Source organism: Polistes dominula, unplaced genomic scaffold (genome assembly GCF_049000335.1).
Source record: "Polistes dominula isolate Pdom_NZ unplaced genomic scaffold, Pdom_raw_medaka contig_32, whole genome shotgun sequence".
NCBI classification, from domain to species: Eukaryota; Metazoa; Arthropoda; class Insecta; order Hymenoptera; family Vespidae; genus Polistes; species Polistes dominula.
This window is the reverse complement of record NW_028300880.1, coordinates 3145529-3411327: the sequence shown is the minus strand read 5'-3', so window position 1 is coordinate 3411327 and position 265799 is coordinate 3145529. Positions and strand designations below refer to the sequence as shown.

General features: G+C 32.3%; 28 protein-coding genes and 3 long non-coding RNA genes across 71 annotated transcripts; 16 read left to right on the top strand and 15 right to left on the bottom strand.

Moving 5' to 3' along the window:
- Positions 1 to 23943: 23943 nt before the first annotated feature.
- On the bottom strand, positions 23944 to 27021 carry LOC149033569 (uncharacterized). The gene is made up of 2 exons (XR_016177995.1): positions 26841 to 27021; positions 23944 to 26491 (listed from the first exon to the last, which is right to left on the bottom strand). It is a non-coding gene; the product is annotated as an uncharacterized LOC149033569 (long non-coding RNA).
- A 2019-nt stretch (positions 27022 to 29040) lies between these two features.
- On the top strand, positions 29041 to 36993 carry LOC107070500 (nose resistant to fluoxetine protein 6). Its single transcript, XM_015328764.2, has 13 exons — positions 29041 to 29310; positions 30060 to 30304; positions 30376 to 30569; positions 30658 to 30788; positions 31033 to 31260; positions 31376 to 31589; positions 32195 to 32360; positions 32440 to 32519; positions 32612 to 32707; positions 32942 to 33071; positions 33176 to 33350; positions 33436 to 33578; positions 33669 to 36993. Exons 1-13 carry the CDS (start codon positions 29094 to 29096, stop codon positions 33783 to 33785), a joined length of 2136 nt encoding a protein of 711 aa, XP_015184250.2. The 5' UTR covers positions 29041 to 29093; the 3' UTR covers positions 33786 to 36993.
- LOC107070499 (cilia- and flagella-associated protein 69) lies at positions 35321 to 37212 on the bottom strand (the record flags this gene model as incomplete). Its single annotated transcript, XM_089176632.1, has 2 exons — positions 35321 to 36747; positions 36819 to 37212. Coding segments are annotated over 2 exons (501 nt in total), but the record flags the coding sequence as incomplete, so codon positions are not given.
- On the bottom strand, positions 37195 to 40655 carry LOC107070473 (uncharacterized). 5 transcript variants are annotated; one of them, XM_089176591.1, is made up of 4 exons: positions 40515 to 40655; positions 39992 to 40430; positions 39624 to 39864; positions 37195 to 37321 (listed from the first exon to the last, which is right to left on the bottom strand). In XM_089176591.1, coding segments are annotated over exons 1-4 (744 nt in total). In that variant the 5' UTR covers positions 40578 to 40655; the 3' UTR covers positions 37195 to 37320. The 5 variants fall into 5 exon arrangements, with proteins under 5 accessions (XP_089032717.1, XP_089032705.1, XP_089032707.1 ...); XM_089176579.1 differs by having other exon boundaries at positions 37227 to 37391; XM_089176581.1 differs by lacking the exon at positions 37195 to 37321 and adding an exon at positions 38678 to 39531.
- A 1419-nt stretch (positions 40656 to 42074) lies between these two features.
- Positions 42075 to 60962, top strand: stan (protocadherin-like wing polarity protein stan). The gene is given in 13 exon segments (XM_015328707.2): positions 42075 to 42212; positions 49541 to 50113; positions 50188 to 51741; positions 51804 to 52644; positions 52723 to 55691; positions 55775 to 56300; positions 56302 to 57308; positions 57385 to 57957; positions 58043 to 58469; positions 58559 to 58796; positions 58870 to 59187; positions 59279 to 59858; positions 60241 to 60962. Coding segments are annotated over 12 exon segments (9510 nt in total). The 5' UTR covers positions 42075 to 42212; positions 49541 to 49667; the 3' UTR covers positions 60272 to 60962.
- Positions 60963 to 61271: 309 nt separating this feature from the next.
- spg (dedicator of cytokinesis spg) lies at positions 61272 to 99821 on the bottom strand. 2 transcript variants are annotated; one of them, XM_015328710.2, is made up of 18 exons: positions 99584 to 99821; positions 90833 to 90916; positions 89996 to 90189; positions 89573 to 89721; positions 68575 to 68659; positions 68005 to 68457; positions 67604 to 67903; positions 67329 to 67533; positions 67066 to 67248; positions 65219 to 66944; positions 65099 to 65116; positions 64858 to 65020; positions 64104 to 64541; positions 63882 to 64023; positions 63118 to 63793; positions 62590 to 62951; positions 62175 to 62518; positions 61272 to 62105 (listed from the first exon to the last, which is right to left on the bottom strand). In XM_015328710.2, the coding sequence occupies exons 1-18, from the start codon at positions 99618 to 99620 to the stop codon at positions 61935 to 61937; spliced, it is 5730 nt and encodes a 1909-aa protein (XP_015184196.1). In that variant the 5' UTR covers positions 99621 to 99821; the 3' UTR covers positions 61272 to 61934. The 2 variants fall into 2 exon arrangements, with proteins under 2 accessions (XP_015184196.1, XP_015184197.1); XM_015328711.2 differs by lacking the exon at positions 65099 to 65116.
- Inx3 (innexin 3) lies at positions 70413 to 89479 on the top strand. 5 transcript variants are annotated; one of them, XM_015328712.2, is made up of 7 exons: positions 70414 to 70643; positions 70747 to 72288; positions 72505 to 72716; positions 84913 to 85101; positions 85495 to 85922; positions 86010 to 86405; positions 86569 to 89479. In XM_015328712.2, the coding sequence occupies exons 4-7, from the start codon at positions 84939 to 84941 to the stop codon at positions 86773 to 86775; spliced, it is 1194 nt and encodes a 397-aa protein (XP_015184198.1). In that variant the 5' UTR covers positions 70414 to 70643; positions 70747 to 72288; positions 72505 to 72716; positions 84913 to 84938; the 3' UTR covers positions 86776 to 89479. The 5 variants fall into 5 exon arrangements, with proteins under 5 accessions (XP_015184201.1, XP_015184200.1, XP_015184202.1 ...); XM_015328715.2 differs by having other exon boundaries at positions 70413 to 72288; positions 72675 to 72716; XM_015328714.2 differs by having other exon boundaries at positions 70413 to 72288; positions 72672 to 72716.
- Positions 99822 to 101150: 1329 nt separating the features above from the next.
- LOC107070468 (dihydrolipoyl dehydrogenase, mitochondrial) lies at positions 101151 to 103786 on the bottom strand. Its single transcript, XM_015328706.2, has 6 exons — positions 103627 to 103786; positions 103052 to 103337; positions 102278 to 102989; positions 102115 to 102206; positions 101713 to 102038; positions 101151 to 101627 (listed from the first exon to the last, which is right to left on the bottom strand). The coding sequence occupies exons 1-6, from the start codon at positions 103666 to 103668 to the stop codon at positions 101562 to 101564; spliced, it is 1524 nt and encodes a 507-aa protein (XP_015184192.1). The 5' UTR covers positions 103669 to 103786; the 3' UTR covers positions 101151 to 101561.
- A 339-nt stretch (positions 103787 to 104125) lies between these two features.
- On the top strand, positions 104126 to 127977 carry LOC107070465 (uncharacterized). 4 transcript variants are annotated; one of them, XM_089176577.1, is made up of 6 exons: positions 104126 to 104569; positions 105024 to 105514; positions 119702 to 119759; positions 125289 to 125448; positions 125537 to 125708; positions 125821 to 127977. In XM_089176577.1, exons 2-6 carry the CDS (start codon positions 105086 to 105088, stop codon positions 125908 to 125910), a joined length of 909 nt encoding a protein of 302 aa, XP_089032703.1. In that variant the 5' UTR covers positions 104126 to 104569; positions 105024 to 105085; the 3' UTR covers positions 125911 to 127977. The 4 variants fall into 4 exon arrangements, with proteins under 4 accessions (XP_089032703.1, XP_089032702.1, XP_015184188.2 ...); XM_089176576.1 differs by having other exon boundaries at positions 105019 to 105514; XM_015328702.2 differs by lacking the exon at positions 104126 to 104569 and adding an exon at positions 104621 to 104867.
- Positions 127846 to 130349, bottom strand: und (methionyl aminopeptidase und). The gene is made up of 6 exons (XM_015328700.2): positions 130185 to 130349; positions 129777 to 129866; positions 129346 to 129683; positions 128866 to 129270; positions 128519 to 128786; positions 127846 to 128428 (listed from the first exon to the last, which is right to left on the bottom strand). Exons 1-6 carry the CDS (start codon positions 130327 to 130329, stop codon positions 128223 to 128225), a joined length of 1452 nt encoding a protein of 483 aa, XP_015184186.1. The 5' UTR covers positions 130330 to 130349; the 3' UTR covers positions 127846 to 128222.
- A 617-nt stretch (positions 130350 to 130966) lies between these two features.
- On the bottom strand, positions 130967 to 134531 carry gammaCOP (coat protein (coatomer) gamma). Its single transcript, XM_015328699.2, has 6 exons — positions 134334 to 134531; positions 133051 to 134158; positions 132395 to 132974; positions 132010 to 132329; positions 131742 to 131940; positions 130967 to 131668 (listed from the first exon to the last, which is right to left on the bottom strand). The coding sequence occupies exons 1-6, from the start codon at positions 134371 to 134373 to the stop codon at positions 131282 to 131284; spliced, it is 2634 nt and encodes an 877-aa protein (XP_015184185.2). The 5' UTR covers positions 134374 to 134531; the 3' UTR covers positions 130967 to 131281.
- Positions 134532 to 135185: 654 nt separating this feature from the next.
- On the bottom strand, positions 135186 to 141972 carry LOC149033568 (uncharacterized). 3 transcript variants are annotated; one of them, XR_016177991.1, is made up of 5 exons: positions 140493 to 141972; positions 140123 to 140389; positions 137670 to 138870; positions 137440 to 137545; positions 135186 to 136596 (listed from the first exon to the last, which is right to left on the bottom strand). It is a non-coding gene; the product is annotated as an uncharacterized LOC149033568 (long non-coding RNA). The 3 variants fall into 3 exon arrangements; XR_016177990.1 differs by having other exon boundaries at positions 137670 to 138885; positions 140123 to 141972; XR_016177989.1 differs by having other exon boundaries at positions 140123 to 141972.
- On the top strand, positions 139252 to 144534 carry LOC107070466 (uncharacterized). Of its 2 annotated transcripts, none has more exons than XM_015328705.2 (5): positions 139252 to 139771; positions 142008 to 142167; positions 142244 to 142374; positions 143746 to 143853; positions 143933 to 144534. In XM_015328705.2, exons 1-5 carry the CDS (start codon positions 139714 to 139716, stop codon positions 144010 to 144012), a joined length of 537 nt encoding a protein of 178 aa, XP_015184191.1. In that variant the 5' UTR covers positions 139252 to 139713; the 3' UTR covers positions 144013 to 144534. The 2 variants fall into 2 exon arrangements, with proteins under 2 accessions (XP_015184191.1, XP_015184189.1); XM_015328703.2 differs by having other exon boundaries at positions 139264 to 139771; positions 143743 to 143853.
- Positions 144535 to 144549: 15 nt separating this feature from the next.
- On the bottom strand, positions 144550 to 147275 carry TfIIB (transcription factor IIB). The gene is given in 6 exon segments (XM_015328698.2): positions 144550 to 145715; positions 145811 to 146281; positions 146356 to 146499; positions 146501 to 146543; positions 146621 to 146731; positions 147139 to 147275. Coding segments are annotated over 6 exon segments (948 nt in total). The 5' UTR covers positions 147156 to 147275; the 3' UTR covers positions 144550 to 145553.
- Positions 147276 to 149421: 2146 nt separating this feature from the next.
- NAT1 (N-acetyltransferase 1) lies at positions 149422 to 163577 on the bottom strand. 6 transcript variants are annotated; one of them, XM_089176473.1, is made up of 8 exons: positions 163500 to 163577; positions 154122 to 154233; positions 153743 to 153959; positions 152675 to 153617; positions 152468 to 152602; positions 151508 to 152394; positions 151124 to 151429; positions 149422 to 150888 (listed from the first exon to the last, which is right to left on the bottom strand). In XM_089176473.1, the coding sequence occupies exons 4-8, from the start codon at positions 153576 to 153578 to the stop codon at positions 150814 to 150816; spliced, it is 2307 nt and encodes a 768-aa protein (XP_089032599.1). In that variant the 5' UTR covers positions 153579 to 153617; positions 153743 to 153959; positions 154122 to 154233; positions 163500 to 163577; the 3' UTR covers positions 149422 to 150813. The 6 variants fall into 6 exon arrangements, with proteins under 6 accessions (XP_089032599.1, XP_089032601.1, XP_089032594.1 ...); XM_089176475.1 differs by lacking the exon at positions 163500 to 163577 and adding an exon at positions 163330 to 163489; XM_089176468.1 differs by lacking the exon at positions 163500 to 163577 and adding an exon at positions 161702 to 161846.
- A 516-nt stretch (positions 163578 to 164093) lies between these two features.
- Syx13 (syntaxin 13) lies at positions 164094 to 167488 on the top strand. Its single transcript, XM_015328694.2, has 6 exons — positions 164094 to 164353; positions 165018 to 165221; positions 165305 to 165470; positions 165583 to 165713; positions 166158 to 166291; positions 166398 to 167488. Exons 2-6 carry the CDS (start codon positions 165019 to 165021, stop codon positions 166571 to 166573), a joined length of 810 nt encoding a protein of 269 aa, XP_015184180.1. The 5' UTR covers positions 164094 to 164353; position 165018; the 3' UTR covers positions 166574 to 167488.
- On the bottom strand, positions 166764 to 191235 carry LOC107070484 (DNA polymerase delta). Of its 3 annotated transcripts, XM_015328734.2 has the most exons (15): positions 190801 to 191235; positions 190280 to 190563; positions 182358 to 182601; positions 174312 to 174513; positions 173624 to 173869; positions 172909 to 173388; positions 172320 to 172650; positions 172010 to 172245; positions 171726 to 171928; positions 170926 to 171654; positions 170551 to 170819; positions 170262 to 170467; positions 169903 to 170196; positions 169649 to 169831; positions 166764 to 169577 (listed from the first exon to the last, which is right to left on the bottom strand). In XM_015328734.2, the coding sequence occupies exons 3-15, from the start codon at positions 182561 to 182563 to the stop codon at positions 169371 to 169373; spliced, it is 3792 nt and encodes a 1263-aa protein (XP_015184220.1). In that variant the 5' UTR covers positions 182564 to 182601; positions 190280 to 190563; positions 190801 to 191235; the 3' UTR covers positions 166764 to 169370. The 3 variants fall into 3 exon arrangements, with proteins under 3 accessions (XP_015184220.1, XP_089032553.1, XP_089032561.1); XM_089176427.1 differs by having other exon boundaries at positions 190280 to 191235; XM_089176435.1 differs by lacking the exons at positions 182358 to 182601; positions 190280 to 190563; positions 190801 to 191235 and adding an exon at positions 176687 to 177944.
- A 174-nt stretch (positions 191236 to 191409) lies between these two features.
- On the top strand, positions 191410 to 193784 carry Arl1 (ADP ribosylation factor-like 1). Of its 2 annotated transcripts, none has more exons than XM_089176613.1 (5): positions 191410 to 191640; positions 191714 to 191813; positions 192083 to 192199; positions 192317 to 192428; positions 192650 to 193784. In XM_089176613.1, the coding sequence occupies exons 2-5, from the start codon at positions 191758 to 191760 to the stop codon at positions 192857 to 192859; spliced, it is 495 nt and encodes a 164-aa protein (XP_089032739.1). In that variant the 5' UTR covers positions 191410 to 191640; positions 191714 to 191757; the 3' UTR covers positions 192860 to 193784. The 2 variants fall into 2 exon arrangements, with proteins under 2 accessions (XP_089032739.1, XP_015184228.1); XM_015328742.2 differs by having other exon boundaries at positions 191414 to 191569.
- On the bottom strand, positions 193177 to 198578 carry PolD1 (DNA polymerase delta 1, catalytic subunit). 3 transcript variants are annotated; one of them, XM_015328737.2, is made up of 13 exons: positions 198390 to 198578; positions 198200 to 198305; positions 198042 to 198086; positions 197489 to 197600; positions 197241 to 197413; positions 196913 to 197172; positions 196605 to 196831; positions 196368 to 196534; positions 196037 to 196282; positions 195667 to 195969; positions 194715 to 195592; positions 193983 to 194636; positions 193177 to 193905 (listed from the first exon to the last, which is right to left on the bottom strand). In XM_015328737.2, the coding sequence occupies exons 1-13, from the start codon at positions 198431 to 198433 to the stop codon at positions 193809 to 193811; spliced, it is 3312 nt and encodes a 1103-aa protein (XP_015184223.2). In that variant the 5' UTR covers positions 198434 to 198578; the 3' UTR covers positions 193177 to 193808. The 3 variants fall into 3 exon arrangements, with proteins under 3 accessions (XP_015184223.2, XP_015184226.2, XP_015184225.2); XM_015328740.2 differs by lacking the exon at positions 198390 to 198578 and having other exon boundaries at positions 198029 to 198086; positions 198200 to 198282; XM_015328739.2 differs by lacking the exon at positions 198390 to 198578 and having other exon boundaries at positions 198017 to 198086; positions 198200 to 198270.
- A 148-nt stretch (positions 198579 to 198726) lies between these two features.
- On the top strand, positions 198727 to 202655 carry LOC107070483 (tyrosine-protein phosphatase non-receptor type 11). 2 transcript variants are annotated; one of them, XM_015328732.2, is made up of 12 exons: positions 198727 to 198887; positions 199328 to 199450; positions 199542 to 199736; positions 199874 to 200036; positions 200113 to 200225; positions 200311 to 200582; positions 200665 to 200744; positions 200824 to 201003; positions 201083 to 201259; positions 201339 to 201558; positions 201641 to 201792; positions 201870 to 202655. In XM_015328732.2, the coding sequence occupies exons 1-12, from the start codon at positions 198874 to 198876 to the stop codon at positions 201921 to 201923; spliced, it is 1743 nt and encodes a 580-aa protein (XP_015184218.1). In that variant the 5' UTR covers positions 198727 to 198873; the 3' UTR covers positions 201924 to 202655. The 2 variants fall into 2 exon arrangements, with proteins under 2 accessions (XP_015184218.1, XP_015184219.1); XM_015328733.2 differs by having other exon boundaries at positions 198766 to 198983.
- A 1878-nt stretch (positions 202656 to 204533) lies between these two features.
- Positions 204534 to 206218, top strand: LOC107070482 (60S ribosome subunit biogenesis protein NIP7 homolog). Its single transcript, XM_015328730.2, has 3 exons — positions 204534 to 205290; positions 205367 to 205592; positions 205669 to 206218. Exons 1-3 carry the CDS (start codon positions 205235 to 205237, stop codon positions 205927 to 205929), a joined length of 543 nt encoding a protein of 180 aa, XP_015184216.1. The 5' UTR covers positions 204534 to 205234; the 3' UTR covers positions 205930 to 206218.
- On the top strand, positions 206162 to 207518 carry LOC107070481 (uncharacterized). Its single transcript, XM_015328729.2, has 2 exons — positions 206162 to 207195; positions 207387 to 207518. Exon 1 carries the CDS (start codon positions 206162 to 206164, stop codon positions 207188 to 207190), a length of 1029 nt encoding a protein of 342 aa, XP_015184215.2. The 3' UTR covers positions 207191 to 207195; positions 207387 to 207518.
- Positions 207519 to 207547: 29 nt separating this feature from the next.
- Positions 207548 to 209246, top strand: LOC107070480 (DNA primase small subunit-like). Of its 2 annotated transcripts, XM_015328728.2 has the most exons (6): positions 207548 to 207683; positions 207764 to 207914; positions 207981 to 208150; positions 208224 to 208419; positions 208506 to 208713; positions 208807 to 209246. In XM_015328728.2, exons 1-6 carry the CDS (start codon positions 207602 to 207604, stop codon positions 209158 to 209160), a joined length of 1161 nt encoding a protein of 386 aa, XP_015184214.1. In that variant the 5' UTR covers positions 207548 to 207601; the 3' UTR covers positions 209161 to 209246. The 2 variants fall into 2 exon arrangements, with proteins under 2 accessions (XP_015184214.1, XP_089032657.1); XM_089176531.1 differs by having other exon boundaries at positions 207599 to 207914.
- Positions 209247 to 209811: 565 nt separating this feature from the next.
- Positions 209812 to 217461, top strand: LOC107070476 (zinc finger MYND domain-containing protein 11). Of its 3 annotated transcripts, none has more exons than XM_015328722.2 (9): positions 209812 to 209889; positions 210559 to 210623; positions 212647 to 213055; positions 213148 to 213478; positions 213563 to 213876; positions 214233 to 214730; positions 214811 to 214993; positions 215087 to 215220; positions 217317 to 217461. In XM_015328722.2, exons 3-8 carry the CDS (start codon positions 212660 to 212662, stop codon positions 215207 to 215209), a joined length of 1845 nt encoding a protein of 614 aa, XP_015184208.1. In that variant the 5' UTR covers positions 209812 to 209889; positions 210559 to 210623; positions 212647 to 212659; the 3' UTR covers positions 215210 to 215220; positions 217317 to 217461. The 3 variants fall into 3 exon arrangements, with proteins under 3 accessions (XP_015184208.1, XP_015184209.1, XP_015184207.1); XM_015328723.2 differs by lacking the exon at positions 217317 to 217461 and having other exon boundaries at positions 214233 to 214407; positions 214480 to 214730; positions 215087 to 216279; XM_015328721.2 differs by lacking the exon at positions 217317 to 217461 and having other exon boundaries at positions 215087 to 216279.
- LOC107070478 (protein LZIC) lies at positions 215959 to 217284 on the bottom strand. Of its 2 annotated transcripts, none has more exons than XM_015328726.2 (3): positions 216894 to 217284; positions 216696 to 216831; positions 215959 to 216617 (listed from the first exon to the last, which is right to left on the bottom strand). In XM_015328726.2, exons 1-3 carry the CDS (start codon positions 216992 to 216994, stop codon positions 216273 to 216275), a joined length of 582 nt encoding a protein of 193 aa, XP_015184212.1. In that variant the 5' UTR covers positions 216995 to 217284; the 3' UTR covers positions 215959 to 216272. The 2 variants fall into 2 exon arrangements, with proteins under 2 accessions (XP_015184212.1, XP_015184213.1); XM_015328727.2 differs by having other exon boundaries at positions 216898 to 217038.
- Positions 217353 to 222972, top strand: LOC107070477 (pancreatic triacylglycerol lipase). Of its 7 annotated transcripts, XR_016177916.1 has the most exons (6): positions 217516 to 217754; positions 217858 to 218297; positions 218378 to 218729; positions 218809 to 219036; positions 219542 to 219620; positions 222881 to 222912. XR_016177916.1 is itself a non-coding variant. In XM_089176549.1 (5 exons), exons 1-4 carry the CDS (start codon positions 217709 to 217711, stop codon positions 219030 to 219032), a joined length of 1062 nt encoding a protein of 353 aa, XP_089032675.1. In that variant the 5' UTR covers positions 217516 to 217708; the 3' UTR covers positions 219033 to 219036; positions 222881 to 222972. The 7 variants fall into 7 exon arrangements, 6 of the variants coding, with proteins under 6 accessions (XP_089032678.1, XP_089032680.1, XP_089032675.1 ...); XM_089176549.1 differs by lacking the exon at positions 219542 to 219620 and having other exon boundaries at positions 222881 to 222972; XM_089176545.1 differs by lacking the exon at positions 222881 to 222912 and having other exon boundaries at positions 219542 to 219839.
- LOC149033566 (transient-receptor-potential-like protein) lies at positions 219063 to 221044 on the bottom strand. Its single transcript, XM_089176599.1, is given in 6 exon segments — positions 219063 to 219365; positions 219439 to 219525; positions 219527 to 219593; positions 219663 to 219811; positions 219888 to 220015; positions 220904 to 221044. Coding segments are annotated over 6 exon segments (654 nt in total). The 5' UTR covers positions 220914 to 221044; the 3' UTR covers positions 219063 to 219152.
- nompC (no mechanoreceptor potential C) lies at positions 219439 to 235639 on the bottom strand. Of its 4 annotated transcripts, XM_089176420.1 has the most exons (14): positions 234292 to 235639; positions 234117 to 234218; positions 233102 to 233203; positions 232901 to 233017; positions 232161 to 232361; positions 231311 to 231694; positions 230900 to 231220; positions 229446 to 230673; positions 228274 to 228449; positions 227766 to 228194; positions 226376 to 227405; positions 225476 to 225595; positions 221765 to 222032; positions 219439 to 221629 (listed from the first exon to the last, which is right to left on the bottom strand). In XM_089176420.1, exons 1-14 carry the CDS (start codon positions 234616 to 234618, stop codon positions 221173 to 221175), a joined length of 5262 nt encoding a protein of 1753 aa, XP_089032546.1. In that variant the 5' UTR covers positions 234619 to 235639; the 3' UTR covers positions 219439 to 221172. The 4 variants fall into 4 exon arrangements, with proteins under 4 accessions (XP_089032546.1, XP_015184206.2, XP_089032540.1 ...); XM_015328720.2 differs by lacking the exon at positions 225476 to 225595 and having other exon boundaries at positions 221173 to 221629; XM_015328719.2 differs by lacking the exons at positions 219439 to 221629; positions 225476 to 225595 and adding an exon at positions 223408 to 223675 and having other exon boundaries at positions 222031 to 223221.
- On the top strand, positions 226699 to 232804 carry LOC149033565 (uncharacterized). Of its 2 annotated transcripts, none has more exons than XR_016178000.1 (3): positions 226699 to 226831; positions 232178 to 232348; positions 232424 to 232804. It is a non-coding gene; the product is annotated as an uncharacterized LOC149033565 (long non-coding RNA). The 2 variants fall into 2 exon arrangements; XR_016178001.1 differs by lacking the exon at positions 226699 to 226831 and adding an exon at positions 231723 to 231898.
- A 242-nt stretch (positions 235640 to 235881) lies between the features above and the next one.
- On the top strand, positions 235882 to 239570 carry Acsf2 (Acyl-CoA synthetase family member 2). Its single transcript, XM_015328759.2, has 8 exons — positions 235882 to 236522; positions 236595 to 237135; positions 237430 to 237613; positions 237682 to 237891; positions 237966 to 238097; positions 238665 to 238778; positions 238864 to 239100; positions 239176 to 239570. Exons 1-8 carry the CDS (start codon positions 236423 to 236425, stop codon positions 239467 to 239469), a joined length of 1812 nt encoding a protein of 603 aa, XP_015184245.2. The 5' UTR covers positions 235882 to 236422; the 3' UTR covers positions 239470 to 239570.
- A 150-nt stretch (positions 239571 to 239720) lies between these two features.
- On the top strand, positions 239721 to 241380 carry LOC107070495 (splicing factor U2af 38 kDa subunit). Its single transcript, XM_015328756.2, has 5 exons — positions 239721 to 239860; positions 239954 to 240041; positions 240131 to 240197; positions 240295 to 240583; positions 240675 to 241380. The coding sequence occupies exons 1-5, from the start codon at positions 239817 to 239819 to the stop codon at positions 240907 to 240909; spliced, it is 723 nt and encodes a 240-aa protein (XP_015184242.1). The 5' UTR covers positions 239721 to 239816; the 3' UTR covers positions 240910 to 241380.
- Positions 241381 to 265799: the final 24419 nt, after the last annotated feature.

The window sequence follows — 265799 nt, the reverse complement described above, 5'->3', positions numbered from 1 at the left end:
GTTTTCCATCCTTTACTCAACTGCGACTAGGTAAGATGAAATTGAATAGATTTGCATAACAAGCTGACGATAATATCTTGGAAATAATTGTAAAATAATAAAAAATTTTTTCTTATTGCTTTAACGCGTGAGTACAATAGTTACATTCCCGCGACAATAAACTAGGTTTTAAAAACCTGATCCTAGTCACACTAACGTACTCTAGTGGCAAAAATCTGTCCCGTCATTTTCGTACATTTCTAAAACATTGCGTTCGTTCTCCTGTTATTTAGGCTCCATGGTGCTTATATACACATTCACCTCACCAATGATCCCAATCACTTCCGTCAATCTTTCTCGAAATCTCCAGACTATTCCCAATTGATTAAACAAAGAACTTCTTTCCGATTTCCGGTTCGAGAATATTCGAGAGATTTCTGGGTGCTTACAAAACGATAACATCAGCTGATATCGCTATGCAAGCTCGCTTTTCTTTCCTGCTACACACACTCGTACTCATATCGCTGCGTGCACTCACACTCATATCCATATCGCTACATATACTTACAAATCTTTCAACGTTCATCAATTGTTTCACGCATACCATACACTCGCACTCTTCATCTTTCTCCCACCCTTACATATATTATATTATATTATATTATTATTATCTTAATATATATATATATAAATTACGTGTCAAAAGTTGTTTGTCCGCAATAGACTCCTATACTACTAAACCGATTTCAATAAAATTTTGCACACTGTATGCAGTTTCATCCAACTTGAAAGATAGAATTTTTTATATCTCAATTTATTATAATCGCAATATTATTTTATTGCGAATTATTTGCATATTATCAAAGATTTATGATTATCTCTGTTAGTTCGATAAGATTCTAACAGATGGCGGTAGAAGGTAATTCGTTGACTAGATTGAGTAAGTATCCAATAGATGGCGCTATGTTAAAAGTACAAACGTTTTGTTTATAACCTACAATTTATTAGTATAACCACGTGTATTTGGTGCTAGCATAATCGGCCACGTGTTGCTGAGGCTAAATAAGTTAAATTGACATTGTCGTAAACGTAATACAGTGAAATTAAATTTTTCTTGGTTTTGCAATTTTTAGTGCCTTATTGTGCTTTTAGTGCTTTCTTAAAACTCTTCTATTAAAATAAATACATGTAGAGTCATGTGGGGCAAGTGTGCGCAGCGGGTAAGTGTGCGCAGGTTTATTTTTTATAAAACCGTTGACAGTAGAGTAAGGGAACTGACTGTCTTTAGTAGTCACTACGACGTTGAACAAAAGACAAGAGTCTTGTCTGACAAGGTAACGTAGTTTTAGTAATATTTGTAAGTAAAATTTTTGGTTATAATTCTTACGATTTTTCTCAATTTTTAATTAAAATACCTTTATATTCATGTTGCGGAAATTAGCATTGATTGTATCCAACCCAGTGAACACAATTACGTCAAAATGACGTCAAAATGATTTTGCGCGATGTCATGATTTACGTAAGATATAAGTCAGATATGAGTCACATGTGACTCATTATTTCACACTTATTGACGCAAGACTTTTATGTAATAAATATGACGTTTAGCTGACCTGACGAAACAAAAGAACAAAAAAGCAATGATGTCATACTACATATGTCTAGTTGTTGCCGAATTTCTTACTAGTATATGACGTATAATTTTTTTCTCAACTCCGGGATTTGAAACTCGGGAACATACGATTACTGGACGGTCATTAAATACTGGATGGTGATTTGCCTCACTGAGCCATGCGAACTTGTGCTAATTTCCATTATATTACTAATCCATATATAATTAACAATATTATTAATTTTAATTAATAAATATTATTAAGTATAATTAATAAATAATAATAAATAATAAAATATAACATAAATTAATAATATAAATTATAATTAACACGTTCCGTGCTACGTGTACCACCGGTGGTACAATAACTTTTTTTAGACACCTAAACACCCTTTAACACCCTGTTTGCTAGACACTTTAAAAAAATTCTCACCAAATATGAGCTCCTAATTTTAATAGGAAAATCCTCTACATCGCAGTTTTTTATTTTTTTCTCAGTCCAATAGAATAAAATTCATACCTCATCATTAATTGATTGTACAGAAAAATGTTCTGGAAGAATTTTGTAGGAAATTTATTGCTCTACAAAAAAAAATCGTATATTTTTTCCGTAAACCTCACCATTTGAATGATATTGAAGATTTAAATTTAGTGATTTTTAGACAAATTTCATTTTTGCTTATGAATTTTATAGCTCGACAATAAATGACTATTATAAGATGCGCAATACAAATTTTTGTAGGAAATTAACTGCTCTATAAAAATGGTGTCTTATGTTTTGGCGATTAAATTAAGCGTTCAATAGATATTCAGAGACAAAAATCAGTACACATGAAAGTTTGATGATATATATATATATGGGGCATTCCACGTTAAATCAATCACTTCTGACCCCGACCCCTTTCGATTTGGCTGAAAGTTTTTTATCCTATGCTACCCTATGAAAAACAATTTTCATAATTTCAAATTTTTTTAGCAAACTAAAAAAAATTTTTAATTTTTGAAAAAAAGGCTCTTTTCTTTGCAATGGCTATAATTTCTTTAAAATTCAACCTATTGAAACGTTTTTTTAAAATATTTGTTTTTAAATGTACTTTTCAGAAAAAAATACAAAAAAATTTCAAAATTATAAAATCCATGAAATTTTCCTTTTTTGTTGAGAAAAACCGTTATTTTCTCGAAGTTCGCCGTTTTTCATTTTTTTTTATTTTCTAGAAAAAAAAACTTTGTCTAAATCTGCGATTATTCCCGCCAGTCCCAGAGTAAGCTGAGTTAGTTTCCTATTTTTTTTTATTTAATTGAAAAAAAATTTTTAATTATTTTTTTTTTTTAAATTAAATTAATGCAATTAAACAATTTTACAATATTATATACTTAATTTATAGTCTCAAAATACAAAGTTTAAAAAAAAAAATTCAACCTTTCGTTTTTTGCTGTAAGAATATGAAGGAATTATTACGTCATTTTTATGTCAGAACATATGACTTAATATTGAGGTCATAAATAAAGTCACTTTTCACTTCAAAAATTTGAAGATGACTTTATGACATACGTATGAAATCATTTTAAGGTCTTGTGTTCACTGGGTTCCGTCATGTGTACGCAAAAATTTGAAGATGACTTTATGACGTACGTATGACATCATATGAAGGTCTTGTGTTCACTGGGTAAGTATGCTCAATTATGTATTTAGTCTTATTAATTACATATTGAAATTTAGTAAAATGGCGCAACAATGCTTAATTTTAACCTAATTCTGTATATGCAATTTGGGTTAAGTGTGCGCATAAGGCTGTGGGGTAAGAGTACGCATATTTTAATGCGTAATTTTACCCCGATAGTGACAATTCTTTGTGCATTGACAATTCTTTTTATTTGTTTCAGTTTATTCTTATCAAGTTATATATTATCTAATTATAAACGAAATTATAAGCGAAAGGCTCCACACAGATCCGTTGTTTTAAGTGATCAATTTGATGCTGCTAAGAGATTGATTGCTGAAGGTTTGAGTAATTGAAAAGCAACTGAACAAATAAATAATAAAATAATAATAATATATAATAATTTTCTCGATATAAATTGAAATAGATAGTATTTGTGAAAGTATATATTTAATATGTACTAGTAAGAAATTCGGCAACAACTAGACATATGTATGACATTATTGCTTTTTTGTTTTTTTGTTTCGTCAGATCAGCTGAACGTCATATTTATTACGTAAAAGTCTTACGTCAATAAGTGTGAAATAAAGATTTACATGTGACTTATATCTGACTTATATCTTACGTAAATTCTGACATAGCTCAATATCATTTTGATGTCATTTTAACGTAATTGTGTTCACTGGGTGCCAACTCGATTCCAGCGAAGCTAATCAAATAGGGAGAAAGTAGATAAATTTAGGAAATTTATGAATTAATTAAATTTAAATGGAATGAGGAATTGCATTGGCAAGAGTCAAGGATAATTTCAATTTTCAAAAAGGGCGACAAAATGAATGTAATAATTCCATTAAGTCCTTGTATTGCAGGCTTGTTAGTGGTCTTATTTTTTTTTTTTTATAGTAGTGAGAACTTGATATTATTAACATTATTTAAGTAATAATGAGTCTTTGATGGCGATATGATTGAATTTTTTGCCTCTTTCAAAATAAACATCTCAATTGTTAGTATTTAATACGTTCCCTTTTTGGTGAATAACTGCACCTAATCTCTTCAGCATTGACAATACTGTTGCGTCTCAAAAAACAAGAATTTAAAAAAATCCTTGGAAAGTCTGTTTTATCCACGCTGCATTCATCGAGTTTAGTCAGGACCAGGCAAGTTCGCTTTTTCCGAATTTTAAATAAAGGCGAAGAATGTGAAATTACGAAAGAATTATAAGAAAATCGACTAATCTAGGAAGTAAAAATGAAGGATGATTCGAGGAATTTAGTTGATTCGTGAGAATTGTCGATCGGAGCTTTGACTCTCAACAAAATTAAATAAGATTATTTACTTACAGAAATCAGATCAGGTAAGACCTTGTAAGCAGACGGTCTCTTGCTCACAATATTTTCGTGGTACTCTCAATCAGGATGATCGTCAGTGATTAAAACGTGGGCTGACTGATGGTAGAAGATAATTTCGTATATCGTAAGTTAATTGAGAATTGTTAAACTTAAAGGAATCTTAATGTCGGTGTTAATTACAAAAAATAATAATGATAATAACGATTAAAAGATGTAGGTATGATCTTAGTTGCTTATATGGACCAATGGAATCCCTGGTAGGGATGACACTTAGGTTCCATTTCTCGTCAGTCTATGATTTCGATTAGCATATTGTAACAACGGTTAATGTAAACTCGGATTTCTTTTCTCGCTGTGGTTCTCGCAGGAATTTCTAAGTATCGCAAAGTCTTTGAGTGTTTGTTGCGAGTGTTTTATTTTTGTTGCTATATTTATAATCATCACGGTTCTTTCCCCTTAACCGCCTTTTTTGTTCCTACGTGGAAGAGAACTCCAGTTCAACAATGTCATATTATACTTGCGTTGTGTTTTTGATTAAGATTGTGAGCTACCGTAGAGGTCGAAAAATGAAAAGGGTGATCGTTTTGCCGCCACGTCGATGTTTCGTAAAAGAATATTGAGAAAAAAGATTATGCAATTAAAATATAAAAATAAATATTCGAAATGAAATTATTTTGGCTGAACCTCATGTCACGTCACGTCAAATCTTCGTTATATATAAAAAATCAGTATCACATTGTAAGTATTCTATGGTCTTCGAAACTATTCAACCGATTTTAATAAAAGTTTTTTTTATTTTTTGTGATTTTATTCAACTTAGAATATAGGATAGTTTTTTCGATATAATTCTTATATTTATTGCTGATTTAGGGAATTATTATTTAGAGATTACCTAAGTCACTAGGTTTTATAAGTTTTCAATAGATACACATACTATTATTATTATTATTATTATTATTATTATTATTATTATTATTATTATTATTATTATTATTATTATTATTATTATTATTATTATTATTATTATTATTATTATTATTATTATTATTATTATTATTATTATTATTATTATTATTATTATTATTATTATTATTATTATTATTATTATTATTATTATTATTATTATTATTATTATTATTATTATTATTATTATTATTATTATTATTATTATTATTATTATTATTATTATTATTATTATTATTATTATTATTATTATTATTATTATTATTATTATTATTATTATTATTATTATTATTATTATTATTATTATTATTATTATTATTATTATTATTATTATTATTATTATTATTATTATTATTATTATTATTATTATTATTATTATTATTATTATTATTATTATTATTATTATTATTATTATTATTATTATTATTATTATTATTATTATTATTATTATTATTATTATTATTATTATTATTATTATTATTATTATTATTATTATTATTATTATTATTATTATTATTATTATTATTATTATTATTATTATTATTATTATTATTATTATTATTATTATTATTATTATTATTATTATTATTTTTTTTTTTTTTTTTTTTTTTTTTTTTTATCGTGGTAAAAAGTAAAGGCAAATCTTTTATAGACCATAGGCGTCGGCCCTGCCCCCACAGTCAAGGATCGCCCCTCGACGTCAGAGGCAGAGTCAACCCCCGTGTGCTGAACTCTCGTCTCGTCCTTTCGTCCAAAACGCATATCAGCTAAACCCCCCCTCCCCTGATCTTTCCTTGTTCAGGCGAGGGGAAAATCCACTTCTGTCCGCGTGGTCGTCCGCGTCTCCCCCCAACCAGGGATTACTTTAGTATTACTTCTGGTTGGGGGTCTTGTCCGTGTGTCGTTTTGTTATTCGTCTGTTGTGTTCTGTGTGTCGTTCAGTCTGTTGTCTTGCGTCAGGTCCGTCATGTCAGGCAGCCGTCCGCATTTTTCCGTCTTAGAATGGTCTCCGTATATGTGGCGACTAATTGCCACCAGTCCTTTCCGTGGAGCATCACCTCCACGATGTTGTCAGGGGTGATGTCTCCCACGGTCGCTTCGAGTCTCCGTCTTAGGTCAGTCCAGCGGTCGCATGCGAAGAAGGTATGTTTCGCGTCGTCTCGTTCGTGTCCACAGTATGTGCAGTTTGGTGTCTGTACTTTGTTCATTCTGTGGAGGTATTGTCGGAAGTACCCGTGTCCTGTCAGGAGTTGTGTTACGTAAAAGTTTACGTCCCCGAAGTCTCGTTTTGTCCACTGTCTTAGGTCCTTGATGAGTCGTCTTGTCCAGTTGCCTGTTCTTTCTTCCGTCCAGCGTTGTTGCCACGCGCGCATAGTGTTGTCCCTTTCTGTCGATGTTGCGTCCTGTAGTCTCGTGTCTGCGCTTCTTCCGTAGATCCTCTTGCGCTCAAAAGCAAGAAGATCTATGGGAATCACGCCTGCCACGACCAGAACAGCCTGCGCAGAGACTGTCCGGTAGGAGCAGGCGATCCTCAGCGCGCTTTGTCTCTGTATCGTCATCATTGCGTGGCAGTACTTCTTTGTCTTCAGGGAATCTGCCCAGACTTCTGCCCCGTACAGGAGGATCGAGTGGGCTGTCGACATCAGTAGTCTCCGTTTCCTTGGTCTCGGTCCGTTCGTGTTTGCCATCAGGCGGCTTAAGGATTTTACTCTTTCGGCCGCCTTCTGGGCTGTCCTTTGTATGTGAGGCCAGAAGGTCATCTTCGTGTCTAGGGTTACCCCCAGATACTTGACTTCCCCCCTGGTCTCGATTGTTTCTGTCCCAACCGTCATGGGTAGTCTCGTCTGTATGCGTCTCCTTGTGAGGATCAGCAGTTCTGTCTTTTCCGTTGCGAGTTGCAGTCCGTGGTCTGTCATCCACCGTCCGACTCGTCTCATTGTCTGGTTCAGTTTTAACTGCGCCAGCTCTGGGGTCCGCTCCACGATCACCGCCGCTACGTCATCGGCGTATGCGACGAGAGATACGTCAAGCGGGAGTTCCAGTCTGAGCAGGCTGTCATAGGTCGCGTTCCAAAAATCCGGTCCGAGGATAGATCCTTGGGCAACCCCGGCGGTGATCTGTCTCGTCGTGTGTCCTTCTGTCGTCTCGTACGTCAGTCGTCTGTTTCGTAGGTAATCCTTCACCACCCGGAGCAAGTACGGTGGAACCCCGAAAGCGTTTTTAAGCGCTTGCAAGATGTCCACCCACCTGGCCGAGTTGAAGGCGTTCCTAACGTCTAATGTCGCCAGCAACACGATAGGTCGCGTTGCGTGGCAGTATCTGTCTGTTTCCCGGAAGGTGTCAACGACCCTTTGAATCGCGCCAACGGTCGACCGACCCTTCCGGAAGCCGAACTGGCGATCTGAGAGGCCTCCCCCAGCTTCAATCGTCCCTGTAAGTCTCTGTCTAAGTAGCTGTTCGTAAAGTTTTCCCGTCGTGTCCAGTAGGCTCAGCGGCCGGTAGGCCGATGGCGTGCTGGGGTCCCCCTTACCCTTAGGGATGAGGACCAGCCTCGCCACCTTCCACCGGTCGCTGAAAGTCCCTGTCTGTAGGCAGGTGTTGTACAGGTCAAGGAAAATGTCCGGCCTCTGTTTGACCATCAGCCGTACAACCTCCCCCGGCACACCATCTGGTCCCGGCGCCTTGCCAACCTTCACCGCCTTAGCTGCTCTGAAGAGCTCCTCAGCTGTGAAGGCGACAACCGCCGCTGTCCCGTCTTCGTCTGTCATTTCTGTTCGCAGCGGGTGTGTTGGAAAGAGTCCGTCAACGATGCGTCGCATGGATTCCGCATCCTTAAGTACAGGTGGTTCCCGAGCCCCCAGTTTGCCGGTCACTATCTTGTAACCGGCACCCCACGGGTCGCGGTCCACCTCCTCGCAGAGCGTCCTCCAGCACTTCGTTTTACTGTCTCGGATAGCGTTAGTCAGTCTTTTACGTTCTTTTCTGTAATTGGCCTGGAGTGCTTCTCTCTCAGGCCTGCCTTTGGCTCTTGTAACCCTTCTGCGTGCTGCGAGGCAACCCCTCCGCAGTTCGGCGATTTCGTCCGTCCACCAGTATTGTGGCTGTCTGTTTCGTCTGAGGTGTTTTCTCGGCATCGTACTTTCGCACAGCCTTTCTGTCAGTTTAGCTGTCTCGTCTGTAAGTCTTTCCGCCCTGATCCGGCCGGTTAGATCCGGGGGAACGCTGGCAATCGGGGCCGGCGTTGTCGCCAGTTCCTCCGAAAGCCTTTGTGTGTCGAGTCTGTTCGTGTTCCACCGCTGAGGTTGTCGTTGTCTTTTCTGTACCGTTGCTGTCTTTCTTGTTAACTCAAAGGCGATGTACTGGTGGTCGCTGGCCGTATAGTCTTCGATCACCCGCCATCGCCTTACTTGTGTCAGCAGTCTGTCTGAGGTCATTGTTACGTCTGGGATAGAGTTACCATATCCCGGTCGTCTGTATGTCGGCGTGTTTCCTGTATTTGCTACTTCTAGGTCTAGCCTTGAGGCCATCTCCAGAAGCAGCCGTCCTCGTTTGTTCGTCGCTGTCATGCCCCACTCGATCGCTCTCGAGTTGAAGTCCCCAGCGACTACCAGGTCCCCAGGCAGTTCCCTAATTCCGTCCTCGAGGGCCGCTACCTTTCTCCCGAACTCCGCCGAGTCGCAGTTTGGGGTAAGGTAGACACTGACGTAAGTGACAGTGCCCACTTTGACCCAGACATAGTCTTCCCCTGCGCCACAGCCGGTTATCCGGGAACGGGCAGCACCCCTCACCCAGATAGCTACCGTCTCGTCGTCGTTTGTGTACCAAGTCCGTGTTGTCCGTTTTCTGTATGGCTCGCACAGTATGAGTATGTCCACGTCTAGTTCGTCTGCTATCTGGGGTAGTAGCATGTCAGCTGTCCTGCTGCGGTTCAGGTTTCCCTGGATTACGCTGTCCGTCGTCCAGCCCGCTTCCTGCACTCCTCCAGCGCGACCCGGAACGCCGCGCACCTCCCGGAGCCCGAGAGATGCGCCGCGTCCATTCGTCCTGCCTCGGCGCACAGAGAGCAGTTCAGTCTGTTTTTACAGTCCGTCGCGTAATGTCCGGTCTCACCGCATTTCCTGCAGTTCTTCGTTCTGTCTGGTCCTTTGCAGCTCGTCTTTGTGTGTCCAAAGCCCAGGCATTTGTAGCACTTTGTCACCGTGAGTCGTTTCCGTACGCGGCAATGGACCCATCCTATCCCGATCCGACCGCGTCCGAGCAGAATCTTGGCTTCCTGCGATTCAAGATCGCAGACCGCCATGTACTGCTCAGCCCGGTTCGGGCCAAAGATATGGGTCCCAAAGTCTCCGTCCCGTCCTGTCTCCCGTCGTAGTGCCTGTATAACGTCTTCTCTCGTCACCACACAGTCCAGGTCCATAATCTCCACTTGTGTCTTGGAGGTCATGGCTTTTACGCTGCCGTCGTCGCCGACAGCGTTCTGGAGCGCGCGACGAAAGTCTTCTCGTCCGTCCGTTGTTGTCTGTATTTTTATGAGGCACAGTCCGTCTCTCGTCTTTCTGACAGTCTTGACCGTCACGTTGTTTTTGGTCGGGTCTACTGTCTCTCGCATTTTCCGTACCATGTCTGCGTATGTCTTATCTTTTCCTGGCTTAACCAGTACGGCCAGTCCCGGTTGCTTAATGGTCGGTCTGTGCCTTTCAGGCCGGGCGTGAGCGTTCGTCTCGTCTGTCTTTTTCCGTTCTTTCTTCTTCGCCTTTTTTGTCACCACCGTCTGCCAGGCGGCGGCCGGTTCCACTCGCGGGGTCCTTTTCTGTGCGGACTCCGGAGTGGTCCCGGTCGTCTCCCTTTTCCGTTTTGTTCGTGGCGTCACCCGTTTGTTCGTCTCTGTCTCTGTATCCGTGGTTGTGTCGCCGTCGTTGGTCCGTTGCCTCGGAACCGCCGTGGCACACATATCAAGCGCGACATCAGCGGCTTCGAGGATGGTCTTTATACCTGTCTTGACGGTTATATTCATGTTTTTTTGGATGGTCGCTGCCTCTGCCATCTTTGTTGCTGTCGTCTGTATTATTGTCAGCAGTTCCGTCAGGTCTCGTTTCTGTAGCGCTGTGATGTCCAGTCTTTGTTGTTTTGCTTGTACCGTTTTTGTATTTGCCTGTCTGTCGTCGTTGTCGGTGAAAGAGTTGTAGCTCGATGCACTTCCTGCGCTCGATACACTCACCGTTCTATTACGTGTTTGCAGGTCTAGGAAGTTGTGCCCCGCTGTTTTGTCTTTTTTCTCGTATTTATTTGGTATAATTTCAGTTGATTGCTTGCACTTACTGCGGCCCTCAGAATCCTTGCCGCTGCCATGGGCCACCGGATCTTTCTTCCGGTCGGAACCCAGGGTGGATTGTCCCTCTGTAGGGTATACCACCTGAGGTATATCAAAGTTTTGCTTGTGCATTTCATCATTTTACTTTGTTCCGTACTGCGTCGGGTACCTCGGGGTCGCGGTTCCCGTGCCGTGCCGGAACCTTGCACGGCCCCTGAGGGAGTGTTTGTGTGTGCCCGTGTTAGCCTGCTGGTTCATTCATTCTGGGAGAGCCTGTTTATAAGGGTCCCAACCATTCGCTTTCCAGAAGGTCCCGTTTATAGGGACTCTGGCCATTCGCTTTTCAGGGTTACCCGTTTATAGGGTCCCTGATCATTCGCATCACCAGAGCGTCGCACGAAAACACTTCCCTTTTAGTCGCCTTTTACGACAGGCAGGAAATACCTTGGGTCTATTCTACCCCGGAGCCCATACAGGGATATTATTATTATTATTATTATTATTATTATTATTATTATTATTATTATTATTATTATTATTATTATTATTATTATTATTATTATTATTATTTTTTTTTTTTTTTTCTTTTTCCGAGGTCGTCCAGAATGCATTTACGCACGGTAGGAGGGCGCACGAACCCTTCCTCTGTGTGGGACTCACAGACCTTCTGTGACGAAGGCTGAATACTCACTAAACTGGCAAGACCTTACTCCGGGAGACTCCCGGCTCGGGAGCCGCCTTCGCATAAAAACTTCGAGCCGGGGCCACTGAGGCTTAGCTCGCGGTTAGAGCTTCCTTCTGTCTTTATTTTTCATTATGTCTGTTTTCTTTACGCTCTTGGTAGGGTGTTTCGTGGTTCCCATTAGCCTTCTAAGCAACCGTCCTCCTTTTTTTTTTCGAAGGACGGTGTGTACATAGTTTGCTACAGCTGTCCAGTTTTCCTGCTTTTGTAGCATTTTATCTACGACATTGTCGGCGTTGATTGTTCCGAGCCTTGCTTCCAGCTCTTGTCTCTTCTCCAGCCACTGGGTGCAGCCGAAGAACGAGTGTTCCGCGTCGTCCTTTTCAAAACCGCAGTAGTTGCAGTTTGGCGTTCTTGTTTTTCCCATCTTATAAAGGTATGCCCGATAGTAGCCGTGGTTGGACAGGAATTGGGTGAGGTAAAAGTCAACCTCTCCGTGTTGTCGCTCCGTCCATTCCTTGACGCTTTTGATAAGTCGTGCTGTCCATCTTCCTTTGCGGCTCTCCATCCACCTTTGTTGCCAGAGTTCCCACGTACTGTCGCGGGCCTCTCTTGCGGCTTCTGTGCGACCTTGTCGCTGTTGCGATACGTGTCGAATCCGTCTCTCCCTTGCTAAAAGGTCAATGGGTATTGCGCCTGCTATTACCATTATCGCATCTTCCGAAACCGTACGGTAGGCGCAGGCGACCCTTAGGGCTCCTACTCTTTGGACCTGGGCGATCCGCGACCTCTTTCTTTCGACCTTGAGCTCCTCACCCCATATCTCTGCCCCATACAGCATAATGGACTGGGCGGTTGACATTAACAGCCTGCGTTTCCCAGGTTTTGGACCTCTAACATTAGGCATGATCCTACTTAATGCCTTGACTCTTGTTGCAGCCCTGTCTGCTGCTTGCCTGAGGTGATCCCAGTACGTTAGTTTCCTATCTAACGTCACCCCGAGGTATTTGACTGCTTCCTTAGTCCAAATCTCCTCTTCTTGCACGTTTAGAGGGATGATGGTGTCAATTTCTTTCCTTGTCAGTAGGATCATCTCCGTTTTCTTAGTCGCGAGTTCGAGTCCATGTCTTTCCATCCATGGCCCCACCCTGCGCATCACCTGGTTCAGTCGCATTTGGATGAGCTCGGTAGTGCGTTCGATTATGACTACGGCTACATCGTCGGCGTACCCGACCAGGAACGTCCCTTCTGGCATTTCCTCGCGGAGCAGACCGTCGTATGCCACATTCCACAGATCGGGTCCCAAGATTGATCCCTGGAAGGCTCCTGCTGTTATTTTTTTACGTCTTTCCCCGTCCGACGTTGCGTACGTCAGATACCGGTCATGCAGATAATCTCTTAGTACGCGTAAGAGATAGTCCGGTATCTTGAAAGCGTGCTCGAGTTCCCGCAATATGTCCTTCCATCTGGCTGAGTTGAAGGCATTCTTTACATCCAAGGTCACCAGCAGAACGAGTGGCCTAGCTCCGTGGCATACGTTTCTGGTGCCGAGAACTGCCTCCACCACTTTCTCCACTGCTCCTATCGTCGATCTCCCCTTCCGAAATCCGTACTGTCTATCGGAGAGGTCTCCCGCATCCTGTAGTGCTTTTAAAAGGCGGTTCTTCAGCAGCTTTTCATAGAGCTTCCCTGCTGTGTCCAGCATACATAGCGGTCTGTATGATGATGGGGAGTTTGGCTCTCCTTTGCCCTTGTCAATCAGAGCTAGTCGTGCGATTTTCCATGGTGCTGGGAACACTCCCATTCGCAGGCATGCGTTATACACATTTAGAAGTAGTAGCGGGTGTCTTATCGCGACAATCTTAATGACTTCTGCTGGTATGCCGTCTGGTCCGGGAGCTTTTCCGTTCTTCATTGACTTTGCTGCTGCCTCCAATTCCCGTCCCGTGAAGAGAGGGACTGGCCCTGTGAGCATCCTGTCTGCTTGCTCCATGATTTCTGGGTGCGTCGGGAATAGCGTGTCTACAATGTGCTTCATATTTTCAACGTCCCTGTTCGTAGTGGGTGCGAGCTTCCCGAGCTTGCCCATCACGATTTGGAATGCCCGGCCCCAGGGGTCGTTGTTTACCTCCTGGCATAGGTTGTTCCAGCACTGCTTCTTGCTTGTTTTGATCGCGTTGCGCATCTTCTTTCGCGCGAGCTGATACTCTGCGTATTTCTGACTGGCCTCCTGCCTGTTCCTGGATCTTTGGTACAGACGTCTGTGTCTGAGGCATTGTCTTCTCAGTTCGGCTATTTCCTCGTTCCACCAGTAAGCCGACCGTTTGCCTTTCCATCTTTTCTTCCTCGGCATGGCAACCTCACAGGCATTTTTTAGCAGCTGCATGGATTCTTCAGCTAGTCTGCGCGCTCCTTCTCTTGTTTCTCGTGCAGGAGTTACGTTGCTATTGATAGCAGCGAGGCCGCTTTCCACTTCCCGCGTCAGTCGTTCAGTATTCAACTTCTTGATATTCCATCCTGTGTTTCGTGCTATTTCCTTTGTGGCAGTTCCTTCTATGATGTCGAAGACGATGTATTGGTGGTTGCTACCATTTTCGTCCTCGATCACCTGCCAGCCGACTATTCTTGGCCCGAGGTTCTCTGATGCCAGGGTAATGTCTGGTATCGAGTTGCCGAAACCCGGCCTCCGGAATGTCGTTGTGTTCCCTTCGTTCATTACGAGTAGGCCGAGCCTCGCTGCCATGTCCAGGACAGCCCGTCCTTTGGAGTTTGTAGCGGGCATTCCCCATTCCACTGCTCTTGCATTGAAGTCTCCGGCTATTATAAGGTTGCCTTCCATTTTGTCTCGGATGGTGTCCTCAAGGTGCCCTATTCTCGCTCTGTATTCCTCGATGCCAGTGTTTGGGGAGAAGTAGCAGCTAACGTATGTTATGTCTCCACTATTCAGCCAAACAAAGTGATTCTCTGATCCGCCTGAGTCCTGGCGGATCACTCCCGTTTTAGCCACGCAGATTGCTGCCATTTTGGCGGCATCGCTGAGCCATGTAGGAGGCTTGTGGTTCACGTACTGCTCACTCATGAGCGCTATGTCCACCCCTCTCTCGCACAGCATTTGCGGTAGGAGGGCGTCAGCGTCTTTGGCCCCGTTCATGTTTCCTTGGAGGACTCTGGGCATTATCTCTGGCTTTTTTTTCTACTGTCCAAGACCTGTCTGAAGGCCCTGCATGCTCCTGATCCGGGGACATGTTTTACGTCCCCTCCTGTTTGTAGTCCGCTGCAGAGCACACATCTTGGATCCGTGCCGCAGTCTTTGGCCCTATGGTCCTCCCTGCCGCATCTGTAGCAGAGGTGTGTTCGATCCGGGCCCTTACAGTCGTGTCTGGTGTGCCCGTAGCCCAGGCATTTATAGCACCTTTGTATGACAATTCTTCTTCTAATCCGGCATCTGATCCAGCCGACCACTACTACTCCCTTCTTTAAGAGGGACAGGGCTCCAGTCTCATTCATTTCAGCCAGAGCCATTTTCTCCTGTCGTCGGTTCGGAGGCAGCATCGTTACCTTTAGCTCGCCGAGCTCGTCCGGGTTTTCAGTCGCCTTTTGTATGGCGTGTCGGACTTCCTCTTCCTGGGCGATGGCTTCGAGGTCGAGAATCTCCAGGGTCATCCTTGGCTTCCTCGATTGGACTTTTCCTGCCGCTCCTATCGCCGTTGAGATGGCCTGCGTTAGAGGTTCCTTGTTCTTAGTGTTCTTGGACAGCTCAACTAGGATGCAACCAGATTTTGTGCTGCGGATCCTCGTAACATCTGCTCCGCATTCTTTGGGGTTAACACTGTTGCGGAATGCTCCCAGCACTTCCGCGTATGTTTTCCCTTCCGCTGGCTTGATGAGGATGGCTTCGCTTCTTTGCTTTGCCTTCCTTGGCTTCTTTTCCTTCTTCGCAGATTTTTTCTTTCCTCTTCTTTTTTCTTTTTGACGACCTCCGTCCATTTGGTGGTTTCGGTCGTCGTCGCCTCTTGCCTCGGTCTTTTGAGGCTATCTTCAGGGAGCTGCGGGGGGCTTGTGGCTCCTCTTTTGTTTGTGCCCACTTCAGGCACAGAGTTAGCCCGTAGCCGCTGAGAGACTCGCGCGGGGATCCTCGCTCCTTCATTGGCCTTTGCTCGAGTTTTGTACAGAAATTCGAGGCTGTCAATGATCTCCTCCAATTTCGGGAGTCCTTGCTTGATAGCGTTGTTAACATTTGGCTGTCTCGTCACAGCCGCCTTCATATTAGCAAGGAGGGATCTCGCTTGCGCGAGTTTCTCTCTCTCACAATTCTGTGGTGTCTCCTTCGCAGGCTGGGCATCTTCTCCTTTGTCGCTTTGCTCAGCGATCTTTCTTCCGTCTTCTTCCATTTTTTTATTTCGGTTTTGATTTTGTTTTTGTTTCTCCATAAATTTTCTTTATTACTCCAGAGTGTCAGGCCGTCTCCGAACGCGGTGTCTCAGGAAGTTGGGGGGTGATCACCCTCGCAACTACCCCATTGTTGCGAAAGCTTTTGGCTATAAGGGCGGGAATTAGTCATCCGTCCTTGCCGTTCACCTGCTTCCTTCATCAACATCCTGACACTCCCGTGGGTGCGACGCGTTGACGCCGGGAGTTTCCACGGGAACTGCGCTGTACGCATCATCCAGCACATCCCTTTCGGGTAGCGTCAACGTACTCGCTGGTCCTCGTGACCCTGCCATAACCTGGCTGCAAGCCCTTACAGGGTGACATCCGGGCCAGATGAACCCTGGTTTTTTTTTTTTTTTTTTTTTTTTTTTTGGGAAGGTTGTACTCCTTCTTCTCACGTATTTGAAATTTTTTCCTTTGTCTACCTCCAGACAAGCTCTGTGATAGTTTTCCTAACGTTTGATCTCGGCTGAATCGTTAGGTTTAAGTTCAGTGTTTGCTTGTTATTTACAGTTTCTTTTAAATAATCATTATACTGTTATTTAACTGTAAGCTTTGTTCTTCATCTGTTTACATTATGAAAATTATCTGAGAACATTATGATATGTTCTCTGTGGAGGTTACCGATGTTTACCTTTTTTGGTGTTATTCCCATGTCATTGTTTGAGTTACTTATAATCTCTTTGTGTAAGTTTAACGGTTGGTCGTTAACTGTTATTTCAAAAATTCTATCTATCAGGTGTAGTTAATGAAATTATGCATATGATATATAATATCCAATTTTCCATCTGCTTTTGGTTTCGAGTATTTAATAGAATATTTTTCGAAAGTATTGTATTGTAATGAGTTGTTCATCCGGCTAGAATCTTTGCTACGTTATCCTTTCAAACAAAGACAAAGCGTCACTCACCCTGCAATTCTTTCCTCCTCCTAAGCATTGATTTTGTGTGGGGGTGCTGCGGGGGTGATGTTCACTTTCCCACCTTTTCACATTTCACATCTTTTTACGCGCCTGTGCTCGTTTCTTTCGCAGCAGGTTACGTGAGAATTCACGTATACCTTTTGCGAAGGATACGAAGTTATCGGCTCGACGGCAAAGAAGCGTGCTTTCGCTTCGACGGCTGCGCGCGTACCATTATTATTATTATTATTATTATTATTATTATTATTATTATTATTATTATTATTATTATTATTATTATTATTATTATTATTATTATTATTATTATTATTATTATTATTATTATTATTATTATTATTATTATTATTATTATTATTATTATTATTATTATTATTATTATTATTATTATTATTATTATTATTATTATTATTATTATTATTATTATTATTATTATTATTATTATTATTATTATTATTATTATTATTATTATTATTATTATTATTATTATTATTATTATTATTATTATTATTATTATTATTATTATTATTATTATTATTATTATTATTATTATTATTATTATTATTATTATTATTTTTTTTTTTTTTTTTTTTTTTTTTTTTTTTTTTTTATCGTGGTAAAAAGTAAAGGCAAATCTTTTATAGACCATAGGCGTCGGCCCTGCCCCCACAGTCAAGGATCGCCCCTCGACGTCAGAGGCAGAGTCAACCCCCGTGTGCTGAACTCTCGTCTCGTCCTTTCGTCCAAAACGCATATCAGCTAAACCCCCCTCCCCTGATCTTTCCTTGTTCAGGCGAGGGGAAAATCCACTTCTGTCCGCGTGGTCGTCCGCGTCTCCCCCCAACCAGGGATTACTTTAGTATTACTTCTGGTTGGGGGTCTTGTCCGTGTGTCGTTTTGTTATTCGTCTGTTGTGTTCTGTGTGTCGTTCAGTCTGTTGTCTTGCGTCAGGTCCGTCATGTCAGGCAGCCGTCCGCATTTTTCCGTCTTAGAATGGTCTCCGTATATGTGGCGACTAATTGCCACCAGTCCTTTCCGTGGAGCATCACCTCCACGATGTTGTCAGGGGTGATGTCTCCCACGGTCGCTTCGAGTCTCCGTCTTAGGTCAGTCCAGCGGTCGCATGCGAAGAAGGTATGTTTCGCGTCGTCTCGTTCGTGTCCACAGTATGTGCAGTTTGGTGTCTGTACTTTGTTCATTCTGTGGAGGTATTGTCGGAAGTACCCGTGTCCTGTCAGGAGTTGTGTTACGTAAAAGTTTACGTCCCCGAAGTCTCGTTTTGTCCACTGTCTTAGGTCCTTGATGAGTCGTCTTGTCCAGTTGCCTGTTCTTTCTTCCGTCCAGCGTTGTTGCCACGCGCGCATAGTGTTGTCCCTTTCTGTCGATGTTGCGTCCTGTAGTCTCGTGTCTGCGCTTCTTCCGTAGATCCTCTTGCGCTCAAAAGCAAGAAGATCTATGGGAATCACGCCTGCCACGACCAGAACAGCCTGCGCAGAGACTGTCCGGTAGGAGCAGGCGATCCTCAGCGCGCTTTGTCTCTGTATCGTCATCATTGCGTGGCAGTACTTCTTTGTCTTCAGGGAATCTGCCCAGACTTCTGCCCCGTACAGGAGGATCGAGTGGGCTGTCGACATCAGTAGTCTCCGTTTCCTTGGTCTCGGTCCGTTCGTGTTTGCCATCAGGCGGCTTAAGGATTTTACTCTTTCGGCCGCCTTCTGGGCTGTCCTTTGTATGTGAGGCCAGAAGGTCATCTTCGTGTCTAGGGTTACCCCCAGATACTTGACTTCCCCCCTGGTCTCGATTGTTTCTGTCCCAACCGTCATGGGTAGTCTCGTCTGTATGCGTCTCCTTGTGAGGATCAGCAGTTCTGTCTTTTCCGTTGCGAGTTGCAGTCCGTGGTCTGTCATCCACCGTCCGACTCGTCTCATTGTCTGGTTCAGTTTTAACTGCGCCAGCTCTGGGGTCCGCTCCACGATCACCGCCGCTACGTCATCGGCGTATGCGACGAGAGATACGTCAAGCGGGAGTTCCAGTCTGAGCAGGCTGTCATAGGTCGCGTTCCAAAAATCCGGTCCGAGGATAGATCCTTGGGCAACCCCGGCGGTGATCTGTCTCGTCGTGTGTCCTTCTGTCGTCTCGTACGTCAGTCGTCTGTTTCGTAGGTAATCCTTCACCACCCGGAGCAAGTACGGTGGAACCCCGAAAGCGTTTTTAAGCGCTTGCAAGATGTCCACCCACCTGGCCGAGTTGAAGGCGTTCCTAACGTCTAATGTCGCCAGCAACACGATAGGTCGCGTTGCGTGGCAGTATCTGTCTGTTTCCCGGAAGGTGTCAACGACCCTTTGAATCGCGCCAACGGTCGACCGACCCTTCCGGAAGCCGAACTGGCGATCTGAGAGGCCTCCCCCAGCTTCAATCGTCCCTGTAAGTCTCTGTCTAAGTAGCTGTTCGTAAAGTTTTCCCGTCGTGTCCAGTAGGCTCAGCGGCCGGTAGGCCGATGGCGTGCTGGGGTCCCCCTTACCCTTAGGGATGAGGACCAGCCTCGCCACCTTCCACCGGTCGCTGAAAGTCCCTGTCTGTAGGCAGGTGTTGTACAGGTCAAGGAAAATGTCCGGCCTCTGTTTGACCATCAGCCGTACAACCTCCCCCGGCACACCATCTGGTCCCGGCGCCTTGCCAACCTTCACCGCCTTAGCTGCTCTGAAGAGCTCCTCAGCTGTGAAGGCGACAACCGCCGCTGTCCCGTCTTCGTCTGTCATTTCTGTTCGCAGCGGGTGTGTTGGAAAGAGTCCGTCAACGATGCGTCGCATGGATTCCGCATCCTTAAGTACAGGTGGTTCCCGAGCCCCCAGTTTGCCGGTCACTATCTTGTAACCGGCACCCCACGGGTCGCGGTCCACCTCCTCGCAGAGCGTCCTCCAGCACTTCGTTTTACTGTCTCGGATAGCGTTAGTCAGTCTTTTACGTTCTTTTCTGTAATTGGCCTGGAGTGCTTCTCTCTCAGGCCTGCCTTTGGCTCTTGTAACCCTTCTGCGTGCTGCGAGGCAACCCCTCCGCAGTTCGGCGATTTCGTCCGTCCACCAGTATTGTGGCTGTCTGTTTCGTCTGAGGTGTTTTCTCGGCATCGTACTTTCGCACAGCCTTTCTGTCAGTTTAGCTGTCTCGTCTGTAAGTCTTTCCGCCCTGATCCGGCCGGTTAGATCCGGGGGAACGCTGGCAATCGGGGCCGGCGTTGTCGCCAGTTCCTCCGAAAGCCTTTGTGTGTCGAGTCTGTTCGTGTTCCACCGCTGAGGTTGTCGTTGTCTTTTCTGTACCGTTGCTGTCTTTCTTGTTAACTCAAAGGCGATGTACTGGTGGTCGCTGGCCGTATAGTCTTCGATCACCCGCCATCGCCTTACTTGTGTCAGCAGTCTGTCTGAGGTCATTGTTACGTCTGGGATAGAGTTACCATATCCCGGTCGTCTGTATGTCGGCGTGTTTCCTGTATTTGCTACTTCTAGGTCTAGCCTTGAGGCCATCTCCAGAAGCAGCCGTCCTCGTTTGTTCGTCGCTGTCATGCCCCACTCGATCGCTCTCGAGTTGAAGTCCCCAGCGACTACCAGGTCCCCAGGCAGTTCCCTAATTCCGTCCTCGAGGGCCGCTACCTTTCTCCCGAACTCCGCCGAGTCGCAGTTTGGGGTAAGGTAGACACTGACGTAAGTGACAGTGCCCACTTTGACCCAGACATAGTCTTCCCCTGCGCCACAGCCGGTTATCCGGGAACGGGCAGCACCCCTCACCCAGATAGCTACCGTCTCGTCGTCGTTTGTGTACCAAGTCCGTGTTGTCCGTTTTCTGTATGGCTCGCACAGTATGAGTATGTCCACGTCTAGTTCGTCTGCTATCTGGGGTAGTAGCATGTCAGCTGTCCTGCTGCGGTTCAGGTTTCCCTGGATTACGCTGTCCGTCGTCCAGCCCGCTTCCTGCACTCCTCCAGCGCGACCCGGAACGCCGCGCACCTCCCGGAGCCCGAGAGATGCGCCGCGTCCATTCGTCCTGCCTCGGCGCACAGAGAGCAGTTCAGTCTGTTTTTACAGTCCGTCGCGTAATGTCCGGTCTCACCGCATTTCCTGCAGTTCTTCGTTCTGTCTGGTCCTTTGCAGCTCGTCTTTGTGTGTCCAAAGCCCAGGCATTTGTAGCACTTTGTCACCGTGAGTCGTTTCCGTACGCGGCAATGGACCCATCCTATCCCGATCCGACCGCGTCCGAGCAGAATCTTGGCTTCCTGCGATTCAAGATCGCAGACCGCCATGTACTGCTCAGCCCGGTTCGGGCCAAAGATATGGGTCCCAAAGTCTCCGTCCCGTCCTGTCTCCCGTCGTAGTGCCTGTATAACGTCTTCTCTCGTCACCACACAGTCCAGGTCCATAATCTCCACTTGTGTCTTGGAGGTCATGGCTTTTACGCTGCCGTCGTCGCCGACAGCGTTCTGGAGCGCGCGACGAAAGTCTTCTCGTCCGTCCGTTGTTGTCTGTATTTTTATGAGGCACAGTCCGTCTCTCGTCTTTCTGACAGTCTTGACCGTCACGTTGTTTTTGGTCGGGTCTACTGTCTCTCGCATTTTCCGTACCATGTCTGCGTATGTCTTATCTTTTCCTGGCTTAACCAGTACGGCCAGTCCCGGTTGCTTAATGGTCGGTCTGTGCCTTTCAGGCCGGGCGTGAGCGTTCGTCTCGTCTGTCTTTTTCCGTTCTTTCTTCTTCGCCTTCTTTGTCACCACCGTCTGCCAGGCGGCGGCCGGTTCCACTCGCGGGGTCCTTTTCTGTGCGGACTCCGGAGTGGTCCCGGTCGTCTCCCTTTTCCGTTTTGTTCGTGGCGTCACCCGTTTGTTCGTCTCTGTCTCTGTATCCGTGGTTGTGTCGCCGTCGTTGGTCCGTTGCCTCGGAACCGCCGTGGCACACATATCAAGCGCGACATCAGCGGCTTCGAGGATGGTCTTTATACCTGTCTTGACGGTTATATTCATGTTTTTTTGGATGGTCGCTGCCTCTGCCATCTTTGTTGCTGTCGTCTGTATTATTGTCAGCAGTTCCGTCAGGTCTCGTTTCTGTAGCGCTGTGATGTCCAGTCTTTGTTGTTTTGCTTGTACCGTTTTTGTATTTGCCTGTCTGTCGTCGTTGTCGGTGAAAGAGTTGTAGCTCGATGCACTTCCTGCGCTCGATACACTCACCGTTCTATTACGTGTCTGCAGGTCTAGGAAGTTGTGCCCCGCTGTTTTGTCTTTTTTCTCGTATTTATTTGGTATAATTTCAGTTGATTGCTTGCACTTACTGCGGCCCTCAGAATCCTTGCCGCTGCCATGGGCCACCGGATCTTTCTTCCGGTCGGAACCCAGGGTGGATTGTCCCTCTGTAGGGTATACCACCTGAGGTATATCAAAGTTTTGCTTGTGCATTTCATCATTTTACTTTGTTCCGTACTGCGTCGGGTACCTCGGGGTCGCGGTTCCCGTGCCGTGCCGGAACCTTGCACGGCCCCTGAGGGAGTGTTTGTGTGTGCCCGTGTTAGCCTGCTGGTTCATTCATTCTGGGAGAGCCTGTTTATAAGGGTCCCAACCATTCGCTTTCCAGAAGGTCCCGTTTATAGGGACTCTGGCCATTCGCTTTTCAGGGTTACCCGTTTATAGGGTCCCTGATCATTCGCATCACCAGAGCGTCGCACGAAAACACTTCCCTTTTAGTCGCCTTTTACGACAGGCAGGAAATACCTTGGGTCTATTCTACCCCGGAGCCCATACAGGGAATTATTATTATTATTATTATTATTATTATTATTATTATTATTATTATTATTATTATTATTATTATTATTATTATTATTATTATTATTATTATTATTATTATTATTATTATTATTATTATTATTATTATTATTATTATTATTATTATTATTATTATTATTATTATTATTATTATTATTATTATTATTATTATTATTATTATTATTATTATTATTATTATTATTATTATTATTATTATTATTATTATTATTATTATTATTATTATTATTATTATTATTATTATTATTATTATTATTATTATTATTATTATTATTATTATTATTATTATTATTATTATTATTATTATTATTATTATTATTATTATTATTATTATTATTATTATTATTATTATTATTATTATTATTATTATTATTATTATTATTATTATTATTATTATTATTATTATTATTATTATTATTATTATTATTATTATTATTATTATTATTATTATTATTATTATTATTATTATTATTATTATTATTATTATTATTATTATTATTATTATTATTATTATTATTATTATTATTATTATTATTATTATTATTATTATTATTATTATTATTATTATTATTATTATTATTATTATTATTATTATTATTATTATTATTATTATTATTATTATTATTATTATTATTATTATTATTATTATTATTATTATTATTATTATTATTATTATTATTATTATTATTATTATTATTATTATTATTATTATTATTATTATTATTATTATTATTATTATTATTATTATTATTATTATTATTATTATTATTATTATTATTATTATTATTATTATTATTATTATTATTATTATTATTATTATTATTATTATTATTAACTGGTATTAAGAACTGGAAAGTTCATTGCCGCAAATACCAAATCCTGTCATTGTTCCCATCCCTGAGCGCGATCCTTCCATTCGCGGTCTTCGTATCCTATTTCTTTCAGATCTCTTCTAATATTATCCTTCCATCTACGTCTCGGTCTACCTAGTGGTCTTTTCCCGTTTGGTATATCTGTTAGGCCCAACGTGAACTATACGTGATCCCTTGGAAAACCGGTCTAAACCTGCTAGGGCTAGTAGATAAAACCTACACTTGCGCTGCATACTAATTTAAGGAACATCCTTTTCTACTTTTTCACGCCGAACATAAAATTTGGAATTTTAAACAATCCCCCACCGTGAGAACACCAATAAGAATCCCTTAACTTATGAAAAAACGCCCTTCTTCTAGAACATTCCTTGTTCCGATTTCCCTTAAAGGGGGCTCCTTCGACATCCGAAACTCTCTTCTATCCTGGCCGTTACGCTTGTAAGTCGTTTTGTATCCGAACGTAAATCTGTTGTAAATAAAAGTTATTCTTTCCAAAACTTGGAAATTCTTGTTTTTAATACAATCACAAGAATTCAATAGGCCGAATTCCTACATTATCCGGAAATCAACGCGAATTTAACTTCACGTGAACATTTCCGCGTAACATATCGACCAATATTTTGTGCGCCGTTCGATCCTCCCCCATGCGCGCCACGTGACCAGCCCATCTTAATCGGCGTGATCTTACGACGTTGATAATGTCCGGTTTGTTGTACAATCGATCATACGAATCAACGTTATGGAGTTTTCTCCCATCCCCCAGACCCGTGGAAAAAGGTGGATTTTAACTCTGGATTTTTCTCCCTTGTTGCATGATTTTTGCACGGCGTTGCGGAATAATCAATTAGAATAGGTATTTAAATTGTATGAAATAAACGCCGTTCATAATCAAATGATGTAATAGACCAGGGGTTTTGTCAGAAAATCAAAAATTTTTTCCAACTTTGTGGCTTACTATTTTTTAACGGCACTACGTGTTTTTTCATTATTTTCGATGGATCTATAGGTGGTAAGAATGCCATAAAAAATCATTTGATAAAAAAGCACCCGGTTATTTTGTGCTTTTTAATTCTCACCTGCACTCAGTTGGACAGCTTACAAGTCACGGCATAGTGCTAAAAATTATTATTTTATGCCTTTCTATCGTCCAATACAGGTTTCCTGCGGGATCATATGACCCATCGATTTTTTAGGTCGGGCGTGTAGACTATTTGTAATTCAGAATATTATTGGTAAACTGATGATTTTTCGCAGCTTTTACTTAAGAATAGGGAGCTAGGGGAAGCTAGTTTTTAGGGCTTTCAGAGTAAATATGAAACAATCATTTAAAATTAGATACTTTTTAAATAAATATTAATATTAATGAATAATGCGTTTCTTTTACAACTATTCTAGGAGAGAAAATATCGTTAGAATTACTGCGATTCAAAACTCGATGATACGAAAAAATACTTTCAAAAAAGGATATATTATATTTACTTTGTTCACGACGAATTATATTTCCTTCAATAAACATCCTACGATTTTATTGTTTATCTATGACTATCGCATTCAGCTCTCCATTTTTATTGCTTGAATTTGTAAAAGTGTAGTTTTTATCGGCTATTCCATCCACTAATCATACCGGTGTCTTTTGTTATATATGGTAATAATTTTAAAATAAATAAATACTACAATTATCTTACTGTTGATACTGTGCACTCGTCTGATTCTGTTGAAACTTGCTTTTTTGCAGGTTTAACTTTTAATTTGCGTGATCTACACACGTAATATTTTATTTTTTGTTATGCAAACGTACTATTACTTATTACGTGCGTACATATATAAGCACGCACACCTGTTTTTTTTTTCATTTTCATAATATTTTTCCATCGGATACTAATGATTACGTTAAAAAAACGAAATAATTACTGTTTCATAATTTGTTGTTTTATTTATGATTTTATTTTTGTACATCTGAATCGGAAAATGTGGATAGATCTCTAAAGACTTATTTTAACTGAATAAATATAATAAAATAAATACTCTATAATTGTTAAAATAAATTATTATAAATAATTATAGTAAGCTCAATTGTAGCTGAATTATTACACCATTTTTTACTCGTTGAATGCCCTCTAATGTTCATTATATCAAACTAAAAATTTCATAGCGTTCTTTTTCACCACTTCCACCTAGGCACGAATAGGGTGTGACTATAAAATATTTACCATTTATAAAAATATAAATACGACTGAGAGTATGCAATGTTATGTATAATATGCGTCATCATTTTCACTTGCATATAAATTTTATTTTGCCTTTTTTTTTTAAGTTAACTTAGGTAACGCAGTAACCATAAAAAACTGTTTGTTCGACTTTGAATTTTTACTTCGGTCAATACGTAGAAAACCGAACATTAAAAATGTTTCTCTCACCTCAAGCATTTTGTTTATATTTAGGCAATCATTGATTTCAAAAACAACGCACGATCGTTTGTTCAGACGACATATTAAAACTGTCCGGGCAGCAAGTTTTCTATAATTTGTTTACCTTTTCAACAACATATGAAATAAATTAAAAATAGAAACTTTATAATGATATTTGGAATAATGATAAATCGCTTTATAAGATGAGATATTCGTATCGCAGTTTTGACAAATTCAGAGCTGTTAAGAGTTCATTCTGGTTTATACGCCGAAAAAAAGGCTATTTTCACGATTTTTTTTTTAGGCTTTGTTGGATACATATACATATGAAAGTTGTTGGGTATGATAAATACAGTCTAGAAGTACTAGAAAAAAATTTTTTTTTATTGTTTTTAACATTTTTGGACATTCAAAATGGCTGACAAACGTGAACCCTTCAAAAGTAGGTATGCTGTTGGCGGGCATCGAAATTTGAGAACGGGTGATCTAAAACAAAAAAATTAAACGGTTTTAAATTCAGTATGACAATGGCTATCGGGTATGCTAAAACTATCAATTTTTATGAAAACAAAACAAAATGACGGCCATTTTTCGAAAAATAAAAAAATCAACGATTTTTTTCACACTTTTTTGTAAAAAAAAAATAGTAAAAATTAATATTTTGACTAGGTTATAGCAGGCGAGATAGCTACTCATGTTTAGAGTATGTGGTTAAAATTTCAGAAGGATCGGTTAAGTAGTTTCGGAGATATCATGCCCGCTAACCGAAAAAACGTTGTTTCGAGAAAAACGCGTTTAGTTTCTTTTAACAAATTTTTAAAAAGTCTGACTTTACCTTATTCTGCGATGCCTGCACCATATAGTATGCCTTCTGCTTCTTCAAAATACTCATTTTCTTCCACTCTAGTCTTTTTTCGTTGTGTCCTAGCCTTTTTTGAAGATTCTCCGCTCAAACGATTGGCTGAGCGCACACGCGTGTTGTCGCGGTTACTAGCGTAATTGACTGCGATAGGGTCAAGTTTTATCACCAAAACGTGCATTATTTTCAGTATTGGATCAAAACCTTCGTTGAATATACAAGCTGTCAATTTACAAGCTATTTCAACAATTTTTTTTACCATTAAATAGGTGTTTAGGCACCATAGCCCAAACGCATTTGTTGAAGCACTCATTATTATTTTGAGTGTGGCTACCTAAACATCTTTCAAGTAATTCTGTTTTTGTCAGGTCAACATCAACCTTTTGTTTTTTGCAGCTATATTGATGCAGAGACATTTCCACTTACACAACCGCAAATGGTTTGTCTCCTCTCTCTGTAATATCTCTATGTGTTTGGGTCGCAAAATAATATACTTAGACTGCTCGGATCGTTCTAAAATTTTTGTATGATAATTTTATATATGTCTACTTTTGAAAAATGCAAAAAAAAAATTAATTTTTTCAAAATGATAAACCAGAATGAACCCTTAAGTAAATAAGAATACTAATGAATTATTTACAAAAATTTTAATATGCATTTATTTAACAAATATTTTATTACAAGACAAGCAGGACATCAAAATCTAGCGGAAGAAATAGAAACCAGAAAGCTTTAATGACTCTTTAGAATTCTTTTAAGTTTTGTATAAAAACATTGATGGAAAAGGTTGCACTAATGCAGAAAAAAGTGTAACAGTTAACAGATGTTTATTATGTAATTTTTTTGAAATTTTAAGAATTTTAGTATTTGTTTAAATATTGCTGAATTTTTTTGCTGTATTATTGCAATGTTTAAGATAAAATATTTAATAAGCTTCTTGACTAATCTATTTGGATGATTTATTCTCAATTTATTCTGATCATTTGAGGCACATGTAGCATATGTAATTAATTAGTTATAAGAGAAAAGTACTTTTTATTTTCTTGCAATATTATATTCGTTGTACCTATGAAACATTCATATAAAAAACGATTAATAAATGAGATTCAAATGAATCTTGTAGAGAATAAAATGTGAGCTTTACCCCTTCCTGTGTCTTTTAGCTCGACGAAACTCGAGTCCAAGCGGTAGGCATCGACGAGCGCTAAACAGACTAAAGTAATGTTTGCTTGTAAACTGTTCGTAAATAGTTACAATAAAAAACCAAGTATCTGATCACGAGTCAGACTCGCGATATTAGTGTTTGGGCAAAAATCTTTATCGCGAGTCAGAATCGATAAAGTACGTGAAGGTGTTTATATTTATTTTCGAGGTGATCATCAAATTAAACGAAAAATCCGTGTTTCTGGATAACAATATAAATTTCCTTTAAATTAATAACAATATATATAATTTAAGGTACATTAAAAAGTTAAGTATATACTACTAACTTCTAGGATTGTTTAATAGAAAATACATTTCTTTTAACATTCATATTAAAAGAATTTCAACCTTACGATATATTCATCGATTGAAAAAACTATGATTATGTAATATAAAAATTGAAAAAAATGTAAATTGACAATGTTCAAAGCAGGTTAAAAGAATTTCATAAGATGTATAATCCAATGACATAATAAATAAAAGTCGTAATTTAAATTGATAATTCTTATGGTTTTTGTAGAGATGGCAAAGACTCGATGAGGGATGGATTTTTACTAAGACATTCTTTGCTATGCTGTCAATCAACGATTTGTTTTTTGCTTTATTTGGTGTGATAACATTCCAGTGATTTCTTATAGATTTTTAACGCTTTCCGTGTATTATTAATCAAAAATAGTTTTTAATAATATCATTCGTATTTCTTCTTTTTATGTTTTTTTCCTTTTAAATATTTATAAAAACTTAAATCTTTGTATTAAAAATAGTTTTTTCAAATTTTTAAAAGTGTAAAGAAAAAAGGGTCCCATTAATTCGCTTTATGATTACTATAGGATTTAATAGCTCAACAACATAATATAGGTACTATTTTGTATAATTTTGTAATATTTTTGTTCATCTAGTGTAACTTCCAAAGAGTTATTTTCTAACAAAGCAAAACCAGTGAATAAATAGAATTATCTCGATTCTTATTATATAAGAGTAAATAAAATAGAGCGAAATTAACTAGAACAGCATAAAATAAAAAAAATGCCACGTTCATTATACCAATATTTAAAGAATTTCGCAGCATTTATTTTTCTTTTTAATTATTGTACGGCTAATGAAACGAAAAATTTAAAGATACGTACATTGCCAGTTTATGCAATGTTAACAAACACAGAAATTTTAAATTCAACTCAATGTCGAAACGATCTTATTCAATTTCGAGAAGCTGTTGATCGGCAATTAATATGGAGCTTAAAAGGTACGTGAAAGCAATGATATAATTTCTATTATTAGAGATTTTAAACGTTATTGTGAAAGATAATTATTCATTTCAATATAGATAAAATTTTTGGAATGACTATTATATTCAAGAAACGATTTAAATATGTATTTTTAATTATTTACTTCAAGGAAGGAGCAATATTATAAAAACCGTAAATTTCTTTTCTTTTTAAATATTTTTTCATATGAAATGGATCGACATCAAATTAATGCTGCTTCATGTAATTTGCTTTTAATATTAGCAGTATATAAAAATACAGCTTCGTTTTTTAATTTTAAATTTATGGATGGATAACTAGTTTTCAGTTTTCTGGAAAATTTAAATTTTGGGATGCAAAAATTGTGTGTATGTAATGTAGCAACAACTATGACTGTCAGAAAAAGATAAATGAACAATTTTTTATAGTTTACATATATATGATGTCGGTTTATAATTTTAATAAAAATATTATATATACAGATTTTACAATATATACAAATTTTTCTACTATATTTTAAGAAAAGGTACCTGCTCATATACGTTGTTCAAAAATGCGAACTTGTCTAAAAAATACAGAAGAAAAGTAGAAAAAGTTTTAATAATTTAGAAAGACTCTACTTACTCAAAAGTATTATTTCCCAATTATGCTTATTTACGACCATCTAAACGATATTTTCTTTCGAAGTCATGCATAAAACAGTATTTTATCAACAAAGATTACAATTTCTATTTTTTTTTTTTTCAAGTAATCGATGCGAGTGGCGAACCTACATCAGGATTCGTTTATGGAAATAATTATTGGTTAGGTAACAAAGGCCAGTGCGAAGATGCAGGAAATAGAAATCCTTTCATGTTATCGGAAGAGATATTACAAAACAATTCGAAATATCGTCATATCGAATATGAATTTCCCCCTTTTGAAGTAAAATTCTTTGTCGCTAATTTTCGACATAATAGCACCTTACAATATCACATTGCAGTACCTGACGAAGTAAGTTTCTATAAAAATTAGATGAGTGATTTTAGAAATTAAATGAAATCTTTTAATTTTTTCTTTTATAGGATTTAATCATATTAGGTATGTGCTTACCAGCATCCTGTTCGAAGGAGCAACTTTCTATTCTCCTAGAAGTCTTGTTGAAAAATAGAACTTTATTTAAAGGCGAACTATATTCAGCTGACTTTACGTTAGTTGAAGTAAGAGATCTAATCGTTGATCATCGATGGTTGTTCAGTGGAACATTCATTACAATGACGTACATAAGCAATTCTTTTATAATTTACGATAATTCATCATGAAATCTACAATATACTTATATTTTTTTGTTTTGTTTCTTTTTGTAGAGTAATAGTCGTACTCACATTCCTATTAATGATAATAGGAACAGGCTACGATGTTTTGATATACCAAAAACGTTTCAAGAAAGACGATAATTACCTTCAAGTCCAAGAAAATGATAATTCTCTACATATAGGTAAATTTATTTAATAATTTGTAACCCTTTTGTTATATTTTTGCGTTAGTATCATTCCATAAAAAATTTTTTCTATGTACCTGATCGTCGAATGAAATACAACTTTTATATTTTCCAGTACTTTATACAGGACTTTTTTATTCTAGAGTTACTTGTATAGGTGACTGGTAACAGAAGGGTTTTTATAGTTATTAGTTATTGATAAACAAATCTTTATTTAATGTCATAATGTATATTATTTTAGATTCTACACAAACGCTAGATGATAATGACAACGATCAAATGAAAACATTAAAATCCAGTAGTTTTTTTTGTAAAATATTTCAAGCTTTTTCCGTATATTCGAACTCTAAAAGAATATTTCAAATGGAATCGGATAATACTAATGTATCGATTATACATGGATTAAGATTTCTTTCAATGGTATGGATTATTGTGAACCACACAGTCTTATATTCGAGGACCTATTATGGTATGTTACTAATAATTATAAATAAATTTAATTTTTATTAATATAAAAGATTTCATTTAAATTTATTATGATTCTCTTCATTATTTTACTTACAATCTATTATGTTTATTTAAAGACAATAAACCATTTGTTATAAGAAGATCAGAGGGTTTTGCCGAACAATTGTCATTTAATGGATTCATTGCAGTTGATACATTTTTATGTTTTGGTGGTTTTCTGGTCTCTTACTTGCATTTAAAGAAAGAAATGGACAAGAGTATACGTAAACCCTATAATTATTTAAATATAATTAAATTATATTTTCTTACTCTCCTAAAAAGGTTTATAAGGTAAGAAAATTTTTGGTAATGCTTAGTTTTTAAAAATATCAGGAATAATTTATGCATAAGTTTGTTAAGTATAAAAATGATAAGAGAAATTTCGTTATATCAATAATAATAATATTTTTTTTAACCTGTATATTAGTCGTTAGTAAATATGATCCTTTGTTTTAAAGATCTGTATATAGGTTGACAATAACATAAAGCAGCAAAAAAATATTGATATAAAAAAAGAAATAAAACATACCTGCTACAGGTAATTTCAGAAAATGGAATTTTCATTTAAAATGACAAGTCGTCCTCTATCATAAACCTCAACAAATAAATTATTTTATTAAAACACTGTTTGATAATATTACCGTTTTTAAGTAAAAATTAATAGTTTAACGAAAACAAATAGAATAGAAATCTTTTCTCATTTTGGAAGTTGTCAATATTTATTTCCCGTTAATATTTTTAATATTTTTTGTAACCACCAAAATTAAAAATTAGAGAATCTGTTTACCAAATAGAATTGTTAGAAACTGAATATCAAGAATTTAGTATTACTCAAAATTAAAAATATAATAATTTCAATCTATCTTATTTATTTTTCGCTACTTCTCCTGTTTTAGATTGACACCTACTTACATGATATTTATTGGATTATTGCAAATAAATACAACGTGGTATAGTAAAACTTCCCTCTTTTCCATAACGGAACGTAACCACGAAAATTGTCAAAAATATTGGTGGAGAAATCTTCTTTATATTCAAAATTTCTTTAGTTTCCAGGATATGGTATAAACAATTTCAATAATTTTCGTATAAATTAATTAATATTAAGTATAACATTTCTGATCAATATTAATCTTTGAAGTGTATTAGTTGGAGTTGGTACTTGGCAGCCGACATGCAATTATACGTGGTTTCAATTTTCCTGTTATTCTTATCTTCAATGTAAATATCTTTAATTTCTAATTAGCATATTTCAATATAAAATAAAATTTGAAAGCATAAACAAAAACTTTAGTAAACATAATTTTTTTCAGTTTTTTCAAAGTAGCAGCCAGTTTGTTGGGTCTGTTGTTTACCTCATCGATAATTCTAACTGGCGTTTTAGCCTACATTTATGATTGGACTCCAGCGTAAATATCAATAATAATAATTATACTTATAATTAAATTGAACACTTTCATTACTAGCGTCTTACATATTATTTGTCCATGTAATAACTAGTAATACAACTGGCCGATCAAATAATAGTACTTTTCAGCAATTAATTTGTACAAACGAATTTTATTAGAATGATACTCTTGCCTGAGTACACTGTAATGAAAGTGTTATATAATCAAATATATTAATGTTTTATTGAATTATAGATTGGACAAACAAATCAGTACTCAAAGAATAATGTATTATTCACCATGGGTTAGAATAGGACCTTATTTCGTTGGTGTTATTACTGCATATATTGTTGTTAAATTAAACAAAAAATTACATTGGAATAAGGTAGACAGCTTAAACTAACCGTTTATTTCTTCAACAATTTTTTATTATTAAATATGCTTATCGATGATATTAATGTTTACACTAATGTTAATAATTGATTCTAGAAAACGATATTATTATTTTGGATACTCAGCATTTTGTGCAATTTATTGGTACTTTTTGGAATATATCCGAACAGAATGTCAGGTTTAACTGCTGCTGTTTATGCTGCTCTTAGCAGAACAGTATGGGCAATTGGCATAGCATGGATAATTATAGCATGTTCTACGAACAATGGAGGTATAAATGAATATATTATTCGATTCTTTTTATTTGGATACTATAACTTTCTAATCGTTATTGATTAAAAAATTTGATATTTTAGGTATAGTGAATCATATTCTTTCGTGGAAAGGTTGGACACCATTTAGTAAATTGACTTACGCAGCCTATCTTTTAAATCCTTTTCTTATAATTTCTTTTACCCTTTTAAGTAAAACTTCCGTGCATTTTGATCCTCCAGTAAACGTATGTATTATTCTTTCTTGTTTGATCTTGTCGATAGATTAATATAAAATTTAATTGGGAATCATTATATTTTTTTATTTTCTTTTTTAGGCAATTTCTGGTTTAGGATACGTAGTTTTAACTTACATATGTTCTTACGTTGCTTCGTTGATGTTTGAAATGCCATACACTTTCTTGTTGAGGGAGTTGATGGACAAGAGAAGATGATTCTTATAACTACTATCATTATTGTGATACATAATTTACTTTAAGGGTTCATTCTGGTTTATCATTTTGAAAAAATCAATTTTTTTTTTGCATATTTCGAAAGTAGACATATGTAGAATTATCATACAAAAAATTTTAGAACGATTTGAGCAGTTTAAGTATATTATTTTGCGACCCAAACACATAGAGATATTACAGATAGAGGAGACAAACCATCTGCGGTTGTGTAAGTGGAAATTTCTCTGCATGAATATAGCTGGAAAAAACAAAAGGTTGATGTTGACCTAACAAAAACAGAATTACTTGAAAGATGTTTAGGTAGCCACACTAAAAATAATAATGAGTGCTTCAACAAATGCGTTTGGGCTATGGTGCCTAAACACCTTTTTAATGGTACAAAATATTGTTAAAATAACTTGTAAGTTGGCAGCTTGTATATTCAACGAAGGTTTTGATCCAATACTGAAAATAATGCACGTTTTGGGGATAAAACTTGGCCCTATCGCAGTCAATTATGCTAGTAACCGCGACAACACGCGTGTACGCTCAGCCATCGTTTAAATATAAAAAAAATTAATCACTCTAATTTAAAAAATAATTTAAAACTCTCGATTACAAAAGCAATATTCGGATACTCTTAAAACTATAATAATTTGGTTTTTAAATATTAAATATATTTTATTTGTACTATTAATAAATAATATGTTTGACAATAACTTATATATTTTTTTTTCATCAAGTATATTTATCGTGATACTCAAATAAATAGGCATTTGACAATTTTTAAAAATATTTTTACTAGTAAATTTTCATAGAGACAATTTTTAATAGTTTTGCATGGAAAGATTAAAAATGAACTATAAACTCAATTTTTTAAAATTTTTCTTCGCATAAATTTATTTTTTTAAACAATATGGTTTGGTGCCTACTGATTTTTGTATTATGATTTATTAATATGAGATGTTTTTAACTTTGCAGATTATCTCTTAAACTTCTCGATATTGCTGAGTTGAAAACGTTTGAGGTTTCTAAAAATTTCTTTAAACTTTTATTTAATTCCACGTTTCTCAAAATATTTTTTTTCAGAGCTGTCAATAGCAACAAGACTTCCCGCGTAAGTATTTAAACGAGTACTCTGTAAAAAGTAGCGCGCCCTACCGGCAAAATATCTTGTCCTCTAAATTGATACCATTCTTTCAACATTACGTTCGGACTCCTGGTATCTATCCTCCGTGGTACAATGCTTCAAATTATGTGACGTGTACGATAATTATCGTACGAATGGGATCACTGGTCGTACAAAGCCACAACTCTTGGTGAGCTAGCCCTTTCTTTTTCCCCTCTTCTCTGCACTTCTCTTCTCATCAACCTTTTTCTTGCTGCTCTTACTTTTCTCCTTATCTCTTTCCCCTTCCATTTGATATCCTTTTTATCTTTAAAGAAGTCTACCTACCTGGGATAACCTCTTGTGGGTGTTGATAAAACTCCTATTCAATCGATAAAATAATGTAAATAAATAAAATTATACAAGAAAATCCTTTTTATTAATTATCTTTATGTATTTAAAGAACTTTTGTATTTATAGAAAAATAACTATTATCTCTAATTCATTTTGAATTATATAAATACAGAGGGACATTAATAATGTATGAAATATATATACTGATGGTAAGATACTAATGGTAAAGAAGAATTTCATATATCGATAAAGTAGTATTTCCTACTGATGGTAATACAGTAGTAGTAAAGAAGAATTTTTTGTCGACAAAGTAGTATTTTCTACTAATGGTAAGGAAGGAATTTTTTTGATCGACTAACAAAGAGTGCGCTTCGAATAATATTCTCTTTCATAACTCGTTCGAATTCTTAAAGGAGTGATCTCTTTCGCAGGACAAATCTTCTGAAAAAAAAAACATCGTACATAGAAGAATCAATACACACAGAAGAACTTGTAGAAGAAACAGATGTATCTAGTGAAAGATCAGAATTTCTATCAGCTGTAAGTTTCCCAGTAAAATGGAGATGCTGGTCAAAAACTACCTGCAAAAGAAGAAGACATGTAAGACTTCTATTTAAAAATAATTATTTTTTTAAAGTGAAACTTAATGGCTTTTATAAATATAGCTTTCAAGTTAAATTTACAGCGTAAGCTTTTAAGGGAGACACCCACTGTACATAACAAGTTTCACTTTTTTCGTACGTGGAAGCCACGTACAATTTTTAATTAATTTAAAATTAAAACGCGCGCGTATCGTAACATTAATATTATCTTGAAATGTTCTATGACACTGTTCGATATTCGTATTCCAAGGAAAGTTTAGGTACTCGTTCACCATTCGAATTTGTAAATCCTTCTTTTTTAGCATATAAGATCTATCAGTTGTTCTTCGAATATATTCGATCTCATCGAGAGCTTTGAATGTTGGTGCAAGCATGGAATCACGAATTTTAGCATACTCTTCCTTCTCTTCGGTTTCCTCGATATTCTTAGCACTAGTTTTAAGTTTCCTTTGACGTTCTTCAATAAAAAGACCCCAAGCATGATATCGTTGAGTCATTAGAGACATAATTTGACTATCTATTCCTAATGGTGTTACACCAAGTTGAGCTAAATACTTGCTAATCTCGACCCAAGTTTGTCAAATTTTTAATCGAAAATAAAGATTAATGCTAGACATTGTGATCTAATATAGAAATGATTATAATTACGATCTTTCGATAGAAAACATAATTTTATATTATTTTACTTAATCTTCGATAGGTAAAGCATCGTTTAAGATCTTGTAATGGTTTTTAACTATCTCGTATTTTTTTCCATACCTTTTGATAATTTGACAAATAGCATAAATCTTAGATCAAACCGAACCAATCATGTCGATCAATGCAGGACTAACATTGTACGTAAGTTTACTGTGATAAGTGTCGAACCATTGTTTGACACCCATCTGAGGTAACTCAGGATCTACATAAATGAATAATTATAAATAAAAATGTATTAGTTTATTAATGATCAATCGATCATTGAAATTATACCTTCAACTGTGCCATCTGGTCGTATTTTTACACCAATTTCTTTCTCTTCTTCTCTCCAAATCTTTGTTAACAAAGACATGAATCCCTTAGTTTTGTCAATACCACACCAAATGCATAAATAATGACCACAAAATATATTTTCACAAATATCTGATAGCAGACCAAGAAACAAACATCTCACAGGATATGAAGTAACTTCGATCACATCGATTATGGTGTAAACTGTTCCCTTATCGACAAAATTCTTCACATGTATTGGACATGGTACTATAGAGCCCCAAATAAAAGAACCAATTGCTAGAAATAGACTATCATTAATTATTTTTATCTTATTTTTATTCGTAATATTTATTTGATTAAATTTTGTTAAACCTACCGTTGGTCTATGTTGAAATCATCGTATTTTCGATAATAGGTACATTTATCTAACAATTTTCTTACGATTCTTATATTTTGGTTTCCATATAAAAGTCGAAGCTCTGATTTACTTCGAATTAGTTCGTCTACAGCGATAAGAATGATTATCATAATTCTTTGATGTTCCATTGTTAATGTACCCAGTGAACACAAGACCTTAAAATGATTTCATACGTACGTCATAAAGTCATCTTCAAATTTTTGAAGTGAAAAGTGACTTTATTTATGACCTCAATATTAAGTCATATGTTCTGACATAAAAATGACGTAATAATTCCTTCATATTCTTACAGCAAAAAACGAAAGGTTGAATTTTTTTTTTTTAAACTTTGTATTTTGAGACTATAAATTAAGTATATAATATTGTAAAATTGTTTAATTGCATTAATTTAATTTAAAAAAAAAAATTAATTAAAAATTTTTTTTAATTAAATAAAAAAAATAGGAAACTAACTCAGCTTACTCTGGGACTGGCAGAAATACTCGCAGATTTAGACAAAGTTTTTTTTCTAGAAAATAAAAAAAAATGAAAAATATCGAACTTCGAGAAAATAACGGTTTTTCTCAAAAAATACGAAAATTTCATGGATTTTATAATTTTGAAATGTTTTTGTATTTTTTTCTGAAAAGTACATTTAAAAACAAATATTTAAAAAAAACGTTCCAATAGGTTGAATTTTAAAGAAGTTCTAGCCATTTTAAAGAAAAGAGCCATTTTTTTCAAAAATTAAACATTTTTTTGGGTTTGGTAAAAAAATTTGAAATAATTCTGAAAATTGTTTTTCATAGGGTAGCATAGGATAAAAAACTTTCAGCCAAATCGAAAGGGGTCAGGGTCAAAAGTGACTGATTTAACGTGGAATGCCCCATATATATATATATATATATATCATCAAACTTTTATGTGTACTGATTTTTGTCACTGAATATCTTTTGAACACCTAATTTAATCGCCAAAACATAAGACACCATTTTTATAGAGCAGTTAATTTCCTACAAAAATTTGTATTGCGCATCTTATAATAGTCATTTATTGTCGAGTTATAAAATTAATAAACAAAAATGAAATTTGTCTAAAAATCATTAAATTTAAATCTTCAATATCATTCAAATGGTGAGGTTTACGAAAAAAATATAAGATATCTTTTTTGTAGAGCATTAAATTTCCTACAAAATTCTTTCAGAACATTTTTCTGTACAATCAATTAATGATGAGGTATGAATTTTATTCTATTGGACTGAGAAAAAAATAAAAAACTGCGATGCGGAGGATTTTCCTATTAAAATTAGGAGCTCATATTTGGTGAGAATTTTTTTAAGGTGTCTAGCAAACCCATTTTGTGAAATAATGAGTCACATGTGACTCATATCTGACTTATATCTTACGTAAATCATGACATCGCGCAAAATCATTTTGACGTCATTTTGACGTAATTGTGTTCACTGGGTATTCATGTGTAAAATACGATCGATAAGATCAAAGAAAAGTGTTAGAATATTTTTTAGACTTGCTTTTATTTTATTTGGAATATTATTGAAAATGTTAACTCACTGAATAGTGTTAGAATCATTTCTTGTTCACGAAAATATTTTAATATGACAGGGTTCTTAGAAAGAACCATGGAACATATTGCTTTGGTACAATTCATCGTCAATTTCGGTTCAAATTCATTCGAGTTAGCGCACCATTTCAAAATTGAGATCAATCTGAAATATAACTTGAAATTAATTAGTAAAAATTTCAAATTAAAATGTTGAATTACTTTTGAGTTCCATCATTGTTAACAAATTCATCCGACATTTTAGATGCCAATAGAGTCAAAGTTGATATCGCGTGTTCAAAAAGATATCAGAATTGAGATGGACTCCAAATAGATTTTGAATTCAAATCAATGAAACGAAGTATTAATGGTAAAATATCTTGCTCTAAAGAAATAAATTTATTTCAAATATTTTCTCAGGGTAATTTTTACGTTTGTAATAAATAAAATTATTTACAGGGATAGAGGCATTGATTTCAGTTAAATCGGAAATTATTAGTAAAAGTATTTTCAGAAAAACGAGATTTTCTTTGCTAGCAACAAATTTGATATCCTTTGACCAGACATGAATTGTACCAAAAAAACAACCGTTAAAAATCGATAGGACATCGTTTGCAATACCACTGCTGATGATGATATAACGTGGAAAAATTTGAAGTATGAGAAGAATAAGCAACGCCATTTCGTTTCGAAGTTTTGCATTCAATTTACAATTCTGACTTTTGTCAACTTGTTTGAATGCATAAAAAAGACCTCTAAAATCAAGATAGAGATTTTACTTGTGATTTTATCGCCTTGCTATATATATATATATATGAAAAGGATAAAGAAAGAAAGGGGATGATACCACATAGCGCATTGTGTTGGAGGACCAAGGTCCTTGAGACCAGCTGGTGCTTCTTTGGAAAGTAAAATAGATCTCGTCAGGTTCCATAAGATATTCATTATCAAAGACATTGTATCGTCTGAGTACTCGTCTCCTTCGAAAGGCTCGTCTGGTGGTAATTTACAAAACACTTGGGTCGAGTAAGAAAAGTCCATTCTAATTAGCAGGGGATTTAGTATACCTGCTTCTAACATTTTGTGACCTAAGTTCGTAAAAAGTAAGTTCGTAGTTTTTTTACGTATATTAAAAATAAATGAAGTCTTCACATATTGAAACCTTACTTTTTGTGTAGGAAAATAATGAAGATGAAACACCGAAGATTTACTTACAAGAAACACAGGATATGGAGGATAATAAGAAGACCAACTCTCTCTCTCTCTCCAAGATATTAGAATATGCTTCCGGCGAGGAAGTATTTAATATTTCGGTTACCCTAATGGACAGATTCGATCTTTCCATGGCAGCACGACAAAGTTCAGCCTTGACTACGGAAGAATCAGCCGGCACAGTCCTGATTAATAAAGAACGAAGGGCTTCGTGCACTTTAAGGAGCTCTTGTTCGCTAGGTAAGATTGTTAATAGATAGCCAAATAATGTAAAATATTGTTCCATTATGTCTAAACAAACGAGACTCTGATAGGATGTTTCCAAAAGAGGTGGATGATTAGAAAACTCAAGCATTCGATCGAGATGCGAATGATAATCTTCAGCGCTTTTTGCATTCGTTGCTAAGAAATCTAATACTTTGATTACCTTTGGTAAAACCATCTAATTAAAATAATAGGAAAAGATAATTAAAGAAGGTAATATAATTATAATTTATTAATTTTTGAATTTCATGTAAAAGGATACGTAAGCTATCGCTGAGATATTCCTGATAATCGTATAACAGTCCAGAGATTCGTGATACATCATTTTGAGTTACCGGATCAGATACCAGTTCGTGCAATTTATTTACAATGTAATCCATATCTATTTCTCGACATTTTTTTTGAGCCGGTGCTATCAGGGCAAGAACAATCGATAGTTTTCCGAAAAGATATTATTTTTCTTCCATCTTGATATTTCTTCTCCTCCATCAAATAAAATCGTTCAGTTAAATGTAGGAGTTGTAAATACTGTTAAAAATAATAAAAATAATATTAGTTAAGAGGCTAACACCTAAAAGTCAAGTCAAATCAAGTCAATGCTTTTATTTCTATTAGCATCAAAACAAAAGAAAGCAAAGTGCACTTCTCAACAGCCATTCAAATCGGCAGGAGAGAAAAAAATAGCAGGTGGCGCAACGAACGAAACAGGACCTATGTACTCTTGTTGCTCTTGAAAAGAATAGCATAGTATAGTTGTTATATACAAAATCATGCTCTCCTCGTCTCCTCAGAACGCATTTGCATTCAGTACGAAACGCTTACTCCTCGCACGAGACGGTCAGGAATTTCAAACGCGTCCCGTTCGATCTTCTTTCCTTACCTCCCTCTCTCTCTCATTTTTCATGAATTTCTCATGACTTATTTGTTATTCATTTTGTCAGTAATGATAGTGCTTTCTCGATTAACGCAATTATTGACGCGCGGTTTTTTCAAAGAAAAATTCGTAGATCTTTATGCAGATATTATTCATTGCAATATTTTGTTAATTCCAATAAAATATTATATGTTTTTTAATCATACGTTCATTAACTTACATAGTAAAGGGTTAAATATTTAAATTTAAACTACTTTTTAATGAATATTATTCGTGTAATATATCATTCATTTTTAACTTTAGAAATTTCATGATTTTTTATTGCAAAAAACATTATAATTGATAGTTGTCTTCTATCCTTGTGGTATTGACCAAGTTCTTTATTTTGAAGGATCATCGTACTACCGCTAGACGGCTCCACCTTTACTTGCTCCCTGTATAGCAATGGTTCTCTTGAACATTGCGCGTATAGTAGAGAGGTGGTTCGCCTTCGGCAACGTTGAGAGCACCTGGAGGACGCGCGTGTGCCTCGTGCAAGAGACAGTCGAGACGTTAGTACGATCGCGACGCTGTCGTTGGCACAGCCGGCTTACAAAGTGAGTCTTACCTTTTATTTTTTCAAGTTTTTTCAAAAGGACCTCGTGCATCCTCGCAAACAGGAGTTCATCGTTCTTTTCAAAAAATACTTTATTTTAACGTTAAGAAAAGAAAGTGAAATAATTAATTTGTTTCTTTTTTCCCTCCCACTTATCTAAAAAGGTGATCAAAGCAATTGAAGGAAAAATCTTAGAGTGTTTGAAGAAAAGAAGATCTTTCTCTTTCACCGTCTTTCTGGGTAAAAGAAAAAAAGAAGAAAACAATGTTAGTTTGCGAACCGGTTCTAAGTGAACTCGTACACGTGAATAAAAGGGGTAGAACGTAGCTTCTCTCTTTCTCCGTCGCACATACATACGTACACCGAGTATTCAAATTGATTGATCTTTCATGAGTCCTTGGAGTGAAAGTGTGTCTGGATTTTGAAATCGACACCGTGGACGAGCTACTCGAAATATGAAGGATCTAGCAACGAATGACCTTGACAGATCGGTGAGTGACCTTTTACTCTTTTTTAATTCATTTTCTTGAACATTATCAGAGTCCTTTTTTCTTTCTCGTCCTTGTACGATATCTATACCAGAGTTGTAAAGAAAGACATGCTTAGATCTTTACGCTCGCACGCGGCTAAGTTATGCCTATGTTTCCTTCCTTTAGATTATACTTGACTTTTCTTTTTCTTCAGAGTTCATTCCAAGTTCCCACGGGAAGACAGGACGGGAAGACTTGCGTGAAATGTAATAAAGAATGAAAAAAGGAACGTAGAGGGTTTTAAATGATAATATCGTTTTATTATAACGACTCGTTTTGATGAAGTTTACTTTCTAACTATTTTTAGTCATTTGATATTATAATTATAGTGTTGTTTTAATATTTTCTATTGGTCTACATCATGTAGAGACGTTTTCTTCTCTTATATTATTCCAATTCGACGTCCTTCTCTTGGGAGTAACGACTTCTCGAGTGGTCTCAACACCGACGCTAGTCTCAATCCTCTTCTCTCAACATTTTTTTCACTCGAGAAAAGACTGGAGAGCTTGGTAAAAACGTGAGAGACAACTCATCAACTTTTTCATCATTTTGTTGTTGTTGTTGTTGTTGTTGTTGTTGTTGTTGTTGTTGTATATCTTTTTTATTTCTTTGATTATAAATGAAAATAATTATTTATAATAAAAGATGTAAAGGATCGATCGTAGACTCATCAGAGTTCTTTTCATCATCGTCATCATCATCATTATCGTTATCCATTCATTCTTTGAAAGATACGAAGTATGGTCGAGCATGGACATAGAAATTGCGTCGGTCGATATTCGCAGGAGCAACCAACCACCCACCATTCGTTTATATAAAAGTGGGGGGTGAAATCGAGGGCGAAGAAAATAAAAGAGAACCCGAGGAAGACCGAGAAATACCGATGAGAAGTTCAACAGACTCGAGACCCTTAGATCCTTCTTTCTTTATTACTGTTTCTGTTCCCCTTTTTTGTACACTCCAATTAAACGTTGCTGGTAATCAAAGCTTTCTTAACTGAAGATCAATCATCTAGAAAAGATTTTCCTTCTTAAAAACAATAATTATTATAAATTGTTACATCAATTAAATTAATTTGTTTGTAACAATTTCAGTATAAAATACCGACGTTGGAGTTTCTTTCTTTTTTTATTAATTTTTGTTTGTTACCCCCCACTTTTCAACCGGTTAGAAAGATTGATGTATGTGGAAAAGAGAGAGAGAGAGTAGTAGGGGTGGAAGGAAGACAAGTAGGGGTTGACTCGCTACGCGTTCATTCGCAGCACCAAGCGAATCAATATTTGGAGGGTAGGCGTCCCGACGTGCACCGTCGAAGCTACAGCTTGTGAGTCACTCACCCCTGGCCAGAAAAAGGGAGAAGAATGACTTCTCTATTCTCTGGTTTCTTTTTTATTTTTTTTCTCCTCCTTCTTACCCTCCTTTCTTCTCTTCATTCTACTCGAGCTCGATGCGTTCATGAGCGTCACGCGCATACGTTCGAAAACTCGAAGGTACTCTTTCGTGGTGAAGCGTAAACCGCTTCAATTCTCGACTCAATTGTTCTCTCTTTCTCTCCCTCTCTTTCTCTTTTTCGTTTCTATTCACTTTTCCTCCCTCGTTAAAAAAAAAAAAAAAAGAGAGGAGAAGAGTAGTCTCATCGATCTACCCTAAAGGAGAGTAGTTTTTGTTTTTAGAATAAATTCATTTTCTCATTTGTATTTTCTATTTGTGTTAGTACAAATTACTCGGATGATTATTTAAAATTATAAAATGGCTTGTCGATATCGCAACTTCTTATAAAATCTGCACAAGCCTGCCATTTATGAGTTATTGCGAGATACGCGATAAGTAGGAAGGATAGTTGCTGAACATGGATGCTTGAAAGATGAAGTAATTGAATAAAATAAAATAAAAAATATGTACATAAGCTGGTCTGACAACATATTGACAGATGAAGATAAGAGTTAACGTGTAATACGATTTTTATTTATTTCTTTTTTTGTTTTGTATTCAAATATGTTAGATAACTCGATTTATAATTAACGATTGTATAGTTGTAATAATTATTTAATCGCCAATTATGCTGATATTTGTTTTTTCTTTTTTTTTTTTTTTTTGAATATAGAATTAGGGAATTTTGTTGATTTCACTTGGAGGTGCAGAGTTTAATTAAGATATTACAAATTTTCGGATTCTCTGGTTAAGACTCTTAACGATGAAACGTTAATTTACGAGCTTTAAAGGCGTCCCTCGTATGCGTACAACCATGAAATGTATGCATCTAAGTAAACCCGTTTGAGAAAGAGAAAGAGAGGAAAAAAGAAGAGAAAAAGAGAGAAGATGGAGTCTCTCTCGGTGGGAACAGGTTCCATAAAATTGAACGTTCTTCCGTGAAACCTTTATCCGCGGCAGGCATCTCGTCCATGGTACAGTTGCGACTGATACGGTGTACAGAATGCACACGAGTGCTTTTCAAGTTTCCTTTACAACAAGGAGCATCATTGAACCCTTGGCAAACGTCGTTGAATCCTCGTCAAATCACTTGCTAGAAACAATCTATCCACATCTTTTTTATTTATTCTATTTATTTATTTCAAACAATCCTCTCGTGATTTTACTTTTAGAATTTTACTTGTAGAAAATTGAGAAAATAAATTAAATTGTTATTTCATATTTTGTTCATATATGTTCATTGATTAATTGATTTTTATATTTAATAGGTAAAACTATTAGGAAGAAAAACGAGAGTCACACTAGAATTCAGGAAGCCGTTAGATTGCTAAAATGAAATCAGAGAAGAAATGAAAGGAGAGAATAGAAAAGAAAAGAAGGAGAGACAGATATTCGTTAATATCATCGGTTTAATTCGATTACTGAAGCCTTATTACTCGGATTACGATGGAATTCAAAAGGGAATACATTTCTTCGTAGATCGAGAGACTTTAATTTGTGCAGCATACGTTCTATTTGCTCGTTAAAGTCTCTCTCTTTCTCTTTCTTTAAGTATTTATATTCAATGTATTTAATACTTTTAGTTAAATATTTTCTTTTTTTCAAAAATTTATATATATATATAAGAATTTCAAACGTTCAAAGTTCAATTTGGAATATCGACGTTAATTATAAATAGTAAATAGTTTTTATACTAATTTAAGTTAAAGAGACCGTGTGATTTATTATGACCACTTAGATTTGATTCTAATCTCTTGAAAGAACTTCATAAGAAATAAAGAAAGAAGGAGGAAAACCGTTGATTCGCTAGGGTAAAACAGATTTAATGGTCTGATGAGTTTATTTACTCGTTTAGTTCACCGTTGGACGCTACGAGCAATTAACGATAAATTGATAACAGATTATAACGAAATGCCATATTTATTTTAACATTTGTTTTTTTCTTTTCTTTCAATCATTGATAGAAAATTTAATACCCTGTCTCCGGAGTATATTCTTTAGATATTTTTCTTCTATATAGTAGAATACGTCTTAGGTATAATATCCACGAGTCGTTTTTTTCTATTTTTCATCTCTTCCTGTAACTCACCGTTAAGGAAGCTACAGTCTGTACTATTGCGTTCCACCTAACGGTTTATATTGTGATCGGACAACGCGCCTTTTCTAACAACTTGAAAATTTGCCTAGAAAAATATGTTCTTTCATTCTTAACATGAAATATCATTCATGGGAAAAGATTTACGGTAATAGTAACAACAGTTCTTTTATTCACAAGATTGTCATCGACATTTTTATATTCGTTATAATTAAAATAATTAATAGATCAAAAATATATTAAACCTTTGTACTTTTAAAAATCGTCTCAAGTTGCTAGAAAATAGCTCATATTAGATATTAAATCTAAATTTGGTTAGGAATAAAAATAATAGTAGATTGTAATAGAGAGAGTGAACAAAAAACGAGGTTTCATCGTACTCGTAATCATGTAAATGTTCTTCATCTTGTTCTTATTTCTCTTGGCAAGGTGCACGCCTATATCTTTTCGACTTTGATTGTCGTGGCCTTGAGGAAGAAGAGGAGAACCGCGTCGTACACCGGTTATTGTAATAGCTACGCGTAGCCGTCCCTCGCGTGTTCGAGGCAGATGAACGAACAAAAAAGGACGAGGGTTGAAACATAAAAGAAAAAGAAAAAGGAAGAAGAAGAAGAAGAAGAAGAGAGAGAGAAGGCCGACGACGTCCAGACATTACCCAAAACTTCCCTTCCGGCGAATCTACCATGGCGTGCATACTTTTTTGTTTCTTTTTTACTTTACCAAGAAGCTTTCAACGTTTCTCCCTAATTTTTGTATCGATTCTTTGTATACCCTAAAATTTTTCTTCTAATCCACCTGGCAAAACGTTCGTATCATTTCTTGACAAAAAATCACTTTTGTATATTGAAAATACACCACTGTAAAAAAGTGATATTTCTTTAAATTATTACTAACACATAGAAACAATTGTAGATGCGTTATTGCGTGACTGGCAAGATTTCTATAGTCTTCTTGGTTGTTGAATACCATTAGAGAAAGTAAGAATTATATTAAAGTCTATTATCAATTCGTTGATCTATGACAAGTGTATTTCAAGCAAGGATTGTCAGTTTCTTTTCAAACTCATCGTATAAAAAAACGGGATTGTTCTAGTCTACAAATCACGAGGAATTATTTGTTTTACAATTTAATTTCGAAACAAATTAAGTATAATATCAAGTCTTTGGAAAAAATAAGATAGAAAGTATGAATTATTTTCCGACAATTTGTATATTACAGTTTGTTAAAGAAAAAAAAAGTAGTTCTAATTGATAAATGATGATATTTATAACAACGGTCGATTGATAACAAGTTACGGGTCAGTTAGTACCATTAAAACGTATCCACGCGTTCTAAGAATGAAGTTTACAAAGGTACGTGTTAGGTAATTAGCTTTTACGGTCGTTTGAACTAATTCAAAATCGATTGGACGTAGTCGTTCGAGTTCGAGGAAACCATAGTCAATCGGAATAAAGATAGAAAAGAAGATGACACCTACGTCTTACAGTAAAAAAGGGTCAAATTCTCGAAGGGACCTTTTAGGACTTAGACTAAGGGTCGAATTGTAAGCTTGATCATCTTCTTCCAAGTCGTTTCGAATGACAAGTATTCGTGATTCGAGACTCATTTGTATGGTTTTATCTATACAACCAAAAATTACCAAGTAGTATTATTCTCGATTATTTATTTTATTTTTTTTTAAGGAAATATTTCTGTGGTCTCGCAATAAATTCACTTTAAAGAACAACCAAAATATCATCAATGATTTTTATTCTGTAATTGTACGCTTTCTCTTTCTCTATGATAGCTATTAAAAGATAGATAATTTATTTTTTAGAGAGGCCCTTTTCGAATGAGGCTACAATCTTCGAAAATAAAAAAAACAGCAGACAGACAACGTAACAACTTTCGAAAGGTTCCTTCGAGATAATTGCTTGGACCGGATTCCACTTGGTCTTCAACCATCCTCAGCTTAATTAATAGTTTCACGGCCAGTAGCGTCAAGATATTATAGCATTCTTAGAAATTTTCCTTCGATCTTCCAAAAGAATTTGGATACTTGTTCGCACCTATGACGAAAAAAATATTTCGCGTTTAAATTATTGTAAAAAAAAACATTACTTTTTCTATGTATATATATATATATATATATATATATATATATATATATATATATATATATATATATATATATATATATATATATATATATATATATATATATATATAACTATTATAATTATACGTTATACTATAAATAGTGTAGGTAGACTTGTAATCTAAAATACGATCGATAAGAATTAGGATCAATTATGTGTGTTGTAGATGCACGTCGTGTAAAATAACGCGAGAGAATCGACAGAGATAGTGGTGTGTAGCGGCCGTGAAAAAGAGAAACGAGATGAGACGGCCCTTTACGATTTTCCCTCTCTCTCTTCCCCCCTTTCTTCATTGGACTCCTCGTCCTTTAGTATATCTTTTTCATTCGTATCTCTCGTTTTATTCGATCGAGGTAGAGTGCTCCTCGGTCATGTTAGTCTATCGTCTACCTGTTCTTAAGCTGAAAACGTAGGGATTGGTTGGTGCTGGTGGTACATCGGCCATTGGGATTGGAGAGAACCGGATCGTTTATACCCTCCGGGCGAGGTGCATCCAGAACAGACGCGGTCAACTAGCCGAGTGCGAGAATCTTCTTCTTAGGGGACGAACGAACGAACTCAACCGGACAATAAGATGAACATAAAATAAAATTTAAAAAACCGACTCGAGTGGCTGCTCCTACCGTCCTCGATTCTATTTGCTCGCTCTGTTTGATTATTTTATAGAAACTATGATCTAGTAGTAGATTATCTTCCTCTGTTTCATTTATTTTCTAATAAAAACAGATACAATCTTTATAGGTAAAGGTAATAGTTCATTTTATTTTTAGATTAGATCAATCGTTGTGTTGAATTAATTTAGTTCAAAATTGGTTATATCAATTTGTATTTTTTTCTATTGAAAATAATGTAATTTATGTTGGAAGGAGGATAGTTAAATAAAAATAGCGTTTCTCTTGGCCCTGTTAGAGGTACTTTGAAAGGTGCAGAGAACTGTAAAACGGAAGTACGTATTCCCACGTTTTTCCTCGACGGAATCACGTTCTGGGGCGGGTTAAATACTCTCTGTAAAAGAGCAAAGGGGGGAAATATGACTTGCACAGCGAGAAATTTCTCTGAATAGTTCGGATTAATGAATTTAGCTTGATTCTTTCTAGAGGATAAAAGTATGTAGCTTAGGAATTAGGTGAACGGCTTTTCTTGATCTCTCCTATTACATTGGAGACTCGTAACGTGATACCGTAATATTCTGAAATCTGAGAATATCAGAAAAGAATAAACGATATCTCGATGACAATTTTATTCTGTCCTTCGTAAATGTATTCTGTTGATAACTTTCTAAGGGGGAAAAACAAGAAAATATCATACTCGCATTAGCCTATCTCGATCTCGTGCGAATTTCAAGATGCACCGATTGTTCTGCAAAAGCTGTTGCCTCGTAAGTTCCTTATTAGGAGTATTAATTAGTAAATTGCAAGCACGTAGGAACGGTTGAAAGGATACGATATCCTTGCGTGTAAACTTTTATATTCTCACGATGTATATATATTTATACTTTGTAGATTTTTTTAAACGATCAGTTCAAATACATTTTTATCCGTAAAAATGTATAGTTTGATATATGAAATGGCAATAGTATTGTTGAAGAAAGTGAAGGAAATAATCAATATTTGTTGGAATTATAGATAGTAAAAGATGGCAGTGCATTGAACCCGGAAGAAGAAAGAAGAACGTAGGCGAGGATGGGACGACGGACACCTGGATGAAGATACAAGGTGAAGGCTAGCTTGGTAGAAGTATTAAGAGGGTGTAATGGCAAGCTGGAAATGGATTCTGCCTGTGTGTCTGGCGACACTATGGCCACTCGTGGAAGGTTACCTAGCTGTACTATCCTCGAGTACACCAGTTGGTACTATTGTTTTCGAGGCAGGAGTACCGCAGTTAGGTGGTCGTCGAAAGTACGAAGTTTCCGACGAACGTACAGCATGGTTCGCAAGGAAACTTCTCAAAGTTCATCCACATACTGGTCGTGTGACGTTGGCTAAGCAATTAAGTTGCGAAGGTCTTCAATATCCTCGAATTTTTACCTTCTACGTGGACTCCACGAGTTCGAGATTAGGCAGACCAACCATCGATTATTATAGTTTGCCATTGAGAATATTGATAACTGGTTGTGGGGAAGAAAATCGAGATCTTGCTGCTACCAGAGGATGGATGGCAGAGACCTTGGCCTCTTATGCTATGCCAACTACGGAAAGGTAATCGTTTGTTTACTCGTTTTATAATATATTAAATTCGATCTCATTTTTTAATAAAATTAATGAACCTACAGGTTTATCGAAGTTTGTTTGAGAACTTCGCAACTCGTCGCAGCTCTTCGAGATTTTCTACCACAGACTGCATTGAAAGAATGTGAGACCAGATGGGGTGGTGTCGCGGATCCTCGTTTTTTGATCGAAGGAGCAGGTGGAGATTTAGTCTCGGCCTCGGAACAGTGTCTGGTAGATCCCTTATGGAAGGTTTCTGTGTCTATGTATTTGAGGTGTGAAGCGGAGTCTCATTTAGCAGATGCGGAACATCGTTTGAAGATCGTATTCCATCATCGTCAACTGGACGATACCGATCTTGGTAGGAGAGTTAGAAGAGAGTTAAAAAATCAATCACCGTATTTCGAGCAACCTCTCTACGTCGCAGCGATCGAAGAAGAAAAGGAACCAGGTGTTTACGTGACGTCTGTTCGTGCTAGAGATCCCGAAGGTGGTACAGTACGATATTCCATGAGTCCTATCTTGGATTCTCGCTCTCAAACATTGTTGGTATTAGACCCAATTACTGGTAGAGTAACCACACGTGCTAGATTGGATAGAGAAAACGTCAATGTTCATTACTTCCGAGTATTGGCCGTGGACGATTCGTTTCCACCAAGGACAGGTACTACGACACTTCAAGTGAACGTTTTAGATGCGAACGATCATGCTCCCACCTTCGAGTGGCCAGAATACGATGCATCGATTAGAGAAGGTGTATCAGTTGGTTCGACTGTTGTTATAGTAAAAGCAACCGATCAGGATACCGGCAGAAATGCCGAAGTCGAATACTCGATCGTTTCGACAAGCGGTGGTGGTACAACTGTTCACGCTGAAGATACCTCGACCTTTAGAATCGATCCACGTTCTGGTGTAGTTACTACGAGGATGCCACTCGACAGAGAGAAAACCGAGATCTACACTGTGATACTTTGCGTTACCGACTTGGCAACTCCACCATCGATACGTAAAACCTCGAATGCCACTCTGATCGTTCGTGTTCTCGACGACAATGACAATTACCCTCAGTTCACTGAACGTACATTTTCTGTATCATTACCAGAGGATCTTGATTATACTTCGAATCCGATCGTGGCTAGGATAAGAGCAACTGATGCAGATGCGGGCAATAATGCTGCTGTAAGATACGCTATTATCGGTGGTAACACGCAAAGTCCTTTTTCCATCGATAATATGAGTGGGGATGTTATTCTCGTGAAGCCTTTGGATTACGAATCAATGAGGAGTTATAAAATCGTCATAAGAGCTCAAGACGGTGGAACACCACCGAGATCAAACACTACTCAACTCTTGGTTCACGTAAAAGACGTCAATGATAATGCACCCAGATTTTACACCAGTCATTTCCAAGATGCAGTTGCTGAAAACGTTCCAATCGGTTATACGGTACTCAAAGTCCAGGCTTACGATGCTGATGAAGGTGTTAATGCACAGATTAAATATGTCATAGCTTCTCGCGACTTCACCGGCGCATCTACGGAAAATTTTCCCATCACTGTTAATCCTGATACTGGTTGGATCTACACTACTAAACAATTAGATCGTGAATTATGTTCTAGGTAATTATTTTGATCTTGTAGCATTGTAGTAAGAACTTGGATTGATTTTTTAATTTCCACAGGTATCAATTCACGGTAATCGCTTCAGATTCAGGCGAGGAACCAAAATCCGCAAGTGCCACTGTCATTTTAACAATTTCCGATGTAAACGACAACGATCCTTCCTTTGATCCAAAAAATTACGAGGCTGTAGTGTCAGAAGATGATCCACCAGGCACTCCTGTGACATCTGTTACCGCAACAGATCCTGACGAAGATGCAAAGATACATTATGAGATAACTGCAGGCAATACAAGAGGTCGATTTTCTATAGCATTTCAGAATGGACGCGGTTTAATTACAGTGGCTCAACCTTTAGATTATAAACAGGAAAAAAGATTTGTATTGACTGTAACAGCTTCGGACAGTGGTGGAAGAACTGACACTGCTTTGGTTTACGTGAACGTTTCCGATGCAAATAATTTTTCACCAGTTTTTGAAAATGCTCCCTATTCGGTCTCGGTGTTTGAAGATGCACCAATTGGTACGACTGTTTTGGTGGTCAGTGCCACCGATTCCGACGTTGGTAAAAATGCTCAAGTTACTTATAGTCTTGGAACGGACGGAGGTGAACAAGAAGCAGCAGAGTTTACGATCAATGCACAGACCGGTGCCATTACTACAACTCGAACACTTGATCGTGAAAAAGTTCCAGGCTACGTGTTAACTGTAACAGCTAGAGATGGTGGTGTTCCACCTTTATCTGATACCACGGACATCGAGATATCAGTCACCGACGTTAACGATAATGCACCAGTGTTTAAAGCTCCTCAATACCAAGGTTCGATACCTGAAGATGTTCTGGTTGGCACGAGTGTACTCGAAGTTTCTGCTACCGACGAAGATATAGATCTCAATGGCAGGGTAAGATTATTCGTCTGTATATGTAAAATATAAATATCTGTTCTATTTAAAAATTATATTAATTTGAATTTACCTTAGGTAAGATACGCATTAGAAGATAATGGAGACGATGCCTTCGCGATAGATCCAACCACAGGAATAATAAGAACTTCCAAATCATTGGATCGAGAATCCGTAGCAAGGTACACTCTGAAAGCCGTAGCTGCAGATAGAGGTTCACCATCGTTATCTTCGGTGGTACCAGTCATTGTAAAAATCGAGGACGTCAATGATTCCCCTCCGGCATTTGAAAACGATAAAATCATACTTTATATCGCTGAAAATTCTCCAGTGGGTTCGACCGTGGGCGAGATTTACGCCCACGATCCTGACGAAGGATCCAATGCTGTTGTCACTTATTCTGTTATCGGTGGTGAGGATTCCAAAAGTTTTGCATTGAATGTTAGACCTGGTGGTGATCGTGCAGAACTGGTTACTCTTGAAGAGCTTGATTATGAATCACCAAAGAAGAAATTCGAGTTAGTTGTTCGAGCAGCTTCCTCACCATTACGATCGGATGCTTTAGTGCAAATTATGGTAACAGATGTCAACGATAATGCACCAGTACTGAAAGATTTTCAAATCATTTTCAATAACTTCAAAGATTTTTTCCCGACTTCTCCAATTGGCAAGATACCGGCTGTAGATGCCGACGTTACCGATAAACTGGTCTACAGCATTCTCGCTGGTAATAATGCCAATCTAATAGATTTGAATAAAATGACAGGCGAAATCCGTCTCTCTCCACAATTAAATACAAATGTACCACGAGTTGCTACGATGGAGGTATCAGTAACTGATGGTGTCAATGAAGCAAAGGCTACCATGACTCTATCAGTACGATTAATCACAGACGAGATGCTCTTGAATTCGATAACAGTCAGACTTGACGATATGACGGTTGAAGCTTTTCTTAGTCCGCTGTTAGGATATTTTTTAGATGGTCTTGCTGCCATTATACCTTGTCCAAGAGAAAACATCTTTTTATTTAGCATTCAAGAGGATGCAAATGTGCAAGGGAAAATATTGAACGTTAGTTTCTCAGCTCGTAAAGTTGAACCAGGTACATCCGAAGAGTTTTACAGTCCGCAGTTTCTTCAAGAACGAGTTTATTTAAATCGAGGAATTCTGGCAAGGCTTGCAACTGTCACAGTGTTACCCTTCGACGATAATCTTTGCGTAAGGGAACCTTGTCTTAATTTTGAGGAGTGTTTAACTGTATTAAAATTCGGAAATGCTTCTGGTTTTGCTAGCAGCGATACAGTTCTCTTTCGACCAATTTATCCAGTCACCACATTCGCATGCAAATGTGCTAAAGGTTTTACTGGTAGCAGAGAAGCATACTTGTGTGATACAGAAGTGAATTTATGTTATTCTAATCCCTGTCAGAACGGTGGAACTTGTTATCGAAGAGAAGGCGGATACGCATGTTCTTGCCCATCCGATTATATCGGAGAAAATTGTCAAATTTCATTGGAAAAAAATGCTTGCGAACCAGGCATCTGTAAAGGTGGTTCACAGTGCACCATTAAGAACACAGGAGGATTTACTTGTGAAGGATGTCCCGTAAGAGCTTTAGAAAATGTTACTCCCTTGTGCGAACTGAAAGCTCGTAGTTTTGGACCAGCAACATTTCTTACATTCGGCTCATTAAAACAACGTCACAGACTTCACGTGAAACTCAGATTTGCTACGGAATCATCCGATGGTCTGCTTCTTTACAATGGTCGTTACAACGAAAAACATGATTTCGTGGCCTTGGAGATAATCGAATCGCATGTACAATTTAGTTTCTCGCTTGGAGATGAGATTACCAGAGCATCGGCTGAAATCCCTGGAGGTGTATCCGACGGACAATGGCACGAAGTCGAAGTATCTTACATTAACAAAACAGTAACAATTTCTTTGGACAACTGTGATGTTGCTTTGGCATTAGAACACGGTGAAAGATTAGGTCCGAAATGGGCTTGTGCCGGAAGAAGCGAGCAAGTACTCGAAGATCGTTGCAGTCTTATCACCGAGACATGTCATCGATTTTTAGATTTAACAGGACCTTTACAATTAGGTGGCTTACCTGCCATACCTTCAAACTTTCCAGTTAGAACTAAAGACTTTGTTGGGTGTATCAGTGATCTTTACATCGATCACGTATTTGTCGATCTTAATTCGTTCGTCGCAGACAATGGTACCAACGCTGGTTGTCCAGAAAAGAATGCATTTTGCTCTTCCCTTCCTTGCAAAAACAACGGCGAGTGTCGTGAAGTCTGGGACGGTTTCATTTGCGAGTGTACCGAAAATTTCGCTGGACCAACATGCGAAGAAGAAGTTGGAAAACCATGGAAATTTCACGGCGATGGTTTGTTGAATTTCAATCCACTTCTCAGGCCAATTCAACTACCGTGGCTGACGGCACTCAGTTTAAGAACAAGAGCAAAACATGCGTTCGTTATGGCAGTACAAATTGGACAGAATAGTTCGGTTCTGTTGGAGATTCGCGATGGAAAACTGGTTGCTTCGTTGGATGGCACAGACATCATTAGAACTTGGAATAACATTGCTGATGGTGAATGGCACAGGCTCGAAGTACTTTGGCAAAGTGGCCACGTTTCTCTCGACATGGACTATCGCGATAAACCTTTGACTTCAGTTCTCCCCGCGAAATTACAAGGACTCTACGTGGGCAGAATTTTAGTTGGTGGTCCAGATCAATCGATAAACACTGAATTACCATTCTACGATGGTTGTCTACAAGATCTTAGAATCGGTACAAACCAAAGTGTATTGCAACGACCGACCGTTCAAGAGAATGTCGAAACTGGCTGCATATCCGAAGCAGTCTGCAGCATAGACTGTCCCGAAGCATCGATTTGTATGACGAAATGGCAAGCAAGTGAATGCGTTTGCGCAGCTGGTAGAGTTGGACGAAATTGCGAACTTGTTTGTGATTTGAATCCTTGTAACAATACTGGTACTTGCATCGAGGATAAAGAATTTCACCGAGGATACAAGTACGTAAATTTTTATTGCATTTTCATAGTTTTAAACTTATATATATTTTTAATTAATACTTTATTTAATTATTTAATTTTAGATGCGAATGCAATTCACCGGAATACTCTGGAGATTATTGCGAGATAAAAGCTGATCAACCTTGTCCAGCAACATGGTGGGGATCACCGGTGTGTGGACCATGTCATTGTGACGAATCTAAAGGCTATGATCCAGCTTGTAATAAAACAACTGGTGAATGTTATTGTAAAGAGAACCATTATCAACCACCGGGTCAAAAGGAATGCATTCCCTGTGGATGTTATGCGATTGGAAGTTTCGGGCCACGTTGCGATACAGAAACTGGTCAGTGTCGTTGTCGTGTTGGTGTTATCGGCCGATCTTGTACAGCTTGTCCAAATCCATATGCAGAAGTAACTTTACATGGTTGCGAGGTGATCTATGATGGTTGTCCAAGGTCTTATGCAGAAGGTTTATGGTGGCCTAGGACTAAATTTGGAATGACAGCTATCGAAGATTGTCCCAACACAGCCGAAGGAAAAACTTCGAGATCTTGCGATGATAAACTTGGAGGATGGCAACCACCTGATCTTTTTAATTGCACATCAAAAAGCTTTCGTTGAACAGAGACATCAATTAGCTGCTTTAGAGGCTCAAGATCTTATGTTAAATACGTATGTAGCTGTGAAATTAGCAAAGGACGTACATGATGCTGCCAACATGACGAAAAACATGTACGGTGCAGATTTACTCGTTGCAGAATCTCTGTTAATCGCATTGCTTCGTTACGAGGAGAGTCTCATTGGTCTTAACTTGACTCACAGTCAAGATAAAGATTACGTGGCTAATCTTGCTGGCATAGCTAGTGCAATTTTACAGAAGAAATATATCGAAAATTGGATAAGAATCGAATCTCTCAACGGCGACAGTCCAGACAAAATTATGAACGCAATGGCTAAATATTTGAACACTTTGACTTCATCTCAGCATGATACTTTTACCAGTCCCTTCGAAGTGGTTGATCGTAATATAATACTGGGATTGGATATAGTAACTTCCGAAAGTCTTTTCGGTTTCGAAGCATCAGAATACAAAGAGGATCCTTCGATGTCCACTGCAAGACCATCGGAAGCTGATCGAAAAGTTGTTTTACCCGATACTTCAACCTTTCTAAGTTCAACTGCACACTTCGGACCATCGATAAGTTTTCCAAAGTACAACAATTACATGGCAGATCCAAAAAGATTCGACACTCATTCTAAGATACAAGTACCTTTGAGTATACTGGGTATTAAACCATTGGTTCAGGGAGAATTGAACGTGAAAAATAGTTTAAACAATCAAAAAGCTGTATTGAGTTACGTGCAATATAAAGAATTAGGCTCCCTTTTACCTCAACGATTCGATGATTCGGTGGCTGTTAGATGGGGTGTTGAAGTATCAGTAGGATCACCTGTGATGACTGTATCTGTGTTAGTACCGTCCAAAAATGGTTACGAATCGTTGACTGGAATTCCATTGCAATCGCCAGTTCAAGTAAGACTGTGGCTTAGCGAAAATGACGATTTTAAGACAAGGACCAATCCACAGTGTGTTCATTGGAGTACTGCAAGAGGGTAAGTAAAATCAATAGTGTTCGATTTGTTTGAATATGACAAGTTATTTAATTTTATATTCATTTTGTACACACAGAACTGGAGAATGGAGTCGAATGGGGTGTACAACGGAAGTGGAGGACAATAGCTTGTCATATGGTTCGATTGTCAATTGTTCCTGCCTACAGTTGTCGACTTTCGCTGTGTTAACGGATGTACTCGATCTCGAATACGTGCCTGAACCGTCCCTGTTAGAGGATGTTACAAGTTACAGTGCTTTCATGCTTGCCCTACCACTTTTACTTTCAGCTCTGCTCATTTTAGCTTTGATACGTGGCACAGGAACAAATTCAAACAGTATTCACAAAAATCTCGTCCTCTGCGTGTTCCTCGGCGAAACGTTGTACCTGATAGCTTTGAAAGCAAGAAGTCCATTGGTCACCAATGAATTTCCATGTAAATTAACAGCTATTGGTTTGCATTACGCTTGGCTAAGTACTTTTGCTTGGACTTTGGTCGATTCTATTCATCTTTATCGAATGCTCACTGAAATGAGGGATGTCAATCATGGACAGATGAGATTTTATTATACAATGGGTTATGGCATGCCTGCAGTTATCGTTGGTTTGACAATCGGTGTCAGGGCGGATCAATACGGAAATTTCTACTTGTAAGAATTCATGTTTGAATTATTTTTTATATACAATTTTTAATTAATCATTCGTAGACATATTATTTATTATATTAATTTACAGTTGTTGGCTGTCGATATACGAAACAGTAATTTGGTCTTTGATAGGACCAGTTTGCGTGGCAGTGTTCGTTAACTTCTGTATTCTCGTAATGTCCATAAGAGCAGCGTTTACATTGAAAGAACACATTATGGGTTTTGGTAACTTGAGAACATTACTTTGGTTATCCGTTGCATCATTGCCCTTGCTTGGTTCCATTTGGACTTTGGCAGTGTTGAACGCTTCTGAAACGTCACCGACTTTATCGTATTTGCTCAGTGTGGCAATTGTCGTTCATGCAGCGTTCAGTTTAATTGGATATTGTTTCATCAATGGAAGAGTTAGAAGGAACCTGTACCTGAGTCTTTTGAGATGTATTGGAAAAAAGGCACCTTTATTGGAAGGCAGCATGGGCAATGGAAGCAGCAGTCAAAATGTTAATGGTCATTCGGTGAGTTTCTTATGTTAATTAATATTATAATCACATTGATATTTGAATCACTAACATGCATTGAACGAGAATCGTCTGATAATTCGCAGAGATCGGCATTAGCTTACTCGTCTACGTACAGTGGGGCCGAATCAGTTTGTAGAAGAGTTCATGTTGGTGTATCGACAAGTAGTACGACTTCTCGAAGTACAAATAAAACTGGTTCTAGCCCTTACCGTAGTGATACACATTTGAGACACACGTCAACGTCAACCAGCAATTACAATAGCGATCGAGACCCTTACATGTCGTCCAGGAGTCAACGATCGGTTGTACATCCTCGACAAGGTATATAAATTGTTTTTTACATATTTTATTTTGTTAAACGATCATTATACAATAATATCAATTAATTATATAGAGTCAAGTGAATCGAGAAATCCACGGAGAGATTCTGAATCCGATTCCGACGGTTCTCAAGCCGAAGGCGGTGGGAGAAGTTTAGATCTTGCTAGTTCACACAGTTCTGATGAAGACGATGTTACTTCGAGATCTCACAGGAACATGGGTGTTTCGGCTCAACAACCAGTAGCTCACAGCTATCTTCCAAACATTCACAGTAATCCTGCCGAACACTTGAACATACTTTGTTCGAATGCTGAATTATTCCCTAACATAAAACCGATTTACGCACCGAGATGGAGTTCCCAATTACCAGAAGCCTATCTTTCATCCAATGGTACAAAATTTATTCTAATAAATTCTAGATAATATAATAGTAAAATATAATATAGATATAATAATTGAACGTTCTAACTCATTTTTGTCAGTGATGGACGTACGAGGAAGTCAATGGTCAGGTGGTACAATGTCAGATAACGAGATGGCCTCTAATAAAACGTCCAGTCCAAATCCTTTACCATATCCTGAGATGAGTTCACCGCAGAAGAGTCAGTTAGACGAAAATTATTCTGAAGGGGAAGAAAAGATACATCACGTTGGTGAAAAGTATCTTTTCCCGTACACAGCCGAAGAGGATCATACGATATCACCGACACCATACATGTTATCGATGTCTTCGCGAATTCTTGCTTCGAGCATGAGCCATCATTCTCAGAATTCAAATCACGAGAATATGAGTGGTTCGGAGAGGTACGGTAGCTTGAAGAGAGGTCAAAGTTTGCATGGATCTCAACACGACAATATGAGTGGTTCCGAAAGGTATGGAAGTTTGAAAAGAGGCAAGATCACTCCAACCGTATTGGAGGATGCACCAGAATTTATTCTACCGATGAGTGGTAGGATATTGTCCAGCTCGTTGACGCACGATCTTCAACATAGCAACGAATTGGCAGCTCTGAGACAGCAGCAGCAACAACAGCCATACGAACAGACGATCACTGAGACTGAGTGAGTACAAATGAAATAGTAAAAATAATAATATGGTGCAATCCCGATGCAATCCTAACATGGGTAGATACAGAAGTAAAAATAATCAACAATTCCTTGGTTTGATCAATAATATGATTTTTATAGTCCTCTAATTTTTCCATTAATATTTTTCATTGAAAAAGAAGGTGCTGGGACGTGTTAATCTAATCTTCTATTTTGCTTCTATTATTCATGCTTGCCCTGGCAAATGAAACGATCAGCGAGGAGGTAAGCATGCATGCATTTCCCATAAAATTCCTACTCACGTTGGAATCCACTCAAAGATCCTACTTGAATATAAATTTATTATAGTTTATATAAAAGAATGATTTAATTTAGTAATTATTTTGTTGTGTTACAGGAAGGATACTAACGCGGAAACGTCCGTATGATCGTCGTCGCGACGTTTAGTCGTATACAAAAAGATATCGTACAAATTAAAAAAAAAAAGAATTAGAGATTAGAAATCGAAATGGCTTCGATCGATCATTTCCATCGCTCGAATAATAAATTATGACAAAATAATTGGAAGGAGGAGGAGGATAAATAAATTCGAACGATTGAAATCAAAATCGTAAGCCATCGGATGTAGATCGATAAATTTTAAGAAAGAAGAGGCCATGACTGTACTTATAAACTTAGCCATATTTTAATTAGCACGTATGTGTGAGTGCCTGTTGATATAAACTATACATATATATATATATATATATATATATATATATATGTATAGTGAATATGCTTGTTATTTCAATTCGAGTGATTTAGAACTCTAACTTTTGCGAGTACGTGGCATCCAGCGTCCGTTAATACAAATTATATTAAATTACATTTAAAAAATATGAACAAAATCAAAAAATAATTGAAAAATGTCGGACGCTCGATGAGAAACTGATCTCTAGCTCATCTTATCATTAGTGTACTTAGTATCATCTCCCCGTCGTAATTTAATTTCTTCATTGAATATTCGTGCAATGTATACATTTTACTTCCTCTTTCTCTTTCTCTCTCTCTTTTCTATTTCAATCTTTACCATTTAGATTCTATTATATATACGTTGTAGGCATTTACAATCCACTTTTCTACATGCCATGAGAGATAACGTAAGTCAAACCGCATCGCATCGCATCGTACAAAACTGCGTCGCGTTTTTCGTACTTTTGTATATATTTATATGGAAAGAAAAAAAAAAAAAAAAGAAGAAATAGTATGTGCAAAAGAAAATATAATTTATATACCCTCGTCTACGACGAACAATAATCCTTTTGCCTTCTGACTTCTTAATGGCGATTATTTAATCTCTCTCGATGAAAAAAAAAAAAAAGAAAAATGATTAGAAAATTCGCGATATATATAAAGCTCGAATATTTATATACTACTAGTCGATGATCGTTATTGATAAAAATGACTTTTTATTCCTTATTGAAAATATAAATAAATTACAAAATATAGCTAGGTTAATACTCGGAAGAACGTTGTCTTTAACATAAAGTCCAATGCACCGTTTGTTCCAGTGTTTAGTTCATTATCGATCTTGGCTCAGTTGCTATTGTTACTTTTATGTTTTATTTTATAGTTTCCTTTTTTTATTTTTGCATGGCACAGATTATCATCGAGTATAGATAATCATAGATAAATAATAGCCCAATCGATATTTACCGCACTCGAACACGGTGCATTTGCTAAGGTACGTTTTTATACGCAGGTGGGTATAATCCATTTCGTGTTGTTACGCCATAGAAGATTTCATTTAGATTACATTAGACAATAGACTCATCTTAAATACTATCTGCATATGTATATTTCCAATGTTGTGCAAATGATTTGTCAAACAAATCCTCCGATCTTTCTTTCATTCATTTTTTTTTTGTCATTTCCATCGTCATTACCAATCGTAGAATCATCGGAATCATTTTTTTGTAATTATACTTAATCTTAACAACGAACTATTCAAGATATCGGATTTGCCGGACTATGGCACTTACACATTATTATAATTATAATAATTATTATTATATTATGACTAATCGCTAAAGACTAGGAGATATTTCATTGCTACACAGTACTCTCTGTGTCCGATGCCACGGACAAGGTCTGCATTTTTGGTACGGAATAATTTTCCGTGTGTCCATGGTAACCACCTGATCGATTTGACATCCTTTCCAAAGTTGACGGCGCGGATGGGGTGTCTTGATGAGCTTTGGGAGGAATCGGTGGAGGACTTACCTATAATTTATATTTAAAATGTTAATGTGATCTCAATCGTATAACAAATTTTTGTATTTTTTATTTTACCTCCTGAGCAGAAAGAGAATTTGAATTCTGGAATGTACCACTAGGGAAACTACAAGTAGAAATATTGAGAGAATTGATCATAGACGGTGGTGAAATGTTCATTATATCGTTACACCTTGTGCGTGGTTCAGAATCCTCGTAACTGAGATTATTTAGATTAGTTAAGTGAGACTGGAAGTCTAATAAACTAGTTGTTGAGATCCCGCTGTCTCGAAGATCGACCGGTTCATTTTGTGTTTCTGAATCATCGTCTGTACTCCATTCTGTATTACGTTTGTATGCCAATCGTTTTGGTGGTGCAGGAGGTATAACAGTGTTAGTATTGTTGTCTCTTTTATCAGGAGCTGAAATATGTGAACTCGAATTTATTATTTTATTTAACAGATTTGTTTTCGTTTTGAGGAAGGGAACTTACTGCAACCTCTAGGTGGCAATGGTGGTGCTGATTCTGGACCAGGCTCGCTCCAAGAACTTCTCAGACCGCTTTGATCTACCCCGTCAGTTGGAGTTGGCAAAGAATGCCTTAATGGTAATTTCGGGCTTAATGGTTTACTTAGTGTTCTTTGATGAGTTGGTCTAGGTGGAGTTGTCCCATAACCCACAGATCTTGGTCTTACTTCTCTTTGTGGAATAGGTGGTGGTGCACCATCGACTCTAGAATAAAATCTTTCGTCTTCTGGCAAACCATCGCTCTCAGCATGAGACATTCTCGAACCTACGTTTTCCAAAGTTGCTGGCCGTTGTTTCTCACTGATAGGTAAAGGTGGCAATGGTGAACTGAAAAGTCAACAATCTAATGTAACATATAGAAAATAAAAAGGAAAAGAAAAATCGTCAATGAATAAGAATGAGGATTTATCAGTGAAATATCTTCTTTATGATATGGAACTTCGTGTATTTTATTTACAAAAAGTAGGTGAGAGGATATGTAACGTTCGATTACTTGACTATGCTATCCTGATGAATCGTTCGCTGTCTGGCAAGTGGACCGAGACCTTGCTTCAATTGAATAAATCTTTCGAACAGTCTTTTGTGTAATGGTTGAACACCGGGCGGTGCTAATTGACCATGCAAAACCATTCCCGATTCTAGGACATTTATTTGATCGAGTATTAAATTTTTCAGTCGATTCACGTGCGGTACCATATCAGGATTTTGCCTAGCAAATTCAGGAGTCAAGAATGCTTCTTGATATTTCACTATTCCACCCATAACGGTTGCATCGAGTATGCCTTGTAGCCTCATACTGAAGGGACTGATGTTTCTGTGTGGTTCAGCCGTATATTGAGCTATGTGTCTTCTCAATTCCCTTTCAACGGATTGCATCGTATCGCAGGCGAACTGAACCGGCGCCAAGATCTCCGTTTTTTTTTCAATCACTTCGAACCATCTCAAAATACCTGGCAACTTTGCTTCGGTAGTCAAAGTTGTTCTCTCGATCCACATTGATTTAAATTCATTTTCACGATCAACAGGGCCTCGATGTATTGGCCGATCAAACGTAAATCTTCTTACGTCATTCACCATATAAAATGCTACCACGCGTTCTGGAATTTCTGCACCGCTACATGCCAAACTGCCTTCTTCTGGTATCGGTTTGACATTACATATTTGTATGTCTACAAATAATATCGATTAGTTTTAAATTACATTCAATATTTAAATTATCTCTGTACAAATGTATGAAGAAAATTTGAGAAATCGTACATTGACCCTCGGATGATAGAATACATTCATCGGGTGGCGAATTATTCGTTAATATTTGTGCGCTTGGGAATTCAGTTTGCAGTCTTTGAGTGAACGTCACTATTCTCTCGTATTCCAAACCACGATAAATGAACAGCTTGTTCTGATAAGTGAATACAAATATTAGTTTTTAATTCAATTCACATTTTATTTATTTCTAATAGAATTTGTTTAGACACTTACCCTAACGAAAAGTGGAAAGCTTAAACCGTAGAATCCAACTCTGAAGTATTCTGGTTCAGGCCTTAGTTGAGTCAAGATATTATCCAAGAATTTAGCTTGTAGTTTCAACACGTGACTTAATTTCGCATAATCGTACAATCTCGTTTCGTATAAGATAGCCAATTCCTTGCAAAGAGGTATACCCTTCTCCCAACATTTACCACGATCCAAATAATGAATGATTTTGTAATAAAGAATTTCTTTTCTCTGCCATTCAGGTTGTTGAGGATGTTCATGATCAGATGGTAAAACGTTCGAACCCCATCCTAATTGATCGGCATACAATTTCATCGTGAATCCAGCTTCCGTGTAATTCTCAGCAGCTAGATGTAGATCGTGTAACTTGTAAATGTAACGTAGATACATCTCCTTACGATTGAATTCATTTTTGTAAAAGTTCTGCAAGAAGAACGATAATATACCCATTACGTATATTTTTTTTTAAAACATGACCAGAATGTTCGAAAGTCGTAGAAATACTGCTCTTTGGACGAAACGATAAACTTTTCCGTTCAAACGCGATAGATAAGTGCTAAATATTAATTTAAATCTGGCCATGTGCAAGCTTCGTTAACATACAACACGTGGCAGTTTTTACAGAGATATCTGTGCTAACGGTATCTAATACGATTAACACTTTAAATATCATCATAACAATTTCATTGCTCACAAACATTGCATATTTATACACGTCATATCGTTGAGATAAACTCACCAATAAATTCACGGTACATGACATACGTTTGTCACGATTTTCATCACCTTGAATAACGCTACGATAATCCAAAAGTCTTTCTAACAAACGAGTGATCGACGTGATGAATGCAGTACCACTGTCCTTCCAAGCTGGATCCTCCGATTGAACTCTGTCCAACAATCTGCAACAATTCATCGAGAAGATAAAATAATCATGTTAAATAAAATAAAAATGTCGTTGTGCATTGGGCACCACTTACACAGCGCTAAGATGTTCCCTAAAGCAGCATGAAAGTATAATTGCAACGCGTGATTATCAAGCAATGAATAGATTTTCATTTAAATTAAATAAAAGATAATATATAAGGTTTGAAACTTACATGGTATTGAACAATTGTCTGTATTCGTCGTCACCTTTATTCTCACTGATAAGTATATCCAATTTATCTATAAGTTCTGACTCGACAGATTTAAAGCTACCGCGTGCACGTTGTTCACACTCCATCATGTCAAAAAAGATATGTAAAGTTGCCTTTCTCAGTTCACTTTCTGGAACGAGAGTGACCTCGAGGAATGGTCCAACCATTCCAGGAATAAATTCGAGTTTACGATCACCCAAATTTGACCACATGGATAATATTTGAAAGCCCATGAGAACTCTCATGTCGCCATATTTCTCAACAATCTTCTCTCGTTTAACTTCGGAAAATTGTTCCAGTTGTAGCGACGGTTGCGTGAGATAAGCTACGGCCAAATTGAAATACGTTGACCAAAGTTGCGAATCAAAACTGCTGTGAAGAAACCGAAAGGCTAATGGTTGAGCAAGCTCTTGCAAAGATTTCAATATGACGTTGTTTGCTTGCATCCTGATGACCAACCAATCGGGTGGAAATACTTCTTGCTTAACGAGATCGCGTAAAACTAAAAAGACTCTCACGAGAAAATCTTTTAATGGTTTTCGTTCTGAACCACGCGACAGTTCCTCCCACAAACGTGAATAATGATACTCATCCAGAAGTTGAAGTAAGCCTATCAAACAGGCAACTAAGCAACCAAGTACTGGACCGTTTGCATTGATAACTATGAGTATAGTTTGTACCAATACGTCTAAAATCGATAGACATAAGGTTTCTACGTCGTGATGAATACAATTGTTAACCTTGTTTGCGTCTCTGCCTCTCTTGTGAAGAAAACTCAATATTTCTCCGAGTATATCCGTGCAAGTACGAAGTTCTTCTCGTCTGGCCAAGTGAATTCTGAGATGTCTGCAGATAGTTACCAACAAAAGATTTCTACTTTCGTCATCTTCCCGAAACAAGCTAGACGTTGTTAGATTTTTGATGGCCAATAATTTAGCTTGTATCAATTGTAACTGTGGTTCTCGTGGTACCGAGTCCAACATTGTACACGTTAATTTGGCAACATCGAGAACAGGTAATACGGCTACCAATTGTTCAAAGACAGCTGCGATCGATAATAGCAAAGCTATTTGTGATTGTAAAACCATTTCGTATGATATACTCAACATCTTGCTTAATGCGGAAAAAACACAGTATAGATCTCTTTTAAAACTATCCTCGAATTGGCCAGCCGTGGCACGTGCAAATAGCAATCGACTTTGTATGATAAATTTAAAAATATATTCGAGAGATTTGAAACATTTCATTATCGGTTCCTGTTTTTCAGCTGCTGTTACCCAATCAGCACAGTGTTGTACGCTACTTAAGAGACCTTTGTAAACTAAAGCTGCTGCAAAGTGTCCAGAAATATAAGCATCCATAACTGGTTTGAAATGTTCGAATTTGGAATCCTCGAGTAAACTGAAGATCGAGACTAGTACTTGAAAGACCAATCCTGAATGTGCCGTTGAATTGCCATCCTCGGTATGAAACATCGCAAACAGTGCATCCAATATATCTTGAAGAAACTTAACTAATTCCTCGCCATCCAATCTAAGAACTCGTCCTAATGCTTCGGAAATATGTTCAGGATGAGCTTTCCATTGAAGGAGACTCAACAAATCAACATTCTGAGTTAGTTTCGTACTGCAGAGAAGAGTATGAATGAATACAGCTTCTTTAGGTGATCTTGTGAAGGATGGGGCACCTGAAAAATGTAGATATTTTAAGTATACAGCAGATTTTTTTTAGCGCGCGTGCGTCAATTTTGAGAGCATAGAAGAAGAGGGTTTGCAGTTTCTCAAGGCACGTATAAATCTTAAATTCACCTGTAGCGCTTGGTTCTCGAGCACAGCTGGGTAAAGATAGGTAGCTAAGTGAATCTAATTTAGCTCGTTCTTCGCACTTGTAGATGTACAGCTCGTGAGTGCCATCTTGAAGCGTAGCACCGCCGGGTTCCATTAAACGTACAAAAGCGAACGCAAAAAGTTTCTTATCGTTTTTCTCTCGAGCTGCAATAACAAGTTAAAGTAGATCGAATCTAATACTTGGATAAGATATTAAGGATCTCAAAAAAAAAAAGAATACTTACTGGAACAATGACGAAATTCAAAGCGTACGTGACTCCCATAAAACTTGTCAATGGGTATGGCTAATCTCACAGTTTCTGCCCAGGATGGACTATTGTGATGATAAATGACTAAACTTTGATATTCTGAACTACCCTCGGTTCCAGCTGCACCAAACAAACATCCCTCCAATGGTTGGCCTTCGGCATCCAAGACTAAGATAGTCACCTAAAGATAAAAATTCAAAAATTTATTTGTAAACGACGAATACATAAAATAACACTGTGATCATTCTTACCTCGATATTTTTTCCAGTTGATTTTCCACCACGTTCGAATTCACCACGTTCGAGTTTCAAATACAAATCGTTTCTAACGTCACCTGGCATTATAACGTCGGAGAAACCTAGCTTCTTCGTAAGACAAATGTTCTTGAACAATAATGGATTTTCTTCTCGCACCTGAGACAATTCACCATGTAATATTCGAAGGGATACTATTATTCCATAATTTGGTTGGCCAGGAAGCGGAGTACATTTATTATTACGAATAATTTGTTCGTGCAATTGATGAAATTCTTTCTCTTCGCCTTGGTATACCTGGATTATAATAAAAACAAGTATAGAAAACTTGTGATTGCTGTTAAGGATCCACCGTAGATTCGTGAAAGGATTAACGAGCTATGGGAGTTATGGTTTACCTTAAAGGGTAATTCTAGTTCCTCCGTATGAGTGGTATCGGCTAAAGAAAGTACCGCGACCCCATGAGGTCTCCTGTAAACGGCACTTCCTGCCTTGTTTTTACCGGAGTCAGAATACAACATTCTACCGCATCGCATGACGTGTGCAACCAGGTAAAGATCACGGCTCAAATCGGCGTTACCAAGATCCGTGAAGATCGTACAATTGTTGTGTAATTTTTCAACGTAATTCGAGAAACCTTCTTTCGATATTTTGACCAAAAAACGTTCGCTCAAGTATTGTCCTCTTTTAGCATCGTAAAGGGAAAAATAAATCTCGGTGTCCTCCCCTACCGAATGACCAAAATCTCGCATGCAGAAATAGAGATGATGCGTCAATACTTTTTTGTGTTCTTTGCGTTTCAATGTACCCCTCGTTGATGCACCTTGCGAATTTTCCGCGCTTTGTAGATGCTGCGAAAAAATATTACATCTTTTATTAGTATAGTAAAAGACAAACAATTTCAGTTGAAATTGTCATCGCGTAACTTTAATTAAGAACACATGCATTCGTTCATTGCAAATAATTACCACATGGTAGAGATCAACGACAGACATAGTATCTGGGTCCACCATGTGTGCACCTTGACGTGGTACCAAGTCCAAGCCAAGTTTTCTGGAACGTACAGAAAAAACAATCCCATCTGATCAACTGAAATTAATGATAAATAAATAGAATATATATTTGCCCAGGTGTTTATTGGACTATGATAAGGTATATCATTAAAATTATAGAATAAACGCACGAGAGATTGTACGTCATAAGTTGCATCATATTTCAGGTATATATTTTTGAAAGAATCGAAAGCCATCCACTTCCTTTGACCTGGGTCGACCGCATGCCATAAAGACTGACGTGTTCGAGAACACTATGGACCATTCAGGTCCGTCTTATTAGGGTGGCCTTCTCATGTGACCTTTTTGTAATGCAAGTATGCGCTTTAAATAATTGCTATTCGAGTCACATATTTTAGTCGTCTGTTAGACTGAACGCAAACATTCCTGACGTTTTGTCAACGTCTACCATTCTAATGCGATTTGGATTACAAAGCAAAGATCATTTTGAATTGAATAGAATACATTCTTATGATCAAAATTATTGGAATTTTTGCAAACTGTTAATCTTCGATTTATAAAAATAAATTCGAAATATGAGAGACTGTGATATCGTAAAATTAATATGCATGTATGCATATATGCAAGTATACGTTTATATATATTGTATAATATCTGTATTATACTCCGTTCAATATGGGTGTTAACGTAATAATGTAGAAAGATTGGATTAAAGGTATCTACGCAGTAAGTAATACGACCCTGAGGGTCCCGAAAGATTCCCCTCCAGGGCAAGCTTGATGGAATGCAGGTGAGCAAGCAGACTTCGATGCATGGAGACAGGTTCAGGGAACGTGTACAACGTTGTTGGGACCTATGGCCCGTTCCAAAGATATTGGATATATTCAAGAAAGGAGAGGACCCCATGTGTACCTGCTGCTTGCAAAATTACTTTCAACACTTACTACCATTTTCTCTTTCGCGTTTTATCATAATATCTAGTATGAAGTACTTTTACTTTCAAATTAATGCATACTTCATTTATTTTTAAATATTATAATTAAAGTAATATTCAATTGTTTAACTCGTTAGTATTAGAGGTGTAATAGAAGGGATTCTTGAAATCAACTGAAGTTCCATGTCCGTCCGATAGCATAGGAAATTGTCTGGTGATTCAATTTCCTTTTCTATTTCCGAATCGATTTGCAATGGTGGTACGGCTTAAAACATCTTGATCTACGATATAGATAAAGCAACTACTAATACGTATACCTGTTGAAAAAAATAGTATGAATTTGAAAAGAAGAATAAAAAGGTGTATGTGTGCACGTTACACTATGTGATCCCAAAAAAAGGTATGGAAAATTATGTTACGTTTATACAATAATAATACCTAGATGCATACATTTATGTTATAGTATGTACTCGTCCAACTGCATCCATAACCGTTGCAATCACATGCTCATGTTAGAGTAAAAGGTAGTGGTAATAGATGTCAGGGCCAAATCTCAAAGCCCCCACGATCTCAATTAGACCAAATCGCGAACGATTAAGCGCGATTACTCTCGCGAACCTTTCAATTTTTTTTCTTCTTCCATTTGCAGTCTGTAAACGCCAGTACTCCCGCTGCTATTATTAACATTCTATTCTCTTGCATAAAGTATATATACCTTTTTCTCTCTCAATAATATTTCATAGAATATCTGTGGGAATGATGCGGTATATATTTATTTTTTATATCATAAAAGATCATTCGTGTATATTTTTAATCAATTATCATTATTATATAGTATATCATTAATCCATTGCAGGTTAATTTGGGCTATGTGTATTTGTTATTTCAAGTCACCCTATATAAGACATATATGCGTCATTATATTTTTCGAAGAATTGCTTTCAAGAAGAAGTTTCGAAATTCATCGAGAAGTCTACGTGAAGTATACCACAACTCGACCCGGATCATTCCTTTTAAGGAGTCAAGTTTGCGAAGGCGGGTACTAGACTATAATGCAATTGTGGGACCCTACAATTTGTTTGAATACATCGTACGAAATATAAGTATAAATAAAAAAATGATATGTCTATTAAAAGTAGTAGAAGCTTGTAAAACGTCTTAGATAAAATAAATGATAGGCCATTTCGTTTTAGGTTGAAGAAGAGGAGGAGGAGGAAAAGGAAACAACACGTCACGCGAACGAAGGAGTTCTTGCGGCCTTTCTTGCACACTTTTATGACGAGCTCGGACTTGTTACGGCCCTGGGGGGGGTTTCTCCGTTGCTATACCGTGCTACTACTACTCTACACGTTGGCGTAAAAAAGAAAGGAAAAAGTTGTGGGTGAACGGTGGATCTCTCGACGCGGTGTTACGCAGACGAGGAGAGAATATCCTGCGTAGTACAACAGCGTTACTTCGACGAAGAAACGAAAGGAAGAGAAAGGGAAAGATTGAGAGAGAGAGAGAGAGAGAGAGAGAGAACAGGGCACTGCACGCGAGGCGGAGCCGCAGGTCACGCTAATTACAAATAATAATAATTAAATCGATGGAGATAATAAATGTTGGCCGTTGAATTCGAGGTCAGTATCATAACGAGGAAGCATGATAAATATGAAGAAAGAAATAAACAAAATGAAAAACATGATAATCTAATTATATCAATGTAATATACTTCAAAAATGTAACCCCAAACGGAAACCACAAGTTTCAGGATCATTTCTTTTTGTTCTGTAACCTTGAATATTAATTCAAACGTCTAGAAGATTATCTTATAATGGCGTAATAGATTTGTTAGGACCATTAGAAAAAAATCTGACGATTCTTGGTCTCACGTTAAAAAGGCAAACGTAAGGAAAAATAATAGAAAGAGAAATAATATCGGAACGTAGCCTTTAAAGAGTCAAAGCGAGCCCTCTTACGGGGGGAACAGGTTCTCGGCATGGATACCACCGTGTATTCACCGAGCTGAAAACCTTGGCCAACGAGCAAACGAACCGTAGAAAGAGAGAAGGAGTTGCTGTGCCATCTCTTTTTCTCTTCCTATATATACTGCTAGGATGTCTGCTGCTGCCATGGCTGCGGTCTTTCCGCATGGTCATACGATACAATACAAGTCGAGAATCCTAAAGCAAACTCATATAAAGAGTTAAGCTTCTTCAATCGAAAATTCGTGGTAATGCGAGAACTTTTGTTAATTCATCGTTACATTCTATGCTTTATTTTTTTTTTTTCTACAAGAATAATCCGATAATCTTTAAATTTTATTTGCATCAATAATTGGAACTACGTTTATTATTTTTCATATGGGGGAAAAATAAAGAAATTATTTATTGGTACACGTTGTAGAAAAAAAAATTCGAGCATTAGAAAATACACCATATTTGTTTATTATAATATTATTATAGGAATAATTATATTAATAATAAAAACAAATAGACATAATAAGTAAAGAGAGGGGCTAATGTACGCACCTGGGATTGGGGATTAATGTTCGTCCCTCGAACGCGTGGGGGCGCACCGACAAGATGGCGGGTGGTGGGGCCCGAGCAAACCCTTCGGCGCGGTCAGTCGCTCTTCGGGCCCCGTTCGCGGCAGACGTGTTCTCATTCATTCATCTTGTACCACGCCAACTTCTCTAACAATTATCTAATTTTTCTTTTGTTCTTTTCATTCGAGGACCACGGGACAACATTTCGGTATTATTGTTAAAAGAAAGAAAGAGAGAAAGAGATAGAGACAGACAGACAGATATTATATAAATAAATAAAAAAAAAAGAACTCGTTAATAATTTTCGTTATAATTTAAATCTAGTTTGATAGTTCTCTTCCTCTTTCTCTCTCTTTGTGTTTCTTTATTACATTTTGCATGTTGAATATCTTGTTCTCTCTTTATCATTCATGCGTGTACTTAGAGTACATGATGAAGCTTAACGAGAGATAAACGTTCAATATCGGGAGGTGAATTTTATATAAAAAAAAAAAAAAAAGAGGTGTGAAATATTCGGTGGGTGCACACATCGGAACTAAAAGTATAACCAAAAAAAAATATATATAAATCTTCTTTTTCACGAACGAAAAGAAGAAAGAAGAGAAAAAGAGAGAAGCTGTTATATTCATTCGTCCGGTGAGTTTTACAAGAGATCAAGTTAGGTAGAAAGAAACATATAGAGAGATAGATAGACAGACAAAAAGAGAGAAAGAGAGAGAGAGAGAGAGAGAGAGAGAGAGAGAGAGAAAAGTAGCAGGAAAAGGCCAATAAGAGAACGTCCCTCGATTCTCTCCTTTCAAAAGGTCGTACGAAGAAAGAAAAGAAAAAGGAAAGGGAAAAAAGGGAGATGAACCTTTTCCTTTGAATTTTCTTTTCTTCTTGGATAAAACCAAGGTGTGACTTGCAAACTGATCAGAGATTAAGGTATTTTCTTTCGAAAATTTAGTCATTAATTGAACAAGTTTTTTTTTTTCATTGTAAAATTCATTTTATCTCTGTCTCTCTCTTTCTTTTACTTTGAATTAGCTAATCGAATTTTAGATACTATCGTTAACCTAATCGATTTTTCTAAAGTTTTTAAAGATATCTCGTTGTAATTGAACTCTAACAAACTTTCACCTACACGTTATTATATAAAGTGTTATTACATTCGTTTTAGTTTTATCCGTAATAAGAACTAAGTTTTTCACTAGTTCAAACGATAATCGTTAGTTGTAATCGTTTTATTCGGGTCCATTCAAGGACATCTAATGGTAGAAAGAGAAAGAAACTAATTTACGATAAGAACCCTAATTGTTTTTAATCTTATCGTTCCTTAATTTATTTCTTGTTGTTTTGTTAGTGAAATATGTTTATGCATTCATAGAAAAAAAGATAATAAAATAACATTAGACGTTGTATCAGATTTAACGATTCTTTCTTCTCTTAACGTTGATATTATTCATGCTAATTTCAAAATGATTCGTCATATCATTTTTATCTCAAGAATGTTACATGCATATGTGGTGTAGATGTAATTGTATATTTTTATGATATTACATGTGCTACTTGTGTGATATTACACTTGAAATTCATTTAATTATAATTGTACAAAAGATGTTTCATTTGAAATGAATTATAATAGAAATAATAGAAATTTTGTACAGATTTATATAAAGAAAAAATACTTGATTAAAGTTAGATTATAAAATGAAAGTAATCTTATCGTTGATTGAGTTCTAACGATCGTTTCTTGGATTCTACTCATGCCTTCAGGCTAATTCAATCTAATCGAGCATCGAAGAAGGACGAAGAAGAAGAAGAAGAAGGTAGCATTTTAAAGTGAAGCACTAAATTCTCAAGCTCGTTAAATCGTAATAGTCGATGTTTAAAACGTCTCTTTATACGCCCTTATCGTTAAACCATAATTTTACTAATTGACAAAAAGAAACAAATGGAAAATAAAAATGAATCATAGTATCGTTTCAATTTTCCCATCATATCACTTTCGACACTCAATGTTGTAATATTAGTAATTACAATTAAATGATTTTTTAATTGTACAATTTTCCTGGTAAAAGAGAAACCGAAATTTTCCATAAAGGTAGATAAAAATGTAGGTAAAAAGGACAAGAAAAATGTTACGACTAGATCCCTAAAGGTTACTACTACTACTGCGGAGTAAACTTGTCCTCTCCCTTTATTTTTTTTTCACATTTTATCTTTCTTTATCTCACCAGTTAGACTCTTTCCTTTTTTTCCCCCCTGATAAACCGTAAAACCTACGGAGTGTGGTATTTTCATGTATCCCATGGGAGAAAGTATCTTTTACTTTCTTTACCTTATTATTTTTTTTTTTTTTTTTTTCAATAAAAATCGATGAACTTTTTTATCTAAAGAAAAAGAAGAAATATTTATATAAGATGATAAAAGTCATAATATGAAAATGAATGAAATGATAAAATGATTGAGTTACCTTGAAAATTAAGATGAAATTACGTAATGAAAAAAAAATGAAGAATCGTCGTAAGAGAAATTGTAGTAAAACAAAGGATGATTTATGAGTTGCATTAGACACGTAGAAATAAATTGGAAATTATTATCGAGATGATCTTTGGTATTCAAATAGTAACGAATGGACGTGAGCATTAACGGTAGTTTCTTCATGCGACACAAGTTCGGAGCTTTGAAACTCGTCATTGAAGTTCTTTGACCTCGCTTGCTAGCTTGCTTGCTAGCTTGCCTGCCTGCAAGCAACCAACCAACCAACCAACCAACCAACCAACGAGAAAGAAAAAAGAGAAAGAGAATGAGAGAGAAAACTCTTAACCTCGTTCAAGAAGTCATCGTTTTACAAGGAGTCCTACCAACGAGAGAGAAATATATCCTCCTCCATTTCTCTCAGTCATAATTTCTATCTCATATAGTAACCATTAAAGTTAATAGCATAAGCGCAATTATACACAGTGTTTACATTACGTTCTAACGTTTGAAACAGATTATGTTCATTTTTATCGACAATTCTACGACGGATAACGATTACAAACGTGTTTTACAACGTCGTCTGTATATTTACTCGTGTTTACAATTAAAACGTGATACTTTCTATCATCTTCTTCCTTTTTTTTATTTTATTTTATTTTATTTTTTAATATTATTATCATTATTTCGTTGTAATAGTTTTTGATTGTACGTTTTACGAACACCCGTTACTACAAATGCTTGAGAAATTCTGATCGTTTGCATTGAAATAAAAACACCACCATCGATTCTTCGTCATAAAACTATAAGAGTTTGCTTATAGAGAATGCGAAATACAGGAGAACAAAGGGACGATGGGAAAGCTCGCTGTTGGTATCTCAAGAGTAGATTTTTATTGACGCGATATTCGATATCTCGATGCCCATAGTTGCATACCACGCGTTGAATTACTAAAAGTAGGCGTTCAATGTTCCCTTTGGGTCTCACTGTATTTCACGAATTAACAATTCTCTTTTGATAAATCAATACCTGATGCGAAATACCTAAAGGGAAATCAAATCCAACTTGAAACGTTTGTGGAACGTGAGAAAGTAAACAATCTTAATTTAACTTATGCAATTTTATTTTTTTAATTAACTTTATAAATTAATATTATTAGAAACTTTGAATATTACATTATAAATGATAATTAGTTTAGTAACAAATAAAAATAAATAATAAATAAAATAAGATAAACAATTGAGAAGATTTCATCTTGGTTGGAAGTAAAAGGAGAACCAGTTGACCTTAATAGAAGCTACGTGAGTGTTTTATAGGGAAGACTAGCATCTACAAAACTCATAGATAGACAAAATGTGTGTGTGTGTGTGTATGGATATATAATATACACGTCTTATATAATCGTGGTTATCGCCCGGAGAAGTGATTTTTTTACACCATTAAAATGATACTTGCATCGTAGGCGTGAGCAGCAAACACCCTCGCCAGGGATTCCGGAAGTAGATAGAGAATAATGTTCAACCATGTTTTCTATGTTGGTTTTCTCAATCATTTTTTAGTATACACATATATTGCACGTCAATACAAATATTGTATATAATAGAAAGTATATGTTACATTATTATATATCTCGTATAAAGACCGTCGCCATGTTCCCGACAAGATGGCCGATCGGTCGAACTTAACCTCTTACCAAATTTGCTATAGCAAATATTTCTATTAATTGCTAATTACAATAAATAATTGTTAATATTTTTGTTTGGTATCGTAGATAGAACAATTTATTAGAAAATTCAATCTCATTTTTCAAAAGTAAAACGATAAAAGGAAACAAACGTGCGTTGGACTTTTTAATATCGATATAAAAAAAAAAAAAAAAAAAAAATAGAAAATTATTCTTCTCACGGTAAAGGAAAGGAGAAGGGAATGAAGGGGGGGACATTCACGGTCACGTATTTTAAAACGTATTGTAAAACACGGTACGCTCGTCACGACTCGCTCGTACTTTTCCTTCTCTTTTCATTTTATACCCTCAGTACTTTTTTTTTTCTTCTTTCTTTACTTTATTTTTCAAGTTTGCGCTCGTTTCGTAGCAAAAAAAAAACGAGCCGAGAATCATTCGTAGGCGGACAGGAAGAAGAAGAAGAAGAAGGGTAGGAAGGAAACCAACCCAACGTGATTCGCAAAACCTAAAAGAGGATACGAATGTAAATTCCATTTTTTTTTTTTTTTTACTTTCCGGAATCTTTATTATTGTCGAGGATTGTCAGAATTTAATTATTTCATTTCATTCCGTGTTTAATTTCATCTTTTTTTCCTTTTCTTCTTCTTCTTCTCATTTTCTGTACCGTCTCACATTCCAATTTTATTTCTTCTCAACCGTTCCAGATAGATAATTGGAGAAAAGTAATCGTAGCTTGTGTTTTAATAATAACTCGAAATAATAATAATAATAAGTATATACGGATAAAATATATCTCGGTTATATAATTAATTATCAGTAGAAGAAGAAGAAGAAAACTGTGTGTGAGAAGACTTTTTAAAACGATTCATTTATATTCATCTCTTTTATCCGTGAACGTTGAACTTTGCATAACTTCGTATAACGTTCTTACCACATTAATTATATCCTCGTTCATGATTACAGTCTTGCTTCTGTATATTTTCTTTGAATCATTTCAATTTCAATTGATTTTATCGATTATTTAAATTACTATTTTTATCAAACATATCAAAGATTTTCTTCTTCTTTTTATACGTAAGTTTATAAAAATATTCGCGAAATCGGCAAATTATTCGTGTAACTTTTGATATTCTTCTTTATCCGACCTCTAAACTCGAATTATTCATGTGCAAAGATAAAAAGAAAGGAAAAAAAAGAATAAAATGGCTATAAAAGGTGACAGGATATTTCGAAAGAGACGTGTAGTCAACGATACCGAGAATAATTATAAAAAAAAAAAAACCACTACTTTGTCTTATGCAAGAATCATTCGAGTATTGTAAATTATTATTGCAAATGATTTTTACTTTTCGGTACTAAGATTTTTCATTTAATTCAAAATAAAAATACACACGCTCGTAAAATCGATTTGTTACTTGTTTTTATCTTTCTTGTCTAACAATAAAATTCTTTTCCATACTTGACAGTAAATATAAACAAAACTTCGAGTATCGCGTATTCCACACACACACACACACACATATGTACAGACAGACGGGGTATATGAAGAAAGATCACGTGGTCAAATGTTATACTGTTTACAAATCAGTCCTCTTCGTATATGTGAGAGGACAAATTTTTTGTAAGAATAATACTCGTGATACTACTATTAATATTGACAATCAGTTAAACATCCAACCACTGTAGGAATAACAACATATTTATCGTAAAATAATTATACATACATGCAGTGAATTAATTAAAAAGTGTAGAATAAATCTAACAGGTTTTTCGAATATGCTTTGAAATTGTAATTAATACAAATAGGAGCACGTGAGTAATCATACTAATCAATAACAACCTGCTCGCATGACATTAATAACGTTACTTCATTAACACGTGTTATTCACTTGGAGAACACATAACACAATTTGTGGCTCGTGTGCTAGTTTGCAAATACAACACTAACGGTACTTTGTAAATGAATAAATTAATCAATCAGATTTTATTTATTTCTACTATCCCGTTTTCGTTGTTTTGTTTGTACGTTTCATTTGACATTTGTATTGATTGAAACATTTGAAGAATAATATTAAATGTAATTAAATCATTATTTTAATATTACAGAGATATAACATAACATCGAATGTTAGTAATATGTTACAATTTCATTTTCATTATTTTTCTTCTAAAAGTTCTTGCAGTTTATTGATATTTCTAATAGGAGAAGAACTTCAGTAAAGTTTAAATGGTAATATTTGTCTTTCTCATTCTACGAAAGTATAACACTTTCAAACTACATCTCGAATAAGTGTGTACAGATATTATAAACAAATTTTTAATTGAATTTTACGATAGTTTCCAAAGATATACGAAACGAAACCATCTATTGATTAAGTTTTTTTTTTTCTAGAACTCGTTGAATTATTTTAGCAAACTTGTTTTATTTTAATTACAATAATTTTTGATTATTTTCTATTCGAAGAAAATGTATTTTTAAATAAAAATTCCGAGAATCGTAATCGTTGTAAAAGGAATTAAGATTTTACTCGGTACCAACGTTCAACATTTCACGTAGTGGTATGTTAGATGTATTTGTGTGTATGTAAAAAGTAACTGTAAATCCTCGTGCCATTTCATTAGCATCTCAACCAATGAACTCGAATCTTTTATTTTCAACGTGACGTCCATGAAACTAACGACGTATTCAAATTTTGTTTCAAGTGAAAATAACATAATTAAAAAAAAAAAATCAACGTATGTTTTAAATTATTTTTAATACTGTTTTCATGTTGAAGAAAAATGATGTAACCAGTTATCATATTTGCGATAGAATTTCTCATTAGAGTTATATTGCACGACGGTGTGAGTTGCACCTAGCGATTATGGGTAGTTTGGTGAAACCCATAGAATGTATGAGTTAACATGGTTATTCTCCCTTTTCCCTTTGTACACATTAGGAAGCTTTAATATCGTCGGTTTGTTTAAGTAAAAGCCTCTTGTATAAATCAGCACGTTTACTCGACCGCAAAACTAATTCGTTAGTCCTGCCATCATTTAACGTTAATTAATGTTATTCCTACATTTTGTAACTTGTTAATTGTAAATTCAAACGTGTACGAGTATAATTGCAATTTAATTAATTTAAGGATTTTTTATTTAGAGGTTATATCTAGATCTTTAGTTACTGTAAATTTTCAGTAGATGGTGCTCTATTACAATTCAATTTCTTTTCAAGTTTTTTTTTTCAGATTTTTCAGACATAACTAACTTTACTTTTTATATTTTTTCCTGTATTATTAGTTTATATATTGTTATAATTTATTAAATAGTTTAAAATTATATTAAATCAACATTTTATAACAAGCATATTAATGATTTTATAAAAAAATCTGAATAATATTGAATGAACATATAAAAATGAAACTTTAATTTCAAGTTGAATCGTATTATTTTGATCTTTAGAGAATAAATAATACTATCAGGAATAATTCGAGAATAAGAATCAAGAGTTAGAATCGCAAAACCAGTTTTCAGCATCCGTAATTTGATTCGATTTAATTCGTACGATCGATTCTAAGAGAAGAAAAGCATAGACATCGAAAACCACGATCTCGTCATGGTTTTGCAGGAGTTAACATTTAATCTCTTTTTCCTCTTCTTCCTCCATCTCTCTTCATCTATCGATCTTCCTATGTATCGAAACTCCGAATTTAATATCCCTAGACGAAATCGTACGTTTTATATAGAACGTTATATACTTCTAATGATTATTATTGGATAGTCTTTTATTATTGGATATTGGCTTGGAAAATTGCACTTTCTATCTTTCTCTTATTTTCTTCATAAAATTATAGAAAATAAATTATATTTTATTTTATTTTATATTATATTATATTATATTATATTTGTGGACCAGTTATATAAATGTGTGTAAATTATTTACAATATATTTATATTTCTCTTTTTTAAATAATTTAATAGTTCTTTCAAAGTTAGAAGTAAAAAGATAGAAAGTGTTTGAAGAAGACAATATGTAAAATGAGAAATATGGAAGGAGGACAAAGAGTAAAGAGTTAGAATGTGTATGTATGTGTGTGTACGAGCAGCCTCCCTCATCTCTTCGTCATTCTCATATGTATAGTTAGTGTCCTCTCTTGGTATATCTCCACTTTCCTCTCTTTCCTCGTCTCTTTCCTCTTGGACTCTCTAGAGACAAGACCAACTGGTTTAACTCGTCTGTTCGTTAACCAGCAACCTTTCGGGGAATCATATAGGAGGAGTCGCAAAACGAGAGACTAACCAATTCAAACAACTAAAACGCATTGTAGAAAACATAATATACTTCTTTTTCATTTCATTTTTCTTTTATTATAATTTTATTTTATTTTTTAATTATTTCGAATTTATTTCGAATTTATTTCGAATTTATTTGGAATTTATTTAGAATTATTATTCATATATATATAACTCTATTTAACACTAGATTAACGGATGTTTTGTTCATTATTTTTTAATAATTTAATAACATTGTTTGAATGAAGAGTTAAGTAAAGGAATGGAACTAATATTTACGTATATTTCATTACGTAACTAAAAACCAATATAAGTTTTTAAAAAATAGTATTTAAATTTTATAAATATATAATAATCAAATGTTCAATGAGTCAAATTGGCTCAATTCGTAAATCTAATGTTAATATATATGTAATATTTTTTATTATATTTATATTAATATAATTTTATATTATATTAATATTATATTTATATTATATTAATTAATATATATATATATATTAGGGTGGTTCAAAAAAATGACTTATTTTTTTTTTTCAAGTGCCACGGAAAAATGGGTTGCTAGACACTTTAAAACAATTCTCACCAAATACGAGCTCTTAATTTTAATAGGAAGATCCTCCGCATCGCAGTTTTTTATTTTTTTTTCAGTCCAATAGATTATAATTCATACCTCATTATTTATTGATTGTACAGAAAAATGTTCTACACGAATTTTGTAGGAAATTTAATGCTCTACAAAAAAGGTATCTTATATTTTTTCCATAAACCATCCATAAAATTTAAATGATATTGAAAATTTAAATTTGATGATTTTTAGACAAATTTCATTTTTGTTTATGAATTTTATAACTCGACAATAAATGTCTATTAAAAAGTGCACAATACAAATTTTTGTAGGAAATTAACTACTCTATAAAAATGGTGTCTTATGTTTTGGCGATTAAATTAAGCGTTCAAAAGATATTCATCATCAAACTTTCATGTGTACTGATTTTTGTCTCTGAATATATAATATATATATTTATATTATATTATTATATATATGTAATATTTTTTCTTTTCATTGAATATACGAAACAAATTTTTTCTGGAACGAAGATAAAAAAAAGTTTGTACGTGTCAACGTTATCGACAATTTTTTTTTCCTTTTATTTTTTTTAAAGGAAGGTTTATAAAAAAAAAGGAAACATAGAGAAGATAGATGTATTTAGAATAGTTTTTTTTTTTTTTTGAAATAACTGGAGACAATTCAATCTGCCAATCCGTACTATTTTACAGAGAACTTATCGAAATTCGATGCAACGAATAATCGAAAGAAGTTGAAACGATACTCTCGGTAGAATAATATTCTATAAAAAAAAAACAAAAAGAAATATCAAACTAACTTGATGACAAAATGTTGCATAGCCTGCTTGCTTGCTTGCTTGCTTGCTTGCTTTTTTTACTTGCATTGCACTTATAAAGTAGAAACCATGGGATCAGCTGAAATTATCCTTTGCCATAAGTTGTTAGCAGCTGCAACAGTGAATCCCCGTGGATGGTTGGAAATTTCATACGTTTGTGTGTGCTAAATTATTATATTTAAGGTTTAATATTTTAGGAGATTTTAATTTAAGGGTTGAGAATTCTAATTGGATGAGGATTCCTAATCATATTTTTATAGAATATTTTAACATTGCACATAATGTATATGTATATATTTTATTGCTGTTAAAATCAATTATGTATTTTAATTTCATATTTTAGTGTGTGCTAATTTATTATATATATATTTAAAGTTTAATATTTTAGGTTTAAATGAAAAAGAGTTGGGAATCCCAATTGGATGAGATTCCTAATCATATTTTTGTATATTTCAAGATTATATATCCTTTATACATATATATTTTATTGTTGAAATCAAGTATGTATTTTAAACGTGTCACGAGAAAACAAACCATAAAAAAAAAAAATAAATAAATTATAGTGAATGACAGCCATTGTCAGGAGGAAATGCTCGTACATCACGCGGAACAAATTGGAAGTCGTGTTGTTGTTAACATACTTGGTGTATTTTGCCTGACAGATAAACAGACAGACAGACAGACAGACAGACAGACAAACAGACAGATTTTTATTCTTTTTCCAGTTAAAAAGATTCTACTAAAAATGAAAGAAATATCAAAGAGAATTTTTCATTGAAACAAATTATTTTCATGAAACAAATCATTTTCATGAAAAAGGTGTGTTAAAGTGCTAAGATAATGGAAAACAAATATAAAAATCTAAAAATCAGGTTACTCGTGTGAAATTCTTAAGCTTCTTTAAAACTGAATGTTTTATCTTTGAAATAAAAAAAAAAAAAAAAGAAAATAAGAGAAAGAGAGAAAGAAAAAAAAAATACACATGCAATACATCTCTTTGAAAGAAGAACTTGGAGATTGACCCCATAGCAGTGGCACGCGTACCGCCTGTTTTCAATTGATTAAGTAATAAAATTCTAACGACGTATAACTCGGCCACTAGCTTCTCTCTCTCTTTCTCTCTTTCTCTATATTTTTCTCTCTTAGATTCTCTTTTGATGTTTCGAGACCGTCTGTTGTGAACCGTTAGTTCAATTTCATCTCAAAATGAAACCAACGAAAAATTCTATTCTCAACTTTATTTATTAACCTTAAATATTGTATAATAATATTTTATTATTAATTAATTATTAATATTTTAATTTAAGTATATAAATTATATATTTATAGCATAAATATTGATCGTTATAAATAATTATTCAATTTAAAATAGGATTAGGATAATTTTCTAAATTTAATTAAAAAATAATTGCATTTTGTAGAAAGCTTTCATTTTTTTTTTTGTTTTTTTTTTTTTTTTTTTTTTTAATAAGTGATTGAAATATTTTCTTCCCCCATTTTAAAAAATATCCAACCACGTTGGAAAGTGAACGAATGACATTGACTGCAGGAATTTGTTCATTCTCTCTTACATTTCTGCATTCTTTTGATTCATTGTCCCGTTGAGATTATCAACGTAAGATTCTCAGAAGTAGTATTTATATATAGTGATTATGCATGACTCAGTGTCAGGATCAATATCGCGAAACTTTCTTAAATTACTGCAATGATTCCTCTTTCCTTCCATTGTAGAATAAAAAACATGCTGTGAAATTTCACTTTCGAAAAATTTGTAACACCTTTTTACCTTTTTGATGGCAGAATAAAAAAAAATTAAAAAGGGGTTTCTTCTCGTTAAAAATCTTTTCTTCTTTATTACGTAGCAAAAAGCTTTTTTCTCACGAACGTACACGTGTACGAATACATAGACATAATCATCGTCATATGTGTGCACCCTGGTATAAGCGGCCATTTTTCTTTTCTTTTCTTTTCTTTTCTTTTCTTTTCTTTTTTATTTTTTTTTTTCTTTTATTCGAGTTCGTCCTACGTACGACAGAAATTTGTAGAATGGAACGAAGCCCATTCTCTATCGTGTTCCTCGTCTCCTTTTGTTTCGCCGATGAGAACAATTTGCGAGTTGAAGAGCCCACTCTCTCTCTCTCTCTCTCTCTCTCTCTCTCTCTCTCTCTTTCTCTTTTTTACAAACGTGTATGTATGTGTGTATGAGTGTGTGTGTGTGTGTGTGTGTATGTACTTGTCCACGCAGTCTTCTATATCGATCCCCCGTTGCATCTGCCATTTCCGGTTCACGGAAGGTTAACGTCGCTATACTTTCGATTAAATCATTTTAGACCTTGAAAACTTTGTTCAATTAATTAATTTTTATTTTTATAAATATTTCTTCGTTGTTTTTTAAAAGTCTTATGAGTGGACAATCAATGCACTAGTCTACGAAAAATTCAATCAATGAACTAGTGTAATAACAAAAATTTAATCAATGCACGAATCTACGAAAAGTTCAATCAATGCACGAATGTACAAAAAAAATTTTTATTAATTTTACGAGTCTACGAAAAATTCAATCAATGCACGAGTGTAATAACAAAAATTTAATCAATGCAATAGTCTACGAAAAGTTCAGTCAATGCACGAATGTATGAAAAAAAATTTTGCAATTTTCGAGAATCAATGAGCTATGGAAAAATTCGTCAATGCACGAGTCTACGAAAAGTTCAGTCAATGCTCATTGATCATTGACGAATTTCTTCGTAGACTCACTAAACTTTTTTAAAAATGCAAAAGTCCTCGATCATTGACGAATTTCTTCGTAGACTCATTGAAATTGTTTTAAAACTGCCCGACTCCTCGATCATTAACTAATTTCTTCGCGTAGCTCATTGATCATTGACTAATTTCTTCGTAGACTCATCGAACTTTTTGAAATATCAAATTTTAAATAATAATCGATGTGATTTTAATTTAAAAATTTGTTCAAATAATATATAAATATTTTCTTATTCTTTTTCAGACCAAGGATAAAATAAAAGAAGCAAAATGGTGGTGTTCGGATTGGTCTCGGCTGTAGCCGGGTTCTTGAAGATGAGATATCTCATCGACAAAGCTGTCATCGATAACATAATATTCCGAATTCATTATAGAATCACTGCTGCAATTTTATTCGCTAGTTGCATCATTGTCACTGCCAATAATTTGATAGGTACGTCATAATTAATCTTAATAAATTAAAATAAGATTTTATTCTTTCTAAAACTCATAGAAACAATTTAACAATAATAAAGTCAAAATACGTGTGCATGATCTTGTATTTGATTCGTTATCCTTTGCTAAGTTTAAAAATAGAAACTTAACGAGAGACAAGTTTTGAAATGTCAAACGTCTGCAACTGCTTCGTTCTCGTACTACATTCTTGATAATAACACGTGATTAGTATGAAAGAAGTCTTCTTCATTTGTCGAGTGTAATGGGGTATCATGTGTCCGAGGACGTGTGCTTATTTTTATTGAACATAATTCCATTCTATTAATGTATCTCACATTGAAGATAAATTATTATTCACAAAGAAAAAAAAATAAACTTCTGATTGTTTTAGGTGATCCAATAAATTGTATATCGGATAATGCGGTACCAAATCACGTGATAAATACATATTGCTGGATAACATACACATTTACATTGCCGACAAATAACATGAAACAAGTTGGCACTCAAGTAGCTCATCCCGGACTCGGTGGAGATTACAACGAAGAGAAAATCTATCATTCGTATTATCAATGGGTACCCTTCATGTTATTCTTCCAAGGTATTCTCTTTTACGTGCCGCACTGGATGTGGAAACAGTGGGAGGAAGGCAAGGTCAGAATGATATCCGATGGTATGAGGGGTGCCATAGTTGAAAGCAAGCAGGAACGTGAGATCAGAGTAAACAAATTGGTTGAATATATCATAGATACTTTGCATTTGCACAACAGTTATGCTACCGGTTATTTCTTCTGTGAATTACTTAACTTCATTAACGTGGTAAGCATAAATTGTTCAATTAAAAAAAGAACAACATAAAAAGGGAGGAAATCATGAAATTAAATCGTTATGATTTATTGTTTGTAGATTGGCAACATGTTCTTCATCGATACGTTCCTAGGTGGTGCATTTTTAACATACGGCACTGAAGTTATATCATTCAGTAATATGAATCAAGAACATCGTTCCGATCCTATGGTCGAAAGATTTCCAAGAGTAACCAAATGTACATTCCATAAATTTGGTGCTTCCGGAACTATACAAAAGCTTGATGCTTTATGCGTGTTAGCCTTGAATATTCTCAATGAAAAAATCTACATCTTCCTGTGGTTCTGGTTCATTGTAGTTGCTGTATTATCAGGATTAGCTGTTCTTTACAGTATGGCGATCGTTCTTTTACCTAGCACACGTGAAACCATTTTAAGGAAACGATTTAAATTCGGTACTCCATCGGACGTCAGTTTACTCGTCAGAAAAACTCAAGTTGGTTTATAATTCTTATGTTTTTTATTTACAAATAACCCTAGAAGAACTAAAAAATCTTGTTTTTCGGGGGTTACCTGTATTTATATATTGAAGTATATGATTTTTGAAAACACTAATATAATATATGATTATAAACACTAATATATATGTTTTTTTGTAGGTCGGTGACTTCCTATTGATACATCTGCTAGGTCAGAACATAAACTCGATGTTGTTTACCGACATATTGAAGGAACTCTGCCATCGGTTGCACCTTGGTTCAGGAAGTAGCGCGTCACCAACGTCAGTTCCATCAGCACCGAGCACGTTAGAGATGTCACCGATTTATCCAGAAATCGAAAAATTCTCAAAGGATACAGAGATATAAGAAAAATTTGATACTAACAACCCTTATCATCATCCCCAATCCCTCAGTTTGTATTTCCTTCCTTCCACAATCATCCTCTTTATACTATTTCCTATCCAACTTCTATTTCTAATTTTTATTATTGTGATAATTACCGTCGGTGCCTTCAACGATTGTCTTTTTTCTGTTTTATTTTTTTTCTCTCTTTGATGCATAGTTTTTTTCTTATCAATTTCTTTTTCCTTTTGATCCTTTTTTTTTTCTTTTGTCAGAGGACAAATATATTTTTTTGTATCATTGATTTTTTTTGTTTTTCAAACATTGTAATCATCATTATCATCATAATTATCATCATCATTATTATTATCGATCGAAGCACGACGAAGCCAAGACTAGATTTGTATTTAGACGAACTACGAATTAGGAATTTCTAAGCCAACGAATCCATTTTCACATTCCATTTTTGTTCTATCGAATTTAAGGGACCACAGTATTTTTTCTTTTCTTTTTTTTTGTATTCGATAGTGTTATGAATTAGAAACAATTTGAAACGTTTGATACAAACGTTTAAAGATATTTCTCTTGATCATGTTTAATTCCTTCTTTTTCTTTTTAACATTTTCTTTAGATTCTAATTATAAGAAAATGAAAAATTTAATCATTTTCTTCTTTTTTTTTAAATCATCGAATTTAATAAATTTAGAAATATGCGAATATATTTTCTTATATCGAGTAATAAAAAATAAAATAAAATAATAAAAAAAATTAAACTAAGGGTAGTATTGTACAATTGCTAATTAATGAAGGGAAAGAAGAAGAAGAAGAAAAAAATATTAATCGAAGAAAGTAGTTTAACACTCGTTATTTCTGTTCTCTCATTCATGAGAGACGTTCATTTCGATTCCGTAAGAATTTAATTAGCTCTTACCGTGAAAAAAATTTCCTCGTACGTTTGCAAAACGTATAAAATAAACTATGAACGAATTTTCTTTTTTTTTTTTTTTAGTTTGACGTAAGATTAAAAATTAGTTAGCGAGTAAAAATAATAACAAAAAAGGGAGAGCCGAATCTTTAAGATTTTTTATTTTATTTTATTTTTTTTTTTATTATTATTATTATTTTGTAAGTTAAATGAACAGTAATTAACGTTGATAGATTATAGAATCCTATTTTTGTTCATTCTTTTTTTCTCTCTATTCCTTACACACATTCCTTCACAAATTTTTATTTTTTAAATAAATATAAATATATATATATATACAACTGTGTATGTAACTAGCAAATAATCGATTAATGCGTAATTGGTGCAATGACTATTAGCAAGATAAACAAAAAATAAATAAATAAATAATGAAAACTTTGTGGGCGCGTAGCAATAAGAGTTTTACACGTTTTACGAGTTGGAAATTACTTTTTTTTTTATCTGAAATCCAATAACAAGGTGGAACGTTGAACATCATTTTGAAAGATAGAAAATAAGAGAATTGTTTTTTTCTTTATATAATAATAATAGTAATAATTAATTCTTTTTACTAATTAAATTGTTTGAACAATGCTCGAATAACTCGTAAGTAAAGTCAATAATGAAAATATTCATACCGAAGCTGCCTTATAAGAATACTACTACCAAGTTTATTATAATTATAATATACAGTTGTTTATTTAAATAATGGCTAAAAAAATAATTTTATATTTCTATTTTGAATATTTTTGCCAATTTTTGCTAATGAATTTACTTGAATTTTTTATCTCGAATATCATCAGATTTGTTTAATTTTTCTAAAAATTGACAAATTTCTTGATCATTATCAAAATACATTTACATGAATTTAAAATTATTTATGCCATTTTAAAAATAAACTTCTCATATACATGTACGTATTATAGAAATTTTTAATTCCCACGGTAGATTTATAAGAGAGAACAACGAGGTGACGATAATAATTGCGAACTATTGTTTAAAAACTATATATGTGCCTTTTTTATATAGAATATATAAAAATATGATCTTTATAAAATGCGTTAAAGTATATGATATATAATATTAAGTTAAATAATGAAATATTATACACGACTGTAATGTTCAATTAGTAAAACAGATGATAAGAATAATTCCGAATTAAGATTAGAATTCTTTAAGAATTCTATTTTATGTAATTCGTCCAAGTTTCTGTTTTTTTTTCTTTTTTTTTTATACGAACTATAATAAAAAAAATAATAAATGAATAATACCAACATATATATATTTTTTTATATGTTCGTTTTACGTGTTCTTACCATAGAGATATTAAAGATAGAGTAGGCGAACCATAAGCGGTTGTGTAAGTGGAAATGTCACTGCAGAAACTATAGCAAGAAACGAAAAGTTGATGTTGTCTCTCTCTAACTTATGCTGTACACATATATATATATATATATATATATATATATATATATATATATATATATATAACGCAAGAAAGAACAAAAGACTCGCAAGTTAGAGAGAGAGACAACATCAACCTCCCATGTTCTATCTCTTTTATTTTCGCCAATAGGTTTTATGCTGGCTCGCCTCCTCTATGTGTAGTATCCCTATGGTTCTTACACGAGATAAACTAATTATTCAATATTTTTTATGTTTCAATTAATAAACATAAACGTAATAATTGTATTCTATAAGAATGTGTAAAATGATCATAAAGATAACTTGAAATAATTTTCAAATACACGATGATATATTATACATGCTTATCATATCTTCAAAAGATAAATTTCACGAAATTGTATTAATGAGTTTTGGGAATTGGTTTGTTTTATGTTTCTCAATCCGACTTACCGATTTCCCCAGTCGACTTTGTTGATAATCCGTAGTTTGAGTTCACGAGTTTGATCAGTGGTAAGGGTGCTAGCCAAAAGTTGTCGTCGCCATTGTAGCAAATCTGTCATCACTTTCCTCAGGGTTGTAAATTTGTATGTTTCTCGTTCCTACAAATTTAATACAGTACACCCAAATAATGTGATTTTTATCAAACATATTTCTAAATTTAAAATTCAAATATATTCATTTCAATTTTTCACAATTTTTGTCGAATTTTGTATTTGAATTTTGATAGAAAAAATTGTTGACTTTTATTAAAAAAAAAAATACGATGAAAGGGGGAAAAAATCGATGCAAATGATGACGATGATGATGATGATGATGATGCATAAGTGTATATGCATGTAATATGCATGTAATATGCATTTGTAGGGTGCTTACCACGTAAAGCCTTTTCCAAATACCATCCCATTCTCTAAGGACGAGGGTAACTTCCCGTACGACCGGATCTTCCAAAGGGATAACCGACTCAAAGAGACCCTCATTGTCGATTTTGCAAGGCTTCAGGTGTATGTAGGAACTAGGAAATATTCCTTTAACCCCACGATTCTTTGTAGAAAATCCTCTGTACCAACCTGAACAAAAATGTTGATCAACATTTAACACAATCAATCAAATCTTTGACAAATATTAGGTCGAGTCATAAATAACTTTCGTTTTTTATGAGACAAAGAATGGCGTTTCTGCGACTGATAAGTGCAAGACACCTTTCATGGAGTTTTTTTTTTGCACTCTTTGCAATTGTTGAACGTATCTATTGGATTTTGCTCCAATATTACCTATAAAAGGTTCACCAAAGTCGGAAATACGTCCTGCACTCGGTTCATCTTTTAAGATCGTATCTCCAGAATGGAATTTTACAAACCAATTTCTAACTGCCCTATCAGTTATCATCAATCCTGCACCGTATACGCTGCATATTTTTTCAGCTGTCACCTTAGTGCTATTGCCTTGTTTCAATGCCTAAAGTATTACATGTCGAATATTCACTTTTTACTATCCATTTCAGTGGTTAAGAAAAACGGTTAAATGTAACATTGACTGCATAAAAAAGTTAACCGAAGACTAACTGAATCCTCATCTAAATAGTGATATCGAAAATCCGTTTATTTCGGTGACTTATAGTAGGTAAATACAAAAAATAGATTCTACATAGCCGCATCGGAAGTTACTTATTACTCGACCTAATAATTTGTAATTATTGAAATTTTTGATTACCTGCACATTCTTCCAAAATTTGTACGGTTTCTCCAATTTCTAAAGGAAGTCCATAACGCGTCTCTCCACGCCAATTGTAGACAGCTACAAAAAATAATCAATTACTATAATTAATAATTCATTTGATTCCTTATAATAATTATTTAATAAACGGTAAGCACAAACAAATGATCGATAAATTTCAATGTTTTATTTTATCGTTGACTCGTGTTCTTGAATCCTATACCATTCCACGAGTTGAATTTCCCTTAATCGAAATCAAGGGCTCTGTAAAAGGCAGCCTCGAGCAATTAAAAAAAAAAAACGGACGCACAGGAAAAGAGAGAGAGAAAGGAAACCTTGTGAACTTTAAAGTTTGCTTTTTTTTTCTTTTTTTTTTTTTAACGAGGGACTTTGATACGATCTTTGAATCTTGCAAATTTCTAAGAAAAATCGCGAGTACGATACAAAGAATCGATTTATTTACCGTTCAAAAGATTTTTCTTTATTTTTTTAAATTTGTAAAATTAAATACAGTAGAATGCTTTCTGTTTCAATTTAACATAAAAAAAGATGATCGAATAAAATTAAGATTTAATAACAATGATTTATGGATCAAAGGGTGTTTGGTAAAAAAAAAAAATGAGTACACGTCCATTCCTGGAATCGATAAGCTAGTCTTCTTGGGCACCGGATACGCGTGACGATGCACGTATGATGACGAGCCAACTTCCGGTCCTTCGCTGGAGGAACGTACGCGAGATGCATCTCGATGAGTTTATGTGTCTATCTTTCTCGCACTTATTTCTACTCCTACATTAAACAGGGAAAGAGAGAGAGAGAGAGAAAGAAAGAGAGAGAGGGAAAATAAAAAATAAAAAAAGATAGATACACTCTCTTTTATATAGTATATAGTTGTATGTAAAGTAAAGTTAATAAAGTAAATATAGTTATATGTAAAGTATAATTTCTGTATATATATATATATATATATGTATGTATATAAGTAGAAGTATAAGTAGCATAATTCGAAAGACGTCATACGTGTGTTTTTCTCTGTACGAATGTGACTAACATAAGTTTCATTTGCTCGCCCACTATCGTCGTCGTGTGTGCCAATGAACGAGTCATTGTATCTTTTACACTGTATATTTTTTTTTTTTACACATCTTTTACAATTCCATTACAATAATTTTATTTTCTTTAATTTTTATTTTTTATTTTTATTATTAATAATAATATTTTGTATTACTCGATAATAGACAAAAGATGAAGGTAAATTATTTGTAAAATATTCCTGAAACGATTTATTATTTTGTTTGATATTTTTTTCTTTCATGCATGCGAATTTAATATGCAAACGTGTTATTATTTTGTTAATTTTCAATGATGTTAACAATATATATCGACGCGCCTTGCAAAATGCATTTTTAATATTATTTTATAAATTGCAGTGTAATAATGTGTTATATTTTGTTTTGTTCATCAATTGATATTATTCATTAACCAAAAATAATGAAAGTTAACAGTTTGAAACATTTTTATAATAATAGGATTACAAAGTTTTTTCATTTCTCTCATTCTCTTTTATTTTTAATAAAAATTGTATTATAGAGAAAAAAGAAAATAATAAAATTCGAAAGAGAGATCCTAGAATTGAATCATTTGTTACAATAAAATTCGAGGTCGGAATTGTAAACTCGAACGATAATGAAAAATCGATACCGAGTTATGTGTTGATGGAATTCGTTTTGTGAACGTTTCTATCTCTCTCTTTCTTTCTCTTTTGTCTTATATATCAAAGATGATAAATAAAGAACGTGCATATAACTTTGAAAGAATACCAACAGGAATTTAAAGTGACAGATACGCATTTAAAAACTCGATGCAATTTTTCTCATATTGCACGTTTCACGTTGTCAAAGATCAAACTCGGTGTTTCAAAAAAGTCAAACAAAGAAATGTAACATAAAAGAAGATTATAATAATTAATTATATATCTGGATGATGTTTTTTTTTTCTAAAGTTAAAATTGAAGGAAGTGTATCGATTTTTTGTAGAATAACATGGAGATGGTAACAGGCATTGTCCTGAGGACAAATTTTCCCTGACACAGAGAAAGGAATAAAAAAAAGTCAGAAAGAAAGTAAGATTTGGCACAAAAGTCGAGCGAGCTTCCCCATCGGGGGTTGTCTTCCCTTTCCAAGAAAAGGGATCAATAATGTCGCTCTTCTTCGGTCAATTCGTTAGTCACCCCCTTCAACAAATACACTTTTTAAAACAACATATGTTGCTTGAAAACATTCCAACAAAATCGTACATCTCACTTTAATTTCAAGTTTTAGAAACCCCGACGCAACCCGAAATAAAACTACCCCCTCCCCCAGTATATAAAAAAATAAATAAACAATAATAATTGCAAGCTTTTTTTGTAACTCTAGTTAAGGTGTGTGTATTTTTTTTTAAGTACAAGACACCCCGTATACAGTTGAACATTTTTTATTTTGTTTTGTTAAGAATAAGACACCCTGTATACAGTTGCAGAAATATTTCAAAATAATTTTCCATCCTCCTTTCTAGGGGTAGAAGAAAGGTACCCATGAAATGCCATAGTCAGAGTATACGGAAGGTAGTCTCTCCCCCATAACATTTCCCTCGTTTTCTCTCTCCGTTCTGAGTTTTCCCGGGGAATTAAATCGATAACTCCCTTTCTCCTATATAAAACATTCGCAACGGGGGACCCATAGTCCTCCTCGTGGCAGGCGCAGAAGGTATTCTTCTCTCGTCTTTCTCTATCTCTCGTTACCCCCTATACATATATCTATATCTATATATGTATATATATATATGTATTGATGATATACAGGGTGTCCTTGAAAATAATACCAAAAAAAAAAAAAGACAAATCAAACAAACCCCTATTGCCATTGCATTAGAAAATAAATCAAATTCCATTGAATGAAATCATTCAAAAGCAAAATAATGATTTTGAAAGTAAATGTAAAAAAGTTACAGGTAAAATTGGATAATTCGTCATGTAGTTAATATATTAATGGGAAAGACACCCCGTATAAACGTATTCAAAGCATCTGTTGATGTATTTTGTGTCTCTTTCTAATCCACACGTGGATTCACACGTGTCGAGATATACTTGGTTGGTATACGAGCCACACTACTGGTGAGCTTAACTACGACGAGGAGGGGTTCCTAATGCCTTCTGGCACGTAGAGAAGGGATCCCCAGGCATGACGGAAAAGTCTCGGATGAAACGAGCGGACGTAAACAATGACATCTGAAATCATTAACGTCCATCCCGTGGATGAAGTAGAGACTTTCTGCCTTGTTGTTTCCTCTTTACTCCTCTTTTTACTTTTTTTACTTTTTTATTATACCTCTCTCTTTTCACGCACATTTATTTATTTCAAAACCATTATAATCTTTAGTCATTTTCACAGAAACACATTTTGCTACTTGATACTTTAAAACGATTAAATATCCGTAATTGTTTCTCTCGGAACAGATTTCATTTTTTATGGATTAGAAATTATGAAACGTTTACTTTAATACACTTCCTTTTCATTCTTCAGTTTATTACTATGGAAGAAATGTTTTTCTATAAATAAACAAATGTGTGCAGATCATACACAGTAGAAGTAAAACCTTCAAAGAAAACCAAGCTTCGAGACGTGAATATATCGAAATAATTAAATTGTAATACAGTGCCATCTATTGAAAGAACTTTACAGAAGCTAGATAATCTCTAAATAAAAATCTTTGAATAAGTATTATAATTAAAAATAATAAAAAAAATTGCGATAAAAATTGTGCTATGTGCTAAGTTGAACAAAATCATGTGAAATAAAATAAATTTCATTAAAATAAGTTGAGTAATTTAGGAAATTATTAGTGGACAAACATATTGTGACACTGAATTTTTATATATAGAATTTAATTAATTAATTAATTAATTAATATATAGAATTAAATTATTTATTGAATTTTATTAATTAATTAATTATTTTTGTTTCATCAGTTTCACGTTCTTCCGTTTCACGATTTTCAAATCACCCTGATTCTAAAGAAATTGTTACTTCAAAAATAGTTACAGTCGTACTAGTAATATTTCTTTTTTTGTAACTAGAAATACTAATGCTTTAATCTTATCTCGTTTGAATTTATCTCATTCACATGGTACTATCTAAATTATCATTTTATCGAAAACACGAAAGAGAGAGAAATGAAGATAAATGTTGAGATAGTTTTTTTATTAGATTCCCTATCGATTATTTTTAATTGCATTAAACACAACAAATATAATTGTTGTATAAAAAGATTTGATTACATTTTATATAACATCATTTTCTTATTATACGCGTTTGTTTTTATTTAACAAAAACATTCCTCAATCTGATTTAGATAATGGAAGTTTATAAACATAAATCAATATTTTATTCTTGATCTTTTATTTCAAGCACGTCGAATATCAATTGAGATTGATTTCCCTCGACTTGAAGAAGAAAGAAAAAAATGTTTCATAAGAGAACGATGAAGATAGAATAAAAGTTACGAGGAAGCTAAGAAAAGAAACTGCGTACCAATTCTCAACCACATACTTCAACCACATTTTTTCCTTCTTTGGCTTGAATCCATAAATTGGTTGGTATTACATTTTTAAAGATTATTATTTTACGTATTTTGAAATAATAGATTTTAATACTTGTCCAATTTCATTAAAGAAATATACGCCACTCTATTAACACATTCCCTCTGCCAAGCTGAATTATTACCCCATGTGCATGGGAAACATGTTAATCGATTTTATTTTCAACCCTCTACAAACTCAATAATTCATAATTATTTAATACTATTTTTTTATATTAACCCATTAATTGCCAAATTATTTTTTATTTCAATAATATTTATAAGACTTTAAAAAGTCTTAAATGGGAATTGTGGCTGGTTGCACGAAAAAAACTAATAAGAGACTATTACTTATTTCTTTTATTATTATCCTATACATACAAAATAGCTATTATTACGCCATTTTTCCATACAGTCCACATAAAACCGAGTGGTGTACGTAAAATTTCAAAATCCCCAAATGGAGATCGTGGAAGCTAATGGGTTAATATAATAATGTTTACAATTAAGAAATATTCAATTTTATAATATAAATTACTAGATATTTTTTGACAAATATATTCAATCAAATTTAAAGAATAAAAATGCATGTAAAACATTTGAAAATTGTTTAAAATTATACAGGGTTGAATAATTGTTTTCAAATGACGTTACTTTGTTATAGAAAAATTTCTACAACATTCTAGCTTTTTCTTTTTTTTTGAATAAATTGTTCCTCTTTACATAGTGAATTTCTATTGGAAATAAGAATTGATAGCAAACACTGGCAAGTTTTAAGAGACCTAATCTACTTGGAGTACAAGAAAAAGAAAAAAAAGGAAATGATGGAAAGGGAGGAAAAGAAAAGAAAGGGATGGTAGACCTTTCTAGGAAAAGAAATCCATTCTTCTAAAGATTTTCTTCAACGATAATCTCACGTTGAATACAGATACAAGATTTTAAAGATTATTCTCAAGCTGATGTACACGAGGTTACTGATCTCTTTAAAAACTTTTTCTTTTCTATGATATTATCTTCGTTTAAATTATTTTACCAACGTTGTATCTTTCATACTTTTACTACTACTACTACTCTCTCTCTCTCTTTCTCTCTCTCTGTCTGTCTCTTTAAAAATAAATACACGGTTTAGTTTCTCTTTATACTATTTGCACGAGTTAAATAAAACGAAACTAAAAAGGTAGTCGAGCAAATTTAAAATTAGTCAACATCTTCTTCAGCAATTGTAAACTGACACTAATTGTTTAAACTTTACACCTTTACACCTTTATAAATAACATTTAAAATCATCAGGAATTATTGCAATAATTTTGACAATACATATATGAGCATTTACCAAACGAATGATTTATTTAACATGATGTTATTAATAAATGTTGTCTTGTTTACTTGTTTCAGATATGAAAGGGTGACAAATAGGACAATTATCTCATTGAAAGTTTATGTGACAACAAAAAATAAATAGTACACAGTTAGGTTTAATGCAACAGATTGCATTACATCGCGACAATACTACTTCCTACGATAATGATGCAAAGATAATACGTTTTTGCCAACACTATTAAACTGTTCGTTAAATCTCTTACACAATTGAAAGGAAAGAATGAAAGAAAATGCGGAGGTGAAAGAAGCAAGAAATGGAAAAGTTGAAAACAATGAGCTTGAATACAATGCAACGAAAAAATATAGAAATGCACGTTGATTTTTCATTTGAAATTAATCATATCATTGGATTAAACATATCTCAATTAAATTAAATAACATTATTATTATTTTGAACAAAATGAAATGTGAGTAAGGTACTATAGTTTTAGACAAATAATTTACGCGTAAAAAGTAATCTACGTTCTGTAACACGTATCACCAATTGCTATACCACAATGGATGTAGAAAAGAAAGAAGTTACGAGGGCATGACCGGTCGGATAATGTCGTAGATTGATAGATTGAAAGATTGTGCTTTAATCGTGTTGCGGGCATATGTAGAGAGTTCTATGGGTATGATGGTCGACGTATTTTATGAAGTAGTCAATGTCTTTTGCATTAAATTCCATACCCAATAGATTTATTATTACACTCTGTATCATCCCTCAAACTACAAATTGCGTATGATTTTTTGTAATATACTCAATTTATCGTACGAAAATGAACATGGTCGTAATCCTTCTACTTTCAAACAAACAAACAAACAAACAAACAAACATACGAGTAATTGGCATTAATTAACAAGGAACATCTGTATTTTTATTTAGACGAATTTAGAAGAATATTATTATTGTTGTTGTTTAAATAATTCGATGCAATTTAAAGGGATTTAATGATCAACCTCTATTTACATGTTAAATGAAAAAATAACACACACGATTGGAAGGATCGAAAAGCAACGAAATGTTGCTTAAACGAAAAGAGAGAACGAACATTACATAGCACTCTGGTCTGGAACTCTGATCGTTAATTAAAGCATCGTCTATATATAACACATCGCGACAGTACGTGAAAACACCGTACGAAGAATTACGCGTCAGGATTTGAAGGAGAATAGTTTTTACCTCTTTCAATCTCTTGTCTTTTTTGTCTTTTTTTTTTTAAGGGGGTTGTTGAAAGATCGAACTCAATGCATTTTCGATTCCTCAATTCCTGTCTCTTTCTATCTTGCAACGCAATCATTCAAAAGTGAGATAAAAAATAAGATAAAACATTTGTTTGCATAAAAAGACTTTTTACTTGAGAATTTCTCGCAATTAATTGCAATAAAAGAGTATTACATTATTGTTATCGTGTTGTTAATTAATAATTAAAATCAAAGTGCACGATAAAAAGAAATGTCTTTTTCCTACGGGATACTTTGTGAGAGGAAATAGTCGGTGGATGAAAAAAAAAATAAAAATAAAACAAACGGACCTCTCCTTTTGGCGACTTCCGTGCATCGTCGAGAATTACGATGATTTGCATTATACAAATACACATCTACAAATAAGTATTTCAATGTATATTTCAAAGTATATATATATACTTTTGTTATATTTTTATTTACCCATTTTACCTGTAACGATAATTATTATTTCCGTACAACGTATGGTGCGGGCTTTTGATTATTTCAACCTTTCAAATAAAGAAAATGAAAAAACACGCGTGCTATTTAATTCAGTCAAAACATTAATAATAATTTACTATTTAATTTAAATGTTAACTCTCTATAGAAAAATAGAACAAAATCCTAATCATGCGTATCTATTAATATTTATTTCATATTCCGATAGTATAAAATAAAAGTCAATGAACATCTAGTGCATCTAAATGCATCTGTCAGACGGTGCGAAATCACAAAGTTAATTGCAAGTTACCATAGTCCTATCTCTTTTTATTTTATGTGTTTTTTCTTCTTTCATTTTCTCTCTCTCTCTCTCTCTCTCTCTCTCTCTCTCTCTCTCTCTCTCCTATTAGCCTTATCAAACGGGCTCCTTACGCTACTCGTGTGGACGATCAATGCATGAATGGACCCACACGTAGGAGGCGCGCGTACCCGCACTCCCTTGCAAATGCACACAGAAAAAGATTCACACATATAAATTATATATATATATAGATAGCTAAACACGTACACATGGATTAGTGGAAGAAGGCAACAGGATCATACGAAACGATCTTTCGCTCGATTCTATGTCGTCAGAGTTTTATGAACTATACTCAGTGACAAGAAAAAAAACACACACACCCAGCTATTAGGTTTTTTTAAACTATAGTAGTAATATTTTCTTTTTCAGACTAAAATAGTACGGAGAGAAACCTGTTCCGTTTTTTTTTTTTAACACACGTGTATTATCCTTTTTAGTTGATCTTACAAAACAGTAAATATGATTTCCAAGAAAGGATGTGAAATGAAAAATAAAAATAAAATTGAATGATAGAAAAAAAGGGGGGTTGAATTTTGACAGATCTTCTCGTTCAAAGTCGAAGATATGCCGGTTGATATTTAATCTTTCTATCTCTCTCTTATATTCTTTATCTATCTATTAATGTACCTATCTCTTTCTCTCTCTCTCTCTCTCTCTTTCTTACTCCTCATCTGTTTTTGTAAGAGAAGGATATATCTTACGGTTGATCCCTTTTCTGTCATATTTCAAGGTAAACTCACCGACGCCATACTTGGTTGTTTTAGTCGTTGTCCACATTGTCCTGAGATTATTTTCACGAGTTCGGCTACATACCCTGCCAAAAGCGGTCTTCCCACAAGCACACTCCTAGTAGTATCACGAAAAATTCGAAAACACAAACATTGGGTGTGTTGCCGCACGAGTGTTACACTCTCACAGCTATTCCTCTCTGGCGCCCGAAGCGACGTTGCCGTGATACGAACCGCGAGCACACTACTGACATTCCCTCCTATCGGCAACGTCGTTCGAACTCTACGTCACGTGGTACACCACCCCCGTAAATATCCACCAACGTTCACCCTTATTTTTTTTTATATCTATATAGAAAATTATTTTTAATTAATATATATTTATTTTTTTCGTGAAATTTCGTTTATTTGTCTATCATATTTAATCGAATTTATTGCTAATTAATATTTGATAATTATTATTTTTGAGGACGTGAATTTCTTTCATTTTATTACCTATTAGTTATTTAAACTTTGTAAAACATATTTTATAATATTATTGATTAAAATATTCTTATTTTTAATTAAATTGACATAACAATATGAATTTATTTGAATTTATATCGTGGCTGCAACATAAGATTTAACTCCTAATATAACTACATCCCTGATCGAAACCAATCAAAATGTACACCTCACGTCATAAATGACCAATGGTACATCTTCCCTCTTCTAATAAATAATTTAAATAATTTACAAATGTATAAACAATATTATCGTTTGTTTAAACATTGGATGTATTTAATATTAATGTGCAAAGTTTATTCAGTTCGAAATTCTTAATTCAAAACATTTTCTTATTTGATAAATTACCTAAACAAACACTCGAATGATTTTAGTTGTTACCATCTCAGTCCTTTCTTATATATTGAGTGATAACCATCCTAAACTATAATTGTCGTGCGTGGCCAATAAAATTAGTAATTAACATAATTAAAAGAGTATCTTTAGCAGTGACAACCATCATGTAGTGAAGCCTGGACAATTCAGAATTATTTTCTATAATTTATCTAAATATACAAATTAATTTCCCACGTAAATCGTTTCATATATTTGGTTTTTTATGTACATTGTTTTAAAATTAAATAATATACATTAGATTTCGTACCATTTACGTAGAATGATACTCGATATAAAAGCATGCTCTAATGAAAGGGTTAATTATACTATTCGTATTTTTTCATAATTAATATTCCATAGCTTTTATTTTAGAATGATTTAATCTCACAAAAGTATAGAAAAAAATGCCTAATAATCGGCAGAAAAGTTAGGCTAACTTTCAATGAGAAAATTGAATAAGTGTAATGTACATACGAATGTATATGTCTCTGTAGGTGCATATATATATATAGTCTCATTCAACAGGTGAACTCATTGTTATGTCATAGGTGGTAGTCTAACGTACAGTACTAAATCAACTAGGAACTGTTTGCTATTGAATTAAACCACCAACCGTAGTTGGCTCAATTTTTGAACGATCGTAATGAGATCGTATCGAGGTAATGCAGTTGAATGATAATTGAAATAAAAATTTTTAATGTTTTCTTTCTAATGTAATATATTTCTAAAATCTTTAAACGTAGTCTTATGAATTGTTTATACTTATTTGAAATGTACATGTTTGTTTTTAAAGAAAATTACAGGGATATTTAACTGTAATATTATCTCCTGCTGAGTTCTCGTATATTTTCAAAAATCATTACCGATCGGTACACATAAGTAAAACGAAGGTAAAACTATTACCACAGATTCGTTATCTTAAAAAATAAACGTTTAAAATGTTTATTTACAATTATAATCCTTATGTAAATAAGCGATAACGAGTAATACTCAATTATGGTGTGATGGTAGAGAATATTATTCGTACGTAGACTAGATCGAAGCTACGATGTGATCAAACATGTCCATTTTTCCTCGCATTTGTGAGTGCTCGTTTTAATGTTCATTTATTTCAAAAATTAATTGGTTTTCCAAATGCAGCTGCCACGTGAGCTTCTCTAAGAGCTTCTGCGCATGTCTGTGGAAAGAAAATAAATGAGTTTTTAATACGTTCATCGAATTATCATTAACACGATATTTATTTATTATTTTTTGATACTCACAGGATGCGCGTGACAAACTCTAGCCACGTCTTCAGCACTCGCTCCGTATTCCATTGCAAGAACAGCTTCATTGATAAGTTCACCACCAGCAGGGCCAATTATATGAACTCCAAGAATTTTATCCGTCTTGGTATCGGCCAAACATTTGACAAAACCTTCAGCTTCGAGATTCGTTTTCGCTCGGGAATTGGCAAGGAACGGGAATTTGCCGACCTTGTAATCGATTCCTTCTTTCTTCAAATCTTCTTCCGTTTTTCCAACCCAACCTACTTCGGGATGAGTATATATAACGCTAGGTACGCAATTATAATCTATATGCACGGCACCTGTTTAGAAAAATAAAAGGAGAATGAGTGTTAGAATTTATTCAATTTTTGTAGGGTTCAATAATTATGTATGTACCTCCAGCGATGCCTTCAGCAGTGATTATTCCTTCATCTTCAGCTTTATGTGCTAACATTGGTCCATGAATACAATCTCCAATAGCATAGATTCTTTATAAAAATTATATTATTATTATCTTTGATTAATAGGGAATAGTTAGGATATTAGAATCTATACTTACGATGGTACTACTGTTTGGAATCTGTTATTAACAGGAATTCTACCTCTTTCATCCCTCTCAATACCCATATCTTCTAAACCTAAATTTGCTGTATATGGCCTTCTACCAACACAAACTAACAATACTTCGCATCCTAAATCTTCCTTCTTAGTAGGATCCTTAGCATCCTCGACAGAAACTATTACTTCACTTCCTTGTTTTTTGGCAGTGGTTACTTTTGTTCCTAGTTTAAAACTTAATCCTTGCTTAGTTAGAATTTTTTGTAAAGTTTGACTAACTTCACCGTCTATTCCTACACCACCGATGGTGGGTGTAAATTCAACTGCAGTTACTTTTGAGCCTAGCCTTTGCCATACGGAACCTAATTCCAAGCCGATAACTCCAGCACCGATGATTATTAATCTTTTTGGAACTTCGGTCAATGATAAAGCACCGGTCGAAGAAATAATTTGTTTCTCATCTATTTCGATACCTGGAAACGGTGTTACTTCGCTACCAGTAGCTATTATAATATTTTTGGTATTAACAGTAGACCCCACAGAACCATCTGGTTTAAGTATGGTCACTTGATTTTTTCCTGTAATTTTTCCATGACCTTTCAACCATTCAATTTTATTTTTTTTAAATAGTCCTGCTATTCCACTGGTCAATGCGGATACCACATTGCGTTTTTGTTCCATCAGTTTCTCCAAATTAAGTTGAACATTTTGCACTATAATCAAGAAATATTAACAAGTTTATGTAACATGTATTTATTGTAATTGTAATATTTACCTATTACACCACGATTTGCTAAATCTCCGCTGTGTGCCATGTGATAATAATGTGAATTATTTAAAAGAGATTTAGATGGAATACATCCAACATTTAAGCAAGTACCACCCAACGTTGGATCTTTCTCAACGCAAACAGTTTTCATGCCCAGTTGGGCAGCCTTAATCGCTGCTACATATCCACCAGGGCCTGAACCTATGACAACTACGTCTGCGTCCACTGCACTGGCATACCTTCTCTGCTGGGCAGTTTTTAAACCAGGTACAACACGTTTTGCACATGTTGGCTGAAATTATACAGTAAAAAATTCATGTTATCGTTAGGTTAATCAATGACATAATCAACATAAGATATTCATGAATTAAAATGATTTCCCATGCAACTTCTACATTTATATTGTAAGATTTACAACTATTACATCATTGTTGTTAGAACATTCATAAAAATCAAGTTATATAGTCGAATTGCCCTTCAGGATATTACGAAATAGTTTTCTATAATGAACGTTTCTACGATGGCGTATTAGAACAAAGTAGAAAATTTATTCAACATACTAATTGAACATTTGAACTCACCCTGACAGATGTGGTCAATAAATTCCAAAAGTTAGCTTGCATGATACTTTTTTTGTAATATGTTTAAACTAGATTGTAGCAGGTCAAGAAAAGACCAATGAAGTCCACAGTGGTGCAAACTGAAGTCTACCGGTTATCGAGATATGTTATGCGATTACTTGATATATTCATGCGTTTGAAGGTTTCTTGTTTTGTAGTTAGATGGCACCAGTTTTCCCTTTTACTCATTTAAATAATATCGGTCAATAATACAGTTTTAACAGAATAATTAAATGAAAGTTTTTAAATTATACATCGAATAATTTTAACACAAATCGATCAATAATAATATTATAAATATAATTTCAATTTAGATGCAAATATAATTTCGTCAATAATAATTAATAAACAGTATTTAATTGGATTATTATGATAGATGAAGTTTTATTTAATTAAAAACTACAAGCAGCAACAATTAATAAACAAAATCAAATTGTCGATGAAGTAATTATCGATAGGCGTTTATCGATTTTCAATTTAACGCGCCAATTTTCCGAAATAATTCTGACCAATCGCAACGCTCCTGTTATTCGTTTTTCCCTTTCCACCTTTGAAATTTAAATTTGAGCGGGAAATGAAATTTTGGTGGCTGACATCTTGCGTGGTGCATTCAAGAACGTCTTGCGCGACGAAAAGTCTCCGAATCGATTTACACGTAGAGTTTTAACTGCACATATACACGCATACATATATGTATATATAACCAAAAAGATATATGTATAAAGAGAGAAAATTGTCAGAGTAGGAAGAGAAACGTGGTGTGCCTAGGAGGCTAAGCGACGGCCCTTAGGGTTCGCACAATTTTTTTATGTGCAAAGGGTGGCGACAAAAGGGACCGTATAACGAAGAGGAAGGGAGAAAAAAAGAGAAAAACAGAACATTCAAAGAGAGCAAGAGAAAGAGAGTAAGTACAACCACGTGATAAAAGTAGAAGAGGGAGAAACGTTAAGGGGAAAGGGCTCGGAGGGAAAAGGACAACAGATGTCCTACTGTATGACGCACGGGGATATTTAGCCTTCAAGAAGATAGTCGTTGCCTTGTTTCTGCACGTTGCGGAAGTATAGTGGTTACGAAAAAGAGGCTAATTTTTTTCTTCTTTCTATCTCTTCTTCTCTTTCCTTCTTTTCTACATTTATTTTTATCTTTTCTATCACGCGTGCTGAAACAAGGTTTATTACAAGGAACTGTACACCAAATTACGAGTATGTATACATTTTTATTTTGAATTTTTTAATTAATTTATGATCAATAATTATTGTTGTAATATTTGGATGAGTTTTCGTTCATTTTTCTTTTTTTAAATTCGAATAATTTGTAATTATTTGTAATAATAATTAATTGTTCATTTGACAGCGCAGTTTTGAAAACAAAAAGGAGGGAAAATGTCGTTGAAATATTAAAGGATCACAATCGTTCGAAGATGTGCGAAATTTCTAAGATCCAACGAAGGATATTTCGCGATCAGGATCCACCACGAATACGTGACAAAACAACGGATAAACAATGTTTAAAAACCGAAGAAGAATTTTCCAAATCAACCCCAAATTCACCAACTTCATTGCAACAAAGGGCATCGTCCTCTAGTTTGGAAAAATGTTTGAGCGAGCCAGAATATTTGGAAAAGAAATCAAAGGACTACGATGATCATACGAGGATCAAAATTGAAGATAATCGTTCGTCGTTATCATTGAAGGATCATAATTTAATCGATGATAAAAGAAATGATTCTTCTTTCGGATCAACGAATAGGATTCAGGATTTCGTTGTCGAACTTTCTACGAAAGTGCCTTCATCTTCATCCTCATCCTCCTCTTCTTCTTCTTCTTCTTCTTCGGTTTGTGATAAAAAGGTAAGAGATAAACATTCATATTTTATTTTATTTTTATAAAAAGGAATTAGAGAATTATCGTAATAATAATAATAATAATATTAATAATTTGCTAATGATATGCGAGATGCGTCATAAAATATTACATACCTAAATAACATAACCAAGAATAAAACGCTATGTCACGTGATCACTGTACATGATTCGAATTAATAATTGCATAACTATATTCGTCATCTATACGAATGATCTACTTAAGATTTTTCTTTAATATTAATTGTTTTTTATTATTAATATTATTATTACGACATTTGCTCTACTTTTTTACAATTTATTATATTATTGAATATATTTTTGATTAGCACGTAGCAATACGTACAAAACACGTATGTTAGATTTATTTGAATATTATTTAATGGACCGTATCTAAAATAATTTGTAATATTTACCAGTCATGTTTATTGTTAACGATCGAGGACGAAGAATTAATTAAATATGCATAGTTAAGCGTGACGAAATGGCGAAAGGCGAAGTTATGCTTTTAAACGAATGTAAATTTGACTTATGTCGGATGGAATTTACTTATTGCAAAGTTAGAAAATATTGTAGTACATAAAACGTAGATACTTACATACATACGTGGACAAAATTATGAAAAGTTAGAAATGCTTAAATTTTATTTTATTTTATTTTATTTTGTTAAAATATTAATCATATAAAAATATAGAATTAATTATCACGTAGGATAGAAAATGACACTTCATTCATTTCAAGTTTTCGTGTTCTAGTAAATACTTTGAAGAATTATATTCCATATATACTAACGTGTTATATATATATATATGTATATATATATATATATATATACTTTTCTGTATGTTGCACGTACGTTGCAGAGATATAGATAGTGCACTCTTGAATCGTGAAAACGATTGAATTGTAAGTTAACCTCGGGAAATGCGAACGAAATATACTTACTTTTGACCGCAAGAACCAGTTTCATCGTTAATGAAGTTTCCATTGGTGTACCTGGTTTTTAAAAAGAGTTTCACTAACATACAAAGATATTATAAAGTTGTATCCACTTTAGTATGTCATTAAGAGAATTATACCGAAGGGGAAAATAATATACCCTATAAAGATTAATTCAATCAAAATGTATGAATGTATGAAATGCATGAAGTTTATGAATAATGTCATTTAACTTTTCAATAGTATAATAATTATTATTATTATCAGATTTGATTGATTTAATTTGATCGAGCTTACAAACAATATATGGCGTCCACCTCTTGTGCGTAGTAGTTTCGAATAAAAGTTGAATGGCTTTGTACGGGTGTATATACGACAGATGTTTCGTTCTTAAAATTCCTGGAAGGGAGATGGCATCGTAGCGTGCAAGGTGATCGTACTACTACATGCAGAGGGCCCCGAGATGAATTAGGTTCGGACCTGGAAGATGCGGGCCTGCTGCAGGTTCCTTTCCACGGATGCCTTCCTTTGTGCGGAATTTGGATTAAGGGGCTTTCATATTATGTGTCAATGTTTTCCTTCCCCTTTCATTTGCACTCACTTTTTAATATTCAAAAAAGTTTATTATCGTTTGCATTTAAAAAGGATAAGTAGATTTCTTTTTTATCGACTGAGAATGAAAAATCTAAATTAATGTTATTTGATTTATTTTTCTTTTTTTTTTTTTTATTGGTTAAGGATAGTAAATCAAGTTGATGTGTTAATTGAATCAACACCATAGATTATTTCTCGATGATTTCCACGTTTTATTGTTTTATTTGATACATACGAACGCGAATAGCTTTAAGCGGAAATTCGCTTGCTAATATACTTACGTACTTACATAGGTACATATATACATATGCATGTAACAACATAAGGGCATTGACCGGTTATATTAACATTCGATCGGAATCATGCTATTTTTGGTAGAAAACAATTTCTCAGTCCCGTAACCGTATTCTCGAGAAAGAGAGACGTTTCGATGAATATTTTATCGAGTTTCTCTCATCCATTCCAAAGAACATTACCCAAGATTTATTATTGTCCTAACTCAGATTTTATTTTAAAGGTAAAAACACATATCGTTAAAATTCATACAAAGTATCAATCACAATGGAAAATACTTTGAACGATTAATTTATTTTATTTTATTTAACTCGAACAAATTTGTAACGAATTGTTTTTTCTGTTGTCTTCAAAATTTCAATGATTTTATTTTTTATTTTTTGTAATATTTTTCATTTGAATCGTACGAGTCTTATAAATTTTTGAGTTAGTTCGAAAGGAGAAAGGCGTATGAGAAAGACGATTGATTCTAAGGAAAGTTTTCGGTGTGAAAGGAGCTTAATTTAAAGGTTGGAGCAGCAGCGTGGTCTTGAGGCGCAGCTTGCCGTGGCCAGAGCTTCAGTTCGATGTTTACGCTCGTACTTTAAACATTTTTCTTGTCTGCTGCTGCTGCTGTTGCTTGTTGTCCGTGTTCACCAGGTGTTTCTTTTCCTTTTTTTTTTCTCTATTTTATTATTATTATTTCATTTATCGATCGTTAATATTAATAATAATAACGAGAAGTGTTTGATACAAAGTTCATTTAAATTCGAATTATTTTTCTAATATTTTGTGTGTTTGACAAGTGGACACTGGTTTTATTTTTGCAAATTCGATACCGAACGATCTACTTCTCTAATTTCAGTATGTATTTTATATATAAGTAGTTGAATATTTTTTTTTTTTTTGGATTAAATTTAATACAAATATTTTCATTGAAATTGAAACTTAATCGTATAAACGATAGAGTCTCTCTGTAGAATGTGAATATTACGATAAAGATAAGGCTTATATACTATAGTCAATCATAATAATGATTTAGATTATTATACAGGAATAAAAAAACTTCATTGTGTTAATAATATACTAAGAAAAATAATACAATGTTTGATTATCAAATTTTCATTTTTTTTTCTTTTAATTACAATCTACGATTAGATGAATAAATTTGCTCATATTCTCAACATAATCATTTGCAATATGTGATAACATATTCGTTGGGAACTCACGTACATATTTAAAAAAAAAAAAAGTATCTTTTTCTCGCTGTTTAAATACGCAATGATGTAAAATTGCGTAACAGAGCACTGTTTTGTATTTGCACGCTCGTTTGACGTATCTCGTCTATTTAATTTCACACAAACACAACTTATAAATTTATCTACGCGTATAATTAAAATTAGTTTGCTTAGATAACAAAATACATAAAAAGAAAGAAGAAGAAGAAAACAAAGTCTGTGGAATAATTGCATGTCAAAAATGATTAACATTGACCTATTAATACAAAAAACAATTTAACATTTAACAATCATACCAATCATTTGATGTCACCAAAATGACGAAATGCAAGTTGTTTTATGAATTATTTAAACTTTGATATAAAATATTCGTAACTTTCATTTTTATTTGCTTATGAATTGTTCTTTATTGAAATGTTTGTGTATGGGTGGGTGTTGTAGGTTAAAAAATATATTTGTGAAATGAAAAATATGTAAATAATGTAATCCTTTGAGTATTTAAATGATAACGATTATCGATTTATATTCGATTCGAACGTGGCACGTATAGTTCATTCCTTTTATAAAAATCGAACCCCATAGAAGCATACAAACACATATATATTATGGTTACATCCGTTGAATAATTATAAGATAACGCTTATCGTAGTAGCTGCACGTCTGGCAGCTTACTCTCTGCTCGTAAATTTAAAGACAAAGATTTGCTTTGAAACCGCTAATGGTTTAGTTACATTAGATATCGACTACGTAAACCATTCGATAACTTGATTAACGTTTATTTAATATTAAACAATATTACGAAAAAAAAAAACATATTTCTTTTCATTCTCATTTGTTTGTTTCAACATAAAATACATTGGAATTAAATAGCTCGTTATTTTATTAATCAACTGACCAACGTAGTACATTGAAATGATAATCAACTGACCAACGTAGTATATTAAAATGATTTTTTTCATCGGCTTGTTTATGATGGAGAAATTTGTCTTTTTTATTTCACAAAAATAAAATATGATTTCATACTGTAAAATATTTGTAATCTTTGATAAAAGTATAACATGTTATTAAAGTTTATTTAAGTTAAAGTTTAAATTAACACACGTTAAATAATTGGTCATATCGAGAGTCATGGTTCGCTACGATTTAAACGATCGGTATACTTTCAAAGTGACCAAGTTGTCGGTCTTATAAGATTAATTCAACTGCACAAACTGGTTGCATAGCGTTCAGAACTAGATTCTCCATGTTAGAATAAGATTCTTATATACAGGGTGTGAAATCATTTTTCTGCTATCGATCGATCGACAGATAAATTTCCTCAACTACTTTATGAATAATTAAATTGAACTGAACTTAACAAAATTATTATAAAACTCATCTTATTTTACATACAGATAACTCGTATAGATAATTACAATTATTTTCTTTGTGTGTGTGTGTGTGTATGATTTTTTATTTTACTTTGACGAATAAAACATTTGCTTAGATTTTTTAAATCGTGGAAAAAGATTGTTCGGGTTCACCTTGAAATGACGAATGATTTATGATTTAAATTTCGCGCGCGCGTTCACGCGTGTATCTCGAGATAAATCGACGTACGTACTACGTAGTTCAAATAAAAAAAAAATGAAGAGGGGGAAAAAAAGGAAGACGAAGAATGGAAAGCAAAAACGCGTGTTAAATTTGCAAAATGACGAACGTAATCGTGAACTCGAGCATAAATGCACGTGCGTCTTTATATACGCGGAAGTACGTACATGATGGAGAACGAGTTATATTTTTAAACTTATACATATACATAAGTATATATATATATATATATATATTCGTTTACATATGTACTTCGCAGATCTTTAACGCCGTTAGAGGAAAACATCTCGTACAAATTTTCTAACTGTAATCTTTCACATATATTTTATTTATATTTAATATAAGTATAAAAATAATGAAAATTATTTTTAGCACGAAGGTTAGGATGATAATTCAAGATTAAAATAAAAATTCCAATGACATTTTATTTTTAATAATTTAATAACCTTGGATTATATATTATAAATAAAATATTGAAAAAAATAAATATCTAATACTTATGATTAAAAATAATCTAAAAAGAAAATTATTTTCAAGCTTGCTAGTTTTACAATCCATTGGATTATCGTGTTCGTTCTAATGAAATAATTCTTGTTGAAATTTGATAAAATAAATAGAAAAAATATTCTTTAATGAAGAAATATTCTTTTACTTTCGATATTACTTTCTAAGAAGAATAATATGAAGAATAAGAAATGACAGATCGTGTAAAAGTGATGTTGTGCATTTGTGACGATCTTCACGGTATATTTAACGTCACACTATGAACATTTAAAAAGTCATTTTTACAGTGTAGATAAAAAAAAAGTATAATAAATTTCGAATTTTCTCGAACACGCGTTTGTAAGAAAAATAATGACTATGTGTATTCTTTCGTGGTGATGATTTTTCAAGGTTATCATAATTGAACGTACGCATGCTCAGGTACGCATGAACCGGGAATTGGTTTTTAATCAAAGGAATGTTTTATGGATTGTGAAAATGTATATTTAATTAAGTATACGTTTACTTAAAAATGTATTTTAAATATGTTCATAAATTATCGTATCAAAAATTTATCGAAATATTGGGTGGTTTGGAAAGTCATTTCGTTTTTCTTTTGTAAAAATCAAGACAATTTTTGCTTCGAGGTTAAACCTAAACCTTTCAAGTGGTCATACATAGTTGAATTTGATAAATTTAACATCTCATCGATCTCATGTGTTACTATTTGTCGGTTTGCATCAACTAATGCCATTATTGCGTCAGCAAAAAACGAAACGACTTTCCGAACTGCCTAATATTTTCAAATTTAAAATTGACTTCATTCGTAATCTTTTGTTTGAACCACGAAAGCCACGAGTATCAATAATTTTTTGTAATTATCCTTCATTTTTAATTCTGATAAGATTAAGTCTATTTTCATTGAAATATTTTTTCAATTGTTAACATCGTAATTACAAAAAAAAATAAAGAAAAAAAATAGAATAAGATGACATTACGAATAATAAAAAGGTGAATCACGTTTTCGTCATTGTTTCTACGAGTTCGCGTGTTAAAAGAAAATTGCATAGGACAACATAATTGCATTAGTAAAAAAAAAACAAGTAGAATCACTTATTACCGCGTGTTAAAGTATAATATAAATAATGCGAAAGAGAAAAGGAATAATTTTGTATTTTTAAGTATACAGTTTTAAACAGCAAAATTTAATTTAATGAATGAGACAAAGTGTATGCTATGTGATTTTATTTTTGTTATTACATTTCTGATAGATAAGATCATTTTCAAATATATTTTTATTTAATTATTTTCTAAAATTTGTCTATAAAAATGAAGTTAACAATTTTTATATTTGGTTTTGTATTTTGTTTTTAGAAAGCAAGCGCGTTAGTTGGTTCGTTCAATCGTTTCCCTTTTCAAAAAAAAAAAAACTAAAAAAATAAAGTAAAAATAGAGGAATTGGTTTGTGTAGGAAACCAGCATTCGGTTTCGCTTTTTCCAATTCTCAGGGATGCGAGAAAACAAAGCCTTTAACTTGGTGCCGTCGCGTTCGCTTTCTAAACGGTTGAACGAATCTTCCTCTCGTGATGAGAATCGCGAGAACGCTTGCTTTTGCTATTGCTGTTACTGTTACTGTTAATATTAGCTACTGTTGTAACCAGTTATTATAGATGCGATCGAGTAGAACGACGCATCCTGTAAATCAAGTTTGGTTTTGTCATTAAAATAGAAAGAAAAAAAAATAAAAATCATTCGATCGTTTTCTTCATCGTTAAAAGAAAAAAAAATATAAAAGAAAAAATAGAATTAATAAAAATATCAGCAGGTAATAATAAAAAATAGAACAAAATACTAATCGATTTATATTGGATGATAAATAAAAAAAAAAGAAAAAAGGTGAGAAAAAGTATGAAAGTTTTAAAATTTGAATGAAAAAGCAAGTGAAAGGATGACAATAACTGGAGATAAAAATAAAGAAAAAGGAAAAAAATGGCTGACGCGACGAGTAGAATTAGGTATTCGATGATGTCGGAAGTGCAACGTGCTCGTTATCGGCTCTCGATTGCTTTTCCGAACTTCTCAATCAGCCACAATTTCCGGCTCGGCTGTTAGAATCGATCGTCGAACCCGCCTACGATGATGTCGACGTCGTCTAGCACCTAATGTAAGAGAATCAAAGTACTAAATTTATCGTTCCGAAGATGCACCGAAGAAAACAGGGACGATGATGCACCGGTTACACACACACCTTTTTATACTTTTACTTTAAAAATTACATAAAAACGTTATTTTTTTTTTTTATTTATCGAACGTAATCGTTAAAGATAAATAAGGAATTCCGATTAAACGAGTCGCGAAGAGGATCTCGTCTTCGATGGTCAGATTACGAGAGAGAGAGTGAAAGTTACTTGGAGAACAGGTGGCTAAAACGGGAAGAGTTTTCTACTCGAAGAAGATTTCTTTCAGTCGCTTCAACGATCTCAAACAAGATCGACGTGTTTATCTTTTTCTTTTTTTAAATAAACCAAAAATTCACAATACACAATATTTATAATAACTATAAATAATAAATTAAATATAAATATAATTTTAATAAAATATAATATAACTACAATAAAAGAAAATGGCGCAGTAGCGACACCTACGTAAAAAGAGTGCAAAGGGTTAAATATTACCCAAAAATTTACAATCAAATATTAATACAAATTCTGTTAACTCAACCTAAAATATTAATTTGTAAAACAAAAAAGATAATAAATTTTGATGGTACACGTGCCAACTGCATAGTCCGCCATTTTTCTTTTTAAATTATATCGACATGTTTAAGAAAGATCAAAGATGCGAAGAAAGAAGTAGATGAAAAAGAAGAAGAAGCAAGGTAATAGCTGAGATCGTATTGCTCTTATTAAAGGGTCGCCATGGTCTGATGCAGGTGGCTGCTGCAGTTGCAGCCGTTGCAGCCCCGTTGCAAGAAGAAAAACCTCTTCAAGATAATAACAAAAGGTTCTTCCTTCCTACCTTCTTTCTTCGACAACACTGATACCGATCAAAGATTTATTCTACCATTCGAATCTTTTTGATTCAACCTAACCTCTAATTTTTTATACTGAATGATTCACTAATGATCATTCTTTTCTTTTTCTTTTAATTATAAAATATTTATTATTTTTATTCGCATGCATGTAATCAAGTGTTTGATTGTGTGCAACTTGTATTACAACTTTGTTCATCTATCATAGGAAATAATCATCGTGGTGAAAGCTTTTTTTTTTTGTTTTTAAATATCCACTCCATTTTTTGTTCATCTCATTTTAACATTGATATTCATTGCACTCGTATGATTAAAATTAAAAAAGTAAGAACTATGTATCATGATTGACGTTTACAAGTACAAAATGTTCTTCGAAGCATGTTACCTTGACTGATAGAAAGTGTATAATGATTTACTTGCAATTAAATCTTACTTTTTTTTCTTTTGTTTTACTCGATGCATCGTCAACCCTTTTTTTTCTTTTTCTTTCGAGTTATCAAGACTTCTGTTTCTATTTTTTTTATAAATCTAAACATTTTTTTTTTCCTATTTTATTCTCGAATGCAACATTTCGAATATAAACTGTAAACTCGTAATTAAACTTAGGCGAACTTCCGTTTAGGGTAAGGAAAATAAAAAAGGGTTCCTGCCCTATAACCTTATTCCCACGAACGTTAAAAAATATAGTAGAAGTGTAGAAACTCAGACAACTGTAAAGAAGTTACGAATGATAAAATATATTCTTAATTTAGAAAAAAAAAGAAAAATAATAATTATTTATAATATAATTAATAATAATAATAACAATACAGAATTATATTTCCAAACTATAGGCGTATATTAAGTAATGCAATTGTATGCAATTGTATGCATCTATGTGTGATCCATATAGTATACGCGTAATTTTCTATGTGTTCTAAATATAAACCTGTGTGTATGTGTGTGTATATGTGTGTATGATTTATATTATCGTATTCTAAGTATTAGTTATCTGTACGTACAAAATCTTAGTGGGGTGCATTATATATGTAAAAGATTATGGATGTGTCGGTATCCGTTATATACATACACTCATATACAGAGAGTGTGTGTGTGAGAGAGAGAGAGAGAGGTCACATGGGTAACTAACACTAACTTGTCTCCTCTTTTGCCTCGTGCGTCTGTCAGTTTGCATCGTGCACTCGTACGAGCGGGAAGTGCATTCATTCTGTCTCTTTCTATTTCTATCATTTTTTTTTTGTTTCACCTATCTAACTTATTTATCTGACTAATTATTCGTATCCTTTATTCGTGAGGTGATAATTCGTCTAACATTTTGATTAGCTCGTAATAATATATTTGGGATAATTATTTTGATTCATCGTCATTTGCATCAACTAGAAGGTAATTTTTTTTTTTTTTTGTAATGAGTGCATCGTGAATTTAACGATGAACGAGATAAGATTCGTTTCTAAATAAATTAATATATATATATATATATATATATATATATATATATATAATAAATAAATTCGTCTAACATTTTGATACAACTTACTACTACTACTACTACTATTACTACTACGATTTGATTACTTCATAAAAATATACTTTAAATATTTATTTTGATTCATCATCTACTAGAAGATAATTTTTTTAATTATTTTTTGTAATGAATACATCGTGAATTTAACGATGAACGAGATAAGATTCGTTTCTAAAGAAATTAATATATATATATATAATAAATTCGTCTAACATTTTGATACAACTTACTACTATTACTACTATTACTACTACGATTTGATAACTTCATAAAAATATACTTTAAATATTTATTTTGCTAATTTATTATATATATATATATATTTATTAATTTATTTAGAAACGAATCTTATCTCGTATATATATATATAATAAATTCGTCTAACATTTTGATACAACTTACTACTACTACTATTACTACTACTACTACTACTACTACTACTACTACTACTATTACTACTACGATTTGATAACTTCATAAAAATATACTTCAAATATTTATTTTGATTCATCATCAACAAGAAGATAATTTTTGAGTCATGAATTGAATGATGATTTTTTAAAATAACAATGATTATTATTCAGTCCATCTCTCATTAGGGTTTACAAATGACAAGAATGTCATTTAAAGAGAACACGCTTTATTTTTCTGTTTTATTTATTTTTTTTTTTTTTTATTTTCTTCGTCTTACTTTAGTTTGAAACACATCATCGTGAGTCACGAAGACAAGTCATTTGAACTATCATGTCAGGAATTCCATGGTCAAAGTATTTTCTTTTTATTCTACGCAATATTCTTTTTGCTGTTTCATATTCAAAAGATACTTCTCTTTAACCTTTTTTGTTTTTTATATTTTAAATTCGCGACACACGAGGGAGAAGGTCTTAAGCTATGCCCTTTAAAAAGAAAAAATGAAAAAAGTAAAGAAGCTAGAAGAGTGTATACCCTCGAGTAATGCGATCGTCTTCCGTACACTAGACGTGGGTTTTTTCTTACTTTTAGGACTTTTAAAAATCACCAAATTATTCACAAGACCGAATAATAGTCGACTGAAATTTTTGACCATGATCTAACAATTCTAAAAATTATATAAATTATATTTAAAATTGAGACCTTGCTTTTCTAAAAATCATCAAATCAAATATTCAATACTTCCACGTTTCTATTCCCAACAAATTAATTTGTATTAATAATATTTCAACATTATAATTCAACATAAATTCATAAAAAATATTAGGGTGAAAAATATTAGGTTCGTTCTATGCAATTTTTTATAACAAATTTATCTTTTAAATATTGCACAAACTTTTGACTCAACCTTATATGTGATTTAATTATTGGAAAAAAGAAGAAAATAAATTAAATTACTTATCTATAATATAAAATACAATTAACAAAATCCTTTTTTTTTTTTTTTTGATTATACGTGTTGGCATTACAATAAAAAAAAGAAAATAAATCCAAAGTAAAAAATGAAAAGGTGTCTTTGAAAAAGAAAAACGACGAGTAGAGGTACGTGCTCGAAAGTTTGATTGCTCGATCGTCTCAAAGATTTTTTTCATATCCGTGTCAAGAGGGTGCAACGAAGCATAAACTTGTCCGTATCGATCGGGTTAAACAAAAAAAAAAAAATGTAAAGAAAAAAATTAGGGAAGAAGAATAAAAAGAAAAAAAGGTGTGGTTTGGTGTTGGGGGAGGATTGAAGAGAAAGAGAACGAAATAAAGAAAGGAAAGGGAAGGGAAGGGTTAGGGTTAGGGATAAAAAATTTGCTTATTTTTCCTTACCACACCCTCGTACACGTGTAAATATTTGTATTTGTGTGGGTGTATCATTAGTTAGACGGCTATTCTCGCGTTGCATTAATAGTTTCAGTAATAGAGAAAAAAAAAAAAAAATGGTCGTTGCATTTGGTCGAGGGTATAAACGGAGTGGATTTTCGTGCATGCGCTTTGGCAATGCATTTGTGCATCGTCCATGCCCACCTTTTTTTTTTTACCTTTTTCCCGCCTTTTTTTCTTTTATCTCCTTTTGACTTTTTACATTTCGAGTTGGAAAGGAAAATCTTTTGAAAATAAAAACAAAGAACTATCTCGATAGGACTAGGACTTTTTTTTTTTTTTTTTTTTTTAATTTTTAAATTGATGAGAACTCTATGAGATTGACCTAATGTCAATTGTTCTTTTTTTTTTACGTGTTAAGATGATATTTGAAATTTTTAGAAGAACTAAACACGAAGAAGAAGAAGAAGTAGAAGAAGAATAGATTCATAGAAACGTCATCTACTTTAGAGTGCACTGCAAAAAAGAAAAAAGAAAAAAGAAAAAAATCAGAACACATATTCACGAAAAAAAAAAAAAAGTAGAAAAAAGTAGAAAAAAAAACAGAGTATTACGTCTGGTGTCATTATGCAAGTAGCAGCAGCAAGCAGCACGTTACTCTGTAGGACACCTTTTGTACGATCTTTTGTTGACGCACGAAACTGACTGAGTGAGATAAAGAAAATGAGAGATAAAGATAGAGAAAGAGAGAAAGAAAAGAATTAAAAAAAAAAAGAAAGAAAAAAAAAAAAAGGTACATCGTTCTTCATGAATGTGCACAAAGGTTTTTCTCGTGAGCGTAACGAGTTCGTAAGAGATACGCTCCTGGATACATACTCGCGCGTTAACTCGTTCATGCTTCCATGAAAATCCGTTTCATTTTTTTTTTTCCTTTCTGACGAACGATGAAATGTGATTAAGCATAGGAAAAGAAAAACAAAAAAAGAATCAAAAAGAAACAGAAAAAGAGAGAGAGAGAGAAAGAGAGAGAGAGTGCACGTGTCATTCACAAACAAAAAAAACTTTGCCAACAATTTCATTTCATTTTGAATATACAATTTATAAATGAAAGTAAAAGTATAACAAATCAATGATTTATCATTTATCATACACACACAACTCCACTAATTATTATAAAAAAAAATAAAATAAAATAAAATAATTGAATTACAATTCATTTAACTTTAGCTGCGTTTAGAATTTTATAAAAAAAAAAAGATGATTTTCCAAAGCGTGCAGAAGATGATGATGATGATGATATGATGATGATGATTATTATGATGAGCATCGAAAGGATTCTCTACGTGAACACGCTATGGGTATTCTAGGGTTTCTTCACCGTGACCAACACCAATAAGTTTTTTTTTCTTTTCTTTTCTTTTCTTTTCTTTTGCTTTAGAGATGCACGTTAACACTCGTTTCTTCGAATACACCAAGCGCGAAACTTTTGAAAAAAGGCGACATTTCGTTACACAACCCTTTCATAGGTTTACATATACATATATAATATATCACATGTGTGTATGGTATGGGTTTCGAGAGATCCCCTAACTTTTTGTCGTCCCTCTTTCGTGTTTACGTACGCGTCAAACAAACAAGTTCTAATGAATTCGGTTTAAATAAAACAGGGAGAGTTAAAAAGAAGAAAAAAAAAGAGTTCAAACTCAGGAAGGAAGTAAAAAATATTCCCTCACTCTCACTCTCTCTCTCTCTCTCTTTCTCTTTTTATTTGTTTTTGTCCTCCGGATATTCTTTCCTCACTTTCCTCCTCACCCCTATCTCGTAATTGATTTATTTTCATTTCGTTTCATTTTAAAGCACACCGTGTGTCAAGTGTTTGAAAAGAACTATGATAACATTTAGAAAAATAATGCATTTTCTTACACGTTTATGAAATTCAAATAATTTGAAATTATAATGATTGATAAATTATAGAAATTATTTAATTGATTTAAATTAAACAATCAGTCGTTCTTCCTGACACATGTCCTTTCGTGATTAGTTTCTGAAAAAAAAAATTCAAACGAGTTAGAAATCATCGTGTGACGTTTAGTTAGTTCATTAGCAAAGCTTATTCAATCTTCTACATCGTAAAAAAAAAAAAAAGAGAAAATTTGTGTCCATAGATTTCGAAAGATATTGGAATGTGAAATCAAAGAGAGAGAAGAAAAAAAAATCAATGGTTTGTTCACTTTCATAATGAAGTAAACCAAATAAAATTAATGAACAAATATTTCACAATGATGATTTATAAAAATCATTTCTAAATATTGTAATATTGTTAATAGAAAATCAATTTGTAATAAATAAAATTGAAATCAAAAGATTGCACAATCGTACGAAAGTTTCTCTACTTTGACTAAAAAGAGATACAGGAACACTACTACTGTAGTCATGTATGCACGACTATAATAAAAATAAAATGACTAAAAAATACTTCGATGTATATATATATATATATGTATCGGAATTATTTTCTTTATCTCGAATAGGTTAAACCGGTTATGCTCGTTTAGATCTTAGAAAATACGTTCAATTACAAAATGCAATCTATACAATTGCACTTATATCTAATAGTAACAATTTAAATATATTTATATATAAAATTATAAAATATTTTTTGATAACAATATCTGTATAATTATTTTACAAATAAAATTATTAATTAAATTAATTTGTTTCAGGTGATTGGTAACGGTTTAAAAAACGAATCCTCGGACAGCTGCGAAGTTTTGACGAACGGTGAGTCAGTCATTTTGAAATTTCTTTTGATGATCTTCAATTCCATCCCCACTTCATTGTGTGTCTTCATTTTAATTTCTTTTTATTCTTCTTCTTGATCTCAACGTCTTGATCGTTATTTCCATCGCATGTCATACTTTAATGAATTATAACCAACGACAAACGGGTGATCCATTTAGTTGGGTTAGACGAGTAAATCCCTATGTCATCGGCCTGGGATCAAAATGATCAATAACCCCTCATTTAATATTTTAACCTTTACTTCTTTTAATATGAATTATAAAAAGTAATTCTTTATATATATATATATATATATAATCCTATATTTTTTATTCAAAAATTATATTTTATTTTATTTTATTTTGTATTTCAAATTTGTCCTACATTACCGACCGAGTTCAAAATTCATTCATCAAATTCATTGATAATCTAATAACGTTAAATCAGCTGATTCCTGTATCAATGAAATTAAAATCCTATTATTTACACTGTCGGTAAAGTAGAACATTAATTCAAAACTATAAAAAAAAAATATTCTAAATAAACTAATTGAATTAGATTTTCGTTTTTACATGAAATTTAATAGATTTATATGACAAAATTAAGTAGAAAATTGTCCTTTAAATCGTGCCCTTAACTCGCTATCATTTAAAACATGCAGACATGACTGTTACGCATTTTCTCACGCTACTTCAGCTGCTTCTTACGGTGCAATGATCTTTCTATCTCTCTCTCTTTTTCTCTCTCTTTCTCTCCCTTTCTCTCCCTTTCGTATTACCCGTACACATCTGCCTGAAAATTACTTTTATCTCCCAGCCCTTGCCCTCTTACCACGACAATTCGTTCGGCTCATTCGTTGCCGGACCTTCCTTCATTCTATTCCTCATCTCCCCACAACTCTCTCTCTCTCTTTCTCTCTCTGTCTCTCTCTCTCTCTCTCTCTCTCTCTCTCTCTCTCTCTCTCTCATTTTATATTAATGAACATAAGCCTTTGAGTATAGTGACTATCATTCAAATTTAATCGAAGAATTTGTCTCTGTGGTTTGTGAATGACACACAAACTTTTTATCCTTTTTTTTTTCTTTTCATCAAAAGTAACATCAAACGAAACATTGATTTTTATATTTTTTTTTATACATCCTGTGAAATGACAGGAAAAAGAAAAAGAAAGGGTTAGATCAAACAAAAAGTATAATATCGTTTTCACACGAAACGAATTGTAATTAGAAAGTTTTCGATGATTTATAGTCGATAAGGTGTTTACAAAACGCAGGGGGACAGACGAGAAAGTCGCTGAACGAATTAGATTGATTGTTACCTTTTGCATCGGTGATTTCACTTTCGTTAAAAAAAAAAATTATGCAATGTATCACTCCCATTTCCTTTTTTTTTCTATGTGTAACAATTTCAAACTTAAAAGCACGATTTAGAAAATTTTAATGATTACACTTTACATACTTGCATTCTCCGATATTTTATGTATCTTAGATAGTTGATTTTGAACAACTTAGGGTATTTTACAGATAGAAAAAAGAGTGTATTTTAATTTGATACAAGTTTTATTAGAAACCGTTGACTATAAGTCTAAAAAATCCTTGACGCAACTCTTTCAAAGAAATGACAAATTTGTGCACTTTACAGCATTGCATTCTATGACATTTTATGTACCTTAGATAGTTGATTTTGAACAATTTAGGGTATTTTACAGATAAAAAAAGAGTGTATTTTAATTTGATACAAGTTTTATTAAAAACCGTTCACTATAAGTCTAAAAAATCCTTGACGCAACTCTTTCAAAGAAATGACAAAATTGTGCACTTTACAGCATTGCATTCTATGACATTTTATGTACCTTAGATAGTTGATTTTGAGCAACTTAGGGTATTTTACAGATAAAAAAAGAGTGTATTTTAATTTGATACAAGTTTTATTAGAAACCGTTGACTATAAGTCTAAATAATCCTTGACGCAACTCTTTCAAAGAAATGACAAATTTGTGCACTTTACAGCATTGCATTCTATGACATTTTATGTACCTTAGATAGTTGATTTTGAGCAACTTAGGGTATTTTACAGATAAAAAAAGAGTGTATTTTAATTTGATACAAGTTTTATTAGAAACCGTTGACTATAAGTCTAAATAATCCTTGACGCAACTCTTTCAAAGAAATGACAAATTTGTGCACTTTACAGCATTGCATTCTATGACATTTTATGTACCTTAGATAGTTGATTTTGAGCAACTTAGGGTATTTTACAAATAAAAAAAGAGTGTATTTTAATTTGATACAAGTTTTATTAGAAACCGTTGACTATAAGTCTAAATAATCCTTGACGCAACTCTTTCAAAGAAATGACAAAATTGTGCACTTTACAGCATTGCATTCTATGACATTTTATGTACCTTAGATAGTTGATTTTGAGCAACTTAGGGTATTTTACAGATAAAAAAAGAGTGTATTTTAATTTGATACAAGTTTTATTAGAAACCGTTGACTATAAGTCTAAATAATCCTTGACGCAACTCTTTCAAAGAAATGACAAATTTGTGCACTTTACAGCATTGCATTCTATGACATTTTATGTACCTTAGATAGTTGATTTTGAGCAACTTAGGGTATTTTACAGATAAAAAAAGAGTGTATTTTAATTTGATACAAGTTTTATTAAAAACCGTTCACTATAAGTCTAAAAAATCCTTGACGCAACTCTTTCAAAGAAATGACAAAATTGTGCACTTTACAGCATTGCATTCTATGACGTTTTATACAACTTTACAGTCAGATTTATAACTTAATATGATATTCCACACGTAGAAAAAAGTATGTACTTTAATTTGATACAAGTATCATTTAAATCCGTTCATTTAAAGTGTAAAAAATCTTGACGCAACTTTTGAAAATACGACGACCAAAATTTTCAAGACCCGTATCTCGTGATAATCTCAGAACTTTTCAACCTTTGTATTCTGTAACAGAATGTAGGAAAGAGGAAAAGGAAAGAAAGTATTCTTCAACGCGACTAAATATCTTCCGTCACACATGGACGACTTTTCGTTCGTGAAATGATTTTGTATATTATTTTTTCCCCGTTCGCTCGTAAAATCAAATTATCCGAATCGGATTCGCTTCCCGTTATTTCAAACGAGAAAAATGAAATAAAGAAAGTGAGAAATTTCGATTTTCTATTACAGTTTTCCATTTTTAACATTCTATAAAATTGACAAATGATCCGAACACTTTTATTTATCATATTTTATAATAAATATTCTCTAATTATTATTATTAATATTATTATTAACATTTCTATTAAAATGACATCGATTATTATTTGAAATTTAATTTTTTTTAAAGTTCTATGAGTCTACGAAGAATTTAGTCAATAATCGGAGGACTTGCACTTTTAAACAAAATTTCAATGAGTCTACAAAGAAATTAGTCAATGATCGAGGATTCTTGCATTTTTCAAAAAGTTCAGTGAGTCTACGAAGAAATTAGTCAACGATCCAATGAGCTACGAAGAAATTAGTATATGATCAATGAGCTACGCGAAGAAATTAGTTAATAATCGAGGACTCGGGCAATTTTAAAGCAAATTTCAATGAGTCTACGAAGAAATTCGTCAATGATCAATGAGCATTGACTGAACTTTTCGTAGACTCGTGCATTGACGAATTTTTCCGTAGGTCATTGATTCTCAAAAAAAATTGCAAACATTTTTTTCGTACATTCGTGCATTGACTGAACTTTTCGTAGACTATTGCATTGATTAAACTTTTGTTATTACACTCGTGCATTGAGTGAACTTTTCGTAGACTCGTAAATTAATAAAAATTTTTTCGTACATTCGTGCATTGACTGAACTTTTCGTAGACACGTGCATTGATAAAATTTTTTTTACACTTGTGCATTGATTGAATTTTTCGTAGACTCTTAAATTGAAATAAAAAACAAATGAAAAGAAAAAGCACAACAAGTAGGCAATCTGTAGAAATTGTACACACGTATATAAATCATAAATGTGTGGGAAATAGTGAATATTTTTTTGAATGCACCCTGCGGTTTCATTCTCACCGAGAGAAAAGGGTTTCTTTTTTTGTTGCACTGGGAATACTACTCGGTCAAATATACATATATATATAAGTAGGTAGTACATACCTGTGAGTATAACGAGCCGTCTCAGTTGAAACAGAAGAACAACCATCGAAACAAGAGTGTCGTACGTCTAACAAGCTACCCGTAGAATGCATACAACGTCGAAATGCATCCTCGATGGGATGCACTGTCGCACTACTTGCTTGCTTTTACCGAAAAGTGTGAGAAAGCAAAGAAAAGAAAAAGAAAAAACATCTGCTATACTAATTCCAGAAAAAGATGTTCGAGTTTTATCTTTCATAATTGTTTTTCTTATTACCAAAGTGTCTCCAAAGTTACCAAAGTTTTTAAAAAGGTCAACCCATTAGTTAACACAATAATTCAACTGCATATTAAAATACATAAATTATTTCCATTATAGGATCCTTAAAGTATTCCAATAATGTTATCTGCTTTTCTAAAGTTTTACAGATTGTTTTTTTTTATTAATTTCTATTTATAATTAACTAGGGGTGCCCCGCCACGCGTTACTGTGGTTCACAATCAGTCCGATACACAACGTCTTTAAGTTAACGAATTACCTTATACCGCCCTCTGTTAGAATCTTATCGAACTAACAGATATAATCATAACTCTTTGTTAATAAACAAATAATTCGCAAAAAAATAATATTGCGATTATAAATTGAGATATAAACTATCGTATCTTTCAAGTTGAATGAAACTGCACGCAGTGTGCAAAATTTTATTAAAATCGGTTTAGTAGTTTAGGAGTCCATTGCGGACAAACAACGTGACACGTAATTTATACATATATCATATTAAAACGTTTCCTACAACTTATATCCATTTTAAGTATACATAACACACTTATGGTTAATCAAATGTATTTTGGAAGGAAACATTTTAATTAATGAACAAGAAAACATTTGTTAAAAATGAATTCATACTTCATAAATATTAATTAATTCATACTAATGAAAAATGATGTTGTAATTTACCTTGAAATACATATTATTTTTACATACATCATTCATACATGAATAGATAGATATAGAAAAGTAAGTAGAGTTCTCTCAGTAGACTCGTTCAAACTTTAAACCGATTAGCTGACTATGCGAAGCCCTAACTAAAACTATATAGAAGAAAAAAAACGTGCACTCTTTGATACGGTTCGGTCAGGAAATGTTTCAGTACGCGATATACCGCGATGTCCGACGAGGGTTCAGTTAGGGCAAGAATTGCATCATTCGAGGGTGAATATTTAAATTATTGTCTGGCTGAAGGGATCACAAAAAAGGGGGAAGCGTAAAAAAAGAAGAATCGTCTTAAATTTGATGTCTCACTTATAACAAATATTCAACGATTACATTCACTTTACTATTATTATAATTATTGATTTAATTTATTATTTGTTGATATTGTTTTTTTTTTAGAAAAAAAAATGGCACCAGTTTTGGGTGTCCCACCACCACCACCACCTGCACCTCATATGGGACCTGATGGCCTAATTTTACCTAGGAAACCTTACAACCCTTGCCTGACGTCTAACAATCATAAAGATTTACGTAGAGAGTTACTTTTTAATCAGAAAATGTAAGTACTGTCACATTTTCTATTTTTTTTTTTTTTTAATTTAGGTATATACACAATTGGAAGTATTTTATTCGTGTGTTAATTGCAGAGGTAGAAACGTGTTAAATCAAAAAAGCGAATTACAAAAAGCTTTGGAAAAACAGAGAGAAAATGCATCGCGAAAAGAAGCTGAAAAAATTCGCGAGGAAACGTTTAAGGACGATCCAAGGACAGCATTGCAAAGGGCGATAGAACAAAGAGCTAAACACATTCAAATAATGGTGAGTTTTTTTTTTTTTTTAAATTTAAAAAGTTACTATCTTCTTAATGAAACAATTTAATCGTAACTCGTAAATTATTATCTTAACGCACTTTTTTCATTTTTTATTTCAGCAAGAAAAATCACAACCAATGATCGAACCACCAAATAATCTTTTGATAACAGCGAGAGCGAAATTAAGAACGCGTACAGATTCCCAATGAATTAGGAATTAAACATGGACATTGTTGGATCGTGTGTAATACGTGAATTTAACAACAAACTTTAACTTTAACAAACAAAACAAACGATAATAATTATTACGTTTTCGTTATAATGAATTTTAAATATCAGATGATCAATCTTTTAGAACGTAATCCTCTGTATATATAGATATACATAAAACTTACATACATATATATACATATACACACACACATACATACAAACATACATATATTCGTATATGAGAATAATTTTGTTTTTTTTAGAAAAGCAGGACCATAAACTCGCACTCCTTATAGTCATAGTTAACGAAAAAAAAAAGTAAGAACCAAACGTCTTAAAAAAAAAAAAAAAAAAAAATGGCGAATTATTTAAATCTATCTTTCTTGTTTGCATTTATAAAAAAATGAAAGAAGAAAGATGGTAATAAATTATAAACTATTTTTATGAGGAGTACGATTCGTAGTAAACGTTCATTAATAGATAGTTTAAAATGATCAAAATACGAATCGTTATATTGACTAATTCACAAAGTTAATGTTAATAACCCGTACAAGTTGTTTACTACTTAAACGTGGAAGTTTTATGATTCTGATAATGATGATGAAGATAATGATAATGATAATGATGATGATAATGATGATGATGTAGATTCGTGTTCAACGGACAAAGACGAATTTATTTCTAATGATCGTCTCTACATCATTGTGAGATATTCTTCCGTGCCTCTACAACATGGACTCGTTATTGTTAGTCAGGACATACTTTCACTCGATAATAATCATAAACCATAAAAAAATAAGTCTAAACTATCCGTGGAATTTACTTGACTTGTTTACAAAAAGAATATACTGTCGATTATTTTAGTTCTTTGGTTTCTATTTAAACCAAACTCTTTGGTTGATTAAATAATTGTGAAGATAAAATGAATATTAGAATGAATATCTTGGGACCATATACATAAAGCAAGATTGCATGATTGAAGAAGAAGGCCTTAAAAATAAACTTAGCAATGCCCGATATATTATTATTATTATTATTATAAAATATTGTGAGAAAGAGAACAAAATATCTATATATCTGTACTGTATCATATTGTTTCATTGTAGTAAAATAGTTTAATTAATAAGTAGGAGTATGTGGTGGTTACTGATGCAAACGTTTCAAGACTGAAGGAACAATGGACGAGATCAAGGCTTGCATATATATTCTAATATGTTTTCAAACTATATATATATATATATATATATATATATATAGCAGATATTAAGAAATATGAAAATATATAATAGTATATATCTATTTGACGCACTTTATATCATCTCATTGATCTGAATTATCGTTGAATTGTATATACAGTGTGTCTGAAATATTTCCGATCGAACGATGTCAGCTTATTCTATGTACAAAAATAAATATAACTATGTTTATTAAAACATTTTCTTTATTTTTTTACATAGAATATCTCTGGACATCGTTCGATCGAACACATCTCGGAAATCCTGTATAATTCTCTTGAAAATATATATTATATATTATAACGAAATAGTTTTTTGTATCACTGCCACGTATATTCTGCACTAAAATTTCTTTTATTTATCAAGACAAACTAATTATAATATAAAGTACGTGACGATTATTATTATCACAGTGGTACAATTAAAATTTCAAATATATATATATATATATATTTTATTTCACATAGGTGTAATCTAAAATATTCCTGTCATTTCCGATTAATATTTTATATATAGAAGATAAAATCAACAATAAAGTGAAATTACTCAATGTTATTAAGACAAATACGCAACAATTAAATATATTATATCTCCAATAAATCCGATTCGGTAAAGACAACAGAAAAAAATGATCTCGATCGACATAATTTATTTTTTCAGGTACGTATTCGTTTTTTAAAAAGAAAAAGGAAAAAGTATAAACGAATAGAATGTATTCTAAATAAACATTAATCGACAATATTACAGAAGAAACGTTTAAACTCTCCCATGTTAAATATAAAGGGTACTTGTTCTTTTTTTTTATCTTTTTTTTTTTTTTTTTTTTTTTTTTACAATATCATGACTCGTGGCTTCATTGTAATTATTCTGAAGGGCGAAAAAGAATGTTTAAAAAAACGAGATACACTAATATGGTAACAAAATACTTGACGTACGTTTACTTGCAATGATTTAAGCACTTTTGCAATGCTAATTTTACATGAATTAACTTTACAATGATTAAACTAACAATAAGTGCCCCATCTCTCACAAGAAAATCGTACAAGTGACAATAATTTTGTTATTGTTTTTGTTTAATAATCATCTCCTCGAGAAATGACTTCCTTGCAAGTAGGACGTAAAACAAGTGTATGTTCAAATTGTGCAGTGTAACATCCTTTGACATCGACTAGCGGTGGATAAGCTTCAACTGCACCCTTGTCGCACAGATCTTTTAACGCCATTTGATATTTGGTACAACCAACGCGGTCTAACCAACGTTTACAAAATGCCAATGTACCTAAAAACAAAACGCAATACAATAAAATTCTATTATAATTATTTATCCTAAAAACATTAATATATGTTTTATAATAGATTTGTTAATTACCAAAATGCTTGTTGATAACGTTAAGTAGAAATTTGCTGCTCTGTAATCTGAGCGGGACATATCCGGTATCAAAACTCTTCATATAATGAGAACACTCCAAATCATCATGGACAACACCTCTTCCAGTAGATCCAAATGTTTCAATAGCATAAAATTCATTTTCTTCCATTCTCGTGGCTTCACCACCTTTAACTATTGGTACAGTTTTACCAGCGTGTATTCGATAAGGTGCAATTGAATGTCCATTCAAATTTCTGATCGATTTAACCTTAGAAACGAAGCAAACATAAGTTCATATAAAATTCATATGCATACAGGGAATACAAAATCTTATCTAATTTACATACTTGATAAGTTTTCCCATCAATTTCAACTTCGTAAGATTCCATAACTTCTTGAATAGCAGCACCAACATCACAAAGCTGAACATCAATACCAGCAGCTTTGATTCCAGTGTTAGTGGCATCCCGTACCGCTTCAATAAGTCTATCATACTTAGGATTAAATGCTAATGTAAATGCACAATCGATGATACGACCATTGATGTGTGTTCCGAAATCAATTTTAGTGACATCATCGTACTCCAAAACAGTTGGATCACCAGCATTGGGAGTGTAATGAGCAGCACAATGATTTCTTGAACAACCAGTTGGAAATGCCAATCCTGCTTTCAATCCGTCTTCTCCAATTAATTTTCTAGCAGTGTCTTCCAATTCATTACAGATTTCTATCATTGTCATTCCTGATTTTACCTGCAAAGAAAATAATTCAAATATTAGAGTATACGGTGTTTAAAAGATTAAGTATACATAATTAAATATTTATACCCATTGTTTAATATGTTTTCTTGTTTGTCTGTGTGCTTCAGCAGCTTGTCTAGCTTCATTATAAATGTCGCTGTGCATTCTATCTAATGCACGTGCTTCTTCGCTCGAAAAACGATCCTTAGCAGTTCTCTCATCAATTCCAGCAGCTGGAGGATAATCCATTATTTGTCCAATCGGATAGTTTCCATCAGGGAATAATTCAGAGACTGGAATCGAAGGTTTTTCAGTTTGTTTGATTCCACCAGCCTTATTGCGTGATTTACGTTTCTTCTTCTTCTTCTTAGCATCTTCATTTTCCATTCCGGTTTCAGCTTCATTGTCATTAGCCTCTGCTGATCCTTCATTTATAGAATAAAAGAAAATTATTTTGTTAAATAGATTCTTATAGTAGAATTTTGATGGTTCATAATGTAATTGAAAAAAAGTGATACCTTCAGCCGCTTCATCACCATTTTTTGTTTGATCATCTTCCTTCACTTTGTCATCACCTTCAGGTACATCAGCACTTGCTTCACCAGCACCTACATTAAAATATATAAATGTTAATAATATGAAAAATCTACCTGTAAACGTATGAGTGAAATATGATGCACTAAAATAATATTAAAAATTTGTTAAATAAAAAATATTACAATGAATTAATACAAATAAAATAATCGGTCTTGTTTAATTATTTAAATGAAGATAGTTAATTTAGAATAGAAAAATAATGTTATTTAAAATTATAGAAAATGAGGTAATAAAAAATAAGTTACGTTGTGGAAACAGCACCTTGTTAATGAGTACGAATGGTCAAACGAAGCGAACACACCCAAAAGAAAATTATTAATCTAACATACCGGCCTTCTTCTTCTTCTTCTTTTTTTTCTTCTTTTTAGATGCCTCCGATGCTCCAGTTTCGTCCTCTTGGTCTACGATTTCATCCTTTTCCTCATTTACTAATTTTTCGGCAGATTTGCCGACTTCTTCCAGTACAGCCGCCATTTTAAATAGGAAGCTATGCAATGCGAGTCGGAGTTTCTATATCTGTCGGTAATGCAGATTGGAATTTCTATTACATATTGGATTATAAACAAAAAAAATCTGTAACAAATATAAATACTTTGTTATTACAAATAGATAGTAAAAAGAAGTATGCAAAATAAATAGTATTATATTTGTGAGACCGATGATTTTACAAAGGTAGAAATCCTGTAGGAGGCCAATTCCCAAAGGAGAAAAATTACGCCATTCATATTCAGCTCATGTGCCATTGGCTGAAAATTTTGGGGGACCGTTTGAATTTATAATAATTTTTTCGTGTAACCTATTCTATTTTAATATAAATTTTTAATTATCATTAAATATAGTTCATTTTTTTCTGTATTTGATGCAATTCATTATTTCATAATTATTTCAATATTTGAATCATTCGCGCGCAAAATCGAGTTCCGGTCCCCCAACAATGTACATGGAAGCGACACCATTCGAGTTATTGATAAATTAAAAAAACGCGCCAAATTTAAATACAATATTTTCGTTTCAACGTTGTTTGCATATTATTTAGTTCATTAGTTAAGATTTTTCAAAAGAAATTTACGTCTTCTCTTACATACACATAAAATTAATTAAAATCATCAAGTTCCATATAATTACAAATCATATCTTTATTCTATTAATAATTGCTTTCTAATTTCCTAAATGCAATGGGATTCATTAGATATTTATAACACATTCTATTAATACATACAATGTTGAAAGATTGATAACAATTAGTTCACTGTTATTAATTATTATCATATAAAATAGTGTTATACATATATAAAATGGAACAATTGTGATGGAATATTTATCGCTTGCTATTGAATTATCATTTTTTTTTCAATTAAAAAAACCACTTTGCAACAAATTAATATACATATACATATATTATTTTCTAGAAAAATTACGCTTAGATTTATCCTACCGAGGAAACAATTAATTCAGCAACATCCGGATCTGGACATAGAACCGTCAATTGCATCGTTACTTGATTATCTGAGAGTGCTAGTCTTGCACGTGCGAGTACTTCTTTACCACCTCTGAAAACACCACTTAACAATAGATTATGCGACGCGGAACCTGGATGCACCCTATCGCTACGTTCTACAGCTTCTAATCCTAAAAATCCTGTAAGACTTTGTATAGCTCCTTCTAAACTTGTTACTGTATCGCCTAAAACAAATGTTTCTTCCAATTTAGCATAACCTTTAGCAGCAGACGCATCCCAGAGTGCACCGAAATCTACTCCCCTACTTCCTACACCTCGGATTTGATCGGCTATGGTAATTTCCAAATCTTCCAGCTAAAATATTATACATCAAATTAGAAATATAATTTGTATAAGATTAGTATTCCAAAATTAATGATTATAATACCATGTATTCGTCGCAATAACCCTGATCAGTATCTGGAACACCTGTTGTAGGATCGCAATCGCGTGCCATAAAACGAAGAGTTGTTGGCATGGTTGCAACACTTGCATGAACATCTTCTGGATAAGCTAATACTGTGTATGTTGTTCCTGGTTCGTTATACGATAGACGTGGACAGGGTACTTCGCATAGAACGGTGTAACTAAAAATATGTAACATTATTAATATTTATATTTAGTAAAAAATTGTTTGAATGATAAATCAATCTTACTATTCGTTTGCTTCAATGGACACTTTAACATCTTCCAAGAATTGATCAGACAGTGTATTAATACAATCGAATTGCAAGACAAGATGTTCGGCGAACGTATGCTTGATACATTTCACGTTGTATTCTGTTTCAGATTCGGTTAATTCAAATACAGCTGAAGATTTAAGAAGAGATGATCCTCTAATAATACTCGCTATTGGTGGAATTTGAGATAATTTTTCAATGAAACTTTCTTCTCTCGTCAAACGTGGTTGTTGTGGTTTGATAGTTGTATGTATTTCTACTTGTGCTGGTTCCTCTATCGTTTGTGCTGGTGGTACCTGTATAATCATTTAATTAAATCAATTATATAATATAAAGATTTAAAAATTTTTACAAAGTTTACCTCAGAAATATCGAATGGTTCTTCCATAGGTGTTTTCATATAATTTCGTAAAGCTCTTTCTAAACTGGGTACAGAGAAAAGTGGTGGTTGTATTAATGGTAATACAGTTGGATCGTTTTGTTCTTGTAAAATAGTACAATAATATGCGGCACGATCGCGAACTTCGTCATCGGAATCTAATTGACAACGAGACAAAAGTACAAGGACGTTTGGAAGAAGTGGTGGACATGCAGCAGCAAAACGTGCCAATGCTGTTACAGCTGCAGCACGTACACTTGCACTTTCAAGAATTACGCGATTATAAATAAAACGAATATATCTGGATGGTTGTTTTGATGTTGGTCCTTCTTGTCCCAGCAGGTGCAATATACGAACTGCCAAGGAAATGTGTTCACAATCTTCTATAAATTCACACAAGTGTGCTAAGCCTGCTTCTTTGGCTTCGGCATTTCCTTCCATAACAGCTATGATAGTGTCAGCTATAGCTGCTTTATATTCAAGACCACCTTCGTCTCTTAACATTGCAGAAAGGAAATTCATTAAAACTGTATGCTTGCGTGGGAATTTTTGACACAAAGCTCTGCAATAAAAAATAATATTATTTATAAAAAAAAAACGAATCATATTATTAATTAATTTTTAAGAATGAAATTTACCTTATTGCTTGTACGACAACAACTTTAAATTCATCTGAAATTTCCGATACGAAAGTAGCGATCTGTTTCATCAAACGATCCACAGAACTTTCTGCTCCAGTTTTCAAAAGTGTTGTAATAGCTAAAGTAGCGATAGATCTATTGGAATCCGTGATCAAATTTTCTAAATCCAAATTACATGCAGTAACTGCTGCTGGATGAGTCATAGCAACTTTATTCAAAGTTCTAACAGCGGCAAATCTAAGAGCTGGTTTAGGAGATCCACAGAATAATTGTAGTACACTGATAGCAGATCCAATTTCTTTAAGACCACTTTTTCCAAAATTAACCAACGCATGGGCTGCTTCATAAACAACCATTTCTGATTTATGACGTAAACAGCATTCGATGAATCCTAGCATCGAATCTTCTCCTTCTTCCATATCTTCTAAGAGTTTACATGCCATTCTTATCAACATACAAGCTGCATATGGACTCTTAGGACTAGTTCTCATAAGTTTAGCTACTAATTTGATAACTGCAAGTTTATCCGTTTTCCTTGCTTGATATAAAACACCTAAAGCATGATACTGTACCATTACATTGGTTGAATTTAATGCTTCTTGAGCTTCGTAAGCCCATCTTCTAGCAATATCACTGGATACACTAGTCAAATGAAGTGATGAAACCAATGCAGCACTGGATACTGCTGGAGAACGATCAACAATTGCTTGTTTCATGTAACGTTCAATAGCTGCTAACATACCACCATCGGTAATAGTGCATAAAGCTCTTATTGCAGCAGCTCTATACAAATCTTCCTTTCCAGTCATATCTTTTGTAAGACTGGACGTAACAATAATCACATCTTCTGCCAGAGAACTTAATTCTTTGATGCCCAAATAAACCAAACGTCTCAACACCACATCTCGAGATTGGAATAATTTTGTCATCGCAAAAAATGCTTCCGTTGCTTCCGTAGTACCTAATTGTTCTCCCTGATTCAACAGGTACAAAATTTTGGTAAGAATATGAGCACATTTTCTTGGATTCACCGGGGTGTCGTTAAATGTGCGTGCCTCTTGGAGTACTGTTGTCTTTTCCAAGTTTTGGAAAGGATTTCCACCACCTAATAAATTAAACGAAAATGTCAAATACATTCATTATTTAATTTTAATTAATTTATAAGCAGATGTTTACAAATAAATGTCAAATTAACCTATAAAGCAAAATGCAATTATGTTATAAATTGCATGCAAGTATTTATTGTTGTAAAATAAAAATTAATAATTATTTAAAATTACCTTCTTCTTCTTCTTTTTTATCACGTTTAAAAGCATTCATTTTGAAATATTATATGTAAAATACACGAAAAATGTTGGACACGTCACCTTGATGTTCTGACACACCAACCATCGAAACCAGTGATCAGTGATCCCAGAGACTTTAGTTCGTCTGATCGACACAGGGGCGTAGAATTATCGTACGCGGCAGAAAATTATCGTACGCCCCGGGAAAATTTGAAATCCGACAAAAAACCAACAATTTCTCGAACAAAATTTTCAAAATGTGGAAAAAGTGTCCAAGTTCCAACTTTTTCAAAGTTGATGACCTTTTTTTTAGGTAGAAAACGTTCACTATTCGTTTAGTCTACTCGGCGGTTCGATAACTACACGGGAAGCCACAAAATTTGATTTTAATTTTTTTTTTGTTATCAAATTGTGTTTTCAAAACGAAGCTATCGGTACGGCAGTGGCGGAGCAATGCAACACAATCGATATGTATCGAAAAGAATTCCACTACACTTTGAAATCTATGCCAACATCATTGTTACATTATTAAGTGGAATGACTATTTTTCTAGCAATTTTTTTCCCTCAATACTCATATAACGCATTAGGATGCTGCAAGATATAAGCATAACGTTACGTATTCTTACAAGTATTACAATTAAAGCATCAGAACATAATTTATTTAAATGTTTATTAATACTGATTTATTAAACAGAAGCATAACAAATCATCCACTTTTTATTTTCTTCGGTAATAACATTGAATTAAACATTTCTTTTTTATTTAAATAGTTTTTTAGATTATACTTTAATATAACCTAATTAACAATCATTACAATTAAACTTTCAAAAAAAACATAACAAAATTAATAACAATAAATTAAATTATTTCAATAGTTTAACACATAATCATTAACAAAACAATTACTTTTGCTTTACTTAATCGTCCACGTCTGACATTTCTTAAATATACTAAATAATTATTATATAATATTATATTAGACTGTCAAGTATGAAATTCGAATACAATTATGTCGCATAATTGAATCCGATTTTCATACTTGACAACCTAATACATTTTTTACATTATACTTTGATATAACTTAATTAACAATCATTACGATTAAACTTTCAAAAAAAAACATAACAAAATTAATAACAATAAATTAAATTATTTCAATAGTTTAACACATAATCATTAACAAAACAATTACTTTTGCTTTACTTAATCGTCCATGTCTGACATTTCGAAATTCACTTCTTCGTTTTTGTTTTTATCATCATTGTTTTTCTTTTCACTACATATAAAGATTTTTTTATTAAATTGTATTCCCGTTGACTGGGTTCATAATTAACACAATTTGAATTTACTCTTTGACTAGACAGTAACAACCCATTAAGCGTTTCTACAGATAACTTATTACGAGTTTTTGATTTAATTAAATTAATTTTACTAAAAATACGCTCACAATCTGCGTTTGACAACGGTAGTGACATTATACTTAAAAAAAAAACTAGCTAGATTTTTAAAAGACCAAATTTCGTCTTTATCTTCAAATTTTTTTAATTTGTGCCAAAATGAATCTACAGGGTCGGTGACTTTAATATTTTCTGGTAAAATAAAATGTGGTAGCTGTCGCCACTCATCGTCGATTGATTGGTAACATTCTTTAGGGATAAGTCGAGGTAGTTGTCGCATTACTGGTAATAAAGAAGGTGTTATATTTCGAGTAAATTGAGCAACAGCTTCTTCAGGATTAATAATAGATACATTTTTTAATAGAACGTTATCGAAATCATACCTTTTTTTTATTGCTAAGCAGCCTTTTACGAAAAAATTTCTACAATTAGTAAGAAATTCGATTTGTACTTCTTTTAGTGATGTCGAGTACTCAGGCTTGTTAAAAAAATCAATTGAATATACACCCGTGTAAACATTCAGAATATTTATATATTTCGATTCATCGGCCGGATTAATCAAACTTAACTCCCAAAAATGACTAGCTATTCGTCCTAAAGATTCATCGTAATACCGTACGATAATACACAATGTTTGAGTCATTGAAATGTCAGTTGACTCATCTATCATTACACTAAAAGGAGTTTTTTGTAATTTACTAGCTAGTTCTTCTTTTTCAGCAAATCCAATTACGTTTTTAATAATACACGCGCTTTTAGAAGATTTTAATCGGACTTGCTTTATAATATCAGTATCAGGAAAATACTCCTGGAGTAACGGTGTTAAGTGATCCATAATCTTAAAAGGTACATTGTGTTCTGCAAAAAAAAATACACAATTTAATTTCTGCGCGTGAAACTTTACGATTCATGGAATCATTTCGAACTTCATTTGAAGCTTTATCTATAAAATTAGCAATTTTTGTTTGTTTATTTAAACCTTTTAACATTATTAAATGAAATTTACTAGTCGCATGTTTGCGAATAACTGTTAACTCCGCAGTGATTGTTGCTTTGCAGAGTGAGCATTGAGCTTTTAATTTATCAGAATGAGGCAGGAGCCACGAACAAAAATCCGGATTACTAAGCCACTCCTTACGGAACTTTTGTGGCCACCGTGTGCTTTGTTTTTTTAATTGCGTAAGAGATGTGTTATCTGTCATTGTAAATATAATCAATAAAAAATGCAAAAGAAATAAAAACTTGAATAATTAAAGAAGAAGTGTTACAAAATATGTTTCCAAATTAGTTTAAAAAATATGCTTAAAAATCAATAACTCTTCTCTTCTAGCAGCAAAACTTAAACGTTCGTTATTACCTAGGGAATAAATTTTTAGCTCAAAATAAAACATGTATAATTGAATACATAAAATGATCGGGTCATATTTTTTACTATGAACTTCTTCATTAGATAATGTTACAATAGTAATAATCTGCATAACATAATTAATTTATAGCGTTAAATGACTGAATAAATAGACTAACAATTAAATTGTTGAAAAAATTATAAGACTATATTCAATTTTGAGGATATGTTTATCCTTTAAAAAATACCTGGATTAATAATTATCAAATATTTACTTGGTCAATTTTTAACATACTTTTTTTTGTGCGATCTTACGTGATGTTACTATATGTTTACATAGATTTATATAGACTTACTGTAATTATAGTAGATTCTGTAGCGGCTATTTTATCTGTCCTATCTGTCCTATCTGTTCAATCAGTTCTAAATGTTGAAGAAGTCGCCCTGTTCTAAGTGTTAAGACTAAAATGACAGAATAAATAGAATACTAATTAAATAGTTGAAAAAAATTCAAAGACTTAATAGAATTTTGAGAATATGTTTATCCTTTACAAATTACCTGGATTAATAATTTTAAAATATTTACCTGTAAAATTAGTAAAACTTCTTTTTTGTCGTGTGATCTTCTGTGACGTCCTAATGTTGGTAATATGTTAATAAATGGAAAAGTTGTAAAAGTAAAAACTGAAAAAAAGTTAAATGTTAAAGTAAAAATTGGAGAGAGAAATGTTTCGATGCTTTCTAAGGTATTGCTGGTATGCAAATGGTGCTATGCTGCTCTGTAGCAATTTTTCCAACCGTTTTTTCAGTTTTCTTCTGTCTTCTTGTTTCTTTTCTTCATTTTCTTTTGTTTTCTTGCTTCTTAGCTTGTTTTCTTTATATCGTCATATATCCTCATCTTTTCTTCGTGTCTTCTGTTTTGTACGTTGTTCATCTCTTCAACTTTTGTTTAACCGTTAACCGTTGAAGCGACTCGTGTGCAAATTTGATGAGTAAAAAAAAAAAGGTCATCAACGGGTATAGCCGGATAAGTATGGGAAATCTGCCCCCGTGGCTTTTTTGACTCGCACTTGGGGGATCGATTTGGTGTCGAATAAAAATAATTCACCCTAAATTTTAGCTCTTTTACTCAAACGGTTCTCGAGATTTTCAAAAAAACCTGTTTTTTCGATTTTATTTTTTTTTTTTATAGTAAAATTCAAAACTAATCAATGATGATCTTTTTTCTAGTTCTTAGGAGTCTAAGACATGAAAAAAAAATATTATCATAATATTTTAACGAAAAGCCGATTTTTGGCGAACGAAAGAAAATTAAATTTTTTTTTTTTTTAGCTTTTTTGAAATATGTCACTCACCAAAATTTGTCAGAAAATGTCTTTTATACTCCTCTACACTCAAGAATTTTCTTGAATTTTTTGAAGTGGTGGAACAATATGAAAAAAATTAAAAACTCATTTTTTTTCTAAAATCTCAAGTTTTAACTAACTTATATATATATATATTTTTGAATTTGGAATAAGACTTGATTCTGATCTTGATCTTACAGAAAAAATAATTGCTGCCATGAATTCAAAAAAAAAGATCAAGAAAATACTTTAGCCTTGGAGATAGAAACTAATCGTTGGGCCAGAAGAAAAGTTCCAAAAAATTGAATTGAAATCCAATAGTTTCTTAGACGAAATTTTCCATTTTTTTTTTACGCAGGAAACGTCGCTAATGGTTTTTCTACGTAAAAAAAAAACAAAACAAAAAAAATTTTTCCCGGGGCGTACGATAATGTTTGGTAACTATAACATAAAAAACTATAATTTAAACAACATTTAAAAATCTTTCAAATATATTTAATATAACACATGAACAATATTTCATCTAATGATATTCCCATGATTTCAAAAAAGGCGCGTCTACCTGCGCATGGAGAATGCGCATGGGAATGCATATCTTTTTTATCGATAGAGTATCGATATTATTAAGTAACAATGAATTTAATTATTAGCTAACAATTAAAACTGAATAATCATAATAAATAATACATTATTTATTAGAAAAAAACTTAAATTTACGTAATAAATAATTGAAAGTAAATAATAAAAGCAATTGTAGTTGTACTAAAAAAACAATTCAAAAGTAATTTAAATTTTTAGATGCAACAATTATTTTGTAATCATTCAGAAGTGCATATGTCTATAAATAATTACTGGGGCATCGATTAAGAATATATATATACACATATATATACATATGTGTATATAAAATTCTTATCTACGTTAGTTGGAATAAATTCCATGAGAGGAGCTACATTGAGAAAATATTTGAAGCTCATAGAGTTCAAGATTGCAGCATTTCTGTTAGTGGTAACCGAAGTGAAACATAAAACGGATATCGCATGTTATCAAAGATAGCGCGCGAGTTTTGTCCCTTGTCTTGTTGCAGTCGGTGGTCGAATTCGCATCTCGTGCCTCTTTGTCTGCTGCTGCTGTAATTCACGTTCTTGGTTTTCGAGTATATGTGTAAGGACACAGTCATTCCTAGGTGAAATTTTGTTTAACTCGTTTCGAATAATCAATACGATTGCATTGTGATAAATAATCATTTAAACGAAAATTAAAGAAAAAATAATCAACAACAAAATGTCGTACGCAATAGTACTTTTGACTATTTCGTGTCTCTGCACCGGCTTGACTTATGGTAAGAAAATCACGTTCGTATTTTATTTTATTTAATTAAAAATGATTCGAGTGTTTTAACTTTTTGTTAAACCTTTCTTATATTCTTTCCTTTCATCTATTAAATTTTTCGCCGAATTTTTGTTATTGCCAATGACGCACATTATATGCAACGGACGAGTCCATCGTTCGTTTTCGTCCTCCTTGATTCACGTATTCATGCGAATTCATTGGCGATCCATTATTACTTTCCTCTTGCATGTTTACTTTAAGCAATGTATCAGCCAGTTACTATCGCACATCGATACTCGACAAATATTCTTACGACATTGATGCTATTCTTATAATACTACTACTACTACTACTACTACACCTTTATTGGTAATTCTTCGATTTCCAGTCGCTGCTTTTTCTTTCATCCGCAAATCCAGTTTTTTTTGTCCTTCTTTTGTACACGCATACTTCAAAGGATTCGTATTTAGAAACTCTGCATTACTTAGCCCATCCCAAACGTTGATAAATAAACTCACTTCGATTTATTTATTTTATTATTTCTTCTTAAATTTTGTTTGATAAATCGACAATATCTAAATTTTCATCCTTCCATTCCTCGTTTAAGGTGATGACTAATAACTTCATTCTAGTAAAATGAAAGATAAAAAAGATGAATGTACAATACATAAACATATGCGCATGAACACTTGCCATGATCAACCGGCTCTTTCTTTTTTGATTATACTTGCCTGTTTTCTATCTGGTTTATTATGATCATTGGAATTTATACAAGAACAATAGTTCTTTCAAATAATTTCTTATCGTTCATGCTTTATAACTTCCTTCGATATTTCTCTATAATTTCCTGCTGATTACTAGAAACTTCATTCTCGCTCTGATAAAATAAAAATTTATTTGTTTACAATTCTTCATTATTTTTATACTAAAATATACAATTATATTTATAATAATAACATTTATATATAATTTAATTTATATTACAAATATAATTGTCGTTATTTCTATTCAATCGTATAATTACTCGTAGTAATTAATTTTAAATCCTAATGAAATAGTTGCTGATTTGATCTAGTTGTTAATTTTTAAAAATGAAAAGAAAATGCGCGAAATTTGAATATCATCTTTTCATGCATATTAAATGTTAATGAACTAATAAATAAAATACTCAATGATAATGAATGAATAAAGTCATAAATAATTTATCGATTATGAATTGCGTACGTAAATATTAAATTGGAATATATTCTTCAATGTTTGCTTAGGTTATGAGTCAACTGAGAACAATAGACGTGACTAAACTTGTTTCGCGTGTTATCTGAAACATTTATTAAACATAAGTCTTACTCTCGTTCATAAGGCTGATTTGTTAATATGAATATACGTATAAAATTCATATTAACTATAATATTAGATTTCAAGTATATTGATAAGTAATATAAGACGTATTTGTGACGTTATCAGAGTAGAATTACGTTACCAATTAACTCGATGATAACTGGCCACTGTTATGATTTCTTTTATTTTTATTTATTTAAATAAATAAATTATTATTACACGTTTTTTTGCATAAAAAATCTTATATTCGAAAAATAAACGATGTGTCATATCAAATATTTCTCGTGAAATAAAATATATTTATTTAGTATGATAAAAGATGACTGCGCTGCAACAATATATGTATATGTAACTTGATAACGATTCATCGATCAAAATCTAACATAAGATAATATTTATATATATATATATATATAATTTATTTTATGTAATAATTAGTTCATATTAATTATTATAAATTATTCAAATTATTTCAGATATAATAAATTCATTCAAATTATATTTAACTAATCTTTTATTTAACATAGTTTACGATATTGATTAGCAAGGATTAGAACGTTATCTTCTCTAGCTTAAAAAAAAAAAAAAAAAGGATTTCATCTTTAATCAATAATTATTTTTATCTAACTTTGTTTTTTTTTTTATCTATTCGTTTATTTTATGTATTAATTATAAAGAAGAAATTTTATAAAAATATAATTTGCAAATGATTTTATTACTATTGTTTCTTTTTAATATCATTTCTGTTATCACATTTAACATATTTAATAAGCGACTTTCGTAGGAATAAAAGAGTAGATAAGAAAGAAACTTTACGAACCTAATCAGCAAAATATAATAATGTTATATATATATATATATAATATGTGAGTTTTAATTCTAAAAAAAGATCATTTTGATTTTTACAGGAATGGAATGTTCGCTTAATAGTCAAAAGAGTTACCTTGAAAAATTAGTGACCACTTGTCCAGCATTATGGAATGATGCAAGTAAATCTTATTGTTGCTATGATTTTTCAAATGAATATTATTACTGTTGTACTCAGGAAGAATTTGCTATGAAAATGGGGTACGTATATATAAATTAAAAATATATCTCAATAAATAAAATAATAATATTATAATATATTATATGATTATTTTAGGATTGGAATCATCGTACCTGTTGTTATTGCTGCCTGTATTATTATATCATTAATAGTTTGTTGCATATGTTGTTTATGCTGCAGCTGTTGCCCATGGTATCGTCGACGTCATCAAGGCACCGTTTATGGCAGTAAGTAAAATATTTGTAACAGCAATTCGTTATGGATTTATAAACAAAAAGGACAATTGTCCGTCCCTTTCCTATCAGCAGGGGATTCCCAGAATTTCCATATCAATATTCTATAAATTCATTTGTACTCAATTGTTCTTGTTCCCTGAAAGAGTAATAATTTATTAATATAATGTAATTATTGTATCATAGATTTGTTTATTGTCTAACATTACAATTTTAGATTATTTTTTTTTAATTAACTATTATCAGAGGCAGCCAGGACGAATATTTAGTAAATACGAACTAAGAAGCACAAGTAGTGTCATAAAATATAAAAAATCTATTTTAATAGATTTTATTTAATTATAATTTAATAATAATATTGTTAAAATGTTATCTCATCATCTTACACTCAATAATTAATTGAGTAATATAATTCTTTTTAGGACCATCTGTGGCATAATTTTCTGGCATCATCTGTTTGAATTAAATTAGGATTGGCTTATGTCTAACATCTTATGCAGCTAAAAATTTATATGCACTTCATATATATTCCATTTTAGAAATAAGTTACATCACTTTTTGTATGATATTTTTTTAATGACATTAACTTCATATATTTTGAAAGTATATAGTGAATGATATGTGATATTAAATGTTGTGATTTTATTACAAATAATTTAAAAAAAATAATATTTATTTTAACTACAAAATATATGAAATAGTTATCCTGACATATTGTACTTCTTCCATAATTTTTTAGAACTCTAAGTATAATAGTATCTTCTTTATATCTGTTAACACACTTATGATAATATTTTTGATAATACATGTTACAGTAAAAAGAAGAATTACTGTATTCCTATATGCGCATATGTACTATAAACAATATTCCTCTCTGAACTAACTTTTCATAGGAAAAAAGTATATATGTATTTTTATTATATATTTTATATACGAAAAAGAAACATAAAAGACAAAAAATACATAAGAAACCGATAAACCAAACTACATGCATTATAAATCATGACAAATATGTATGGAACATCTAATATATTGTATTTATTTAAAAATATTATTATTAACGATTTATATATATAATATATAATATGCTTCTTATATGAATGTAATGAATGATAAGATAACGCGAGCTATTATTTTGTATTGCATTAATAATAAAAGAAATTTTCCAATGAAATTATGTTCGTTTTTATCCTTGATATATAAAATCTTTTTTTAATATTTTCCTATTTTCTTTTATTTAAGAATACCATTTCTAATGTACATTATAATAATTAAATATTCGCCTGGTGTCTCTGAAAATGGGAAATTAATAGAAATATTGTTTTTGCGAGAACATAGGTGGTACATTAATTTTTGTTATAGAAGTACAAACACCAAGTGTCGTTCAAGTGGTACAAACTCCAGCAAATCTTCCTCAACAACTACCTAATTATGTCAATCAAGCACCGTATCCACCAGTTACTGCTGTTGGAGGTAATTTATAATAATTTTATTTCAATATATGTTTTATAGAATTATTTTTTCTATAAATAAAATAAATATTGTTTCATAGGTATGCCACAGCCACCACCAGCGTATACCATTGAACCTTATGCCAGACAAGCACCGTATAATCCTGGATACGTACAATAATACCAAAAAACATAATTGATCTACTTGCCAATATGTTTAATATTAAGTCTAAACTTATTTGTTACCTTCAATGTCAATAATTGAAATTACTATTTTAAGAAAAAAGGAATATAAGTCTTCGAATGCCATCAAGAAAAAAAAAAAAAGGTTCACATTTTGTACTACTATTATTAAATGAAATATGGATTTTATATCTGTTGAATGTTGGAACAAATCTGCCATGGAAACATATTTTCAAAAAGAATATTATCTCATAAAATATAATTAACCCTTTGAATATGCCAAATACATTTGGTCAAAGTTCTTTCTAGGAACGGAATATTTTATCGCTAGTGTGAGGTTCAATTGATTGATTATGCTAAACGCAGCTAACAAGGGTTAATTGTATTTTCAAACAATCATTTTCATTCTATTAAATATACATAAATAATGTTGAAACTATTTTCATGCTGTGTTATATTAAGATATATATATATATATAATATATATATCTCGTTTTAAATATATGGCGATTATATAATACGATTAATATACTCATTTTTCAATTTAAACCCAGTTTTTTATAATGTTTACAATTTTTTCCTTTGCAAATTAAAAATAAATTTACATTATTATGATTATTATTATTATTAATATTATTATTAGCCATGTATATATTTTTATTTATTTTGTAATAACGTATATAAATTATCCAGTCTTATCTAATAACAAAAAGGTTCATCAATTCTTACGTGTATCATTTCATCGTTTAGATAAAATATTCTATTATCTTTATTATGCTTTTTCTCAAAGTTAATAGAGTATAATTATTTTCTAATACTACTTTTTCTTTCTTAAGTTTTATAGATAAGGCAACAAACACGCTCCTTTTTTGGTGCTTACAAAGAATGTAACCAGAGAATCATTGTGCTGTATTAATGTCAATTGTCATTAATTATTTTTACCAAAGTACTTTGTAATGATAATTACTTCAGGTACAAGTTACTGGAGAATATTATCAATTTGATAAACGAATAATATTTTGAAAATATATTCGTTTAATATAGCACATTAATACTCCCGTTATACTTATTACTATTTCTTAAACCTAAGTATGAATTATATTTACATTTTTTTGCACATTGAATAACTGATCGAAATGATCGCTTTAATTAATTAATTTCTATATATCAATTTATAAGTAATTGCCAGATTACTTTTACAATTTTGTTTTATCGATAATAAACTCTAAATGAATGCAAATTTGTTTTAGTTGTCTATGTTAAATATATATAATTAATTAGCATGTGTTCAATGTGCGCACACAAACAAATTATTTAAATCTAATTTTATTGTGCTTGTTAGGAAGCTATTATTTGAATGAAATTATTTTAGAAAAAAAAAAGAAAGAAAAATATGTGATGTATAGCATTTAATTATCAAGATATTATTTTAGGAATGTATGCTATATTCGAAAAACTTATAACCATTATACTATTATATTTTCGATATATGAAAGTGTCCTTCTGATTGACCAAAAGCACGACAAAATATTTTCCATTTCACATTTGCGGCAATTGTTCGATGGGTGTTGCAAATTTGAAGTCTTCAGGAAATAGTTTGCTTGCATGGGGATACATAAGCTTGTAAGATTGTCTGATTGTGACATCTGCAACACCTGCAATATCTCCAATCTCTTTTTGTGATCTCTTGTCTTCCGAAGCCTGTATATTTACAAAAAGTAGAACAAATAAAAATATTATATTTGAATATTACGATTAACATTTTTCTAAATTGTATTAAAAAAAACTATACGTACTTGGGATGCCATATAAATGGCAGCTGCAGCTACCGAAATAGGTGATCTTCCAGGTACAATGTCAATTTCAACAGCTTTTCTTGCAATATGTGTTGCAGCTCTTTGTACCATATTTGGAAGACCAAGATTTGAACAAAATCTTGACATAAAGTCTCCCGTTGTGATGAGATCCACACTTGTCTCGAGTGCTTTTAATATTAATTTGAAACACCTACCAATTTCTTTCTTGCTAATTTTACTAACCGCACAGATTTCTTTAAAAGTACGTGGGACACCTTCTTGTCTGCATGCAATATATAAACAGGCTGATGCAATGGCATCATTAGAACGTCCTTTCAAATTTTTACCATCGTGTACTTGTTTGAAAAGATTATTAGCTCTGTCTACAATGGTTTTAGGTAAATTAATACGATCAGCCATTCCATTGATTTCTCGAAATGCGTTAATTAACGCTCTGTCAGAACTACTCATCTAAAATTATATATTTATATATTAATAAATCTTGTCGATGAAATACAAATGCATAGTAAATATGTAATACTTACAGTACGTCTGTTTTGATACTTGGAAGCACCGAAGGCATCAAAAGAAGCAGCACCAGTTCCAGGTCCAATCATGGTTGACAAATCTGACCCGTTGAGCAGAGGATTCTCTGGTCCACCTACACGTGACGGATCAACGCCAGCTTTTTTCATTACTAAATGTTCTCCATTCGGAACCTACATCGATAACTCTAATATCAAAATAAATGAATTAGTCATAGATTATTGAAATTTACTATTTATCTTTAATACTGTATTTTGTTCTCACCTATCACCTACTACCAATCCACACTCTGAACATATTTGATCACCAGCTCTGTAATCTTCGATAAGTGGTGCATCTGGATGTGCATAACAACATACCTTATTTGTGTCATACCTATAAAATTTAAAAACCTTTTACATAACGTATTTTACATGTTATTTATATCTCTTATGATAATGATGCACTTAACTATTCTAATTATGTGTCATTAAAATATAATCTATTACGACAAGGTTCAAGTTTTTTTTTTTACAATAAAAAGAACAAATGTAACAAATAAATAAATATTAAATAATATTTTAATAAATTTTGTAATAATGAATGTATAAATATTCATTGAGAATGATTCTGTTAAATGTCTTAACCTCTAAGATTTATATCAAACATTGTCAGACATAATTATTGAATACTTATTTAAATTATTTCTAGAGAATATAATTTGTAGATAAATGTTGCTTTTATAATAGCAATAAATAAATAATAATATGCAAATATATGGAATATCAAATTATTTAACTTACCTCGAAGAACTAGCCATGTTTCTCAATCACATATGCGGTAAACTATGCACTACTAATAAACATGGATTCTCTAATGTAATTCTGTTAACATATTGTCTACCAACATAACGGAAAGTTCCCTATTTTTAGAAAATTGAATTATACTGAATAAAATGATGTATTATTTACAATAAATATAATACAACACGTTCTTTTTTAATTAACATTAAAAATATTAACATATCTTTGTTATAAATTATTAAATTGCTCCTATTTCTCATAGATAATATTTTTTTCTAGTGTCTTTTCACTAATGTCAAAGTGCAAAATACAAAGTCAAAGGTCAGAAATAACTCAGTCGGTAATACAGATATCTGCAGTATCTCGATTCAAATTGTTTTTCTAGCTAATCTACTAAATAAAATTAAATTTCTTTTTTATAAAAAGCAATGTGAAATCGTTACAGTAAATTATAACACTGTTAATTAATTTGATGTATAATCTAATATAATATACAATATATAATTTAACATTAATAATAAAGATATAGAAATATATTTTAAATAATTTTCGGAAGAGCTTTTTATTGACAGAGATAAAAGAAGTTTTCATTGTTTTTTGATAGCCATTAGCCAATTAAAAATCAATTATGCAAAAAAATAATAATACTAACAAGATATTTATACATAGATTATTGTTCGTTCTATTGAAAATTCATAGACAATGTGAAAAAATCAATTAACTAATGATTCGGCATATACACAAGAATTTTTTTTTTAGTAAAACTAAAACTAAAAAAAGAAATACGAATGACATGTTTTATTTAATATAAGCTTGTATTAATTTTATTTATGATACGAGCCTTGATCTTATTTTTTTTCTTTTTTCATATACGTTTTGTATCTCTAATATAAAGAAATCAGTGATGAAACATATAAATATACCACAAATACCCATTAAATATTACACCAATTGTCTACAAATATATTTTTTAGTGCAAATAATAATAGCTTTTATAATGAAAAAAAAATGATGATAATAATAATGATAATGATGATGATTAGACGATAATAATAATAATAATAATAACAATATACGAATGGATAAATGAAAATTATATTTCATATTCGAAATGAGGGATTATTTCATGTTCAAAACTAAAGACTATAAAACAAGGGACAAAACGAATTATTTTATCAAATACAAATACGGTGATTAAATCTTCTCTTATTATTTTTTATCATATTCTTTTTCTATCTTTTTCAGAAACTCGAATGTAATTGTAATTGTTATTATTCTTTTTATTCGAGCGAGTCTTAAATGCTATTTCTCTGTGTCTTGTTTGAAGATTGATTTTTTTCTTTTATTCTTTTTAATAATATCTTTTTCTTTTCAGTCTAATAATAATGCACGTTACACAAAGTACATTATTATTATTATTTTTAAATAAACTATTGAAATATAATATTAGATGGAAATTTTGTCGGGAAAATTTCGCGGATCGTAAATAAGGCATACATTTAAATAAACGGTGACCATTTTTAAATACAACACCACTTCTTCTTCTTCTTCTTCTTCTCTCTTAAGTCCAGCGATAAAAGTATTAAATTACAGATTCTCGAATAATAATCAGAATATATATATATATATACATTAGTATTATTTTATGAGGATATTAAATTAACAAAAATCTATCCAAATCATCGTTGTGCCAATATTTTTCAATTATACCTGTATACTATATATATATATATATATACATATATATATAATATACGTACGATCTTAACATTGGTCTTTTATAAAAATGAAAATGTATACAGTAATAATAGTAACCGATTTTTTTTCTTTTCTTTTTTAGTAGCTGCTAAACTTGTTACATAAGTACTTTTATTTATTTTTTTTTTTTTACGACCAGCTGCATACCGCAGAAAAAAAATACTTAAAACGTTTATTTACTAGTCCCATTATCATTCCTTTCATTTCCCTTTTTTATTTTACTTTCACTCTTTCTCTTTCAACAATCTTTCAATTTGCAAATATTGCACTAAACGATAAACAAAATTATGCTCATTAAACAAATTTATAAAACTAGAAAAACAATTTGTATTCCAACGATTGGAAACAAGAAAAGAGAGGAGGAAGGATTACTGTAAAATGGGAAATGAAGGTAAAAGGGCGATCGGTTTTAAAGAGACAGGACCACACATGGAACCATCTGTAATAAATTACACCAAGGTATGTTTATTGTTTTCTTTTTTTTTTTTTGCGTTTTTTCTATTCTTTTTTTTTCCTCATTTTTCGTTTTTTTTTTTTTTTAAATACGATTTAATCGTGTCACTAATTTTTGCTATTTTTTTACGTTTATTACGTTTACGTGGATGTGATGTTGGCTGCTGGTTGTTAATATAATTGGTAAATGATTAGTACTTATTAGAATCACGCCGCAGCAAATAGATATTACAGCAAAAAATGGATTTTTATAGTCGGTCGTTTAAAGTATTATATATATATCTCTCTCACTTTCTTTCTCTTTCTCTGACTCAGGACATTTGTCTCGTTATCGTGAAATCTCTGCGTTTTAAGTTATTACTTGCAACCTTTTTTTTTTTTTTTTTATCGAGCTTTTATGTACTTTTTTTTTCTTTCTTTACTTTTTTTTGTTTTTTTGTTTTTTCTACTGAGTCAGTCCTGCCTGTGTGTGTATGATATTCGTATCTTTTTGATATAATAAATGGTAAATGTAATTATTTTTTTTCTTTATAGCCATAATCAATTGTATATGTATAATATTTTAATAATAATATATTATTAATATTAATAATAATAATAATGATATAATGTAATAATAATAATAATAATAATATAATAATAATAATAATAATATTAATAATATTAATAATAATAATAATAATAATAATAATAATAATAATAATAATAATAATAATATTAATAATAATAGTAATCATGGAGATGATGATAATAATAATAGGTAGCAGTAATAATTCATCTTAATAAATGTAAAGGCTGGTACACAGAGATAACAAGCGACTCGCAAGTTGTCGCATCAGAGACAAGAAAAAAAAAATAGACTTACAAAACGCAATACATGCACAAATACTTGACAAAAACTCGGACAACACAAATTCACCAGACTAATTTTTTTTTCTCCTTTCATTTTTCATACCCATTTGTTTTCTTTTTTTTGTTTTCAATTTCCTTTTCCACTTTCATTTTCATTTTTATCTTTATTTTTATCTTCATTTTCATTTTTATCTTTATTTTTATCTTCATTTTCATTTTCGTTTTCGTTTTCATTTATACGCCGATAACCAAAACGGCGTTTTAATGATGTCTGCTGGATCCCCAATATTAATATAAATCATATTAATATGCAATTATCTAAAATCTTTCTATAACTTCTTGTTTTACGGGGTCTGCCATGATTATCTCGAAGGCTGTCACATATCCAAAAAAAAAATGATGGACACGATCTAGAAAGCCTTTTTTTTATACGAGAAACTCGACAGACTAACAAGATGTCGTGATAGTACTGAGTGGAGATAACTCAATTCAGTGAAACTGAAGCCCCTTTTGTGGTTCAGTAATATATATATATATATAGATATAATATAAACCCTATTCCAAATTATAGGTGTCTGAAAAAACATTTTTCTTCTCCGGGCCTTTGCTTATTTAATTATTTTCATCATTTTCATGTTCCTCTTCTTCGGAATCTGCATTATCAAGCCAGAGCAACCAACGGTATACCTAAATAATAATTATTTATATAACACATTGTTATTTACTCTAAATTACATGCTTTAATTACAACACACATTTATACACATCTTACATATATATGGAGAGACACACACTTGGAGATATTGCTACCAGAAAATATTTCTTACAAAGGAGAAAGGTTGTTGTTGTTGTTGTTTTCGGGAGATTATTAATAAAGATTGAATTTAAGTATTATAATTAGATTTTTATCATTCTTTCTTACCTGGAACAATGCTTCGCCCTTGCCAGGATAAGCATCGGTGACATCTTCTCTCCATTTATTATAGGCATCTTCTTCGATGATTCCAAATTCGTAAAGTGCCACAAACCATCTTCTCAGCATTCCTTTAGGAAAGTTTTGCGAATAGCAAAATACTTGTAATGCATGGAGAGCTGTAACTTGCGACTCAAGGGCGTGAAGGAATGTGTCAAGAAAGCCAGCATATTTACGCAACAACGTACGTTCCTTTTGTACCAAATCTTTGTCAGGAAACTGAGTTTTGTCGACACCAGGTGCCAATGTTGTTTCCTATTTAAAACAGATAAAAATGTTCATAGCGTATCATCTTATTTAATATATTAACAAAATATTTTATTATCTACTAACCTGAGTTATGTATTTAAGAAGGACATTCATTAGTGCGTTAATGAACGCGGCATCGCAATAATGTAACGGATCTAATTTCTCCTTGATCCATTTGTAAAGTGCATTTGGAGTTGGATCAGTTTGTATTTGACGCCACATATCTCCTTGGATCCTTAGAAGTGGACACAAAAATGTTAATTCTCGATCCTCAAGAATCTCTCCTAGTCTCTCTTTCGTTTTGTCTACTTCCGGTAACTGACTGATCAAATTAACTTTACTGCTGTTGAAAATTTGCAAGAGTTTTGCTTTTCCTTGAGTACGATGTAATTGTTGAAGCGTCAGTAGAAACAGTGGATGATATTGGCCATTTTCCGTTACAGATGCAAGATCCGTTAACAATATTAGATTATCCACTATGGCCTTGGCTGTTAAAAGAGCAACGTGAGATGTTACACAAGGTACGCTCTCTTTATCTGGTATACTGGCCACCAATTCCTTCCAGCCTTCGTGTAATTGTTGTGCATTAATAATATTTTCTTTTTTCAATTCGAATACGAGCTTGGCTGCTAGATCTCGTTCGGAGTCACCGCGATCCAATGTATTCGAGTATATAGTACAAATAGCATGACGCAAAAATCTTTCTGGTATCTTCAGATCTTTAAAGGCTGTTACAGCATCTTGAATATTAGTATGATTAGCAAGATCATCCATCAAGGCATTGACCTTCTTTAAGATTTCTTCCTTGGAAGGACCTTTATCCTTCTTTTCTCGAGCTTTTTCTCTTTTATCTAAAGGTCCCTGTTTAATTATAATCGAAGGAGGCGCTTCTTTATGTAATAAAGGCGAACTGGGTTTCAGTGTGGCAGTACGCAATAGTGGTAGATCAGACGTTCGTCCTGGGAACAAATCTAAACCATTTTTATATTTAATATTACCATCGTTTATTACTATACTTTAATGATCATTTGTCAAAAAGCTTACCACTGTTCAATGGTAGATTAGGATTGATGTTGGTTTGCTTAAACATCATAGAATTGGCCGAAGGTCTAAGGGACACTTCCTCGGGATGTCCAAGTAGCATCTTGTTTTTATTAAAGCGAAGTTCCTTAGTACTATCTGTTAATTGGAAAATAATAATTAATAATAATCTTAAAATAAGAGGAAGAGATATAAAAACGAATTGCTTACTATTATTGAAATTCTGAGATGAATTATGCTGTTGTTGATTGTGTTTTCCTTGGAAGTTATTTGGGTGACGGTTCTGGTTCTGGTAAAATCCTGGTTGATTACGTTGATTATGACGACCATAACCAACTCCGGGAGTAGTAGAAAATCCATTAGGACTGAATGGAGACGGCATGCCAAAGGAAGGGGAAGTTAGAGGAATACTTCCCACCATGTCCATTTCTAATCCGCCACGACCCATCTTTCTTAAAAACTCAGCTCCGAGGCGATCCTCTCGTCTATGGAAGCCATTACCCCTCGAAGTATCTTCATTATCATTGCGGATTTGATTTATAGGCATCGGGCCCTCGGTGGTAGTGGCCTTACGTGGTGCCCAATTATCACGGCGCAGTTCAATGACATCACGCAGCATAAATTTAATGCGTAAAGGAAGATCACCGCTCTCTGCCAAGGAGTTCATACGTGTGAAATATTGATCCATAAGTCCGCGGCCTTTATCCGAGTCAAGGATACGGCCGCAGGTACGCATAATCTGGCAAAGGTATTCGATATCCTCAGCGTTGTACCCCCCGGATCCCCTTCGCCTTTTCTTGTGCAATAATTCTTGGATGCAGTTGTGTAAAATAGGTTCCGACACGATGCCGAGTTTACCAAGTTCTCCGATAAACTTGATGTGGCCAAGCATCTTACGCTTGGCGATCTGCCGGCGATGTTCATCCAATGGGCTAAGATCATCCTGATTTTCGAATGCCTCACTTGCTTTCGAACGATTTTCAAATTCGTCCTGGCACTTGTTAAGTAAGAGTAGTCTGAATGTACTTTGAGCTTTTTGACCTTCAATGATCGATTTTCGAGGTTCAAAGTTTGCAGCTTCGTCGGACAGCCGTTTGCACAGCTGTGCATACATAGAACTGTACTTGGGCTCATCAAGTGCTTTTTCAAAGATCTGAAAAATTATCTCGGTGTCATATGTGCACTTTGCTTATCTCACCCCCACACACACACACATACATTAATTGTGTAAGCAAAACTTTATCATCTAAAAATGCATTGATTAAAAAATCTACTTACCAAAAATATGACACCTCTGAGAATTACATTGGAGTTGAGCTCAAAATTGAGCAGATCGTTGCTCAGCTTTGCGAACTTTTCCGGTGTAAGTTTGTTAAGAATACCCCGCACCTTTCTAAAGATGAGATCATTTCTGCTTTCTGGGGTGAGTGCATCGCGTCTAACAGTCGAAGGAGGTATCCAGCGTTGCTCAGTGGATAGGGAGCGAATATCGTCCCTGGAAGGCATCGAATTTTTTTAGTCTCGGTGTTACAAACAACAATGCAACACGAAGGATTGTTTTTTTGTTTTGATTTTATTTTTTTTTTTTTCGGTGTAATTTTAAGCGGCTCGCGTGTATGATTGTTACTGTCAAGGCGTAACTTTTGTAGACCCTGACCTTCCTCCCGAGACACGAGAAGCACCCCCCGGTCCTGTGGGGTTGTCCGTTGTTGCGCGTAGTTTGGCCCCCTGAGTGATAAATCACAGCATACAGAACTTCCTTTAGAAAGCTAAAACAAAACGCATACATATTTCTTAATAAATCTATTTAGATATTATCTTTATATTAAAAAAATATAACAACATTTCCTGTGCTATTTAAAAAAGAAAACTGAAACAGCGAAATAGCGGAACGGCAGAATAGCGGAATGGTGAAATAGCTGAGACGGTAAAGTAAATTCCTTGAAAAAAAAAAAGAATCGATAATAATTGAATCTTATCGATGATTTTTATTAATTAAAAATTTAGAAGAACGATAATCTTAAGAAATGATCGAGAAGAATCTAACAACGTTGATAGTAAATAAAGTTCTAATGTTTTAATTATCTTTTATATCATAATAGAAAATTATCGACTGAATTATCGATACAAGAATTTGAGAACCACTGTTCCGTAGATGGCGCTAGTTTGATCATTTTTTAAATCCATGTGAAATATTAAAAAAGACAAATCATTTTTAAAAGACAATTTGACGAACTTTTACGTAACTAAAAGAAAGACAGAAGGCGTATAGAATGAGTAAGCGTTTCGGCTTACAAAAAAGACAATCAAATGGCTTCTGGTATTTGATATGTACAAGTAAGAAGACGAAGAATAGAAGGATATATACCCTAGAGAGAAGCCTCTAATATAAAGAGGAGGAGGAACCCAAAAAACACATGATGATTGGTCACGAAATTAGAGAAAGAGAGAGTGACTAGGGACTTTCGAATAAACTTGAAGCAAGCAGAAAACAACTTGAATCCCCCAACAAAATGTTCCCTACGTGGTTCGTCGTACTTCTATAAAGTAAATTGGGAAGGGAAGAGAAGCATATAATATAGGAGAAGAGAATAGATGTGTATATGGGGCGCGGCTCATGGTCAGACGGTCAATGACCTCTTCCTTCCTTCCTTTCTTCCTTCGTTCCACCTCGGTCGGTCTCGGTTCACCCCTTCGGCCGATTTCGCCGAGGCCATCCCGGCCTTCATTTGTTCGGCGAAGGTCGGCTCCCTCCGGCTCCGATCGCCATGACACCGAGATTACCCCGGGCTTGCGGATGATCGTGGGTACGAAACGCACATTTTATTGTGATAAAAGTAAATCTTCCAGTGCGCTTGTTTGATTTTTTTGCAAATCAAATTCTACACCTTTTTGTAAGCTTTCCAATGCGCAAGATTTTTGTACAAATTTATCCAATGAGGATCGTTGGATAAACCAGAATTGATGACTCAAAAATTACTATGGATCTAGTGATTTCTGTGTGCCTGTATAAAAGTTTGTAGCAATTTATTTGAATCACCCTGTATATACAACTCTTCGCATTCTCCTACTAGTAAACATATATATATATATATATATGCACATGCACGCACTATTGCAAAGTGCAAGCGCGCCAGAGTACAACGCCCTGTACGAGTCTAACCGAGGTTGTATCTTCTTTTCTCTTCTTCTTTTTCCTCGAGATAAAAACATCTTCTTAACTTCGAACACTTTCTTACGAGAAATTCCTTAACTAGACAAAGAATTTTTAGAGATACACATAACACAACGACTTCCACCACACGTCCAATTAATTTAATCTATCGTGTGGCAAGAATGACAAAGCAAAATTTCTATTACAGGTTCCAGCCACATGCACATGTAGTACATTATATATTTCCAAGAAAAAAAAGAAGCTTATTTAAATTTTGGCGCTCTAATTGATCGCCATTACGAGCTTCGATTAATCGATACACGTGGCGCTGTTACGCTAAACAAAAGGAATGAAAAATAATAATAAGAAAATAAAAAGAGCGGATGAAGAAAACCTTCGAATTCGAATAAAAAATAAGAAAAAAACTTGGAAAAAAGATATCACACGTGTGCAGATTTATCATTCAAGCGACATATGTTAATATAAAAATTCATTTTTCACTTCCGTTGGCCGAGTAATATGATAAAGTTTGACTGCATTCTGTTTAGTTTCTATGAAAAATAAATACAATGTATATAAATGTATGCAATGCAGTAGGATCCCTACAATGCAGCAATGAAGAGAGACATCTAGAATAAATTATTTGTATTATTGAATGCATTATTTTGTATGTTAACATGCATTCACGACGCACGTGGAATGATTGTTTTTTAATTATTTGAGGTGAGTAATACCTTGAGATCTTAGTACGAAATTTACTTTGAATATTAAAAATTATTTTAAATCGTACATTCTTTTTTTCTTTTAGCTGAATAAACCAATGACGTGGAAAATAAAGAGGTGAAGTTAATTTTGTCGTGAATGATATGCACGTGATAATATATACAGAACTCTATGACGTGCGACATCATTTTGCAAGCGATACCAAATAAAGATTAAAAAAAGAATGCCACGAGAAGCATAATAATAAAGTTTTCTTTGTCTCCGCAACGCAATTGAGATTTTTTGAAACCTTCAAATGAATTTATCATTTTACATACATATGAAAATAACTTTCACTTAATTGGTATTTATCATTTCTAATGAATGAATGTTATGCAAATAAATCAAACTAGATTGCTAACTAGATCATCTCAATATATGGTTAAGGAATGTGCATCATAAATTATTATACTTGCATTTGACGTTTACTTTCAGATATACAAGGTGACACTAAAAAAAATTACATATAAGTCGTATAATAACAACGTTCTGATAATTCCCAAGAAACGATTGAAAATTCCAGAATGAGATATCAACCTTAACCGGTCTGACGAGGAGAAAAGATGGTAGAGATTTGTTCAAAGACTGGGAAAAATTTAAATCGGAATAACGTTCGTGGTAGAAGAATGAAGAGACGACCACAGCTTCGAAGCGAAGTGGTCCTTGAGAAATCATGGTACATAAAAAAAAGAAAAAAAGGTGGGGATAGGCAAGGAGAGAGATAGAAAGAGAAAGAGAGAAAAAGAGAAGCTCGTGTGTCGGTGATATAGGAGACAAAGAGATAGCGATGGAGTGACGTAAAGGTAGAAGAAGAAGGAAGGAAGGTTGCTTGTCTTCTTCCCTCCATGGATATTCCTCGCGAGACTACATCTCCTCCTCTCTTTTAACTCTTTTTCTCTCTCTCCACACCATCGTTGCGGTGTGTCGTTGTGTGAAGAAGCGCGTTCTCCTCTCTTACACACGTACTAACACGCGCGTATACGTTTCCATCCAACTACGCAAGCAGGGTTGCCAACCTTTATCAAGATATAAAGCGGATGGGCGACGATACTTCACGAAAAGTTTCCCATCATTGAATTGAATAAGATTAAAAGAGCTAAAACGTATACCGAATAAAAATATCTATCCAATATATCTGGCTTCGAGAAGTAGTATCAACGAAAGATATTTATTTAAAGAAGAACCTTCATGAGAGGGATGAGGGGGTGATAAGAAAAATGCACGAAACGAAATTTCTCTTGAGTTTTTTCCCAGGACCTCTACTTTCTAAAAACACGAAATTCTATTTTTACGCGTCGAAGTCTGGCTGCTATTTCTTGGGTTAGACTCGTTAAAGACAGAACGCTTTTGGGAGTTGTTCCGGATAAGGGGGTGAAAGAGGTAGGATCGGTGGTGGAGCGGTTAAAGCGCCAGGGCAACGCCTCTTCTCTGCACAGTCGAGGGGAAGTTTGTGGGGAGGTTGCTGCTGCTGCTGCCTGTCTCAGGGGTGGACGGAAATGCCAAAGCAGAGGGGTTGCTTTGCCATTCGCTCGATGCCTAAAGCCACTCTTAATATCTTACGATGCTTACATTTTTTTATTTTCAAATTTCTATCGACTATTAAACACGAGGAAGCATTTCAATCGAAAGTTCAAACGAAGATAAAAATTTGCTAGTAAATTAAGCAATAAAAAGAAAACAGGTCAGGTTCTTCGTGACCTGCAGATTTGAGAAACAAATGTGCGTCCGCGCAGATGGTATTCCCCTGTTCCCATTCCCATCGATCGATTCTCACGATATGATAACGTTATTTTATGGAACAAGATTTGGAGAACGTGTGACTAATATAAACATAGCATCATCTGGAAAGAATAAGAGTGTTTTTTTTTTGAACACATTGCCCTCGTGTCTCGAACCGAGAGACACGTTCAGCTTCGTCCATGACATTAGGAAACGTTCCAATCGATAACCTCCTCATCGCTATCGATCCTCTCACTCTCCGCCTTTCGCGCAACCTCCTTGCACCGTTCATGGTCAAAAACGAGACTACTTTCTTGTAAGTCCAATGACAATTTAAACCTTTCATTACATTAACGTGCTATATATAGTTCTATTTATTTTTTTAATTAAACAAACATAATAAGAAAATTCTAATAATAATATATTATCAAATGTAGATTGTTTTACAATTAATAATATTTTTTCTGTTTACAATTAGATAAGCTATGAACAAAGAATCGTAGAAAATGTTTAAACTGGGACAAGCTTATGACCCTGGGTAGCCATGTCATATACCGTGCATAGGCGTAAACTAGTCTTTCTAGCGAACTGAAAGGAAATCAGTGCGTCTATTCATAGTCGGATGAGCGTTTGTTAAATCCACCGTGACAAAGAGGCCATGTATATATGGATGATGTTGTATGTATTTACCTAACGTACACGTCAAACGTCATGCTTTTTTCGTTCCTTCAACGATCAGAGAAACCGTCATATGGCTTTCCAAGAATGGATATGTATAACTAAATCGATCGAATCAGTTCTCTTCTTTTTTTAATTTCTGCTTATATACCTTGGATATAGATAAAACCATGACTATGTCATGTCAAAGGACTCGCGCGTTTTATCGACGCTAATGTACGACCTAATTTTATTTTTGCATTTCTGATTATAGTCTCATTAATTGATCATTAATAATGTTTTTTTTTTTTTTTTTTTAGTTGTTATAAAGTGCACACTACCGTAAAACTTTTTGCGAATTGCTCCTAGATGGTGCTTCGAGTCAAGGATTCGATCTGTGTCACAAAATGGCCGCTTCATTAAACCCAGCCTCTCACGAAAGATCGTTATTGAATCTTTCAAGATTACAATGATTTTAAATTATTACAATCATATTGAATGCAATCACAAAAAAAAAATATTGAATTGTAAATAAGGAAAATGAAGAATGGAACGTTTACCGAGAACGCGGATATATTAAAACTGTTGATTCAGTTCAATTACTTATTGCCAGACTAACAAAAGACTAAAGTAATATATTATTTTTACAAATGATTGCAATTTTAACATGCCAGCTGTATAACTATCGTTGTAGTCGAGTATCAAATTAAACAGCGTTAACTTAAGTCCACTGAAAGTAACACGATAGACAGTGGTATGAATCATAATGCCGCGTCTGGCTTGCATTACCAGATAACGTGAGATAACGAACTGCTACAAAGAACATTTCATGTTTTCTCTTTTTATCAACAAAAAAAGAAAAAATAAGACAAATTTCAATCGATAATCTTTTATCTTTGTTTATAACAAGAGAGAAAGAGAGAGAAAACCATTATATTTCCTACATTGAACGATAGTTATTAATAGTAAAAATATATGAGAAATAAACTTTTAACAATTGTTATCGCTTACGTTAGCGCAAGGTTCGAATTGCATTGGTTAGCAGAAACTTTCGCTATGCTATTGCATAGAAACTACCAATGATATCTCACGAAATTTAGTACTGTTTAGAAACGAACTTTAAAGGTACAAAGTCTGATTACTATTATTATCGGTTTTAACGATGTTAGTAGCCTATTATTTTCTTTGAAATGTTTGATAGTAAAGGATGAGAAATTGCGAGTGCAACAATAACGACAACTACACACACAGTGGACAGGAGGAAAGTAATCGTTCGGTCTAACGATGCATGACGTTCATCCGGTGGAAGGGTCGAGTTACTAGAGACTGGAAGAAGAATTAGAATCATAGAAGCTCGATGATCGATGATAAAAACACAGAAGAGATAGAATACAAAGAATTGAAAATAAAATAACACACGTACTCAAGAAAATTTCCCGATATCCAAAATTAGATCCACGAGAACAAGTACAGGGCCGCCGCTTTGGTGAATTTAGCCTTACGAATGTGCTTTAAAAATAGCCACCACTACCTCGCCAATCAAGTAATTACTTATGTCGACTGGGCTTGTTTCTCTTTTATATATTCGATACATTCTCGTGTTTTTCTCATTGGTTGAATTTATCGACCAATCAAAAATTCACTTTAGAAATGGCGCTACTTTTTAATTAATATCAAACTTCTTATCTTTCATGGAATTTGTTATTACTATATAATTCTTGTGTTGTTGTTGTTGTTATTGTTATTGTTGAGACAATAAGTAGGTTATAGGTATTTTTGTGCAACACACTTCACGATTTTTTATTCGTAAACATATTTTTTGTAGAAAACATTATTGAAATAATTGTGTCATGACGTGTGTTGTATAGCGAAGGTAAGTAAAATCAGTCGATAAAATCGATACTCTTTGTTGCAAAAGGTGAATTGTGAAACCGGGCTTCTCTCTCACTCTCTTTCTCTCTCTTTTGTCATGACCCGATTCTAGAAAGTACAAGCAACAAAAGCGAGGTCTCGAACTTTAAAAAAAATAAAAAAAAATCATTGCCAACCGCTTGTTTTTATCGAACAACACTACTATAATTCTTTCGATACTAGTTTTTTTATCATCTAAGTAAACAAAAAATAAGAAAAGAAATATACAAGGATTTTTAAAAATAATGAAAGAATTGAAACAACATCAAGGATAACTGCACGATGACGAATAATTTCAGTGAAGTAACGGTAATCTTGGAGGTTGGCCTTTAAAGTACCGTAACGATTCCTACGTTTTCTCGTCCTCAGAGATTCAACGTCTATTGCCAACCTTGTAAGAATGCATTTAGAAAATAAATTTAAGGATAAGGTCAACTAGTAAACTACAAACTTTAATAGAGATAATTAAAACTAATATAGAATCTAATATTTCAAGGATTATCATTATGACAGCTATGGACACATACACACAAAACTATTACAAAGTTAAAATGCAGTAATGAAATCCTCTTAATGTTACTAGAAAGAATAGTTTTCAATAAACTAATATGAATGGATCGATGCATTGTGTGTTAAGGTACCATTAATTATAATAGTAAAATAATGGAAGGAAAATTTCCCAATAAAAACTTAAGATTTACCCACCATCGTTCTATCTATCTCTCTTTCTCTTTTTCAAAGTAATACTTATGACAATACTAATTAATTTCAAATAAAAAAAAACCTCATTGAGTAAATAGGAAAATGTTGAATTATCAATTCAGTAGAAATACTGAATCATTCTTACTAATCATTAGTACACGATTATGTGAAGTAAATAACAAATAGTCACAATGTTCATTGATTATTAAAACTCACTAAACATGAAATTGTCGATGTTGAAACATACAATGAACCGATATAAAAATGTAAATATGAAAGTATATATAATAAAATAACAATAAAAATAATAAAAAGAAATGAGTAACACGCACCTATGTCAAACAGGTTCGAAGGACGAAGAAGAACTCACGAGTCTCGGTTAACGCGTTTGTCGGGAACGTTCGGGTTACCCCCTACTACTACTACCCTGCCAGTACTGCCAACCTAACTACACTAGCTACTACCATCATCCATATCTATCTTTCTCCTTCTCTCTCCCTCCTTCTTTTTACATGCGTGCACACGCGTGTGAGCACACAGCTAATGATCGATGAACGGTACGAAGTAAGATACGTGTGTAGGTACTGCTGCACGGCTGTTTACGGTCTTGCACGAAGCAACACACGCCAAGGCCGATTTGATTTTTTACAGGAAAAAAAAGACAAAGTAATAGAGAGAGAAAGAAAGAAAAAGAAAATACCACTCGAATAAATAAAAATATAAGTATATCGAGATAATCGAAATAAACGTGAGAGAAATGCGATCGAAATGTTTCTGTCACTCGAGATAATTTGCTTTCTTTTTATCCTCGTACCTAACTGAAGTATGTAACACTCGAAAGAGATCGAGATATATATGTATATGTATATATAGAAAAAGAGAAGGGTCTATAGATTACTATACATAAAGAGAGTATAGTAAGCAAACGCATTTGACGTAAGCCAAGCGTCGTCTCAACCCGATGATGACGACGACGCTTCGTTTCTCTTCGTGCTATTTCGTCTTGCCCCGCCTATCACCGAAGTCGATGAAATCTCCCCCTTCACTCTCTCACTCTCTCTCTTTTGCTCTTTTATAACGATAAAAAGTAAGCAAAGCCAGCGAGATGATGACGACGACTATGTGAGGGCGTTTCAAAGAATTTCTATTAAGTTGGTAACGGAATTTATAGAAAAAATATTTCCGAGAAAACACATGCTCGATTCCAATTACAATAATTTTTATACTGTAAACATTGCTTTTAAACAATAAAGATATGACAATGTAAAAGAATATTCTATCGATTCTTTTTTATTTCAATGAACGTATGATTATTTATTCTAAGAAAAGAGAGAGAGAGAAGGGGGAAAAGAAATTCATAGAAGTAAAACTACGTCAAGTATTGCGTGGGTGCATGAAACGCTTAAAGTTTAGCGTCCTTTTCTTCATCTTTTTCTCTCTCTTTTTCTCACACACACGCACACACAAATTCACATATTATTACTTGTTTTTTTTCTCTCTCTCTCTCTCTCACGAGTTTAACGCACTTTACCAATCGAGAAAACAAAAGATAGTGGCATCCAACGAGTAATCGAAACTATACATTCCGATAGTTTAATCGACGAAAGGCAGTCGTCGTTTTCGTATATCAATCGCGGTTTATTCGTTGATAAAATAAACGCGTGGTATATCTTAAAATTGATTCGAAGAAATAGAAACGAACGGAATAAAAATATTGGACGAAGTAAGGCAGGAAACATTGGATAAAGTGAAAAGAGAAGGAAATGGAGGAAAGCTCGATAATGGAAGCACGAATTTTTAACAAATCAAATAGAAGAAAATCGTTGGTAAACGTTTTTTTTTCTTCTACTTTACTAGGCGCCATCGTATAAGTTCGTTTGTTCCTTCTCTTTCAATATATATATACTCTTTTGGTATAAACGGGGAAGCATCGACAAGCCTCGAGAAAGTTCGTTCCTACCTTTACGACAATCTTCTAGCACGTTATGTCCCTGATGGAATTCACTCGACACGTTGAAAATTTAATAGTCACGACACCGACGCCTTTTAGTCCCTTAAACCGATCCGTTTCAGATCGGTCCTTCTTATAACTAAAGTAAAAGGAAATATATCGTTTAAGCGTCTACTTACGGCCGACGACGGTTGTTGTTTCTGAAGACTTTCGCAATCCGTCGGTCGTACTCGGGCACTTCCGTACGATATGATTAATCAATTCAACATCTACAAACTAACTAACCTTAATCACTTTTTATCTTTTTCTATTATTTCTATCGAAATTATTTCAATTTTAAACATTATTTATTTTATTATTATTCATTTATTCTATTTTTGGATAATTTAAAAATAATTTTTATTACCTTTTAATAATATTTTCAACTTTAACTTGACTTCGTTGGTGATGATTTATACTGGACGGTAGTTTAGACATATCCTGAGACAAATAAACCTTTAACGAATACCTTTTTCTTTTTCTTTTTTATGTATTTCTAATTAGTTTGAATTTATCTTAATTCTTGTTTAATTTAAATTATTTTATTACATGAATTAATTCGATTGCATGAATTTTTTATGATCGTGATGTGTATTTCGTATTTCTATTGACTTCGGAGTACTTCGGCGTGTCTCTAGTTTCTTTAATATTATTCCCGATTTGTTTGAAATAAAAAATAAAAGTTCAAACGTAGTAAAATAAATGTAATATATCGTCGAGTGAATTTAAAAACGTTTACCTATGCTCATAATCGCGTACGATTGAAGAAACGAAAAAATTGTCGTGTCGGTAGAACAGTCGTATAACTAAAATAACGTCTCTCGGATACAAAGGGACTATTGTCACATTGCCGGTGCATTAGATCGTTTAGGCAACTGTCATTTTCCAAGTTCGGTACGCGGAGATAACTCTCTCTCTCGTTTTTTTTTAAATGTAAAACAACGGGACAATTTCTATTATAGATATTAAGAATACCTGTGATAAATCTACTCAGGTATGTTAGATTTTATTTATCGATTAATCCCCGACATTTATTTCTATAATTTTGAATAAATCTTCATGTTAATGTACTTTAACTTGGAGCAGAGTATACTGGTTTGTAATGTACGATTATTTTTATGATGTTAACTAATTATTTTCTAAGGTGATATACTTAGAAAATAATTTGGATTTTACTTAAGCAAATTTTCTTTTAAAAATCTCTTCAAATATCGTACAATCATTGTTCTGATATTTTGAAGCTGCACGAGCAATCGATATATCTCTTTTCGAGATATTTATAAATATTGTTTATATTATATACATACATTAATTTATATTAATTAATTTTTAAAAGGTTACTACTTTATCATTAAAATCATTAATTTATCTAATATAATAATTGGATGTTCTAATTTTCTTACATTTTTTATTGCAATAATTAAATTCATTAATGAGTGATATATATGACAATAAAGTAATATAAAACTTGGTTACTGTATCTTGTTCTTTGTAATTACCTTAACTGATTCATGAACTATCATAGTAACAAAGAATAATTAACCTTTGTGTTTAAATAGATGGATATTGTTTTTTTTCTGTGTCTAAACATTTTTAGATTTATATTTAAATTTCTAAGTCATATATAAACTTATGGGATAATAAATTTGTTATTACAGAATGGCTCACAGTTCTCAAACTTATGGGTCTACGGACCAGCGGACTGATGTACCTGATGTAGGATTTAGTCCTACTGAACTTTATAATCTCAGTGAAAATATAACCACTAATATATATACAATTAATACAAGCTGGAGAACTCTCGAACGTTCATACAAAAACATTGGAACAAACAAAGATAACACAGCTCTCAGGGATAAAGTGTAAGTATAACATTTCTAACATTACTATATCTTACATATTTGTATATATCATAATTCATAATTAATTATATGTGTTTTTTTAGACACGAAACGCAATACGTTACAAATCAAGTCGTAACTCAAACCAGCAAAGATATAGCAAGACTTACTGTATTAATGAGGCGAGGTGATAAACAACAAAAATTGCAAATTGAAAAGTTAACAACTGATTTTAAAGATGCATTGCAACGATATTCAGCTATGCAAATGGTACACAATATTTAAATATCTTTAACATATTAAATATCATGCCTGTACTTTAACATTCCATTGTATTTAAATATCGTTATACAATTTGTAATTAATGTAATATACCTTGCAGTCGATTGCTGAGAAAATGAAGAATAATATTTTGACTACCAGTAATGTAGAAAATATTTCCGAAGGCGATGACGAAGGAGAAAGGCAAAGTTTGCTTCAAATTCAAGATGATGAACGCAGAGCAACACAAAGGTTTGAATATGATGTTTCTTTTTTTTTCTTTTTCCTTTCTTGTCCTCTTCTTCTTATTTTAAAAATTATTTTAACTTTAAAACGCTCTATTTATTCGTACTTTTAGTTCACCGAATGTGAATTGTTTATTAAACCTATCGTTGTGTAGTGTTGTATCAAAAATTGTCGGCTCTGTAGGGATTATTTTTCTCAAATTTTTATACAGTAGTTCATAGTTTGTGGATTTTATAGCAGAAATATGAAAATAGATTAAATTTAAAATTTCAGTGAAAGATTAAGTAATTCCATCATGTATTATTTATATAAAGAGCAAGCTATAAAATGCACTTGAGTGTATGGTAAGTCATTTTTAAGGTATTTTCAGTATTCAATAATTTTGTACATTTAATTTAATCTTCAGGATATATATATGTAAAATCAATATCTTTTTCTTTCTTCCTTTAGAAGTCTTGAATTTCAACAAGGATTACTGCTGGAGAGAGAAGATAGGATAAAGTGCATTGAAGGTGATATATTGGATGTAAATCAAATTATGCGAGAACTTGCGGCATTGGCATATCAACAAGGAGATACTATTAGTATGTATTTTTTTGTTTCTTTAATCCTTTCGTTGCTAGCAATCTATATAAGGTAGTAGTATCATGCAATGATACATTATTAATTTGTAAATATATTATTTTTCAGACACCGTTGATAACCATATAGAAAATATTTATGGCAATGTTGAGTTGGGAGCACAAGAATTAATTAAGGGAAGTAATTACCAAAGCAAGTTTCGCCGAAAAGTATATCTTTTCTTGTTACTTGCAATAATAGTCGCCATTGTAGTAATTATTATTCTAGTCACTAAATTAAGTTAGCGCTCCTAACTGATATAGGTGACAAGATTTTATCAAAAAGGGCTGTCTCAATCTATTCTTATTATTATTACTATTATAATATACGATTCTTAGAAATATCGCTATGTTGAAGTTGCTATTATTATTATTTTGGTATTTTATTATTATTATTATTATATTTTTGAATTCGAACTGGAAAGAGAATAGAGACTTGTTCCTTTTTTTTTCTTTTTTTTTTTTTGTATATGCTCGTAAAAGATTTAATGTAAATTTTCTTAGTTTATTTTATTAGGTTCACAATATATTTGTTAATATCAAACGTTAAAAAAAGTTTATATATATATAAAAAATTTTTATTAAAAGTTGTGCTCTCAATGTATCGTTATTTTTCAAATTATTATTTTATTAATAGTAATATAATTAGATCATTAATCAAATCAAAGTTAACTGCTGGATCAATTAACATTTAGGGAGCATTAATTGTAAACAACAAAAAATAATAAACAAAAATCATTTAATATGAAAGCTTTGGAATAAGAATTAAGGTGGATAAATTTTAAAACAAACAACATATATAATTGTATTTTAAAGTATATATATACTTTAAATTATATATATATATATATAATAATTAATCATTTATGTAATTTTTTTGATAGTACTCATTATTCGTTCGTGCTTTGCCTGATCTTTATTATTTTATCGTGTTTATATTTTTTAATAATCTCGAAATATAAAGATAAGCATTGCGTGGCATTTCCGTTGCTAATTTTGCTGTTGCTGTTGCTGTTGCCGAAGGGTATTTTGATTATGCATGAATTTTATATATAAAGTAAAAGAAAAAAAGAAAAAAAAATGTTAGCATTATTTTATGACTTCAAATTTTATAACTATTTGTATCCTTTGTTAATGGCAATAGATTAAAACAATTCTTTACATTGTTCTGAATTAATTTATATTATCTTTTCCTATATAATTTAATTATTATTATTTTATTGTTTTTAAATATTTTATTACTGCTTTTCTTTATTTTTTTTTTTTTTTTTTTTAAACTCAATATACCACATAAAAAAATAATAAAAAGATCTTCTAAATATCTGACCTAATAGAAATATTTGTGATTGTTATTTTAGATGCAACTAACAATTTATATAATGGAAATTTTAAAAATATAAATATATGAAGTATTCATTGAATGAACATTCAAACACGTTCTCATAGTCTTGTTAATACATTTTCGTAAAAAATGATATCATATTTATAAGATTAATAGAAAAAGAAATAATAGCAAATTAATTATACAAATAATGATACATTGTTTATCATTAAAAGCTAATATGTAGCTTTTTTTTATATAATTTTTTGTGCCATTATATCGGACACAATAATAATAATAAACATATATATATATATTTATATAATTGTTGTATGTGTACGTATACATATGTACATACATTTATTATATAATTGATATGCATAAAGATTACTAATCAAAAGTATTATATATTAATTTATATTCATATAAATTAATAAATCGTATTATTGATCATAATTGAAGAGAGCCATCATAGTTTAAATGCCATTTATTTGAATACTTACTTCATTCTATGCACGATTATAATAAGACTGTATAGTATGAAATATCTATACTGATGATTACTTAAAATATTTACATTAATTATTTAAAATTTGTCTATCTTAGTACCTATATATATTAATTTATCTTTATTTATATTATACTCACAACCACACATACACACATCTTTTATCTACCATTTTCTCGAGTTGTTGTTTGCATTGTTCTGTTAGAGTATTTGTTAATTGAGAATATAATTCAATTAGATTATTTTTACGTTTGCTGGTTTTGTACAGTGCTTGAGATATATATCAATACACACATACAATTATATATATATTATATATATATATAAATATATTTATATTCGGATCGCGTAACTCTCGTGATTTCTTTTCTTTTTTTTCATTTCGTGTTATACATTGAGAATACAAAAAAAATTTTGGATTTATTGACTGTTATGCATATTTGCCACATGTAAAGGCTATAACTGAATGACGAAATCAATTGAGATAGTCCCTTTTTGAAAATCCAACCCAATTTCATATATAATTATATTATAGGCATTCCACGATCCAAAAATCCAAGTAATTACATTATCATTAGGATTATAATCTACATATTGTACATAAAGATATTCATTAACATTCTAAATAAATAGCACTTTAACAGTGATAACATTTTATTGTTTATTCCCGCTCGAGATTTTCTTTTTATTCTAAAATCTTTACCAAGATTCTTACAATTTTTAAATTAAATTAAATGCCATAAAATTGTCATTGACTTCGATCAAAATTATATATTATTATTATGTAATTTGTTTACTTCATTACTTCTGTTTACAAATGAAAAATATGTGATTGAACAAGTACCGATGCAAATACAGGAACTTTTTTATTGGATTGTTAAAAAATAAACTAGAAACATGGTCAATGTCAATTTTAACTTTTTTCAATTAAAAAAACTAATTACGTTTGATCTATTCGTTTACGAATGAAGAGTATTCTTCTATTTTTTTTTTTTAAGTGATATGTACATATAATATACATTTCAAGTAATTGATATTTAAAATTAGGTGTACTGAATGTATAAAACAGCATTTGATTGATATCATAATTACAATATGTTTATAAAAGTTACTAGAACGAATCTATTTATTTTTTGATATATATATATTTTTTTTTATTTTTTAATTTCTACTATTCTCCAGTGCATTTAATGCTTGGCAAATATTCAAACGTTCTACGTTTTAATTTTATTTACTTGTTGAGATCTTCTTGCTTTTATCCTTGCTTGTAGAGTAAGTAAAAGGCCTGCTAGAACATCATGATTTGGTAATTTTTTAGCAAACAATAAACGTTTTACGGAATCATCATATGTTAATAGTGCGACCATATTTTGCAATAAAAATCCTTGACAATATTCTAAGAGTTGAGCTGCGTTATAAACCTGTAAATCATGAATTTTAATTAATGCTTCTGTTTTTAAACAATGTTAAAAATTATTAATAATACGTATACCTTCGCATGAATATACATAGAAACGATATTATCTAAATCGACCATTGCTGAGCATTGGGCTTCACAATATCTTAATAAACCATCAAGTTGAAAGAAGTTAGCAGCTGCCATTAGTTCTAAAACGTCGCTCTGATTGACTTCCAAAGTTGCACATCCTCCGTGATAAAGAAATTCCATGACCATCTAAAGTATTAACAGTTATGGATATTCATTGTAATGAATTCATTATAATTAAAATAATTGTGTTTGCTTACTTGAAAGATGTGATATCTGATATCATTGATTTGTACGATTGGTGGATTGCCTTCGCATAATTTAGAACTTAACATATTTCGAAATCTTGGTGACGATGTTACCAGAACAATTTTATGCCCATAAAAGACTCTTCCTTCGACTCTAAATTGTACGTCACTTAGTTCAGGATTATTGACAAATTTCGGATCTATTCTTGAACCACTTGAAAGTGTTGTATCTCTGATCGGTTTGATTGGCTCCCAACCAAAACATGTGCAAAATATATCAGCAAGAAGAAGCGTTGTACCTTCCTTCTATAAATATAATATAATTAGAATATTTTTAGTTTAATCGTTGATAATTAACTTTATAGATTTACCTTGCTGTAACGAAATATGTTGAATAAAAGTGGTAAACATTCCTGTACGAATTGGGTTGAATAATCATCAGGACAAACTTGTAGAAAATCTTGAAGCAATTGATCTATGACCGAATCTATTCTCATTTCATGTGCAGTTGCAAGACTGTGCATCCAACAATGCAAAGTCCATCCTACTTTCAACCCACGAAGTTCCATAGTTATGTCTACAACAATGAACAAATATGTTTATCGATAATGCCATTAAATTATTTACACTTAAACAAATAACATTTTAAGTTATTTTTACCTAAATGATTGCTTTCAGAACTGTGATACATTGCTTCTTGAAGTGCCTTCGTTTGTAACTTGTTAAACACCGGTTCTTTACCCTCTCTGTGACCATTTTTCCCATCGACAGTTTGTTGCTGAGGATTGGTACTCGCATTACCTTCCGCGAGTATTTCCTCCAAAGACAAGATTTCTTTTTCCCCACGTTTCGCTGAGAAATTTAATGGATGAGATAACAGCTGATGAAGGCAACTTCTTTGACCGTGTGCCGTTGCCACCGATACTGCGCTGTGATAAAAGCGCCATTTGTAGTTTTATCTCATAGCCAGTTGACACACATTTTTATGAGATATATCAAAAGTAATTTATAATCGATAATTTAGAAAGTTGTTACCTATAGCAACCACGTTGAGCTGAACCCGTGTAAGAAAATGAATCTTTTATCAAAGTAGACAAGAATGGTTGTGCACTGTGAGCTAAAAGCAAAGCTACCATCTCGTTGTTGCCGGATGCAGTAGCAGCTTGTAATGGTGTAACAGTACACTTATCTTCGCTGACTTTTGCACCACCTTCTACAGCTGCTCCTCTTTCCAACAACATTCTAGCAATATTACAATGACCTAACAATGCTGTATAAGTCAGGGCAGTCCAGTGTTGCGTTTCAGCATTGAATCCGGTCTGAACGTAATAGGCGTTATTCGAATTACTACAAGGAGAACCAATCGGTGACGAAGTTGAACCATTTTTATTGGTTGGTGTTGTCATCATCGACTGATTGACAGGACTTCTCACGATAGCAGTACTCGACGAGGTGGATGATACTTTCGATGGAGTGCTAGACGATTGACTAGTACTTGGAGGTGGACTCTCGATATTCAAATCTGCTCCAGCATCCAACAAAGCTGCCACAGCTTGCTCGTCTCCATTAATACAAGCCAACATCAATGCAGTAAAACCGCTATCGTTGACAGTGTTGATTTTCGTCGATGGTAACAATGGCATAGCCTGTGCTATGAGTTCTCCTCGACCACTGGTCAACATCTTGAAAGCCATGTCAGTTGTCAAAAGACGTACGTACTCGGAATCGTCGATACGTTTCGAGCAAACTGTAATTTCCTCAGAACTGAAATATTTTATGTTAAATAATATGAAGGATATTTTTTTAATTAAATACAAATATTTATATCTTCTTACCATATCGGTCTAACCGGACAATCAACGCCAGGTAAAAGTAATCTAGCAGCTTGATTAATGTCATCCTGATCGACGGCAAGAGCATGTCGATGCTCGGCGTGAGCTGCTGCTATACGTAACCACTCGATCAATGGTGGAAGAACGACATAAGCTCTTTCGTAAGCTAACTCTTGTATTCCCGAACCTCTCTCGCCATGTTCGAGCTGAAATGATAAATGATCATAGTCATAGTAATTCATTATTGTCACGATCAAATGATTTTGATAAGAAAAACATCGACGTACTTGGGAACACCTCATGTAATAGAACAAAGCATTCAAAGCTTTAGATGTTAAAGGTACTGGACATCTTCCAGACTGTGCTACCTTCGATATGAGCTCGATTAGTTCGGACATTGATCCAATACATGTTGTTAGAAAGGATGGTTCCAATGTGGATCCTATCGCTTCTTTACCACTTCGAGAAGATGATGAAGAATTCAGTGAACTCACGCTTGCCCAACGTGGCATTGCGAGAGCACCTAAAATAAAACAAATGATTAACTCGAATATGAAATAATAAAAATGTGAATACTGTCGTAACAATTTATTATACCAGAAGCAATACGTCCAGCATTAAGATGAGCATAAGGCTGTAGTAGACCCCACAAGTCACCACTGTTTGCTATTACATGTTCCAACATCGTAGCAGTTAGAGTAGTGTGTGGTTCTGTTGGCATACACTGCAACAAAATCTCTTCCAAGAGATTTTCGATACCTGCCGTTAGGTATACCGCAGCATACTCGTGCACCATTCTTCCAAGCCTAACGTCCGACATCCAACGGAGAAATCGACCAACAGGTAATTGCAGTCCCGAACGAGATGCCTTCGATTGCTTCAGCTGATCGCCAGACACAGCAAACATAGCAGCTGCTCGTAGACAAGCCTATGAAGAATGTGAGCTTTATGTTACACACGAAAGAAGAGTTATGATCAGCTTATTCTAAACTTCATCCAATATTTCATGGAAATAGTCGACACACCTATTAATATACTGGGTGAACCCAATGTAAATTGATCACACTTATATATTTAAATACGTTTATTACCTGATATTATCCTGAAAGCAATCTTGCGATCAGAAAGTGTTGCGAATTATTAAATATTGAATATTTTCATAGGTAGATAGAAAACTGATTGATACCTTCGTACAAGAATCTGCCAAGGCTGGACAAAGGACGATCTTAAATGCACTGTAGACTTCGTGTTTGCTACAAAGACCAATAGGCTTTGCCAATCGTTGAGTTTCACGACTGATTCTGACCAAAGCACGTTGTAACAAATAAGATAGTCTAGGAATGGTCTCCATTGAAACTTGTTCCATATGTTCCCTCGTACGACCATTCTGCAATACTCGTAATACATCATGATGAGTCCATGGTAATTGTTGCAACTCGACCAGTCTATTGTGAGAGTCGACCCAAACGAATTCATCAGCACTGGTAACGTTAGTGTTGATCGTTTCTAAACTACTATGTCTCATCAGTCTTCTAACTGCTGGCTCGGAACTCTCCGAACCACTCAACGACGAATAAGTCGAGGAAGACTTGTGGGAACGCATGGTTAGTTGCTGAATCGCTAATTTTATGTCCTCCAGACCAGAACCCGACCATGGTACCTGCAGCTGTAAAGAGGTCGTTGAACGTACGTAATACGAATCTCCCTAAAGGAAGAAGAGCATGCGAGTAGGGTATGTGCAAGGACCAATCGTATCGAACCACCAAAAATCATTTCAACTTTTTAGAAAATAAATTGTTCATTGAATCATTTTTCTTGTTTTCTTTTATAAATTAATGATTAAAAATGAGTGTATTAAATATTGAAAAGAAATAAAATAATTAATAAATGATATGAAAAACCTTAGCAGGGGTTGCACGATGTCTGTTACGATTCTGTCCGGATCTGCTTCTACCATTTCTTTGGGTAACCGAAGCTGACAATCTATCATCTTCCGGCACAGAGTTCAGTTGCTGAGGACTGTGCGACCTGTGATGACGATGAGGCGGAGAACTGCTGCTTGTATGACCACCGGTATCCGACATGCTTGCGTGCCCGGACGATCGATTCTCGTCGGAGGAGCTATTACCAGCGCATTCTGGTCGCCTCTACAAAAGTCGTTCGTCTTTTACAACCGACTGCCATGATTTGTGTTAGCCGTGGTTAACGTTCAACAATAACAACAACGAATAATATCCTGACAATATTTTTCTTCATTATATATAGAAGAAGAAGAAAAACAAATTAAATAACGATTATATTTTTAAGAATTTTTCTAATTTTAAACGATCGTAAAATAGTAAGGGGAGGGGGAGGTAGAAAACGTATTATTAGTCTTATGTCATGTGTATTTCTTCTAAAATGATTTATTAGACGTTTATATTATCTACACGTTGAGAAAATCTAATGGATCTCTTATATCTCTTTGAACTTTTTTATGTTTTCATCTGTTAGAACGTTAGAATTTCTTATATATATAATTTCAAGAGAGAGAGAGAGAAATTATTTTAAGATAATATAGAGTTATCTGATAAAAATAGTAATAAATACCTGAAGTACTCTGAGCTCGTGCAAGCTGAGATGATGATGCTGAGAGGGATGAGGATGTTGAGGGGTCGGAGTAGGCGCAACGCTATCCGTGTCCCTTTCCGCAACCATATGAACCATATTGTGGACACCACTTTTCTGATTTTCTGTAAAATCCTTTGTGTATGGGGGACAATATACTTCACGTCCGCTACCACCACCAGGACTATAAAAAAAAAAATTAAAATAAAATATAAATCAATATTAAAAACTTTTGTTACTAATGAACAATTTATTATTGTTAATCACGTTGAATACTAAAAAATTGTTTTAGAAAACAAATGAAACAAATTGTAAAAGATTTTGTTCTCAGATCTGATGTTTTCTTTGTGAATATTGGAATTTTCAAGACACCCTGTATTAAGGAAAGTTCAGAATACGACGGAAGAAGGAGGAATATGCGGGCTCGTGGGATAACGGCGATAAATAATTGATATTTGATACCCCATGAAGGAGGACAGCTCGTTAATTACCGTCTGGACCCAGTCGACGATTCGTTTTTGGTTTTGCCTCGCATTAAATTTCTATCTTAAACAGGAAGAAAGAACAAGAAAGAAAAAGAGTTAAGGTTCACTAGGCATTGACAGGAATTAAAGGAATGTCTGTCTCTGTGTGTTTTTACTTTGGTTCTCATTTCAAATCTTTCACAAAATAAAATTCGAAAGTTAAAATAAAAAAAAAAAATAATCAATGACAAATTTTTCATTTCTTTTGGTAAAAGATGACGTTTAAGATAAGCTCGAAAAGTATATATAATAATATAGTATATATATATATTTTTTTAAATGATCGTTTAAAATGATAAACGTGTTTTTAATGATTTCTAATTTGTTTTTTTCTTTTTCTATTACTGGTTTTCATAAAATATGCACATTTGTTTCCTAGCGAGTTTCTAATCAGATTTCTTATCTATTTAACGATCGTAAGCGTAGGTGTGTAGCACTGGTTCGAATATAAAAAAAAAAAAAAATTACTTTCTCCGCGATGAGAAAAAAGTATAGTACCGTGCGATTATGCTCGAGTAGATGAGAGTTTTTAAAAAAAGAATGAACTAAGGTAAATGAACCGAAACTAAGAAATCGTGGGTAAACTCATGACTTGTTTTTTTTTTCTTTCTTTTTGGTATAAATAATTCTTGAGAATAATAATTTCATTCACTAATAATTTCAAACAAAAAAAATTCACAAATTCTTTTGTTCAACGTTATCATTATTAATGAATGTTCAATTAAAACGGTGCACGATATTACGTAATAAGCATAATTCAAGTTGAAAATACGCATCATTAAGATTGACGTTTCATCTTCTTCCTCGGTATACTTCGTAGAACTCGAAATAAAGGATGAATTATGTTACGAACTAAAACATGTAATATAAAACAGAAGTAAAACTAATGCGATATCGTTTTCTAAGAATCTTGAAAATATCTCCTAATTGATTCGAGAAACGGTAAATTAAAAGAAATCGAAATACTTCGAATGCTGTTGATCTAACGATTACTATCAAACCTTTCTTCAACGTAAGACACATGAGTTATGTATATAGGGGGAATTCACGTAACGCTGGACATTTATAAATCTCAAAAAATAATTCAAAACTAGGTGAAAGTATTTGTTAATTTATAAAGGGTTCCATTATTATATTTTCGTGTTGATTATAATTTTGAATTAGGCTAATTCCCCCTATATCAGGGGTCGGCAACCTGCGGCTCGCGAGCCACATGCAGCTCTTTGGATGTGAAGCCGCGACTCTTTAGTTAAAAGAGTTTAGGAAAAAAAAGAAAAAAAAACAAATTTAAAAATCGTTGTGAATCGATTAACGAGGATTAGGCACCGATGAATAAATAGATTAGTTTTTTCTTTTTATTTTTTTTTTTATCAAAAAGCTTTATTTATGCGAGTACTATTTATTGTTGGCAAGAACAAATTTTGTGGCTCTTAAAAACTGAAATTTTGCAAATTGTAATTTTTGGCTCTTCCGACTCAAAAGGTTGCCGACCCCTGCCCTATATATATATATATATATGCTGAATACTTAACTATTCGTAAATGGAACGTTAAGATGATTGCAATGTTAACACGTGTCGTAATAATCTTCGTTACATTCTACTGATTTTCTATGGAAATAATTTATGCATCGTTAACTCTATCATTCAATGAAAAATACAATTATTCCATGTTTAATAATTAGGCGAAAAAACAGAGGGGTGGAGGGAGAGGTAGATAAACAAAAAAAAAAAAGAAAACTATGAAAAGAGAATTTCATGCATGTAAGAATATTTCACTGAAACAAGATTACACCGAGAAGAAACGATTTGTCTTGAACTCGATCGTGATTTACCCCCTAAGGCGCCATTGCTGAACGAAACTCCAGTCAGCCTTGAACCCAGTGGTGTCCCCGGGCAAGGACCAATAATCCTCGATCTGGCTTTCGTCCTCCTCAATCCTTAATACGTCTTCTCTGGTTGGAGTGACATTTACTACGATCTCATGACTATTATTTATCCGACTATCATCTATCATTGAATTTTCATTTATTTCGAGATTATTTCTAGAAGAAATGATCTCATCTTTGCGATCAATCTTATCTTTTTCCCTTTGACTGGTATCACCAAAATAAATCACCGTTTTGTGAGGAACATCAATGGTTCTAGTTGATTTTGATGATACACCGATGATAATTTCATTCCTGTCGAATTTTCTACAACGTGTTTTATCCTCCAACGTTGTGGTCTTTTCATACTCGCTAGTTTCATCCCATTCCCTCGTAGATTCATGGGAATTAATGAACGTCGTAACTGGACGACGTAAAATAAAATTACCAGTGTCTATCATTGACTGTTGAACTTCAATCGTAGTACTCATCTCGTAGTCTTTCAATTCACGACAAAGTAGACAAGTACAATCCTTGTTTGAACACTGTCCTCTTCTTGAATACGAGGAAGTGGACGAGTAAGACAAAGATGATGATGGTCTCATGTCATTTTTTTCCTTTTATCAAATTTAATCGCACTAACATAAAATAGAAACTCATTTAAATTAGCATCATTCTCATGGTTAAACTCGTTTGTTTCTTTTTATTTTGATATTTTTCAAATCACTTTTATCGTTCGTTATTCGAATCGAAGATTTTATCAAAACCCCCAACGTCACCCCGACGACACTGGCAAGGTCTGCAAGAAATAAAAGGAAGGTAACCGTCTTTTAACGAGCACCTTGTGCTTTTCCTATTTTCTAGAAAAAAAAAGCAAAGAGAATCAGTGAGATTCTAGCTCGTTAGAACCTCCAAACGAAAAAGGGGTGAAAGAAGGTTCTCTTCTTCTTCTTCTTCTTCTTCGATAGGATCGTTCGAGGAGTAGCAAACTCGCGTTATCCGAGTCATCGGTTCGGTTTCGATGTAAACAGATGACTGAGCAGACTCGACGTGGAGGCTTCCTGTGTGCATCAACAGGTGAAACGCGTGCACTTCCTTCGGTGAGACGACCACAGGTACACCTCTCTTTCTCTTTTTCTTTCTTTCTTTCTTTCACGTCACTGATACTCTTCTCTTTCTTCCCTTTCTTTCTTCCTTTCTTCATTCACGTGATGTACGTCACACCGTTTGATATTATTCGTGGGAATATAATGTTTTTTTTTCTTAGAAAATAATTAGTATACAAATGAAATTAATAAACATAATTTATATGATACATTAATAGTCATCAATATCGATTTTCACAAAGCGTTTTTATAATGATCATGTGTTTCTATTTTGTGGTTTATATTTTATTTTCAATCTTTTTGTTTTCTCTTCGTTCAGTTTCACGTTCCCTTCGATTTATCTCTCCTATCTTTCTCTCGATTCTCTAAGAAGACTTCTCCCCCCGAAAAAACAAAAAGAAAAGAAATGACTCCGTAGAAAGAGGTAAGGAAAAGAGTCACGTGAAACGTGACTTCGATCCTCCTTTCAGAGTTCGTGCCTTGTTTTCACGATAATCTCTATCTCTTCTTGATACTTGTATATCCCTTTTTAGAGTTAAAGTTTATATAAAACACACATATACACAATCAGAGACACAGATAGATAGACAGACAATCTGTGAAGAAGTTAAGTATACCAATCTATGACTAAGTTTACTTCTCTCTGTACGAAAATCCGAGCAACTAACTTGAGGTCGCTACTTGCAAACTGTTATATCAACTTAGTAGTATATAACTTGACTATAGAAACTGCTTTTACAAATAGGAAGGGAGAGAGAGAGATAAAAGAAAGAGAATGGTACCCAACCATGCGATTTAGGGGAGAACTTCCGGTGACCATCCTACTTCCTTGCTTCTGCTTTACTTACGAATCACAACGCCTTCCTCTCTCCTCCACCGTTTGCATGATCGCCATCCGTGACGATCTTATGTCCAACCTTTTTTATTTCCCTTTTTTTTTCTTTTTACTTTACTCTTTCCATTGTCGTCATTACGTTTTCTTTCTTAACCGAGCAAAACACCCCTCTGTCTATTCTCCTTCCTGTGGGTTTATGGTCAAGTATTGTTTGAACGTTTCTATGGATTTTAAAGTTGTTTAAAAACTTATTTCAATTTTTTTTTTTTTTTTAAATATCTTACATTATTTAGTTTTTGTTTTGATTATTATCTACCCTAAATTTGTATTGCATTGAGGTCTGAGATTGAGATAAGTTTAACAACGTTTAGGATACAAAATAATGAAATTATTAGTTGGAAAAGTAAAAAAAAAAAAAAAAAATTCAGAATATATTTGTTTTGAAACCTTTCGAAAAACTATGTACTTTTGGGATTACAATTTTGTATTTTATAGTTGCTAAAGAAGTCCAAAATGGAAGTACGAAATGTACAACAGGAATCAAAAGAAATACGTTTTGATTATATTTTTACCTATGATACAAAGTTTTTAAATATATTTAAACATTTAAGTTGTTTATATATTAAACAATGAATATTTCTTTGTTTTGAACTAGAGAACATTTGAAAGTAACTTTATATACGTACGCGTATTAAGATTAATACTTTTTCCTCTATGATTTGGCCTATTTTCAATACTAAACCGGTATTAAATTGATCTCGTATAAGAAACTATTTTACTCTATGACGTTTAAAAGTACACCGTCAGGTAAAACCAGTCATAGCGTGTATCTATACCTACCTACCTAATCTTCCTTTTAATATGTTCCTTTTACAAGTGCCGGTTGGCCGACATTTTTCAAACAGAATATCGATACTTGACGCAATCTCTCCACTTTTCTATCTATTTATCTATCTCTCTCTCTCTTTCACTCAAGCATGATCCGCTTTATAACAGTGTTTCAAATACCTCGTAGATCTTGGATCGTTTCTTTGGTATAGCGGTGCTTAATTGAAAGTTCCAAGAGCATAGGATGAAAATTCTACTCATCGGGGTGCAGCTGTTCCAATTTTCTTTTCTTTTATATTTTTGTTTTTTTTTTGAGATTTTTTTTTCTCGTCCTAGTTATTTTTAATCCTTGGAAATCATAGATAGAGAGAAATGACTATAATTAATTGATGATTGATAGGAAAGTGTCTATATTTATCTCGATCGATTATAAGTTCAGAAAAATAAGAATAATTGAAAGAAACTGTTAACCTGTTATGTCTGTTTATGTGTGTATGTGTATAGTTATGGTGTACTCCATTTGCCTCGCCTTTTATGAGAAAGGCTTTTGGAAGAAGACTTCAAGGCAGACATTGTCCGTGTTCACTTAGGCGAAACTCCGGTGTCAAGGGCGACAACGCTTTACAGCAAAGACATTAAATTGATTAACGAGCCGTGATCTTTACGGTAATGAAAACGACAATATAATCGAAAGTTTCTTTTCTTTTCTTTTCTATTTTTTCTTTTTACAATGTCCGATCATTAACAAATTTTCCATTTGAATATTATCGTAAAATAAATAATGTTAGTTCTCATTCATTTGAAATTAGATAACAGTGTTTTTAATTTGAATTCATTGAACTGAAGATGTTATTCTCTTGAAAAAAAAAAAAAAATACAAATTAATTGAAAGATAACATGGCCGTGACCTAGGAAGATTAAAAAGTTTGATATCAAAGATTGGTAAGAGAAAAAAAAATAAAAACGATGAAAGGAAGAAAGGGGAGCATCTTTTCACTTTGTACCGAGTTATCTTTTCTTTTACATTCCCATGCTAATTAACAATGTATTTTTTTTTTAATTGTTCATAGCCAGCTTTTACTTCTCACATATAAAATATTCATGAAAAAGAAACTAAATGTATTATCGTAGAAATTCTCTAATCGAACAATAAAATATAAAAAAAAATAGATAAGAACAGAAAAAACGATAATGATAATCATAATGAAGTTTATATAACAATAGTAAGTATTTTTGATGATATAAATTACAGAATAAAATTACTAATACAAAATTAAAGAAGGAAAATTTTTTAGGTTAGTTTTAGTTAATTGAAATTAAAATAATTATAAATTGGATAAAGAAGAGAAAGAGAGATAGAGAAAGAGAGGAAGATTGAACACGTCACGTCCCTGACCTACCGATGATTTAACGTGTGCAGATCGGTGCTAGTAAAAGCCAGTTTAAGATCGATGTAGTGGTATGAAGGAAAGGAGGAAAGAAAGGACGATTCCTTTAGGCCATTAACCTAAATATCTTAGAGCTTGTGTGTAGTTGCCTAGCCATCATCATCATCATCATCATCATCATCATCATCATCATCATCATCATCATCATCATCATCATCATCATCATCATCATTATCATCATCTTCTTCTTCTTGTTCTTATTCCTCCACTTCTTCTTCTTCTTCCTCCACTTCTTCTTTTTTTTCTTCTTCTTCTTCTTCTTCTTCTTCTTCTTCTCATACATACACACATACACAAAGAGACAAACAGGCGCCATTATCTCGATCGTTTCGTTCTCAGATAACCTTCCGACTTTTTCCTCGAACATTTCCCACTTTCGGATAAACCAATTAAATACAAAACTAAAACTAAAACTCTCGTTTCGCACGATACAGCTAATTCTTTCTCTCCTAACAATCATCATAGACTAATTTCTATTTCATCCTAATTCACCCTCACACAAGTCAGGTTATTCCTTATAACGAACAACTTTATATTCTTTCTCTTTCTTTCTTTCTCTTTCTCTTTTTTACCTATCCTTTCTTTCGAACGTTCACACGATCTCCAAGAGAAAACGAATTCCATACTATCGGAAGAACTCGAAGGGAACTTTGACTACCTTCGTGAGAATTTATTCTTTCATTGTAATCCCTTTCAAATTAATCTTTTCTATTCTTGTCTTTTTTTTTTTTTTTTTTTTTTTAAAGGAAAATGAAATATTCCACGTGAACGATTGGTTATTTAATCAGTTACCTGTGATCGACAAGTATACTCGTCATGACTCGATTCTGGCGACATTCGAACGAGAATGCCACACAGTTAACTCTGATCGACAAGAAATCTAATATAAAAGGTAAAAAAAACCCTTTCGTCTCTCAGATTCTTTTACATTAATAATTTATTAACAATAATTCGACAATTTATTTTTCTACCAATCGACATAAATTTTCAACTTGAGTTACTTTTTATCATCCCCCAGTTTGGGTCTTTGGAATAGAAATATAAATGTTTCATAGGAAGACAATTTGATGCGAATTTAAAATGCGAATGAAGGAACCTTGGAAAAAACAAAAATTGTATCCCGAATGATGGAACCTGTCGTTAAGGATGAGAGTATTAAAAGGAATGCGCAAACGTAATCTTCGACGTAGAAAACGTTTGATAATCGTGAAAGGTGGTCTTGCTCGAAGACTAAGAAACCTGACGTCTTTCTTATAAGCCGCTTTTAAAAGGCCAACGAGGAGGATTCTTTTGACTTTTAATATCATTTTCTACTTACATTTACAAACTTTATGAAAATTTGTATCAATGTTTATTATAATCAGACTACCTTCATTTTAATATCAAAATGTGAAATTAGGTAATCGATGACAAACACTTACCGTCTTGGTTTTGGCCTAAGTATCTCGTGACCGGAATCTGATATGCAGATACTTAAACTCAATGGTCCACCATAATGTTCAGGAGGTGTTGCATTGGTTGGAACGTTTTGTTGTTGGGGAGCTGATATTCCACCAGATCCAGAAGTACCGGTCAAAAATAAAGGTTGCTGAGTGCAACCATCTATCTTTTGATGTTCCAGATTCATCCTGCATCCGGGTCCTTTTACTCGTCGTCTCTAAGGACCTGCACATTTTTAAAAAATAACATATCACATTTTTATTTCATTTATCATCATAACTAGGTCAGTTTTTGAAGATAATAAAAGTATTATCAAAGAAAGGAAAAGTCAATTCCCATATCAAAAATTCATCTTTAACTATCAGCAAGTTAAAACTTCTGAGACTAATGAATATCTTTGGAAGGAAAGTAATTAACTGTAATACTTTCTCGAAGGTCATTAACGACCCTGTTCCACGGATAATTACCGGTGTAATTAACACCAATGTACCACCTCTAACTTTGCCACCGAGGGAAATAATTGCTCAACTGATATTCCCTTTTCTGTTTCTAACAACTTATTCCACGTTAATTGAATTCTTTTAATTTATTTATTTTTTTTTTTAATCTAAATATATCGTACAAATTGTATCGTTCTAATGAAAGAGAAAAAAACATTCTAATTAATAATTTCTAAAGGAATGTCACGATTTACTATCGTAGTCATTATTTTAATTAAATCTCGGAATGTAATTTGCTGTTAATTGCAAGGAATTCTTGGACTTTTCATTTTTAATATCGTAATATGTTTCAAGTATTTAATAAAAAAAGATGATAATCATATGTTACACGTACACACCTAAATCAAACGGTAACAGAAAATAAAACAAACATAAAAGGAATCTATAATTTGTTAGAAATCTTTTACCTAAAAAAAAAAAAATGATTACAACGCAAAAGTTAAAGGTAAAAAGAAAATAGTTGAAGTAACGTTTCTTTAAAGGGTGTAAAAAACAATCGAATAATTTACGATTGGACAGGTAGGACTCGTTTGTTGGTTCGTTGGTTCGGTCGATCACAGGGAATCGTTTGGCCGATGCGCGTGGGTGTTGGCCACAACTCGAAGGACGATTTTTGCATCGTCGAAAGAAGGAAGAGTGGAGAAGAGGACACACGTTGCAAGAGCCGCTGAACTTGGAACAACGAAAGCGTTGACCGCAACGGTATTTCGAGCATCTTTTCAAATACAACCAAATAAAACGACTATGCATTTGTATTCGTATACGACTTAAGTGTATATAGGGTGTTCCACAAAAAAAATCATTCAATATTTATATGGTATATAGGATACATGAGTAAAAAAAGTTTTAGTAAATCTATGTTAAAAAATTGTTTCTAAAATACAATCCTATAATCATTTTTATTTGCTAGTATCATGATTGACATACTTGCATCAATTGCATGCAATATCTAAATGCAATTTACTAACATAAAACGTTTTTATTCAGTGCAGGGTATTTTATATCATATAAATGTTGAATGGTGTTTTTTGAACACCCTGTGTATAAGAACTAGTGTATAAGAAATATTGTAATATAAGTAGAATGTATTAGAGTAATGAAATAAATGTTAATTGGTATCTAAAAGCTTGGAATTATTGATCGAAGTATCGTCCTCTTCGAAATTCACCTTCAGACTGACGGGTTGTCCTTTATCAAAATTCTTTCATTACATCTTGTCTATATGACTTTCATAACATTGCGCATGTGTACAACGGTAATAATAATTCTAATAAAGAGTATTTAACATTATAACGTTCTGATTTTAACATTTTTTGTATTCTAATGTAATTTTTTTATTAAATGTAGGAAACAGGGTGAGGACATTACGTAGTTCATATATTCCGAACTTTTAAACACTTGCATCGATTAATTAACAATTATTAATGCATTCTATATACTCATATTAGAATAATTATTATACACGAGTTATATATAGGGTTTTCATAAAAAAAAAATATTAAATTATTTAATTCGAATGTTAAAAAAGCTTTCTCTTCCTACACCTCCGCCCACCATTTCCCGAGAAACTCGATCATCCTGATAATTCGTATAATTTGTATACAACATTTAATATCTTTATCTTATCAAGAAATATATAATAGTAGCCTCTTTTGAATGTTAATTACATATTAAATAATAATACTCGTACGTAAAAAAAAAAAAAAATAAATCAAACAAAACCTCTTCTTCCTCATTTTTAAATACATAACCCGCATGCACATGCACACATATTCACACATGCATATGTATGTGCAAGCTTTGACTGCAGTCCTTTGCTCGGAATTTTGTTAAATTGCATCGTTTTACTTGTTGCGGAGTCCCCTTTTCTGCCTCCTTCTACCCCTTCCCCTAAAAAAATAATAAAAATAAAAATAAAAGTTTAGAGTTTGGGCCGAACCGTTTGGTGTACGAACGTACCGAGAAATATTTCAACGTGTTCTGGTTCTCGCTCATATATACGAGAAGGAAGAGAGGAAGGACTCTCTTCTTCTCTTTCTCCCTCTCCCTTTCCCTTACCCTTTCTCATTCTCTCTCTTTCTCTTTCTCTCTCTCTCTCTCTCTCGTTCTACGCGTACACCGTGTTTGTGCATCGCTCGTGTTGCTCGCTTTGACGGGCTCTCGTATGCAATTATTCTGCCTGGCTTCCAAAGTGCTTCCTTAAGCGTTCGGTTCTCTCCCTCATTCCCCTACCCCATCCCATCCCACCCCAATCTCCACCTCTTCATACTCATCCTCCTACTCTTTCTTCTTCTTCTCATCCTCACCCCCAATACCCACCACAAGCTCCTTCTCATTCTGCCGGTTCGCAAAGTGGAAGATCCTGCTACTTTGTACGATCCACTTTTCGCAGAATTTTTTAGCGAGATAGCCTTCGACGAATCTCATATCCAAGTCGTTCTCATCATCATCATCATCATCATTATCATCATCATCATCATCATTATCATCATGATCATCATGATCATGATCGTTCTCCTTAATGTGCAATTTGTCGATCAAATTTTTCCCACCATTTTATCAGAATTATTCGTCTTCTTAGATCATAGTTATCAATCTTTTCATTGTGATTTCTTTTTTAAAGAATTAAATTTTTAGTTTGATTAATAAAAAAACTATAAAAAGAGTATACTGTATTTCATTCCCGTTTGATTTTTGGTAAGACAAACGACGACAATTCACGCATAGTTACTTTTATCGATGATGCATGCATCAACGTACCAACAACCAACATTGCATCTTGCGAGGACATTAGCGTGAATCAGGTTTTTCGGGTTTCTCGCCAATGATTTTAGTATATTCGATTTATACGATTTAGAGATAATAATTTTGAACGAATAATATATAATCATTCTATTGAGAATTAATTTATTTAAAAAATAACTTTGACTCTATGGAATATTCCAAAATGAAGGTGTATCGAATATAATAAAATTCTCTGTTATAAATAAAACTTATCGATATGAAACCTACTAAGTAGTTTCTACTAGTAGTTACCTACTAAGTAGTAGCAAAGTATTAATAGGTGTACATCTTTGTTTCTATAAGCCATCTGTAGGAAAATAGCGGAAACAGAGAAGAGAAGGGATGGTTTTGGAGTAGAGAAAAGAAACGTATTTGTTTAGGTTGATTTGTTTGATCGATTAAAAAAAAATTCTTAGCCGATCGAATGAAAAAATAAAAAAGGTAGAAGAAGAAGAAGAAGAAGAAGAAGAAGAAGAAGAAGAAGAAAAAGGGCGAGAAGCTTAATAACGGCGAACGATCGAAAAGACTGAACTATGCCTGAGGGCAATTCTGGAAGCACGGTAAAATCGTTTAAGCGGACCGAGTGCACACGGAAATTCGGGTTTGGGTAACTGGTTTACTATACGAGGTCTTTGAAACTGGTTTAATGTAAACGGACTCGCCAAAAATGGCGTTGTCCCGACTGTATTTAACTGACCTCGGCTGCCCTCACCCTACGTCTGCCTTTCTAACCGATCAAGTGGCATGCATGCACACGTATGCATGATCCTATCATGAAACGTATAACTATGACTATTTAAATCAACCTACATATTATAACTAACTGTACAAATTATCATCTCTTTCTGTATGTGTGTCAAAGAACCAAAAAAAAAAAAAAAAAAAACCTAGCAAGAGAACAACGTTAATTGCACACACAGTGAAGTTAAATTAAAAGTAATTAAACCAACAAAAATAAAAAGTATCATCGAATGCATATAATGCTGCTTTGCATCCAGTTTTGTCGAACGAGTTAAAAATAAAAAATAAAAAGAAATAAAGTGGAAAAGGATTATTGATCGAGAAGATCGATACAAGGATCAATTAAGAAGCTCGGTTTTCGGATAAAGAAAGAGAGATGATCTGTAGACATTGAGGGGGGTCTGACTGAGTAAAAGGAAAGATCCTACCAGTCATATCGCTTAGGATCCCATAAAGAGTGAAACCGGAGACAAGTGCATGGGGGCTGCTGCTATCGAAGCGACTCTTTCAACGCAAAGATTCGAGAGCTGGTATTACAAGCGAGACGTGTTCCACTTCGTATCAACGTTTCGTTGGTTTCTTATTTCTTCTTCTTCTTCTTCTTATTATTATTATTATTATACCCAAGTACAGATAAGTCTACATACACACACACGCACACACACACACACGCACACACACACACACGTACGCATACTCTTTAACCTACATTTTTTTTCATATTTATATAAAACTGTAAGAAAAAAAGAAAAAAAACAAAGAACGTTAACATCAAGAGGATGTTTAAATTATTCTCTTATTTCAATACATTTTTGTACATCCTAGCAATTGCAACTGCATAAGCTGAGAAGTCATTTTAAAGTGCATCAGACAAAAAATAAAGGAAGAAAATCATAAGCAAGTTTCCTGACTGTGAGAGGCCTCTTCTGTTCATGTGTGTGTGTTTGTGTGTGTGTGTGTTTCTGATGAGGATAGATTGGTATAGCTATATTTCGAAAGTCACGTGCTGCGTTGAGGAAGGTTTGGGACCACAGAGTGCAAGCAACATCAGCAACAGCAACAACCAGGAGTGGTACGACCACTCTTTTATCCTTTTTTCTCTCATTTCTTCTCTTAACTTGTCTATCCCGCTAAGATTTTATCTTTTATTTTTCATATCTTTCTACTTAGCAAGGAAAAAAGAAAGATAGAGAGAAATGATCGATAAAAATCATAAATAAAATAGATCTCGATCCAACAACAAAATTACAATCATTCAAATTGATATCCAATAATTACAGAAACTTGTAACAAAACAAGAAAACCTAAAAGAACAAACGATTAGAATCCTGACAAATATGTTGGGGTGTAATAAGCAATTCTGATCAAGTCATGAATCAGCAGTTCGATCTCTAACTATGATAACTAACCATTAACAGAGATTACAAGATAGAACGGAAGTTCTGCAGGAGTGGTAAATTTAATTGATCAATGATTTACTAAACCACAAATTATATATCGATGCAAAAAGAATGGCAATAACAATTACAAAAATTCATCTCATCACGTTGTTGATAATGTTTTGTATTACAAGGTACATTCGTAAAGCGTCGAAAGTTGGCGTAGGTGGTGTTAGGATTAAAAGGGTACTCTCGTGTAAAACTTTTGTGTGGGTGTAAAGAAAAATATGAGCCTTGCCAGGGCACGGAATATTCTCGACACGGTTCTGGAAGCAAGTACTGCATACATACGCAACAGTCGTCGTCGTCGTTGTCCACCAGTGCTATTGCTTTTTACACGTGAACAAGTTGGAAGTAAAGTGTGATGTAAAGTGTACACGTATTGGTATATAAATGTATAGATATGTGTGTGTGTGCGTATTGCAAGTGAATATAAACGTACACATACATATGCACATTGGTGTCTCATGGTGCACGCCGTCAGGCCCGCGGCCACTACATTCCAAGGGCTGCCCAAACTAAACCTTACATCTTTTATATACTCAATCCCCCTAAAAAGCCCACTTCTTTCTTCTTTTCTTTCTTCCACAATCAGGTCCCAACCTAGTCCATCTTTCTTTTCCTTTCTTTGATTTTTGTAAAATACTTTTTGTGCCTACTCTCTCCCCTCCAACAACTTGGTCTCACTTTGAAAGACTCCTCGTCCCTTTCTACCCACTAAAGAAACGTGGTAGCTCTCTACACAAGTACCTTTCTACTTGTAATATCATTTCAACGAAACCTACCTAACCTTAGGATTCATCTACCTAATTTTTCTTCAATAATATCTTCATCCTTTTGGATGCTTGAAATTGAAACGATTCTACTTTCTTAGGTCTATTCTACTAACTTAGGGTTAGTGATTTGTTTTTGTTTGGGTTGATATTACCTAAATTCATTAGAGTGTTTTTGAGTGTTTTGATAATGATGATCATGATGATGAGATACTATAGGGTTAGATCTATCCGTGTAGGTGGATTAAACTCGAATGAATTCCTCCTGGCGTTGTAATCAATTTGACTAATTTAATTTAAGTATAAAACCGGTTTAGTTGGGCCATTTCTCACATTCGTTCACCAGCCACGTTTGGACCCGTACCCTTCTTCTTCTATAGATTTTAACGTTCGTGTCGCTTAATCGTTGGGACCTTCGAGATAATTTCAATGCAAATCAAATACAAAACGTGAGATCCTTTAAGCGATTGCTATCGGTCTTTTAAGAACGTTTCGATTATTTTTCTTTTTTACTTTTTTGTTACATTGACTTTTAAACTCTAAAATCTCAGATTCTAAACTGTTAACGATTATTTGTCATACCCTTGTTAATTATGAATTCCTCAACCTCCCTGATTACCCACTTTTTAAAACCATTTGTTACATTAAAATCAGATTATCTTCAAATTATTATCTAATAAAATATAAGATCAATTTGAAATTTGAAACAAATACAGGACAATGTTAAAAAAGAAAATGGTATTATACATAAATTATAAAATAAAATGAATGTTGTGTGTTTCTAAATATCTGACTTGAAAATTGCAATGGCATTAAAGAGAGGTGAGATAAAAAAAAAAGAAAAAAAAAACAAGAAATTGAAATTGTTGAATGTTCAATTCACAGAGAAACTAACGGTAAATGATATTTGTACGAAATGATCTTAACTGCTAAGGAAGAGATGTGCATTTTCTCTTGCAATCCTCGAAGTCGATAAGAGGAGGAGGAGGACAATAATGCATCCTTGCATGTCGTCTTTGTCGTCGTCTTCGTCGTCGTCTTCGTTGTCGTCGTTGAACGAGCGAAAGTCTCTCAGAAGAAGAATCGCTGTGTTAGAGTGAGTACTTTTCTGAGTTCTATCTTTCTTTCTCATTCTTTATTTCTTTCTCTTTCTATCTACTGCTAACCGGTTAGCAGTAAATCCTTTAGGACGATCCAAATCGTTCCAATCCTCGGATTCGTGTTGTCGAATAAAATCAAATCAAATAGTCCGAATTCTCCAATGACAAAAAAAAAAACAAAACAAAATATTTCATTCTGAAAACAATTAGGTACATTATTTTTCCAATTAATTTTATTATATGAAAATAAATTTATATGACTCTATTCGACCTTCGTTTGACTTGCAACACGATCCAAGAAATTTATGGTATATAATTTGTAAGAAAATTATTTGGAAAAATAAATGAAAAAATGTTTATGCGAATTCTTCAAGAAATTTATAGTTTTTTCAATGAAACAGGGAAATAAAAAATGTTTACTTGGAATGCATTCAAACGAGTTGATATGTGCGTATTTCTATGCACGTTCTCTTCCTTGGTGCACAAAAAAACAACTGTGAATGTTTTTTTCTTTTTTTCTTTTTTAAATAAAAGGAATGATAATTGAATTTTGATTAAAAACTTACCAGAGCAGTATCGACGAAAACGATGGATGAAAATGAACCCTAGGACATGTCGGAATCCTTGTTAGATCTAAAAGACACATTCACGTTAAGAGTAAAATCCACATTGACGAGCCACGTCGTAGATCCTTTCTTCGATCTTTCATTTCACACTCGCATAGTTTCAACGACACGTTTTTATAGTATTTTTTTTTTTTTTGTTAAATCATTACAGTGACACAGTTCAACATTTATGAGTCCTTCTTCTTCTTCTTGCAAAACTTGTGTCACACTGTTAAACTTATTTTCTGAAAAATAATCACACGTGTTGTCATCATCACTAAATTGAATTATATAATTTGTAATGCACGTTAATTATAAAATAGTCCATCATTAAATTGAAAAAAAGTTAAACGAACAAAAGGCAGGTGTATACAAATAATCAAAAATTTGTTTTTTTTTTAAATTGAACTGGAAAATACTTTGTCTTGATTGTTTAAAATTTTGAAATATATTATTTGTATTATACTATTTGATTGTACTACCGCGCAAGTACTATTCTTTAAACGCGTCCAATCGTGTCGCTTCTTTTTCGGCAGCTGTCAATTACTGGGAACAGAGAGGCACCGCGCGTCTTTACAGCATCCCAGGCGGAATCGCTTTCGGTCCAGACTGATTGTAAGTAAAGAGAAGGGGGAAAAAAAGAAGAAGAACTACAAAAAATAGTTATGGTCAACCGAAAGACAAATGTTGATGCAGACTGTGGCGTCATCGAACATTGCAACGGGAAATTCGTAAAACTTCTTACCAAACAGAAATTGATATTATCGACTGCAGATCGATAATAAAGAAACACGACGTTACCTACAAATCGTGAGATACAGACTATTTTTAACAATTGTTTGAATATATATGTATAAAATTTAAACGACTATTAATTTAATTAATATTAATTCGAATTGATTTGAATATTAAAGATTTTCGATACAATCGAGAGTTTTATTTGAAGAGTAAATGAAAGAATTTAAATTCTCGCGGTTATCGAAGCATCTGGCGGGAGTTTTTGAAATAATGTCGTTCATCTTGGAAATTTGTTATTTAATGCATAGAGTGAAAACGCGTGCGCGATGACGTGAGACGAATTTCGTGCGATTTCTCGTGCGAGTCAGCAAGAGAGGAATTGTAACCGTAATAACTTAGAGAAGGGGTGTACGCCCCCGGTTACTTGGATACAGTTGTGGTTATTATCACATTTTGACAATAAACTTTGAATCGGTGCTGCATGGTTTTGAAAATAACATTTTATCGATATGGGTGAGTTGTGTCATGAATTAAAGATTACGTGTGCGCTTTTCGGGTTGCCTAACGAGCTGAGTACAAACACTGTAAGATTGCACATGAAACTTATTTTATCATTCGAATAAATATATTTCAAGTTTTTTCTATTTCTTATTTCAGGAGGGTTGCTCAGTTATTTTCGTAATCTGTTAGGAAGTCGAGAAATGCGAATATTAATTTTAGGCTTGGACGGAGCCGGTAAAACTACGATTTTATATAGGTTTGTTATTCTACTTTCAACAATGACAGTTCACATTTAAATGATCCATTTCTATTATCAACGAATTATAATCAACTCTTTGTATTTTTAATCATTAATTACTCATTTCCTTAGTATCTTTATGATACACACGCTATATCTTATCACTCGTTATAATCATCAATCAATATTTGTCAACCTATTCCTGTTCCCAGTATATTTGACAGTCTGATGTAACTAAAAATATCATTCATATATATTATTACAATTTTTTGACAATCTTATGTCAGATTGCAGGTCGGTGAAGTGGTAACTACGATACCTACAATAGGATTTAATGTAGAACAAGTTACATATAAGAATTTAAAATTCCAAGTATGGGATCTCGGAGGGCAAACGAGTATACGGTAAAGTAAACGATTTATCTCGATAATTTTGACCTTTAAAACGTTCAACGGTTTCTACAAAATAATTGTTATACACAGAAAATCAATTGATAATTAATATATGAATTAATATTTCAGACCATATTGGAGGTGTTACTATTCTAATACGGATGCGATAATATACGTGGTTGACTCTGCAGATAGAGATAGAATAGGCATATCAAAAGATGAACTAATATATATGCTAGGGGTAAGAAAATATATTGATTTAAATATACACGTCAGTCAAATTTTTAAATGTTTAACGAATATAATCGTTTAAATCCCACAAATATTCTGAAAATTCGTATTAACAATTTCACATTGTATATTTTAATTATATAATACTTTTTGACAAGAAATTTGAATGGGACTGAAACGATTAATATATGTTACTTTGATTAGTCTAACAATATTATTTCATTTCCGAAGGAAGAAGAATTACAAGGTGCCATTCTGGTAGTACTGGCAAACAAACAAGATATGGCTGGTTGTTTAAGTGTCGCAGAAGTGCATCAAGCTCTTGGATTGGACGCGCTTAAGAATAGAACATTCCAAATATTTAAAACTTCAGCAACTAAAGGAGAAGGTCTTGACCAAGCGATGGATTGGCTGTCAAACGCGTTACAGAGTAGAAAATGATCGACATTACATCATCATCATTTTTCTTACTCAAGCCTTATAAAGAGACTGGTCGTATGACTGTCACTTCAAATATCCCACGTAATTGGGAAGAGCTCATTTGTGTTTATTTATTCAAATATTATTATATTTTATAAATACCTTGCATTTTTCGCATATAAAATTGACCATACTTTTCATAATAGATAGGACATAATAGATGTCAGAAATTTTATCTTTCTTACGAATCAAGATAAAAGCAACAAAACAAAAAACATTAAACAAAGACAAGAAAAAGATAAAATGAAGGCAAAAATAATTAATTTTTTGTCAACATATGCGAATACATATACCTTTGTATTAAAATGTAATTGAATCACATCTCTTAAGATGATTATTTCATCTTTACACACATTATATGATTGTAGAGAGCCGAATACTTTTTTAATATTAATATCCTTACTATCCTTATTTAATATTATTTGTAAATGAAAGTTAATATATTGGAAAATACTGTCACAAATAAAGACTTAATTTCATATGCATTAACAGAACAATCTTTGAAGAAAAATAATTAATGAATCTAGTTAATGTTTTACATCTTAATATGAATAATAATCATTAGTTAATAATGTATCTAATAAATAAGTTTTTGCTGAATGTAAAGTGACGAAGTACGTATTCACCTAAGCGAACATTTAAAAACAAAACGATCGTGTAAAAAAAAATGCGCCAATTTAAAACAAAATCAAGCAAAATAAAACAAAATGAATGAATCAAAATAAAAATAGATTTTCTTCGAATTATGGATGATTTTTAACAATCGAGAGTTCCAAATCATTCGATTTTTTTAACTTAAGCATCTAATTCTATGTAAATTTTTGTTCACACATTTAAAAACAGAACATAATCATATAAAATACAAAAAAAAATCAAACAAAATAAAGGAAGATTTTGTTAAAAATGATGTTTACCATATCGGAGTTCCAAATCTTTCAATCTTTTTAACCTGAGAGTCTAGCTCTATTTGAATTTTCGTTCTCATGTAAAATATAGGACAGTCACGGCTGAAAGAAAAATAAAACAAGATTTATTATAAACATTTATGCATATTTAAAACAACAAAAATATTTCCAATTGTTACCTGGTGCATAAAACTTGTTGATGCAAACTTCCTTGACATCTTTGACACTCTGTCCATAACGAGTTATATTTCTCTTCCAATTTTGTTTGCATAGTTAATTCAGTTTGATAAATTTCAGCTTCATGTTTTTCGCAATATTGACACACAGCCATTTTTTCTCTATCCAGCGGTAAAATAGATTTACAACCAATACAGGTTTCTTTTTTATGTGTAAATGCAGCTAATGCGCCAACTTTGGAAGTGGCAACAATTTTCGTACGCGTATGATCACCTCTTAAAAGTAATGATTGTGCTTTGTCCCCAAGAATTGGTTCAAAAATTCGTAATAACGGTTTGGACAATTGATTTTCTAAATAATAAGTGGTATCAATAGGAATACTATTTTGTAAGACATATATAGGATCCTCAGCTTTCTTATAAGCCGGAGTACCCTTAGAGGCACTTATAAATACGTATGGAATACGATCACCGAGTTTAGGTGCTGTTCCCGCATCACGTTTCTTCATTTTTGCTGCCAACTCGACATGAGCTTGTTTAGCAGTGTAATCAGTTTTCGTTAATTCTTTTGTAATAACCAATTGAGATATGTCGATACGATTACATAAAAGATCACTTATCATTTGTTTCGCATAATCAAGGGCATCATCAGGATTTCTGTATATAAATGCAAGATAACATTTATTACATACAAATGATATAATTATAAAATACAGATATTGCAATTGAACTTACCTATCAATAAGTAATTTTTCCAAACAGGTGTTCATCATGTTTGCTACTAAAGGACAATTATCTCTTCTTACAGTTTCTAAACCTTTGCAATCCATTTTATCATGTTTATCAGGTTTGGTAAAGTAAAGACCAGCGTATCTTTTTTTATTTATTAAAAGATAAGGAAAGTAAACTTTTTCAAATTCTAATTTAATGGGTTTAATAAATTTGGAGGTAACGTATTCTGCAGCATTTCTACCTAATTCCATTGCATCTTCTACCTTCTGGACACCAAATTTAACCATTACAGAATCAGTATCACCATATATAACAATGGCATCGTTTTTATAACCATTTTCAATGCGATAATGATTTTCAACTTCCTCTTTTGTTTTTTCTATCATCTCACGTCCATAAGCAGTAACACTTGCAGAAATTTCTAAACAAGGTAATTTTCCCATCTGGGCGCCTGTAAATCCATACACAGAATTAGCTGATACTTTTAAAGCATACTGTCTACCATCCAAGACCTTTTGTTTAAGGGGATCAGTTTCATTTTTTAATTCAGCTTTGGCCTTTTTTCTAGCTGACAAAAGATTTTCCAAAATTTCTGGAAGCAATCCTTTTCTAATATGAGATTTAACAAACAATGAATTGCTTGGAGTCTGTGTAACGTCATCGGTTTTTAAATCATATTTGTTTTGTTTGTCAGGTGTTAATAAAGTTGTATAGCATAAATTATGAGCCATGATAATACTGGGATATAGAGAACTGAAATCCAAGGTGGCAATAGGATCATTATAATAACCACGTTTTGGTTCTATGACTGTAGCTCCTTCAAATTGTTCATCTGTTCCATGTCCACTGTGTACTGGTATTAAATAATCTTTTTCTTGTGTCTATAAAGAAATATATAGTATATAATACAATATTTTATATGTATTTAATATTAATAAATATTTAACAAATATACCTTTCTTAAAAGTTGAGAAACGACTTTAATTTGTTGTCCTCTAGTTAATAAACTCATTAAAGAAACGCCAGTAACTCTTGCCATTTCCATATAAATAATAATACACATTAATTTGTCTAACAATCTTAATGGTAAATATGCATCCTTCAAGCAATACACTGCAAGACGTCTTCGAGTTTGTGAATTACCATTTTGCAAATCGGTAATAATACTATGATGCACATCTTCTTTTTGTTCTTGCAAGAAATGATAAGAAACAGCGTTCAAAGTATAGGATCTTAATTTATAGTCTCTTACTAATACCTAAAACACAAATAAATAATATATAAATGTAGTTCTTTTTAATTATTTAGTTTTTTAATTTACTCACCAAATATAAATCGAATGGTATTCTACCTTCAAAATTTATAACTTTGTATTCACGTCGTCCCATTTGTTTACTCTGCAATACCTGATCTTTAACCACTGATTTTACATCTCGGATTCTACCAAGATATACGAAGTCTTTGACGTCGAGAAATTTAGCACGATTAATTAAATATGGAAAATCAAAATTACTAATATTATATCCAGTAAAAATATCCGGATCTAATTGTCGTATGAATTCAGCCCATTTCTAAAAAACAAACAAAATAAAATTAATTAATAATATTAACGTATTATGTAAATATAATATATATTTGTTGTTATTGCAAATGTACCTTTAAAAGTTCTGCTTCCTTTTTAAAACAAAGAACTTGACAACCAACAATAGGTGCACATAAATCGAGGGTAAATATATTTCGTAAAAATGGTTCTGTTTCTCCTTGCCTGATTACCATATTTGCAATTTGTATAACAGGATCATGATTAGGGTCAGGAAATATACCTACAAACAAATATGTAATAAATGATATAATTAATCAAATTACTACTAATTTTATGAAGTATTTTTTTACCTTTTCGTCCTGCGCATTCTATATCAAAACTAAGTATTCTAAATGGTGCAACTTTGGACCATTCGCCTTCTGCTGGATGAGCTATAAAAGCATCCCATGCAACATCTACTTCTAACTGGCATCTGGATGTCATTGGCAATTTATGTCCATATTGACCTCTTAATTTCCATTTCTTTGGTGATAGTTCGATCCAACAACAACCTACTACCGATGTATCAACCATAAATCTATTAGGAATGAAAGAATTCATTTGAGAATCTTTAAACAATATATTTTATCATATTATTGTTAAATAACATTATTCATACCTAATATCAAAATCAATATTAGTTTCAAATGGTATATAAGTATGATTAAACGCACTATAAACAATTTCTTTTTCAAGAAGTCTTTTACAAGCCGCTATTAATTTAGGAAGTGCAACTGTAATTTTGAGAAATGCATTTTTTTCAGTTCCTGTATATGAATATACAGTTTGCTTGTAAACAATTTCAACAGCTAACACAGCATCTTGAATATTATTTGGATTTGATTTCATATCTTTTTTAACAGCAGCATTGAGTGCATCCTGCAACAAAATATGTGATTATAAAATCTATATGAATGTTTCCAAATTATACTTCTTATACAATATACCTTGAAAGGTTTACAATGTGCATCTGTAAATTTTTGTGGTGCAGTAACAAATAAGTATGGACAAAATCCATGAACGTGACAACAAACAGAATTTCCTTGTTCTGTTACACCAAACATTCGCATGATTGGAACAGGACCACATTTATTACCTGGCATTTCTGGTAGTGGCTCACCTTTTTAAATAATAATTACTGATTAAATATATCTATTGACATCAGAAGTATAATATAATTTAAATGTAATTTTACCTATATAATGATCAATATCTATTTGTTGAAAAATTAGTTCATCAATTTCTGGATTTAAATCTGGTACAGGTGGCCTACCCCATTTTGTAGATATATTTTCTTGTTCAGGACCCTATATTATAATGATTAATTAGTTAATATCGTTTAATAAATTTGTATATATGTCATGATATTATGAACACATGTTTCACATTAACTGATGTTACAAATGTCTAATGCTGTGCTTTCAAAAGAAATCTGTACGTAATAGATGAGATAATGGTAGCAAATATGTAAACGCTAAACCTATCATGGCTTGTCAAAGTGACTAGTTTATATAGAAAATTTCAAGAATAAAAATGTGGTAGATTTAGTGTTTAAAAAATTATATAAATAAGATTGTATGACTGTAAAAATAAAAACATATAAAGCAAGCATTCATGGTATAAAGCAATTGAATCAACGAATTAATATATGCAACTTCTATCGATTAAATAGATGCATATGAACGATATGTAAGCATACATTTACATGTTGCAATGAGCTTACAATTATTGTTACCATAATCACTCACTGCGTTTAGCTTATTGACTATCGTCATTTCACAGTTATCGATAGGCTAAAGAATAAAATTAATATATTTAATAATATATAATCATCGCAGTCTTATGCTACATATTTAATAATTTATTTAAAAGAATTGGCAAATTTGATTATTCTTTAATCACTTACTTCACCAGTTACTTGTGTGACCACATCAAATTGATCATCTATATTTTCCATATTCGCCAATTCTGCTTCAAACGACCATGGAGGATCATCATCGTCATCATTGTTACTAAAAAGATAACATTTTATAAAAATTAATACATTTTTTTACTAATTCAAAATAAGTAGGTTAGAATCAGAGGTTATACTATACCTGTACTTTGCTTTTTTAACAGGTTTAGATCCCATTTTACTCATGTTTAGTTATTTATTTATTTATTTATTTATTTATTAATTTATTAATTTATTTATCAATAAACTTTAAATATAAATAAATAAACATAAAACGTAATATTTCACTCGTAACCGTACACAATGAACAGCTAACCCTTTCGAAATTCTGAAAAACGCGGGAATTTAAATTTCCTTCCTTGTGATTGGTCTGTTTCTTTCTCTATTTCTTTGGTTACATCGTGCGCCGTCTGTCGACTAAAAATGTACTAAATTCAAGAATACGAATATAAGTTAATCCATCTAGTATAATATGATATACCGTGCAAAATGAATTATGTCAAACAGCGTTCTAGTGCTTAGTTAATGTTTAGTTAAAGTATTTAGAATTTAGTGGTCGTGACTGTGAATTTCAATGTGTTATAATGAAGAATTAAATCCTAGTAGGGCGTAGTTGTAATTGCGACATGGCATCTCGCAGGTAAGGCACGTTTTTATACTCGTTGAAAAAAAATAGGATTATCGTAATTCATGGACATTCCAAGAACAATTTTGCATATCGTCGGCACAACAGCAGGTTAGTCAGACATACTTAGAAATTAAGTGTCAATGTTATAAATAAACAACATTTTTTATCGAGTGCATTTACAAAAATGCATTTCTGAAATTTTTCAAATTCTTTAAAGAATATTTTTATTTCCAAATAACATAAGTTTTTTGGAATTTGCAAATACTTTACATATTTTGCACATTATTACATATAAAAATGTCGGTGATAATATTTATTATAAAAATTTGATATTTTATCAATGCAAGAGGTTATTAGATATTTCATTTTCAAACTTGTAATAAAGAGAAGCAGAAAGAATATTTGATTACATTGTTGCACATGCAAATGAAAATAAATATTTTTGATCACAGATGGTTTCATCCTAACATATCAGGATTAGAGGCAGAACGTTTATTAATGGAACGAGGTTATGATAGTTCCTTTCTAGCACGTCCAAGTTCATCAAATCCTGGTGATTTCACGTTATCCGTAAGGTAAATTCAAGCATTATACTTTTGTTACATTTAGATGATAAAATATAAAGTATGCATTATTAATAATTGATATCATTAATTATATTCATAGACGCAATGGTGAAGTGACTCATATTAAAATACAAAACACAGGAGACTTTTATGATCTTTACGGAGGTGAAAAGTTTGCAACATTGTCAGAACTCGTACAATTTTACATGGAAAATGGTGGTCAGCTACGTAAAAAGAATGGAGAGATAATAGAGTTGAAATATCCTTTGAATTGTGCTGATCCAACGACTGAAAGGTATTGTATAACAAAATATGATAAAAGGTGTAATTCCTTTCTAAACTGCAATTTAATATGTTGGTATAAAAATCTTCTATTATTACTTTAAATGCGCACATATAGCATGGTATGTTAATAGTAAAATATGGGTAAAGGTGGTTCCATGGCCATTTATCAGCAAAGGAAGCAGAACGTTTGATGATGGAAAGGGGAAAAAATGGATCATTTCTAGTTCGTGAATCACAGAGTAAACCTGGGGATTTTGTATTGTCTGTTCGTACTGATGACCGTGTTACACATGTTATGATACGATCACAGGTTAATTATATTTATTATAATTTATATTTCATTTCATTGGACTGTTCGTAATTAATAAAATTTGTATATTTCACAGGATAATAAATACGACGTGGGAGGAGGAGATAAATTTGATAGTCTCAGCGATCTTATAGAACATTATAAACGAAATCCAATGGTTGAAACAAGTGGAAGTGTTGTTCATCTTCGGTAACAATATTTGTGTTACTATTATCATGCTGTACATTTACAATTTAAAAAAATAATAATTTTAATGTTCATTTTCTCTTTTTAGACAACCATTCAATGCAACTCGTATAAACGCCAGCGGAATTGAAAGTAGAGTAAGGCAGTTACACAAAGAGAATGGTTGTTCTAACGGATTATTATGTCGAAATGGAGCAACAGATACTAACGAAGGCAGTACAGGTCGTGGTAAAGGAAAAGCAGGATTTTGGGAAGAATTTGAATCATTGCAACAACTAGAATGTCGTCATTTGTTTTCCAGGAAAGAAGGTTTAAGATTAGAAAATCGAGCGAAAAATCGATACAAAAATATTTTACCGTGTAAGATTATATGTTTGTATATACGTCATTTTAAAAGATATTTTTTGTTTCTATAAATTGTTTATTATATAATTAATTACAGTTGATCATACGAGAGTACACTTGAAAGATGTAGATCCTAATGTACCTGGATCAGATTATATTAATGCTAATTATATCAGGGTATAATTTATTTATCACATCAATATTTTTTATATATTAATTTTAAATCTGTTATATTTAATAAGTATTGTATTTACAGAATGAAGAAGCCGATGGAGCAGTACCTGGTGTTAGTGGAAATGAGGTTGGTCAGTTTAATAAATGTTATATTGCTACGCAAGGCTGTCTTCCAAACACTATTGGAGACTTCTGGCACATGGTGTATCAAGAAAACACTCGAGTAATCGTTATGACTACGAAAGAAATGGAAAGAGGGAAAGTAAGCTAAAAAAATACATTTTTTTATATCAAATAGTAATATGAATGCAGTTAACGATCCATGCATCATTGCTTTTCAGAATAAATGCGCTCGGTATTGGCCTGAAAAAGGAGAAATAGCAGAATATGGAGGCACATGGAAAGTTCATGCTCTTTCTTGTACCGAAACAGCTGATTATACTTTACGTGAATTTTTATTACAAGGAAACAAACCCAATTTCATGGTTGCTAGAAGGATATACCATTACCATTTTCAAGTTATTATCTTTTTTTCATTGATTATAGTTCATAAAAGATTATCTATTATATTGATAACATTTTCAAATTATTTTATAGGCTTGGCCCGACCATGGTGTACCATCGGATCCTGGTTGCGTTTTAAACTTTCTTCACGATGTTAATGCTAGACAAGAATTACTAGCTGCTGCTGTTACACCAAATACTCCAAATACAGCACCAACCATGGGCCCAATTCTTGTTCACTGTAGCGCTGGAATAGGAAGGACTGGAACTTTTATTGTTATTGATATGATTTTGGATCAAATTAAACGCTATGGTAATTATTTTTTATCTAATAATATTCTAGTTTTATTCTCTACATAAAAGAAAAGATATATTAATATTATTAATCGTGTTAGGTCTTGATTGTGAGATTGATATTCAACGAACTATTCAAAGAGTACGCTCTCAAAGATCTGGTATGGTACAGACTGAAGCACAATATAAATTTGTTTATCTCGCAGTTTTACATTACATTGAGACTGTATCTCAAAGAATGCAAGCTGAACAGGTAGGAATAAAAATATTATATATTTTCTAACAATCCATTACCATCTTTTAATTTAAATAACGTTTCTTTTTTCATAGAAATCATTACAGTTGGGTCGTGAATATACTAATATTCGATTACGGCGGTACTGAAAAATGATATTGCATAACGAATAGACATGAAGGAATGAGTTGCGGGAAGCTGCTCAAATCTATGTTCTCGTCACAGAAAATTAAATGTTTAAAAAGTTAGACGACTTTCACTGATATAACTTCTATCTCAGTTCGCTTATTGACATTATCAAGCAATTAAACCGATTATAATGTGAGAGATGTTGAAACTGAGAAATTGAAATGAAGAAACTGAGAAACTGAGAAAGCATTGTTATCAGGGAAGATAAAGAAGAAGAAGAAGAAAAAAGTGAACGTAACAAAGATGATAATTTATTTCATTACCTAGCTCGGGTCAAAGAGCGAAACTCTCAATCAACAAAAAGAGATTAAGACTACCAAGATTCTATATCTCGGATTAAAATAAAATAAAGAAAACAAAAGAAGAAACACAATTTTTAAATAATTAACATATATATATATACATAGATAAAAGATTGGACAAAGTAATTCGTAGCTTGATGACGCGATAAATGATAGATATATTCGAATGAAGCCTGTTATATATAAATATATTCAAATCAAGTCACTTATGTATACATTTTTCTAATAGTACAAAACACAAGAGGTATTCGATTTAATACACGAATGGAAGGATATAGAAACGATAATCTTGTACACATATCTTATAATCTTTGACACACAAAAATAAGATACTGAAAACGATCTTTCAAATTTAACAAAAAGAGAACTAACTAGACAAAAAAAAATAAACACATAGAAATATTGCTATGAATTACAAAATTGTATGTATGTATGTACGTGTATATATATATATATATATATACATATATATGTGCATACTCACATGCACTCAAGTACTTATAGATAAACTATGTGTTAAAACATTCGAATTTTCACATAAAAGTTCTTAAAAAAAAAAAAAAAATATATATACTTGTGAACTTCTTCACTTACTTAAAAAAAGGGATTAGAAAGAAACGAGCTTATTCTTAGTCTAATGATGAATATTTTCTGAAGCTAAGGAAATAAGTACAGAAGCTTATATATATATATATATGGTTTATATGGTTGTTTAATTATATTTTAAAATATGAAAATGTTCTAATTTGCAATAAGCGCTATTTGTATCATATTCAAAAAGCGCGCAATTTTGTCCAGTGTTGCCAACTTAGTTTTTGTTTATTAAATTTTGAAAAATATTTGTTTAGTTGGTATTAGTGAATGTAAATAAGTTACTTTTTTTATTGCTTGTATAATAATATTTTAATTTTTATAATTAATTAATTATTTTATAAAGTATGCATATACTTATGCGTGTATATGTATATTTTATTTATTTGACATTACGATATAAGTTAAATGGAATAGTTACATAAGCACGGGCAATATACATAATCCTGTCAAGGATAATAATACCATCCTATGCAGGAAGAAAATAATCAGATTAGTAAAAATATAAATTAGCATTGCATAAACAAAACAAATTCGATCAAAATTAAGTGTGTCATTAAATATATATATGATATTTGAAACAGCAAACAACTTCACCAGATATTTTAATATAAATATATAATATTAAGAGAATAATTGAATGTACATTTGTTAACAATTTGGTGAATCTCAAATTTATTATTGAAAATTTTCGAATGTGTTAACTTTGTAAATTAATTGATCATTTACATAAGATAAGTAATGAACACTGTATCTTTTTCAAATGATAAGTAAATGAAGGCAGTTACAAGTATTAATTTCATATACATACATATATATATATATATTAAAAGAAAAGAAAAAAGACAAATCTTAAAGGTTTTTGTGAGCGTAAAGTTTTACAAAATCCACTTACTCTCGCATAATAACTAAGATAAATTGTTTATTATTATTTTCATCGTATTATGGTTAGATATACTTTTTATTATTATGACTGTATTATAGATATTTTTTAATAATTGTTAGGATTGATTTTTTATCATTAACTTTATAACAGGACAGAACATAAAGATGTGATACATCGTTCAAATATCTTTTATCGCTTAACATCTATGAACTTATAAATACATTATACGCACATATGACAATGCCGCTTAAGAATCATAATTTTCTTATTTGATTTATCGTACTTGAGTGTATGTTCGCCAAAAGTTTTAAATATGCATTCTATAGAATAAATATACGCTTTCTTTAATAGTTGTTAAGATATTAACGTCGGAAACAAATTCTTGGTAATATATGTAAACATTTGATAGATCCTATCTTAATCTAAACATTGTAAACAAAAATTTAAATATAGGAATTATCATTTTTTATAATTCCAATATTAGTAACCAATTATTATTGATTCTAAATTATAAATGTATAATATAACTTGATAGTTCAACGAATGAATATTTGTACATTTTAAATTTGTTTATGCGTTATATTAAAAACACAAAAATGTACATTTATATACTTATTAGTTATAATCTTTATAGTTTTATTTTTTAATGCAATAACACGCTTTCTTATCTTTTTTTATTAATGCATTGTGTAGCTATACATATACATATATAAATATATATTTTTAAGTTATTCGATGAAATTAAATTAACAAAATTTATATTTTAAATGAAAATGATTGTATCATTTTATAAAATATTTTATAAATTCTAATTGTCGATGCTGTAATATGTTGTAGTATGTATACGTCATTATAAGTAATGTCAAATTCACGATCATGTAAATTTGTATACAAGAGAATTTATATGAAACAAAAATATGATTCGTAAGCAAGTTGTTTCTTCACAAAAATTAAATAATATTAGAAAAATGAGAAAAAACACTAAATCTCCTTCTTTAATTAGATTAGACGAACTCTTTTATTAGATGAAGTACATTTATTTAAAATTGTAGAATAAAATGACGAATATATGAATGTAAATAAAGAGAAGAAGTTTTTAATTATTAAAACCTAATATTGGTTGAAAATAAATATCTAGAATAAAATAAGTAAAATGTTGAGATTGATAGAAAATATAATAATATATTTTATTTAAATAATGTTATTGTACATACAAAAAAATGTCGAATGTTAATAATTTAATATTTTTAATTAATATATTAATACCAATTATCATATATTCTCAACTATAATACGTATTATTTGCAATTTAATGTTCTGATACTACTTCCTGTTAGTTCAATTGTAGGTAGCATGTGAGTAGCATGGTAAAATATGTTAGAGAGGTTAGGTAACCTACACGCTGTTTACATTCATAGTGCATCGTCCATCGTGCGTGGTGTTTATTATTATTTAATATTGTAAATCCGAATAGTTTAATTTATAAACAAATATGAGACGTTTATCAGAAGAAAGAACAAAGCTTGTGCTTGAAAAATTAAAAAAATAGTAAGTTTTCTACAAGTATTTTTTTAAAATTGTTAAAATTTACCATGAATTACATAGAGGTTATTTTATTTTACAGTATTGGAGAAAATATAAAAAATTTAATAGACAGACCAGACGGCATGTATTGTTTTCGTGAAAAGAAGGATAGAGTGTATTATGTTTCAGAAAAGATTTTAAAATTAGCTAATACGATTAATCCAGATAATTTAGTTAGTTTAGGTATTTGTCTTGGAAAGTTCACCAAGTCTGGCAAATTTCAATTACATATAACTGCTTTACATTATCTTGCTCCGTACGCTCAAGTAAGTTTGAATAAAAATAATAAAGCATTTATCTTCTTACAGTTAATAATTATTAATTTTTGCATTCTATTTCAAGCATAAACTTTGGGTTAAATCTTCTGCGGAACAACAATTTTTATATGGACATCACGTCTTAAAATCTGGATTGGGACGTATAACAGAAAATACAGGACAATATCAAGGTGTAGTCGTTTATTCTATGAACGATGTACCTCTGGGATTTGGTGTGATGGCTAAAAGCACGTTGGATTGTAAAAATGCAGATCCTGTGGCAACAATCTGCTTTCATCAAGCAGATATTGGAGAATATCTTCGATCCGAGGATACATTATTATAATTTCAAGGTTTCTAGATATCATTTCATTGTATATAAATTTTAAGATGTTATATTTATATTTTATATAAAATGAATAAGTAAAACAATTGAAAGTATAGTTAAAACTGTCAAAATTTTCTGTAATTATCATTTTATTCAGACATTGTATACATTCATTTATAAGATAGAAATAACTACACATTCATTCCGTTATGTTTTGATTTATAAAACTGCATTGTGTGTTACATTCGTCATGACTTGCAACAGTTGTAAAAGTACAGAAGATGAACAATTATTCACGTTAGAAGTATTTGTAAATGACGTTACTCTTTACATTGATAAATTACCAAAAAAAGAGTTAACTAATTTAGGAATAGATTTGAAATTCATTGATTTTCCTCTAATTAGAATATTTCAAAATGAATACGAATTAACTAAAACAGAAAAGTCAAAAGAAATTCGTAGTGATGCCAAATGCCGTATTATTAATTTTAATTGTGGACAAACGCATTTATTTCCAAGGATTCCAAGCGAGTTGATAAATGCAATGAGATCTTCTAAGTTGACTTTAGATGTTTATAAAATAAAAGGTATATCTATATGTCCATACCAAATCCTAAAAGGTCCTTTAGCCGAAGCAGAAATTCCTTTGTATGGATGTTTATGCAATCAAGTTACAATGGCGACGAATGATACTAATTACATGCCAAAACCATATGTTATTAAAAATAAATTTGTTCTTTTAAATGAAGAACGTATGATGTGTGGCATGATATCTCTTTTTTTAAGACTTCAATGTATTGGTAAATATAGTACTGTAGAATTTGCAATTGATGAAAAAACATTGTTATTTAAAAATCAAAATTTTCCTGATGAATTTCGATGTGCAAGAGTACCAATTTATGATGAAGTTTTAATAAGAGCACAAGAAAGAGAAAACAAAATTTGTTTTCCTGATGAAAAACTTAAACCAAATGAAATAAATTTACCACCTAATTCTAATTTCATTATTGATTTGACTCCAATTTGTACGATGTTGGCAGAACGAGATAAACTTCCTAAAGATCTTTTCAGCTCGTTAAAAACTCAATATATTGATAAATATAATCAAATTAACGATAAGGAAGAAAAAGACAACCCTTGGCCTTCCGAAAAATTTATTATAGATACTTCTACTTCTAATATACATATAAGATCACACTTAGGTAATAAACCTTGTTATTCTGTTGGTTGTTCTGGTGGACTTTGCATTGGAGGAAAATCAACGTGGGAAAATGCATAATATCTGTAGGTGATATAAAATATCTTCTTCTTCTTCTTCATCTTTTTATTAGGGCTTTGTCCTGTTATATATATAAAATATCTATTATTTAATAATAAATGTTTTATACACTTATAAATTATTTCTATCAACTTATTACATTTTTAAATTTGGCGCGAAAAGAATTAGAATTTATGTGTGCGATGATTGGTTGTAGATAAATAGCGCTAAGCACATACGTGGCGGATTATTCAACTAATTCGAATCTGAGGTGTAGTTTAAATTATACGGAACAAAAACATAAGAAAAAATGTCAAACTGTACTAATGCTTGCATGTATCCAAAAAAACAATATGGAATAAAAGACAAGTATTATTGTGCTGTTCTCTACAAAAATTAGACAAACGCCATAGTGTCTTTTGGGTCTTGAATATGGATAGAGCAATTTTTAGAACGTATTTCACATATGTTTTCCCTGTGGTGGATATTTGTAAATGGTTGACTTACAAAGATGGTATAAAATTACAAATGATTACATATCTTTTTCAAATTTGTTTAACAAATTGTATACAATATTTAATTTATGTTTTTCAGACACCTGCCTCAAACGCAGAGAATTTTCAATAAGACTTGTAAAAGGTGTATACCTGAGGTATCTGACTTTTGAATTTCCTAATCATCTTAGAGCGATTATTTTAAAAGAAAAACCTGTAGCGATTAATATTGGAGCTATTTACAATGTGCCGTAAGCAGTGTTTTATACTTTTATTAATGAAAGTGTACTTAATATTAAAAAAAGAAAATATTTCAGACCGAAGAATGGTGATATGTCAAAAACCTGTGAAGAAAGGGAATTAATCTTCGATATAGATGCTTCTGACTATAACGATGTCAGAACATGCTGTCAAAATAAAGAAATCTGTAAAAGGTGTTGGAAATATGTTGTTATTGCCTGTAAAATATTAAATAGGCATTTAATAGGTCAGTATGCATGCAGTAGTAGCATTAAGTAAAATATACTTTGAGATTTGTTTATTAATTCTTTTTTTAATAGATTTTTTGGGATATAAAAAGATACTATGGATCTTTTCTGGCAGAAGAGGAATACATTGTTGGGTTTGTGATAAAGAAGCTAGGAAATTGTATCCACGTGGTCGGTGTGCAATTATAACTTTCATGAAACACCAGTTATTAAAGTGTGTACTTAAGGATGACCAATTTTGGCTAAGAAAATTGAATTATTACGATAGGTATCGTAGTTATTTGTTATGTTTACCTCTATCATATTTATAATAATTTTAATAATATAATATTTTATTTTATGTCACAAACACAGATGCATGCTTTCATTTATAGAACCTGAATTTGTACCTCTATGCATCATAGATCAAAATCTACTTGGTACAGAGGAAGGTATGAATTATTTCTTGGCTTTACTTCCTGATCCGGCGCAGGAAGATGTTAAAAAAATATTTCAAGAAAAAACAACAAGCCTTGATAGATGGAATGTATTTATTGAATATCATAAATTAGTGATTAATTCTGTACGTATGATTACAATTATTTGACTTATAAAAATGATCATTTATGTATGTATAAAATTATTAAAATTATACTTTTATATATATTTTTTTTAGCAACTAGAGTATTGGAAAAATCTGGCAGAATATGTAGATCATGTAAAATTACATTATTGCAGTCCCAGGTTTGACATCAATGTAACAAAAGATGACAGACATCTATTGAGGTGTCCATTTTCTACACATTATGAAACAGGAAAAATTGCTTTGCCATTTGATATCACTCAAATTGAAGAGTTTGATCCAACAACTTCTCCTACAATAAATCAGATAGTGGCAGAAGTAAATTTTATACGTCAAAAACAATCGTATGAAGACAATTTACGCTTCAAAATTGATTACAATAAGACTTCTTTAAAGTATCCTATAATTATTTTTCGTAAATTTATAGAAGAAGTAATTTCAGAGTAATATTACATTGAAAATTATTTTTGTACCATTATGGGATAGAAGTTATGTCTATTGTTATGAATTATAATATATTTTATATAAATTTATATTAATGTTTGTATTTTGTAGCTTATATTAATTTGGTATGAGTATTACCGACATAAGGTAATATACCGACCAGTTTAGTTTCGTAGTTCGTATTATGTCCACACTTAAGTCCTAAAGTCGCGCTTTGAAAGAAAGGAGTAGTGAACAGCTTTAAATGTACGATTAAATAATAGTAACAAGATTCAGTTTAAAAAAACATTACATTTATATTTTATATAAAATATATTAGTTGATAATATTTATACAAACATAAATGAAAAACTCTAAATAGTTTGAAAGTTTCTAATTTGTGTTAAAAAACTGTTCTTTTTTGGTTAAAAAATTATTAATGGCGAATTAAAAAAAAAAAAAATTGTATCGGCAGATAATTGGGAATATTTCGATGCGTGCGCATCATTGAGGTTATGTGAGACTCGTGACGTTTGCACAGTATTCGTACGCGTTCTTTACTATTTAATTATCGCTTTATTTCGTGTAGTTTGACATCATAATGAATTTTATTTTCTAATTGAATGATCCTTAAAAAGTTAGTGTCAATAATCAATTAGAAAATCGATAGATTTAGTAAAATTTTTATTTTTTTTTGCCAATTCACGAGAAGAATATTTGCACGAAAGGATCATCCATTATCTCTAAACGAATGTAAGTTTGCATGAACATAAGACTTTAGTTATCAAGATTATAATAGTTCAGTGTTATTTAAATAAAGTATTATAAAAATCTGTGATACTGTGAGCTTAATCAATGATATCGAATTTAATTCGATTTTAATTTAATTAACTTATAATTAACATTTCTATTAATTTTCTATTGTTATTGTATTCTACAAGTTTATGAAATTATAATAACACAATACATCAATTAAGATAATTTATAGTTAACTTAAAAATAAACGATATTATTGTAATCGTAAGTGTCATATTATGTGTCACTGGGATGTACAGTGTTTTCTTTTTTGTTAAAGACTTTCGGAGTTTCTTCTGTTGTAACTATATTTAAATTAAAAATGCTTCTTAAGATATCATTGAGTATAGCACATAGAAACGTGCAATCTGTAATCCACGTTGATACATTGATACATAAGAATACTTTAAATATTGTTTGCAAAAAGATAGGTGTCCATAGTATTATACCAATTATTAAAGATACTTTAATTGTTCTTATTAATTTATCAACTTGTAATGATTCTTTCAATATGCTGTCATATATTTGAACATGATTGCACCTGTACTTTGTTTCTTTATTATTGTACTCCGTATTTAAAAAAGAATTATGAGAAGTATTGTAATTAATTGTATTTTTTTCTTTTAGTTTGCTCAACACATTTTGACAAATAAATTGACTGCGTACTTGTAGAACGGATGACAAGATAATTGGTAAGAAATATATTATAAACATAAGTGCAAAAAAATACAACCTTACAAATTTAATTGGTATAATGCATTTATCCATGGTACACGTGGCAGTAATTTCAAACAATTTGTCAACATCTTCATAATTTTCATTAACAAGTGTTGTCATTTCTGTCGTAGAATCATTACTTTCAATATTATAATATCGTTGTCCACTTCTTTTAGTTTTGGTTCCTTTCTTTTTATTTGTTATAGTAGTACTATTTTTTATTCGTGAAACAATATCTAAAAGAATTTGTTCCTTAGTTAATAACAAAGTTTCTTCCGCTCTATTTCTATCATTTACTAACGAGTTAGTTTCATTTTTATTATCTTTAAGATCATTATCATGAGATAAGTTATTATTCATTTTATTTTTGTCAAATACATTGAAAGGAATCAAAGAAGTGTTCAATGGTAGTAGCAATTTTGTAATTTGTTCTTCGAATCTCTCATCTTCCATTTGAAAATTATTTTCATGTTCGACAATAATATCAGACCAATTATAAGAATTTAAATTGTCTACTGTTACCCATTCCTTAGAATTTGTTTCAGGATTAGTCTTGTTATTTATATCTATGTTGTTTTCTATGGGTAATAAGTTTTTATTCTCCAAATCATTTGTATTATTTAATGCTGAATTCATAATATTATATATTTTGGAGATTATTTCATTTTCTGTTACGTTAAGATCAAACAATTGTATCGAACTTAAATTACTGACATAATCATTGTAAACTGGTATTGAAATAGTTGAATATTCTTGAGAAACTTTACGTTTCGTATCTTCATTTGTTTCTAAACAATTATGAAAAGAAAAAGGAGATTCGTACATGCAATTAACATTTTCATTTTGCAACATTATTCCAATGTTTTGATAATCAGCAAAATATAAAATTCCAGTAGTAACAATTGGTATCAACCATTGACTCAATACACTCATTCCAACAATACCTTTATTTGTTGTTGAGATGTTTTTTAATTTTGTATCATGAAAAAATTGTGGAATCATTTCTTTCATTTTCATAGTAGTTGTATTTTTGTATATATCTTTTGATTTTATTAATTCTTCATTTGTAGAACTCGTATCATTTATTTCTATAATTTCAATGTTATGTTGTTCAGAATAATTAATATTATCAGACATTTTTATTGGATTTTCTTCCATTTTTATTTCTGATTGGAAATAATTGTTATATTTATCACTGATAAATGTAGCACTTAAATTACATTGTATAGACAATATTATTAATGATATAAATGCATTTGTAAAAGGCATTAGGAACATAGCATTGTGCATTAATAGATTTTTAATATTGCATATCGTTAAATCAGAATAATTTATGTCAGTTAAATTATATGTATCATAAAATTGCAAAAATGTGTCTGAATATTTATCTTTAATATTTATATTTAACATTCTTTTACTTTTATAAAAATAATTAGTACTGACATTCATATCTGCATGATTTATGAGTAATAATATTGCTGTAACTACTGAATTTAATATGTCAGATGTTGACAAAATATAAAATGAAGATACCTTTTGACACTTAAACTTCTTTTTAATAAGAATCACTAATATAATAAAATTGAAGAACAGTAGCACGTATCCTGCTATGGCAATTGTTATCATATTCATTTTGTCACTCTATCAAAACTATATTTTTTATACAGTTAAATTGTTCTTGAAAAATAATTGTTTATTGCGTATAAAACTGTTGGTTGGTTACTGTCAGGAAAAGAATTTCTAGACTGTAACTAACTTGTTCAACTACTGTTAGAGTAATTGCATGTGGGTGACGAATATGAGGGTCTGATATTAGATAATACATTGAAGCAAAGATATGATGTTCGTAATAAATAGCATATTTTTAACTAAAAATAATTTCTATGGTGTAAAATACAATATTAGAATTATATGTTTAAATTGTACCATGGAAATGCAATACAATTAACAATTGTTTTATTAAGTATAATATTAATATATTATTTGATTTGTTTTCAGTACTTGATTCATCATGTCTATTCGTCGGAGAACTGATCCTTTTATAGTTCAACGTATATGGGATGCCATCAAAATAACAGTGCATCAAAGAAGTTTACCCAGCAATGAACGCATGGTACGACACTTGTCACGTGTTTATGGAATTACTGAACAACAAGCTCAAGAAGAATTGAACAAAGCTGTCGAAGATAAACTTGTTATCTTAAAAAAAGTTCCATCGAAGACAGGAATAGAACAAGAAAGTTACAGATTACCAATAGAACCACCAGAAAAAACTGATCACGATTGGTATTGCTATAAATGTCAAAAAGCTGGCTTGGTAGAATGCTGCCAAAAATGTTATAGAGTATATCATTCAAATTGTCATGTGCCTACAAATCCAAAAGTAAAAATGTGCGATTTTTGTGAGGTGAATATCAAAACAAAATCTTAATATCATATTTTTAGATAAAACATTTTTTAATATACAATTAATAAACATAAATGTAAATATGTTTTCAGAAATTAGAAACCGACACATATTCAGACAAATCTGATCTCAATCATATACTTACTTTCACGTGTGGTCATTTAAAAGCAAAGTTACCACTAGAAATAACAAATCGTACTATAGTGTTTAATAACGATCTCATTGATATGCCAACAAGTAACTTTTCTGGACCTACTTGGATAAGTGAAGGTGAAGATGCATGGCGTCCTGGTTTTCTTATCAAAAATCATATGGATTTGGCTATTATGGATTCTAAAATAAACAAAAAAGAGTACAAAAATTTAACAGAGTTTCAAGCAGATGCACACAATATTCTTCATAATATTCTGTTATATCATGGAGGTAAAATATTAGAGTTATATGTTATATAACATAAAAAGTTATGTATATTATGTATTTTAATATATATTTTATGAAATGTTCTAGCTCACAGTATAATTGGAGAAATGGGCAACACAATGTATCAAGATTGCTGTTACGATCTTCAAGAAATTCGTCGGTGTGCAGACTGTTACCGAATATCAAATGAGAAATCGGAGAAAATGTGGTTCTGTATACCATGCAACCCACCGCATGAACTTGTTTATGCTAAACAAAAAGGATATCCTTACTGGCCAGCTAAAGTTATGCAAATTAATGGCAATGTCTACGATGTTCGATTCTTTGGAGGACATCACATGCGGGCTAACATAGAGAAAGTTTTTATTCGGCCAATTAGTGTCAGCTTACTATCTTTACAGGTAAATATATTCGTTGTTATGTTCTGGGATTGTACACGCGAGAACTGTTACGCGACCACTTTGAAAATTCTCGGTTTAGGTTACATCCAGTTAACAGTTTATTGTATCACTGACTTGATAGGAGAGAACAGTTGAGAAAAAACTAATTTAAAAAAATTGTTGTTGCACTTAGATATATAACTATCTTAACAACGAATTCTTGCATAGCCTTGAGTGGGGCAAGTGGAAAGAAATGAAAGGTAATATGCCTATAAGAAAACACAAATAGAAAATGCGAGTAATTCTCCTATCATTGCACTTCAATTTTAATTTTGCAATGATCTATTTCATATCATTTACTATTTATTATTTCATAGATAAAGAGATCGACAGCGTGGAACAGAGCATTCGAAGAATTGAAACATCATCAACACTTACTACAAATGTCCGGGAAGGTTGTAGAAGAAATAGATATGAGTGACTATGAGGGACCCAAAGCTGCTAAAATTGGACGCACAGACACAGGAAGTTTGAAAGAAACTTCTCTCAAAAGTAATCTATCTAAACCGATTATAAAAGATTTAAGAGTTAAAGTTGAACGTCTAAGTACTGATGGTCATGCAGACTTAATGGCGTCTCGAGAGACAACGGGAAATAAATCTCCAAAAAGTAAAGCTGGAAGCGAAGAAAGAACGGTACCACGTTTAGCAGTGGCAGAGGATGAACCCACAAGAGAAATATCCAGTACGTGTCCACAAGGTTTAAAAAAGGAAGGATCCCAAGAAGATATGGTAACATCTAGTTCTCAAGAACCAAGATCCAAATGTGTTCTCGTGCAAACGGAACAAATTCAAACAGAAGTTATACCAGCGAAGGTATAACATTAAAATGTGCAATAATATAATAATACATATTTTAAAATATATTTTTATTTGTTATATATAAAACATTACAGATTAAAAGGGAACGTAGGACATCCGAACAACCTATAACAACAGCATTAGAAAAACTACGAAGAGAATTGGAACTCGATAAATGCAGAGAGATGGAGAGACTTCAAGCAGAACACGCTAAAGAGTTGAGACAACTAACTGATAGACATCAACAGATTATATCCGAAATTAAAAAGAAACAATGGGTATTTATTTTGCACATATATATGAACTGATGTTTATAATATTTATAAATAGAAAATTAATAATATATTATGTATGGTATGTTTTCATTGCAGTGTTATAATTGTGAAGCAGAAGCAATATATCATTGCTGTTGGAATACAGCTTATTGTAGTACAGATTGTCAACAAGTTCATTGGCAACGTGAACACAAAAGAGTTTGTCGGCGTAAACGCTAATTAATTATAAGGTGCAATAAAAATCTTATATAATAATATGATTTCATTATAGAATAAGAAACATAAAAAACTCTAGTTTTCTTCTTTTCTTTTTGTATTTTATTTTTGAAGAAAAGAAAAAGAAAAAAAATATAGTAATGTATATATTCTTAACACCACAATTTATCGTTTCTTTCTAGAGATTTCTTAGATGAAAGTATTTTTTAAGTAGAAATTTATTCTTTTCAATCGTGTTATATAATACTAAATAATGTAATTTATTAAATGTTTTTTTTAGTTATTAATAATCATTAATTTATATAATTGTGTTTTATACTAAAGAACATATACGATTATTAATTTCAAATTAAAAACACACATATGATTAATGATTTTACAGAAATGTTGATGTATCAAAGAAAGTTTTTAATTATAAAATGAACAAATTACTTATACTTTCATTTAAGTATTTAATCTAATAGATAATCTATTATATAGATTTACTGTTTTGTTTGTTTATATATGAATATTTCTTATATTATTATCTTAACAATTCTGACATCACACAATATTAAGTAATTAATAAGTATATTTAATAAGTCACAAGGTTTGTGAATAAAAATAATTAATGATACTTTAATCAAGTTAAAAAAAAAATAGTATGTGCGCACAAAAGCAAATTTACAACATACTAGTCCAATATTTTTACTCATTCCACACTGCTTCATACTTAATAATTTTGTTAGTAAATATAAATCATTCTTAGGAAGTTCTTTTATTTAATTTTATTTTATTAATATAACTTCTACATTTGTATGAATAATCATTGAATTTATATATTAGAGTTTAGGTTGAATAAATAAATAAATTACAAAATTGTAGATCTTAATTATACAAGACGTTATATATATATATATTTTTTTTCTTTTTTGAAATGATATTGAAAATACGATATATTCTAATAAAAATGTAAATGAATATTATTTTAAACAAATCATATTGAAAATATATATATAATATACATAGATATTATAAAATATATAGAGGAGTATATATTGATATATTAGATACGATTAAAAAGAATTTAGGTACTTTGAGTAGCTTTAACTTCTTTACCAACTACTTCTAAAGCCATTTGACCTTTTTCAGCAGTCTCCGTTACTTGCACATAACTTGTTGCATCTATGGTATTTAAGGAAAACTTTTCTAACAATTGTAATTCAGATGGATCCAATTTTTCTCCGAGTTGTCTCAAAGCACTTAGTACTTCAGCACGTAACCTATCAGCAACATCTTTATTTAATTTTCCAAGTTTATTATCTCGTTCTATTTGAGCAAGGCGTTCTCTAAGTTGATCAGGTTCACGTTTACCAAACATTCTAATTACTGCAGGTGTTTTAAAAGCTGCACTAATTGCTGCTTGAGTTGCCTGCATTGTACAAATTATATTAGATTCTATTTTACATATTGCATTATAATTTATTATATGAAATATTTTTATATATACCAATTGCATTGCTCCAAACTGATTGATTAGAGTCATATTTCCAGAAATCATTCTTTGTAATGATTCATTAAATTCACGTAGTTGTTCTATGGTTTCTTTTTCCGTTTCTTCATATTCCTCTTCAGTCATTTCATCTCTGAGAAAAAAAATTATTAATAATATAAATATATTTTATTTACTTATATATTATTCTCTTACTTGCATTCTTCAAGATCCTCTAATTGTTGCACTAATCTATCAAGTTGTTCTTCCAAATTTTGTTTCAATCTTTCAGTCTCCGCTTTACCGTGTGAGCTCATTATTTATATTATTATATATTTATGTATATATATATATATGTATTAACTTTTCCACTAATATTAAATAATATAAAATAATTGAATATATATAATATATATATTTATATTATTGTACTTTTATTTAGAAATTATTTAGAAATGAAGCAGTGTGTATTACAGTAATTATTTGTGTCCATATTGTTTATTCATTTAATTTAAATGAAACATTTTATGCATGTTCAAAACGAAGCATATACTATCTTAATATATTGTTGTTTTTTTTATGTATACATTATTTTATCTAAATTAAATATTATTATCTATTTTTTTTTTTTTTTTACAGAAACGCATCAATATCAGGTTATTACATCGGATTTGTTTACATCACACTGTAGATGTCGCTGATGTTCTTTGAGTATTTAAACAAAAAACGTAAGAAAGCGGGAAAGACAGATAACTCTTAAATGATAATAGAATATTGTTTAAAGAAGAATCAATAATATTTATAAATAAAATCAAGTGAGTAGAATTTGCTTGAATATATACAAAACAAAAAATATTTCTTGCGTAATGGCGTACTTGCAACGGAACTGATAGATCAAAATCATTAGTTAAGGAACAATTTGATCTCATTACTTTACTTAATCAAATTTATAAGAATAAAAAATTGTAAGCTTATATAAGATTCAAATATATAAAACACAGTACTTCGTATTTTTTTTAGCAAACGTAATCATGTTGTTCCTTGCTTATTTTCTGTTTTTATTTCTTTTCATTTCAAGTAAATATTTTACATTAGTTTTGCTCAACTTTTCTTAGTTTAAAAAATCATTTCTTCTAATTTATGAAGTATTATCTAAAGTAAATATTTGTTATATTTACAGATTTATCAAAAAGTTGGAGCAATGATATGCAACGTCATTTGTCAGCGGAGAAGTCTCAAGGATTCTTTTTGGCAGAAGCACTTTCAGATGTTCTCGTTAATCCAATGGGAACAATTCAAGATGATCGATCAATCATAAATAACATATTCGATCCGAATTTAATATCCGAAGATGTTACATTTGAGCTTTATACGAAAAACAATCCTGAAAAAGCATTTTTATTAAAAATGGATGATGTAACAGGATTAAAGGAATCTTCGTTTGATTCTGAAAATCCTACAAAGATACTCATTCATGGTTGGACTGACAGTACTAATACTTATTGGTTGCAAGATTTTAGACAAAATTACTTAACAGTTGGTAATTATAATGTCATTAGTGTCAACTGGTTTCCAGCATCGTTGAAAGAGTATTGGATTGCTGCTAAATTAACTCGCCAGGTTTGTTTGAAACTTATGAACTTTTATAGAAAATAAATCATTAGTTTTTACAATTCTTAATGGATGTATTTTTGATACAGGTTGGCAAGTACATAGCAGAAATGTTGGATTTTCTTGTCTTACAAGCGGGTCTCTCCTTGAACGATGTGCACATAGTAGGACATAGTTTAGGAGCTCACGTTGCTGGATTTGCTGGTATGGAAGTGTCTGGAACAATTGGAAGAATAACTGGCATGGATCCAGCTCGACCAGGTTTCGAATCTTCGAGTTTAAACGATTTAAGAATTCGTTTAGATTCTAGAGATGCCAAATTCGTGGATATCATACACACTTGTGCAGGAACGCTTGGTTTCATCAGATCAATTGGTCATGCTGATTTTTATCCGAATGGGGGAACGTTTAGACAACCTGGATGTCCCATCTTCTCAGCTCGTAAGTGATTAAATTAAAATTTTGAATACTTGTTTATATTTTTTTATTATAAATGTTAACTTATGGCTGTTGTTATCAGAATACTGCAGTCATGCTAGAGCTCACGATTTAATGGGCGAATCTATCATTAATCCGTTAGCATTCGGTGCTATTCAATGCAATAGTTGGATTGAATTTAAAGCAGGAAAATGCAAGAATAATTCGACCATGGTATTTATGGGGGAAAATGTTAATTGGAATGCTCGTGGTTCATTTTTCTTAGAAACCAACGCACAACCACCGTTTGGTAAAGGTGTTATTTGAAAAGGTATAAGAAACATCGAGAGAAGTGTTTATTTGTTAGGGTTGTACAAATGTATGTATATTTAATTAACATGTTTACAATTGTGGTACAGGGAACCACTGATTGGAAATTAATTCTTATTACGATTCATTGACAATTTGATCCTCTTCCGAAGGTTTTTCTATTTCATCTCCAAAACGCATCCTATATTTCCTACGAACGATCTCCCATTCAACGACGTTGTCAATTTTCGTCACTTGAATTAAAGATGATTGACTTTGAAAAGGACTCAAATTTAGTAAACCAAAATCAACGTCGTTCTTGTTGCGATCCGATGAAAGTATTTTATTATTCTATAAAAAGAAAGAAAATTTTCGTTAGATTCACCACACAACACCGTATAAAGTTGATTTATTTAAAACTTACTCGAAAAAATGAATTTTTGGATAGTGTACGATTCCTCATTAATCCATGCATCACGCTCATTTTCTTCATCTTATTTTTTTTTCTTTGTACACATTTTTACAAGATATATTATCCACGTGGAGAAGAGATTCAACGGCGAGGGAGCAGTTCGCGTTCTCGAAGAAAGAAAAGAGCAAACAAAGGTGAAATTTGTGTTATTATTATTCCTCGTATAAAATACTTACTTTTGCATTTTACGTATAAGTTTACTGAGTCCGTATTTCCATTCAATATCACTTTGCGATTGGATACTTTGATAAGTATCACTCATCATAGCAATTAGAAGATTGATCAGGACAATAACGGTGACCAGCATGTATAAAGAGAATGATACCTAAATAATAAACGTTTATTAAATTCAATTATTATTATATTATGATAAATAAGTCTTTAAAAAACAAATCATCAACCTTGAATAGATATATCGTCCATTTTGGTTGCAACTGTTGCCTCCCTGTAATTGTGAAATCGTCGGTATCCTTTTGCCCAAAGATCGCGAAGAAAAGATTTTCCGTAATTTCGATGGGATTGACTTTGACTGAAAAAAAATCAAATTTGTTATAGAATTGTTCCTCATTAACATGAATATTGTAAAGAGAAAGATTTCTCGCAACGATCCTATGTGTCTACTGATATCCTACGTTCCTAATTTCTTAATGATCTAAGCGTTGATTTGTCGCATAATGATTGATTGATTCATTTCCATCGTACTGATTGATTTCATTTTTTTTTGTTTAAGTTAAAGATCATTCATTCGTAATCGATTGATCGTTTCTAATAAACCTAAATAACATGCGATGATATGTGTAAGAATAAATGTTAATTAAATCGTAGTAAATACATAAGAGAAATATATTTATGAATTATAAACGTTTAAATGCATGAAAGTGATATTAAAAAATGTGAGCACAATGATCAATTAGCACAGCGTTGAGAACAGTATAACTACTTACATACATTTTATATAATAATTAGATAAATGTAGACACATCGCGTGTGCATGATGAAATGAAAATTCTTTTGAGTTCTTTGTGGGTTGAGGGCGGGCGGGGGAAGAGAAAGGGGGCATGAAAATTGAAGAATACCAGCTGACAAGCTTCGAAATTTCGCATGCCACATCGAGAGTAAATTACGCTACGTGAAATACTACAGGCAAGTTTGATACACTCATAATTGTTCAATGGCACGATCAGGGATGCATTCTAATTACGTGACCAATTTTAACAACGTTTCGTTCTTAAAATCACTTCTTGTGAGTAACGTCAGCACATTTTGCAGTGCATGCATTACTACTCATTACATTTTTATGCAGCCTCAATTCTACCTTCAAATACAAATAGAAATCGATTATAAAATTCATAACAGAGAGATAAAATAATATAAAATTGTGTATATATGTAGGATTACATATTACAATTTGACTAACCGTAACACATAACTTGAGGTGGTTCCCTAAGCAGACAGGTATTTCCATGGTAGCCTCTAAAATATGTTACACGTAATCGATTAGATCGTGGATCGACGTGGGATTAGGCGTAATGAAAACCGTACACCACTAATACAAATCGAGATCTAATCGTTTATTTGAAAAAAAAAGAAAATAAGATCTTAAGTCTTAAGTTCATACGAACGATAAAAAGTACAAATAATTATCTAGTCGATCAGAGATTAATTTAAAAGTTCCTCTTCAATTGATCAGGCATTTGGTAAACCAGAAGTTTCGTTTCTAGTTGGACCGGTTGATGATGGTTCCTCAAAGGCAGCTAAAAGATCCGTTTCTATAGCTTCTTTAGCTTCTTCGGCGACTTTCTCAACATTGTCACCATATAGATCACGATATTTTCGTCTGACAACGTCCCAGTCCACAACATTGTCGATTCTAATCGCATTGTTGAAAGATAGTTGACTTCCTAATGGACTCAAGTGTACCACAGACAAAGCCACGCTGTCCTTGTGCGTTACTTGTGTCTTCTTCACCTTTGAAAGCCACTTTGCACCCATTCTCGAACGTGGTGACATTCTGGTCCTTTGCAAGCCCATCATATGCATCAAGGATGGTCTTTGTTTTTTCGCCGCACGTTTTTTGCAGACTTTGAAGAAGTATGTTAGCCAAGTAGTTAAAAGATTTAGGGGTGACGGCGCCGTAGTTGTCCTATTTCGTCAAGAAAGATTATCAATTTTGGTGTAACAGTGTGCATCATTTAAGGAACGAATAAATGAATGAGTAAATGAATGTATGATTGAGAAATTCAACTAACGAAGCTTAGTTTAAACTCGCTATCGTTACCTGTGCATATTTCTAACGAGTTTGCTCAATCCGTATTTCCATTCGATATCAGATTGAGCTTGTATCCGTTGATAAGTGTCGCTCATCATGGCGATCAGGAGGTTTATCAATACGACCACCGATACCAACATGTAAATTCCGAAGGCGAGCTTGAATAGGACCGTGGTCCAATCGGGTTGATTAGGTTCGACTTTGAACTGCTCATGAGTTGTCTGTCCGAAGATGGCGAAGAATAATAATTCAACTGCTAGTATCGGGTTCATCCTGACTGGAAATACGTGCCAACAAAATATCTGATAAGACAAATCGACGCGAGAAATAAATAAGCTTATACATCATACAGATAATTTATAAAAAAAAACATTCTCTTGCATTGTTTACTCTCTGACATGTGTCATGCCAGTGCCGGCTAACAATTGTTTAAAATTATTTTGGTGATGATCGTTAGTCGTTCTAAGGACCTACGTTTTTGATTTTTTTTTTACGTCAATGCATTCACACACTATAGGCTCCTTTCGTTCCTGCCGAATACATGAGAAAAAATCAATCTGCACGTAACTTAGGACATGCATTATACGTCAAACAGATGAGATAAGACCTAAATTTCGTTTTTTTATTTTTTTTTAAGGATATGTTCCTGTGCCACATACAATGAAATGTCGAGTTAGTGTAGATGATTCGATGCAAACGATCTGAAACGCACGTTTTTGGCCATGCTGACTGAGTAGGACGCAATCCCAAACCCGTAAAAATAAAAGTGACATTTATTTGGTATAAATACAGGCACATGTAGGCTACGTAACGTAGACTTACTTAGCTTCTAAAATCATATAGTCGATCATCCTTCGAAAAGCTCGTTCACTCTCATTCCTTTTGTCTCTTTTTCTATCTCTCTCTCCTCTTCTTTTTTATTTTTTGTTTGTTTGTTTCTTAGTCAGCTACATAGACCTAAAATTATTATCTTAATTTTCACGCTCGCGAGAAATTACATTTATATAGGTGAGGTAGTCATCGTAGTTGGAACCATCGAAGGATTTGAAACAGTAGGTCCATAATCGTCCTCGTTATCATTATCATTGTCCTTGTCATCCTTATCTTTATCTTCTTCTTTTTCAGGCTCGTTTCCGGTCAAAGCAAGATACTTTTTCCTTATCGAGTCCCAATCAACGACACTCTCGATTCTGGTAGCACTGTTAAATGACAATTGACTTCCTAACGGACTCAAATGAACTACCGAAAGTGCCACACTGTCTTTAGGTCGAACCTGTCCCTTCTTGACTTTGGCCAACCACTTTGCACCCATCTTGGATCTTGGGGACAATCGACCGGTACGTTGAAGACCCATCATGTGCACCAGTGACGGTCGTTTGCGTTTAGCAGCACGTTGTTTGCATACCTTGATGAAGTACACGATCCAGGTTGTTAACAAGTTTAACGGGGATGGAGCTGTGGTAGTTCTGCAACATGGAAAGGTGTTGTCAATGTGTTCTAACGTTAGCAATCTCACTCAGTGGATTGTAAAGAAAATAAAAGATCTATATCATCGTTCTAGGCTAAATTTGATCAGGTAAATGAAACTAAAGATTTTAGTTGCGATAAGATAAAATATTAATTGAAATAATAAATAAAAATGTCAGGCTTACCTGTGCATATTACGGATCAATTTACTCAGACCGTATTTCCATTCAATATCTGACTGTGCCTGTATCCGTTGATAGGTGTCGCTCATCATGGCAATAAGAAGATTAATTAACACCACTACTGAGACCAACATGTACACGCCGAAGGTCAGCTTAAAGAGGACCGAGGTCCAGTCCGGCTGATTGGCCTCGACTTTGAGCTCGCTGTGTGTTGTTTGGCCGAAGACAGCGAAGAATAGATACTCGAAGGCAAGAATAGGACTCATCTTTACTGGAATTCGAGGTACACAGAGGCATCTTGATTTTCTTTATCTTTTCTTTTTGCAGTCTTTCTTTTTCGCTTGCTTTTTCGTGCCATGGCAGGCTGGTGGGGCTACTTGGTGGTACTCACTACGAATTGACTCGCGTGTTTTTTTTTTTTTTTATCATAACGAATACATACACACGAATGAACGAACGAACGAACAAACATGCTTCATGCTTTATTGTTTATACGGATTGTGGGGTCATGCTCGGGCTGAATATAACACGTTGAGTTCATGCCAAATTTTATATTGATTTTATTTTATTTTTTATTTTTTTTGTCCTGGATTTTTATATACTTTCTTCTTCTCTACGCATAGCATGCGTCACGTGTATTTATGTTATATATATATTTTTTTTTTCAGCTAAAATCGAAGATGCTTCAAGATGCAGAGATCCTTTTGAACACAGAGCCAGCCACACTTTCATCGAATCCCAATCGATTCTTTCGATTTTATGGTAAATCCCTTTTCTAGATGATCCTCACACTTCCTGCGTTTTTTTTTTTTGATAATGAAAAACGCGTGCCGGAATACACCACGATATATAGATACGTGTTTGGTATTGGTATTGCTGTGAGTGAAAGGATGCAACATGCAAATTATTAGATCATGTTTTTTTTTAACATCTGCATCATCCAAAAATCTCATTGATATGATAGTAGAGATGATGATTCTTGGCTTTTCAAAATGATTCAAAATTTATGTTAAATGCGATGAGAAATATGCATGCAAATAGTTTTTTTTTTTTATCATGAAATTGCCTTTTATCAATAATGTTCAACGTACCCAGTTTTTTAGTCAACAATTGGCCTTCGACAAAATCGAAGTTAGGTCGTAGTACAACACTTGGGAAAGAGGGTTTTTTAATTTTTTTTTTTTAAATATGGAATCGAACGTAAAGATAACGATAATTTTCGCATTTTAAAAAAAATTCCTTTCTCTTGCCATTTTCTTCTTTTTTGTTTTCATTATTATCTTTACAATTAATATAGTCGTAAAACGCGAGTTACGGTTCTTCGACGAAAAAAACGCGTAAAAACGTATTATATAGTTATAAAAAATACGGATGAACACAGAAAAAAATCGAGGGAAAGAAAAAGGGGTTAAAGAGAGACAGGGGTTTGATTGGTTGCAAGTAACACGGCACATAGAAAATTGGCGTTCCGACGACATGCCGACAGTGAATCATAGCTCTGAATTGTTTATCGTGATTTACATATAAAACGTACGCTGCGTTTCGGAAGTACTTTGTGTGTGTGTGTGTGTTTTATATTTTAAATAATAATAACAAGTTACAGTTCAAATTTTCCTGGTAAATAAATAAATGTTTTTGGTGATTTTGTGGCAGATTACAAAACATAGAAGGATAATCATGGAGTCCTGCGAAAGTATACAGAAAAAGAAGAAGAAGAAGAAGTAAACAAAAAATAAATGTTATTAACAAATTGTCCCTGTCCGAATCGCAGCGAAAATGCACGGATGGAAAAAGAAACACAGTTCTCGTCGATTTTGCAGAATATTTGCTGTTATCAGGCAGCACAGTCTTTGCAGGCAGCACACACACAGACATATGGCGTACATCGGTCAAGATGCACAATGCAGAAAACGGGACGACACTGACATCGAGCGTGTCCTGCATTCCAAATTTTGTTTTTGCGCACGTGCCACTTTGTTGCAGTTTTTTTTTTTAATATATTTTTTTTTTCATATTATCATTGTTCTCAATTTGCTGCTTTTGTCATTCCTGTCGATCTGTCAAAACTTACTCTCTCGGGAGTTATCGTCACAACATTCATTCTTTTTCCTGAAGCGGCCGAAGTGACGAGGATTCGCCGCCGCTGATGGCGTCTCCATATTCCATTCCGAAGTTATATTCACCGACAAATCTATCATTGTAATTTTGTTCCAATTACGCCATTGTCTCGTCTCAAACATCAACATTATTTCGACCACATTCCTATTATTTTCATTCGAACGTATAATAATTTGATTTAAGAGTTTTAATCAGTTTCATTAGTCACTGAAAAGTTTCATATAGTATATATATACCCTCCCTAGTTTAATTTTTTTTCCCCATTTGGTATATATATATATATATATATATATATATATATATACATACTTATAAATATATACACGAGTAAAGTATAGTAACATTTGCATATTTCACGTATCCGAGAAATCATCGATTGTTAATCGAACATGAAATTTTCTAAATAAAATAATTATCGTTATAAATCAAAGTGAACTACGAATTACCAGAAGAAGCACGGATGATCTGCTACAGAAAACAGTGTCTTTTGCTTCATAATAATTAATTGGACGTCAATGAGACGTACCAATGAGAAAAGCACTCGCTACGTCGTAGTAAAATAATTCTGTATTTTATATTTTTGTTTTTTGTTGTTGTTGTTGTATTAATCAATTAATTGGCCTTCAAGCAATTTTCATTTCTAAAATCTAAAACCTACGTTAACATCTACGGCCGCTCTACCATCTATATATGCGATCATATTAACGGATAAATATAAGAAAAAGAATATTATGATAAATAAATTTGTAACTTCGGCAGTAAAATTTGTATAGAGCGAATATAAGATAAAATGAAACGCTCTAAGAGCTGGCTCGGATCAAGCCACTCATCATATAAGTGCATTGTAACTTACCGTCGTGAAATGCATTCTTCCTTTCCTTGTCCTTTTGGATAGCTTCCTGAAGATTTGCATGGTTTTGGAATGCTTGATTGAGAGCTACGAAGTGCATGGAAAATCCAAAGACGAAGATAGCCAATACTGCGAGAAACCTGGCGAGATCCTTCATGAGATTGCCGATGATGATGGCCCATGGTCCGAAGAGATGATGGAACGATAAGAAGTCCAAGATTTGAACGCAAGCTAACAGGAAACTCAATGCGAACAGTTGATTTCTTAGATAGAGCAACGTTGGCCAATGGATACGTTTGATTATGACAAATCCCATAAGATGAAAGGCCACACCGAAGATACCAAAGAGAAGTACTGCTAGTTTAATCCATCCAAGACCACTTTTATCACTGGGATTGGTCAGTTCGAATAATAAAAGACCCGATAGCATCACCAGAAGACACCACTCGTACCAATAAGGTAAGAGATTTGGTCTTACGACTGGATATATTGGGGTTATTCCAACCAGCATCAGAAAAACCATCAGATAAATGTGAGACGTCAGATAGGACATGAATTTGATGATAGGTACGTTATTGTACTTGTGACCAAGTGGTAAAGCAAAAACTACCCATACTGGTGGACAGATCAGGAATGCTATGAAAAGTAGGATCGTTCTGAAAGCGTTCCAATTTAGGCTACCTTGCCAAAGTTCTTGTAGATAACGTTGCACAACTGTATGAGCTATCACCTCCTTCTGTTCATTTTCAATCAACACATCCAAAAATTCAACGTTTCTTCGATCCATCGACGTTAAAATTCTACCAGCCGAGTCGGCACCTGCTGCTAAAGCCAATAATTCAGTTGCCATAGCTTCGCATTGTTTTCCAGCTGCTATCAAATCTTTTGCACGTTCTTTTTCCTTCTCAGATAATTTCATATAAATGTTAGATAGTTTGGCAGCGGTATCTACAGGTGCTGGAGAAACCAGAACGAATTCTTCTATGGGTTTGTTGTTGTTACTCTTGCTGCAAACCATCATGTTGTAGACGAACTAAAATGAAAAGAAATATAAAACATTGTTAGATAAATGAAACGTGATATGAAAGAACAATTTTTATTAATTGGATCCATATAAATCGTTCATAATAATACGTACTTTAAATTTAATAGCATTTTGTAAGATTTCATTTCACAAGTTAAGAAAGAATATTCGATAAAAGGTCATAACTGCAATACCATATCGCGTGTACGAGTCGCGTTAAGTGCTAAGTTATTACTTTGAAATATCGATTTTTAACAATGAGAAAAGTTTTCTTTAAAAAGATAAGCGTTAAGAGGATAATCAGGGTGTGGTTCTCTAACATCTTTTTTATCATTGGCCTTGTTAAAACCAAGAAAAAAAAAACTTTACCCTTCTGTCTTCCATAAGTGCATAAGTGTCGTGTTCCTTTTCCATTAAATATTTCAAAACGTCATTATGGCCTTCGGAAGCAGCGAACCAAATCGGAGCACAGCCAAGGTTTGTCTCGCTTTTTGGTGAAGCTCCACTTTCAACGAGTAATTTGACAACCTCGAGGTAACCGGCACGTGCAGCACAGTGCAATGGAGTCCAACCATTCTTATCTGTCGCATTTATTTCTGCTCCTTGACCCAACAATACTTCGACCATTTGATAATGTCCATGTGTAGCTGCTATATGCAATCCAGTTTTCCCGTAACGATCGGCACTATGTAATAATTCAGCCGATCTGCTTAATAAAAGACCAACCACTGTTATGTGTCCACCAAAACATGCCAGATGTAAAGGGTTAAATCCATTCTCAGTTGTCGCTGCTTCTACCTAAAAATATCGATCGTTATTTGTACTATTTGACTTTGTTTAGGTGTATTTTAGGTACTAAATTGGTATTATTGATTACCTGTACTCCAGCAGAATTTAAAAGTAATCGAACGACGTTTTCATTTCCTGAATAAGCTGCCAGGTGAAGGGGTGTCATACCAGATTCACTTCCTAATTCTCCTACCAAGGAACCACCAGTTGGTGGATCGGATTTGACAGTTCCAGGAACGTTTGTCAATAATTCTCTGACAGTGTCTAGAAAAAAGAAATGAATCGAATCAGTGTTAGTTCCTTTTGTTCATAGAATTTAGGTCGGCAGATATTTGAGGTGACAAGATACAAACGATTAACGTGACTGGACTGAACAAAACGGTACTTAAACATTCTTGCACGAGCGAGTTATGCAGTTTCTAAGTTCGTGACCAGCAACATCTAAATCTTATACTTTGAGATCAGGAATTTACGATTAGGTAGAACAAATGGTCTTGAACTTTTGACCGTCGCATTAAGTTTTAAAATAAAGCTTGAACACAATTGGTCGATTTTTCTTAGAAAGTCATGTTAGTTTTATATTATAATCCTGGGGAAATTCCTATGAGCAAGGAAATTTCTCGTTTAATCGTTTGATCGTGTTTTACGCGAGCACACGATAACTATTATTTTATTCGAGGAATGTTGCAACAACAATCTTTTATTGTTTTTCTTTTTCTTTTAAAAAATAAGTGAAACTATTTGTTACCGAATTAACGATTACTTTTCTTTAGCACGAAAAAGATTGTACCAATGGATAAGTTTCAAAAGAAAATCTATGCAACGCAACAAAATAGTTTTTCGCGTGACCATATTCGTCGTCAGCGAGGAAAGTCTCACTTTCGGCGACATTACCGATCACTACTTTTGACTTTAGACCATAGTCGAAATAGTCACGCGAAAATCCTATCCCTCAATGTACATATGTCAAAATACGAGCAGTAAGAAGGGTATGGTGAAAAACGATTTGCTGGAATCACGCATGGGTATGATGACCCTTTTTCTAACTGAAGCCAAACTCAAATGTTTCGTACCAGTTACCGTTGATAGATGATAGTTAAATACACGAATAATACTGCAGTTTTAGTATGATAACTTATAGATTAAAGCATGTTAGGGAAACTTTTCAGTTGAACTAAACTACCGACCGAGTTTTGCAATTGACTATCAATTGATTTAATAGCTTTAGGAAGATTAGAAAATTATATTAAATGGGCTTACCAGCTTGGCCAAAATAAGCAGCAACGTGGAGCGCAGTAACACCCAATTTCTTGCTTGAAATTCTTAATGATTGAGATGATCTCATCACTTCCAAAACTTGTCCGTGTCCGTGTTGAGCTGCCAAATGTACCGCGGTAAACCCAGCACGATTTTCATCGGCACAGGAAGCACCAGCTCTTACCAAAGCTTTCACTACTTCCGCATGACCACCTTCTGCAGCTAGTTGAAGTGGTGTTGCCTCGGTTAACTTGTTTCTCGCTGATATTACACCCTGACGATCGAATTTCATAAGTTCCTCGATCACTCTAACGCTTCCTTGCATTGCTGCTATATGGGCACACGTGTTTCCATCTTTCGTGCATGCCATCACCAAACTTGGATGTCTTTGTAGGAAAAGTTGAGCAACTTCGGCATAATTATTCATGGCAGCTGCATGAATCGGCTTTTGTCCTTGATCGTCGGTAGCATCTATGCTAGCACCAAGTTCCAATAAAAGTTTGCACACTTCCAATTGGCCAGCACCTGCTGCCAGATGAAGAGGTGTTTGTTTTCTAAGTGTAAGCACATCTATCGCAGCTCCATGATCTTGAATGAGAAATCTGACCAAGTGGGAATAGCCGTTCATTGCTGCCAAATGCAATGCCGTTCTACCAACGCGAGATTTAGAATTGATAAAGGCTTTGTTTGCCAGTAAGGCATCGCAGACTTGAAGATAACCATGTTCCGCAGCTAAATGTAGGGCTGATCTACCCTCCAAATCGAAAACATCTACCCTGGCATGATTAGCTAAAAGATTTGTCACCAATTCCATGTGACCACGATGAGCTGCTATTAAAAGAGGTGTCCAACCAACCGCACTTTGTCTGTTCAAAGCTTTCTGAACTTCCGTTGCCGACATATGGCTTATCATTTCTGATAATACTTCGTTATTTCCGACTAAGGCACAATGATGAAAAGCAGATTCTTGTGCTTGTCTTGTTTGCAACGAGACATCAGCACCTCCTTCTAAAAGTGCACGTACAACTGCACGATCATCACCCGGTACTACAACTTCCGATGGTTCTATTTGAGCGGCATAATGCAAGGCACTGGCTCCTTCATTCGTAACGCTGTTCACGTAAGCTGTTGCCACTTCTGGTCCTTTGTTTTGTTTCACAAATTCGATCAGATGACGGACTACGTCTGCTCGGCATCCTCTGCAGGCCAAATGCAAAGGCGTTTCACCGTTCTAAACAAAACAACAAACAAAAACGTACGAATAGAATCGTAATATCAAAAATAAAAATGAAAAACTAACTGGGCCTTTTCAATACGATGCATCTGAACATATATCTGCCTGTGAATTATAAAAATACGTACATCAGTGCCATCATTGAGTGTCTAGTATGTTTTTGTTGTGCAATAATCGTTGAAACATAAATAAGAGTAACTCAAATGTTGAATAGTTCTCGTACTTTAGACTTGAACATAGGATCACCGCCGTCTTCGAGAAGAAGCAACAAAGTTGCCAAATTCCCATGGCTGGCAGCTACGTGAACAGGTGTTTGTCCATCGTCCGTCGTCAAATTGGGCCCAGCTCCGGATTTTAATAACATCAATGCACACCTATCACCGTCTGGAACCCGTGCTGCTATATGAAGTGGTGTCTCTCGAAGTTTGCCACCCCTAACGTGTACCTCAGCACCATAACCCAACAAAGTTTCAACTACTGCCGGTTTGGCACTTTCCACGGCTATGTGCAATGCCGTGTAATTGTCGTTAGTTGTTGCATCCACCTGCCAAGATTAATGTCATACCAATATTGTTTAATTTCATCGATTAATTTGTCTGTTTGAACAAACATAATTAGAGGAGATATAATTGACCTTTTCTCCTCTTTGTAGAAGTGTACTGATGATTCCCACGTGACCATATTTAGCTGCAGTGTGAATAGATCTTGCTCCACGTTTGTTGGGCATGTGCAAGTACACGCCCTTTTTAAAGAGCATCGTTGCACATTCCGAATGACCGTTCAAAGATGCTATATGCATTAGGGTGGAGCCGTCTTTCGTTCTCTCGAAGATGCTGGCCTTGAATTTATCGGCAAGCAATTCAATTATCGTGGCGTGACCATTTTCCGCAGCTAAGTGCATAGGAGTTCGGTCTTGGTGGTCAGCGATCGATGCGGATGCTCTGACACCGTAAAAATACTTCACCAAAATCTCATCACCCTCGGCACTTGCGATATGTAACGCCGTTTGACCTTCACCCTGTTGCAATTGATAGAATCTATTTTTTTTTAGAACCTACGAAGTGTCTCCTGATAGATCTTATGAACAACTAAAGACCTAATCTCGGACTGGACTGGACTGGACTGGACTTGAACTCGTATACGCACTGCGACGATTAGGCTCATACATTACGCATGCATACCCTTCAACCCTCCCACCATTAACGACAGTGATTAAATATTCGTAAGTAACGTAATTCGGTGTGTGTGGGCAGGTTATAAAAAAAATGTTAGTAATAATCTTAAGTCAAAATGAATGATGACTTTTTCTTTTTCATTACGCTTATGAACATGCATTTCTTGAGGTGGTAAATGCCTAAGGTAATGAAATTGGAATGGGTCGATACAACCTACGTGAAAATGTGATTATCATTTGTCGTAAAGTTAAATCGTGAAACTTGTTGCTCTATGAATTCCAATTGTATTTTGATTTTGAATTAACATACATTTTGCATGTCCACAGGTGCACCGTAATCAACCAGAATTCGAACCATATCGATGTCCCTTCGTCTAGCAGCCAAATGAAGGGCCGAATCTCCAGCTGGTGTGGTAGCACGAAGTTGATCTGGTGCTTGTTGAGCTAATAATTCACGACACATGGATTGATTGCCAGCCTCGACTGCTAAGAGAAGTGGTATCTTTCCTCTCTGTTTAACAATTATATTTTCTTCATCAACATTGTATGATAAATCAATTTTTATTTCGACAGAATACAAGAAAACCAACGAACGTGATTCTCCTCGTAAAAGTTTGGCAACGTTGATCGATATATTTTATGGATAATGTTTATGACAGTCGTGTCATCGATACGAAATTGGTATGAAAAGTAGGGAAAAGAAAGAGACCAAGAGAATAAAGAAAAAGTGAAGAAGAGAGAAGGGTAGGTCGGTGCCAGGCAGCGATGTTCACCGATTTGCAAGGCTCGTGTCACGCGAGTAACAAACATGGATCGTTGAGAAATGTATTCTTTTCTTTTTTTCTCATTTTTTTTAATCTTCTCCCAATTGGAACTTTAGTAAGAATTAAGTTGAAATCGTACCTTCGGTGCAAGGAATTACACGAACGTTCCACTTTTTAACTTTGAAATAAGTATCATTGATCTTTATTAGGAAAACAGGAAAATCAATGGATCATGTTCCATTGAACTTTGAGTTTGGAAACAATTCCTGATGCCATTTCTACTTACACCATCAACTTTCAATCTGATGTCTTTTCCTGCCGCAGCTAACAATGCTCGTAAAATAGACGTTGCCGTACCAGTTTGCCTAGATGCAACCAAATGAACTGCAGTTTGTTGTCTCGTCTAAGAATTCATGAAATATTTTTTGTCATAGATCCTATTACAATTAAGGGTTTGCTCAACTTAGTTTTGTTTAGAAATTCTTACCCCTCCTGTAGCATAAGGATCAACACCTTTTTTCGAAAGAAGCAACTTGACCACGTCTTCCCTTGAGTACATAGCAGCAATGTGCAAAGCATTGTAATTGTCCTAAAACAAAAAATGCCATAGTTTCTTTCGTAGTAGTACCAATCTTTTGTATAGTAGATTAATTCATAAAGAAACATTTCCTAAAGTAATAAAGCAACACGATCGTAAATTGTGCTTGGCCGCGCCCAACAACATTAATCGGACGTACCACCACAACCAATGGTGGGTTTCAATCACGGTTTATTAGCGTGCAATTTTGAAAATTATATTGGAGGGCGGTGGCCCGTGGTCGATATTAGACCAAGGAGTTACTATATTTCTATCTTTAACATAAATATGGTAATTCTATCGAATTCCTTCTAAATCTTTTCAACTATTTGCACGATATCCTTTTTGCAAAAAGAAATTCATTTTATCGTGATTTCAATTCGTAGGACCTAAATGTTCAATTTATTAACATACAATGTTGGTAATGTTACTTTGATAAATCTTCAAGTTAAGAATTTCGATCAGTAGACTATTTTTTATCTCTGTGCTTGATTATCGGATTTCCCTTTTTTTTTGTCCTACTAAAGTGACCGGCGTCCTAGTTGCTTACTTACATACTCTTTTGTCGGCTCGAACAAGCTCCTTGGCCTTGGCCCTTCTTCACGCAATCTTACCACCCTCTCACGACTTTGCTCGGATTCGAGGTAGATCATTAACTGTACACTTTCCGTGTCTAACTTTACCCCCTTTACCAACTCATGCTGGTCAAGCGATATTATTATATACCAGTATACTACCACCCCATACACGTAAAACGCGAACTAATCTTAATGGCAATGTCATTGTATGATCTAAACTAACTATTTTAATTTTGGGGTAATTTTAAACTCGTCAAGGGAAAATTGTGCTTGTTCGATTTTACAATTCTTTTAAAGAACAAAATAAATTCATGGTCGTGGGGACAAATTATTTATTAGTTACTTGCATTGTTACGTGCACCAACGTCTGCACCCAATTCTATCATCCTGTCCAATAATCCTGTACGATTATCCTTAACTGCATGCATCAACGGTGTCATTCCAGTCGTCTGTTAATAAACGATTAAACATTTGTTATCATTAATTGATAAAAAAAAATAATGTTACATGAAATATACAAACCGGGTCCATAAGACCAGCCAGGGGTGCAATGAAACCTTCCTCGGCAGCATTTTGTACCGCCTTTTCCATAGATTTGAGCAATTGGTCAACGGGTGGCCATTCTCCCCGTGCAGCAAGTGCCAAAAGTCTTTGGGCACCTTCCCTAGCAGTAGCACCTGCCGAACCAGGTTTGCTACCAGGTTGGGATGGTTCACCGCTTGCACCACCATTGCTACCGGTTGATATCGATGCACCATCATCTTTACCACCAGCTGGACTATCTTCTTTACTTGCTGTATTCTTCTTGTCTTCTTTGTTGCTTTGTGATGATCTCTTGTTACTGCTCATGTTACGTCAAACATGGTTCTCGGATAAAGTTTTTTATCCACGTTTAACGTGACAATGATGATGATCTTTTATCTCGAATAAAAATCTATTTAAATTGATTGCAACAAATTCTTGTATATTTTATAATAATATCAAATTGTTATCACGTTTAATTATGTATCATAAGTAATATCAGTGTCGTCCAGGATTCTTCATAACCCCGTGTTTAAAAGGACTCGTCCTACCACTACGACAATCCTGACGATTCTAAAGACGAACCCCCGTTCAAGCCGAAGGAAAAGTAGAAGGGTTGTTCTCCGACGTTTGTAGGAGAATCGACCAATCGTGGTAGTTCGTTAAGGTAGTAACTGTAGTAACCAACACCAAGAGACATTTATACATGATATTCTATGCTTTTTCTCAGTGTGTTCTCTCGTGACTAAATCGTTGTTACCTGTACAGGTATAGTGTTAAGGAAAGGTGCTGAGATTGTGTTAAAGTAGTGGTGGTTCATAAGGAGGTTGTGCTTTTACACATACACATAACGTATATATGCATACATCGACACAGAAAATGAAAGAGAGAGAGAGAGAGAGAGAGAGAGAGAGAGAGAGAGAGAGAGAGAAAGGGTTGTTTGAAGTTAACGTCGACACGCGACTTCCGGACCGAAATGTCGGCACGCTATTTCTAGTACGACCTCCCTTTATTTATTTATGTATTTATTTATTTTTCTTCTTCTTCGATATCTCGTAGATTTTAAAAAATTTTTTTTCACGATGAGTCAGGGTCCATCATTTCATTTTTTTTAATTTTCTATTGCATCAATGATAATATTATTTATTAATTATGTAAATAGTATAGTTATGATTATATTATTTTATTTTTTAATTTTTATGTTATGAAGTATGTTGGAAAATAATTTAACATACGTTTTGTGTTGTGGAGTTTCCACTATGTTAAATACGTTGCAATTGTAATTACATTATTATTTTTTTTATCATTTTTTTGGTTGTTTTTTAAATTTTGTTTTACAATTAAGTGTCCTTGGAACTAATCGAGGCGGTCAATTATTATTTATATAATAACCAGGTACATTGAATTAGAATGCCCAGCTGTTTTGCATAAGTATACGTAGATAATTACATAATATACATGTATATATACATAGATAATGAGCTATAAATGAAAGTATAAAGATACTTTCGAAGATGATCTCATTTGCTTTGGTGGCTACATGTGTGATCATGCGTTTTAGTTTACAATGAGAGTCTTTAGAGTTAAGGTCTTCAATTACGAAGATTTCGGAAGATAAACATTTAATAATTAAATTACAAAAAGAAAATAAATTTTTAAATGTGAAGTTTATCGGTTATTTAAAAAAAAAATACTTATCAGTTATGTTGAAGTAATTTACTATGTAAAAGTTTATCATAATAATAAATTTCAGTCCCAATCATTGGTTAAACGATACTAATGACTAAATTAAGTAAATGCAATAAAAATGATTTTCATTATTCTCAAGGATAGTTTTTAAAAAGAACGAAGTTCACTAATTGAAAATGATAATAAATTCAAGGCAACTAATCTGTTGTATAATACACGATAAATAAATGATATAAATACAGATATATTTCTCATTCAATTCGTGAACGTACTTTGTTTAATGCATGTGCTCTGATATTTTCCTTAGTTAGTGATAATTTCATTATCTATAAGATAAGCTTGTTGAAGATACACAAAAAAAATTAAGAATAAAGTAGATACACTACAAATATTAAACAGAGTGCATGTTCGTATTCTGGCAAGCATCATTAATTAATAAAAAATGTTTCGAATGAAATATTTATTATTTAACAATAGTCAACGAATAATTCCACAAGTGAAACATTTGTCTGTTTTATATCATTCGAATATTAAATTAAATGGTAAGTGAAATCAAATTTAAATTGTATTTAATTAACGTTTATTTATAAATAATACAAAGTGTGTTTTTTTAGTTTCAAAGTGTTCAACAAAATTATTATGGACCGTTCAAAGTAGACACCTGTGTAACATTCGTGACATTGATAAACAATCTTCTTACATTAATCATCGTGGAAATAAACCATTGAGAGAACAAACGATCGGTAAATTGTTAGAAGAAGCTGTTGAAAAATGGCCAAATAATGAGTGTATCGTTTCCGATCATCAAAATATTCGATTATCTTATTCCGAAGTGCTTCGTCGTGTTGACAAATTGGCTGCCGGATTGAAGAAATTAGGATTGAAGAAAGAAGACAGAATTGGTATATTTGGACCTAACGATATTGAATGGTTCATTACATTTCTCGCTGCTACCAGATTGGGCCTTATCACCGTTGCTCTTAATTCGGCATATCAACAAGATGAATTAATTTATTGTTTAAATAAAGTTGGAGTCAAAGCTATTGTTTCAGCGGTACAATACAAAAAGAATAATTATACGGAAATTATTTTGGGTGCTAAGAAAAGTTGTCCAAATTTAGAACATGTTATCATTTGGTCAGAGGATCATGTGACGTAAGAATCAACGTTTAACATTTATCAAATTTATTATTATATATACTGTATTTTTTATCAGCTTTCTTTTTATACGTGACTTGCAAAATTATATTTATTTTTATTTGATTTTAATACAAATTATATTTCTTGGTAATTCGAGTTTCTTGATGTTCAGTAATATCATGGATAAATTGTAACAGGAAATATTTAATTAAGTTAATGAGATAGAAGTAAAAAAAGAAGGTTGATTCTCGATCGATTAGAAAATGTGAAGGTGACATTAAGTAATCGATTACCTTGTCGTTTTCTCAGTGGTACTCGTCGTTGGTTAGATGTAGAATCCTTAGCAAGCAAAATCGAGGTTGAAGCTGTCTCTGCAGAACAAGGCAACGTCTCCCCTTACGACGCCTGTAACGTACAGTTTACTTCCGGAACTACTGGAAAACCGAAAGCCGCTTTACTGTCTCATAGATCCTTGGTGAATAATATCGAACGGGTAAGAATTAATTGCTCTACTTGTACTACATTGTGTTGAATGTTTATTTCATTGTTTTTATTTTAAAGGGAATGATTAGAGCAGAGATAAAACCTGGTTACAAAAGTTGTTTAAACGTTCCATTTTTTCACGCATTTGGATTACTTTTTGGACAAATAAATACCCTAGTATCAGGTTGTACATTAATTTTAGAATCTCGTTCGTTCAATCCAGTCAAATCTATACAAGTTTTGGCTAAAGAAAAATGTGATATAACTTATGGAACTCCAACTATGTGGGTAAGATCATTTTTCTATTTAATTTTATCTCATAAAAATCAATGCACACATTTTATCATTGTTTTCTTTTTTAGATAAACATGATAGACGTTCAACAACAATTACGTTTACCTATAAGACCACATTTGGGTGTGATCGGTGGTTCACCAATATCTGCTGAAGTCTTTCGACGTATTAAAGACGTTCTTGGTATTAGTAATATGAAGGTAATAACATTAACGATTTATGATTACAAAAATCTTGCATTATCATCAATATTAATTTATTAATTATTCAATGTTATGTATTTGGTTTTATTTAAATGATTTTTTGGTATAATTAAGTATTGAGCAACATATGATAATATTTATTACAATTTGTTTATTCATACACTATGAAAAAATATACAAAAAAATTATGCCAATGCGAAGATAAATTTTAAAAGAAGGAAAAAGAGAAAGAGAGAAGTCGACGACCCTAGTGGCTCGTTGCTATCTATGCACATATCTTTGCAGCAAGCGAAACCCTCGGTTCGTATGCATAAAAGCTACTCTAAGGAGGAATATTGCCTCGCCTTTTGCTACGATCGATATTCACGAGCTTTCTTTGTAAAATGTATTTTTGGATTGAACCGATTTGAAAAGTGGATTAACCCATTATCGTTATTACTTTCTTAGAATTCAAAATGATTCATTTGTAATGATTTGAACTTTTTTATTTTTCTTTCTAATATTTCTAATCATTTTGCAATTATAATTAAAATTAATAATAATCTATTTTTTGTTTATTTTCAGACTATTTACGGACTCACCGAATTCACGGGTGTTTCTTTTCAAAGTTTACCTGGAGAGGATAGGCATTTAACTGAGAATACAGTTGGACATGTATCAGATGATGTAGAAGCTATGGTAAATTATTTCTATCATAGTTAATTATATTTTTCTCAATGTGTTTTATATATATATATATATTTTTTTTTAATTATATGAATAGGTTGTTGATAGTGATGGGAAGCCAGTGCCATTTGGAGTACCTGGTGAACTTTGGATTCGTGGTTATGGTGCTATGATTTGTTATTATAATGATCCAGAAAATACCAAAAAGTCTTTCTCAGAGGATGGTTGGTATAAGACTGGAGATCAATTTGTTTTACACTCTAATGGATATGGTCAAGTTGTTGGTAGATTGAAAGATATGATTATTCGCGGTGGAGAAAATATTTTTCCTAAGGTAATCATTTTTATTTATATAATAATATTATATTATATTACATAAAATTAATAATATTTAATAAAAATCATTTAGGAGATTGAAGACTTTTTACTTAGTCATCCAAGTATAGCAGAAGTTCACTGCGTAGGAGCTTACGATGCAGTATATGGAGAAGAAATCTGTGCATGTATACGTTTATTCGAAGGCAAGAGTTTAACTAAAGAAGAATTACAAACATACTGCAAAGGAAAAATAGCACATTTCAAAATACCAAAGTATATTGTATTCGTAGATAAATATCCAAAAACAATGAGTGGAAAAATTCAAAAGGGTAAGCTTAGAGAGGAATTAGAAAGTAAAGGAATTATTCCTTCCACGCCAAAATGAAAATAATAAAAAAAGAAAAAGAAAATTAAAGAATTGGGGAATTTACGTGTAAATTAACTTTTTAAATATTAATTTTTATATTAAATGATGATACAATTTTATTACAATTAAAATTTATTTGTCTCCTTTTCCTTTTTTCCTTTCTAATTTTAATAATATTTAAACGCGGGAAAATTTAAAAATATCGATGTGTGAAAATTCAAACCATAATCGATTCTTGTATCGATAGGTAGGTAGTGTTGCGACATGTCACAAGGTGGCAGTCGAGTTACCTGTTTGGCGTCTCTCGTGAATATTTTAATGAAATAAATTATATTTTTGTTCGATTAATTTTTAAAATAATAACAATGGCTGAATATTTGGCATCAATTTTTGGAACGGAAAAGGATAAGTAAGTGTATGACATTTATTTAATTAAACATACATTGCATATAAAGAAATGTCGTGTGCGATCTAACCTCAATCGGATGCATTTTGTACGCAGGGTGAATTGTTCGTTTTACTTCAAGATCGGTGCTTGTCGACACGGGGATAGATGTTCACGTATTCATAATAAACCAACGTTTAGTCAGGTAAAACAATAATTATTTATTATAATTATTTTTACAAAATAATATGTCAATTCCTTAAATTAAAATTAACTAATGTATTTTTTTATCAGACCTGTCTATTACAAAATCTTTACGTTAATCCACAAAATTCAGCTAAAAGTGCAGATGGTTCTCACTGTAAGTATAATTTTATTTTTAAATGTCACATTTATTACTATGCATCTTAACATTTATTATTATAAATAATTAATTGAATTATGAAATTTTTTTTCAGTGGTGGCAAATGTATCAGATGAAGAAATGCAAGAACATTACGACAACTTTTTTGAAGATGTCTTCGTAGAGTGTGAAGATAAATATGGAGAGATTGAAGAGATGAATGTTTGCGACAACTTAGGAGACCACTTGGTAGGAAATGTCTACATTAAGTTTCGCAGAGAGGAAGATGCTGAAAGAGCAGTCAACGATTTAAATAATCGTTGGTTTGGTGGTAGACCGGTTTACGCTGAATTATCTCCGGTCACTGATTTTCGAGAAGCCTGCTGTCGTCAGTACGAAATGGGGTAATTAATTAACATTAAAAAATACTAATCTCATCAGTAAGAAATATATTTATTGTAAGGTATGTAATCTAAACGATTATTCAATTTTCAGCGAATGTACTCGTTCTGGATTTTGTAATTTCATGCATTTGAAACCTATTTCAAGGGAACTTCGTCGATACCTGTACAGTCGTAAAAGAGGAGGAAAAATTCGATCCAGATCACGTTCTCGTTCTCGAGGACGTGATCGTAAACGTAGATCTCGATCTCGTGAAAGAAGATCAAGATCTAAGGATCGTAAAAGACGAGACGATAAAGGCAGGGATGGACGATCTGGACGTTACTGATTATTATTCTTTACTTATCATTTTTACATAGATAAGTTTATGCATTGAATTTAAATACTTGATTATAATTATCAAGTATATTTGTTACATAATATGCAAGATTTTTTTTTATTGATCCTTGCTATTATGTAATTTTGACCAAATGAAAGATAACATTTCTCATTACTTTACTTATTATATATTGTATAAAGAAACAAAACAAAACAAACAACGCGATAATGCAGGGATTAACTGCTTTTATATTTTTTATCATAAAAAAATTAAGAGGAACAGATAAAAAAGGGATTTTATGTTAATATACTGAATAATAATTAAGTAATTAAATGTGTAATATAATTTTATGATTATAAATATGAATTATCAAGCTTTTTTACGTGGGTAGTAATAATATTAACTGTGCAACATGTTGATAAAGATAGGCACAATTTTTTGTCTATACTTTTGTAAAAAAAAAAAAGATAAATTATGAAATACGATGTGTAATTCTTCTAGCAAATTATTCTTGTATTTCTTAAATTATCGTCAATTTGTTTTTTCAAAAAGTTATTCTTTATTGACAGTTATCATTGATGATAAAATGAAGTAGGGAAACTGTAATTTCATTAGAAGATTCCTAGATATTTTCCAAAGGGTTATCATTTGTTCTGTTTTACCGACTTAATTTTATCAACATTTAGTTGACAGTTGATATTATTGACTTTAGATGACGCCACTATTTCTTTTTATATTTATCATGAAGTAGGTGCTGCTGTATAGTGTTAATCATACGAACTAAAAGTTTCTCTTTAAAAAGTTCATTGATTTACTATACAGAAGATCTACGATAATGTCAATCATAGTTAATTCATAAATGATTAATTGAAAACACGAGATTATAGAATTAATTATTTTTTATTATTTTTATTTTGTATAATAATAACAATTGAATATAGATATCAATCGGTTTGATTTGTGGGATCATTCGAATGTTTTTATTAAAAAAAAAAGGTGAATATAGAAATCGATATATCCGGGCACGTGTTTTCAGGTAGATCTAATTGGCCCGAAGGGTTTTGAGAGAGCACAAACGTTGGACCATTTCACAGTGTGTGCATCGAAGAACAGCCGTGTGCGCATTACCGCGGCAGATGGTGCTCGTCGTGATTGCAGCTGCTCTCTCAGAAGAAAACACACACCTGCCGTGGCTGGCTGTTCTCTCTCTTTACCAGCCAACTATCGAGATGCACACCGTATCACCACTGTCAGTCTCTTCCTCTCTTTCTCCTCTCTCACCTTCTCTTAAATTTCTCTATCATCTTACATTCACCGTATGTTGTTGGTTCAACATCGTTATAAGTAAATATGTATGCTCATTTTTGCGATTTATTTTAACGATTTATATCATATATATATATAACCCTTATAGGTCGCTATTAATAAGTTATAAATGGTTTTAGTAAATATGTAATAACATTTAGTTAGTATCATAAGAATAACTTTATTATATATTATATTGTATTATATTTTATTTTATTTTATTATTATAATTTATTACACATATTATATTATATATTATGTTTTATAATTTATTATATATTATATTATATATTATATTGTATAATTATTTATTTTATATTTTTTCTGACCTAGTATTACAATTATATGAAATTATAAATTTAATTATTAATAACACATCATTTTAATTTATATGTCACTTCCCATGTGACTTACGACCTATAAGGGTTAATAACCAAGACTTTGTATGTGTATGTGTAAACTAGAATAGTTTAAATTCGAACACAAATGTATAGATCATCGTTAGATATGGAAACATGGGTTATACTACTACAAATCGATGTCCGGTGGATTTTTACACTCATAGCTAATATCGATTCATAAAACTTCGTAGCCTTCCGGTAATCTGCACGTTGATATCTGTTTTACGATCCGTCTGTGATATAACCACCACCATCATAGTTATAAAGCATCGACACACATACATCGATCGATTCTCCCTTCAATGATTGGGAGAGTCATAAGCGAAAACAAATTTCATTTCGTTCGATTATGATATCTGTAATTAAACTTCTAACTGTAATAATAATAATAATAATAATCTATTATTTATTAATGTTTTTCATAAAATATTATTTTATCGATCATTTCTATAATTAAATTATAATAAATAATTTATTTTCAAAGTAATACAAAATAGAATTTTTGTTTAAAACAAAAAATGAATAAAAAGTAAACTAAAGTGGAACGAAATGAAAAAAAAAGGATAAAAATGAAGGACGAAGTTAGTAAAAGGGGGTGTTTGAATTATTAGGGATAACCCACCCCTTTCGAAAAGACCATAATAAATTAAAGGGTGTATTTGAATATTTTATTTTTTGTATTTTTCAAATAATAAGATATTTTACAAAATATTGATCAATAATAAAATAGGGAGTTTAATAATAATTTAATATAATAAGATACAATATAAAAATAATTTATTTTGTATTTAAAATGGATAGAGAAAAATATGTTTTACATATGCACACACATATATATACACAACACACACACATACGCATACACAAAGTAGATCGTATAAAAGAAATTGCGTTCATATGAAAAAACAAAGAGATGGAAAAGGAAGAAAAATATGATCCACAGCAGCCATTTAATCGCGAAACATGAATGCCCAGTGCATTGCAAAAAGAGAGAATAAGAGAGAGAGAGAGAGAGAAAGAGAGAGAGAAAGGAAGAGAGTAAGATAGAAAAGGTGAAAAGCCTGATTGAATCCTGAATATGCCATAGATAAAGCAGCTATGTTATGTGTTTTGGTTTGTTTTCTTGAATTTGGTGGAGTATCCCTTTTGATCGGTTACTTTTGCTTATCATAGACCGATCAAAGAGTATCCATTAAAAAAATGAAAATCCAATACTCTTTTTATCCTCTTTATACATTTTCCATTATGTTTTAGCTTTTTTTTTTTTTTTTGTAAGATACAATACTTTTGTGCACTTGCATCTTTCTCATATTTTTCGAAATAATTTAGATAAAGATGTTTGAAAATATTTCAAGATGTTACAAATATAATTTCGTGAATATTTATATCTTTAAAATTTAATGTAAATTTTGGGATAAATATTGGAGTACTATGATAAATAAAATATTCTATTATTTTTAATAATAATTCTTTTTTGAAGAAAAAAGATGACTTATAGAAAAAAATGGCGGGAAAATAGTTATACACCTATTATTATATTATATTATATTTTAAATTGAAACATTATTTAAAATATAACTTTGGTATTCTAAGAAGAATTCATAATTATTATATATATATATATATATTTATTATTATAATTTTATTATTTATATTTTATTAAATTAGGTTATAGCTTTGATTTCTCTATTTTTCCACAGATGGCTTATAGAAAAAATGACGGGAACAAAGTTATACATCTATATTATTATATTATATTATATTTTAAAATGAAACATTATCTAAAATATAACTTTGGTATTATAGGAAGAATTGATAATTATTATTAAAAATAATAATTCGTTGTTCGAATATATATAAACGAAAATAATTTGAATACAACATGTATTATATGACGATAAGTAATATGTAAAAGTATTTATAAATTCGTAAATATCATCTACGTCATTTCTATTGAGAAGAATATTATAAATCGTTGGCTATCAGATTTCATGCATCCCCGGGCTTTAATTTTCACACGAGAGATGATCCTTTCGCAGGTGTACATCTCTTTTATCTCGAATACCAGAATATCGATTCTTTTCATCGATTCTATACCGATTATATCGTTTCATTTCAAGCTGCGACGTGTACGAATCGAGAGAGAAGAGAGAGAAAGGGAAAAAGGGAAAGGGAGAGTATGTATTATGCTTACGATGCACCGAACTCTACCGCATCCCGGTACCGTAGAGTACCGGAGCACACCTATATCGTATCGTATCGTATCGTATCGTAACGCGTATACCGTACTGGATCCGTCCGAGCGATGCATTTTAATGAAATATTTCCAGCTGCCGTTTGAAATGTTTGTAAATTATTTACAAAAGGGAATTAAATTCCCTTTTTTAGGTATTAACGTATTCCCATATGATATCTATTGTTCTCTTCTTTAATAATTTACATTTTATATATCTGCAGTGTATTTACTTCATTTTATTCTAATGGAGAGAGAGAGAGAGAGAGAGAGAGAGAGAAAGAGAAAATAAAAAAAAAATAAAAGAAATTTCACATAAAGAGATAATATGCTATTATTATCAAATACATATATATAGTATACTTCATAATTATAATTTTAATATATAAAATATCCTTTCTTTTCGACAGAAAATATTAAATGAGAGATGTAAAAAAAAAAATAAAAATAAAATAAAACATCGATCATAAATGTTCGGTTCGATTAAATTACATGAATAAAAATACAAGTATAATATAAATTAACATTAAAAAAAAGAGAAACAATAGATAAAACAAATATTTAAAAACAATATATGAAGAAGAATAAGAATAGTAGAGTAAAAGGAAAAACAATGTGAAGTAGGTAGTAAAATAAAAGGCCTACTTGTTAACCGTAATTGTTAGAGAGTTGAAATGAAAAATAGAAAAAGAAGATATACAACTTATGTTCCCTTTAAAAAACGTGAGTTGTGCAAAAAAAAAATAGAAGTAGAAGAAGAAGAAGAAGAAGAAGCTATGGCACGCAACGTAGTCGTTAAAGAAAAGTAAAAAAAAGATGGGTGGGGGTGGATGAGTGGGAAAAGGGTAGAGGATGTACGGAGAGAGAGTGAGTGTAGCAAAAGAGAGAGGGCATATCTACGGGGACGTGGTAGTAGACACTCGCATTTTTTATGGACGAGCACAGACCATCCTCGAGGCTTGGTCGAGGCTCATTTAGTAGAACGTTTTGAATAGGAGAGCCCGCACTTCTCTCTGAGGCTTTTGCTTTATACCTCTCTCTCTCTCTCTCTCTTTCTCTCTTTCTCTCATTTTTTTTCTCATCTCTTCTCTCTTGAAGTACTCTCCCGAGTTTACTCGGACTGAATGCGTCGCTCGTTAGTCCCTTTCCTTCTAAGAACGTCCGGTATCTTCCGTTAGCGTAATACTTTTTACGATTTTTCCATAGCATATCGGTAAGACGATTTTTCTATCTTTTCTTACCCCTCCCTTTACCTCATTCTCCATTTTTTTTTACTTTAGATGATTTTAGGATAAATATTATCGATAGGTATCAAATGACAAACTTAGTTTAATTCTTTTTCGAATATTCAAACGATTCCATTTTTGTTTGAGTTTTTTGGGGTTATCTTTTTTGAGTATTCAAATGATTTTATTTTTATTTAATTCTAAAAAAATAGTATTGTTCCTTTTTTACTTTATATAGTTTTTGTATTGACTTTAAATGATTTTTGAGTAAACATTGTTGATAGATATCAAATGATAAACTTAGGTTAGTTTGATTCTTATTCAAATATCTAAACGATTGCATTTTTATTTGAGTTTTTTGGGTTTTCCTTTTTGAATATTCAAACGATTTTATTTTTGTTTGACTATAAAAAAAAGTATTCTTTCCTTTTTTACTTTATATAGTTTTTTTATTGACTTTAAATGATTTTTAAACAAACATTGTTGATAGATATCAAATGATAAACTTAGGTTAGTTAGATTCTTTTTCGAATATCCAAACGATTGCATTTTTATTTGAGTTTTTTTGGGTTTTCCTTTTTGAATATTCAAACGATTTTATTTTTGTTTGACTATAAAAAAAAGTATTCTTTCCTTTTTTACTTTATATAGTTTTTTTATTGACTTTAAATGATTTTTAAACAAACATTGTTGATAGATATCAAATGATAAACTTAGGTTAGTTAGATTCTTTTTCGAATATCCAAACGATTGCATTTTTATTTGAGTTTTTTTGGGTTTTCCTTTTTGAATATTCAAACGATTTTATTTTTGTTTGACTATAAAAAAAAGTATTCTTTCCTTTTTTACTTTATATAGTTTTTTTATTGACTTTAAATGATTTTTAAACAAACATTGTTGATAGATATCAAATGATAAACTTAGATTAGTTTGATTTTTTTTCGAATATCCAAAAAATTCCATTTTTTGTTTGATTATAAAACAAATAAAAAGTAAAAGTATTCTTCTTTTTTATTTGATATCATTTGATTAAATTTCTTATCAATTTAAATATAAATGAACATTGTTATTTGTTTTTAAAATTGTAAGGTTAAGTTTATCAAACAAATTTTTAATGGGAATCAATGTATGAAAACTTTATGAATATTTTTTGAACTTAGTTTAGAAAGTGTTTCGGAAATTTACGTAACTCACAAACGTTATTGTTACGTTTAATTAGAATGAATTAGAATTTTGGAATAGTTTAGGTTAGGAAGTTGAAATATATATCTCTTGGGTTTTTGGAAAGAGGAGGAACTAAGGAAATGGTATATGGGATTTGTTTTAGGTATTTGCCTAGGGTTAGAAAAGGAGTTTGTAGGAAGTTGAGAAACCGGAAATGAAATGGGAGGAGAATCTTTAGGGAGTTACAGAGTTTGTTTAAATGTAACATTCCAACGTTTAACAATAATTATTAGAATAATTTGTAATAATAATGATATAATGATAGTCATACAAAACAGTTGATAACACGAATTCAAACTTAATTATTAATGAAATATAAAAAAGTGTCGATTAAAAAAATAAAGTAACGATAACAATTAAAATACAACCCTTATTTTAATAGGATTAGTAACAGGTTTTATGAAAAGCAAGTTAATAATGATAATAATAATAATAATAATAATAATAATAATAATAATAATAATAATAATAATAATAATAATAATAATGAGCTAAGAGATACAGAAGAAAAGCAATTATATGGGCTTCGTCTGTTGGAAAAGCTGTAGACTGAAGGGAGTGGGAGGGCATACTGACAAATGAAGGGACAAAGGGCCGCTTTATTTCGGTATTGCGGCCTCGACATTAACGAGAACTCGACGTGGAACGTTTGAAAAGGGCTAAGGTAAGAATAAATGGAGACGAGATGTGGAGGGGATTGAATTTTTTAAACAACACAAATCTTCCTTTAAGTTTTTTGAATTTTTTATTTACTTTGACTACGAATTCGTGATTTCAATTGTTCTTTTTTTCTTATCTAAGCATTGTACATATGAAATAAGCTTATCCAATTGTTATTCTTTTCATAAGGAAAAAAAAAAGTAATACAGTAGAAGAAAGAATTAGAACACCAATACATTTGGGAAATCGAAAAGGGAACGTTTGGATGTTTTGTTAGTATATTTCTGTTGAATCATGTTTTCGAGAATAATACCTTGAAAAGGTATAAGCAATTTTTATTCAAACATGTGTTATACATGTTGAATTATATTTTTAATCTATTAAAAACAGAGCTAAGTAACATTTTTGAGTACAAAATAAGTTTGTAAGAAATCTATTGGGTTGGCAATTAGGTCATTGCTGATTTTACAAGGCCACCTATCGACAGAATTTGCAATTATTTACTTGCCAAACTAATAGTAATTTGTTTTAGATAAAGTAAAACTGATAGATTCGTCACCACCCAAGCTTGGTTGGGTTGGTTGTCCTTAGGGATGAAGGAGGAAGGGTCCAGTCACTTCTTAGATTTAGCAACGATTTTGATGGAACGTTTTTCGCGAGAAACAGAACAGATGAGAGTGGTGGGGGATATGAGAATGCAGTGGGGGATATGGGAGTGTGGTGGGGGATATGAGAATGCAGTGGGGGATGTGGGAGTGTGGTGGGGGGAACAACAACCAATCGTGATAGTTTTTTGACCAGTCCTTTCGTTGTACTTCATGGATTCTTTTTCCGGTCGTCACAGTAAAAAAGGAAACGAGAGAGTTTGAGATAATAAGACAGGAAGTATAAAAGAAAAGAGCTTTTGCTAAAAAGAAAAAGGAAGATAAAAAAAGATTAAGAATGAAAGAATGAGAAAAGAGATAGGGAATGATAGGTTGGTGGCAGGGTGAGTGAATGAGTGGGGGGATAAGGGAAAGAAAAAGAACATTCGTTGTAACGTTCGTCGTCATAGTAATCGTCGTCGTCGTCGTCGACGTCGTCGACGTCGTCGTATCTTTTACGAGGTAGTCTTCTTCTGATAACGTTCGTTGGATGACTATCGTGTTTGCGACACGTTTACATGACTCATTGAAAAACTATTATGCTACTTTATTCATTTCTTTTTTTTTATCTTTATAGTTTGCTATTTATTTTATCAGAAATATTTGATTTTTTTTAAATGTAATTATTTTTAAAATGCAATACTTGGAATTCATATAATATTGTTTTATATACTAGTCAATACAATAACTGTTAGTACTTTTAAATGATCATTATTTGTAATAAAATATTAGTATGAAATATTTATTATTTTTAATGCAATTATTTTTAATATGCAATACTAATATTAATAATATGCAATTTGTATAATATCATATTATACTATATACTAATCAATACAACAACTGTTAGTATTTTAAATAATTATTATTCATAATTAAATATTAGTATAGAATATGTAATTATTTTTAATATGCAATAATTTGAATTTATTTACCATCATTATATATACTAATCAATACAATAATAGTTGATACTTTAAATAATCAATATTTATAATAAAATATTATTATATAACATAATGTATAACTAGGATAAACTTTTGACCCAATTTTTATTACAAATAATGGTTAAATTAATTATTTTATTTTTATATAAAATATAATATATCAAAGTGCATCATATTACTTTTATTATTACTGTTATGCAATCATATAAACAAAATGCATCAATTAAATTACACAATCGTTATTGATATTTAAAATACAACTTAATTAAAAACTATGAATCTAATGTTGATTTAAGTAACAAAAATATTGATGGCAGATAGATGTATTATTTGTTTTACTTTAAAGACACTTTTTGGATAAAGTTCATCGTATCTAAGGAGATAACTCTTAACGTTTGTGCACGTGTTCGAAAGGATAACACGTGTGTTGAATCTTTCGGATTCTTGTAAGGATTGTACCCGAAGCGGTCACGTTTCAAGCGTTATTAAACGTTTCTTATCAAACGCGACCTTGATATCGATTCCTCTTACCTTCTTCAACTCTTCTTCAGTCTGTCGCAAATCCAATCGAATCGAATCAAATCGAAGTGTAAAACGTGCATAGAATTCCTTACAAAACGTTTAATTCATCTATCAACATATGCAAGTTTATATATTTTATTTGTTATTATTTTTGAAGATAAAACATGGGTCACTAGGATAGGGTTATTTTCGTTACGTCATTAATAAAAGTTATAGTTAATTAAATTCGATATACATATTATTATTTGTTCGAAATAAATACAACATTTGACATCACTGCAATATGTTTTGATTAATAATAAAATGTTTAATTATTTGAATATTCCAACGGTTCTCTCTCGTACGTTTTCATTAATAAAATGTTTAATTATTGAAAATTCTGAGTCTTTCACTTGGACGAGTTCAATTATGACACGAATTTATCTCCACTATGTTTGATTTTTTTTTTTTTTGTATTAATAATATCGAGATATCGATGTTAAAGTTTGTGTGAAGTACTCTAATAATATTTTTGGTTTCATTTATAAAAAAAAAAAAAGCAAATGTGGAATACAATTCTGTGATCTTTATTTCGTATAATTTAATAACATTGTTTATCAATAAAAGATTAATTAATTATTAACAGATTTTTAAATGCCGTTTCACCTCAACGTTTTGAAAGATCTTGTTTCATATTATTAATAAAATTGATTATATTGTTTATGGTGTAAAATACAAGTATTGCGTGGTATTAAATGGGAAAACGATTTTCTCGTGAAGTTGGCCCACCTTGAGTTAAGTTTAAGCAAAAAAAAAAAAAAATAAAATAAATTTCTTCACGAATTCTTGCGATGAGTAGAAGAAGAAGAAGAAGACGTTAAAGGGGATGAAAAAAAGGGCTGGTCGAGTCTCTCGCGAATAAAATCTCGCACGTTTCTCCTCGCTCGATTTATTTTCTTTCCTCTTTTTCCTTTCTTTATTTCATACTTTATTTCTCTCTTTCTTTTATCAAAAAGGTAGGGGGTAGAAGTGGGGGTTTTAAAGAGGTCGTAATAACTCTCTTAAATTCATAGCTCGGGCCTCTTAAAATTCCATCGTCTATGGTGGAAAGGGTACGCGTTCTGTTCACATCCTCACCCCTACCACCATTGTCATAGCAATTTATTGCGAATCCCTAAAGTGTCGTGAGCCCTGCGTTTCGTTCATTTGATACCTCGACGTTTTCGTTGATGAAAAATAAAATGAAAAATAAAAAAGTCAGACGAGATTTAAAAAAAAAAAAAAAAAAAAATAAATGACGATGATTGACAATAAGTTAAATTAAAATAAAAAGGACAAATGTATGAGTTAAAGGGATTTAATGTGAGTTATGAAGAAAAAACAGAAAAAAAAAGAAGACAGGTTGAAGTTTGAGAGCTTTGTCCGGAAGCCGAAACCTGTGTTTTATCTCCCAGTTGCCGAACTTTTAGTCCTTCCTCATCCCTTCCTTCTCAACGTGGTCCTTGACAGGAAAGAAAAGAGTCTAAAAAGAAAAAAAGAAAAGTACCTTTAAGTCCTACACCTATATCTTTTAGTTTCTATATGTGTTTGTGTGTTGAGATGTGATATAAGTTGCGAGATAAAAAGGTGAAACGAAGGTAAAAAATGAATGAAAGAAAAAGAAGAAGAAAACAAAAAATTGTAAGAGAGAAGAAATGTCGAGTTAGAATCGTTGATGGTGGTAGAAGTAAAAATAGTTTAAAGAAAAAAAAAAAGAAAAAGAAAAAATGAGGGAAAGTGGGCCACGAGTTTCGTGGTTTATTGAAAAGCTGCCGCTTAAGTGCTTCCACCTTTCGACTCTTCCTGTCCAACGGGCTTTAGACAGGTGCCTGGCCTGATTCTTGCACGCCTTTTCTTTTTTTTTTTTTTATTTTATTTTTCTTCTACTACTATTTTCTCTATCTTTTTCTTTCTTTCAAACCCATTTTGATTTTCTTTTATTTCTCGCAAAGTAAGTTTTCTATTGGCTTACTCTGAACATAACGTTTTCACTCAGAGATCTGAAGATATAAATATTTACTTGATTATTTTAACGGGTTAGCAATAGTAATGGGGGTTCCCCTTGGCAAGTACCTTCATCTCCGTTTGCCCTTATTTTCCCTAAAGGAAGAGGTGTACCAGGATGAAGAGAGAGAGAGAGAGTGAGAGAGACTCGTCCTTTTCAAATTGGATCGAACACCTGCGTCGGGCATGGGAATCTAAAGAGGTAAATTAGATGAAACCATGGGGAAAAGTAAGAAAGAGACTTATCGATTTCTCATGAATTTTATTCCATAAAAAATATCCTTAGATTTTTTGTTGACTTTTACCAAAGTTTTATTCAAACCCTTTCAGACTCGAACTTTTTTTTTGTGAAACCTTCAAATAAACAAGTTTTGAAGATAATTTATTATTATTATAATATTATTTGTTTTTTCAATTTGTTATTATTTATTTAATTATTAATTTAATTATAAAAGTGTGCGCCTGTACGTATGCAACCCTCCAGACACACTTTGAAAATGTTGCTTGCAAGCGCCATCTACTGAGACGGAATTTTTTGCAGTTAAAACTGTTTATATACGTATGTATGACGAGTTGTCTATCTTTTGGGTAGAAAAAAATTTCGTCCAAACAGATGGCGCTCGAAAGCAACATTTTCAAAATGTGTCTGGAGGGTTGCATTCACACAAGCGCGCATTTTTATAATATTACAAAGAAAGTAAATAATAAAACATTTAAAGAAATGTTTGCAAATCAAATATTTTTATAAATAATGATAAAAATTGAACTCTTATATTACAATTAATTTATGCCAATTTTTGTTCCCAATACTATGAGACAGATTATGGTGTTCACAGATAGAGAATAAATTCCCATGATATCTTTGAAGTATATATCGTTTATCAAATCTTTTATTAAATCCCTGAGTTTCATTCCATTCTCTTTTGTATAATTCCCAAATATCTCTATCACCCAAATATTTCTTTCCCCCATGTTGAAGTCAGCCTAAAAGAATAGACGAGATAGTAGTCAGTGATTCGGAAACCGTAATCCCTTTTTGTGTATATACATCCGATGGAAACGAAACAAAGCAGTGGATGGCATATCGGAAGTCGAAACTTCGTCGTAGGTGGTGTCCCCTTTCCTTTGCTTGTTTTATATATATATATACAATAGGAAGGGAAGGAGGAGGGTTGAAATTGAAGGGTGCACGCGTACGTTGCTGCGAATAATACAATAAAGAGTGAGAGAGATAACAGCAAGAAAAATTCAAGGGATTTACAGAGTTTCCTTTTCAAGTATACTAACTCGGATTACGCTCGTTAAAATGACATCAAACTTGTGTATAAGCCTTTATTGAAGCCAATAAAAAGAATCTCTACCATTCTTAATTGTTTCTTTGCTAAATTTATTGTCAATGAAGAAAGAAATTATCTTTGTTTATTTCTTATTTAAAACTTAACTCTTATCAGTTAATCAGGTCTTCATTGAAGATCCTAAGTAAATAAGTGATAAAAATATTTAGTATTATAAAAATATTATTTATTAGAAATTATTTAGTTTTTTGAATGTGATATTACTATAAATATATAAAATTATTAATTATTTTAATTGTAATAACACGTTGTTAGGTTTTTTATTTAAGATTCTAAGTATGCAAGTGATTTCAGTAAATATGTAACAAGAAAAATATAAAATATAAAATATTATAAGAATATTATTTATTAGAAATTATTTATATTTTTTTTATTTTGAATGAGTACTATAAATATATAAAATTATTAATTATTTTAATTATAACAAACCATCGTCAGGTTTTTATTAAAATATTATTTATTAGAAATTATTTATAGTTTTCTTTTTTATTTTGAATGATTACTAAAAATATATGAAATTATTAATTAATTATTTAATAACATATTTTTATTTGTAAGTCACCATATGATTTATGACCGGTCAGGGTTAAGATTACCTTTTTATTTGTTTTACAAAACATTTGTTGGTTAAATACGCAACAAATATCAAGTGTTTTAAAATAGAATGAATTTTTGATCAAAATGTTTTTTACGAAGAATAAAAAAAAAGGTGAATGATTAGATAAGTTTAACTTGATGTTTAAGTTATTTAATAAAAGTTAGAATAGTGTTTAGGGGTAGGGGATTGGATGAAAATCAAATCAGTAATTACAAAGTCTTATCTCGTGAGTATAATATATTGTGCACGATATGCACAGTGGAATAAATCACGAAATTAGTTTACTCGGATGCTAAGAATGAATTTTGCATTGCTTTCAACCCCTTTATCCCACCCTGTTCTTCATCTTCTTCTTCTTCTTCATCCCTCTCATTTCTCTCTGCTTGCGTGAACTTATCTTTTTGGTATAGGAGTAAGTTTTTGAATGTAACCGTTCTACTGCAGTTTCTGCATCGCGTGAGAAGAATGCGAATAGAAAAAGGACTTGGAAAGGTGAAAGATGCACTTTTTTTTTTTTTTAGTTTTACCAAAAGAGAGAAAGAAAGAGAGAGAGATATATGTTCAACTAAGTTGCTGCTTATTGCAAGTAAACTTTAACTTTACGTATATTAACTTTCACACACACACACACACACACAAATGAGTATTCTTTCTTTAAAAATTATTTTTATTGTTGATTTGTTGTAGAAATCTGGTGTTGTAAATCTTTATTATATATATTATATATATTTATTATATATATTATAAATAAAATAAAAAATTAAAATATAATACAAATGATAATAATAATAATGATGAGGATGATGATAAAAAAATAAGCAAATTAAATTGAAATATTTCTTTAGATTTATTATAAATACCAACGAACAGTAAAACGGATTAATGTATCTCGTACGAATTACAGAATTTTGTATTTTTTTTTTTTTTCGTCGAAAAACTGGGATAACAGAAAAAGCTTTTGATATTTCCTGCATATTCTCTCTCTCTCTTTTTCTTTTTCGATTTTAATTCTATTATAATAAAAAAGTGGAAAATACCACATACAAAAAAAAAACTAAAATAAAATGATTTATCCTTTTTCGATATTATTAAAATATAATAAACGTAGTAAAATATTTTTTTTCAATTCGCGTATCTCAATTTAGTAATATTTTTATTTAAAATTTTATTTAATGCAACGTGAACTTTTAAATTTTTATTATCTATAATAATTAATAATTTTAACTAATAATTTTCAAATAATAATATTAAAATAACTCCGCCTAGTTAATATCTAGATATCTAGATAATAACTAGCTGATTCCAAGTCCAGATAAAGGAGGATGGTTCGAGGGTGAGGCTAGAAACTTACCCTCGATAAAAAAATAAATAATCGCTCCCGGAACTAACAAAATAGCATTTTTAGGCTGTGAAGTTAGGGCTAACAGGACAAAATCCTAAAAAGAAGAAAAAGAAGAAGAATATTAAAATAATTTATTAAAAATAATTGTGAATATAATTCAAAGTAAAGTTAATCTCGTAAAGATAATATTTAAAGGGACAAAGATATGGAAGTATTCATCTATTTTCCCTAGACAATCTTAAGGGTTCGTCGTAGGTCTCAAGGTACGACGACAAGGTTCTTCGAAGCAACCCTAAAGCTGATAAATAGAACGAGTTTCAGCGTTGCAACGTGTTGCTTCGGCTTACTCAGTCTCGTTATAGTAAGGAGTAGGAGTAGGTGGAGGTGAAGGAGGTGGAGGTTGAGGAGGTGGAGGAAGCCTAAGTGCACGAAACTTCGGCCTCGATCCGCCACCACGGGAATGCGAATAGGTAATGGCGTGCGAGCTGCTCTTTGGGAATAACTTAACTCACAAACTTAACTTAACCCTAGCAGAGAAAACGAGAGAGACAGAGATGGAGAATATGCGATCAACCTAACTATTATTATTATTATTATTATTATTATTTATTTATTTATTTATTTATTTTGTTATATATACTCCATATAATTATATTTAATTATTATTTATTAATTTATGATTGGTTGAAAAGTTGTCTAAAGTTTAAGTTAATTTGATAGATAATTTAATTAATTTTATTTTTAAATTTAATATTTTTTCATATAACAATGTAATAGTATTTTTAAAAAACAATTAGTGGTGTGGTTTTAAGATCGTTACAAATATTAGTGCATACATTTGTTTATTAATTTTTTTATTTAATAAATTACCTTGCAGTGTTATATATATATGTATAGTTAAGAGAGTTAATTAAGTTAATTTTATAAGTTAATTTAATTAATTTTTAGGGGTATTATTTTAAAATTGTCACAAATTTTAGTGCATATATCTTTTTTTACTAATTATTTTATTTAATAAATTACTTTGCAATGTTTAATATATATGTACAGTTATAAAAGTTAATCATTATCTTTTTTTAATCTCATTTTAATTTTTCATAACTCATCCATCTTTTTCTGTTATATTAAAATGGTGGATGTATTAGTAGCACCATATAATATTAAATGTTGAGAAAGTGGATGAAAATTGAACATACTTTTTTTTCTTTTATCATTTTTATCTCTCTCCCTTTATCTATCTATCTATCTATCTATCTATCTATCTATCTATCTATCTATCTATCTATCTATCTATCTATCTAGGCTCTTTACACGAGCACGTGAAATGTGGCTTAATATCGTCGCACAACCCAGAACGTTTCAGGACGATCTTGGAATCCTCTATGGGAATATATCGCGTTTAACCTTTCAACTCACGATGCAATTCGTTGATAACGTTGAAACACCTTTTAAACTTACCATTATAACATTTTACTCGAGATGATACATAATTTTACTATTTTAATATTTATTCAGAAATTAATACAAAGATAAAAGAAAAAGGTTAATTCATTTACAAAATTAATTTTTGGTAAAACAATTTTAATCAATTTTCGCGTTGAAGCGCCACGCAAATTCTTAGGGAAATTCCTGTCAGGCCATAGGCTTTACTTTGTATTAAAAAATAGTTGAACGTGTCAGTCATTGGTGACGGACGTGGCCTAAACGAAAGTTTAGTGTCAGTCATCGATGACTGACGTGGCTTAATATTTAATTCAACATAAATTGTTAGTTTTTTTTTGTTTATATATAAAAATATTTCAATCCTTTGAAATACCGTCTAATTACATTTTTTGTTTATTTTATAATATTAACACAAACAATATAGATAGATAGGATATCAAATTTCGATTCTATATCTGTCTCTTTCTATCTCTCTCATTGAACATAGAATATCAGACTACTATCAATAAATTAAATTCCCAGAGTACTGTTCGTAACGAAAGCTTCATAGCAAGCAAGCAAGCAAGCAAGCAAATTACCACAGGTATTGGCTTCGTAATCGATACGTAATCGAATTATATTACGCATTTCTACTAATTCATGTATTAGTGTATACGTTACTTGATTAGAGAATGTTACGAAAGGTTACAAAGTGTTGGAAAGATTCAAAGATAGCACTGAAGATGATGAGAAACGGAAATGATAATGGTATTAAAATAAAAAAAACCCTTTCTAAATTGATTATTATTTGTCTTGTCATTTATATAAGATTGTTAATAATTATAATTGTTATTTTGTATCGTATTATACAATACACTCCTTTTATCTAAATTAACAAATCGTAATCGCAAATGCCAAATGTGAAAACGAGAGAAATGAGCCGTGGTATTATCCGTTATCTTCAATTAATGAAATTGCTTTGGAAAAGTGGCCAACTCTTGCCCCCTTCTCACCACCAATCCACCCCCATTCTCATCCCAATCCAATCTCTACTAACTGATACTACTAAATGATAGTATTTCGGATGGTGTATATAATTTATGAATGTTCTATACGTGTGTTTAATCGATCATCGATTAGATAATTACAAAAAGGAAGTTATAATAATTATTATTATAATTTTATTCTCGCTTAGTTTGATTTCCGATATTACATTTTACAAAGTCACAAAGGAAAAAGGTGAGGAAAGGGGAGGGGAGACTATTTAAACATTGAAAATCGAATTTAACGAGATTAATAATTCAATTAGCATCGGAATACGCGAGCTTGAAATCTTATCTGACGGATAAAGATGAAATTATGATAATAACGTTTGTAAGAGAGATATTTCGTAATATTTTTTTTTCCTCCTTCTTTAGACTTGTCTTTTTTTTCTTTTTTTTTTTAACGTTGCTAAGCAAAAAAATTTATTAATTATTCGTCTCGCGTAGTTGGGGGTAGTGGCCCTCGAGCCTCGCGGTCAACGAGCTTCTGGGAGGACTTGTAAACTCTCAGTTAATTAGAATCGATTAAGTCAAGTAGCGAGGAAGTAGTCCCAGGCTCGTCGTGTCTTCTTTACTTTTTTTTTCTTTTTTCCTTTTTTTTTTTTTTAATACTTTTACTCCACTAACTACCGACACTTTGTCATCCACTTATATTTTTTTTTATTTTTCATTTTTTCTCCTCCCACTCATAAACCAATCCCCTTTTTTCTCTAATACGATTTAAATAAATATTCCGTCCCCCCCCTTTAACATTATTTTTATTTAATTATTTATTTTCAATATTTTAATCTTATCTAAGATTTGTAAGTTGCTATTACGAACAATTCAATGAAATTATGCAAGTGTACATCGTTTGGTATCTCTAATAGAATTCATCATGATGATTATGATTATGATGATTATAATGATGATGATGATGATCATAGTGATCGTTGTTAACATAGGATTCTCTCCCTTTAAATCCTCCTATATTCCGATTATTTGACGAAACACTCTGAGTACTGCACAGTACCCTTCGTTCTCTACCTCCACCTAGAAATTTCGAATTCCTGTGACCATTTTCGCACGATTGTAGACGAACACGAAACTACGACACTCTATCTATCTATCGATGTATCTATCTATCTATCTATCTATCTACCTATCTATCTATATAGCTATCTGTTCTATCGTCTATACGCCGGATTAGGCATTCGATTCGAACAGGATCGCAAGATCCGCGATTATTCAAATTACGGCATAAATCTGCGGTTCTCTACGAACGAGAAATGAGGGGGAGGAAGCTAGGGGATGAAGGAGTATCTTCCACGAACGAGGATTTCAACCCTTTAATTCTCTTCACAACTATTTTCCCTTACCCTTTCCCTTACTTAATTGAAAAAAAAACTTGACGACCGATAAGGGTTAATTTGTTATTGAAGAAAAAAATAAATTTGATGGTTAAGGGTAAGAAGAATTAAAATGATGTGTTGTTGAGGGTGAGAATAGATTGAAAATTTCATAATTAAACCTCAAATAGAGTGGTTACATAGTGTGAAGAAATATATCAGCATAATTTTCGGGTTCATAGTCACAGTTATTGTTTTTATGGTTTCAGTTTCTCGACACAGATGTTACACATGTGAAAAGAAAACGTACGTGTAACAGCATGTCGTTGGAAACTATTTTCTCGAGTAGTAGACACGTTATAGTACATCGGGTTTACGTATGTGTGAGTTATTCATAGGTCGAAAACCCCTATGGATCATCCTAAGGTTTCCAGCCTGGGGCAGCAATTTCTTGTAGATATACAAGCTAACTACTATACGTTAGCTTTCTCCCCCATACATATAAGGTAATTATAAGCGTACCCTATGGAATGTCAACGGTAATATCATATAAATTTCATAACTTTTAAACCTAACCTTCATTGACGTGTTTGTGTGTGTGTGTGTGTGTCATCGAATATTTAGGATTATTTCAACGATTCAAACCTTATTGGATCTTGGATAGAAATTTCAATATTTTTTTAATCAGTTTTTTTAGGTTATGGTATAATGTTAAGTATAATTTAGTATTATACTTGATTTTCGTAGTTACAGGATTAATAATCGTGGTATTACAAATGTTAGATGTTTCAGATACAAAAATTTTGTATTATTCAAAAATTTATTAACAAAGTTGCATGGATGCACCATGCGAATTATAAAGGGGAAAACGTAGTTATAATTTTTTTTGGTTATGTTATAAGGGGAAGTATAATTTAGTATAATATTTGACTTTCGTAGTTAGAGGATTAATAATCGTGGTATTACAAGTGTTAGATGTTTCAAATACACAAATTCAGTATTATTTAAAAATCTATTAATAAAATTGTAGATATTGCTTTTATCTTTTTTTTTGTTAGGTTATAGTGCGAGATATAATTTAGTATAATACTAGACTCTCGTAGTTAGAGTACTTGGTGGTCAAATGAAGTACTACACGTGTTTGATGTTTCAGACACACAAATTTTGTATTATTTACAAATCTATTAACAAAGTTGCAGATATAAATTGCAAATATTCACCATGAAAACTATAAAGGGGAAAACGTAGCTATAAAGAAGAACGATAAAAATGAAATGTCGAAGGAATTGAAAAGTTTCGAATAAATGTTAAGTCCACTTGATATTTTTTCAAACACACGTTTGATGATAGCAGAAAATAAATATACGAGATCAGTAAGAAATAGTTTCGGTAAAACGATGTTCAACCCTCTTATTTTTTTCTTAACACACCCCTCTCTCTCTCACCCTTTTAGTTTCGTCTAAAATACCATCGAACCATGTCGTATCACTCGAACTTTGAAAACTTGACTTTACAAACGACCAAGGCTGTCGTTTTCGTCTGCTCGTAATGCATCAGAACATCCACGTCTTTTAACACGAGGAGTAAGAGGGTTGATATTTAGGGGTAGGGGGTGGTATAGAACTTTTTGCGTAGTATTTACTTATCTAACAGTCCTAGACGAGTATGAGAATAACGAGGATGACGAGAAAAATGATGATAACGAAGAGAGAAAAAAAACAACACACAAATACACAGCATGAGGAAGAGGAGGAGGATCAAGAGGGTGAATAGAAGGAAGTAGAAAACTTAAAAGAGAGAGAAGAAGGTGAGGAGTGGGGGGGGGTGGGATACCGCAATGGCCGAACACACGAAGCTTTTCTTGAGATATTGCGCTAGAATAGTATACGTGACTCGAGCTTTTGCGACATAGTTCGCGTTCACATAAGATTCTTCTTCTTCTTCTTCTTTTAAACTCTTTTGCTACTTCTTTATTTTTTTTTTATTCTTTTTGGTGCTTTTTACTCTGCCGAGAGCAAACGTAATCAGGATGCCGACTAGAAAGTCCGAAAACGTATGTGTAGACATATACAAGAAGTAGAATAGGTAGAGATAAAGGTAAGAAAAGTGAGAGAAACGTGTTATATATATATAGAGAGAGAGAGAAAGAGATAGAGAATGTGAAAAAGAGAAGACATAATTTGAGTCGAAAGAAAGTAGAAGAAGCTTCAGGACTATTGCCGGAGGAGGAAACACCGATTGTTCCGCGAAATATTGTTCGCGAGTGTTGAAAGTTCTTTTTTTCTTTCTCTTTTTATTTTCACATCCCCATAAAAATACTCCACGTGGATCAATGATGATACCCCTCTACAAAATATTTTTTAAATACTCCATCTTTTGTTGGTAACTTCTCTAGAAAATTTATAATTTTGTATCAATTTTTTATCTTTAATTTGTAAATTAAAATGCATTGGATCAATGATGCAACTCTTTACCAAAATTCCTATTTCATAGAATCCCATTTTTAAGTCTGTTTCTTTCTTTAAAAAAAAGCTTACAATTTTATATCAATTTATTATTTGTATTTTTATAATAAATTAAAATAAATTTTAATGATCATTAATTAATTTTTTATTAGATACTTTTGTTGATCAATTTTAAAATACTTATAATTAGATAATAAATTATTAATACCATTTTTAATTTCACTTTTTATATTTTTTAAGAAATATAACAGATCATAAAGAAACTGTGTGTGTGTGTGTGTGTGTGTGTGTGTGTGATAACCCTGACTTTATTATTATTTTTTTTTTTTTCAAAGTAATAATTTCATAATGCGTAATAAGGATCGAAATAAATTGATAAAACACGGCTGTCCTGTTTAACGATGGTATTCGTGGTGAGAACAAATTACGTAAGACGTTTACGAGTAAGTAATACACCTAGCTACCTAGGTAGGTATCTTTCTATCTATCTGGTTGCTTGCATACCTACCAAGGTAACCCATCTACACCCACTGAGCGAGCGCGAAACGCATATTCTCTAATTATTTCCAACGTCGACCGCGTTCACCTCGATTAATAGATTATCCGATGGGATGTACAGGTATAACGTTTCAAATTACGTGCCAGGAGCAAACGCATCACACCCCCTTATCTCCTATGCATCTACCCTATTCGTTTCTCTAAAACTTGTTTTAAGATTAACCTTGTTAAAAACATCGGATATGTCATTCGGATAATTATCTGAGAAAATTAAACGATCAGTTTGTTAACAATTTTTTTTTTTGAATCGTACGTTCAATTCGTTCAGAGAAAAAAAGGATACACAAAGTTAGGTTTTACGTTTGAAGGAATAGGTTTAACTTTGCTAACTGGTAGGAGAAGGGGGTGCAAAAAGAAAAACAAGTTAATCCCTGTAAAAACGACTAGAGTTTAAGTAGTACATAGGGGTAGTAGGATGAGAAGGGTTAGTAGTGGTAGATATCGTTTCTCTAGGATAAAAGTTGTTTCGAAAATGATTACACTCGGAAACGCGTTTGGGGAGGTATCGGAAAGGGTGGAAAAGTGCGGAGGGATGTAACATCGACGTTCAACGGGGGTGGGTGGAGGAGAGGGTGGAAGCTTCGTGTTTCGTACTAGCTGCTGTTGCTACTGCTGCTGATGCTACCTGCTAGAGGAAAACCTTCATCTCTCTATCTCTATCTCTTTTTCTCTCTTTTTCTTTCTTTTTCTCTTTTAGGGGTTGATGTTGGTAGTCTCGAACTCGTATGCAACGTTGGATATTCCAAGAGGAAAAGCTGGAAAGAGAGAGAGGAAGTCAACGGTTATGAGCTCGCGTTGTACCAAGCTTTACCTTCTCTCACTCACCCTTTTTTTTTTCCTTTTTTTTCCTATGACCTTTAACCCTTCCTCCCTTTCTATCATATTTTTTTTACTCTTTCTCTCTCTATCTTTCTCTCTAGCATTTTTTTTTTATATTTTCTTTTTTTTTTTTATTTACTATTTTTGTGTGTACCTGTGTGTGTGTGTTTGTGGGGGTGTGTGGAGGTGTGTATGCGAATGAACGTATGAACGAACGAACGAACGAAGAGCAAAGAACTCGAGCGGGTTTATTGCTCGGACGAAGTAGTCTCCTAGACCCCACTACGAAAAATCTTTCGTGTGATAAAGTTGCCATACCTGGATGGATCAAGGGGTAGGGGTTGAAAGTGTATTTTCGTTAGTGTGTGATATAATACTCTACCTCCTTCTATGAGATAGGATCAGTTTTCTTTTAACGTTTATCCGACAAAAATTTCTTTATTTTTTTTTCAATCCCTTCATCCCCTTCTTCTTTTTCTTCTTCTTTATTCTAGTCCCATTGAAATTCCATTGAAGAGAATATCTTTTTCAAATTCAAATCTCTTCTTTCACGTTAAAGTGACTGCTAGAGGATTCTCTTCTTCTTTTTTTTTTAAAAGATTATCCGGATAATACTAATTACTTTGTATTTTTTTTTGAAGACTGCATCATTGTTGCAAAAGAATTTTCTTCTTGTTTTTGATAAATTAAATGATATTACTTTTTTGTTGTTGTATTATATAGCAACTTGAATCCAAAAAAAAAGTTTACCACCCTATTATTAATTAATTTGTATTTTGTTTTTAAAATTGCAACATTGTTGCGAAAGAATTTTCTTCTTGTTTTTGATAAATTAAACGATATTACTTTTTTGTTGTTGTATTATATAGCAACTTGAATAAAAAAAAAGTTTACTACGCTATAATTAATTAATTTGTATTTTGTTTTTAAAATTTCAACATTGTTGCGAAAACATTTTCTTCTTGTTTTTAATAAATTAAATGATATTACTTTTTTGTTGTTGTATTATATAGCAACTTGAATAAAAAAAGTTTATCACCCTATTATTAATTAATTTGTATTTTGTTTTTAAAATTGTAACATTGTTGCGAAATAATTTTCTTCTTGTTTTTGATAAATTAAATGATATTACTTTTTTGTTGTTGTATTATATAGCAACTTGAATCAAAAAAAAAGTTTACCACCCTATTATTAATTAATTTGTATTTTGTTTTTAAAATTGCAACATTGTTGCGAAAGAATTTTCTTCTTGTTTTTGATAAATTAAACGATATTACTTTTTTGTTGTTGTATTATATAGCAACTTGAATAAAAAAAGTTTATCACCCTATTATTAATTAATTTGTATTTTGTTTTTAAAATTGTAACATTGTTGCGAAATAATTTTCTTCTTGTTTTTGATAAATTAAATGATATTACTTTTTTGTTGTTGTATTATATAGCAACTTGAATCAAAAAAAAAAAGTTTACCACCCTATTATTAATTACTTTGTATTTTTTTTTTGAAGACTGCATCATTGTTGCAAAAGAATTTTCTTCTTGTTTTTGATAAATTAAATGATATTACTTTTTTGTTGTTGTATTATATAGCAACTTGAATAAAAAAAAGTTTATCACCCTATTATTAATTAATTTGTATTTTGTTTTTAAAATTGTAACATTGTTGCAAAAGAATTTTCTTCTTGTTTTTGATAAATTAAATGATATTACTTTTTTGTTGTTGTATTATATAGCAACTTGAATAAAAAAAAGTTTATCACCCTATTATTAATTAATTTGTATTTTGTTTTTAAAATTGTAACATTGTTGCGAAATAATTTTCTTCTTGTTTTTGATAAATTAAATGATATTACTTTTTTGTTGTTGTATTATATAGCAACTTGAATCAAAAAAAAAAGTTTACCACCCTATTATTAATTAATTTGTATTTTGTTTTTAAAATTGCAACATTGTTGCGAAAGAATTTTCTTCTTGTTTTTGATAAATTAAACGATATTACTTTTTTGTTGTTGTATTATATAGCAACTTGAATAAAAAAAAGTTTATCACCCTATTATTAATTAATTTGTATTTTGTTTTTAAAATTGTAACATTGTTGCGAAATAATTTTCTTCTTGTTTTTGATAAATTAAATGATATTACTTTTTTGTTGTTGTATTATATAGCAACCTGAATCAAAAAAAAAAAGTTTACCACCCTATTATTAATTACTTTGTATTTTGTTTTTAAAATTGTAACATTGTTGCGAAATAATTTTCTTCTTGTTTTTGATAAATTAAATGATATTACTTTTTTGTTGTTGTATTATATAGCAACTTGAATCAAAAAAAAAAGTTTACCACCCTATTATTAATTACTTTGTATTTTTTTTTTTGAAGACTGCATCATTGTTGCAAAAGAATTTTCTTCTTGTTTTTGATAAATTAAATGATATTACTTTTTTGTTGTTGTATTATATAGCAACTTGAATAAAAAAAAGTTTATCACCCTATTATTAATTAATTTGTATTTTGTTTTTAAAATTGTAACATTGTTGCGAAATAATTTTCTTCTTGTTTTTGATAAATTAAATGATATTACTTTTTTGTTGTTGTATTATATAGCAACTTGAATCAAAAAAAAAGTTTACCACCCTATTATTAATTACTTTGTATTTTTTTTTTGAAGACTGCATCATTGTTGCAAAAGAATTTTCTTCTTGTTTTTGATAAATTAAATGATATTACTTTTTTGTTGTTGTATTATATAGCAACTTGAATAAAAAAAAAGTTTATCACCCTATTAT

Coding starts and splice junctions, on each gene's coding strand:
- LOC107070500 (XM_015328764.2), top strand. CDS start 29,094: ATGCCACGTTCATTATACCAATATTTAAAGAATTTCGCAGCATTTATT. Junction 30,305..30,375: donor ACATTGCAGTACCTGACGAA/GTAAGTTTCTAT, acceptor TTTCTTTTATAG/GATTTAATCATATTAGGTAT. Junction 30,789..31,032: donor TGATAATTCTCTACATATAG/GTAAATTTATTT, acceptor ATATTATTTTAG/ATTCTACACAAACGCTAGAT.
- LOC107070473 (XM_089176578.1), bottom strand. CDS start 40,577: ATGATGTATCACGAATCTCTGGACTGTTATACGATTATCAGGAATATC. Junction 40,431..40,514: donor ATATCTCAGCGATAGCTTAC/GTATCCTTTTAC, acceptor TATTTTAATTAG/ATGGTTTTACCAAAGGTAAT. Junction 39,865..39,991: donor CTCCATATCCTGTGTTTCTT/GTAAGTAAATCT, acceptor TTACGAACTTAG/GTCACAAAATGTTAGAAGCA.
- Inx3 (XM_015328716.2), top strand. CDS start 84,939: ATGGTGGTGTTCGGATTGGTCTCGGCTGTAGCCGGGTTCTTGAAGATG. Junction 85,102..85,494: donor CACTGCCAATAATTTGATAG/GTACGTCATAAT, acceptor TGATTGTTTTAG/GTGATCCAATAAATTGTATA. Junction 86,406..86,568: donor TACTCGTCAGAAAAACTCAA/GTTGGTTTATAA, acceptor GTTTTTTTGTAG/GTCGGTGACTTCCTATTGAT.
- spg (XM_015328710.2), bottom strand. CDS start 99,620: ATGTGGACAACGACTAAAACAACCAAGTATGGCGTCG. Junction 66,945..67,065: donor TCGAGAACCAAGCGCTACAG/GTGAATTTAAGA, acceptor TACATTTTTCAG/GTGCCCCATCCTTCACAAGA. Junction 64,024..64,103: donor GCTTTCCACTTTTCGTTAGG/GTAAGTGTCTAA, acceptor TTCACTTATCAG/AACAAGCTGTTCATTTATCG.
- LOC107070468 (XM_015328706.2), bottom strand. CDS start 103,668: ATGCAAGCTAACTTTTGGAATTTATTGACCACATCTGTCAGG. Junction 103,338..103,626: donor TATTGACCACATCTGTCAGG/GTGAGTTCAAAT, acceptor GTATAATTTCAG/CCAACATGTGCAAAACGTGT. Junction 101,628..101,712: donor GAGTTTGTCACGCGCATCCT/GTGAGTATCAAA, acceptor TTCTTTCCACAG/ACATGCGCAGAAGCTCTTAG.
- LOC107070465 (XM_089176577.1), top strand. CDS start 105,086: ATGTGCGAAATTTCTAAGATCCAACGAAGGATATTTCGCGATCAGGAT. Junction 125,449..125,536: donor TTACTTTTTAATCAGAAAAT/GTAAGTACTGTC, acceptor TGTTAATTGCAG/AGGTAGAAACGTGTTAAATC. Junction 125,709..125,820: donor CTAAACACATTCAAATAATG/GTGAGTTTTTTT, acceptor TTTTTATTTCAG/CAAGAAAAATCACAACCAAT.
- und (XM_015328700.2), bottom strand. CDS start 130,329: ATGGCGGCTGTACTGGAAGAAGTCGGCAAATCTGCCGAAAAATTAGTA. Junction 129,867..130,184: donor GAAGAAGAAGAAGAAGGCCG/GTATGTTAGATT, acceptor ATTTTAATGTAG/GTGCTGGTGAAGCAAGTGCT. Junction 128,429..128,518: donor CGTTATCAACAAGCATTTTG/GTAATTAACAAA, acceptor TTTTGTTTTTAG/GTACATTGGCATTTTGTAAA.
- gammaCOP (XM_015328699.2), bottom strand. CDS start 134,373: ATGAATGCTTTTAAACGTGATAAAAAAGAAGAAGAAGAAG. Junction 132,975..133,050: donor GTTGTCGTACAAGCAATAAG/GTAAATTTCATT, acceptor TTTTTATTGCAG/AGCTTTGTGTCAAAAATTCC. Junction 131,669..131,741: donor GTTATTGCGACGAATACATG/GTATTATAATCA, acceptor ATAATATTTTAG/CTGGAAGATTTGGAAATTAC.
- LOC107070466 (XM_015328703.2), top strand. CDS start 139,714: ATGTCGTACGCAATAGTACTTTTGACTATTTCGTGTCTCTGCACCGGC. Junction 139,772..142,007: donor CTGCACCGGCTTGACTTATG/GTAAGAAAATCA, acceptor TGATTTTTACAG/GAATGGAATGTTCGCTTAAT. Junction 142,375..143,742: donor TCAAGGCACCGTTTATGGCA/GTAAGTAAAATA, acceptor TTTTTGTTATAG/AAGTACAAACACCAAGTGTC.
- NAT1 (XM_089176460.1), bottom strand. CDS start 153,970: ATGCCTTCCAGGGACGATATTCGCTCCCTATCCACTGAGCAACGCTGG. Junction 153,618..153,742: donor TCAGAGGTGTCATATTTTTG/GTAAGTAGATTT, acceptor ATAATTTTTCAG/ATCTTTGAAAAAGCACTTGA. Junction 152,603..152,674: donor ATCTCAGAATTTCAATAATA/GTAAGCAATTCG, acceptor TCCAATTAACAG/ATAGTACTAAGGAACTTCGC.
- Syx13 (XM_015328694.2), top strand. CDS start 165,019: ATGGCTCACAGTTCTCAAACTTATGGGTCTACGGACCAGCGGACTGAT. Junction 165,471..165,582: donor GATATTCAGCTATGCAAATG/GTACACAATATT, acceptor TATACCTTGCAG/TCGATTGCTGAGAAAATGAA. Junction 165,714..166,157: donor GAACGCAGAGCAACACAAAG/GTTTGAATATGA, acceptor TTCTTCCTTTAG/AAGTCTTGAATTTCAACAAG.
- LOC107070484 (XM_089176435.1), bottom strand. CDS start 177,324: ATGAGACCATCATCATCTTTGTCTTACTCGTCCACTTCCTCGTATTCA. Junction 174,514..176,686: donor CAGCAATGGCGCCTTAGGGG/GTAAATCACGAT, acceptor TTTTTTTTATAG/TCCTGGTGGTGGTAGCGGAC. Junction 170,197..170,261: donor ACATATTTCGTTACAGCAAG/GTAAATCTATAA, acceptor TTATATTTATAG/AAGGAAGGTACAACGCTTCT.
- Arl1 (XM_015328742.2), top strand. Junction 191,814..192,082: donor AAAACTACGATTTTATATAG/GTTTGTTATTCT, acceptor ATCTTATGTCAG/ATTGCAGGTCGGTGAAGTGG. Junction 192,200..192,316: donor GGAGGGCAAACGAGTATACG/GTAAAGTAAACG, acceptor TTAATATTTCAG/ACCATATTGGAGGTGTTACT.
- PolD1 (XM_015328737.2), bottom strand. CDS start 198,433: ATGAGTAAAATGGGATCTAAACCTGTTAAAAAAGCAAAGTACAG. Junction 196,283..196,367: donor AGGAAGCAGAACTTTTAAAG/GTACATTTGCAA, acceptor TTTGTTTTTTAG/AAATGGGCTGAATTCATACG. Junction 195,593..195,666: donor TTTCTCAACTTTTAAGAAAG/GTATATTTGTTA, acceptor ATTTCTTTATAG/ACACAAGAAAAAGATTATTT.
- LOC107070483 (XM_015328732.2), top strand. Junction 199,451..199,541: donor GATTTCACGTTATCCGTAAG/GTAAATTCAAGC, acceptor TTATATTCATAG/ACGCAATGGTGAAGTGACTC. Junction 199,737..199,873: donor GCTGATCCAACGACTGAAAG/GTATTGTATAAC, acceptor ATATGGGTAAAG/GTGGTTCCATGGCCATTTAT.
- LOC107070482 (XM_015328730.2), top strand. CDS start 205,235: ATGAGACGTTTATCAGAAGAAAGAACAAAGCTTGTGCTTGAAAAATTA. Junction 205,291..205,366: donor CTTGAAAAATTAAAAAAATA/GTAAGTTTTCTA, acceptor TTTATTTTACAG/TATTGGAGAAAATATAAAAA. Junction 205,593..205,668: donor ATCTTGCTCCGTACGCTCAA/GTAAGTTTGAAT, acceptor TTCTATTTCAAG/CATAAACTTTGGGTTAAATC.
- LOC107070481 (XM_015328729.2), top strand. CDS start 206,162: ATGACTTGCAACAGTTGTAAAAGTACAGAAGATGAACAATTATTCACG.
- LOC107070480 (XM_089176531.1), top strand. CDS start 207,664: ATGGTTGACTTACAAAGATGGTATAAAATTACAAATGATTACATATCT. Junction 208,151..208,223: donor ATTAAATAGGCATTTAATAG/GTCAGTATGCAT, acceptor TTTTTTTAATAG/ATTTTTTGGGATATAAAAAG. Junction 208,714..208,806: donor ATAAATTAGTGATTAATTCT/GTACGTATGATT, acceptor TATTTTTTTTAG/CAACTAGAGTATTGGAAAAA.
- LOC107070476 (XM_015328722.2), top strand. CDS start 212,660: ATGTCTATTCGTCGGAGAACTGATCCTTTTATAGTTCAACGTATATGG. Junction 213,479..213,562: donor TATTCTGTTATATCATGGAG/GTAAAATATTAG, acceptor GAAATGTTCTAG/CTCACAGTATAATTGGAGAA. Junction 213,877..214,232: donor TCAGCTTACTATCTTTACAG/GTAAATATATTC, acceptor ATTATTTCATAG/ATAAAGAGATCGACAGCGTG.
- LOC107070478 (XM_015328726.2), bottom strand. CDS start 216,994: ATGAGCTCACACGGTAAAGCGGAGACTGAAAGATTGAAACAAAATTTG. Junction 216,832..216,893: donor GAGGATCTTGAAGAATGCAA/GTAAGAGAATAA, acceptor TTTTTTTCTCAG/AGATGAAATGACTGAAGAGG. Junction 216,618..216,695: donor AGTTTGGAGCAATGCAATTG/GTATATATAAAA, acceptor TGTACAATGCAG/GCAACTCAAGCAGCAATTAG.
- LOC107070477 (XM_089176549.1), top strand. CDS start 217,709: ATGTTGTTCCTTGCTTATTTTCTGTTTTTATTTCTTTTCATTTCAA. Junction 218,298..218,377: donor CTGCTAAATTAACTCGCCAG/GTTTGTTTGAAA, acceptor TTTTTGATACAG/GTTGGCAAGTACATAGCAGA. Junction 218,730..218,808: donor ATGTCCCATCTTCTCAGCTC/GTAAGTGATTAA, acceptor TGTTGTTATCAG/AATACTGCAGTCATGCTAGA.
- nompC (XM_089176420.1), bottom strand. CDS start 234,618: ATGAGCAGTAACAAGAGATCATCACAAAGCAACAAAGAAGACAAGAAG. Junction 232,362..232,900: donor TCAGATTGAAAGTTGATGGT/GTAAGTAGAAAT, acceptor ATTGTTAAACAG/AGAGGAAAGATACCACTTCT. Junction 228,195..228,273: donor TAAATTCTGCTGGAGTACAG/GTAATCAATAAT, acceptor CGATATTTTTAG/GTAGAAGCAGCGACAACTGA.
- Acsf2 (XM_015328759.2), top strand. CDS start 236,423: ATGTTTCGAATGAAATATTTATTATTTAACAATAGTCAACGAATAATT. Junction 237,136..237,429: donor TGGTCAGAGGATCATGTGAC/GTAAGAATCAAC, acceptor TCGTTTTCTCAG/TGGTACTCGTCGTTGGTTAG. Junction 238,779..238,863: donor CAGATGATGTAGAAGCTATG/GTAAATTATTTC, acceptor TTATATGAATAG/GTTGTTGATAGTGATGGGAA.
- LOC107070495 (XM_015328756.2), top strand. CDS start 239,817: ATGGCTGAATATTTGGCATCAATTTTTGGAACGGAAAAGGATAA. Junction 239,861..239,953: donor TTTGGAACGGAAAAGGATAA/GTAAGTGTATGA, acceptor TTTTGTACGCAG/GGTGAATTGTTCGTTTTACT. Junction 240,198..240,294: donor AAGTGCAGATGGTTCTCACT/GTAAGTATAATT, acceptor ATTTTTTTTCAG/TGGTGGCAAATGTATCAGAT.